Source organism: Schistocerca gregaria, chromosome 1 (genome assembly GCF_023897955.1).
Source record: "Schistocerca gregaria isolate iqSchGreg1 chromosome 1, iqSchGreg1.2, whole genome shotgun sequence".
Lineage (NCBI taxonomy): Eukaryota > Metazoa > Arthropoda > Insecta > Orthoptera > Acrididae > Schistocerca > Schistocerca gregaria.
The window spans coordinates 751,529,508-751,817,865 of record NC_064920.1 but is presented as its reverse complement, the minus strand read 5'-3'; the positions used below and the strand labels follow the sequence as shown (position 1 = coordinate 751,817,865).

Here is a 288,358-nt window from a genome sequence, read left to right as displayed (position 1 = left end):
AAAATGACATGTTTACGGTTCTGGACAGTTCTAAAAGAATGCCAAACACAAGCAGAATCTTTAACGGCCATTTTTCGCAAACCACAAATTTCTGTACTTAGGTTCATTTAACATCAAAAATAAATATCCTATTACTTTCAAACTTGGTATGCTTATTAAACACAAACTCCTTATCGCAAAATTCTAGAATATTTCAAATCTATTGAAAGGTGTGGTAAAATTGAGATAATTAACTATAAAATTTGAGTTTTTTCTAAACATGAAGTTTAAAACGTAACAGCTAATTCATTATTTCATTAAGCAAATAAATTCTAGAGTTCAACGCACCTGTAAGTATGTTTTGTATGCTGTGAAAAATTCATCATAGAATCTTTCTTGCTTATGAAGAAAAGAGTACCTTTAGCAACAAATGCAGCCAATAGTAAAAGTGTACCTATAGCAACAAATGCAGCCAGTAGAAAGTGAAAAAATGATGAAATTTCACATGTAAAAAAATTATTTTGTTATGTTTTTGAACTCCCACAGCTGTGAGTTTGAATTCTGGATCCTTCCTGGTCATGCATACAAAGTTTTATGAATTTATTTCTAAAAGTATAGACCGTGGAAATTAAAATATCCTGTGATCCCTCTCCTGCTCCAAGTCGGTCTGTTTGACGTCCTACCTCCCTTAACGGGGAAATTCCCGTCGCACTCTTTGTTTTGATGATCTTCTTGTTAATTTCACCGAAGTTTGTTTGAACTTTTCTATTTGCCGAATCAGTCCTTCCTATGAAAATGTATATTTCTGTTTCTTCACATTTTTACTGCCCGTTCCTCGTAGCTTGCCCTGCACTTTGAAGCAGAAAAAACGAAAAAGCATGCCAAATTTAAACCGAACGCAAAATTTCCAATTCTGGTGATCTTTTGCAGAAGCTCGAAATTTATCACGGACTTCAATGCGAGATGCTTATAATAATTTCCACAACGAAACACTGACTCGAAACCTGGCAGAAAATCCTAAGAAATTCTGGCGTATGTAAAATATGCTAGCGGCAAGACACAGTAAATGCCTTCTCTGCGCTATAGCAAGGAAAATACTATCGATGACAATGCTGCTAAAGCAGAGTTAGTAAACACAACCTTCCAAAATTCCTTCACCAAAGAAGACGAAGTAAATATTCCAGCATTTGAATGAAGAAAAGCTGCCAACGTCAGTAACTCAATAGTAGGTACTCTCAGAGCAGTGAAGCAACTTAAATCATTTAATAAAAGCAAGTTCTCCGGTCTAAATTGTAAACCAGTTATGTTCCTTTCAGAATATGCTGCTGCAATAGACCCATACTTAACAATCGTATAAAACCACTCGCTCGACTAAAGATCCGTACCTAAAGACTGGAAAGTTGCACAGGCCATACCAATATTCAACAAAGGCAATAGGACTAATTCACTAAATTACAGGCCCATATCTTTAAAATTGATATGCAGTAGAATTTTGGAACGTATATTGTGTTCGAACATTATAAATTACCTCAAAGGAATGGTCTATTGACACACAGTCAACACGGATTTAGAAAACATCGTCCTTGTGATACACGGCCAGCCATTTACTCACACGAAGTGTTGAGTGCTCTTGACAACGAATTTCAATTTCATTCAGTATTTCTAAGAGTAATTTTCGATAAAGTTTTTACCACTGCACCTCACAAGTGGCTTATAATCAAATTGCGTTCTTATGAAATATCGTTTCAGTTGTGTGACTGGATTCGTGGTTTCCTGTCAGAGAGTTCACAGTTCGTCATAGTTGACGGAAAGTCGCCGAGTAAAACAGAAGTGATTTCTGGCGTTCCCCAAGGTAGTTTTATAGGCCATCTGCCGTTCCATATCTATATAACCGATTTAGGTAACAATCTGAGCAGCCGACTTGGGTTGTTTGCAGATGACGCTGTCGTTTATCGTCTAGTAAAGTCATCAGAAGATCAAATGAAATTGCGAAACGATTTAGAAAATTGACAATTGACCCTATGTAATGAAAAATGAGAGGTCATCCACATGAGTGCTAAAAGAAATCCGTTAATCTTGGGTTACACGATAAATCAATCAAATCTAAAGACCGTAAATTCAACTAAATACTTAGAAATTACAATTTCGAACAACTTAAATTGGAAAGAACGTACAGAAAATGTTGTGTGAAAGGCGATCCAAAGCCTGTGATTTAATGGCAGATCACTTGGAAGATGTAACAGAAAGATGCAACAGATTTACTAAAGAGATTGCCTACACTACGCTTGTCCGTCCTCTTTTGGAGTACTGCTGCGCCGTGTGCGATCCTTACCAGACAGGATTAACGGAGTACATCGAGCAAGGTAGAGCAGCAGGTTTTGTATTCTTAACAAATAGTGGAGAGTGTCACGGACATGATACGGGGTTTGGAGTGGACATCTTTAAAACAAAGGCGCTTCTCGTTGCCGCACGATCTTCTCACGAGATTTCATGCACCAACTTTCTTCTCCCATTGCAAAAATATTTTGTTAATGCCGACCTACTTAGGGAGAAACGATCATCATAATAAAATAAGAGAAATCAGAGCTCGTACGGAAAGATACAGGTGTTCGTTTTTCCGAGCTCTGTTGGAGAGTGGAATACTTGAGAATTATTGTGGAGATGGTTCGATGAACCCTCTGCCATGCGCTTAAGTGTTATTTGCAGAGTATCCATGTAGATCTAGATGTACTATTTTATTCCTAAGCGACTTATATTGCTGTAGTCCTGTCTTTCACTGAATATTACTTCCTTCTTTCGTCGATCTACTGAAGTTTTTCTTGTTACCCAAGATTTCTTCACAGCTACGTTTCTTTTCCCTTTATTTTTAGAGATGACCATTCCTGTTTAACCGAACTGCCTACCATGTTAGCCATTAACAGCATCTAGAGCCTTAAAGAACTTCAAACGCTCATCACCATTCCTTAGTACTTCAGTATCCCACTTCTTTCCATATCGATTCTTCGCAACGATTCTACACCTAAATCTATACTCCGCAAGCGGAGGGTAATTTGTACACCAATGTCACTTCCCTTATTTCATGTTCCACTCCCGAATGGTTCGTGGGAAGGCTGATTACTGGTAAGCCTCTATGTGGGCTAGAATAGCTTTAATTTTCATATTCATGGTCTTTTCGTGAGATAAAATTAGGAACTTTAACAGTAAACCACGGTGATGCAGAACGTCACTCTTGCAGCGTCTGCCACCGTAGTTGTCTGAGCATCTCACTGATGCTTTCGCGCTTGTTGAACGAACCTGTAACGAAACGTGCTGCTCTTATTTGGATTGTCTTTATTTCCTCTATCGTTCCTATCCGTACGGATCCCAGACATCAAACTTCAGTCTACTCTTCATCATCTGTCTAAGACTATATCTGTTCTTGGGTACGCCTTACAGTTCAATTTCGATTTTAAAATCTCTGGCGAACCGTAACGTAATCCAGCTGAAATCTTCCCGTGCCTCAATGTCTTTTCCAAGTATACTTACTTCTCTTGTGATATTTGAATAGTGCATTCGCTATTACTACATTAAATTTGTTGCACAGCTCAATTAGTCTATCTCCTCTCTCAGTCTTATTACGAAGCCCATATTCTCCCATAGTTCTGTCTCTTACATCTTCTACAGCCGCATTCCAATCCCCCCCCCCCAAATATTGGTTAATCATCTACCTTTACATACTGAATTACACGTTCAATATGCTCACACACTTTCTCTATCTCTTCATAGTCTGCTTGTGGTATCAGCCTGTATACCTGAAGTATTTTTATTGACGTTGGTTTGCTGTCGATTCTGAAGACAACAATCCTATAACAACACACACTCTCTGCCCTACCTTCCCACTCACAACGAATCCTACTCTCGTTATGACCTACATTCTTCTGACCACAAATGATTATCGTCTTTCCACTTCACCGACCGGCACTATATGCACTCTGATAAGCCAAAAAATTATGACCACTGTCCACCCCGACGTACGATGCCCCCAGGCGGCGTTGTGGACACGTGTGGCGGCAAAAATGTTTGTAAGCGGAGCAGACACGGGATAGGGATAATCCTAGCGAATATATGGGCTGCAATTGGTGTAATCAACTGAGATAAGCAACTGTGACAAAGGACAAATTACACTTGTCAGCGACTAAAAAATTGCATAGGATTTTTTAACTTTTTCTTATAGATTTTGACCTCCCAAAAGCAGGAGAAATATTCAAACAATTCTGTCACATACGTTTTTATGTATATTGCAGTATTTATGTCCATTAGTATTAAAACCTATGTGTTTCTTTAATTTAATAATTTTTTTAAAAAAATACATCAATTATAGTTGATAAAATAAACTTAAATCTAAAAAAATTGCAATGTTAACTATTCTTTGTTACCATTTGCAGGTTTTACCGCGAACTCCTGGGCGCCAGAAGCAAGCGCAAACAATCTTATTGTTGAGTTTTATCGTGTTGCGACAAGTCAAATGACGATTTGTATCTCGCATAAAATGAGGAGAAACTATTAGAAGACATACCGCTATTCAAGTGAACAGTGCTGTTGTTTCTGTCTAGTCATGGCTACAACAGGTTGCGTTATTTCTCCAAACAGTTTTTGTTATGTCTGTGGGGAATACACTATTAAAAGTCAACAGCAAACATAAGTGATTTTGTGAGGAAAGTTTATTTTACTTACTTTAAATTAAAACTTGGTGATCAGGATAAACCATGGGCCCCGCATAAAGCATGTAGAAGATGTGAAGAAGATCTTTGTTTGTGGTTTGAAGTTAAGAAAAATGCATTTCGATTTGGAATTCCTATGACATGGCGTGAGCAGAACAACCATATCACTGATTGTTACTTCTGTTCAGTTGACGTAAAGAGATTCAATTCATATGCATGGACGAAAACTATAACGATTTGGCCATTGTCCTGGAAGAAATCAAATATCAAGACCATCAATGGATGGTTTGTGGGGACTTCAAAATACTCACGATGATTTTGGGTCAGCAGGCAGGCCATGCTTCTTATGCATGTAGGATAGTAGAGCCAGAGAACAGCACTGGACTAAAAGTGACTGGCCGCCCCGAGAAACTATAAAACCTGGAGAGAAAAATGTTATCAATGCTACTTTGGTAACACCAGAAAAGGTTTTCTTGCCCCCTCTCCATATAAAATTGGGGTTGATGAAACAATTTGTAAAATGGCTGCAAAAGGATGGGGACTGTTTTAAATACCTACGTACAAAATTCTCGATTCTGTCAGAAGCAAAGCTGAAAGAGGGAGTTTTCACTGGCCCCGACATAAGAAAACTTTTAACCGACGCCCTCTTTGTGGAAAGTATGAATGAGAAGGAAAAAAGAAGCTTGGGTATTGTTCAAGGATGTAGTGCGAAGGTTTTTGGGAAATACTAAGGATCCTGACTACAAAACCTTTTTTCAACGGATGCTGGCAGCATACGAAGCTCAAGCCTGCAAGATGAGCTTGAAGGTCCATTTTTGACACTCCCACATAGACAGTTTTCCTGAAAACCTGGGAGCTTACAGTGACGAACAGGAGGAGCGGTTTCACCAGGATGTCCGTGATATCGAGAGACGGTATCAAGAAAGATGGGATGTCACTATTCTTGCTGACTGCTGTTGGATGCTTAAGCAGGGAACTAAAGATGGAAATCGGAAAAGGACTCGGCGAAGTATCAAGGAAAAGAAGAAAAGGATTCATAAAAAACATGAATAAGTATAATATTGTTACTATATGCCTCAAAATAATGTTTCATTGGCTGTAAAAAAATATTATGTTTGATAATTTTGAATATACGAGTGCTTTTACCAGTTTTTTATGTTTGAATTTGCAAAAAAAAAACCTTATGTGATAGGAAAAGATGGGCATCACTTCTGAAATCAGCGCATTCAAAAACATATAATTAAATAAAAATATCCAGAATGAGATTTTCACTCTGCAGCGGAGTGTGCGCTGATATGAAACTTCCTGGCAGATTAAAACTGTGTGCCCGACCGAGACTCGAACTCGGGACCTTTGCCTTTCGCAGGCAAGTGCTCTACCAACTGAGCTACCGAAGCACGACTCACGTCCGGTACTCACAGCTTAACTTCTGCCAGTATCCGTCTCCTACCTTCCAAAATTTACAGAAGCTCTTCTGCAAACCTTGCAGAACTAGCACTCCTGAAAGAAAGGATACTGTGGAGACATGGCTTAGGCATGACGTGAGTCGTGCTTCGGTAGCTCAGTTGGTAGAGCACTTGCCCGCGAAAGGCAAAGGTCCCGAGTTCGAGTCTCGGTCGGGCACACAGTTTTAATCTGCCAGGAAGTTTCATATCAGCGCACACTCCGCTGCAGAGTGAAAATCTCATTCTGGAAACATCCCCCAGGCTGTGGCTAAGCCATGTCTCCGCAGTATCCTTTCTTTCAGGAGTGCTAGTTCTGCAAGGTTCGCCGAAGAGCTTCTGTAAAGTTTGGAAGGTAGGAGACGGATACTGGCAGAAGTAAAGCTGTGAGTACCGGACGTGACTCGTGCTTCGGTAGCTCAGTTGGTAGAGCACTTGCCCACGAAAGGCAAAGGTCCCGAGTTCGAGTCTCGGTCGGGCACACAGTTTTAATCTGCCAGGAAGTTTCATATCAGCGCACACTCCGCTGCAGAGTGAAAATCTCATTCTGGAAACATCCCCCAGGCTGTGGCTAAGCCATGTCTCCGCAGTATCCTTTCTTTCAGGAGTGCTAGTTCTGTAAGGTTCGCAGAAGAGCTTCTGTAAAGTTTGGAAGGTAGGAGACGGCTACTGGCAGAAGTAAAGCTGTGAGTACCGGACGTGAGTCGTGCTTCGGTAGCTCAGTTGGTAGAGCACTTGCCCGCGAAAGCCAAAGGTCCCGAGTTCGAGTCTCGGTCGGGCACACAGTTTTAATCTGCCAGGAAGTTTCAAGTAAAAATATCTCATGCAGCTACAAATTTTTTTTTTTTTTTGCAGACCCTTGTTATTATTACGCAGGGCCTGTAAACGAGTATCTCGAAAATGGCGATGTTGGTCGAATGTTCACGTGCTACTGTCGTGAGAATCTATGGAAAGAGGTAGAAGGAGAGTAAAACTACCACTAGGCTGTAAATGGTTGGACGTCCACGACTCTTCACAGAACGTGTGGTTCGGAGGCTTGTCTGCTCTGTAAAGTAGGATAGATGGTGATCCGTGGCATCTCTGCAGAAAGAGCACAATTGTGGCGCACGTCCAAGCGATTCGGGGCATACTGTTCATCGTGCCCTATTGAACATGGAGCTACGCAGCAAATCACCCCTACGTGCTCACATGTTGACCCAACGACATTGCCAGCTACGATTGCAGCAGGCACGGGACCTTCGGGATTCGACCGTCGATCAACGGAAACCTGTCGGCTCTTCTCCTCAGTGATTCATGTTTTTGCTACACTAGGTCGATGTTCGTCTCGACAAACGCCGTCATCGGCGAGTACGGCGGCTCGAACGTGGAGCGCGCCACAGGTGCGTGCTGTCGGGAGCAGTGTTATGCTGAGACAGACATTCTCCTGTGCTTGCATGGGACCTGAGGTACTAATCGAAGACATGTGGACAGCTGCGAACCACTTGCATCCTATCTACTTGATGCCTTTCCCGATGACGATGACATCTTTAAGTAGTCTAATTGACCGTGTGTCGGGGCGAGAACCGAGCTACATTGGTTTGAGGAACATTATAGTGAAGTCACGTTAATGTCTCGGCGACAAAATTCGCCTGGTGTAAATGCTATGTAACCTATCTGGGACACTATCCCATGCCATCACCGCTTACACAAATCGGCGGCCCACTATTTATACGACTTGTGCGAAGACATTTACTGCCATATACCTGCCGGCCGCTGTGGCCGAGTGGTTCTAGGCTCTTCAGACCGTAACCGCGCTACTGCTACGGTCTCAGCTTCGAATCCTGCCTCGGGCATGGATGTGTGTGATGTCCTTAGGTTAGTTAGATTTAAGTAGTTCTAAGTTCTAGGGAAATGATGTTAAATCCCATAGTGCTCAGAGCCATTTGAACCATATTTGCCATATTCCTCCACAAATCCAACAACAAAATGTTGGATCCCTGATACACAGAATCAGTGATGTATTTCGTTCCAAAGACGGGCAAACAAGTTATTAATCAGGTGGTCATAATGTTTTGGCTCATCAGTGTAGATTGAGCCTTTGCACTTCTCTTTTCAGAATTTTTAGATTCCCCTCTACGCTCGAACCTCTCACTCGTAGATTATAGAACGTTAACCAACTACACTCTTTCAAAACGTTTCAAACACCGACCAATTAAATGAACAGTGATTTAATAGCATTCAGATCAGCTGTGTCAGCCCATAAATTTACCAATGATGTTCTTGCACTGCAGGGGTCGAAAAATGGGTCAAATGGCTCTGAGCACTATGGGACTTAACTGCTGAGGTCATCAGTCCCCTAGAACTTAGAACTACTTAAACCTAACTAACCCAAGGACATCACACACATCCATGCCCAAGGCAGGGTTCGAACCTGCGACCGTAGCGGTCGCGTGGTTCCAAACTGTAGCGCCTAGAACCGCTCGACCACTCCAGCCGGCACTGTAAGGGTCGATTTTGGTACTAAACGCCAACTCACATTTGCTGCTAGTACACATTCAGGAGTAACGTTACAAAGCGGTATGAAATGCAATGAGCACATAAGGTCAGCTGCAGGGAAGACGAATGTTTGTCTTTGGTTTAATAGGAAATTCTAGCATCCTAGCTTATCTATAAATAAGACCGCTTACAGAACACTAGAGCGACGCATGCCTGAGTGCTGCTCGAATACTTGGGATCCCCGCCATCTCGGATTGAAGGAAGTCATTGAAGGAATTCAGTGACGTACTCCTAGATTTGGTACCGGCAGATATGATCAATGCACTAGTATCACGGAAATGCTCTTTGAACTCAGATAGGAATTCATGGAGGAAGAGTGCGTTCTTTCAGCGAAACACTAATGAGAAATTATGTGAATGTTTGGTGTCTGTTCTTTCGGACATGTACGAAAGAACAGACACAAGCGTAATCCATACCTGTAAGTACTCTCTACACTATGGGTGGAGGGGGAAGTAAGGAATGGAAACGGAAGAAACTAATGATATAAACTGCATCGGGACTTGACGCAGAATCATCGGTGACGAATGAAAATGTGTGCTGCACCTGGACTCTAAGCCTTCCCACCTTGCGCCACCCATCCGCAGTCGCCTATCATGTCCTTCATGCTCGCTAATTTTATGTTTCCGCTGGAGGTCGAACGTAACTGCGCACTCGCGCTGACGGTTGTGGATCCATTAGACGAACCGATTATATGAGTGTGTTGTCTCTGTTCTTTCAGCCATGTCCAGGTGCACAGGCAAGTGGAATAGGAAAGGAAATAATTAATCATGGTACAAGGTACCTCCGCCATGCACCGTACGGTGGCTTACGGAGTATGTACGTAAATGCAGATGTACTGGCTGTTCCTGGAGGAATTGCCAATATTCGGGGCATGCCAGGAACGACCATTCGAAGCAAAAATGTCTAGTAAACATGGTAAACCTTAAAAAGAGCTTCGTGCACTTCATCATCTTCGATACTGTGAAACAAATCTCTTCTACTCAAGCTATTTGCTTTTCATACTTCGGGAAGAGGTAGTACGGAGCAAAACAAGACAAAAATATTCAGTAAACATGGGCTCCAAAACGCATAGCTTAAGAGCTTCGAGCACTTGTTCAGTATCCCTGAATATCGACCATTTCTCCTGGGACACCCTGTATAATTAAATCAAGCATCTTCAGGAATTAGATTGTCAAATGAAACAGTGAAAGATGTAAATGAGTTTGCCATTTGGGCAGCAAAAATCTGACGACGTCTTAAGATGAGAGAATAGGAATCATAGACTGGCAACTAAAAAAGCATTTCTGACAAAGATACATTTATTAATATCGAATATAAATCCAGGAATTCGGAAGTATTTTCCAGATATATTTCTCTGGGGTGTACCTCGTATGGAAATGAAAGGTGGACGATAAACAGTCCAGACAAGAAGCCAATAGAAGCTTTCGAAGTGTGATGCTACAGAAGAATTCTGATGCTGACAATTAAATTGGTAGATCAAATGACTGATGACAAGGTACTGAATCACACTGTGAAGGAAAGAAATTTATGGGACAGCTTAAATAAAAGAACAAATAAGTTAATAGGAAACATCTTGCAACTTTTAAGATTCGCCGACTTGGTAGTAGAGGAAAATGGGAGGGGAGGATGAAAACTGTTGCAATAGTTCTGCTGAGGTAAAAATGCTTGCACGGGATTGAGTAGTCTGGAAGGCTTCGGACTGGAGACTGCAACAATAACAAAAACTGTAAATAATTTTAAGGGCTTATTCGTCATGTGTTGCATGTTACGGTTCATTTCTCATGGTTGTTTTATTACGAGGGTTGCCCAGAAAGTAACGCACAGCATTTTTTCTCAGCCGAAGACAATACTACGAATGAGAAACGTTACGTACGTATTATTTGAAGCCTCCTGAGTGAGCACGCCAAGTTTCCGTCACTTCCATCAGATAGCGTAGCTGCAGGGCAGTCTCAAATTGGCGTCTGTAAGTGATGAACGTTACTAGAAACGTTCCGTCATTGAATTTCTCACTGCAGAGAAGCATACTGTGGGAAACATTCACAAATGCTTGTGCAAAGTCTATGGAGTACCTGCTGTCGATAGAAGTACAGTTAGTCGCTGGGCGCAGAGGATGAGGACATCAGAGGGCGGTTCGACGGAGCTCCACAATTTGCAGCGGTCGGGGAGACCATCCACGGCTGTCACACCTGACATGCAGCGAGTTAATGTCGTTCGTGAGGACAGACGTATTAGGACTCGGCAGTTGGCGCTGCATCTGTCAATCAGCAAAGGAAGTTCACACAGTGAAGCACTCGCTCCGCCACCAGGGCAAGGACTGGTACCGAGAGGGCATACAGGCCCTTGTTTCGCGCTGGAGGACGGCCATAGAACGGGATGGAGATTACGTAAAAAAATAGGGTGTGTAGATAAAACACCATTCTTTCGTGTGTGTGTGATTGAACATAATGATGTTCAGTAAAGAACTGTTTAAGAACAAAATGCGCCGCATTACTTTCTGGACAACCCTCGCACAAATGACAGAAATATCTGAGTTTCAATACCTACTATTTCCCCAGTGACCGGATATGGAATGCTTATACATGCAGAAGTGTTTCGCGCTCACTCACCGAGTTGGCGATGACGCGCGCGCGGCGCTGCATGGAGATGCCGGGCAGGGCGGGGTCCTTGGCCTGCGCCGTGGTGAGCACGGGCTGCGGCCTCCAGCACGCCGCCTGCCGCTCCTGCGCGCGCTGGAACCGCTGGAACGGGCTGTCGCCCAGCCGGCGGGCCCCGCCGCTCCTGCGGGGACACAGGGTCACTTGTAGTCCAGTCGCAGATCTGCAGCCCGGCTAGTTACCGCTTGCCAGTGACTTATATTCGACCAATACCTGGTCATACAACCGAGACCACTGCAATGACCGATGGTCAAACTTTGGAGGCTTAACTGTGTACTGTCTGCTGTTCTCTAGTTCGTCCAGTTCCCACCAAATGGCGGAATTCTCGGTATTGACATCATGGGACCGTGTGATGGGGAGAGCGACTTTTGTCACCTTGAATTTCATCAGCCTCGTCCTGTTACTGTTGACCATAATCATATTATCTCGGAAATTGGGGGTATTACCGCTCTGTGAGGAAGCCACACACGATAGTGTGCTCATTTTGTGGCGACATAATTTCTTTGTAAAGTGAAAAGCAGTAAGTGTCCATCCGTTAGAGCACACGGAGTTGAACGGATACGGGAAGTGTTCACGTCAGAAGATCCCAACAGTACAACCCATCACCTTAAGTGTCTGGAAATAACGGAAAGCTTACATCTGAATCTGAATAGCCAGTTGGGGATGTGTACCAAGCGCTTCCTGAATGATAGTCCAGTGCATTTACCATGCCGAAATCTCGCCCGGTTAGATCTTTCGGTTCACTCTTATCCCTTTCAGATGAATGCCGGAGAGTTTCTGCAGAAAGCCATGGCCGACTTCATGCCTCCTCCTTTGTCGCACGTTTCCGGAAACTTCAGACTCGGTGGATGCTAAAGTATTTTAATACTACCACATGCTCATATGCTCCTACACTATATCTCACGTCAACGAGATTTAGGGCAGTGCGTTTACCTTTTGTTGGGATACATGAGGAACCATGTCCCTGAAGTGCCTCCGCTCGCAGTGATTCCAGACCATCACTAGAGAAAGACCAACGCTTTTACACGTTTCAGTCGGGACGCATTTGTGTAGGTGATGATTAGCTATTGCAAATATTTATGCAGGACTATAATGTAGAGGAGTTTCTTTTAGCATTTTGTGTGTATTTTACAATCTAAAGTATATAAAAGACAGAGTAAATAAATGTCATGTGGTTCCCAGCTTGCTGCAGGCCTTATTATTTGACGCCACTTGGGCGGCTTCCGTGTTAGTTTCACTACTTTTTTTTATTCAAGTAGTTTTCCATGTGGCCTCTCGAAGCTGTGTTGACCCCATTCCAGATATCACCACAGAAAAATAGGAACTGGTTATCACGAACAGCGTCACTAGCCAATAACGCTACTGCCACAGCAAACAAAGAATAACTATCTCTCATACTGTATAAATGTCGTTATTCGCTGGAGATCTGATATCCCTGCTGTCATGTGATACTCTATGTCCGCGAAGTGGTCCTGTCGATTCCAGACTCTGAAATTCTGATGCACTAAGGCTCGATCTGATACTGCCAGTGCCGTGAGCAAGCTCTACTGAGCATTAGTGTTGTCCACATGCCTCAATGCCTCATCAAACTCTTAGGGCGCTGCCGGTAGTGGAGCGTGTCGTGGGTAGGGTTGCTGCGTGCGACTTCCTTGGAAGTCACTATCAGGCCAGGGGACAGTGGAAAGCGACAACTCGGGCAATGATCCTACCCAAAACGCCACGTTCTCATGTCGCATGCAATGATCACAGACCATCATCAAACGCTTTTGCACGTGTCCGAAGCCATGACTTATACCCCAGGTAAATTAGTCAAAACAAGGGACGTAAAAAGGGATATACTTTAATTAATAAAGTTTGGAAACACCTGGAAAATACTGATAAGGGGTGCAATAGTAACAAACGCTAAATTTCCCCTGTACAGAAGGCGCCGTCCGCGTACACTACCACTACCACCACCCCCAACAGTTAATTTCTTTCATTTTTAAATTTTTGCACGAAATGGTTCATTTTTGGAAGAGTGCTGCAGTTACAAGAAATATGTCTCAAAAAATTTTACACAAAAAGGGCTTGTGCATATTTTAAACAAGTCGAATAGTTTTGCAGATAAGAGAACTGGAATAGATTTCTCTTAACGCATAACTTTTGCAGCTTTTGTTGCTTCTTTATACAAAAGGAAAAGCGTAATTAAGTACACTGGAATATTTCGTATACTTTCAACGTAATGAAATTTCTTGTGTGTTCAGCATTGTTGAAATCAATGTTAGGTGGCCAAGGATTAAACCGTCCTTCCCATTCACTCCCGTTCCCCTACCACTGTCACTGAAATTTCCCTACACGTGACCACTTTAGCTGAGACTGTATCGTACAGTAGTTCAGTCTGTTCTGTTATGCAGTGTTTATTTTTAAATTTTTTCTTTTCCAAGGACTGAGAGAAGAATGGCGAACCCTACCACCTATTTTATTTGCTGTAAATGTACATTGACGTGACGAAAGTCATGAGATACCTCATAATTTCGTGTCGCACCTCCTTTTGCACGGCGAAGTGCAGAGATTCGACGTGTCCCCTGCAGATATATTAAGTCATGCTGCCTCTATAGCTGTCCATTACTGCTAATGTGTTGCCGGTGCAGGATTTTGTGCACAAACTGACCTCTCGATTATGCCCCATAAATGTTCGATGCGGCTCATATCACGCGGTCTGGCGGCCAAATTATTTGCTCGAACTGTCCAGAATATTCTTCAAACCAATCACGAACAACTCTTAACTCAGTGACATGACGCATTGCCATCCATAAAAATTCCATCACTGTTTGGGAACGTGAAGTCCAAGTAGCTGAACATAGCTGTTTCCAGTCAGTGATCGGTTCAGTTGGATCAGAGCACCCAGTCCATTCCGTGTAAACACAGCCACAGCATTATGTACCCGCCATCTGCTTACAAAGTTCCTTGTTGAAAACTTGAGTCTCTGGCTTCGTGGAGTCTGTGCCACACTCGAAACCTACCATCAGCTCTTACTAAGCGAAATCTGGACTCATCTGATCAGACCACTGTTTCCCAGTCGCCTAGGGTCCAATCGATATGGTCACGAGCCCAGGAGAAGCGCAGCAGGCGTTGTCCCGCTGTTAACGAGGGCACTCACATCGGCCGTCTACTGTCATAGCCCATTAACGTCAAATTTCACCGCACTGTCCTAACTGATACGTTTGTCGTACTTTCCACATTCATTTCTGCGTTTATTTCATTCAGTTTTGCTTGTCTGTCAGTACTGACAACTCTACATAATGTCGACGTGAATATACTAAGCAATGTAATGTAAAGACTCTAATTAACCAAGTCGATGATGGAAGTCTTCCTCTTACCCATTCAATTTCAAAAAAAATATGTTTGAGAGGTGGTAAAAAATACGACTTAGAGGCTGAAAGAAAACAAAAACTCGAGAAACGTCGTTCTTTAACTTAGAAACACCAGTTGAGAAAGCAGAGAAACGCGATGATTATTTCGGAAGAAAAGTTGCCACACGAATGAGCAGTGCTTTGTGTTCAGTAGTTGCAGATGCCCATTATAGTCACCACCGGTATGCTAACTTGGCGTCGAACCCCTCTTCTGCTCGCAAAAAGAAGCATCCTTGATGCTGTTTTCCAAGAAGCGTGCAACGAATATCAATTTTTACTACAGTTCACATTAAAAGGCACTCCTCTGTTCGAAAAAGGACGCTGCCCCCATGATAAAAACTTTGTTGCTGCTCTCCTATAAGTATGCAACGAATGTCAATTTTCGCACCAATGCACGGGAACACCCACCAGAATCAGACAAGACATTACTATAAATTTCATGCGACTGAACTCAAGATTCGGGAGAAAATGCAACTGTGTAAAAATCTGTCGAGGAAAAAACTGCACTAAAGTGACTCTCAAAGATTTGACAAAAGATCTGAAGGATGATTTTTTGTAAATAATTATATAAAACAGCTTATCTGTTCATCAGATATTCTGGTACTTTAGCTGTGTGCGTGTTGAACATATGGTGATTGTAAATGTGTTATAAAAACTGTAATTATTATAATTAAATTTTTTCCGAGACATTAAAGTCTCCTCATTGCCTACGATAATGATGGAAGCTGAATAAACTAATCAGAATTTGTACTACGGCCGAGACTCCTTCGTTCGCCTTAAACACATAGTCGTCTCGACTTTCCAATACCGAGATGGCTGCGTGGGCATCAACTGAGAACCAATAAATTGGAGCAATTGTTAAGTCAACTAAATACTTATGGATTCCAATTAAAAATAACCTAAATAGGAGCTACCAAAGAGATAATGTTGTGGGTAGAGCAAACCAAACACTGCGATTCATGGGCAGAACACTTAGAAGGTGCAACAGGCTTGTTTGCCCTATTCTGGAGTATTGCTGTGCGGTGTGGGATCCACATCAGGTGGAACTGACGGATGACATCGAAAAAGTTCCATGAAGAGCAGCTCTTTTTGTACTACCGCGAAATAGGGGAGATAGTGCCACATACATGATACTTGAATTGGAGTGGCAATCATTAAAACAAAGACGTTTTCCGTTGCGACGGGATCTTCGCATGAAATTTCAATCACCAGTTTTCTCCTCCGATTGTGAAAACATTCTGTTGGTGCTCACCTATATAGGGAGAAATGATCATCACGATGAAATAAAAGAAATCAGAGGTCGCACCGAAAAATTTAAGTGCTCGTTTTTACCGCGCGCCGTTCGAGAGTGGAACGGCAGAGACAGCTCGAAGGTGGTTCATTGAGCCCTCTGTCAGGCACTTTATTGTGAATAGCAGAGTAATTACATAGACGTAGGCGTAGACGTAGAATAAATACAGGGTGTTTCAAAAATGACCGGTATGTTTGAAACGGCAATAAAAACCAAACGAGCATCGATAGAAATACACCGTTTATTGCAATATGCTTGGGACAACAGTACTTTTTCAGGCGGACAAACTTTCGAAATTACAGTAGTTACAATTTTCAACAACAGATGGCGCTGCAAGTGATATGAAAGATACAGAAGACAACGCAGTCTGTGGGTGAGCCATTCTGTACGTCGTCTTTCTGCTGTAAGCGTGTGCTGTTCACAACGTGCAAGTGTGCTGTGGACAACATGGTTTATTCCTTAGAACAGAGGATTTTTCTGGTGTTGGAATTCCACCACCTAGAACACAGTGTTGTTGCAACAAGACGAAGTTCTCAACGGAGGTTTAATGTAAACAAAGGACCGAAAAGCGATACAATAAAGGATCTGTTTGAAAAATTTCAACGGACTGGGAATGTGATGGATGAACGTGCTGGAAAGGTAGGGCGACCGCGTACGGCAACCACAGAGGGCAACGCGCAGCTAGTGCAGCAGGTGACCCAACAGCGGCCTCGGGTTTCCGTTCGCCGTGTTGCAGCTGCGGTCCAAATGACGTCAACGTCCACATATCGTCTCATGCGCCACAGTTTACACCTCTATCCATGCAAAATTCAAACTCGGCAACCCCTCAGCGCCGCTACCATTGCTGCACGATAGACATTCGCTAACGATATAGTGCACAGGATTGATGACGGCGATATGCATGTGGGCAGCATTTGGTTAACTGACGAAGCTTATTTTACCTGGACGGCTTCGTCAATAAACAGAACTGGCGCATATGGGGAACCGAAAAGCCCCATGTTGCAATCCCATCGTCCCTGCATCCTCAAAAAGTACTGGTCTGGGCCGCCATTTCTTCCAAAGGAATCATTGTCCCATTTTTCAGATCCGAAACGATTACTGCATCACGCTATCTGGACATTCTTCGTGAATTTGTGGCGGTACAAACTGCCTTAGACGACACTGGTTTATGCAAGGTGGTGCCCGGCCACATCGCACGGCCGACGTCTTTAATTTCCTGAATGAATATTTCGATGATCGTGTGATTGCTTTGGGCTATCCGAAACATATAGGAGGCGGCGTGGATTGGCCTCCCTATTCGCCAGACATGAACCCCTGTGACTTCTTTCTGTGGGGACACTTGAAAGACCAGGTGTACCGCCAGAACCCAGAAACAATTGAACAGCTGAAGCAGTACATCTCATCTGCATGTGAAACCATTCCACCAGACACGTTGTCAAAGGTTTCGGGTAATTTCATTCAGAGACTACGCCATATTATTGCTACGCATGGTGGATATGTGGAAAATATCGTAGTATAGAGTTTCCCAGACCGCAGCGCCATCTGTTGTTGACAATTGTAACTACTGCAATTTCGAAAGTTTGTCTGCCTGAAAATGTACTGTTGTCCCAAGCATATTGCAACAAACGGTGTATTTCTATCGCTGCTCGTTTAGTTTGTATTGCCGTTTCAAATATACCGGTCATTTTTGAAACACCCCGTATATAGACATCAGCTTTAAAAGGAATGTTACTCTTTTTATCTTCAGGCTTTAGTAACAACATTTATGTGCTATATATACAGAATGTAGATGTGGAGAAGATTTAAGTGAATCAAAATCTAAGTTGAAAACTATACCAAACTAATAGGCTACTGGACTTTCAAACTTCCAGATAGAATGCCTCGAAAACTGATCTTGATTAAAACGGGCATAAGGCCATGTTTAAGCGGATTTTCACTAGAAACATTTTTTGTCCTAATAGATATCGTCGAAAAATTAACTGTTTTACGTAAAAATTGAAAACGATTAAAAAATTAATTAAGGTGCGTGATGGGAATACTCACCCACTAGGGGTAGGAACTTTTACTACCCTATGAATGTTTTCCGAGGATTGTGAGGTAATGCGATAGTCGTCGCGTCCTGAAAATACTGTAAGTTCTGAGGAAGCAGTGCGAACACGTGGTGCCGAACGTTAGCCGGACGAGAGGGGTGGCCCCAGCGCGTGGTCCATCGAGCACGTGGCTGGGTACTCCTTGGTGACGCTGTGCGCCAGGAGGGCCAAAGATGGCGGACTTTGTGGAACCTTAATGGCAGACATTTCACAGTTCATATAGAAATTAATAGTAGCCAGATGAATCAAGATACTCAAAAAGAAACATGTACATTGCTATTATTTGCACGACGATTCTGATGGTGTAATCAGATTTTCAATATCTTTATTAGTTTAAAGGTTATTATCTGATGGTATATTATACAAGTAACACCCAACTACGAATTTACAAAATATAAACGCTTGAACAGATTTTGTCGATCGCCATGTCTTTAGAAAACTATTAGTGTAAACCTAAATTGGTAAGTAACTTGAAAAACACATGAGTTATTGGAGGTCAAAGTGGCCGATTACTATCGATCACGTCAGGCCATAAGTACTCCACAGTTACACGAAAAAACGGTAGCAGAATGCTTATAAATATATTTATTCATCTATGTCTTTGTTTATATCCGATATATACTATTCATTAAGACATTGGTTAAATATTTACTGTTTTGGAAAGCACAGAGACATTAGGCTACTGACCTACCTTTTGCTATATTCCTTTGATATATGTTTATTTAATTTGTTTATATATATATAATAATGTGTGTTAGAGCGTGTTTATGACCCACCCGTATGAATATTTATTTAATTTGAAGTATTTAAATGTAAATCCAGTATTTCGAATATGTTTCATTATGTCTGCGAGTGTGTGTTGGTTTGAAGAAGAGAGGACGGGAGCGCTCTAGCGAATCACAGCGATCGTTGCAAAAAGTGGAGAGACTGTATGGAAGTGGGAAGGAGCATCGTTTCCGGAGAGGAAATGAGGCAGTTTGGGGGTGCGGCGTGAGGGAGTACGGCACAGGACATGGAGAGTCCGGGACGGTACGGCGCGACGGACGCATAGTGCAGCAGTTTGCGGGTGGTCGCGGAGGATAGAAATATTTCGGAGTGCCCACCTGTGCTCTTGTGTGATTTCCGTGGCTTCTGCAGTGAAGACGTAGTGCGCATTAAGAAGTGAATGTCTCGCGAACTATAGTCAACTACGTGCAGTCGGAATCTTCTTTTTCCCTGTTATTAAACTTATATTTTATTTAATTGCTGGACGATCGACACCAATAAGTGTTTTGCAGAAATATATCACATTCTCAAAATTACTTCTACTATCGTACTCATCATTTAAAGTCGTTAAGATAATACCTCTAGATTTTACTTAATGGCAATCTTTCATTAATAAATTTATGTGTTACATTCATAATTCGCAATTGCCGAGTGATAGAAACCTTCGACCATTCGATTCATGTGTGTATTCTTATCATATAGTGTATGCTCAGCAATATTTAGCCTGTAATGCGACAGCTACGTATCCCAGCCCCTAGACAACGAAACCAGCCAAAACTTTTAATATTGCAACATTGAGTCGCAGGGTACGTAGTTGAGGGCCATCCACACCTCATTTCATTATATTATTTGCAAGCCCGTAAGACTCAAAACTTTATAAATTATTTCCCTCATTTTCCTGATTTGTCTGTGGTATTAGAGGTGTAGGTTTTCAGCTATTTCTGCACCATAAAAATGTTACGCAGAGTTTGTCAGAATAAACAATACCATGAATCTCATTAAAGCAATTGCTTCTACTATTTTCTGTTGAAATAAAAGCAAATGGGATGTAGCGGGTTATCAGAAGTGCGACGTGTAAACTAGTACCAAATCGAATCTAAATTAAGTCAAGTTATTTACTTCAGTAGAATAATACAGAAGGAAAATTTAACGTCTCGTTTATTGTAAATAGGAAGATTAACAATATGAGGAGTATAGACAGAATAGGTGAAATTAAAAGTATTTCATGCAGATAATTCAAATGTATACGCCAATCTACTCACACTCCTAGCATCTTTATAATTACCACTACAAGAAGGTGAAAGAGGATCTTAATGCGAAGAGGGAAAAAAATAAAGAACGATTCTTCAGTTAGTAACTTTCGATAAGATACCATAAATGACAAAGGTCAAACTTCATTACAATTTGCCCGGTCAAGCTTCATTACAATTTGCCCAGAAAAACATGTTTGTCCTACACAGATTCTTCCATAAAAAAAAAAAAAACAAATAGAAAATGGACTTGGATAGAGGCAATGAAATTTAAACTTGATATTGACCATATTTTATCAAATAATAATAAAACTGCACAAAATATGACAGTCGTAAACCACTTTCCCCAGATTCAATTGATTATAGCTTCGTAATATATAGAATAAAAGCAGATGTAAAGCTAATAACACACAAACTCATCAGACAGGAGGTTAGAGATGGGCACTTTGCGTAAGAGGGAGGTATACCACATCAGATTAAGCAACCTAGTTCAGCATTAGAGCAAACTGTTTTCGACAGCAATAAAGACATCTACAATACCCAAGACTTACCTAAAGCGAGGAAGGAGTATTCTCCTCTTATAAAGATAGTAGATACATTTGACAAGGAACTCCATTTCTTTGTCTTGCGAAGTAGCAGTTGAATGAAGTATCTGAGGGGACAGAATACACGAACAGATGCTATGAACCACAAAAGTAGCAGCAGAAAATTTTAACTCGATGGCCTCGCGGGATAATCTGCGAGGAGCGTGCAATAAGTAACGCCCGTATTTTCTTTTCCTGGGCAAGTTTACGTCGAAGAAATGATGAATTCGTTGTGGGACATCGTGGAACATTCCCGCTTCAGGCCGTATAGTTTCATGAAGTCCGATAGGTGGAGGCACTATACGTGGCCTTCAAAATGGCGTCTGTAACGGGGATGGGTTCCAAGCAGAGAGCAGTTATTGAGCTTCTTTTGGCGGGAAACTAGAACATCACAGATATTCATAGGCGCACGAGGAATGCTTACGGGGACCTGGCAGAGAACAAAGGCACGATGAGTCGTTGAGCAAGCCGTCTGTCTTCATCGCAACAAGGCGTTGGCCCCGACGTCGACCAGTTAGAGTGGTAACATGCGGGAGTATAGGATCTCCCAGTAAGCTGGCGTAACGCCGTCGCATTGAACGGAGATTATGTTGGAAAATAGGGTTTAGTAGCCAAAAGAGTGGAGAGTAATATGGAGTAATGGAATCCTTAATAAACTCAACCTGTTATCAGAAAAAAATGTATTGCGTTACTTATTGGACGCCCCTCGTAGGTCTTACTTGAGCGTAGGGGGGAGCATGAGGACTCCGCTGGAACTGGAAGAGGACTCCAGGAAGTCCTCAGCGGGCGACTGGAGGTTGCGGCACGGCCTGTACACGGTTGGCACTTGTGCCTCCGCCACGGCGCGCCGTCCACTTGAGGTCTTGCCACGCCGGTTGCTGGAGTGTGTCTGCAACAAAATAAAATTTGGTGCCGCTTAAACAGGGTCAGTACAGGCCGCGTCAGAACTAAGGCTACACGACACCGACGTGGCGTCGTCGAGGGCCCTGTGTGTGGCTGCGGAGCAGCAGAGCAGACCGTGGAACCCATTGTCAAAGAGTGCTCCAGGAGAAGATTCTCTGGGAAATGCGGTGATGTGCTAGACACTACAAAAATGGTTCAAATGGCTCTGAGCACTATGGGACTCAACTTCTGAGGTCATTAGTCGCCTAGAACTTAGAACTAGTTAAACCTAACTAACCTAAGGACATCACACACATCTATGCCCGAGGCAGGATTCGCACCTGCGACCGTAGCGGTCTCGCGGTTCCAGACTGCAGCGCCTACAATCGCACGGCCACTTCGGCAGGCTAGAAACTACAGCCACAACTGTTATTTGGATATCAGACATTGAAATAGAAGTAGATCTGTAAAAGTGGCGCTGTGGCCGAGCGGTTCTAGGCGCATCAGTCTGGAACCGCGTAACAGCTACGTTCGCAGTTTCGAATTCTGTCTCGGGCATGGATGTGTGTGTTGTCCTTAGGTTAGTTAGGTTTAAATAGTTCTATGTCATAGGGGACTGATGACCTCAGAAGTTAAGTCCCATAGTGCTCAGAGCCATTTGAACCATTCGTACTATCATTGGCGAAGGTTACTACTGCCCCGATAGCCCAGCCACTAAGAAAGTAAAACCACACGGGACGTGATCCTTGCTTACCGTAATTTCGCTGGGAGTACCACTACAAAAGTCCTGATTTAGACCAGTTCTTTCGTACGCTTACGCTAAGACCCTCAATAAATCCTGCAAATTGTTAGAAGACTAATCACATACCTCATGGGTTGCCTTTTGGGCATTCATGGGCGTCCAGATCAGAAACTATCCCCCTCCCTTCAGTTTACTTCTTTCAATGCCCTATCTCGGAACTCATACCCATCCATACTAAAAACTGTCTACCTAATCCTTGTCCACGATCTCTCCTCCCCGTCCTCCGTCTCCGTGTATAGTAGACCCTTGTTTCGAAATCGGAAAAAAAACAGAAAACTCGGTTACACCTACTATCTGTTCGGTCCCTGCCAAAATACATCGAAAAATCTATCGCTTAATACAAATTTCGGATTATTCGTACGTCAAACTCGAATTCGGTCCCAACATTATATATGCCATAGCCTGTCCTTCGTCTAAATCAAGTGAGTTGTGTGCTGTGTACTACATTATTTTCCGTTATGCATTTCACATTATGTTATTCAGTAATGTATTGTACTGTAATTTCGCAGCAGTGGCCAGATCACTTGCTTGACGCTCAATTGTTCCTTCCACAGCGTATGACGCAACGGCGTCGAAAGATGGAGGTTGGTCAGTAGACCACACACAGTGCGCGAGACGCAACAATACATAAAGCTTTCTGTCTCTGTTGTTGTTGTGGTCTTCAGCCCTGAGACTGGTTTGATGCAGCTCTCCATGCTACTCTACCCTGTGCAAGCTTCTTCATCTCACAGTACCTACTGCAGCCTACATCCTTCTGAATCAGCTTAGTGTATTCATCTCTTGGTCTCCCTCTATGATTTTTACCCTCCACGCTGCCCTCCAATACTAAATTGGTGATCCCTCGATGTCTCAGAACATGTCCTCTAGTCAAGTTCTGCCACAAGCTCCTCGTCTCCCCAATTCTATTCAGTACCTCCTCATTACTTATGTGATCTACCCATCTATCTTCAGCATTCTTCTAGAACAGCACATTTCGAAAGCTTCTATTCTCTTCTTGTCTAAACTATTTATCGTCCACGTTTCACTTCCATACATGGCTACACTCCATACAAATACTTTCAGAAACGACTTCCTGACATTTAAGTCTATACTCGATGTTAACAAACTTTTCTTCTTCAGAAACGCTTTCCGTGCCATTGCCAATCTACGTTTTATATCCTCTTTACTTCGACCATCATCAGTTATTTTGGTCACCAAATAGCAAAAATCCTTTACTACTTTAAGTGTCTCATATCCTAATCCAATTCCCTCAGCATCACCCGACTTAATTCGACTACATTCCATTATCCTCGTTTTGCTTTTGTTGATGTTCATCTTATATCCTCCTTTCAAGACACTGTCCATTCCGTTCAACTGCTCTTCCAAATGCTTTGTTGTCACTGACAGAATTACAATGTCATCAGCGAACCTCAAAGTTTTTATTTCTTCTCCATGGATTTTAATACCTACTCCGAACTTTTCTTTTGTTTCCTTTATTGCTTGCTCAATATACAGATTGAATAACATCGGGGATAGGTTACAGCCCTGAGTCACTCCCTTCCCAACCACTGGTTCCCTTTCATGTCCCTCGACTCTTATAAGTGTCATCTGCTTTCTGTACAAATTGTAAATAACCTTTCGCTCCCTATTTTACCCATGCCACCTTCAGAATTTGAAAAAGAGTATTCCAGTCAACATTGTCAAAAGCTTTCTCTAAGTCCACAAATGCTAGAAGCGTAGGTTTGCCTTTCCTTAATCTTTCTTCTAAGATAACTCGTAGGGTCAGTATTCCTCGCGTGTTCCAACATTTCTACGGCATCCGAAGTCATCTTCTCCGAGGTCGGCATCTATCAGTTTTTCCATTCGTCTGTAAAGAATTCGCGTTAGTATTTTGCAGCTGTGACTTATTAAACTGATAGTTCAATAATTTTCACATCTGTCAACACCTCCTTTCTTCGGGATTTGAATTATTATATTCTTCTTGAAGTCTGGGGGTATTTCGCCTGTTTCATACATCTTGCTCACCAGATGGTAGAGTTTTGTCACGACTGGCTCTCCCAAGGCTGTCAGTAGTTCTAATGGAATTTTGTCTTCTTCGGGGGCCTTGTTTCGAATCAGGTCTTGCAGTGCTCTGTCGAACTGTTCACGCAGTATCATATCTCCCATTTCATCTTCATCTACAACCTCTTCTATTTCCATAATATTGTCCTGACGTACATTGCCTTTGTATAGACCCTCTATATACTTCCACCTTTCTGCTTTCCCTTCTTTGCTTAGAACTGGGTTTCCATCTGAGCTCTTGATATTCATGCAAGTGGTTCTCCTTTCTCCAAAGGTCTCTTTAATTTTCCTGTAGGCAGTAGCTATCTTACCCCTAGTGAGATAAGCCTCTACATCCTTACATTTGTCCTCTAGCCATCCCTGCTTAGCAGTTTTGCACTTCCTGTCGATCTCATTTTTGAGACGTTTGTATTCCTTTTTGCCTGCTTCATTTACAGCATTTTTATATTTTCTCCTTTCATCAATTAAATTCAATATTGCTTGTGTTACCCAAGGATTTCTTTTTACCTATTTGATCCAGTGCTGCCTTCACTATTTCGTCGCTCAAAGCTACCCATTCTTCTTCTACTGTATTTCTTTCCCCCATTACTGTCAATTGTTCCCTTATGCTCTCCCTGAAACTCTGTACAACCTCTGGTTCTTTCAGTTTACCCAGGTCCCATCTCCTTAAATTCCCAATTTTTTGCAGTTTCTTCAGTTTTAATCTACAGTTCATAACCAATAGATTGTGGTCAGAGTCCACATCTGTCCCTGGAAATGTCTTACAATTTAAATCCTGGTTCCTAAATCTCTGTCTTACCATTATGTAATCTATCTGTTACCTTTTAGTATCTCCAGGATTCTTCCACGTATACAACCTTCTTTCATGATTCTTGAACAAAGAGTTAGCTATGATTAAGTTATGCTCTGCGCAAAATTCTACCAGGCGGCTTCCTCTTTCATTTCTTAGCCCCAATCTATATTCACCTACTATGTTTCCTTCTCTCCCTTTTCCTACTCTCGAATTCCAGTCACCCACGACTATTAAATTTTCGTCTCCCTTCACTACCTGAACACTTTCTTTTATCCCCTAATACATATCATCAATTTCTTCGTCATCTGCAGAGCTAGTTGGCATATAAAGTTGTACTACTGTAGTAGACGTGGGCTTTGTGTCTATCTTGGCCACAATAATGCGTTCACTATGCTGTTTGTAGTAGCTTACCCGTACTCCTATTTTTTTACTCGTTATTAAATGTACTCCTGCATTACCCCTATTTGATTTTGTATTTATAACCCTGTTTTCACCTGACGAAAAGTCTTGTTCCTCCTGCCACCGAACTTCACTAATACCCACTGTATCTAACCTATCCATCTCCCTTTTTAAATTTTCTAACCTACCTGCCCGATGAAGGGCTCGGACATTCCACGCTCCGATCCGTAGAACGCCAGTATTCCTTCTCCTGATAACGACGTCCTCTTGAGTATTTTACCTCCGGAATATTTTACCCAAGAGGACGCCATAATCATTTAATCATACAGTAAAGCTGCATGCCCTCGGGAAAAATTACGGCTGTAGTTTCCCCTTGCTTTCAGCCATTCGCAGTACCAGAATAGCAAGGCCATTTTGGTTAGTGTTACAAGGCCAGATCAGTCAATCATCCAGACTGTTGCCCCTGCAACTACTGAAAAGACTGCTGCCCCTCTTCAGGAATCACACGTTGTCCGTCTCTACTTCTTTGTTAACAGTGGATACGTTTTTCTTCCTGTATGCTCCTGAAACAGAAACGAGCTCATGATGCTCTGACGCTAAAACAAAATTTCCAAATTTTACATATGGACGACAGTGGAGAGAGACAGGTTGCAGAGCACTTTCAGATCCCAAAGTCTGCTCCCTCATCAATAATGGGTTCAAGACAGAAAATACAGGCAAGTTATTCATTTAGTGACACGCATAAGACATCAAACGAACATGAAGAAGCGGAGGATTCACTGTGTGAATGGTTTCACCTCACTGCTAATTCCGTTGTCCGACACCATGCTTTAAAAAATGGCTTTTAAATCGCCAAAAAAAGGAAATATGTGGGTTTGTGTGTTCTGAAGACTGACTATGGTGTTTCCAGAAGAGGCATAAAATCAGTACTGTCAATATCTATGGAGAATCACATATAGTAAACGGAGAAGATGCCAATGAGTGGGAACGGGAATTCCAACACAAGCGCTTTCGTTTGTATTACGGGAGCATGCCGGCACACCGGCTTATTTTTAGGGGACGGGGAGGGGGGGGGGAGGGGGGGGGAATCGAAAACATAATTTTATCTAGTGTGTCTTTTGTATTACAATATAAATATATGTTCGGTTAAACGTTTTAATACATCGGATAAGTCGACAAGAATTTATTTTCTATTTTCATTCGCCTAAAATGATCCATAAACGTGTCATTGCATCAAATCTCCACACAACTGCTAGATGAATATTTACTTAATATACAGATATGTTACTGTAGTATCAGTCTCACATAGTACGCAGTACAAGAGCAAACACCTCGAAAAATTCAGTGAAACTAACAGAAGGTTACAAAGTAAAGTCAAAATCATTCGGCATTTTCTTTGCGTGTGAAGGCATCTATTTACTTTACACAAGTTCTCGAACAAACATAATACCCTTGAGTCTATTCTGTTTTGTTCCGAAACAGCTTAGACCCAGCCATTTTCCACCTAAAGTTTTCCGTGCGTAGCACGGCACTGTGACTGGAGACAAAGGAAGCTATTTAGCTCAAACCTGTCCTTGGGTGATCTATTTTAAACTACACGGAAATCTTTAGGCAAATACATATTTAGTAACGTTATGAAACTGTTCACCATCTCCTCTGCTTTACAAGAGTTGAAGCTTCACATAGTTTCGTGAATCATCCTCTGCTGTTTCTCGTCAACCTCTTTACAGCTTAAACTCCTTTCACTTGACTTTCAGTCATAATCATGAATGGATAATAAACTCCTGGAAATGGAAAAAAGAACACATTGACACCGGTGTGTCAGACCCACCATACTTGCTCTGAACACTGCGAGAGGGCTGTACAAGCAATGATCACACGCACGGCACAGCGGACACACCAGGAACCGCGGTGTTGGCCGTCGAATGGCGCTAGCTGCGCAGCATTTGTGCACCGCCGCCGTCAGTGTCATCCAGTTTGCCGTGGCATACGGAGCTCCATCGCAGTCTTTAACACTGGTAGCATGCCGCGACAGCGTGGACGTGAACCGTATGTGCAGTTGACGGACTTTGAGCGAGGGCGTATAGTGGGCATGCGGGAAGCCGGGTGGACGTACCGCCGAATTGCTCAACACGTGGGGCGTGAAGTCTCCACAGTACATCGATGTTGTCGCTAGTGGTCGGCGGAAGGTGCACGCGCCCGTCGACCTGGGACCGGACCGCAGCGACGCACGGATGCACGCCAAGACCGTAGGATCCTACGCAGTGCCGTAGGGGACCGCACCGCCACTTCCCAGCAAATTAGGGACACTGTTGCTCCTGGGGTATCGGCGAGGACCATTCGCAACCGTCTCCATGAAGCTGGGCTACGGTCCCGCACACCGTTAGGCCGTCTTCCGCTCACGCCCCAACATCGTGCAGCCCGCCTCCAGTGGTGTCGCGACAGGCGTGAATGGAGGGACGAATGGAGACGTGTCGTCTTCAGCGATGAGAGTCGCTTCTGCCTTGGTGCCAATGATGGTCGTATGCGTGTTTGGCGCCGTGCAGGTGAGCGCCACAGTCAGGACTGCATACGACCGAGGCACACAGGGCCAACACTCGGCATCATGGTGTGGGGAGCGATCTCCTACACTGGCCGTACACCTCTGGTGATCGTCGAGGGGACACTGAATAGTGCACGGTACATCCAAACCGTCATCGAACCCATCGTTCTACCATTCCTAGACCGGCAAGGGAACTTGCTTTTCCAACAGGACAATGCACGTCCGCATGTATCCCGTGCCACCCAACGTGCTCTAGAAGGTGTAAGTCAACTACTCTGGCCAGCAAGATCTCCGGATCTGTCCCCCATTGAGCATGTTTGGGACTGGATGAATCGTCGTCTCACGCGGTCTGCACGTCCAGCACGAACGCTGGTCCACCTGAGGCGCCAGGTGGAAATGGCATGGCAAGCCGTTCCACAGGACTACATCCAGCATCTCTAGGATCGTCTCCGTGGGAGAATAGCAGCTTGCATTGCTGCGAAAGGTGGATATACACTGCACTAGTGCCGACATTGTGCATGCTCTGTTGCCTGTGTCTATGTGCCTGTGGTTCTGTCAGTGTGATCATGTGATGTATCTGACCCCAGGAATGTGTCAATAAAGTTTCCCCTTCTTGGGACAATGAATTCACGGTGTTCTTATTTCAATTTCCAGGAGTGTATTAAGAAAGCATTTTGATACTATAAAATTTCCATTGTATTTAGAATAAGACCAAACATTTCGGGGGGAGGGTGCATGCGCCACCATGCCCGCCCCCTCCACCCCCACCCCCCTGCGTGCGGACCTGCACCCAAGAGATATGTTTAACATGGGTGAAGCCGACGTTTTCTGTAGCTTGAATACTGAAAAAACACTACATGTCAAGGGCAAAAAATGCCGTGGAGGAAAACGCAGCAAGGAGAGGCTAGATGCCTCTGAGAAGCTCAAACTATCAGTAAATGGAAACCACAAAAAACCAAGTTGTTTTAAAAAGTCAAATAATTCAATCTTCCATGCCACTAAAAGAATAACAATAAAGCTAGAATGATGAAGTCTCTGTTCTGTAGCTGGCTCTTGAAGGTTCAACAACAAATAGCTGCGAGGAAGAGAAATATTTCACTAACTTTTTACCACTGCTCCGCACACCAGTTTGATTACCTAAAACTTCAGAACATCGGAGCTGTCTTCATACCAGTTTACACCACGAGACGTTTGCAGCCAGTGGACCAAGGAATAATCGCCTCGACGAAGCAGCCGACTTGTTAACGCTGCCACCAGCGCATTCAAACTACACTCCTGGAAATTGAAATAAGAACACCGTGAATTCATTGTCCCAGGAAGGGGAAACTTTATTGACACATTCCTGGGGTCAGATACATCACATGATCACACTGACAGAACCACAGGCACATAGACACAGGCAACATAGCATGCACAATGTCGGCACTAGTACAGTGTGTATCCACCTTTCGCAGCAATGCAGGCTGCTATTCTCCCATGGAGACGATCGCAGAGATGATGGATGTAGTCCTGTGGAACGGCTTGCCATGCCATTTCCGCCTGGCGCCTCAGTTGGACCAGCGTTCGTGCTGGACGTGCAGACCGCGTGAGACGACGCTTCATCCAGTCCCAAACATGCTCAATGGGGGACAGATCCGGAGATCTTGCTGGCCAGGGTATTTGACTTACACCTTCTAGAGCACGTTGGGTGGCACGGGATACATGCGGACGTGCATTGTCCTGTTGGAACAGCAAGTTCCCTTGCCGGTCTAGGAATGGTAGAACGATGGGTTCGATGACGGTTTGGATGTACCGTGCACTATTCATTGTCCCATCGACGATCACCAGAGGTGTACGGCCAGTGTAGGAGATCGCTCCCAACACCATGATGCCGGGTGTTGGCCCTGTGTGCCTCGGTCGTATGCAGTCCTGATTGTGGCGCTCACCTGCACGGCGCCAAACACGCATACGACCATCATTGGTACCAAGGCAGAAGCGACTCTCATCGCTGAAGACGACACGTCTCCATTCGTCTCTCCATTCACGCCTGTCGTGACACCACTGGAGGCGGGCTGCACGATGTTGGGGTGTGAGCGGAAGACGGCCTAACGGTGTGCGGGACCGTAGCCCAGCTTCATGGAGACGGTTGCGAATGGTCCTCGCCGATACCCCAGGAGCAACAGTGTCCCTAATTTGCTGGGAAGTGGCGGTGCGGTCCCCTACGGCACTGCGTAGGATCCTACGGTCTTGGCGTGCATCCGTGCGTCGCTGCGGTCCGGTCCCAGTTCGACGGGCACGTGCACCTTCCGCCGACCACTGGCGACAACATCGATGTCCTGTGGAGACCTCACGCCCCACGTGTTGAGCAATTCGGCGGTACGTCCACCCGGCCTCCCGCATGCCCACTATACGCCCTCGCTCAAAGTCCGTCAACTGCACATACGGTTCACGTCCACGCTGTCGCGGCATGCTACCAGTGTTAAAGACTGCGATGGAGCTCCGTATGCCACGGGAAACTGGCTGACACTGACGGCGGCGGTGCACAAATGCTGCGCAGCTAGCGCCATTCGACGGCCAACACCGCGGTTGCTGGTGTGTCCGCTGTGCCGTGCGTGTGATCATTGTTTGTACAGCCCTCTCGCAGTGTCCGGAGCAAGTATGGTGGGTCTGACACACCGGTATCAATGTGTTCTTTTTTCCATTTCCAGGAGTGTACAATAAACAGTTCCACGTTGGAATGTACTGCAAGCTACCCGCAACATATGTGCTGCTTAGGATGAAGTTACAACCGACACCTTAACTAACTGCTTTAAGAAGGCCTGCACAGCAACTGATAACGTCTCCAAAACTGACGAGGACACCGATGAGCCAGTATCTGATCTTACTCATAATGCGGATACAACTTTGGATTCTGATGCTACTCTTCAACAGACTTACTTCCGGGTGGTGCCCTCTTCTATCGTCAGTGTGGTAGAATGGTGGCAGGCAGCGACATCTGTGCCTCTTAAGTCCCAGTCACCATTTCTACTGAGGTTACAGAAGAGAATGAGGTGTTATTCTCTCAGGATGAAGATATGACACCGACACACCGCGCTTAAGTTGCAGCTGCAGTTGCTGTTCTCGATAGATTTGCTGCCACTTCCGACGTCTCCATGGCGTTTCAGGCTGCTCTGGATGTGTTATCTTCAGACAGTGCCATGACGTTGCGACCCGTAGAAGGAAAACAACAGTTACAGACTTTTTCTCAAATTAATACATGGAAGTGAAATGCGTAATGCGTCAGAATTGTTGTAAACTAAAACGTGTCTTCTGATTTAGTGTGTTAAAGAGCACTACATTAAAGTGTTTCATAAGACCATCGTTCGTTGTATTACATGATGCACTATTGAACAGGGACAATATTGTTGCACAATACGTATGTAATTGTATTTTTTGATAAACAATGATGACAAGTATTTGAAGATATGTAATATACTTTCTTAATTAAACGAATGCCAGAAATACTATTGTACATATGCAGTGCAGTTGTTATTTTTTCTTAGAGGTCTTGAAAGAAGAGCACCATCATTCTTGATATCCATGACAAGAGAAAAAGTGAAACTCAACGGTCTTTTATTTTTACAAAAAAATCACGTCATTTCGGACTTGGTTAAACCGAATTGGCTATTTTTCGGTGCCTTGTAATTCTGTTAAACGAGGGTCTACTTTAGCCCGTCGGACTACGTCACTTCTTTCTGAAGATCGGTTATCGGAACGTACTCACCAAGCGCAAATTCAAAGACTGTAATGAAAAGAAAGAAAGGTTACTTCGAGGGGGGGAGGGGGGTGAGAGGTGAGAGAAAAGTCGTTAAACGTACACTAGTCTGAATATCAGACTTCCAACAGACCACATCAGATACTATATCTTTCACCGTCCCACAGGGAATAACTGCTTCTCTCTTACTCACTCCACTGCAACCAATAGTTGCCAGACAACCAAAGCAAAGACAGTAACTTTCTGTCCTACCTCTGCAACGGCTCCATCCCTTCAGGGACCATCTTCGAATACCCTGCGCAGTCTATAAACACAAAGCGCCTCTGTTCAACGCCTTGCTTCAGGCTTTCATATCTTGTATAACATACTACTAACTGAATCTTGTCGGATCTCTCTCTATACCACTAGTGAAGTCTTCCATATAGTTCAGTTAGCATTACTCACCTTCAATTATTTTCATTCTCACTTCAGTGATGTATTATCTTACTTATCCAAAACGAATCCTCTCATTTAAGCTACGAGGGTAATCCCAAAAGTAAGGTCTCCTATTTTCTTTATAAGTACCGGTACATAGACCAGATTATTTCTGCAATGGTTTACATCAGTTTACAGCTTGAACATTTAGCTATTTTCCTACATAATCACCATGTCTGTCGATGTATTTTTTAGACGCTGTGGCAGTTTTTGTATGCCCATGTCATACCAGCTCGCCGCCATGCTGTTCAGAAAGTTATGAATCTTCTTTCACCTCGTCGTCGGAGCTGAGTCGCTTTCCGGCCACATGTTCTTGTAACCTAGGGAACAGGTGATAGCTACTGGGCACCAAGTCAGGAGTATAGGGTGGGTGGGTGATTATGTCCCACTGAAACTGTTGCAGGAGAGCAACGGTTTGCCGAGCGGTGTGTGGGCGAGCGTTGTCGTGGAGAACGTGTACGCCCTTGCTCGACATTCCTCTTCTCCGGTTCTGAATTGCCCGTTTGATTTTTTTCAGAGTCTCACAGTAGCTGTCAGCTTTAATTGCGGTCCCAGCGATTCAGCACAGACGACGAGGTGAAAGAAGAGGTTCATAACTTTATAAACAGCATGGCGGCGAGCTGGTATGACATGGGCATACAAAAACTGCCACAGCGTTTACAAAAATGCATCGACAGAAATGGTGATTTTGTCGAAAAATAGCAAATGTTCAAGCTGTAAACTGATGTAAACCATTGTAGAAATAAACAGGTCAATGTACTTACAAAAAAATAGGAGGCCTTACTTTTGAGATTACCCTCGTACAAGCCAAAAATGCATAATTGCTTTTAATTCGGAGAATGCGCTCTCGTATTTATGCCAACAATCTAAAATCTACCTTAAATTGTTTTAAGACTCTGCTACAGTGTAGTTCCTTCATGTTGTTCCAGAGTGTCGGAAAGAGGATGACGTCAGAACAGTAAATGCAAAAATTATGTGTATGACATTCGCAGTGAGGGACAGTTATCTCGCTGTTTAACCCAAGGAGATCTGACATCATGTGACGTATGATCTCTTCCACTGCACAGGACGGCGTGTCAGCTTTGAAACTCTCTGAAGATTGTACACTTACGTAGCATGACTAGGTCACAGGAAAGGGAGCTGTATTCCTTTGTGACAGCAGCACAGACGTGAGTGGTTATCTTAGCTGTATGACTAAATTTTATGAGCAATGACCTGTGATGGGAAGTTAAACGTTTACTTTTTCGCATCCCGTGTTAAACATTGCTTGTGCACTAGTCAATCAACGGTCATGCGCCTAAATTATCACCGGGCATAACGGCACTAATTGCAGTACGAATGCCATTCATTTCTGGTGATTCGTTCACAATGATGTGTTTTCAGTATATCAACTTTAACAGTTTCGCAACGCCTTAGTGCTCTCAATGGCTACGTTATCGGTAGTACGCTAAACCTAAAAAATAAAATAAAAATTATTCCTTTATCTCGTCTTCTGTTAGCTTTAAAGGCAAATCCGGAAGGCTCCCTTGCACTTCTCAAATCAGTCATTAAATTATCATCGTATTTTAGAGTCTACCCTTTTTTTCCCTTTCTCCCTATTTCCTAACTGTACTTCGCTCTCACTCGCTACAGCCCCATCACACAACTATATTACACTATATGTATTTAGCTCTCAAATAGCTGTCTTATCTTCAAGTCAATATCTTAACTTCCATTACAATTACTCGTTTTATTCCATTGCTTAAAATTTCTTCCTTGATTTAAAAATCGTTGTTACATATTTCATTTCGCGGCAATCCTTATTCTCTGTTCTTACTAAGTCAAAACTTCTATTTTCGGAAATAACAATAAAAAAACAGAACTGAACTCCATTAAACGTTTGGTTGTAACATATAAGTCTATTATGCAAGCACTTCAGTTCTGTAACGTAAGCAAAATTTCCGGATTGGTATGATAGCTGTGAGATTTTCTAAAATCTTTACTGGAGATGTATAACTTTGTCACACTAATCCTTTGATTTGCTATGACACCACTTGACACCACTAGAGCAAATATTTAGTTATAATGGCCACTGGAACATTTTATTAACCGATTATTAACGTCTTCAAGTTAGTGACAAACGATCTTCAAATGAAGTTTCATACAAACAGTAGTCCTACATGTTCAAAAACATGATTGAAAAACGGGTAAACAGCATTCCTCACGTTACTGCTGCAGTATTTTAAAACAATATAGGAGTTCGTATGTTATATGCAAGAAGTCCAACAGTGAAACTTTTCTTATGCATCATTTGAGTACTTACCATGTCAATCTCTACTTATTCAAATATCTTGCTAAACTACACGAGTTGCTCTTCGAATACGTTACAGAGTACTGTCTTGCGGCAGAAGTGTCACTGTAGCGTTTCTGCCGGTTGGTGGACGTTGCCATGGTTCCGGAAAAGCGTTTGCTCATCGGACAAGAAATCAATCAGACGCGCAGTCGTATTCAACCCGAGAGCACAGACAACGAATTATATGCACGTTACACATTTCATTCAGGGTCTAACTGAGAAGAAAAGAAAATTATTAAGAAAGAAAGTTTCTTGTTAATAAGCAACGTAAGGTTGAATAAAATTCTGCCATCAAGAATAAACATTTAATAATAAAAGACGACAGGTCGTATCATTGCAAGGAGCAGATAAGGTAAAATAAAGTTAAAACATGAGAAGCCACAGGGATTCGCAAAGGGGCGTCTGTTGCTCTCAATTTCTTAATTTTTGTTTATTATATAGACTCCAGTGGACACACCTCGCAGTTGACAGGTAATACAACTTTGTTCTCAAAAGGGGAAAATGTTGTTCAGGCTGTTCAACAAGCGGAAGTCCTATTCCTGAGGCTAAGACCTGTTTTATCGTGAACAAGATGAAAATTAATGAAGACAAAACACGACATGATATGCGGTCTCATTGATACTGGATCACTGGGTGACACAGCTGCTGCTCAGCTTCTGACCTTTTTAATTGATACCAAGTAAACGTTGTAACATCACGCTAAACATGTAGCCTATGTGACGAGCTCTCACCTCTTGAGGAAACTAGTTGTTATGTCGGAACAGTACCTACTAACAGTATACTATGCAATGATCCACAGCCACATCAGCTATGGCCTGTTACTGTGCTGCCATTCTGCAGGCGGCAAGAATATGCTGTTATTGCATAAGAAAACAATGAGGACCATTACCTGAAGCAAAAGCTGATCATTTTAAACAATTTTTTTCCATATTCAAAGTTTTGACTGTTTTCAGCCAATATAATTTCAGGTGCCTTGGTTCACACAAAGACAAATAATGAGACGCACAGAAAAAGAAATGAAGTTCATCAACACAGTAAATACAGACTGTACAGACAGGCCAAGATATCGATTAACTAAGACACAGAACAGATTCCCAATGGTTGCCCTAAAATTATTTAATGCTCTGCCTACGGATATTCAGTCGTTACGATTCGAAAAATTTAGAACTAAAATTTTGTGTATATTAAAAGAACAACCTTTATACAGTATTGAAAAATACTTCTCTGGTGATCGAACAGTGTCTACCTCAGCTGCGACTCAGTGCCAGTGCTATTTATTACACTATATTCTAATGTTGATTGTCTTCTTATTGTAAATTATATTGCAGTCTAGTTCTTACCTTCATTATTTACAGTATCCGCATCATTTAAGTATCATAGCTTAAATTGCAATATTGTATTCATTCTGTTGTAGTAATATTATTTAGTAAACTTAACGCTGTCTGTCCAGCCATGGCTGTTGAATGAAATAGAATTCCTAATAAAGGGAATGATTGGAATCTCTGTTCTATGAAATATTTTTATTTTTTACAATGAGTAACAGTAGGCCTACTGATTCCTATTCCTTCTAAAAATTTATTTCTGTTTCTCATTTACTAATCTTCATTGAGTCTATAAAGTCTGTTGTTGAAGTATTACGTCAGTTAAACTTCCTTGAGCATATTGAGCTTGATTCCTGCAAAAAAGGTGGGTTACAATTTCCAATCTTGTGCCAAGATTTGAAAAACTGGTAAAGAAGAAGGAAGCTCATCCTTCCCATTGATTCCGTTGCCAGAATGAGACGTAATAACATTAGAAGTTGATTAAAATGCGGTTCATCAACGGAAAGTTTATAACTATTATTAATAATTTTTTTTTTCAAAACGTAAGTCTGTTTACCGCATATTTCGAGTCGGGTATCATACGTGAAAGGAGCCGCAGGTGGCTTTGCCCAGATTAAGAGAGCTGTGGAGCCAAAAAAGTTTGAAAACCACTGGTGTAAACTTTGTTCTGTATGTTATCATATTTCACCTGTTTTTGTATCGCATTTTCTCAGGCGAAAGTCGGTGACTAGCCCAGCATTTCCAGAAAAGTGCGTGGAAAACTGTCTTAAAATCAGACTCCGTCCAGCCGGTATATCAACCCACCGCGCTAAATTATGGCATCAGGTCCCGATTCATCGATGAAGTCCAGAAGGGATCACACTATCACATATGGATTGACGTAACGTTTTTTTTTTTTTAATTTCCAGAACACAGTCTATACAATTCCGCACTGCCGCGTGGTGAACAACATCCAAACTTAACGGAACATCGGACCAGCTTTGTGATTAGACTGAATACGTCCTAGTAAGTAGAATTCAGCAAGCTGTTCTTAATAGATATAAATTGGCCAATATGTAAGTAGTATCGAACATACCCCGAAGAAGTGTTAAAAATAACTGACTGGATGGACAATGTCGGAAACACTATGAGGCGGTTCGCGAATGATACTGTAGCATGTAGGAAAGTAGATTCGGAATTCCTTCACGGGTGATCTACGGTATCAGTACCCCGATTACTCAAAGAACGATCTACGTCCGTTTCAAAGGTACCATGATCGGACCTTTTTATGTCTCCCAGGGCTTGCCGCAAGGTGCAATTTTAAGTCCTCTCCTGTATACTCTATATACGCACGACCTAGAACGCATACTTACTCCCCCCACAAAAATCCTACAGTATGCTGATGATGTATGTGTTTATTCTACTGCTGCTTCATATCTTCAGGCCAAAACGGCATTAACCACAACCATCGCACACATCGATGAGTGGCTCTCTATCAATGTGCTGGAGATCTCGGCTGAGAAACCAGCAGTCGTTCCCTTCTCCAAGTCGACGACAGCTTGCACTGAAGATCACATTACCTGTGGCAAGTACACCTTCCAAATAAAATCTCACGTTCCATTTCTGGGGATGATTTTTGACTCTCGGTTAAGCTGGGCGCCCCACATCCGATCCACCGTTACCAAGTGTGAAGAAGGTTTAAATGTAATCAGACCACTCACTCGTGTCTGGTGGGGAGCGCACCACAATGTTTTACTCACCATGTACCAAGGGATAATTCGATCTCGATTAGAATATGGCTGTCAATTCTACCACACTGCGTCAAAGATTCATCTCTCCAAATTAGATACTATTCAATATAGAGCCATTCGTACCTGTCTTGGAGCCATGCGATCGACGCCCACCAACGCCCTTTTAATGGAAGCAGGAGAGATGCCCTTGAGCATTAGGCGCCAAATGTTATCGGACAAATTCTACATTCAAGGCATGGCCATTATGGACAGTTCCGTCAATCAAATTAGAGACTGCATTTATCGACTGTGGATTGCATCCCACAGAAGGAATAAAGTGCCAGCCGTTTGTGCCAGCTTTGACACTTGGTCACCTGTCATACATTCTATACGGCGTCAGCGCATCTACCTGTTTTTGAATATGATCTTCAAACGCTCTGCTCCCAGATTCCAGTCCGACTGGACAGTACTAATGTCAACGTTGGCTTCAATCATCTCGTTCAATCGAGTGTACAGGATGCGCTTTTTTCTGACCTCAGATCCAGATCCGCAAAACCTTCAAACTGCCTACGAGCACTTCTATTTTTACGTCGGAGACAGTGGCAGTTTTGGAAGCACTTAAGTTTCTCTCTAGCACTCCTTTCCCCAAGATATTGATAGTATCTGACTCGCAAAGTGTTCTTAAAAACATTTAATACAGTCGATGGAACAAAACAACCAACAGTTATATCTTGGATGTGATATCTGAATATATTCGCAGCACATGCACGGGCCGGACGATCCATTTGTTGTGGGTACCTTCCCACTCTGGTATCCTCTATAATGATGAAGTTGATGCATTAGCCAAACAAGCGGCAACCTTAGGCACCGTCCTGGATCTGCACCTTCCTCATACAGACTACTTACGTGAAGTCAAGGATCACGCAAGACAACAATGGCAGGAAATGTGGAACGTTTCTCAACAGACAAAAGGCAGTTATTACACAGTGCTACAACCTCGGATTCCTTCACAGCCGTGGTTCATGAGGACACATCTGGACCGATCCACGATTTCTAGCATCATAAGACTCCGCTTCAATCATGCCTCTTTCCCACAACATCTACATCGGATCAACGTTTACAGTTCACCAGCATGTGAGTGTGATCCTGAGTCGGAAGCTGATGTCAACCACGTCTTATTTATGTGCCCCAAATCTGACCGTGGACGTTTGGTCTTTCTGAAGACATTGCTGAGTATGGGCTACAATCTTCCTCAATCAGCTCCTTCTCTTTTGTGTACTAAAGACGTTCGTCTATATAAAGTGATAGTTAACTTCATCAAGAATACTGGTTACAATCTGTGGGTTTTAATGGTGTACGTAAATTATAAATATGTCTTGCTGATGAAGATATTTCAGAATTGGTGTGAATTGTAAGCCAACACACTTTTAATTATTTTCCAATTCAATTTTAAAACATTATGTACAAAACTGTAACAGTTAAGCTATTTATTCTTGTAAATATGCATTTCTGTATTTGTTTATTCAATTATGTGTACATTGTCACTATGTGTTGTTGATGGCTAAATTGAGTACACACTCAAAGGCCAAATAAAAAAAATGTAGGAAAGTAGAAACGCCAGCAAATTACTGCGAGATTCAGAGGATCGGGGCTTGGTACAAGGAACAGGCAGTTGACTCTTATCACGAACAAGTTAAATATATGGAACCCACTATTGTTCGATTACATGATTTGCCGCCGATAATCGGAAAAAAGTTGCAACCACAATATTTTACAGCGCGCACCACAATTTTACTTCCAAAATGAATATTCTATAGTAATAAATCAATGGTTGTAAATTATGAGAAGGGAGTCTCAGACACTTTTCTATAAATTACTTACCTATTAGAAAAAAAAACAACTGTCTGCTGCATCGATATTAGTGACACTACATTGAGAACAATACACAGTGGCTTGTGATGTGTCCATTGCGTAGTTAACCAATGTTTACAGTTCATGACGTTGTCACAGATGAAACATATTAGCTACAGAAACCTGCAGCAAGCAGCTAATGTATGGAACAGTATGGAATAGTAATTAGAAACCAAAACGAAAGTACAGACAAAAGTTTCTCAACACTCGCCATTCTAATTGGAAGAAATTTATACCTGCGCTTGTGATGCATACTTCGAACACTACAACATAAAGCACCTATTGCACACGTGTCGTAAAGAATGTGTGAAAGCAAGGGACAAATGATTTTGATCTGTCAAAGGATTATCTAGTGCAGTATTGTAGTGCTAAACTTCCCGTAGTTTGTGTTGTTCGTAGCCGGCCGCTGTGGCCGAGCGGTTCTAGGCTAAGAACACAGATTCGAATCCTGCCTCGGGTATGGCTGTGTGTGATGTCCTTAGGTTAGTTAGGTTGAAGTAGTTCTAAGTCTAGGGAATTGATGACCTCAGATGTTAAGTCCTATTGTGCTTAGAGCCATTTGAACCATTTTGTGTTGTTCATGGATGACACATCTTTTAACCACAGCGGTGTTAACTGCAGTGGGCTCAGATGGTACACGAGCAATTTACAGAACCTTATTTTCTCACACCAGTTCGAACTGTTCTCTTTACATTTTGTTCATTTCAGATATGTCCCAGAAGTGCTGGCGATATACCTCTTGTTGCTCACTACATGTTTTGTTTATTTCATTAATTATTCATGTGAAATATCTAACCTGAATCTTGAAGTCCAAATCCTAGCTTTATCCTTTATATAATTGTTACATAGAATCTATTGTAATTCTTATGAAACACTAAGTAGCTTGCAAGGCATCTTTTCCAAATTTTCATACTACAGGAGTAATCTTAATGCTATAAGAGTAGTCTCACTGACAGGACCTGAGTTGGATTCCCCACCACAAAAACTCATTAACATTACAGATTTGCCTAGTGGAAAGTGCATGAAGACAAAGCCAAGAATGAGCATTATCATGCAGTCAGTGTCAGTAACACACCTATGTTAGCTAGATGCTGCTGTTCATTCTTTGTATTGGTAAGTGCATTTGCACTCATTCTTCTTATGATTGCCTTTATTGTAATAAATCATGTCTGATGTACCATCAAAAATATTTAATAAGAAGAGTGAAGAGAACAGAAGCTTCCAAGGAAAATGGAAAGAGGAATTGTGTTTTACATATCCAGTGTAGTGAAGCAGCTTCAAACATTTAAGAAAGGCGAGCGTTGCAGTCCAGATAGTATACCAGTCATCCATACTTTGCAATCATGTACAAGTGCTCGCTCCTCATATAAAGATCCGTCCGTATCCAAAGACTGGAAAGTTGCACAAGTGACACCAATACCCAAGGAAAGAAATAGGAGTAATCCACTGAATTACAGATTCATATCACTAACATTGATTTGCAGTAAGATTCTGGAACATATACTGTGCTTGAACATTATTAATCACCTCGAAGAAAATTATTTAATGGCAAATAGACAATGAATATTCAAAAAATATCATTCTTGTGATACACAACTAGCTCTTTATTCTCACAAAGTAATGAGTGCTATTGGCAGGGGTCATGAAATTGATTCCATGCTTTTAGATCTCTTTAAGACTTTAGACACCATTACTCACAAGCCACTTCTAGTTAAATTGTGTGACTGGTTCTGTGATTTCCTGTCATAAGGGTCACAGTTCGTAACCATTGATGGAAACTCATCAAGTAAAACAGAAATAATAACTGGCATTCCCCATGGAAATGTTATAGGCCATCTGTTGTTTCTTATCAACATAAATGACTTAAGAGACAATCTGAACAGCCCTATTAGATTGTTTGCTGATGATGCTGTCATTCATTGTCACATAAAGTCATCAGATGATCAAAATTAATTACAAAATGATTTATACAGGCTATGTGTGTGGAGAAAAAAGTGGTAGTTGATGTAAATCATGAAAAGTGTGAAGTCATCTACTTGAGTACTAAGAAGAATCCACTAAATTTCAGTTACACAATAAATCATGCAAATCTACAAGCTGTAAACTCAACAAAATACTTAGGGATTACAATTATGAATAAAAGCTAATTTTATGACAGTCTTTTCAAAGTGCCCATCTGCGACGCAGCATCTCCACTATATGGTGAGTAGGAATTATCCTTTTCATTATATTGTTACATTCCACCCTGGATTTCTCATCATTAACACAAAGGTGCTTTTCACTGCAGGAGGACCTTTGCATGAAATTTCAATCACCAACTTTCTCCTCAGAGTGTGAAAATATTTTGTTGGCACCCATCTACATAGGGAGAAATGATGATCATAATATAATAAGAGAAACTGGAGCTTACATGGAAAGATTTAAGCGTTCATATTTTCTGTGCGGTGTTTGGGAGTGGAACGGTAGAGAAACAGCTTAAAGGAGGTTCGATGAACCCTCTGCCTGGTGCTTAATTGTGAACTGCAGAGTAATCATGTAGATGTAGACACAAAGAAGGTGCTGTTATTTGCTTAATATGCCAGGAAATGGTTGGGGAATGAAGAAATAAATCTATTTTGCCACACACAAGCAAGCATAGTTCATGCACAATGGCATTTCCTTAAGACTTAAAACAAAGAAAGAACAAAATGCTCATCTAAATTCAACAATTCATCATCAACAAAACTTTTTGTCAGTAGCAGTTGGGCAAAATGAGGCTGTCAAAGAAGCATCTTATGAAGTATGTAATATTCTTGCAGGAAATATGAATTCTTTCACTGATGCTGAATTAGTGCAACAATATATGATAGGCCTAACTGTTTCTCAAATTTGGTTTCAACACATCTCAAACAGCAAATAAAATAAATAAGCCATGCTTTTGGAATCTACCTGCCACCAACACACTAAAGATGTTTCAAAATATATGTTTGAGGGAGTATTTAATAAATCAAAGACATGCAGATGATTGCACATGATTGCTGTACAGATATAGCTTTGATGGCTAAATTTCCATTTTACTTATGAGCAATTTAATAGCGATATATACAGATGGCTGTCCAACAATGAGTGTAAACAGTAGTTTGATAGCTTTGACTAAAATGGAATGGAATTTACTAAATTATCATTCCATTCACTGCTTGCTGTACCAAGGCAGTTTAGCATGTCAAATTTCAAATGAAAATGGATGTTATGAAAACCATCATAAGCATTATAAATTTTATTTGTGCATGTGAACTTAAATCGTAAATTTTAAAAGTATTACTGGAGGAATTGCAAGCTTGTTAAGGTGGTGATGTCCTACATACTGCTGTAAGATGGTTAAGCAAAGCAAAAGTGCTGAAATGGTTTGACAGTTTGAAATCAGACGTTATGTTATTTTTACAACAGATTGGTAAAAATTATGGTGAATGTGATAGTGGAAAATGGTGGGTACTTAGTTTTTTTGTCGATTGTTAGACAAAAATTTGACAGACTTAATTTGGAATTACAAGAACCCAACAAGGTAATTGGACTAATTACTTATAAAATATTTGCTTTCAAAGCCTACAAACTATATTACCCAAAAGAACTCAAAGGAAAAGATTTGTCTGTTTTCACAGCTGTTGCTGTGCTACGATCAGACTTAACTATTGCCTTAAGTATTTAACATATTGTTGCATCCTATGTAAGAGAATATTTGTAAGAAATAAAAAACAGATTTTCAGAAGGTATTAATATCTGAGGCTATATCATTTTCATTGAGAACCCTTGAAATGTCAAACATGGTGATCTCAAATCATTCAGTCAATTTTGGTTTCATGAAACTTATTTGATAAATGCAATACTGGTAATCAAACTTCAACACAACATACAGCTTAAAGCTCAATTAATAGAACATCCTGAAAAACAGAAGTACACTGAATTTGGAGATGGATGCATAGAATTATGAAAATTTACAACTCTGTGCACAATGTAACACTATTTCATCACCTGACCTTTTTGAAGTTCCCCATTAGAAAGTGAACTACTTGAGAAATAAATATTGTAATCTTTTGTCCAACCATTTAGAAGGATTGCATGCAGTCCAGATGATACAAATATAGCTGAGATAGCAAGGGGGTATCAGAAATAAAGGGGCTCCTCGTGTTGAACTTTTATGATTTGTGGCACTAAAATAAAGTTTATGTGTTATCTCGCTGTTTAACCCAAGGAGATCTGACATCATGTGACGTATGATCTCTTCCACTGCACAGGACGGCGTGTCAGCTTTGAAACTCTCTGAAGATTGTACACTTACGTAGCATGACTAGGTCACAGGAAAGGGAGCTGTATTCCTTTGTGACAGCAGCACAGACGTGAGTGGTTATCTTAGCTGTATGACTAAATTTTATGAGCAATGACCTGTGATGGGAAGTTAAACGTTTACTTTTTCGCATCCCGTGTTAAACATTGCTTGTGCACTAGTCAATCAACGGTCATGCGCCTAAATTATCACCGGGCATAACGGCACTAATTGCAGTACGAATGCCATTCATTTCTGGTGATTCGTTCACAATGATGTGTTTTCAGTATATCAACTTTAACAGTTTCGCAACGCCTTAGTGCTCTCAATGGCTACGTTATCGGTAGTACGCTAAACCTAAAAAATAAAATAAAAATTATTCCTTTATCTCGTCTTCTGTTAGCTTTAAAGGCAAATCCGGAAGGCTCCCTTGCACTTCTCAAATCAGTCATTAAATTATCATCGTATTTTAGAGTCTACCCTTTTTTTCCCTTTCTCCCTATTTCCTAACTGTACTTCGCTCTCACTCGCTACAGCCCCATCACACAACTATATTACACTATATGTATTTAGCTCTCAAATAGCTGTCTTATCTTCAAGTCAATATCTTAACTTCCATTACAATTACTCGTTTTATTCCATTGCTTAAAATTTCTTCCTTGATTTAAAAATCGTTGTTACATATTTCATTTCGCGGCAATCCTTATTCTCTGTTCTTACTAAGTCAAAACTTCTATTTTCGGAAATAACAATAAAAAAACAGAACTGAACTCCATTAAACGTTTGGTTGTAACATATAAGTCTATTATGCAAGCACTTCAGTTCTGTAACGTAAGCAAAATTTCCGGATTGGTATGATAGCTGTGAGATTTTCTAAAATCTTTACTGGAGATGTATAACTTTGTCACACTAATCCTTTGATTTGCTATGACACCACTTGACACCACTAGAGCAAATATTTAGTTATAATGGCCACTGGAACATTTTATTAACCGATTATTAACGTCTTCAAGTTAGTGACAAACGATCTTCAAATGAAGTTTCATACAAACAGTAGTCCTACATGTTCAAAAACATGATTGAAAAACGGGTAAACAGCATTCCTCACGTTACTGCTGCAGTATTTTAAAACAATATAGGAGTTCGTATGTTATATGCAAGAAGTCCAACAGTGAAACTTTTCTTATGCATCATTTGAGTACTTACCATGTCAATCTCTACTTATTCAAATATCTTGCTAAACTACACGAGTTGCTCTTCGAATACGTTACAGAGTACTGTCTTGCGGCAGAAGTGTCACTGTAGCGTTTCTGCCGGTTGGTGGACGTTGCCATGGTTCCGGAAAAGCGTTTGCTCATCGGACAAGAAATCAATCAGACGCGCAGTCGTATTCAACCCGAGAGCACAGACAACGAATTATATGCACGTTACACATTTCATTCAGGGTCTAACTGAGAAGAAAAGAAAATTATTAAGAAAGAAAGTTTCTTGTTAATAAGCAACGTAAGGTTGAATAAAATTCTGCCATCAAGAATAAACATTTAATAATAAAAGACGACAGGTCGTATCATTGCAAGGAGCAGATAAGGTAAAATAAAGTTAAAACATGAGAAGCCACAGGGATTCGCAAAGGGGCGTCTGTTGCTCTCAATTTCTTAATTTTTGTTTATTATATAGACTCCAGTGGACACACCTCGCAGTTGACAGGTAATACAACTTTGTTCTCAAAAGGGGAAAATGTTGTTCAGGCTGTTCAACAAGCGGAAGACCTATTCCTGAGGCTAAGACCTGTTTTATCGTGAACAAGATGAAAATTAATGAAGACAAAACACGACATGATATGCGGTCTCATTGATACTGGATCACTGGGTGACACAGCTGCTGCTCAGCTTCTGACCTTTTTAATTGATACCAAGTAAACGTTGTAACATCACGCTAAACATGTAGCCTATGTGACGAGCTCTCACCTCTTGAGGAAACTAGTTGTTATGTCGGAACAGTACCTACTAACAGTATACTATGCAATGATCCACAGCCACATCAGCTATGGCCTGTTACTGTGCTGCCATTCTGCAGGCGGCAAGAATATGCTGTTATTGCATAAGAAAACAATGAGGACCATTACCTGAAGCAAAAGCTGATCATTTTAAACAATTTTTTTCCATATTCAAAGTTTTGACTGTTTTCAGCCAATATAATTTCAGGTGCCTTGGTTCACACAAAGACAAATAATGAGACGCACAGAAAAAGAAATGAAGTTCATCAACACAGTAAATACAGACTGTACAGACAGGCCAAGATATCGATTAACTAAGACACAGAACAGATTCCCAATGGTTGCCCTAAAATTATTTAATGCTCTGCCTACGGATATTCAGTCGTTACGATTCGAAAAATTTAGAACTAAAATTTTGTGTATATTAAAAGAACAACCTTTATACAGTATTGAAAAATACTTCTCTGGTGATCGAACAGTGTCTACCTCAGCTGCGACTCAGTGCCAGTGCTATTTATTACACTATATTCTAATGTTGATTGTCTTCTTATTGTAAATTATATTGCAGTCTAGTTCTTACCTTCATTATTTACAGTATCCGCATCATTTAAGTATCATAGCTTAAATTGCAATATTGTATTCATTCTGTTGTAGTAATATTATTTAGTAAACTTAACGCTGTCTGTCCAGCCATGGCTGTTGAATGAAATAGAATTCCTAATAAAGGGAATGATTGGAATCTCTGTTCTATGAAATATTTTTATTTTTTACAATGAGTAACAGTAGGCCTACTGATTCCTATTCCTTCTAAAAATTTATTTCTGTTTCTCATTTACTAATCTTCATTGAGTCTATAAAGTCTGTTGTTGAAGTATTACGTCAGTTAAACTTCCTTGAGCATATTGAGCTTGATTCCTGCAAAAAAGGTGGGTTACAATTTCCAATCTTGTGCCAAGATTTGAAAAACTGGTAAAGAAGAAGGAAGCTCATCCTTCCCATTGATTCCGTTGCCAGAATGAGACGTAATAACATTAGAAGTTGATTAAAATGCGGTTCATCAACGGAAAGTTTATAACTATTATTAATAATTTTTTTTTTCAAAACGTAAGTCTGTTTACCGCATATTTCGAGTCGGGTATCATACGTGAAAGGAGCCGCAGGTGGCTTTGCCCAGATTAAGAGAGCTGTGGAGCCAAAAAAGTTTGAAAACCACTGGTGTAAACTTTGTTCTGTATGTTATCATATTTCACCTGTTTTTGTATCGCATTTTCTCAGGCGAAAGTCGGTGACTAGCCCAGCATTTCCAGAAAAGTGCGTGGAAAACTGTCTTAAAATCAGACTCCGTCCAGCCGGTATATCAACCCACCGCGCTAAATTATGGCATCAGGTCCCGATTCATCGATGAAGTCCAGAAGGGATCACACTATCACATATGGATTGACGTAACGTTTTTTTTTTTTTAATTTCCAGAACACAGTCTATACAATTCCGCACTGCCGCGTGGTGAACAACATCCAAACTTAACGGAACATCGGACCAGCTTTGTGATTAGACTGAATACGTCCTAGTAAGTAGAATTCAGCAAGCTGTTCTTAATAGATATAAATTGGCCAATATGTAAGTAGTATCGAACATACCCCGAAGAAGTGTTAAAAATAACTGACTGGATGGACAATGTCGGAAACACTATGAGGCGGTTCGCGAATGATACTGTAGCATGTAGGAAAGTAGATTCGGAATTCCTTCACGGGTGATCTACGGTATCAGTACCCCGATTACTCAAAGAACGATCTACGTCCGTTTCAAAGGTACCATGATCGGACCTTTTTATGTCTCCCAGGGCTTGCCGCAAGGTGCAATTTTAAGTCCTCTCCTGTATACTCTATATACGCACGACCTAGAACGCATACTTACTCCCCCCACAAAAATCCTACAGTATGCTGATGATGTATGTGTTTATTCTACTGCTGCTTCATATCTTCAGGCCAAAACGGCATTAACCACAACCATCGCACACATCGATGAGTGGCTCTCTATCAATGTGCTGGAGATCTCGGCTGAGAAACCAGCAGTCGTTCCCTTCTCCAAGTCGACGACAGCTTGCACTGAAGATCACATTACCTGTGGCAAGTACACCTTCCAAATAAAATCTCACGTTCCATTTCTGGGGATGATTTTTGACTCTCGGTTAAGCTGGGCGCCCCACATCCGATCCACCGTTACCAAGTGTGAAGAAGGTTTAAATGTAATCAGACCACTCACTCGTGTCTGGTGGGGAGCGCACCACAATGTTTTACTCACCATGTACCAAGGGATAATTCGATCTCGATTAGAATATGGCTGTCAATTCTACCACACTGCGTCAAAGATTCATCTCTCCAAATTAGATACTATTCAATATAGAGCCATTCGTACCTGTCTTGGAGCCATGCGATCGACGCCCACCAACGCCCTTTTAATGGAAGCAGGAGAGATGCCCTTGAGCATTAGGCGCCAAATGTTATCGGACAAATTCTACATTCAAGGCATGGCCATTATGGACAGTTCCGTCAATCAAATTAGAGACTGCATTTATCGACTGTGGATTGCATCCCACAGAAGGAATAAAGTGCCAGCCGTTTGTGCCAGCTTTGACACTTGGTCACCTGTCATACATTCTATACGGCGTCAGCGCATCTACCTGTTTTTGAATATGATCTTCAAACGCTCTGCTCCCAGATTCCAGTCCGACTGGACAGTACTAATGTCAACGTTGGCTTCAATCATCTCGTTCAATCGAGTGTACAGGATGCGCTTTTTTCTGACCTCAGATCCAGATCCGCAAAACCTTCAAACTGCCTACGAGCACTTCTATTTTTACGTCGGAGACAGTGGCAGTTTTGGAAGCACTTAAGTTTCTCTCTAGCACTCCTTTCCCCAAGATATTGATAGTATCTGACTCGCAAAGTGTTCTTAAAAACATTTAATACAGTCGATGGAACAAAACAACCAACAGTTATATCTTGGATGTGATATCTGAATATATTCGCAGCACATGCACGGGCCGGACGATCCATTTGTTGTGGGTACCTTCCCACTCTGGTATCCTCTATAATGATGAAGTTGATGCATTAGCCAAACAAGCGGCAACCTTAGGCACCGTCCTGGATCTGCACCTTCCTCATACAGACTACTTACGTGAAGTCAAGGATCACGCAAGACAACAATGGCAGGAAATGTGGAACGTTTCTCAACAGACAAAAGGCAGTTATTACACAGTGCTACAACCTCGGATTCCTTCACAGCCGTGGTTCATGAGGACACATCTGGACCGATCCACGATTTCTAGCATCATAAGACTCCGCTTCAATCATGCCTCTTTCCCACAACATCTACATCGGATCAACGTTTACAGTTCACCAGCATGTGAGTGTGATCCTGAGTCGGAAGCTGATGTCAACCACGTCTTATTTATGTGCCCCAAATCTGACCGTGGACGTTTGGTCTTTCTGAAGACATTGCTGAGTATGGGCTACAATCTTCCTCAATCAGCTCCTTCTCTTTTGTGTACTAAAGACGTTCGTCTATATAAAGTGATAGTTAACTTCATCAAGAATACTGGTTACAATCTGTGGGTTTTAATGGTGTACGTAAATTATAAATATGTCTTGCTGATGAAGATATTTCAGAATTGGTGTGAATTGTAAGCCAACACACTTTTAATTATTTTCCAATTCAATTTTAAAACATTATGTACAAAACTGTAACAGTTAAGCTATTTATTCTTGTAAATATGCATTTCTGTATTTGTTTATTCAATTATGTGTACATTGTCACTATGTGTTGTTGATGGCTAAATTGAGTACACACTCAAAGGCCAAATAAAAAAAATGTAGGAAAGTAGAAACGCCAGCAAATTACTGCGAGATTCAGAGGATCGGGGCTTGGTACAAGGAACAGGCAGTTGACTCTTATCACGAACAAGTTAAATATATGGAACCCACTATTGTTCGATTACATGATTTGCCGCCGATAATCGGAAAAAAGTTGCAACCACAATATTTTACAGCGCGCACCACAATTTTACTTCCAAAATGAATATTCTATAGTAATAAATCAATGGTTGTAAATTATGAGAAGGGAGTCTCAGACACTTTTCTATAAATTACTTACCTATTAGAAAAAAAAACAACTGTCTGCTGCATCGATATTAGTGACACTACATTGAGAACAATACACAGTGGCTTGTGATGTGTCCATTGCGTAGTTAACCAATGTTTACAGTTCATGACGTTGTCACAGATGAAACATATTAGCTACAGAAACCTGCAGCAAGCAGCTAATGTATGGAACAGTATGGAATAGTAATTAGAAACCAAAACGAAAGTACAGACAAAAGTTTCTCAACACTCGCCATTCTAATTGGAAGAAATTTATACCTGCGCTTGTGATGCATACTTCGAACACTACAACATAAAGCACCTATTGCACACGTGTCGTAAAGAATGTGTGAAAGCAAGGGACAAATGATTTTGATCTGTCAAAGGATTATCTAGTGCAGTATTGTAGTGCTAAACTTCCCGTAGTTTGTGTTGTTCGTAGCCGGCCGCTGTGGCCGAGCGGTTCTAGGCTAAGAACACAGATTCGAATCCTGCCTCGGGTATGGCTGTGTGTGATGTCCTTAGGTTAGTTAGGTTGAAGTAGTTCTAAGTCTAGGGAATTGATGACCTCAGATGTTAAGTCCTATTGTGCTTAGAGCCATTTGAACCATTTTGTGTTGTTCATGGATGACACATCTTTTAACCACAGCGGTGTTAACTGCAGTGGGCTCAGATGGTACACGAGCAATTTACAGAACCTTATTTTCTCACACCAGTTCGAACTGTTCTCTTTACATTTTGTTCATTTCAGATATGTCCCAGAAGTGCTGGCGATATACCTCTTGTTGCTCACTACATGTTTTGTTTATTTCATTAATTATTCATGTGAAATATCTAACCTGAATCTTGAAGTCCAAATCCTAGCTTTATCCTTTATATAATTGTTACATAGAATCTATTGTAATTCTTATGAAACACTAAGTAGCTTGCAAGGCATCTTTTCCAAATTTTCATACTACAGGAGTAATCTTAATGCTATAAGAGTAGTCTCACTGACAGGACCTGAGTTGGATTCCCCACCACAAAAACTCATTAACATTACAGATTTGCCTAGTGGAAAGTGCATGAAGACAAAGCCAAGAATGAGCATTATCATGCAGTCAGTGTCAGTAACACACCTATGTTAGCTAGATGCTGCTGTTCATTCTTTGTATTGGTAAGTGCATTTGCACTCATTCTTCTTATGATTGCCTTTATTGTAATAAATCATGTCTGATGTACCATCAAAAATATTTAATAAGAAGAGTGAAGAGAACAGAAGCTTCCAAGGAAAATGGAAAGAGGAATTGTGTTTTACATATCCAGTGTAGTGAAGCAGCTTCAAACATTTAAGAAAGGCGAGCGTTGCAGTCCAGATAGTATACCAGTCATCCATACTTTGCAATCATGTACAAGTGCTCGCTCCTCATATAAAGATCCGTCCGTATCCAAAGACTGGAAAGTTGCACAAGTGACACCAATACCCAAGGAAAGAAATAGGAGTAATCCACTGAATTACAGATTCATATCACTAACATTGATTTGCAGTAAGATTCTGGAACATATACTGTGCTTGAACATTATTAATCACCTCGAAGAAAATTATTTAATGGCAAATAGACAATGAATATTCAAAAAATATCATTCTTGTGATACACAACTAGCTCTTTATTCTCACAAAGTAATGAGTGCTATTGGCAGGGGTCATGAAATTGATTCCATGCTTTTAGATCTCTTTAAGACTTTAGACACCATTACTCACAAGCCACTTCTAGTTAAATTGTGTGACTGGTTCTGTGATTTCCTGTCATAAGGGTCACAGTTCGTAACCATTGATGGAAACTCATCAAGTAAAACAGAAATAATAACTGGCATTCCCCATGGAAATGTTATAGGCCATCTGTTGTTTCTTATCAACATAAATGACTTAAGAGACAATCTGAACAGCCCTATTAGATTGTTTGCTGATGATGCTGTCATTCATTGTCACATAAAGTCATCAGATGATCAAAATTAATTACAAAATGATTTATACAGGCTATGTGTGTGGAGAAAAAAGTGGTAGTTGATGTAAATCATGAAAAGTGTGAAGTCATCTACTTGAGTACTAAGAAGAATCCACTAAATTTCAGTTACACAATAAATCATGCAAATCTACAAGCTGTAAACTCAACAAAATACTTAGGGATTACAATTATGAATAAAAGCTAATTTTATGACAGTCTTTTCAAAGTGCCCATCTGCGACGCAGCATCTCCACTATATGGTGAGTAGGAATTATCCTTTTCATTATATTGTTACATTCCACCCTGGATTTCTCATCATTAACACAAAGGTGCTTTTCACTGCAGGAGGACCTTTGCATGAAATTTCAATCACCAACTTTCTCCTCAGAGTGTGAAAATATTTTGTTGGCACCCATCTACATAGGGAGAAATGATGATCATAATATAATAAGAGAAACTGGAGCTTACATGGAAAGATTTAAGCGTTCATATTTTCTGTGCGGTGTTTGGGAGTGGAACGGTAGAGAAACAGCTTAAAGGAGGTTCGATGAACCCTCTGCCTGGTGCTTAATTGTGAACTGCAGAGTAATCATGTAGATGTAGACACAAAGAAGGTGCTGTTATTTGCTTAATATGCCAGGAAATGGTTGGGGAATGAAGAAATAAATCTATTTTGCCACACACAAGCAAGCATAGTTCATGCACAATGGCATTTCCTTAAGACTTAAAACAAAGAAAGAACAAAATGCTCATCTAAATTCAACAATTCATCATCAACAAAACTTTTTGTCAGTAGCAGTTGGGCAAAATGAGGCTGTCAAAGAAGCATCTTATGAAGTATGTAATATTCTTGCAGGAAATATGAATTCTTTCACTGATGCTGAATTAGTGCAACAATATATGATAGGCCTAACTGTTTCTCAAATTTGGTTTCAACACATCTCAAACAGCAAATAAAATAAATAAGCCATGCTTTTGGAATCTACCTGCCACCAACACACTAAAGATGTTTCAAAATATATGTTTGAGGGAGTATTTAATAAATCAAAGACATGCAGATGATTGCACATGATTGCTGTACAGATATAGCTTTGATGGCTAAATTTCCATTTTACTTATGAGCAATTTAATAGCGATATATACAGATGGCTGTCCAACAATGAGTGTAAACAGTAGTTTGATAGCTTTGACTAAAATGGAATGGAATTTACTAAATTATCATTCCATTCACTGCTTGCTGTACCAAGGCAGTTTAGCATGTCAAATTTCAAATGAAAATGGATGTTATGAAAACCATCATAAGCATTATAAATTTTATTTGTGCATGTGAACTTAAATCGTAAATTTTAAAAGTATTACTGGAGGAATTGCAAGCTTGTTAAGGTGGTGATGTCCTACATACTGCTGTAAGATGGTTAAGCAAAGCAAAAGTGCTGAAATGGTTTGACAGTTTGAAATCAGACGTTATGTTATTTTTACAACAGATTGGTAAAAATTATGGTGAATGTGATAGTGGAAAATGGTGGGTACTTAGTTTTTTTGTCGATTGTTAGACAAAAATTTGACAGACTTAATTTGGAATTACAAGAACCCAACAAGGTAATTGGACTAATTACTTATAAAATATTTGCTTTCAAAGCCTACAAACTATATTACCCAAAAGAACTCAAAGGAAAAGATTTGTCTGTTTTCACAGCTGTTGCTGTGCTACGATCAGACTTAACTATTGCCTTAAGTATTTAACATATTGTTGCATCCTATGTAAGAGAATATTTGTAAGAAATAAAAAACAGATTTTCAGAAGGTATTAATATCTGAGGCTATATCATTTTCATTGAGAACCCTTGAAATGTCAAACATGGTGATCTCAAATCATTCAGTCAATTTTGGTTTCATGAAACTTATTTGATAAATGCAATACTGGTAATCAAACTTCAACACAACATACAGCTTAAAGCTCAATTAATAGAACATCCTGAAAAACAGAAGTACACTGAATTTGGAGATGGATGCATAGAATTATGAAAATTTACAACTCTGTGCACAATGTAACACTATTTCATCACCTGACCTTTTTGAAGTTCCCCATTAGAAAGTGAACTACTTGAGAAATAAATATTGTAATCTTTTGTCCAACCATTTAGAAGGATTGCATGCAGTCCAGATGATACAAATATAGCTGAGATAGCAAGGGGGTATCAGAAATAAAGGGGCTCCTCGTGTTGAACTTTTATGATTTGTGGCACTAAAATAAAGTTTATGTAGCCAATTAATAATGTAACATGACTTTTTGATAATAAAACTGTCTCATCTTACATTAAAGTAGTTTGAAAATAACTCCAGGGACAAAATACACTGGTCACAGACTGTGTTTTGATAATGTCTCAAGATTATCAAATCAAAACTGAGTCCCAACCTTCCAGCACCCTTCATATACACCGGTCAAGAAATTTAAGATAATAAGACTAAGCACAATAGGCGAATTTTTTACAGGAATGAGATGGATTGGACTCAATTTCTGCTTTTAGCTTATTGAAAATTGTTATTTTCTACACTAACAGATATGGTGGCAGTCATTCTGTGAAATTCTGTCAGTGGTGAATCTCATCTCTGGATCATGCTACCATAATGATTATTCCAGTCAGCCCCAACACTTGACTTCCATGAATACATTACTAAAATCTAATTGTTGTCGAAATGGTGCAAGTCAATACTCAGCTCCCATGAATGCATACCCCAGAATGGTTCTCAAACCAGTGTGTGGCAGTTGAATATTCTTATTTTTATATTGGAGAATTTTAGTATCGTATACATGTCTGATCATTGGCAAGCAACTGCACAATAATTTTATTCCCTGACAGAGTTAGTCACAGCCAATGATCGTTAATGGTGAGTATTGATTATTTACTGTTGTTGAACATACATTTCCATTTTTAACAGTTGTTACCATTTAATAGCTTCTGAATAAGGATAGATTACATATATCTGAAACTGGTAAAGAATAAATACTTACCATTTGCAGCTGTTGGTTGTACCTGGCCTCTTTGTAGAGTCAAGAATATACTGGAGAAATTATAGTATGCATGTGAAAAGCTGGTTCCCCCTCAGCAGCAAAGTGGGGCACAGGGACAGATATGTCTATTTATTGTTGGACAATGAGGTGATATGATAGGGGGCATGTTTTCTTGTTTGTCTTCTAGTGTTGACAACTCATGGGCATGTGTGCCTTGACTGATCATCTGGTATGGTACAAATTTCAAAAAAAAAAGTTATGAATTAATGAACGTGCATTATAGACATGATAATTTTCAAATGTGGTGCTTACCGATATTTGTAGCAAGGAATGTGAAATTAAATTAAGGCTGTTGTAAGACAACACACTGAGTACATTTGAGATCAAATGTCATATTGCATAATACACTTAAATATCAGTACAGTTATGGTTATTGATCATCCACTCACACAAACAACACAGTAACACTTTTTCATGTAATTACAGTGTCTCAACTTTGGAGTCATTAAGGTTGCAAGCAATCTGAAACAGACAACAACCTACACAAAGTGTTCTGAATGGCGCCAACTTTTCACAATCTGTACCTCGGTGCTGGTGGCCATGGCCTTGTTGTAGCAAATCTATTACAGGCTCATGAAATACTAATTTAGGTAGTTTACCAATTACTAATAGAACAGTACATATGCACCCTTAGGTGCTACCTATAATGTTAGTGTTGGTTCCTTAGCAAAAAAAGTTTCATGATCACTACTCAAGAGGATACCAGTACCAACATCATGAAACCATACACTAGAGCTGCATACTCTCAGCTTTGATTTCACTCATTCACAGTAACAGGACAACAAGGCCATGTTGGCTAATGTCACAAACCAGACTGTTGCTGCTACAACTACTTAAAAGGCTGCTCCCCCTATTCAGAAACCACAGATTGTTCTCTTCTGTTCATCATGGTTGCATTTGTTGTATGGTTAACTCTATCATTAAGACATGCAAGCCACTCCACCTCAGCAAGTTTCTTGGTTCATTGGCAGGGTTATCTGCTTATACATGGTTATTGAAATGTTTATCTTAATACTCTCATTGAACAATGATCTGCTTATATGTGTTCATTATTCCATGAGTACTCTAAGATGCACAGTTTACAAGTAAGAGATTTTGAAGAAAGTTACCTTACTATATGGAATTACTCAATGTGGAGAATTAGAATTGAGGATACAAATGGCTATTAATGAGTTACAGGTTATTGCAGAATAAATGTGAAACAAAATAGTATGCCAGTCTATAACAATAAAACATTTAAATTATGAAATAGTAGTTGTAAGATGGATGTGATAGAATCTAATTTTGATGCTGCAGCAGTACTGCTGCCAGGACTTGAAATTACAGCAGTGTCTGATATCCCTCCTAATCGATTTGTATTTGTTTGTAAAAAGTCATCAGAAACTGATACTCTTCCTTCTAAAGAATAAAAGTCACATAGTTATAATATTTGGTGATATAAATACAGAAATTATGTTTCGAAGTAGAAATGTGAGCTATTTACTTAACACATTACGATCACTAAACTTTTATTGTATAAACGACAAGCCCACCAAACTAATGGGATGTTTGGACAACATTATCTGTAATTTACAGTTGAGCTGTTGTCAGTGTAATAGTATTAAACTACATGTTTTTGACCATGAAAGTCTGTAGTTTAAAATTCCTCTGGATAATAAAACAGGGTACTTCTCAGGGAATATGTAATCAAGTACACAAATAAAAAGAAACTAAACAAACTAAAAATCTAGATTAACCATAATATCCTGGAATGAACTACTTACACATGATGGGAAAGCTAATGAGTCACCCAAAAGCATTTTAGAAGTGTTACCTGCAATCTTTGAAAAAGTATATCCCAAATATAATGAGAAACGTTGCAAGTGTAACCCCATTTCTCAACCACAAAGTTTAAAACATTGGTACACACCACAACTAAGTAATACAAGAATCTTGTTCTCTTGTATTCTGATAGGCTCCACACAGTAAAGCAGATAAGGATAAACACACAATCATAAAAAACCACTGCTATCTGCAATCAAGGCAAGTCAGTGATGGATGCATTCTTAAATCTTTAAACAAATGTAAAGCAGCTTGGAAAATCATGAAAACTGAAACACATTATCAAAACAAAGATTATAGAATTCCATGATGTGAACAAGGCAGCAGCACCTCTACCACCATTACATAATAAAGCACTGAAATGTTTTTGATGGAGTCATGTAACTTGCTGAACCAATAGCCAAACTTAGTAATTCCCAAACAGAAGATCACTATGATTTTTTAATTTCATTATTAAACACAGGAGAAAAGAGATAACAATGGCCTTAACAAAATAATAGACAAAATGATGATGGAGAGAATCTACTGAAACTGTGTAAAATATCTACAGGCAACCCTGCCCACAAGAAAGACAACACAGCATCACTTGATAAAGACTGGCCCATTTCAACTGTTCCAGTAATTTCGAAAATAACAGAGTACTCTATCCAACAGCAGATAAACCAGTATTTTGAAAGTAATAACCTAATATGTCCTGCACAGTACAGCTTTGATTCTACCTCTACTGTGAAAGCAGAATGACTGTTTTGAAAATCCATCAGTAAGCCATGTGACACTGGTAGGTTTAAGGACAGCCCCCATACGGAAAGGGATTTAAGGGAAGTCCTGTCCAGTGTTCTAAATATAAAGCTGCAGTATGCAACAAGGGAAGAATGCCATCCTACTTGCAGTCATATACCAGCAAGAGGAAACACTTACTGTGTGTAAATAACCAAAAATCAGAGAGCCTTTACTTGTTTCAAAAGGAATCTCAAAGTACTCTGTTCTTGGAATCTTTATGTGTATAACATCTATCTTTCACATTGTTCTAGAATGCTGTACTGTATACAGATGGCACCAATTTAACTGCTCAGAATACCACCTTTGATGAGTTACAACTGAATGCAATGTCAGCAATATATATCCAATCCCGGGATTGGAATGACTCCTTACCCTCTCCCTTAAAACCCACATACTTTCGTCTTTCCCTCTCCTTCCCTCTCTCCTGAAGAAGCAACCGTCGGTTGCGAAAGCTAGAAATTTTGTGTGTGTGTTTGATTTATTGTGCCTGTCTACCGGCGCTTTCCCGCTTGGTAAGTCTTGGAATATTTGTTTTTAATATATTTTTCCCATGTGGAAGTTTCTTTCTATTTCATATATATATATATATATATATATATATATATATATATATATATATATATATATATATATATTTTCAGGCTAATGCAATACACATAAATAGTATCAAAACAGAAATCACTGTATTTAATTTAAATGCCCCAAAATAGAAAAATAAATCAGTGAAACTTCGTTGATTTCATACTGATCAATGTTGTAGGTGAGATGCACACCCAGATAAATTACGCTCCAGGCTCAACATGTGATATATGCATAAGCTGAAAGGTGATGTTAGTGAAACTCTCCTAATACATGCACACTTTGCTTACTTCAATTCCCATCTGACCTAAGGAACTTTGCTCTGAGGAAACTCAAATGGCAAAAAAGGCTATCACCTGCATTGTGAGACACACACAACAAGAATCATGTAGACACTACACTGCTTAAAGGAACTGGATATAATGATAAGCCCTAGTTTATTGTCTAGTATACACAAAAGATAACCTGAATAACTTAGACCTTAGGGTGTCAAAACACCATCAAAACACAAGAAATAGACATGCAATTAACAAGCCATATGCTAGGTTAGCAGAGGTCCACATCAGCCAAACATGTCTCGATCTCACGTTTTACAAACTGTCCAGAAATGCCCACTCAGTGACCCTCAATAACTATGAAAATGCAATAGAACAATGGTTAGAAAGTAAAGCTATTTATACTGTGATGGAATTTGGAGTTTTGATATGGGAGTATACAAAATTATAAACTCTATTAAAAACAAGGATTCCAAGACTTACCAAGCGGGAAAGCGCCGGCAGACAGGCACATGAACAAAACACACAAACACACACACAGAATTACGAGCTTTCGCAACTGGCAGTTGCTTCGTCAGGAAAGAGGGAAGGAGAGGGAAAAATGAAAGGATGTGGGTTTTAAGGGAGAGGGTAAGGAGTCATTCCAATCCCAGGAGCGGAAAGACTTCCCTTAGGGGAAAAAAAGGACAGGTGTACACTCGCGCACACACACACACACACACACACACACATATCCATCCGCACATACACAGACACAAGACTCTAATATTTCATAAAGTTACCACTTTGATATGTTGATTCACTGTGGCATTTTGTGTTAGGCTGTACAGAGATAAAGTTTATGCTGACACAACAGTATTAATGTGATAAGATGATTCATATTGGCACACTGTGTTGGATTTGCAAACAATGGTCAGTTTGTATAAATATGTGCTTTCCTAAATTAGCAACTTTCTTAAAGGCCTTCTTGTAACATAAGTAGGCATCCATGTAATAATACCATAATATAGTAATTGTATATGTATATAAACTTTATATGGTGACATTGGTTGCATGTAAAGATGTTTAAAAGTGAATAAATATCTTATTCTATTTTACTGTTCATGATATGAAAGAATTACACACTAACTGTAATAGCTGCTGAGTGACTCAACTTATTTTTACATTTCAAAGAATTGCATATTGCTACTGGCGGTGGCAGTGGTAATGATAAAGAAAACATAGTCTTCCACAAAATATTTTATTGTGATGGTTTTCGTACAAATATAAACAGCTTCTGACAGTGCATAAAAGTTAAACAGCAGCTCAACAACAATATTCTACACAATGAAAAATCATTCATAAAATGTATTTGTTTGCCATGTACATAAAACCTTCAATAAAGTGGCTTCTGATTGCATTCAAAATGTCCATCTGTGTAGGTAGGAGAGTGACATTAATTGTTAATGCAAATATTTCACATAAGAGGAAGTATTTCACAGAGAACCTATATATACAACAGTTTTGTGACAAGAGCAAGGGGCAGCCCTGGAAAGGCACATCATCAGAGACAACATCGTGAAGAAATGATTAGCTTTTACTTTCAGTAACACCAATGAACACTTATGTGAATGCAGCAATGTATAAAAATAACATCGGTGTTTACACTACAGTAATTTACAAACTGAGGGGCAGCAACTTACTAGAATTAAAGTTCTTACATTATGACGTAATTCTGAGATAGACTGCTCCTTTACTATTGTAAATTTCTATCTAAATAATGAAAATGTTGGCTTATTTTGATTTAACACTTGTGCTAGAGTTTCATTACAAGTATCAGTATGATGCCACATGTGTACTTCTCTGACAACTTGTGGTCAAGTCAGTCTATGTCTCATTTCTGAATACTTGTCTGGGATTGTGTCAAGTGTCAGCAGGTATATGGTACACCTATGAAAGTCAGTGGTTTTATGAAATTATGTGTTTCTATCCTCTCCTTCGTAGTTCCTCCTATGGTCAAGGCCCACTTATGATTGGTGTAATTTCTTCTCTGACCCCACATTTATAACTCTATAGTTCAACAGTCTTTCAATTCACACACTGCAGACTCTATGTATTAGGTATAGTTCCATGTTGGCATTTCCACTGAAATAATTTTATGTTTATGTATTCCCCTTGTATCATGATATAAACAGGGTTAGTTATGTGATGTGGAGCTAAGTGCAGAGGCTTTCTTAAAACTCTGAAACATAAAAATCTTTGCTTATACAATAAACTTACCCACATGGAAGTGTCAATAAGTGATCACATCAACAAACTCACTATGGACTATGGTAAACAAAAAAGTCAGCAGTAGGAGAGTGACTCTTGAAGGAAAGAAAATCATTTCATTTAAAGAAAATATTATACTCCAAACCACAGTCATCAAAAATTCATGCTTGTATCACAAATAAATAGAGGTATATAAACTTAATTATAACTTCTATATATATCGGAGATGCAAAAAAATCTAATATCTGGATTAATATTTTCATTTTCAGTGTGACATAGCACAAATAGAAAATCAGAAACGAACTTATAAATTCAGCCTTTGGCAAGGAGATAAAGCACGTATAAGATGGGACAAATATGCACCACAGTGACACATTTCTATTGACCAATGGGAAAATACCACTTTTTGTTAAGATGTTTGACACAGTTACATGTGAATTATCAAAGAATAAACAGAAACCTGATGGACTGCTGTCTATTTTAATATGATTTTTGTAAAGAATTGAGGAATGTGTTATAAAGTTCAGTGTGGTGTATAAACTAAAACAGTTCTAATATAATATGAAACATGATGAGTAAAATAAAACAAACTTTAAAAATAGTTTATTGTCATAAGAAAATTAACACCCACATTTTTTTTAAAGAAAAGCCAACCTAGTTTGTTGAATAACTCTTCTAGTGTCATATAAAAATATAAACAATAAATAAAAGAAACTGTCTGTTTCAAAATAAAGTGAATATTATAGTTCTCTATCTCTACTGGATGAATCAGAAGTAATTTATTTTAGCATTTATTGCCATAAATATTACTAGGGTGCCATTCATCATAAAACAAATATTTAAGCGGTAACTTAACACACACTTTGAATTCAAGCATCTAAATTCACTTCATTTCAACTCAGTACTGTTGTTTCTTTAATTGTGGTTTTATTTTTAAGCTATTAGTGATCTGCCATTTTTGCAACTATACATTTGTCTCTTAATTATTAAAGCAAATAAAATATAAAAGGATTTTCAACAGACGAGAACAGCTGGGTTATGGGTAAGCTAGTTAAGTGCTGTACAACATGCCTTTTAATAATAAGAAGCACAGAATAATATTAATGATAATTGTTAGTGCAGTATACATAACATATTTAAAGTAACTGTTTTTTTTTTCACTCATCTCTGAAGATTCTCTGTCATGATATTTGTAGAATATAATGAGTGATGTAATGGGCAGAATCATGTTCTTCAAGAAATAACAAATATTTGAACCTGCAATGATATGATACAAACCAATTACAGGAGCATAAAAAATTTAAAATTATGGGAGCCTAATCAGCAACTCATTGCCATGAAAACAGCAACAACTCTGCTATTTAACTTAAAATACGTTCTAGTATCAATTTTATAGTTGTTTTATGATTGTAAAATATATTGTAATCTAGTTTTTAATTTTAATACCTTTTATAGTGTTGATTTTAGTATCACAGTTTGAGTAGCAATATTGTATTCATTTTACTGTAAACTTGATGCAGTGGTGATGAACAAAACAGAACTAGTAATAAAACTAGTACACCGGTGCTAAACAGTGGAACAATTTTTTGATTCACATGTACCTGTCAATAAATCTGTTGATGTACAGTTGTGTACAATCCAAGCAAATTTGATGCAAGTCACAATGTGTTGATGACTATGATATTTATTTGGCATATTAATAACATTATTGGGTAGTTTAAATTTCTGATAATTTGCAATATCATAAAACAGTAGTATTAAAGTGGCTTGGTGCAAGTAAAATCGAATCATTTATATTCACATTTGGCCCCTTGCTCTAGTCAAAAACACTACAAAAATATACACCCATTCATCTAAAAAATATATTGTTTGTTTAAATACAACAGTCATTTTAACATTAGCCTAAAATTACCACCAGCCACTTACTGTATAGTCCTAATTTTGAAGTGCACTATTTTCCAAGAAGTGCACATGATGTTATCACAGTCATACATTATCATTTGACATCACATATATTATATATGTCAGGAACAAGTTAACACTTTGAGTGCCGTGTCCACAGTATTACACTGCCTTCAATGTGGGGAAGAATCCCACACCCACAATATTTCAGGCACAACATCTTATTCAGGACAGCCACACCTGTAATATTATGGGTGTTGCACTAACTAAGTTGCTGTGCCTGAAATATTACAGACATGGTATTCTTTCCAACACTGAAGGAGGCAGGATTATGGGCATGGAACTCAAAGTGTTAAAAATAAGCAAAATACACAATAATGAATGTGAAGTGCAGTTATTTAGTGCATTCTTTTCTATAATTTAATTCTCATAATTTTGAATGCTGCACAGTTACAGACTTGAATGCACTTGAGATCAATTATACTACTATCTCACTAACAAATCTAAGTATTAAGACATGAATTCCATCACAAATAATTATGATGAATTAAAGATTAAAGATGACAATTTCATTTATGAAAGCCTTACTCTTAGGCACTATTATGATAGAAAACTGCCTCAAAGCATAAGTGCAGTATGGCAATAATATCTATTCAACCCGGGACTAAAAATAGTAACAATAACAATTATAATAATAACAAGATTAATAAATGCTGGGAATATAACTGAAACTTTTGAGTTATGACTATGATTCAAATAATTTCTAGCATGCTTTTACTGCTAAAAGCTGATATATGTAAAAAAAAAATAAGCAGTATATCAAGTAGCTCCATGGAACAGTTGAGAGAGAAGGATAATAGCAATGTTCAGACAATACTGTAGAATAGAAACTTGGACCAAGGGAAGAAGGTGGTGCAGTTACGCCGATGGCTCCAATGATTAACAATCATATGTCCAAAAATTATCATACTGAATTACAATGTTCACTGTGATAGCTAGTACACTATTTTTCATCTGTATAAAAATTGTAACTTCAATGCCACAACTTAACATGAAATTTCAGTCCACAGTATATTGTAAGTCATATAAGGAAGTAATTCACTAATGAAAAGAATCACAAGATATATTAAGATATTTTTCCTGGCAGAATGGTAACACAATTAAAACTGTAACTGCAGTTATGTAGTTTCACAGGGAAAGTTTACTGCTTGCAAGTGCACAATATTTATCATTCCCACTAGTAAGTTGAGAGAACTGTCGTCCAAGACCACTTGTAGCCAATAATAGCTATGCTCATTGTAGACAAGTTTATCAGTACAACAAGTGGTTTTGTCTTCAATCATGAGTGGTAAACAGCCATGTTCCTAGAAATGCTTTGTTTTTGTATAGCTAAAATGATGAAAATGGGAGAGGCCAAAAATAATTGATTCCTCATGTTTGGATATTAGTGATGACTCTGTTGCTGATCCAGATTTTGTTGTCGCAACAGCTGATGGCCTATCAAGCATCGTTGATGAGAAGGAGCAAAAGAGCACACTGTTGAAAAGGAAATGAATGAAAAGCATGGGTGAAAAATTGTTTATAAATTGTATGACAGTGAAAATAATCAGTTTTTGAGAATATAATGTAATTGGATACATAAAAGATCTACTCACCAGGCAGTGGCAGGAGAACCCGCATATAAGAAAAGGTTTTATATATGCAAGCTTTTGGAGCCAATGGCCTCTTCTTCTGGGAGAGGAGTTGAAGGGAAGGAAGAGGGATGAAGGACAAGGAGAGATTTAGGAAATTGGTTAGAGTTCAGGAAAGTCACCCACACTCTGGGTGATGGGAGATTTAACTGGATGTTAATTCTCCCCTGACTTGGGATTCTGGGTGTCTTTTCCTAAACATCTCCAGTCCTTTTCCTTCACTCCTCTTTCTTCACCTTCAGCTCATCTGCCGGAAGAAGCAGCCACTGGCTCCAAAAGCTCGCATACATAAAACTCTATTTTAATGTGTGTTTATAAATTTTGCAATATAGCATATTAATTCAATTATCATGCTAATTATGATTATATTATTATTATTATTATTATTATTATTATTATCATTATTTAATTCTTCATATTATTGTTGTTGCACAGAGTATTTCCCTAAATAATTATTAAGTGAATGATCGGATATGTCAAAGTAAAGTGTGCTTGAGTTCCTCTTGTGTCTTAGGACCATTAAAATTAATATGTTACTCAGTTAAGTGGAGAAAAGAAAATTTTCTGCGTTAAAGAAGCAATTATAGGTTTTTGCAGCACACATATTTCGGGGAGAAGTATAATTTAAACATTTCATTTTAACACTAGGTATTTCTACTGCAAAAGAGAACTCCTTACAAACCAATGGGCAACCCTTAACTATTTCTTCATCCATCTCCACAGTTAAAAATAATGCAACATGTTCCTCACCAGGCACTGCTGGGTAATGGTGACACTCACATGATGAAAGGAAGGCCTGTAATAGGAGTAGAATTCTGTCCTCATGGACAGTAAATAGAGCAAAGAAATCCCTCAAAAGAGGTTTCATACACAAAGGACAAAGTAGTCCTGAAATCCATGTTAGATTAATGAAGGCCAGATTTGATCCCAACTTATGCTGACTCAAATGTCATAATACGTTAACAGAAGAAAAGAGGCAGGATATTTTTGAACAGTTTTGATAGACAGGAGATCACAGCAAAGGAATTAATCTGCCAATATGTGAAAAATGTTAGCATTAACAGATCTGAAATGTGACTAAACCAATCTCTAATAGCTGATGAGAACAATATTAAAGTGCACCATAAAAAATATTTTTGTATGCATTCTCTATTACAGAGATGTGTCTGAGGACTGCCATGAAAAACTGGGAGCATATGCAATTTTGTTGCCTGATATGAGAGGAAAATATTCCAAAAGAGGGAATACAATACAATCTGAAATAAAGAAGCCACTGTGAGAACATATAAACAGCTTTCTTTACATTGAGTCACATTACACAAGGAAAGAATCAAGCAAAAATACCTTGATGCCAAACTGAGCATTGCAAAATGCACAGAACATACCAGGTATGGGTCAAAAAGACTAAATATGTCCCCTTCAATCCTGCCACATTAAGATGATACATGGATATATTCAACACTAAGAATATAATCTGTCATTCTTTCAGCCTAAAAATGATGAGTGTGTACTACCTGAACTTCACACTAGTTCTTCCGGAGAGGAAAACACAAAGTGGCAGACATGTATTCATGTACTGCAAATAAAGGTATTGTCATGGAACTGAAAGAATAAGACAAATACTTCAGTCTCAGACAAGTCCATTATTAGTGCAAGTTTCAACTGGCAGGAAGTGTTGGCTACTCCTCATTCTCATGTGAGCCTTCATTACCATGGATGGTGATATTCCACCTTCAGTTTCACAGTATATGGCATGGTAAAAAAAAGGATGGGCAGTGCTATGTTTGGCATAAGGCCATTGCTCATCATGGTTCGAATGAAACAGCCAGCTGTCTTTAACATTTATTATAGATACAAGCTAGTAAAGATGGCAAAATATTCTAATAGTACTTGGATATCAGAGGAGGGCAAAACAGGAACTGATTCCTATTTTCTTTGTTTATCATCTACTAAGTTTGGAACATCAATCATACAACACTTTCTAGAAAGTGGGCACTCCCAGAATGAACTGATCAAAAGAACAACCAAGTTGTGTACATTCCGGATTAGTGGATCACCTTAGTTAGAATGAGAAAGGCCGCCGACAAGCTATACACAGTTAATTAAATGAGTCAGGACTGAATATACAACTTCCAGAAAGTACTGCAGAAGCAACAGTTGATATATACCACCAATAAAAATAAGGCGATGTGGAGTAAAGTATGTGAAATTGCTGTCTTACAAGGAGGACCATACGAATTGTATCTCAAGTGCACTTACCAGGAAGAAGAAAACTATATCTTTCCCTAGAAGCAATCAAAGAAAGGCACCTAACATCCTGCAACACCCTTGAATAGGCAAACCATGGGTTCCTACCAAACAGTGAATAAGAAGCTAAAGGACCTTTTGTTGTTACATGGCAGCAAGTGCATCCCAACTGTTTATCATTAGTTTTATCAAAGCCTGGTTTCAAAGCAACTGATACACAAGAACATACTGAGGGTAATGTATAAAGTACTGATAAATGAGGATCTCTTGTGAAAATAATAATACCTTATTTTGTCAATTTTTGTTTTCACAAAGGTTTTTCCAGAAAAAATGATTGTAAGTCCACAAAATCCAATTTTGAAAACAGATGGTGCAAATTAGTGTAGGCTGTTTAAATTCCTTCATTTGCAACTATTTATCTGTGAAGTTTCAATAAAATTTGACAATTTGGAGTTACAATATTAATACTTGGAGCCATCGATATGACAGCTACTTATCAAGATGTACCTGCATTTCAAACAGTATGGAGAATTTGAGGAAAGGAAATGTTGGTAAACAATAGCAACACAATAAGAGCCACTAATGGTCGGGAAGAACAAAAAGTAATAGAGTATACACAAATGGAGCAAAATCATAATAACATGAACAAAATCAAGTAGTATGTGAAAGAAGATAATTGTCACACATGCAAAGATGAGAAGAACTGCAGAAGAAGATGAAGGGAATACTAAATATATATGCTGAACTGATGGAGTTTATATTGCAGAATGAAGTGGTTTCATAACGTGTATGCATAATGAGAAGCTCAAATTTTTTCACTTGATACACATTCAATATGTGGCTTACAATAGTTAAACACTTTTCTGTTGCCCTCCAAACCCCCTTTCCTTTCACCCTTGTTTCTGATCCCTCCCCATTCATTTGAAAATTCATTTCATTGTTTTATTTGTTTCCTTTGTGCTTTTCTTTCAATTGACACTTTTGTTGTTACCTTAGCTGCTCCCTATGTTTGAAATGAAATGCCCTATGTTTCTTAACTTCATCTATATTACGGGCTTATGAATACTTCATGTCATGCATTTCATGTCTTGTAATTTCCTGTTGAAAATTTGATTTCATGTTCTGTTGGTAATGTTTCTTTTTGCAGCTGGCTACTGGGGCTTCATTTGTAGTCCACAACTGAAAAGTTTTCTTCCACTCAAAACACCAAATTTACGCCTTGTTATTAAAATTATAAAAGCATTTATGATCTTGTAATTTCCTGTTGAAATTTTGATTTTGTGTTCTGTTGGTAATGTTCCTTCTTGCAGCTGGCAACTGGGACTTCTTTTGTAGTACACAACTGAATAGTCTTCTTCCATTCAACACCAAATTTACACCTCATTAAGCTTATAAAAACATTTCTGAGTGCTATATATCTGTTTACATCAAGATAAAAACTAAATTAGAAGTGCATAATTATTTATACTTTAGCACTCAACATTATAAATAATTTTAAAAATTACTAATCAATAGTGACACTCCATCTAGTGGAAAACTTTACAAAACTAAGCATGACTACTGCAAATACAAAGCAGACCCTCTAAAAGAAATATACTTCCATTTTCTTATTTTTTGACACAAACAAATGAGTATTTCACTATGCTGTTTTTCAGTTTGTTGTATGTGCAACAAAAACTGCTTCTAGATGTGCCTTTAGTCTGAAGATCACCACTAGCTGGTCAAAACTGCTAACATGCTCATGTGTTTGTGCCAAAAAATAATAATAAAATAACTTGAATCAATCACTGTATCTCCAAGACATGTCATTTCTTCCAAATGAAAAATTATTAGATTCAATGTCAAATGTATGGTTTTGCAACTGTAATGGTGAGAGTAATGGATTTTGTAAAGCATTAAATCATAAATTATGTTGGAAAAGTATTTTTCATAGGTTAGTGTTAATAAAAAAATATTTCATAGAGACGGACAAATGTGTCATAAAAACATAAAGGAACTTACTTCGCTTAGAAATGGAATCTGCGTTTAGCATAAGAGTGCTGAAAGCTAATACACAAAATGTTTCAGTAAATGCTTATAGTCACATAATTCAGCTTAAATAATGAACAATAAAGAACTTGGCAAACTGCTAAACTCGTAGAAGCTAATCACAAAATCTTAAGATAAAAGTTTCCAAAATAAAATCTATAAAATGTTGAATCTAAAGAACGTAGTGAAAACAATCATACTTGATCTCAATGACATTTATTCTTAACTTTAATGACCCTTTGCATACTGAAACTTACAGGATTTTGACAACAATTTTTGCCTCCAGACATCATGTATATGCCCCACTCTGATGAAACATTCATTTGTGATGAGACATTTTAAGCCAATTCCAAAAACAGTTACATATTTAAAGCAGTTCAGTTTTCTTCAGACAAAAATAAATATTTCCAAAATAAAAATCAATAATAATATGTCCTCACATTTTTATGCATATTTTAATTGAATTTGCTGATGATGCATATGGATTTCATTGCATATTTTTAGTAATTCTGAAAATTTACTAAGAATATCCAAATGAAACTCCCATACATCTTAAAAAACAATACAAATAAAATCACACCCCCACTCTCTGATATACTTTTGAAAACTGATGTAAAAATTCCATCCCAAACAATTGTAACTTAGATAATTCATCTTTTACCCAAAATACTTATAATTTTCTGCATCACAGCAAGTTGGTTATTTAAAAACTTTTTCATTTATCTATTGATACAATAATTTTAAGAAGTTCATCACAGAAGTGGTATGCATAGGTTACTTCATAACACTTGTTTAAAATAAAAAATTAGTACTAATGGCCACTAATTCTTTGAAAGATTGGCAGTAATAAAAACAAAAAAATGTCATCAATCTTTAAAGAATGTTTGTTTCTTTTCATTCACCCTGTTCTTTGAATCTATCAAAAATCCATGACATAAGATCCTATCACATATGGTGGCCAAAACCAATGCTTTTTGCAGTTCATAAAGATAAATCTAATTTGTAGTGCTGCCATTACCTATGAAACTTCTCTGCATACATGTGTCACAAACATAACAAATGAAAGTAAAGCTTATGACTGTTTCTTCACAGTTCTCAGATTACATGACACTAGAGTATTCAGAAAAATGTCACGGGACTAATTAGGCCTACATTGTCCAAATGTAATCCCAGATAAAGTAAGGAACAAAATTTATAGGAAGTCCACAACAGTGGTACTTGTCTTCACTCAGAGCTGTACCTACAAAATTTGAGGAAATAGTAGTTTTGTTGCCTGCTGCTTTATTGGATGTTACCTGAAAGAAAATGGAACCCAATTTAAGATACTGTTTCACTAATCATATCTGTGTGTGATGACATATGAGCAAAAGTATTAAAAAATAGCTGACATACTTCCTCAGAATTTGCATATGCTCCCTGAAGTATTAGATTTAGATTAACAAGAATTATATGTGACTTTTCTATGCTGCAACAGAGCACAGAATAGATTTTAAAAAACAGTTTACATTACTATAACAGATATAATATTCTGATTATTCAAGATTTGTACAACATATAATACATTATGAATATTCAGTTACTACTTATATGGCAGCCAGGTTATTCAGGAGTATAACTGATGATATGGCACTGACTTAGGTCTGACACTTATCTCGCTCATACAGTAATTTTCATGAAAGGCGGGGAAACTAGTTACAAGAGCTTCACATGTATGCTCCACATAAAACCACAACTGATAGATTGTAAAAATAACTGTAATGCAAGTAAAGACCACTGACAGTGTGCAGTGGGACAAGTGATGAATGTCTTAAAGAGGAAGGCAAGACTGAATGCAAATCTGTACTAGAATTATAAGGCAAGGATATGAAAAGGAAATGAAACCTCAGAACTCAGCAACATTGGGAGAGGTGTCAGACAGGACTTTGTCCCTCGCCAACCCTATTTAACATTTGTTTGAAGCAAATAGTGAAACATTGAATGGATTGGAAAAGATGCATCAAGATAACTGGATGGAAAATAGAATGCATAAGATCCACTGATTACATGGTGGTTTCGCAGAAAATGAAGAGACACTGATTCAAGTGCTGAATTACGTGAATGAAGTCTTTGTAGCATATGGTATGAAAGACACAAAAAGAAAATAAAAGGCATGATTACAGACCTTAAGAAAAGAAAATCAGCATATAAGTGACAGCTAGAAATCATAGAACAGGTGATAGCATTCAATTATTTGGGAAGTTAAGATAAGGGAAGAAATGCACTGTGAACAGGACATAAATGTCAGACTGATGCTGGTGAAAGAGGCATTTCAAAATCTTAAAAATACTCTCAGATACTGCTTGGAATATAGAATTAAGGAAGCCACTGGTGAAATGCCAGATATGGAGTGTGGTCTTGTATGGAGAAGAAACATTGACACTGGGAAGTAGGATGAGAGGAGAATTTGAAGTTTGTAAAATGTAGATGTAGCAAAGAATGGAGAACGTCAGCTGGACTGATGAATTCGAGATTGATGAGATACTGAGAAGAGTTGGAGACGATAGGAGGATGTTCCTGACAGTGAAGAACAGAAAGCTAAAGTGGATACGACTTAATCTGAGGTGAGACTGCCTTCTAGTTGAGGCAATTGAAGATTTTATTCTGGGAAGAGAATGAAAGGCAGAAGAAGATACCAGATGCTGGCTGATGTCAGCAGATCACAAGGATGGTACAAAAGAATGAAGAGAAAAGCAGATGACGGAGATGCATGGAGTGCTATGAAGTCTGAGCCTGCCACAAAGCAGATAAGCAACTGATGATGTCTTATTTAGTTGCAACTCCTTGTAAATTTAATTTTTTTTTTTTTTTTTTAGGTAGAGTACCTGTGAATAACATGTGAACAGAAACAGATTGTGTGTCACACACTGATCACAGATGGAATCACAATGTTTCAGCTATATTTCAATGTCACTCTGAATTTCATTATTATAATTTTCATGAGGAATAAGAGCATTCAAAACTTACTTTCTTTCAGATACATATTTACTGGATGAATTAACCATTACTGGTGCTCTTTATCTTTTCCAGTCATAAATGAAAACGGAAACTGAAACTAATGAGTAATAGAAGGAAGTGGGTAGTGTAATTTACTTTCATTTGATGAGATAGTCAAATCTTTTCATGTATATTTGTAGTTTACTTAATAATTAATTATCAATATAAGTATCTTCTTTCTGCTACATGAAAGTAGAATCAGTTTGGACACAACAGCTATATAATAAATTTGGATTCCAACTCTAACCCTGTGAAACTAAACACCACAAATGTGTAAGCAACACAAGCAGGTAAACCTTAAGTGAGACAAAAATGATGGTTATGTAAATTAAATGAAATGCAACCACTCATGTATATCAGATTGTGCAGAAATATGTAACAGAAAATAGTAACGAGTGTGGTTTGAAAAGTTCTCGGAATGGAATAGAAAATAACTACTGAATCACTGAAACTTTTTTTATTTTTCAATGTAGTCTCCTTGTAGATTAATGCGCTTGGTCCAATGATGTTCCAGTGCCTTGATCCCATCTCAAAAATGTGTTTCCTCCAGGCCTGCAAAATAGTTACCAACTCCGGCTACCAGTTCTATGTTTGAAGTGAATCTTCGTCCACCACGAAAAATTTTTGGCTTTGGAAAGAGATGAAAATCTGACGGAGCCATATCAGGTGAATAAGGCCGATGTGGCAACAATTCATACCTTAGTTCGTGTAATTTTGCCCTGGCGAAGGCACGTGTGTGGGCACGCATTGTCCTGTCGCAGCACCCACCATGCAGATAATTTTTTCATTCCTAATTCTTCAGTTAAAATGTGATATACACTTTCAAATGACATCTAGTAAGCATGATCAATTTCACACACTTTCAATTGGCAATCCTCCATGACCATTTTGTGTACTTTTGCAATGATTTCTAGAGAAGTGATTGGTTGGTTGGTTTCGGGGAAGGAGACCAGACAGCGAGGTCATCAGTCTCATCGGATTAGGGAAGGAAGTCGGCCGTGCCCTTTCAGAGGAACCATCCCGGTATTTGCCTGGAGTGATTTTAGGGAAATTATGGAAAACCTAAATCAGGATGGCCGGACGCGGGATTGAACCGTTGTCCTCCCGAATGCGAGTCCAGTGTCTAACCACTGCGCCACCTCGCTCGGCCTAGAGTAGTGACACATCTTGGCCAACCACGACCAAATTTACATTCATTTGTCCATTTGGCAACAGTTGCATATGAAGGAGCAGAGTCCCCCAGTGTATTCTGGAAATCGGCATGAAAGTTCAAAATGGCTCTGAGCACCATGGGACTTAACTTCTGAGGTCATCAGTCCCCTAGAACTTAGAACTACTTAAACCTAACTAACCTAAGGACATCACACACATCCATGCTCGAGGCAGGATTCGAACCTGCGACCGTAGCGGTCGCGCGGTTCCAGACTGTAGCGCCTAGAACTGCTCGGCCACTCCGGCCAGCACCGGCATGAAAGTCCTCTGTTTTCATATCATTCTTTATGAAGTACTTAAAACACTGCTCGGATCTTGGTTTTTTCCATCTTCGCAAATCACTATGCAGGAACAACAACAAAGCCACAACACCACCACAGCTTTCTTCCAAGAGCACTGACGTGGTACGTCTTTACAGGCAAAATTCCAATGAATATCACATGAACAACTCATTGCAAAAGTGCTGACCTCTCATGGTGATTCAGAGAACTTTTAAAGCCATCCTTGTACACTCCTGCAGTCACAACATAATTGGTTAATGATTATTGACTATTTATAATAGTTGCCTGAGTAGATTTGGGTGGTTAGAATAGTGTGAGGCAGGTCTTTTGACAGACAACTCAGTAGTTACACAACAAGATGAAAGGAGATCAGGGGGTATAGTGTATAAAAGGTAGAGACTAGGTGGATATGAAGAGGGATACAGGGAGGGGAGAAAGAAAGGGATAGCGTGGAAAAGGAAGGGGAGCATGGAGAGAGAGAGAGAGAGAGAGAGAGAGAGAGAGAGACTGACTTAATGGGGAGGTGGAGGAAGAGTGGTGGGAGAAGGCAGTACATGATCTGGATAGGAAAGGAGTGGTTTGGACAGAAAAGTGAAGGGAAAAGATAATGTGAGGCAGTGTGCAACAGATTAACAGAAGTTTAGGCCAGGGGGATTGTAAGAAAACGGAATATGCTAGAAGCTAGAGAGACAATTCCCAGCTGCCTAGTTCAGAGAATATTTTGCTGGAAGGCACTACCCAAATGATGCATACAGTGAAATTTGAAGTAATTTTGCTGTGATGCACAGCCTGTTAAGCAACAGGATGGTCAAGTTATTGGTTTCCCACAGTTTGGAAGTGGGCATTTGTGTGAGTAGACAGTTGGATACTTGTCATGTCCACATAGAAAGCTTTGCAGTAATTTCAACATAGCTAATGTGTATATAACATGTCTGCTTTCATATGTGGCCCTGGCATTAAGAGGTGGTGGGTGAGATGTATAGAACACGTTTTGCACCTGGGTAAACCCATGTGCCACATGATGGGGGCAGGGTTGAGAGCAGGGTTGTACTAGGGATGTACAAGGATGTTCTGTGGGTTCGTGGGCAGTGGAACTCTACTTTGAGTGATGTGGGTACAATTTAGGGTAGGATATCCATCTACTCAGGGTACAACATGAGATAGTCAAAGCCCTGGTGAAGGATGTGTTTGAGCTTTACAAGGCCAGGGCGACACTGTGTGATCAGAGGAGTGCTGGTCAGTGGGTGGTTAACAGGTTTACTGGCGTCAGACGAGGAGATAGAACAAGATATATGTTTACAGATGAACTGGGTAGGATGTTTCCTTTCAATAAAGGCTCTGGTAAGATTATCAATATGCTTTGACAACTCCTGCTTTCCATGCACATGCAGTGTCAACAGGTTGCGAGGCTGTAAAGGTAGGGACTGCTTGACATGCAACAGGGGACAGCAATCATAGCGTAGGTACTGTTGTCGGTTGGTGAGCTTGATATGAACAGACATATCTATGTAGCTGTTTTAGCTGTCTCAGAAATGGAGATCAAGATCTGGGAATGTGGCTCATTGGGTTAAGGAGCAGGTGAAATGGATTTGTGAGTAGGTGTTGAGATTACGGAGGAAAGAGCGAAGGTTGTTCCTGCCGTGAGTCTATACCATGAAAATGTCACCAGTGAATCTGAAACAGACAACAAATTTTAGATGCTGACTCAATGAGAAGTTTCCTCCAGCTGGCCCATAAATAAGTTGGCATTGAATATATTTAAGGTGTTGGTCATTGAAACTGAAAAAAATTGTGAGCCAGGATGTCTTTGGCTATGGGAAAGACATGGTTGGTTTGGTATCAGGACATTGGGAAAGGTAGTTTTCCAAAGTAAGGCCACGGGCATGGGGGATGTTAGTGTACAAGGACATCACATCCACAGTGACAAACAATGAGTCTGGTGGTAATGGCACATGAGTTGGTGAAAGGTGGTGAAGATAGTGAGCATAGTCTTGAATGTAAGATTGGAGATTACGGATAATAGTTTGGAGGTGTTGGTCGACAAAGAAATAACATTACATCCAGCCACAATGGGACAAACTGTGGAGAGATTTGTGTGCTTGGGATTGTATAGTTGGAGGACTAGGCCACAGGTAGGAATCTGGGGAGTGCTGTTGTGATTCTTACATGCACAGACATTAACAGTATTACGCCAAGGGTAGTTGAACTCACCATATAGGAGGCATACTGAGTCACATATAGGCACAACAAAAAACCTGGCACACAATATGCTTTCAGCCAACAAGGCCTTTGTCAAAAATAAACACACACACACACACACACACACACACACACACACACACACACACACACACACACACACGCAAATGCAACTCACACACACACATGGCCACAGCATCTGGCAGCTGAAGCCAGACTTTGGACAGCACACATAATGGAAGAGGCAACCAGATGGGGGTAAGTAAGAGGCTGGGGCAGGGAGGGGGACGGATAGCAGGGTAAGGGTGGGGGAGGTAAAGTGCTGCTGCAGAAACATGCAGGGATGAGGTGGAGAGTGTGTAGGGCAGCTAGTAGCAGTTGAGAGATTAGACCCAGGGCATAGGAGAGGGGGGGGGGGGGGGGCGGGTACTGGAAAAGAAGAGAAGTAAGAAGACAGGGTGTGTTGGTGGAATAGAGGAGGGCTGCATAGTACTGAAATGGGAACAGGGAAGGGGCCAGATGAGTACGGGCAATGAAAAATGAAGATTGAGGCCAGAGGGGTTACAGGAATGTAGGATATATTGCTGGGAGAGATCCCAGCAGTGCAATTCAGAAAAACTGGTGTTGGTGGGAAGGATCCAGATGGCACAGGCTGTGAAACAGTCATTGAAATGAAAGATGTAATGTTGGGCAGCATGCTTAGCAACAGGGTGGTCCCGTTGTTTATGGCCACAGTTCGTGGCCATTCATGTGGACAGACAGCTCGTTTGTTGTCATACTGGTTGCAGCTTAGCTTGTAGATCACATGACTGGTTTCAAAGGTAGGCCTGCCTGGGATGGGATACTGATGTCTTTGACCACACTGGAGTAGGTGGTGGTGGGAGCATGTATGAGACAGGTCTTGCATCTAGGTCTTTTGTAGGGATATGGGCCTTGAGGCAATGGGTTGTGAGCAGGGATTGTGTAGAAATGGACAAGGATATTGTGTAGGTTTGGTGGGAGGCGAAATACCACTGGGGAGGTGGGGGGGTGGGGGGTGGGGGTAAGGATAATGGGTAGGACATTTCTCATTTCAGAACATGATAAGAGGTAGCTGAAACCCTGGTGGATAATGCAATTTGGTTGCTCCAGTCCTTGGTGGTACTAAGTCACAAGGAGAATGCTCCTCTGTGGCTCGATGGTGGGACCCTTGGAGGTGGTGGGCTACTGGAAAGATAAGGCACAGGAGATATGTTTTTTATAGAAGTTTGGGGGGTAATTACAGTTGTAAAGGCCTCAGTGAGACCCTGGGTGTATTTTGAGTGGGACCACTCATCACTGGAGATGTTACAGCCACAGGGGGCTAGGCTGAATGGAAGGGACTTCTTGGTATGGAACAGGCAGCAGGTGTGGAAGTGGAGGTATTTGCTGGTGGGTGGTAGCTTTGGTATGTACAGAGGTACTGATGTAGCCATCTTTGAAGAGGAGGTCAATATTGAGGAAGGTGGCTTGTTGTGTGGAGTAGGACCAGGTGAAGCAAATGGAGGAGAAAGTGTTGAGGTTCTGGAGGAATGTGGATAGGGTGTCCTCACCCCAGATCAGCTATTGCCCTTACCCATCTAGCCACTTCCCTGTTCCCATTCCAGTACTACATAGCCCCCTATTCCACCAACACTTTTTACTTATCTCATTTGGTGAAACACCTTCATCTACATCATCTGCTTCAGTTTTAATTTCCATTTTCCTTTACCCTGCTATCCCTCCTCCCCACTCCAGCTTTTTCCTTACCGCCACCCGGTAGCCTCTCCCAATGTGCTGCTGTTTGTAGTTTGCCCTCAGCTGCCAGAGTCTGTGGTCGTGTGTGTGTGTGTATATGTATATGTCTGTGTGTGTGTGTGTGTGTGTGTGTGTGTGTGTGTGTGTGTGTGTGTGTGTGTGTGTGTGTGTGTGTGTGTGTGTGTGTGTGTTTTGACAAAAGCGTTATTGGCCAAAAGCTTATTGTGTGACAGTCTTTTTGTTTTGCCTATCTGCAATTCAGTATCTCTGCTATATGGTGTGTAGCAACTATCCTTTTCGTAACATTGTTGCATTCCATCTTGGATTTTACACTGTTTGAATATGCACAGACAATTCTTAGTTATAAAGGGTATATCTGTAAGGTTCTATCAAGACAATTTTAGTTTAAAATTTACCTGCAATGAACATCAAGTATTCTATTTGATGACAGATCCAAGCATAATAAACCACTGTGTCCTTCAGGTGGAGTTGGTTTTAGAGAAGCTAAGTGCACTTCTGAGTTTCTTGCGTACTCTAGGTGACGTCCATTTGCTGGCGACACCTAACAATGGCCTTAGCTCATTTGGTGAAACACCTTCATCTACATCATCTGCTTCAGTTTTAATTTCCATTTTCTGGAAAAAATGACAGCAATAGGTCATAACTGCAACGGTAGGCTCTTTTTTCTTATATCTTTTATAAAGTCATTCTCGTTTCCATTGTGTTCTCAATGAGACACGGATGACATATTCTGACATTATACTGAGGCAAACTGATTCTGTTACTTATGTCTTCTGTTAGGAGCATTCTGCTTAATTCTCTAATAGTATCACCTAGTGATTCATTGGCTACCTTCAGCTCAGCCTTCACACATGCTTAAAACAGTAATTCTGCTATGTTGCTGTTACATACCACATTTTAAAAGCAGGTTATATGTAACTACAAATTGTGGCTCTGTTACTATGCTCTCACATCAATAATGGAAATATTCATGCTAATGTGCCGGTATATATCACAAGTACATACCTGCACAATTAATCTCAGCAGAAGATGTTGTGTTTCAAGTGCTGCTGCTATTTCCTTCAGTCTCTTTTTTTGTTTATTTAATTCCTCTGTCATATAATCTTCACTGTTTTCCAACACCATTTCAACTCCTGTGGAAAGAAATTATGAAGGAAACTTAATTCAACTAAAATATAGCAGTGTTGTTTGATATATTTAGAAAACAATTAGCAAGAGATGTGCAGATGATAGCTCAACATCTGAGCAAAATAACAATTAATGTATTTCTGAGATATATAAGCTTCTGCAGACAAAATGCATACATATTAAATAAGATTATGACAAATGATATAATGGTGACATGTAAATTAACATATCTATGATAAGTATCCAAATGCTACTTTTTATCACTTAGTTTTTGTTACATTACTTTGTCTTAATGTCATCGTGATCAACTAATATTAGTGGAAAACACATCAGGAAAATCTGCAATCCAGGAAAACAGTTGTAGCCAGCATTCTACAAAGAGAACAAACTTATGTGAAGGACAGGTTGCTACTTACCATACAGTGGAGATATTCACTCACAGATAGGCACAACCAAAAAATGCGCAAAAAAAGTAAGCTTTCAGCCAGAAAGTCCTTCATTTGAATTAGACGCATAGGCCATATAACAAAGATGCTGAGACACATAAAGGCACAACAAAAAACTCTCACAATTAATGCTTTTGGACACTTTTGTCAACAACAGACGTAGACAAAGCAAAATGCTAACTGCAGTCTCAGGCAACTGAAACCACACTGCGAGCAGCAGAACCACTGCAAGATAGGAGTGATGGCAGGGTGGATAAGGAGGAGGCTGGGGTGGGGAGGGGGCTGGATAGTGTGGTAGGGGTGGCAGCCAGTGGAGTGCTGCATGTTAGTCAGAGGGCAGGGGAGAGGTGAGAAGTATGTGGGGCAGACAGGGGTGGAGTTGCAGAAAAGGAGAGAACTAAAAAGACTGAGTGTGAAGATGGAATGATGGCTGTGTAGTGCTGGAATGGGAACCGTGAAGAGGCTAGATGGGTGAGGACAGTGACTATCAAAGGTTGAGGCCAGGAGGGTTACAGGAACGTAGGATGTATTGCAGGGAAAGTTCCCAGCTGTGCAATTCAGAAAAGCTGGTGTTGGTGGGAAGGATCCGTATAGCACAGGCTGTAAAGCAGTCATTGAAATGAAGGATGTCATGTTTGGCAGCATGCTCATCAACAGGGTGTCCACTTGTTTCTTGGCCACAATGCAGGACAGTGGCTTAGCTTGTAGATCATATGATTGGTTTCACAGGTAGCCCTGCCCTTGACTGGATAGGTGATGTTTGTGACTGGAGTAGGGGTGTGAGGATGTTTGGGACAGGTCTTGCATCTAGGTCTATTACAGGGATATGAGCTGTGAGGTAAGGGGTTGGGAGCAGGGGTTGTGTAAGGATGGACCGGTATATTCTGTAGATTCTGTGAACAGCAGAATAGCATTGCGGAGGGTGGGGGAAGTGGGAATGATAGTAGGCAGGATATTTCTCATTTCAGAACATGACCAGAGGTAGTTAAAACACCAGTGGAGAATCAAATTCAGTTGCTCCAGTCCCGGGTGGTACTGAGCTACAAGTGGAATGCCCTTCTCTGGCCGGATGGTGGGGATTTGGGAGGTGGTGGGAGACTGGAAAGATAAGGCATGGTATATTGTTTTTGTAAAAAAAATTGTGAGGATAATTACAGTTTGTGAAAGCTTCAGTGGAACCCTCGTATATTTCAAGAGGAACTGCTTGTCACTACAGCTGGAACCGAAACTGCAACTGGTAGCAGCTGTCAAGCTAGAGGTACTGCTAGTGGTTATTTAGTTTGATATGGACAGGGGTACTGACGTAGCCATCTCTGAGGTGGAAGTAAACATCTAGAAGGTGGCCTGTTGGGATGAGTAGGACCAGGTGAAGCAAATGTAGGAGAAGCTGTTGAGGATCTAGATGAATGTGGATAGGGTGTTCTCACCCTTGATCCAGATAGCAAAGATGTTATCAATGAATTTGACCCAGGTAAGGTGTTTAGGATTTTGGGTTTTTAGGAAGGATTCCTCAAGATGGCCCATGAATAGGTTGGCATAGATAGTGCCATGGGGGTGCCAATAGCTGTACCCTAGATTTGTTTGTAGGTAAAGCCTTCAAGGGAGAAGTAATTGTAGGTTGGTCATGGCAACTAGGAAGGAGGATGTTGGTTCGGAATCCGTTGGGCTTTGGAAAAGGTAGTGTTCGATAGCGGTAAGGCTGTGGGCATTAGGAGTGTTAGTGTAAAGGGAGGCGGCACCGTGATGAGCAGGGCATAGGTGTGGTAAAGAGACAGTAACTATGGAGAGTTGCTGAAGGAAATGTTTGGTATCTTTCATATAGGAGAGTAGGTTCCGGGTAATAGGTTAAAGGTGTTGGGCTACGAGAGCAGAGATTCTCTCGGTGGGGGCACAGTAACCCGCCATAATGGGGTGTCCTGTGTGGTTAGGTTTATCTGGGTGTATACATGGACAAGGAAAAAAAAATTACCGGATTTTTCCCGGATTTCCCGGTTGAAAATACACTTTTTCCGTGTTAAGTGACAGTATACTTTTCCTCGGCACTGTAAAACTTACCAATCCTTAGAATGTTTATGGTTTTCTACAAATACGTAACATTTGCTGGCACTTTAGCAAATAAAACCCAGGGAGGAAAAAACACATTTTTTGAAAGATCTTTGATGTGCAGCATCGTGTTACAGAGGTATAAATTCGAATTCCACAAAACACAGCATGTTACTTTCCGAAGCAATGAAATCGAGATCACGACGCGGTTTTGTAAGCCAGTCATAGCTCATGTCACGTGATCTCGCCAGCTGATGACAGCAAAGGACACGTGACGTAGTCAAACAATAGCAAAGATCAATCTTCAGTAGCGCGAACACACAAAAAAGAAAAGTTAATGGTTTAAATTAATATACGTAGTGTTGCTGCAAGAAAAACAAAGCTTTCACAAATAATATTAGTCACGAAGATTAATAAGCTGCAAGAGAAGCTAAGCTTCCACATAATGCTGATCTTTTTGCGCGTGTTACACTTTAAGATGCATCACACAAATGTGCCAGTAAAATTTTTAATAACGACGTAAATGTCTCATCTTCTGGGCTCGAAATTCTTATAGATGGTCGTCCTCAAAAAGTTGATTTTTAAATGAGAGCCAAACGCTCTGTGATTTAAGAAATTTATCATACATTCTCGCACATAGTTCATCTTGCGTAAAAGGAAATTTACTTTGAAAGCAGCACTTTTCAAACCATCATTCGCAATATTTTCCCGTGACCAGTTAGAAATTGGCTCGTTTCAGCAGTTGTCAGAGAGCGCCAGATAACAGGCGTCACTGCGCCTGCGCAGCTACGATGACGCAGGAAGCCCGCATGTTCATACGTGTAAAACAATAAGAAATCTTGCATTGTGTTATGAAAGAAACAAGACATCAAAGGATACTTCAAGAGCATCGGAATTTCGTGAACCATACTAAAATGCATAACTCGGCTTTAAGTGCACAATCGTATGTCCAGATTCGGATGTAAATTTTCTGGAGTACCAATACTGTATTATCTCATGTTTGGTTCTTTATTATGGCATAATGCCATACGAGTTAGAGATGGAAAACGTGCACTTGAAATGCAGTGAACATTTGAAACCAGCAACAGTGTGAAATTAAACACTTCGTTTCAAATAAACTGACTGCCTCAGCGCAAAAGGTTAAAGCCAAATCTCTTTAGCAAACCGATAAAAATAACTTCATTGTTCAGCAAGGCGATTGATGCTTGACTGTCAGAAAGTAGGAAATAAAACTTGAAACTTCTGTAATTGTGCGAACGTATTTTAATTCATTTGGTAGCTCTCGGCCACAGAAATTCGTTTTGTTTTCATTTAATGTGAGAGCAATAAATGAAGAGGAAATAGCAAAATCACTAAACGTAAACACAGATCACGTGGAGACTACCCACCTCCCCACTACAACTCACACTGCTCTGTGCATCAGCCCCGTATCTACAATATTTCCGAACCGGAACAATTTAGATAGTGGCGCCCAGTCATACATCTGTAGCCAGAAGGTACTACTCATACGCGAATCAACTGCGCATGCGCACGAGCCCGCCCGCAACTGCTCAAATGAAGAGACTGCGTTCACACTGCCGGCCGGGCCGGGATGAAGCGTACTAGCTCAAACCGATGTGTAGTGTATTCACAATGCGCGCCGCGCCGAGCAGGGACGGCGAAATGGGGGAAAATCCACTTCTCCGATTTTCATGTTTTAAAAATTCTTAGGGGTATATGAGACCTCGCCACATCGTTTTATGAACTTATTTTTTCCTTAAAAGCATTAATTACGTCGTGAAAAAAGAAAAAGTCTACTTTTCATTTCGCGTGATTTCTTAGTTTCGTAACGCTTCCCAACCGATTTTGAAGAAAGTATGCGGCCAAAAAATCTGATTTTTGTACACATGCTAGTGTAACACCTTAGCTTCGTATTTGAATCATTTATCTTCCCATGTTTCTTAACAGTCATTGTGAAATGATGCTATTTGTCAACGTTGTGCACTTGATTTACAAATCTTGTAGTGAAAAAGTTATGTAGAGGGTAGCTTACTGTTAGATCCGTTTTAGACCATACATTGTTGCGAATGAAATGTAGCTAAAAGTACCAAATGTTTTTGAGATGATAATGATACCGATATGTCTCTGGTCACAAGTAATGCGAGCTACTCAGTGGCGTCAGTGCCGCGTCCGCAAGCCACAGAGTTCGCGCGGTTAGTACACGTACAGGTAGAAGTTACAATGACATAGGTCTGATAAAATTTGGTGTAAAACTAATCACAAAAACAAACTGGAGATTTGTGATACGTTTACTGCAGAAACTGAAGCGCAATTCTGTAGTGTCGGTGTCTACTTTGACAGAAAAAATAATGGAGAGTTAATGAAACTACTGTAGATCGACACAGATGTGCGTTTCATTGTTCTTCATTGTCTTTTTTTCTTACTTGGCGAGCTGCGCTGCACTGTCAAGGTAATCCCCACTCTTTGGCTAAATGGCTGTTAATTGCCGGAGGCCAAATAAATAAATTAAAAAAATCCCCACCCTTCGACAGCTGACAAGCAAGTCAGTAGAAAACGCAGCTGCAGTCAACAGTTGCTCGCCTTTAGCTAGTCTGTGCTGTTGTTTAGAACAATATCTTCACTCTTTTATTGGTATTGTTTTGACTCTGCAGTAACTCTTCGAATTTTGAAGTACAGAAGAACTAGGAGGTTATGGATTCATTCCATAAATAGCGACAGACATTTAGGAGTCTTTTTCTTTACATGAAGAACTTAAAAACTATCCTGAAAAATTTTATTCATATTACAGAATGAATCATAATACATTTCAGTATGTGCTGTAGAACATTCAAGACAAAATTTCGAAACAGAACACAAATTTTCGCAGAAGTATAACAGCAGAAGAAAACTTGTGTACAACGATAAGGTAAGATTCGTTAGTACACACTTTTTGGTTTGCAGTAGAACTTTGTGCAGCATTCACTACCTCCAATTAATTGTAGTCATGCTTTTGTATTTTAATTTTCACAAACGCTTACTTCTGAGGGGAAGAGAGTTTGTGGGACTCCTGAGAATAATTAGTAAGTAATTAGCTTCGTCATTTTGGGTAATGTCTTGCTGTGCCTTCAACGAAGAATCGCAGAAATACTCCTTCAGAATTTTTCAACTTCTTTTTTCTTCATGATGCAGCGCTTGGCAGTGGTGATGGTTCATCATGTGGAGCCACTGATGACCTCACAGAATTCTTTTCATTACCTTGTAAGACAGGCGAAGAGTTTTGAGATAATGCCCTTGACTCAGTGGTTCCATTTCCACTGATAAGGAACCGTGTATAGCTCTTGCAACTTGGGAAAATCATATGACAGAACAAAGTCCGAGTGGAATTGCATTTTAATATACTATTCCCTGGATCACATGACATTTTGCCAAGTTATACAAATTATTCTCTGTAACTGTCTCTCAGGTCTTTGCATTTCGATTACATTATTTTAATTGAAAGAATATAGTATGGCCATGTCTCTTTATTGCTGTATTAAGTGTGAAGTGACATGGACTAAGTAAATATCTACTGTGCAAACAAAACTGTAAAAACTTCGCCCAACGCCACACTTGAGTAACACATTTTACGATTTTTTTTCCTCAGGTATCTGTCCACTGGCATCTCCATCTCCTTTCATGCACTAGCATCGTCATTCCGATTAGGAGTGTCCACCGTATCAGTGGTGGTGAAAGACGTTTGTGTGGCCATATGGGAGTCACTTGCTCCCATTCATTTACCAACGCCAACTGTTTCTCGATTTAAAGAAATTGCCAGTGCAATGCACACGAAATGGGGATTTCCAAACTATGTTGGATGTATAGACGGGAAGCACATACGTGTCCAATGTCGTAAACTTTCTGGCAGCATGTTTTAAAATTACAAACAGTATTACTCGATTGTACTCCAAGCAGAAGCTGACGCAAATTACAAATTTATAGCTGTAGATGTTGGTGCCTACGGTAAACAATCTGATGCAGGCGTGTTTAAAGAAAGTATGTTATATAAGAAACTTACAAATGGGGAGCTGTTATTACCGCCACCAACAAGACTTGGATGTGTCGGGAACTACCGTACGTCATTTTGGGAGATGAAGCTTAACCCTTATTAGAGAATTTGATGAGACCTTTTCCTCGCAGAAATTTGGACAACGAGAAGATTCTATACAATGATATGCATTCCAGAGCAAGAAAAGTTGTTGAATGTGCATTTGGTATAATGACTAATAAATGGAGACTACTGAGGAAGGAAATTGAAACATCCATTGACTTAGCTGATCACATAGTCAAGTGCATTTGTCTACTTCATAATATTGTCATTGACAGAGAAGGATGCAATGTTGAAGCTGAAAACTTTTGTAACAATGCTGATATGCAGACAGCTGGTGCCACATTCAACAGAAATTCCACATTACGTTCGAAAACTGTCAGGAACACTTTTGTTAAATATTTCGTTAAAAATGCAACTTAAAATAATTAAAAAACCTTTCAAAAATAATTTTTTGGAATTGAAAGTACTTAGCTATTTACTGTATTTTTGTGTATCTCATTTCACTGCAAATAAAACAAATAAAATTATAAAGGAAAATAATTTATATTTGTGAGTACTATCTGAAACACACTCCTTGGTAACTTCGTTCCATAATCTGGAAACTGCATCATTACTGTCATACTAGCCGAATTTCTTATAACAAATTGATGAACACAAGTTAATGTCATGTATATGTTATTCTGCATTCATTAAAGTAAGAACATCGCAAAAAGATGTCACAGACAACAGCTTACAGTAACGTGCCACAGCATGACTTTACAATTCATTGTCATCTGGTAGGGACACATTTCCGTCCCTCAGTGTCAGTCATATCTGCCTCCGTTTACAAGTAAATGCGAACTATTCAGTGGCGGCAATGCCGCGATCGCTGGCAAATGCATGTAAATATGGTAGATTAAATAAATGAAATAAAAGTAAATTCGCATGTATCCTTATAATAAACTGATTGTGAAATGTGAGATAACATCTTAAAATAAAAGACGTGTGCAGTAACACTTGTGATGAAAGCAGAAGGGGGACGAGTGACAGCGTGTACTGCAGAAGCTGTAGCGCTGCTCCGCAGGCTCGCGCCGGCAATATTAAGCACTCGGGATGTCGCCGGCTCGCCTCCGGCAGGCTCACGCCGTGTCGGCGTGGCCCGGCCGCCAGTGTGAACACCGCAATTCAAAACCATGTGTTTGATATCAAAGCGGGCGGTGGCCCGGCCAGGCTAGGGTCGGCCCGGCCGGCAGTGTGAACGCAGCCCGTGTAAACAGCTGTCACGTCCTGCTCAACGGAGACAATTTGTTGTTAGGAAGCACTGCATTGGTTGTCCGATTGGTAGGGTTGGTGGCAAAATAGTGTTTCCACTGTAGGAACTGGGAGAAGGAGAGAAGGTCTTTAACAATTTCTGGATGACTGTATTTGAGAGTGGGGCAAAAGGTGAGGCCTTCGGAAAGGACAGCTATTTCTGTAGTCTTAAGTCTTCTGGAGGAAAGGTTCATGACTGTGTTAAGGGTCTGTTTAGGTTCTGGATTCTGTATGGTGGTGGGAGTGAGTTTGGAGGATGGGGTAAGTGTAATAGGTCTGTGAGCGTCTGTCTGCTATGAGGGGACGTGGGGGAGGTTTGGAGGTTGTTGTAGACGTGGTAGACAGGAGTAGGAAGTGAGCATGATGGATATCTTTTTGAGTTATCATTGTGCATGTTGCTCAGGTTCCTGCAAGTTTCAATGTGTGTTATGGGTTCCAGGAATTTGGGACTGCATAGCAGAAGAGTTTTGCAGACGGAGAGAAGGTGCTGCAAGGAGGTTTGGGCTTGGCCGATACGATTTTGCAGGACTATGTTGGTGAGCGCTTAGCATCGGCAGAATCTGAACAGATGGAGGTCATTTTGGAAGTAGGGGTGGCAGCCAGAGATGGGTAATTTGATGGTAAGGCCATTTGGGGGGATTCCAGGAGCCAAACAACAACTTTTATGTATTGACGCAGATGGAACGAGCAAGGATCCGTGGTGGTGGGAAAAATGCGAAAAATTACGTAAACAATACAGAATTAAATCCAAAAAATTTTGCAAACATACATCCAAATACGAGTGAAAATTCACGAAAGGGTGAAAAGAATGCAAAAGGGGGAAACAAGATGAAATCTGAGGGAGCATACAGTAGCGAATGGCGAAAACTCACTAAAATTGACTTGAAGCCACAAGGATCAAAGTAAGGTACAAACTGTTACTTTTACTTGTTTTAGGTTAAAAAGAATTTGTTTACCTCACTGAACATTACATTTATTTCAGATTGTACAACCACACAAAGACGCACATCAACAAAGACAAAGTTTCTAGTACTTGTCTCTACAAAGAGTCTACAGCAGAAGTGCTGCTTTGTTTGCCACTTAATTAAATACAAACACATATAACTGTAACACTTTCCCTTAGTTAATTAAGACAAAAAGGGAACACATCAACATGAAAGACTCATCTTATGACATAAATCTAACAGTCTTGGTTTTGCCAGAGGCTTTGTCAATATATCTGCTAACAGGTCCTCAGTTGAAACATATTGAATGCCTAACTCTCCTTCGAATACCTTTTCTCGGATGAAGAAGTACTTTATTTTTATATGCTTAGTGTGATGATGGAACTCGGGGTTTTGTGTGAGTTTCACTGTTGCCTGATTGTCAACCTTAAGGACTGGAACTTCACTCAGCTTCCTCATTCCTCTAGAATGTCTACACAGATAAATTATCTCCTTCACAGCTTCTGTTGTAGCTACCAGCTCTGCTTCTGTTGTAGGTGTTGCAGTCACTGCCTGTCTTTGGCTGAGCCAGGAGATAGCTCCACCTGCGCGTGTATCAAGTACACCAGATGTCGACCATCCAGCTTTGTTGCACCCTCCAACGTCTACATCACTGTAGCAATCTAATAAGTTACACTTCTCTGCATTCTTTCCTTCTACCTGTAATGTATGTGGTTCCTTTACAATTGGTATTGAGATAGGTTTGCACTCTTGAAAGCTGAAATTCTCCAAAATCTTCTTTGCATAGGCTTGTTGACTTATCTTGATTGCACCATCATCAAAGTGTTTTATCTCAAGTCCAAGAAATATGATGCTGGTTTCACAGCGATCTTAAATTCAGCCTTCAACTCATCAACAAACTTTCTGGCATCCAGCTGATCACTTGCCGTAACTACCCCACTGTCTATATAAAGAGCAACTAACAGTTTCTTGCTACCTTCTTCTCTGATATGTAAACAAGGATCTGCATTGCTTGCCTTGAAACCTGCTGACATGATAAATGTTCCAAACCGTTTACTCGAACATCTTGGGGATGGCTTAAGTCCGTACAAACTTTGCCTTAATTTGCAAATTCTCTCTGAGCCATCATTATACCCTTCTGGCTATTGCAAGAATATTACTTCTTCTCGTTCTCCATACAAGAATGCTGCAGACACATCAAACTGTATTAGCTGCATCTTTTCAGCTGCAGCAACACTTAACATTGAACAAATTGAGTTCAACTTAGCTACTGGACTGAAGGTCTCACTGTAGTCTACACCTTAGTGTTGATTAAACCCCTTGATGAGAAGTCTTGCTTTATATTTCTCAACGCTTCCATCAGGATTAGTCTTTACACAAAAAGTCCACTTACATGGTATAGCTCTTGCTCCTTTCGGTAGAGTACTCAGTTCCCATGTCTGATTCTCTTGTAGTGACTTCATTTCATTTTTCATAGCTTGCCTCCAGTTATCTATCACTTTGCGTACTATTTACAGCTTCTCCATATGATTCTGGTTATTCAAATGACTCTGAGCATTATGGGACTTAACTTCTGAGGTCATCAGTCCCCTAGAACTTAGAACTACTTCAACGTAACCAATCTAAGGACATCATACACATCCATGCCCGAGGCAGGATTCGAAAATGCGACCGTAGCGGTCACGCGGTTCCAGACTGTAACGCCTAGAAGTGCTCGGCCACTCCGGCCGGCTCTTGATCTTCATTTGTTTCATTAATCATCTCTTCAGTGAACATTACAAAGTGATTTAGCCACAAAGGTTTCATTAATGTTGAACGATTTCGCAGTTGTTTAAGAGGCTTCAACAACTCCTTGCTGGAGTTTGCTTCATCATCTTCTTCAGCTGCATACTTTCCCTGATTACTTTGCTCACCATCTTGCAATGGTAATTTGACTTCTTCTTCACAACTTGCAGGATTTTCATTGAAGATTACATCTCTGCTGAGAATTACTTTGTTTTCTTCTTTCACCCAAATTCTGTAATGCTCATCTCCACCATACCCCACGATATAACCCTTGACAGCTTTCTTATCCATTTTCTGTCTTCTTTGAACTGGAATGTGGGCACAGCATGTAGAGCCTATTACATGCAAATGTTTTATTCTTGGCCTCTTACTAAACCACAGCTGAAATGGACTAATTCCTTCCACAACCACAGCTGAAATGGACTAATTCCTTCCACAGATGAGTTTGCAGTTTGATTCAGAATGTACACTGATGCTCCAACCAATTCCAGCCCTATGGCTGCTGTGAAATTAGCTTCTTTATTTGAATACTTGAAGGTTCTTGCCATTTCAACTATAGTTCACATGTCCCACTCACTTCCACCTTTTTGTTGTGGTGTGTAGGATGCTGTCAGCCTCTGAGTAACACCTTCTGCATCCAGTATGTTCTTAACTTACTTACTGATGAGTACTCCACCATTTTCACTCAGCAGCTCTTTGACTGTATGACCCAGCATTTTTGAATGTTGAAGAAGATATTTCAATGCATGTTTAACATCAGATTTTTGCCTTATGATGTAGCAATACCGAAATTTGGTGTAGCTGTCTTTGAACACAACCATATATCTCTTTTACTGAAAAGATTCATTGAAGGATCCACTGATATCAGCTGACATTAGTTCACCTGACAGGTTAACTTCTCCCTGTGACCAAATGGTAAGCAATGTGCTTTGCCACAAATGTATGGCTTACAAAATGAATTCTCCAAAGAAACATCTACATCTACATACATACTCCACAATCCACCATATGGTGCGTGACAGAGGGTACCTCGTACCACAACTAGCATCTCCTCTCCCTGTTCCACTCCCAAACAGAAAGAGGGAAAAATGACTGCCTATATGACTCTGTACGAGCCCTAATCTCTCTTATATTATCTTTGTGATCTATCCGCGAAATGTAAGTTGAACCCTAGAAGCCCGCCTCTGAGTTGCTTCTATGTCCTCCCTCAATCCGACCTTCTATGGATCCCAAAATATTTAATCGACGTGACTGTGTCAACCATTACACTACTAATGGAGTATTCAAACATTACAGGATTCTTATTGTTTGGATTATAAACAGAGAAGGGATTATTGTTAATAAAATTGAGAAAACTATGTAGAAGATGCACACTCTAAATAGAAGAGTAGTTGAACATGTTTAAATATGTGGAGGTGAGAAGCTGGTGGCATTTAGGGATGTAAATATATTGTGCAGTACACATTGACAGGAAGAAGTAAAATATTACAGTTGAAAATAAATATAAATTTATTATACTGGAGGAAATAGATCTAGGGTGCAAATAAGTTCTGTCACGAAGAGAGCAGACATTTACATGATTAGCTGTTGCAACAATGGGTGCTCAGACTGCATGACAGTAGGTGATAGTTATCTTTACATATGGCATAATTATGATAGAGAAGAGGGAAAAAATTGAAATAGGAGGAAACAAAGTATGTTTAAATCAGATTTAGACAATAAGGAAAGATAATAAAAAAGATTAGGTAATCACATTTGTACATCAAGGTTTTATTTATTGGAATTGGTTGTAGCAGGGAGGGGGGGGTTACAGCAGGATGAGAAATTGAGTTTTATACTGTAGTGCAAAAAATCGATAGCAAGATGCCAGTAGACATCAGGCAGGAAATTCAAAAGTGCCAAATATTAAACAACAAAACATACTTCTACATCTACATCTACATACATACTCTGCAATCCACCATACGGTGCGTGGCAGAGGGTACCTCATACCACAACTAGCATCTTCTCTCCCTGTTCCCCTGCCAAACAGAATGAGAGAAAATGACTGCCTATATGCCTCTGTACGGGCCCTAATCTCTCTTATCTTATCTTTGTGGTCTTTCCACGAAATGTAAGTTGGCGGCAGTAAAATTGTACTGCAGCAGCCTCAAATGCTGGTTCTCTAAATTTCCTCAGTAGTGATTCACAAAAAGAATGCCTCCTTTCCTCTAGAGACTCCCATTCGAGTTCCAGAAGCATTTCTGTAACACTCGCATGATGATCAACCCTACCAGTAACAAATCTAGCAGCCCGTTTCTGAATTGCTTCTTTGTGCTCCCTCAATCTGACCTGATAGGGATCCCAAACGCTCGAGCAGTACTCAAGGATAGGTCGTGTTAGTGCTTTATAAGCGTCTTCCTTTACAGATGAACCACATCTTCCCAAAATTGTACCAATGAACCAAAGACGACTATCCGCTTTCCCCACAACTGCCATTACATGCTTGTCTCACTTCATATCGCTCTGCAATGTTATGCCCAAATATTTAATCGACATAACTGTGTCAAGTGCTACACTACTAATGGAGTATTGAAACAGTACAGGATTCTTTTTCCTATTCATCTGCATTAATTTACATTTATCTATATTTAGAGTTGGCTGCCATTCTTTACACCAATCATAAATCCTGTCCAAGTCATCTTGTATCCTCCTACAGTTACTCAATGACAACACCTTCCTGTACACCACAGCATCATCAGCAAACAGCCGCACATTGCTATCCACCTTATCCAAAAGATCATTTATGTGGGTAGAAAACAACAGCAGACCTACCACACTTCCCTGGAGCACTCCAGATGATACCCTCACCTCCGATTAACACTCACCATTGAGAACAGCGTACTGGGTTCTATTACTTAAGGAGTCTTCGAGCCACTCACATACCTCGGAACCAATCCCATATGCTCATACCTTCGTTAGGAGTCTGCAGTGGGGCACCAAGTCAAACGCTTTCCGGAAGTCAAGGAATATGGCATCAGTCTGATACCCTTCATCCATGGTTCGCAAAATCTCATGAGAAAAAAGGGTGAGTTGCTTTAAGGCATCCCACATATTGCTAGCTGTTTCCTTGTCAATTACCTTTTTGTGTACTTCAACACTGATTGCACTAATTATCATTCACTGTACTGTCTTCTAGTGGCTTGGGCTTAACGAGCCTCTTGTCACTAACATCCAATGCACCTACATGGTAATCCAGCAAGTCTCTTATTTTTTGTTTCCGAATTGGCCAGTCCATTTGTCCATTTAGTGGTTTTATATTTTTTGACATATCCATTTCTGCTGAACTGTACTTCAAAATACAATATGTGGCCGAAAGTTACTTACAAAAACAAATCTTAAGACCTAAATCTCATCTGTCGATGTTTCTAACCTCAAATCTCAGCCAGCTGTACTCCACTCAAGACTCAGTTGACGACACTTTAACCTCAAATTCTGGCTATTGTATTTCCTACAGGGTGTAAAAACTCTCATTTTTGGCAGTTACTTGGGCTGACACAGTTCAGCGAAGGTTTTACAACAACAGTTTTCACTCTCGAGCACATATTATCAAGTTTTGTTAATTTTCTGTCACTATTTTGAGTCTTTTAAGTCACTTACGACACTTAAGCAAATCTAGGACCATAACCTGTTACTTGTTTTAAGGTTAAAAATAATTTCTTTACTTCACTGAACATTACTTTCATTTCACATTGTACAACCGCACAAAGACACACATTGAAAAAGACATAGTTTCTAGTACTTGTTTCTCCAAAGACTTTAGAGCAAAAGTGCTGCCAACTTTGTTTGCCATTTAGTTAAATACAAACACATATAACTGTAACACAAATAATAAAACAAGATATTACTGTGGGTAGCCGGTCTGAGTGTGGATAAGTTTGAAGAAGGGGGATGGCAGATGTGACTGGATGAGGTGGAATTACTGAGTTCAAACTAGGATAGGATGGAGAAAGAGTGGGTGGAGGGGAGGGGTTTGTAGGATGAGATACAAGATCATATGGCACCGTAAAGGTGTGAGAAATAACATGCAAAAATACAGGAGAGTGACACAGAGAGAATGATCAATTTGAAAGTATAGGATTAATTATATGAGCAGGAGTTATGTGGTACATAAGCTACTGCACCAACAATCAGTGTGGTCTTGGAACCATCTGTTGTGCGTGGCCGAGGTGGTTGATACTTTGTGGCTACTAAGTAGAGCATGCTGTGCACTTTTGGCTTCTAAGTAGAGCATGAAGTGCACTTTGTAAGGCAACAAGAGAAACACAAGAAAGAAGGGCAGACATTGAGTATAGTGACGCATAAGAAAATTGTAAAAAAAAAATGTAAAAAAAGGAAACAGCACTGGGTTAGGATCAAAGAATATCTGTCAGGCAAAAATCAAACAATGGAAAATCCAGGATGGAATGTAACAATAGTATGAAAAGGAAAGTTGCCACTCAGCTTATAGCGGAGATGCTGAGTCACGGATACGCACAACAAAAAAACAGTCACAAATAAAGCTTTCGACCAATGCAGCCTTTGTCAACAACAGACGGCAAACACACACACACACACACACACACACACACACACACACACACGACTGCAGTCTCAGGCAACTGAACCCCCACATTGCAAGAGTCAGCACCAGTGCATGATGGGAGTGGCGAATGGGTGGGGGCAATGAGGTGGCTGGGGTGGGGAGGTGGAGGGATGTATTTAGGGGTGGTGGACAAGGAAGTGCAGAAGGTTGGAAGGAGGGCAAGGGAGAGGTGGAATGGGGATGGGGGGGGGGAGGGTTGGAGAGGAAAAGGAGAGGAGTAAAAACACTGGGTGTGATGGTGAAATGATGGCTGTGTAGTGCTGGAATGGGAACAGGGAAGGTTCTGGATGGGTGAGGACATTGACTAATGAAGGTTGAGGCCAGGATGGTTACGGGAAAGTAAGATATATTGCAGAGAAAGTCCCCACCTGTACAATTCAGAAAAGATGGTGCTGGTGGCAAGGATACAAATGGCACAGACTGTGAAGCAGTCATTGAAATGAAGGATGTTGTGTTTGGCAATGTGCTCAGCAGTAGTGTGGTCCACTTGTTTCTAGGCAACAGCTAGTGGGTGGCCAATCATGCAGACTCACAGCCTGTTGGTTGTCATGCCCACATAGAATGCAGCACAGTGGGTGCAGCTTAGCTTGTAGATCACATGACAGGTTTCACACCCTGCCTTTGATGGGATAGGTGACGTTTGTGACCAGACTGGAGTAGATGGTGGTGGGAGTATTTACGAGACGGGTCTTGCATCTAGGTCTATTGCACGGATATGGGCCATGAGGCAATGGGGTGAGCAGGAGGTTTCTCATTTCAGGGCACAATGAGAGGTAGTCAAAATCCTGGCAGAGAGTGTAATTCATTTGCTCCAGTCCTGGGTGGAACTGAGTTACAAATCGAATTCTCCTCTGTGGATGGACGGTGGACTTTGGGAGGGTGTGGGAGACTGAAAAGACAATGCTTGGGATATTTGTTTTTGTACCAGGTTGGGAGGATAATTACAGTCTGTGAGGGCTTCAGTGAGACCCTAGATATATTTTGAAGGGGACTGCTCATCACTGCAGATGCAATGACCATGGGTTGCTAGGCTGTACAGAAGCTACTTCTTGGTATGGAATGGGTGGCAGCTGTTGAAGTGGAAGTATTGCTGGTGGTTAGTAGGTTTGATATGGATGGAAGTATTGATGTAGCCAGTTTTGAGGTGGATGTCAACATCTAGGAATGTGGCTTGGGATGTGTAGTACCTGATGAAGCAAATGGGGGAGAAGTTGTTGAAGTTCTGGAGGAATTCCTCTAGATGGCCCATGAATAGGATGGTTTAGGATGGTGCTATGTGGGTGCCCATAGCCATACCCAGATTTGTTTGTAGCTAATGCCTTCCAAATTAAAGTAATTGTGGGTTAGGATAGAGTTGATCAAGGCGACTAGGAAGGAGTTGTTGGTTTGGAATCCGTCGGGTGTTGGGAAAGGTAGTGTTCAATAGCAATAAGGCCATAGGCATTAGGAAGTTCAGTGTAAAGGGAAATGTCATCAATAGTGATGAGCAGGGCACCATGTGGTAAAGGGACAGGAACTGTGGGGAGTCAGTGGAGGTAATGGTTGCAGGATGTATATGTGGACAAGGAAAAAAAATTCCTGGACTTTTTCCGGATTTCCCAGTTAAAAATACACTTTCTCCCGGATGAAAACACACTTTTTCCATGTTAAGTAACAGAATATTTTCCCTTGCAACTGCAAAACTTATAAGTTCTTTGAACGGTTATGGTTTTATTTTTTAATAATAACATAAATGTCTTGGCTTCTGGGTTCAAAATTATTCTAAATGGCTCATCATCAAAGAGTTGATTTTTAAATGAGAGTCAAACTCTCTGTGATTTAAGATATTCATGATATATTCTCGCACATAGTTCAACTTACGTAAAAGGATATTTACTTTGAAAATAACACTTTTCAAACCACCATCCACTATATTTTCCCGCGACATGTTAGAAATAGGTTTGTTTCAGTAGTTGCCAGAGAGCGCAGATAACAGGCAACACCGCGGCTGCATAGCCACCGTGACGTAGGAAGCCCGTACGTTCATACGTGTAAAACATTAAACGATCATACATTATGTGATAAAAGAAGCAAGACATTAGAGGATACTCCAAGAGCATCAGAATTTTGTGAACCATACTAAAACGCATAATTGAGGTTAAAGTACACATTCATATGTCCAGATTCACAATGAAGTGGACATCGACCTGATATAAAGCTTTTCAGTGTGGTTTTTGGGATGTAAATTTTCTTGGAGCATCAGTACTGTATTATATCATGTTTGGTTCTTTATTATGGCAGAATACCATATGTGCTAGAAGATGAAAATGTGCACTTGAAATTCAGCGAACAGTTGAAGCTAGTCACTAGTGTGGAATTAAATGCTTCATTTCAAACACATTAACTACCTCTGCAGAAAAGGTTAGTAAAAATCAAATTTCTTTAAGAAACAGACAAATATAATTTCATTGTTCTGCAAGGCAATTAATGCTTGACTGTCAGAAAGGTGGAAATAAAATACAATCTGAAATTAATAACATATTTTAGCATTCCATAAATATGTGAACGTATTTTAATTCACTTGATAGCTCTCGGCCACAGATATCCATTTTTTTTTTTTTTCATTTGACATGAGAGTAAACAAAGAGGAAACAGCAAAATCACTAAATGTAAACACGGGTCATGTGGAGCCTACCCACTATAACTCAGACTGCTCGCTGTGTCAGCCCTGGATCTATGATATTTCTGGTTCAAAAAATGGCTCTGAGCACTATGGGACTTAACATCGGAGGTCATCAGTCACCTAGAAGTTAGAACTACTTAAACCTAACTATCCTAAGGACATCACACACATCCATGCCTGAGGCAGAATTTGAACCTAAGACCATAGCGATTGCGTGGTTCCAGACTTAAGTGCCTAGAACCACTCAGCCACACCAGCTGGCATGTGGAACGATATTTGTGAACCAGGTCAATAATAATAATAATAATAATAATAAATTTAAAAAATCAGATTTTTGAAAATTTGCTCATCTTGTAGCGCATATCTTTCTGAAAAGTCTGCAACATAAAACGTGTGTTCAAGGACGAGGAAATGTTAAGACATGTTATCTGTACTTAGTGTGCCAAAGTGCAGTGCGACACCTCTTCATACAGCATTCTTCTATCATACATCACTGTATTTCGCTCTGTGGAATTGAAACATGTATATTTTGCAATGGATGCTATCAAACTATATTTAGGACAGTGGAAATTGAAATGTCCTGTGGTGCCTCTCCTGCTCCCAGGCGGCCGGTTTGACAGCCTGCCCCTCTTAAAGAAAAAAATCTCGCAATTAATAGTGGATGGGATTATTTGTAATCGGGAGAACAAGAACTCTTCAGAAAATTTGCACTCTTTATTGTCTATTAGCTAATAACTTGCTGTTTTGTGTGACATAAAACTAAATATAGGATACATAAAACCAACAAAGACAAGACACAAACAAGAAAGTACACATTTCTTCAATCTTTAGCTCCTAGCATTTTTTTATCTCTAATCTTGCTACAGCTTTAAATGGCATGCTTTTCTTTCTGCAAAAGAATTTATTACCTCACCGAAGTTCATCAAATGTTTTGCTACACGAAAAATCGAAATGTCATTATCTAATACTGAAAAAGCTGTTTATACAAATAAAACCCCAAGACTGATGTGGTTTCTAGATCTGATTACGTCTATTTTGCCACTGTCTGCTAGATAAAACAAAATAGGCCTTTCCAATATTGCAGCAATTTTGTAACACACACCAAATAAATGAGACTGTTTTGGCAAAAATGGACATTTTTATAACACGACAGAATATAATTCACGAAGTACCAATATTAGGCCTACTACAAGCAAAAAACTTTATGTTAGGAAATAGTTAAACATTTCGTTCATACACACCAGTTCCTCAAGCATGAGATCGAAAAGTAGTATTACAAATTTTTTGTATAAATTTGGAATCATCTTATTGTTCCATAATTTGTGTGATGTCCCCATTCCTTCTCCTTCCTTGTTCTAACAAACAATCTTGTCATCACCAATTCTGTAGCTATTCCTGCCATTGTCAAAATTTGTTCGCCAATTAACTTCACTATCCCTGCCGGAATCACCGGTTTAGTTATCCTGCAATTACTCTCCGGTTAGGCATAGTTACATGTTCATACAACACATTTTCCACGTTACTTCCACAACAGAGCTGGGGACTGTACAACTGGTTCTTACTAGTGTAGCAATCTGGCCAAAAATATTCTGTCAAAATTTCATTTTCTTGGGTACACCAAGAAGATAATACGTAATCTTTCTAACCTGTTATTCTTATTGGTCATTTATTTCCATTCTGGTAGCTCACAATTATAACAACACTGATCATTCGCAAACCCAATCAACCACATAATCAGACAGCGATTGGCATTCATCCGTTCGCTTTACTCCACTCAGCTCGTATAGCCCCGTACCCTTCTGTCTGCGGAAAGTTTATTTCTAGATGCAATGAGGATTCTCCTGGCAGAGACATCACATACAATATGCATGCATTCAAAAATCAACCTATGATTCAGTCAGAAATCAATTTAAAATGTGTTCAAAAATGTTCAAAAACCAATAGGGATGTGTTTCAAAATCATGTGAATAATCGATACACCAATGTGCGCTGGATGCTAGGTGCTTTGTGCAACAAGTTTTTTTTCCCTCAAGAATATGAATTTGATGCCCCCTTTTCCCAGTAGCATCTAGCTGCTTGCTGTGACTGCTTGCACAGCTAACAGCCACATTCCTATAGCCAGAAGCAGGAGAATCTACTACTCAAATGTGACTCAACTGCGCATGTGCATGAGCCCACTCGTAACTGCTAATACAAATCAAATGCACACAGTTGTGACTTCAAGCTCATCGGAGGCAATTTGTTGTTATGAAGCATGGCATAGTCTTCCTAAAGCCTTTGACACATTTTGCTGTTAGCAGACATTTGCATAAGCACTGCGTATCATTGTTCTATATGGCACATTTCCTTTCCAATTTAAGTTATTTTCCTTTTTTTTCTCTTGTTTATATTTCATTTTTGAAGTATTATTCTGCAGTAGCAGGATACAATAATATCCTTTGTTAGAGTAACGGTTCTTATCAATCAAAATTACAAACTGGAAACTAGAACAATGAAAAATTTCCAAAATTCTAAAAAAATTCCTTTTTTTTTTTTTTTTTTTTTTTTTTTTTTTTTTTTTTTTTTTTTTTTTTACCAGATGAAAAAATTCCCAGCTTTTTCCTGGATCTACCGGTTGTCCTGGGTCGTATACATACTGTGGTTAAGTGGGTAGGTTCCGGGTAATAGGTTGAAGGTGGTGTCCTACGAGACCAGAAATTCTCTCAGTGGGGGCACAATAACCAGCCACAATGGAGTGTCCTGGGTGGTTAGTTTTATGGACTTTAGGAAGAATGTAGGGTAAGAGTGCAGGAAGAGGTTCTGGGAAGGGCCTAAGGATTTGAGTAGCAACTGGAGATCCTGCTGGATTTCTGGAATGGGGACACTATGGCAAGGTTTGTAGGTGGAAGTACCTGACAGCTGGCAGACTCCTTCTGCCAGGTAATCCTTGCAGTTCAAAACAACGGTGGTGGAGCCTTTGTCCACAGGTAGGATTAAAAGGTCAGTATCAGTTTTTAGATGGTGTACTGTAGTTCTTTCAGTAAAAGTAAGGTTAGTTTGCATGTTGAGGGATTCGGGGAATGATGGCAAGACAAGGTTTGAGGTTAAGAAATTGTGGAAAGTTAACTGGGGGTGATTTGGGGACAATGGGAGAGGACCATGGTTGAATGAAGGAGTGAACTGAGTTAAGCAGGATTCAATATTGGTCTTTGGTTGAGTCTGATTGGTAGGGTTGGTGGTGAAAAAGTGTTTCCACTGTAGGGACTAGAAGAAAGAGAGCAATTCTTTAACAAGTCCTGCATGATTTAATTTGAGAATGGGGCAAAATGTGAGCCTTTGGAAATGACTGACCCTCCTGGCCTCAACCTTCATTAGTCACTGTTCTCACTCATCCAGACCCTCCCCTGTTCCCTTTCCGGCACTACACAGTCATCATTCCACCATCACACCCATTGTTTTTTACTTCTCTCCTTTTCGGCTACTTCCCTGACCCCCCACCCCCCACCTCTCCCCTGCTCTCCAGCTAACCTGCTGCACTTCACTGTCCACCACCCCTACCGTACTATCCCTCCCCCTCCCAGCCCTAGCCTCCTCCTTACCCCCACACAGTCGCCACTCCCATCACGCACTGCTGCTGGCAGCACACAGTGTCGTTTCAGTTGGCTGAGACTGCAGGTGTGTGTGTGTGTGTGTGTGTGTGTCCTCTAATGTTAATGAAGGCCTTACTGGTGACTCAGCATCTCTGCTGTATAGTGAGTAGCAACTTTCCTTCTCATGAAATTGTTACATTCGATCCTGGATTTTCCATTGTCTGAGAAAACAGAGATATAATCACATGCATGCAAAATTTAATGAATGAAAAAGTGGCCTAAAGCACAAAAAGTAATAGAAAATTTTATTCACATTATAAAGCAAGAAACTGGGTAAAGTAATAAATCAGAGACACTAAATAATACATACGCATAGTAACAGCAATGACAACATGAAGAGTATACAACAAAGGCACAACACCAAGAAAACATCACAAAATATATTCAGTAACAAAATTATAAAAAATAAAAATATATCATAAAAATCTTAACCACAACTAAAACAAATTCCAGACAAAGACACAATTAGAATCAAATCTATAAAAATAATAAAAAACACAACCAAATTTTCACATATCACTTACTCATAATGCTAACTATGCAGACATGTAATATCAATAGTCCACTGTCAACCATGCTGCCAAGAGAGAAACAGCATACATAAAAACCAATTAAAGTCAGGTATACATCTCCAGCATACAGCTGAGGAGAAACGAATAATTCCAAAAAAAAGAAAAGACATGGCAACAATGATATTACATTTAAGGTAAAAAACACCAGATAAATGTATTATAACTTTTCTGATGATAGTTACAGACCATTATATTAAGAACATCACTTACTTATGTATTTACAGAGCACCTGATAATGGCAATATGCCAAAATGGGCTGACTGAGTGATTTATAGAATTAAAGCCATTTAAATAGTGGTGTAGGTGGCTGACATTCATAACACTTATGTCATTACAGGCCATATTTTGCACAATGAGCCCCAAAGAACAAAAGTTATTGACTAAGGAGAGAGAATTTCTCATGACAAAGCTCAAACATTTGCTGCAGAATTTGAGGCATGTGCTGCATGGTCAGCTATAACTACAACAATTTCAATAACTGCCATGGGAATGGCCCCACTGCCCTCTCCTGTCTGAATTACCTAATTCAACTGTATCTACAGATTTGGTGATCATACTGACTTGGGGCCTGGCCTCTTCACAGCTGTTTCTGTTGGTGATATTACCGCAATTCAGTGCTGCTGTTGATGCCCTGCTGTTAAAACAACTTCATCAGCAATGCATGGTCTTTCTTCTCAACAGCCATTGCATTTCATACAAAAACTTCAACCTTCTTAACGCTTTATACCAACAGTTACTTCACAAAAGAAAACAACAAGTGTTATCAAGTGCCAAACAATATACTGACATCAAAACAGGAAACATTTCACATTCTGATTGCTTACAGTGCCATATTTTCACCTGGTGGCAGAATGTGGAACTATTATTTGTTTCAGCATACTCCATGAGCGCACTGATTAATGAACATACCTACCATGTTTCTACATCCCATGATGTACACAGTCTGCACTGCATCACTTGCAACATTGTGGGTCTAATTAAAGCCACCCAGCACATGATCTCTGACAATGAAAATTCATTAGAGTGTGATGATTCCAACTTCTGCAATCAAGCAATTACCAGAGTCATCACACACAGTCTGGATAAGTGCCTGTGGAAATTTCCTCCATGCAGCTTGTACCACAATCAGAATCAGAGTCCACCATATGTCAACATTTCTTTCTGTAGGTCACTACCAACCAACTACATTTAAGACATGTTTGGAGGGTAACATATCAAGAAAATCTGCAATACAAGCAGTTATGGCCAGTATTCTTCGAAGGAGGCTGCAAATTTCTGGTTACATGTGGCTGGACATCGTTATGTTGAGATGTTGCATGTGAAGTTGCCTGCGTAAGGGGATGCTTCTCAGATTCTCATACCTCTTTAAGGTAGTTGTTGCTGTTCAAAATGACCTCAATAAGTAAAACTGAGATCCCATGTTGTGTCCAATGGGACCCTAGACACACACATCTACATCAGCAGACTACTGGCATGCATATAGGTGTAGATAATGTACAAGAAACATTTTCCTCTTCATGTTTCATTTAAAGATGATAAGTGGGAGGATACTCTCACTGTAATCTTCTGTATTCACACAATTCTGTTTGTTAGTTACTTGTTCCACAGAACACATTTGTGTAATTTTACTGCAGTGGTCATTACTTGGGATAGACACTGTCTTGAATTTTGAATCTTCCTTTTCATAATTTTGAAAGGCTCTGCTCATTACACAATGCCTTCCTTGTAGCATCTCCCATTACAGATTTGCTGATCTTTTGTATGATGTTCTCATACCTGTTGTGCAGCTCTTCTTTAAATCTTCTCTATCTGTTACATTAATCAAATGTTCAAATGTGTGTGAAATCTTATGGGACTTAACTACTAAGGTCATCAGTCCCTAAGCTTACACACTACTTAACCTAAATCATCTTAAGGGCAACAGACACACACCCATGCCCAAGGGAGGACTCAAACCTCTGCCGGTACCAGCCGCACAGTCCATGACTGCAGTGCCTTAGACCGCTCAGATAATCCCAAGCGGTTTACATTAATCCAGCTTGGTAATTGCCCCAGAATGACAAGCTTATAAACAAGAATTGTCGAACAAGGATTTTGTTTAAGCGGTCTGTAACATGGTTGAATTTCTTAGGATTACTCTGATAAATATCGGTTTGGCACCTGCTTTTCATGTGGCTCGTAAAAGTATAGTAATGTGAGTGAGCTGAAGAAACCAGGGAAGTTGATACTGAGGGGAATGATTCAGGTAGCATGGGTTGTAAAGCTGCTACTGAGATCAAGCGTGTTGTGCCTAGCAGCTGTTCAGTATGTTGTGCTTAGCAGCACATCCTGCCATTGGGGTTCAACTCGGCTCTTCTCTATAGTTTTGCTTTGACCATTCAAATGAGTGGACAGTAGGCTGGTGGTCATGTCCACATAAAACACATGCATAAATCACAGCAAAGATGATATATGACATGACTGCTTCATAGGCAATGATGCTTCTGATAAGACTTCTCCAATCACATAAAAAATTGGTTTTTATTATTGGTCAGAAAGATCATGAAGATTTTAATTTACAGGGGAGAGAGTATAAGCAAAAATAGCACCTTTTTGGATATGGTAGTTGCAGACCCCCCTTCAAACTATTCTTGCTGCTCACTTTGAGAGATAAATGTTTCTTTAGCTACATTGTCTGAGTACTGAATTTCCAAAGAAAACACAAAGTGCAAGTAAGCAAAATTAGCCTAACATCCTAGTTTGCAAGTCAATTCAATGACAGTTAATTGTAAGAACAAAACACACCACAGTGGACACCTTGATTAATTTGTTTATTTGCCAATTGCATTTTTTGTTGTTATTCAGATGAACCACAAAGAAACTCTGCCATTGCCGGTCCCAAGCCTGGGGCCCCATCTCATAAGTAATGGGGAAGGAGGAGGGGGAGGAGTAACAACCCCATAAAAAACCTGGGCTCTGAATGGCAGCACCCAGTTAGGCCCCTATCTAGGGTTACAGGCAAAGCCCGGCCAACGGTCTGGAAGATGGAAGAGGGACGTCACTTCCCAATGGCAGAGACAGCAAAAGAGCCACTAAAACATGGCAGGTAGTGGCTGTACTCCATGTTAGGGGCAGCTTCAAAGGCATCTGTGTCCCCCATGTCAGGGGTTGCCTGAAATCATCTTCTGTGGCTGACAACTTCAGTCGTACAACTGGACGGACACGAGCCGTACCAACAAAAAAGTCTTTTAGCTCATGGAATGGATCGCACAACTGAATCGAGATTACCCAGGGAAGCAATCCCCTACTGACCAAGGTCGGCATAAGGAAGCATTCGCATTCTGGGGGACCTGCCAAAAAGTGCATAAGGGAAGAATCAGAGCTCCCAAGAACCTCAAAGGAAGATTAAAACCAAAAAGACTTTCCGAATTGGAACCATAAATGTACAGACAATGATTAAGACTGGTAAACTTAAACAGGTAATAGATGAGATGAAAGAGAGAAGCATTGGAATACTAGTGATGCAAGAAACAAGATACACTGACAAAGATACAGTGGAGTCAGAAGACTTCATAATACTGAAAGGAAAACAAGGAGTTAGAGTGGGAAAGGAAAGACATGCACCTAGCTGCTTTGGTACAGGGTTCATAGTAGACAAGAGATACAAGGATGGCATAACTGAAATGAAGAGCAGGTTAGAAAGGATATCAACACTGACATTTCAAGCAGGGAACAAAAAGTATACAACAGTAAACGGATCTTCACCTACAAATGACAAGAACAGGAAAGACAAGAAAGTTGCAGACAGTTTCTGGGAGGAGCTAGGTGAGACACTGAAAAACATACCATACAGACATGTAAAGATACTCTTAGGAGATTATAATGCACAGATTGGCAGAGAGCAACAACATAAAAGAGTTGCAGGCAAGTACCTTGCACACCAGTGGACAAACAAAAATGGAGAAAGACTAATTGAACTGTGTCGAGAACACAAAATGAGACTGATGACAACACACTTCACAGCCAAACCAAGTAAGAAAAAGACATGGGCAAGCCCATGCACCCGCCTTGGGCAATTCCAAAAAAATGGTTCAAATGGATCTGAGCACTATGGGACTTAACATCTGAGGTCATCAGTCCCCTAGAACTTAGAATTACATAAACCTAACTAACCTAAGGACATCACACACATCCATGCCCGAGGCAGGATTCGAACCTGCGACCGTAGCGGTCAAGCGGTTCCAGACTGAAGCACACCGGCTGGCGGGCAATTCCAAATTGACCACATAGCAATCAGCTGGACAAACACTAAAGAGATCATGAACACAAAGATCAGGAAGAACACAAGAATAGAATCAGATCATTATCTCAGAGAAATTAAGTGCCTTTGGATTTCAAACAGGGAGAGATTGCCACAGACGAATAGAAGAACCAGAAACATGAAGATGAACACAGACAAATTAGGGCACTAAAAGCAATAAAGCTAAATGATAATGCTGTGAGTGATAATTCACAAGTTGCAAGTATTTTTAACAATCACTTTCTGAATATAGCAGCAAAAATAGGGTTAAAGGGTCTAGTAGAAAAGCAAAAAAATATGTTAAAAATGTCATTCCCCAGGACTTTAGGCCTTTAGAAATGGCACCATCATCCCCACTGAAATTAAAGGAATTATAAACATACTGAAAAACAAGAGATCATAGGGTGTTGATGGAGCCTCTAATGGAATTTTAAAGTGTTGTTCTAATTTAATAAGTGGAGTCTTTAGTGATATATGTAATGCTTTACTGGCACAGGGAATTTTTCCAGACAGATTGAAATATGCAATTGTCAGACCTCTTTGTAAGAAAGGGGACAAGAGTGACTCAAATAATTACAGCCCAATCTTATTGCTGACTTCTTTTTCTAAAATATTCGAAAAAGTTATGTATTCAAGAGTAGTCTCATATTTAAGTGAAAATAATTTACTCAGCATGTCACAGTTCGGATTCCAGAAGGGTTACTCAACTGAGAATGCTATCTACACATTTACCCATCAAATAGTACAAGCCCTAAATGACAAATTATTGCCAGTTGGTATTTTTTGTGGTCTTGTGGATCATGTCACACTATCAGAAAAACTCAGATTTTATGGAGTTGAAGGCTATACACACAGCTGGTTTCAATCATACAAAGTTGTGCTGAATATCACAAATAATGTTGGGAGGGTGGTAAATTCTAGTGAATGGGGAGCTATCACAAAGGGAGTCCCACAGGGTTCAATTTTGGGTCCTCTGCTGTTCCTTATTCATGTGAATGACCTCTCACTAAACGTTCAGCAAGCAGAACCAGTACTTTTTGCAGATGACATGAGTGTTATAATAATCCGGTTCTAGAAAAAGCACTTGAGGATATGGTTAAGGATGTATTTCAAAGAATTATTAAGTGCTTCTCAGCAAATGGACTCTTTCTTAATTTTGAAAAAACTCACTACATCCAGTTCTGTATATCGAATAGAGGCATACTGACAACTGATGTAGCATATGAACAGGGCTCAGTTAACAGTTTGATTTCTCCAAATTTTTGAGTGTTCACATTGATGACAACTTGAACTGGAAGAAGCATATTACTGAGCTTCTCAAACAATTAAGTTCAGCTTCTTTCGCTCTTCATATAATCGCTAGTCTTGATAATAAACAGATCAGCCTCCTAATGTACTTTGCATATTTCCACACAATAATGTTTTATGGAATAGTTTTCTCAGGTAAGTCACCACTTAGACATAAATTACTGATTGTACAAAAGAGAGCAGTGAAAATAATTAGTGGTGTTCACCCAAGGACATCATGTAGGCACCTCTTCAAGGAGTTTGGTGTTTTTAACTGCACCATCAGAGTACATATATTCGCTAATGAAGTTCGTTATAAATTGTCATGTAACCACTCTGCCACAGGCCATGCATTATGAACAGGTGCTCAATCGTATTGAAAGACACAGTTGCCATCCCCAAAATGCTCTTCTACAGCTGGAAGCGCAAAGGTACTTAAGACATCAATGTACGCCTGTGCTGTGAAAGTGCCACACAAAACAACAAGGGGTGCAATCCAGTCCATGAAAAACATGACCACATCGTAACACCACCACCTCCGAATTTTACTGTTGGCTCTACACATGCTAGCAGATGACATTCACCAGGTATTCGCCTTACCCACCCCCTGCCATTTGATCACCACACTGTGTACTGTGATTTGTCACTCCACACAATGTTTTTACACTATTCAGTCACCCAATGTTTACAGTCTTTACACCAAGTGAGGCATCATTTGGCATTTACCAGTATGATGTGTGGCTTATGAGCAGCCACTCGACCATAAAATCCTAGTTTTCTCACCTCCCACGTAACTGTCATAGTACCTGCAGTAGATCCTGATGCAGTTTGGAATTCCTGTGTGATGGTCTGGATAGATGTCTGCCTATTACATTACAACCCTCTTCAACTGTCAGCGCTCTCTGTCAGTGAACAGACGAGGTCGGCCTGTACGCTTTTGTGCTGTATGTGTCCCTTCACGTTTCCACTTCACTATGACATTGGAAACACTGGACCTAGGGGTGTTTGGGAGTGTGGAAAGCTCATGTACAGACATTTGACACAAGTGACACTCAATAACCTGACCATGTTAGAAGTCCATGAGTTCTGCAGAGTGGCCCATTCTGATCTCTCACGATGTCTAATGACTACTGAGTTCATTGATATGGAGTACCTGGCAGTAGCTGGCAGCACAATGCACCTAATATGGAAAACTTATGTTTTCTGGGGTGTCCAGATACTTTTGATCACATAGTGTAGTATTCACTTTGAACGTGTTCTAAAATTTTTGTGAATCACACCAGTATTTTTTAAATTTTCATATTTTAATCGTATTTAGTCCCAGAACAATGCATTTTTCTGTTAACATAGATTTTTCTTTAATGAAATCTAAGCTCATGTCTGAGGAGTTTAAAAAAACATAGAAAAAAGAATTAAGATGAATTCCCCATGAGACAAAATGCCATTTCAGGGACTTCAGATATACAGATACAGATTTGATGTTACTGACAGTACACCAAAAGTGATTGGCTTGTTTGCTTAATGGCAGAGTGCAACAGTAATTCTGAAAAATCTAGCTATCTGACAATGTTAGTACTTATGGTATCTACTAGAAACCTACATGAAAATTTCAAAAATTTGTTTGTATTGAGGAATGTACAAGCATTTTTCAGTTCCCATGCACTTGTAATGGCAATGAAGATAAGGATGAAAGACAGCATGCACAGAGACATGTAATGAATCTTTCAATCCACAGTCCACATGAATGGAATAAAAAGTAATCTTAATATATGACACAATAAAATATACCCTTTTCCAGATACTATATAATGATTTGCACAGCATACATATGCTGACTTTGGTTTCATACCAGTTTTCACTGCTGTGCATCATATAGCAGAATACATCTATGATATATTAGTGTTCAAACAATGGAAAATCGAGGATGGAATGTAACAATATTTTGAAAAGGAAAATTACTTCTCACTATATAGCAGAGATGCTGAGTCGCACATATGCACAACAAAAAGTGTGTCACAAATAAAGCTTTCAGCCAGTAATGCCTTTATCAAAAATAGATGAGACACACACACACACACACACACACACACACACACACACACACACACACACACACACACACACACACACACACACACAGACTGTAGTCTCATTTTTGACGAAGGCCTTACTGGCTGAAAGTTTTATTTGTTGTGCCTATCTGCGATTCAGCATCTCCGCTATATGGTGAGTAGCAACTTTCTTTTTGATATTTTAGTGTTCACTAGTTGTAAGGCAATAATCAAAGTTGTATGTAAACTACACATCTATTGCTATTATTCTGGAATAGCCTATACGAAAACTAACACAGTCATTTTGTTAAATGTTTTGTCTTCGCTTATCCAAAATGTGACTCATAAAACAAGATTATATTTATGATTACTACCATAGTGAAGTCTATATAATATGCAGTAATATTTTGTTAACTTTTAGGATTGATTACCAGCCACAGTTAGTAATTTTTCTGGCTCTTGTAATAGTTAAGGTAACTGAACATAGTCTGTCAGTGTTGATGACATAATGAAAAATTGCATAACTTACCATCTTGTGAAAATGGACTACAGAACCATTTCCTAAGGACTGAGTCAAGAAATCCTATTTTGCATTTGCTTTCATTTGGATACTCTATTATTTCTGATTTATCAACTTTATCAAGCAGAATATGAGGCAATTTTCGTTCTAGTTCTGTGTGGAGGACAACCTGAAACACAGAAAAGGATTATTCATAAAGATTCTTATATTATCACCTTGCTAGACAGCAAATTGTTATGTAGAACATTGCACCAGCCACAGTGCATCCAACTGTGAACACAGTTTTCAGGCATGAGATAGTTAATTGCTGTCTCTAAGGAGCTGGGTGTATTGTCATGACCCCTGTCCATGATCAGTAGCTGTTGCAAATGGATGTGTTGGGAGGGCTACTGAAATACATTGATCAGAGATACCAAAGTGCCTCAAGTATTGTCTCCTCTACAGAAAATACAAGATCTATCTCCACTTGCCACTTGACTGTGAGTGGCATGAGAGTGGTAGGTCAAAGGACTCTTTTTACAGGGAAGGCAGGGATTAAGGAGAGCAGATTTAGGTGATGCCCCCAATGAAACTAAAACTGAGGCAATGATACACACTTCAGCTGTTGGGAAATTGCTGTATCAGGGGGAGCAACTGCAAAACGCCAGAGGTTCATTAATTATCAACAGTTTGAATGTAGAGTAAATATATAATACCCATTAGGGAATCAGTAGTCAGGAATGGGAAGAATTACCTTATGCACACTGTATATATACCTAGAGGCCTCATCCAACAGGTTGAAGATGTTGTTTGAAAGCCAGTGAGGGAACAGGATGCAATCAACTACATATTGTCATGCACATTGAAATGCATTATGTCTGCTGTCTGAGCTCCAAAGTCAGGCTTCGATAATTTCAGTGATTGCCACAGAAGGTTCAGGCACCAGCCTTCCCCATGGAATTGAACAAACCTTATAATCAGCAGCATTGTCCCAGATCAGATCAAGGGCCTCTATTTATGAACTGAGAATAAGGTTTCAATCTGAGACATTCAGAGTTGCTGAGTCACACATAGGCACAACAAAAAGACTGTCACAAAATGAGCTTTCAGCCAACAAGGTCTTTGTCAAAAGTAGTAGTAGACAATAGACACACACACACACACACACACACACACACACACACACACACACACACACACACACACACACACACACAGAGAGAGAGAGAGAGAGAGAGAGAGAGAGAGAGAGAGAGAGAGAGAGAGAGACACACAAACATAATTCACTCACACATGACCACAGTCTGTGGCAGCTGAAGCCAGACTATGAGCAGCAGGGCGTGATGGAAAAGGCAACCGGGCAGTGCTAAGGAGTAGGCTGGGGTGGGGAGGGGGTAAGATAGCAGAGTAGGGGAGGCGGATGGTATAATGGTTCTGATGGGAGTGTGCAGGAATGAGGAGGAGAGAGGGTAGGGCAGCTATGTGGGATATTAGATGGGTGGCAATGGAGAGAATGGGGGTAGTGGAAAATGAGAGAAGTGGAAAGACTGGGTGCATTGGTGGAATAGAGGGCTATGTAGTGCTGGAATGGGAACAGGGAAGGGGCTAGATGGGTAAGGACAATGACTAATGAAACACAGTAGATGAATTCGCAACTGCGAATAATGACTACCATCAGATATAATATGGAATGACAACAGCGACAATAAAAATTTGTGCCAGACCGGGACACGAACCCAGAATTCCCACTTATCGCAAGCGGTTGCCTTACCATTTGGCTTTCTGTGCATGACTCACGACCAGACCCAAACTTCCAAATGTCGTCAACTATATGTCTGATGTGTTTCGTAACAGTTGTGGTCGCTGCAGTGCCTTGTCATCAGAATAACACAGGCACTGCAATATGGTATGACAAATGAAGGTTGAGACCAGGAGGGTTACGGGAACATAGGATATATTGCAGGGAGAGTTCCCACCTGCGCAGTCCAGAAAAGCTGGTGTTGGTGGGAAGCATCCAAATGGCACAGTCTGCAAAGCAGTCGAAATGAAGAAAGTAATATTGTGTGGTGTGCTCAGCAACAAGGGGGGGGGGGGGAGGGGGGGGGGGGGAGGGGTGCGGTCTAGTTGTTTCTTGGCTACAGTTTGTTGGTGGCCACTCACATGGAGAGACACCATGTTGGTTGCCTTGCACATGTAAAATGCAGGACAATGGTTGCAACTCATTTTGTAGATCACATGACTGGTTTCACAGGTAGCCCTGATTTTGATGGCATAGCTGATGCTTCTCACTGGAAAGGAGTAGGTGGTTGTGGTGGTGGTGGTAGGATGTGGAAAAAGGGGTTCTTTCTATAGTCTATGCTCTCAAGATCTCTCCCCCCCCCCCCCCCCCCCTCCAAGTCTCATCTTATTACCGACCATAAATCCTTGGTTTCCTTGTTTAACCATCATACCTCCTTGTCTGACAAGACAGCACACTGGCTACTATGCTGGGCAGTGTTCTTGTCTTGCTACAGCTAAGAGATCCATTTCTGAGCTGTGTCTAAATGTGCCAATGTGTATACCTTGTCCCACCTTCCTGTGGGTCCTGACCACAGCTTTGGTTGTGAGGAATTGTTTTGCTTCTATCTTGACACTGAAATGCAGGGCTTGGCCAAGTTTTTCCCAATAATGAGCTCGTGCATAGCAGGTCAAGTGGTTCGGTTTCTTCAACAGGGCTTGACAGGTAAACCATCAGGTCAGGCTTCAGACCACCCTGTGCAATTATTTTTTTCTTATGGTAGCACCTCTCTGTTTTTGACATTGTTTTGCTGGTGTCCATGGAAGATCTCTCTACCAGAGTAGGCTTTCCTGTTGCATTAGTTATGGGATGAGATTCTATGCCTTCTCCACCAAGGCCATTGGGTGTGGTTCAAGCATTGAACTGTTAACTAGGAGACATGTTTTTGGCCAGGGATTTGTGAAAAAAAATTGTCCATTTTATTACAGCTTGTGAGCAGTGTACTGACAACAAGAAGCTACTGGGGCATCTCTGTTGCCCTGGTCCACTCCACACCTGCCATGGGAATTTATTCATGTAGGCTATGCGAGTCCCTTTTTGCATTCCTTCCAGCTCTTGGCTGTGGATGCATTTTCTTGGTCTCCTTACATTCTCCTGTGTGCATCAATTGGCTGAGGTCACAATTCATAAGCTTTGGAGGTTTTTTTTTACTGAGAGGATGCCTTATACTTTAGTTTCCAATAATGGGCCCCAGTTTGTTTCTCACACCTTTCAATTTTTTGCTCCCATTGTGGCACTGATGTTATACCATTCCATTCTCAATCACATAGTGAAGTGGAATGACTGGTTCATACATTCAAATCACAAATGAAAAAGTCTGTTGTGGATTCTCTCTGGCTGATGCCCTTCTCCATTTTCTCATCACCTATTTCTTCAGACATATAGGGCAGCGATGTCCAGGTGAGTTACATCACAGCTGGCAGCCACACACAATCCTCTACCTCCTGCAGCCTGTGCCACACCTGCCACTGTTGGGTTCATCTGGCCACTCGCACTGGAATCACTGGTGTGAGGGCGAGGGTTTGGTCACTGGTCCAGTGGATACCCCTCACTGATGTCTGGCACCAGAGACGCCTTTTTTGTGACATACACATTGCTAACGAGCTGGTAGCTCTCCATCTTGATCAGTTGTAGCGCCTTTGCAGCTGAAAGCAACTGGTGTGCAAGTGTGGCCCCCGTTGCCACTGCCTGAGCCACTGCCCTCCGCCTAAAGCCCATCTTCATTGCAGTGGAGCAGCCCCCTTCTCATTTTGACCCTACGCTCCAGTGCCCACCTCACACTTCAACCCGCCTTCTCCATTGGCACTGGCTGCCGCCACTCTGGATTTGATGGATGTCTCTTGTTGGACCACCGGTGTCTCCCACATTGACAGAGCACCAACTTCGCATGAGGGAGAGGTGTGCTGTGAATGTGCTGAGTGTGAGTCACCGTGTGTGTGCATTTAAATTACTAGCCAACTCTATCAGCATGGGCTGGCCACCCGTAAGAAGTATATACATAGCACTGTCTCTGCTGCACACACAGCACAGTCTCCACCCAAGGCTATAAATGCATGGAGCAGCATTGACTGAATCTCTTATATTTCTAGTTTGTGTTGTGCACATCAGTGTGCTGCGTCTTTTGGAGTTCCAAGAGGCTTAATATTTAGAGGTTATGAATAAAGCCAAATATGTGTGACTTGGATTGGTTTTTTGTGTATTACTTGGTTACTACAGGACCTGTGACTGAAGTTAACAAGAATAGTTGACCAAACACTAGACTAATATGTATCCAATAGACTAGTCTGTGATGCAAGGGACCATCCACGATATACTGTCTCTCTAAATTAAGTTATAAAGAAACAATGACCACTGAACATTACATGTAAAACAAAGCATAGAAGTACAGGTTTATACACGCTCAAAGATATGTATTTGGCTGTCGAAAGAGCAATACATGAGGCCTTCAATAACTACCACAGCAGAATATTATCAACAGATCCCTCAGAACATTTAAAAATAATCTGTTCATATGTTAAAGCTACCACTAATACTAATGTTTGTGTTCAAACACTTACTGATGACACAGGAACTGAAAATGAGGATAACAAAGTAAAAAGAGAAACTCTGCTTTCATATTTGCCTTTACAAAACAAACATCCATAAGTAAGGCCCATAAAGATGAGTGCTTTAGATCTTAGCGCCCATATATATAAGAAACAGCTAAAATCACCAACATTTCACAAATCTTCAGCCTCAGTGCAATCCCTATAAGGTTCTACATCAATCCCTTGACAAAAAACTATGCCCAATCATTGAAAGAAAGCATGGGTCTCTTCCATGTAGATGAAGAGTAGGACAAGTGATTCACAAAACAAACTTCCAATATCACTGGTATCCTGTGTTTTCTAGAATCCTAGGGAACCATTAAGTATGGTGCTCCCCAAGGCCGAGCCCGTGGACCACTGATCCTCTAGTGAACATTAATAACCTACCAGCATCAGTAAATAACAAGGCAAATGTAGTAACATTTGCTGATGTTACAAGTTTCTTGATCAAAGGCATCAAATCCTCAATCTAGATTACTGCTGAAACAATAATACAGCAAGTATAAAATGATTTACAGCAAGTAATATATATTTAACCCTTTCAAAAACAAATCCAATGCACTTTCAGACAGAAAATAACAAGCTACAAGCTACTGAAATAGATATAAATGGTTAGAAAATAACTGAAACTTCACATACAAGATTTCTAGCCATAGGAATAAATTAAGGTGGAGTGAACATACTGATCACCTGCTCAAGATGCTAAGCTCAGTTTCACCATATGTTCACAAGGAAATAGTAATATTGTCATATTTCACATATTTCCACCCTCTAATATCATGTGGTATAATATTCTGGAGAAATGTGGAAGACAGATTTTAAACTACAGAAATGAGCGGTGAGGCTAAACTTCAGTGTTATAAATTGGAAATCCTGTGCACACTTATTCAAGACTTTTGGGACACTGACACTCACAAGTCAGCATATCTAGTATATCTACTCATTGATGATACTTGTAATAAATAACGAAAAAATCTTTTCCAAACTGACTGGGACATGCACAGTCATGATGCAAGGCAGAAGCAAAGCTTTCACAAAGAACCAATAACTCTCAAATATAGCACAAAAAGGAGTTATCCAGTCTGGAATAACAATTTATGATAAGTAATTAACGGAAAAATCTCATATAAAGATGTGAAACAAATACTAACAAAGAGATAGAGGGGCTGGCCAGTACTTACCTAGGCTCAGTACAGCAGATAGATACACAAAAAACAACCGAAAATTTAAGTTCCTAGCTTTCGGAATAAATGTTCCTTCATCAGGGAAGAGAGAGGGGAAAGAAAGGGAAGAAGGGAAAGTGGATTTAGTTACTCACAACCCAGGTTATGAAGCAACAGGGAAAGGAAAACAGGGAAGGTAGCAAGGATGGAGGCATGGTTGTCAGAGGAAAGCCAAAGATATTCTACTGTAGGTACTGTGCCAGCTTTAAACCAAAGAGGATGCATACAGAAGTAAAGAGGTATATAGCATAAAGATGTAGGATGAAAAGATGCATGAATGGCTAAAGAGGAAAGGGAAAGAGGAGAAGACTGAAGAGTAACTGGGAGTGAGGTTGTTTAACGTAGGTTCAGTCCAGGGGGATGACGGGATGAAAGGATGTGTTGCAGTGCAAGTTCCCATCTCCGCAGTTCAGAGGGACTGGTGTTGGGTGGGAGAAGCCAAATGGCACATACGGTGTAGCAGGTTCCTAGGTCCCTAGAATTATGCTGGAGGGCATGCTCCGCTACTGGGTATTGGACATCTCCTTGGCGGACAGTTCGTCTGTGTCCGTTCATGTGCTCAGCCAGTTTAGTTGTTGTCATACCAATGTAAAAGGCTGTGCAGTGCAGGCATGTCAGCTGATAAATGACGTGTGGTTTCACACATGGCCCTGTCTTGAATTGTGTATGTTTTACCAGTAGCGGGGCTGGAGTAGGTGGTTGTGGGGGGATGCATGGTGCAGGTTTTGCAGCAGGGTCGGTTACAGGGGTAGAAACCGCTATGTAGAGAAGGTAGTCTGGGAATATTGTAGGGTTTAACAAGGATGTTACGGAGGTTAGGGGGGCGACGAAAGGCAACTCTGGGTGGTGTCTGGAGAATTTTGTCAAGGGATGATCTCATTTCAGGGGTTGACTTGAGAAAGTCATATCCCTGGCGGAGTAATTTATTGATGCATTCGAGGCCAGGATAATATTGGGTGACAAGAGGGAAGCTTCTGTGTGGTCTGAGGGTAGGAACATTGTTGTTGGACGGGGAGGAATGTATTGCCCGGGAGATCTGTTTGTGGACAAGGTCTGTAGGATAGTTGCGGGAGAGGAAAGCACTGGTCAGGTTATTGGTGTAATTGTTGAGGGATTCGTCACTGGAGCAGATACGTTTGCCACGAATACTTAGGCTGTAGGGAAGGGAGCGTTTGATGTGGTATGGATGGCAGTTATCAAAGTGAAGGTACTGTTGTTTATTTGTGGGTTTGATACGGACAGAGGTGTGGATGTGAGCTTCAACAAGATGAAGGTCAACATCCAGGAAGGTGGCTTGGGTTTTGGAGAAAGGCCAGGTGAAATTCAGATTCGAAAAGGAGTTGAGGTTATGGAGGAAATTTAGGAGTGTTTCTTTACCATGAGTCCAGAACACAAAGATGTCATCTATAAACCTATACCAGGCCAGGGGAAGCAGCTGTTGGGTCTTCAGGAAAGCCTCCTCCATGCGGCCCATGAAGAGGTTGGCATAGGACGGAGCCATCCTGCTGCCCATGGCAGTCCCCTGATTTGTTTGTAGGTCTGGCCTTCAAAAGTTAAGTAATTATGGGTGAGGATGAAGTTGGTAAGTGTGATAAGGAACGAGGTTTTTGGAAGATCTTCGGGCGGGCGTTGGGAGAGGTAGTGCTCAAGGGCAGAGAGACCATGGGTGTGTGGGATGTTTGTGTAAAGGGATGTAGCATCTATGGTGACAAGAAAGGTTTCAGGTGGGAAAGGAGTGGGAATGGATTTGAGGCGTTCTAGGAAGTGGTTATACGTACCCGTGGTCTAGGAGTAGCGTCTTTGATTAATAATCAAAACGTCTTCGGTCCCGGGTTCGATCCCCGCCACTGCCTAAATTTTGATAAATTATCAGCATTGGCGGCCGAAGACTTCCGGCATAAGAAGTCAGCCTCATTCTGCCAACGGCCTTGTCAAAGAGGGCGGAGGAGCGGATAGAGGTTCAGGGCACTCTCTTGTCCTAGGGGTGGGAAATTGCCCCTAAAGGCGGAAGGATCAGCAATGATCAACGACATGAATATGCAGAAGGCAATGGAAACCACTGCATTAAAGACACGTAACGTGTATCCACAGGACATGTGGCCTGTAGTTGAAGAAGTGTCATGATGATCTCTCCATTGGCAAAAGATTCCGGAATAGTCCCCCATTCGGATCTCCGGGAGGGGACTGCCAAGGGGGAGGTTACCATGCGAAAAAGATAGAATAATCAACGGAAGGATAACGTTCTACGAGTCGGGGCGTGGAATGTCAGAAGCTTCAACGTGGTAGAGAAACTAGAAAATCTGAAAAGGGAAATGCAAAGGCTCAATCTAGATATAGTAGGGGTCAGTGAAGTGAAGTGGAAGGAAGACAAGGATTTCTGGTCAGATGAGTATCGGGTAATTTCAACAGCAGCAGAAAATGGTATAACAGGTGTAGGATTCGTTATGAATAGGAAGGTAGGGCAGAGAGTGTGTTACTTTGATCAGTTCAATGACCGGGTTGTTCTAATCAGAATCGATAGCAGACCAACACCGACAACGATAGTTCTGGTATACATGCCGACGTCGCAAGCTGAAGATGAACAGATAGAGAAAGTGTATGAGGATATTGAAAGGGTAATGCAGTAAGTAAAGAGGGACGAAAATGTAATAGCTATGGGCGACTGGAATGCAGTTGTAGGGGAAGGAGTAGAAGAAAAGGTTAGAGGAGAACATGGGCTTGGGACAAGGAATGAAAGAGGAGAAAGACTAATTGAGTTCTGTAACAGGTTTCAGCTAGTAATAGCGAATACCATGTTCAAGAATCACAAGAGGAGGAGGTATACTTGGAAAAGAGCGGGAGATACGGGAAGATTTCAATTACATTACATCATGGTCACACAGAGATTCCGAAATCAGATATCGGATTGTAAGGCGTACCCAGGAGCAGATATAGACTCAGATCACAATATAGTAGTGATGAAGAGTAGGCTGAAGTTCAAGACATTAGTCAGGAAGAATCAATACGCAAAGAAGTGGGATACGGAAGTTCTAAGGAATGACGAGATACGTTTGAAGTTCTCTAACTCTATAGATACAGCAATAAGGAATAGCGCAGTAGGCAGCACAGTTGAAGAGGAATGGACATCTCTAAAAAGGGCCATCACAGAAGTTGGGAAGGAAAACATAGGTACAAAGAAGGTAGCTGCGAAGAAACCATGGGTAACAGAAGAAATACTTCAGTTGATTGATGAAAGGAGGGAGTACAAACATGTTCCGGGAAAATCAGGAATACAGAAATACAAGTCGCTGAGGAATGAAATAAATAGGAAGTGCAGGGAAGCTAAGACGAAATGGCTGCAGGAAAAATGTGAAGACATCGAAAAAGATATGGTTGTCGGAAGGACAGACTCAGCATACAGGAAAGTCAAAACAACCTTTGGTGACATTAAAAGCAACGGTGGTAACATTAAGAGTGCAATGGGAATTCCAGTGTTAAATGCAGAGGAGAGAGCAGATAGGTGGAAAGAATACATTGAAAGCCTCTAAGAGGGTGAAGATTTGTCTGATGTGATAGAAGAAGAAACAGGAATCGATTTAGAAGAGATTGGTGATCCAGTACTAGAATCGGAATTTAAAAGAGCTTTGGAGGACTTACAGTCAAATAAGGCAGAAGGGATAGATAACATTCCATCAGAATTTCTAAAATCATTAGGGGAAGTGGCAACAAAACGACTATTCCCGTTGGTGTGTAGAATATATGAGTCTGGCGACATACCATCTGACTTTCGGAAAAGCATCATCCACACAATTCCGAAGACGGCAAGAGCTGACAAGTGCGAGAATTATCGCACAATCAGCTTAACAGCTCATGCATCGAAGCTGCGTACAAGAATAACATACAGAAAAATGGAAACCAAAATTGAGAATGCGCTAGGTGACGATCAGTTTGGCTTTAGGAAAAGTAAAGGCACGAGAGAGGCAATTCTGACGTTACGCTTAATAATGGAAGCAAGGCTGAAGAAAAATCAAGACACGTTCATAGGATTTATCGATCTGGAAAAAGCGTTTGACAATATAAAATGGTGCAAGCTGTTCGAAATACTGAAAAAAGTAGCGGTAAGCTATAGGGAGAGACGGGTCATATACAATATGTACAACAACCAAGAGGGAATAATAAGAGTGGACGATCAAGAACGAAGTGCTCGTATTAAGAAGGGTGTAAGACAAGGCTGTAGCCTTTCGCCCCTACTCTTCAATCGGTACATCGTGGAAGCAATGAGGGAAATAAAAGAAAGGTTCAGGAGTGGAATTAAAATACAAGGTGAAAGGATATCAATGATACGATTTGCTGATGACATTGCTATCCTGAGTGAAAGTGAAGAAGAATTAAATGATCTGCTGAACGGAATGAACAGTCTAATGAGTACACAGTATGGTTTGAGAGTAAATCGGAGAAAGACGAAGGTAAAGAGAAGTAGTAGAAATGAGAACAGCGAGAAACTTAACATCAGGATTGATGGTAACGAACTCAATGAAGTTAAGGAATTCTGCTACCTAGGCAGTAAAATAACCAATGACGGGTGGAGCAAGGAAGACATCAAAAGCACACTCGCTATGGCGAAAAAGGCATTTCCGGCCAAGAGAAGTCTACTAATATCAAATACCGGCCTTAATTTGAGGAAGAAATTTCTGAGGATATTCGTCTGGAGTACAGCATTGTATGGTAGTGAAACATGGACTGTGGGAAAACCGGAACAGAAGAGAATCGAAGCATTTGAGATGTGGTGCTATAGACGAATGTTGAAAATTAGGTGGACTGATAAGGTAAGGAATGAGGAGGTTCTACACAGAATCGGAGAGGAAATGAATATGTGGAAAACACTGATAAGGAGAAGGAACAGGATGATAGCACATCTGCTAAGACATGAGGGAATGACTTCCATGGTACTAGAGGGAGCTGTAGAGGGCAAAAACTGTAGAGGTAGACAGAGATTGGAATACGTCAAGCAAATACAGCTTTGTAGGTTGAGGTGTCGGAGAGCAAGGCAAACGTACAAATGATGATGAGACTACAACCTATGAAGAAGGGAATGTGAAGCGCCATAAAGTGATTAAAGAAGATTAAGATGGTGAGGCTCGAGAGGGGGATGAGCAAGAAGAGGAAAAAGATGGTGAAAATGAAGAAGAATCAATGGATACTTCTGAAGCTGATGAAAAGAAGCTGTAACCAGGAGAGGAGAAGTATGATCCCCTAGAAGCAGATGCGGAGGGATCCCCTGAAGGGGGAGAGGAAGATGATGAAGGTGCTCAAGGAGCTGAAGGTAAAGTTAAGCAAGAAAATGAAGAAGATAATATTTGGGCTGAAGTAGACCATTGGTACACTTCTTGATACTGTAGAAGGAGAAGCTGAAGGAGAAAGCGGAGCAGAGGTTACAGAAGATGATTCAGCTGCTTCATCAAAGGCTGAAGGAGCAGGTGCAAAAGGAAAGCCTGGTACAAGAAAAGCAGCTGCAGGTGGGTCACCAGCAGTTGCTACACCTACAGGTGGTACAGCTGGGTCACCTGCTGCCGGAACACGTGGCAGTGGGGCTGCCATAAGAGGTGGACATGGTCGTAAGTGCGCCAAATAAGACTGAATTCCTCACTGACTAATACAAACAAATGTGTTTGTTTGACTGCACCATTTTTTCAAAGACAGCAATATTCACCTTCAACACACAGTTACTTATTAGACTAATGATTTTTTCATGATATATGTATGTTTAAGTATTTGTGATGTGTGGGCCATTCCTTCTGCCTTAGACATGTGAAAACATGAACATTAGGTAGAGTTGTAATGCTGTTACTTCACTGGGGCCTTCCGTATATGCATTTCCCAGTTGTGAGTAGTGTGTAGCTTGTTTCTTGATACATAAACCAGAATCAATTTTAGAATTAATGTAACTCTTGAGCTTTTGACTAAATTTGTGAATGTAGTAATCAGTTTGTAAGACTGTGTTGTAAATTTTCTTTCTGGCTTTTCAACCCCTGAAATGAGATCATCCCTGGACAAAATTCTCCCCACACCACCCAGAGTTGCCTTTCGTCACATCCCTAACCTCCGTAACATCCTTGTTAAACCCTACAATATTCCCAGACTACCTTCTCTACCCAGCGGTTCCTACCCCTGTAACCGACCCCGCTGCAAAACCTGCCCCATGCATCCCCCCACAACCACCTACTCCAGCCCCATTACTGGTAAAACATACACAATTCAAGGCAGGGCCACGTGTGAAACCACACATGTCATTTATCAGCTGACATGCCTGCACTGCACAGCCTTTTACATTGGTATGACAACAACTAAACTGGCTGAGCACATGAATGGACACAGACGAACTGTCCGCCAAGGAGATGTCCAATACCCAGTAGCAGAGCATGCCCTCCAGCATAATTCTAGGGACCTAGGAACCTGCTACACCGTATGTGCCATTTGGCTTCTCCCACCCAACACCAGTCCCTCTGAACTGCGGAGATGGGAACTTGCACTGCAACACATCCTTTCATCCCGTCATCCCCCTGGACTGAACCTACGTTAAACAACCTCACTCCCATTTACTCTTCAGTCTTCTCCTCTTTCCCTTTCCTCTTTAGCCATTCATGCATCTTTTCATCCTACATCTTTATACTGTATACCTCTTTACTTCTGTATGCATCCTCTTTGGTTTGAAGCTGGCATAGTACCTACAGTAGAATATCTTTGGCTTTCCTCTGACAACCATGCCTCCATCCTTGCTACCCTCCCTGTTTTCCTTTCCCTGTTGCTTCATAACCTGGGTTGTGAGTAACTAAATCCACTTTCCCTTCTTCCCTTTCTTTCCCCTCTCTCCTCCCTGATGAAGGAACATTTATTCCGAAAGCTAGAACTTAAATTTTCGGTTGTTTTTTGTGTATCTATCAGCTGTACTGAGCTGAGGTAAGTACTGGCCAGCCCCTCTATCTCTTTGTTAGAATTTATGATAAGTTTCCAATGAATTGACGATCCCCATATATTCAAGGGGAAACTGAAATAGTTTCTCATAAACCATACTGAAACTAATTTAAATGAGTTTCTAGAGCTATAAATTACATTTAAGATCTATCACATCATAAATGATACTGTAATAGTGTATGCTGTAATGCATCTTGCCTCCTTGGAACATTTATGCAACAACTGAAATGTTTGATTCCTTATAAATTTTGGTCACACCTGGTTTAATTTTCATACTCAAATATTATATTCCACATCTGAAGACATTTTTGAACATATCTGATTCCTAAAAGACTGTTTTCATGACAATATATATTTTATTATTCATGTTGATCCATTTTGTACTAATGATCTTGAACCATGAAAATTAGTAACCACAAATGTCAACTTACATGATCTAAAAAATAATTTACAGTCAAGACAATATTATTATGCTTGAGTTTCTTACATACTCAAAATTTCTGTCTTCATTTATAATTTCTCTAATTTTAATACTGATAATTAAATTGATCATACAAAATTACAGGATGTTACTATTTTTCAATTTTTCATATTGTCAGGATTTGCAATCTTTGTTAGTAAATATTAGGTGTATAAATCTTAATATAGATAATTGTTTCAAGAAAACAGTATTGAAAAACAATTTCAATTTACATAGATCTGTTAATACTAACTTACACAGCATCTTGTTCTAGAAGGTAATTAAAGCTGGGTCACCAAGCATGGCATGGGTTTAGCAACTACTGAATTTGACACATTACTCTCTGATCGACTATGTTCTTTGTCTAGCACATGAATGTTGCTCACTGTAATTTTAAGAAGTGCTGTTGTAAAAAGTGTGTTTACAACATAGCAATATATGAAGACTGTGTTTAAATGCAACATAATATTCCAGCTGCTTGTTATATGGGAAACACTGAACCAAATATTCTAAAGGTTTATACTGGAACAAAGATGTCTATCCAGACACTGAGACTGACCTAGCAAGATAAGTAATATTTATCTGCTTCTATATTTGTTTCTGCTCTTATTTAATTATTGAATCACTATAAATAGTCAGTTCAACATAGTAAATTTTACTTTTTATTTATTTATTTATTTGTCCTTTGAATCATTTTTGCACAAGACATGCACAAGGCGATGCACAAACATACAACTGATATTGGACAATTTGTAGAATGATATGATGGTTTGATGACATGAGGTGATGTGATAGAAACATACAAGAATGATTTTACATAGTTATTACTTATATTACTTCCATTTCTCTCTCTCATAGCCACAAAACGCATGCCTAGTTGGCATAATTAAAGTAGAGAACACAATCTGCTTATTTTAGTTGGTATAAACACAAGCTATTTTACACTTATTTTATGGTAATGTGTACTTCTTGTACAAAGTTCATTGCAGCAAATAACTTCACATTTCTCTTCACACACATGGGCCAAAAATACAGCCACTGCGTAAAAGCAATGATCTTGCAGGAAGGTTTTCTGTGCCTTATTGAACAAAGGCAGAGACTTTCTGTCCCTTGTTTCTAGTGGCAGACTGCTGTGTAGTTGGATTCCTTGGTTAAATTGTGAGTTTTGAAGGTGGAGATATGCATATTTTGAACACAGAGTTTAATTTTTTGTCTTGTACTATGATAAAGGATATTCACATTTTTGTTGAATTTAGTGATATTACTTTTAACAAACTTACATGTTTCAAATAGGTAGAGAAGCCAAGAGGAAGAATGAGTGAACTTTGGAAGAGAGGTCTGCAGCTGCAAGTTGGCTTTAATGAGTGGGGAGAATGTCTTTGTTAAGCATGCAGTCTCCCCAGAAATGATACCATACAGCTGTACACTATGAAACTTCACTTTTATAAGATGTGCAGACAATCTCTGCACTTTTGCAATTTGTGAGTATATGTAAGGCATAGCACACTTGATTCACCTTACGATTCATTTTGCTGATGTGTGTGTCCCACTTCAGGTTGTCCGGACCTACAGGTCTAAAAATCTTGTTCTGATGTATGGGATAATACAGAGAAATGTAGCTCCACCAGGAATAAATTTTGTGGTTCTCAGGTGGAAGTTTAGCAAGATGGTATTCTTTGTATTAACTATCAGATTACTTCTGTCAAACCAATGACCCAGTTAATCTGCACTTTCAGTTATGACCTCTTGCAGCTCATGGTCATTTCTACTGGTAAGGAGAATACTGATGTCATCTGCAAAGAGTGTACTGGTAGTGGCACTGATATTATATAGTAAGTCATTAATGTAAAAAAGGAAGAGAGTTGGTCCAAGTATTGAACCTTGGGGCACAGCTTGTGTCAGAGTAATAAGTTACAATATGTCCATGACCACTGTGTGTTACTGCTACTACTTGTTTCATGTTTGAGATATATGCTCTGAACCAGTTCAGAGGGATGCCTCTGATGCCACATGAATGCAGTTTGTCAAGTAGAATATTGAGGTCTATGATGTCAAATGCCTTTGAAAAATCTAGGAAGATCCCAATTGCTTTTTGCTTTTTATATAGAGCATATGCCAGACAGACGTGTGGTTCCTGAAGAGGGGCAGCAGCCTTTACAGTAGCTTCAGGGGCAATAGTCTAGATGACTGATCTGGCCTTGTAACACAACCCAAAATGGCTTTGCTGTGCTGGTACTGCGAATTGCTGAAAGCAACGAGAAACTACAGCCGTAATTTTTCCCAATAGCATGCAGCTTTACTGTATGGTTATATGATGATGGCGTCCTCTTGGGTAAAATATTCCGGAGATAAAATAGTCCCCTATTCGGACCTCTGGGCGGGCTCTACTCAGGAGGACGTTGTTACCAGGAGAAAGGAAACTGGCGTTCTACAGATCGGTAGGCATGGAATGTCAGATCTCTTAATCGGGCAGGTAGGTTAGAAAATTTGAAAAGGGAAATGGATAGGTCAAAGTTAGATATAGTGAAGTTCGGTGGCAGGAGGAACAAGACTTTTGGTCAGGTGATTACAGGGTTATAAATACAAAATCAAATAGGGGTAATGCAGGAGTAGGTTTAATAATGAATAGCAAAATAGGAATGCAGGTAAGCTACTACAAACAGCATAGTGAACGCATTATTGTAGCCAAGATAGATACAAAGCCCATGCCTACCACAGTAGTACAAGTTTATATCCCAACTAGGTCCACAGATGACAAAGAGATTGATGAAAAGTACGATGAGATAAAAGAAATTATTCGGATAGTAAGGGAGATAAAAATTTAATAGTCATGGGTTACTGGAACTCAATAGGAGGAAAAGGAAGAGAAGGAAATATAGTAGATGAATATGGAATGGGAGTAAGGAATGAAAGAGGAAGCCATCTGGTAGAATTTTGCACAGAGCATAACTTAATCATAGCTAACACTTGTTTCAAGAATCATTAAAAAAAAATTGTATGCATGGAAGAAGCCTGGAGATACTGGAAGGTCTCAGATAGATTATATAATGGTAACAATGATTCAGGAACCAGGTTTTAAATTGTAAGACATTTCCAGGGGCAGATGTGGACTCCGACCACACTCTATTGGTTATGAACTGTAGATTAAAACTAAAGAAATTCCAAAAAGGTGGGAATTTCAGAAGATGGGACCTCGATAAACTTAAAGAACCAGAGGTTGTAGAGAGCTTCAGGGAGAGCATTAGGGAACGATTGACAAGAATGGGGAAAGAAATACAGTAGAAGAAAAATGGGTAGCTTTGAGAGATGAAATAGTGAAGGCAGCAGAGTATCAAGTAGGTAAAAAGACAAGGACTAATAGAAATCCTTGGGTAACAGAAGAGATATTGAATTTAATTGATGAAAGAAGAAAATATAAAAATGCAGTAAATGAAGCAGGCAAAAAGGAATACAAACGTCTCAAAAGTGAGATCGACAGGAAGTGCAAAATGGCTAAGCAGGGATGGCTAGAGGACAAATGTAAGGATGTAGAGATGCATATCACTAGGGTTAAGATAAATACTGCCTACAGGAATTAAAGAGACCTTTGGAGAAAAGAGAACCACTTGCATGATTATCAAGAGCTCAGATGGAAACCCAGTTCTAAGCAAACAAGGGAAAGCAGAAAGGTGGAAGGAGTATATAAAGGGTCTATACAAGGGCAATGTTCTAGAGAACAATATTATAGAAATGGAAGAGAATGTAGATGAAGATGAAATAGGAGATATGATACTGCGTGAAGAGTTTGACAGAGCAATGAAAGACCTGAGTCGAAACAAGGCCCCGTGAGTAGACAACATTCCATTAGAGCTACTGACAGCCTTGGGAGAGCCAGGCCTAACCAAACTCCACTATCTAGTGAGTAAGATGTATGGGACAGGCAAAATACCCTCAGACTTCAAGAAGAATATAATAATTCCAATCCCAAAGAAAGCAGGTGTTGACAGATGTGAAAATTACCAAACTATCAGTTTCATAAGCCACGGCTGCAAAATACTAACACAAATTCTTTACAGATAAACAGAAAAACTGGTAGAAGCTGACCTCAGGGAAGATCAGTTTGGATTCCATATAAATGCTGGAACATGTGAGGCAATACTGACCCTACGACTTATCTTAGAAAATAGACTAAGGAAAGGCAAACCTACGTTTCTAGCATTTGTAGACTTAGAGAAAGCTTTTGACAATGTTGACTGGAATACTCTTTTTCAAATTCTGAAGGTGGCATGGGTAAAATACAGGGAGCGAAAGGCTATTTACGATTTGTACAGAAACCAGATGGCAGTTATAAGAGTCAAGGGGCATGAAAGGGAAGCAGTGGTTGGGAAGGGAGTGAGACAGGGATGTAGCCTATCCCCGATATTATTCAATCTGTATATCGAGCAAGCGGTAAATGAAACAAAAGAAAATTTTGCAGTTGGAATTAAAATCCATGGAGAAGAAATAAAAACTTTGAGATTCGCTGATGACATTTTAATTCTGTCAGAAACTGCGAAGGACCTGGAAGAGCAGTTGAACAGAATGGACAGTGTCTTAAAAGGAAGATATAAGATGAACATCAACAAAAGCAAAATGAGGGAAATGGAATGTAGTTGAATTAAATCTGGTGATGCTGCCAGAATTAGTTTAGGAAATGAGACGCTTAAAGTAGTACATGAGTTTTGCTATTTGGGGAGCAAAATAACCGATGAGGGTTGAAGTAGAGAGAACATAAAATGTAGACTGGCAATGGCAAGGAAAGTGTTTCTGAAGAAGAGAAATTTGTCAACATCGAATATAAATTTAAGTGTCAGGAAGTTGTTTCTGAAAGTATTTGTATGAACTGTAGCCAAGTATGGAAGTGAAACATGGATGATAAAATAGTTTAGACAAGAAGAGAATAGAGGCTTTTGACATATGGTGCTACAGAATAATGCTGAAGATTAGATGGGTAGATCACATAACTAATGAGGAGGTATTGAATAAAATTGGAGAGAAGAGAAATTCGTGGCACAACTTGACTAGAAGAAGGGATCGGTTGGAAGGGCATATTCTGAGACATCAAGGGGTGACCAATTTAGTATTGAAGGGCAGCATGAAGGGTAAAAATTGTAGAGGAAGACCAAGAGATGAATACACTAAACAGATTGAGAAGGAAGTAGGTTGTAACAGGTACTGGGAGATGAAGAAGCTTGCACAGGATAGAGTAGCATGGAGAGCTGCAACAAACCAGACTCTGGACCAAAGAGCACAACATAGAGCATATACCTGTTGTGGATTTATTTTTCCTGATACCACAATGCGTTTCTGAGATGGTTCTTTTCTAGAAAGTTTATTAATCTTTGATAGAATAGTCTCTCCAGAAGCTTAACAGACACATGTGACAATGATATAGGTTTGTAGTTTTCCACATTATTTTTCTCACCTTTATTAAAGACTGGAATAACTTTTGCTACTTTCATACAATCAGGAAATGTACCTGTCATCAGGGATGTGTTGTACACATTAGTGAGAGGACAGCTGTTTTATTGATGCAATTCTTTAAGATGAAACCTGGAATGTCATTGATTCCAGATGATAATTTGTTTCTAAGGCTCCTTGTGCTTAATATAATTTTGTCAAAAGTAGTTTCCCAGAAGAATATGGAGTCTACAGAAGATTTTTGTATTCTGTTTTATCTACTGTATGTAGATGTGGGCCTTTCCATACTTTGTAGTAGTTGCTTTACAGTACTGCCATGGTAATTGTTGAAAGTATTTACAAGTTCTTGTGGATTAGTAAATTGGAATAGTTATGGGTCAGTGCTGTATTTTCACATTCACAGGGCAGTTGGTTTGTTTAATTTATTATGATATTCCACACTGCCTTGTCTTTGTTTGAGGATGCTGCCACATTGTTGTCATTTGCCATTTGTCTGGCTTGTGCTATGACTTTTTTTTAAAGGATTCTGACATGTTGCTTAATATATCTCTCTTGGGAGAGGGCGAGACTGTCATTTTTTAAGTATTTCAATAGGTGTCCCTTCCTTTGGCAGGAAATGTCTCTGAAACATAAGTAGAATGGAGTGCTACTGTAATATATAGCATTGTATACTTTCTACATATATTTTTGTTTTTTCTTGAAACCTTTAGAGTAATGTCATATACTTTGTACGTATATTGCTTCTAGTATTGTCAATTTTCTTCTCTTACTCTCCATGTAATATTGTATTCTTCAACTCGTTCCACTTAAAAGGACAGTCTTTGTACAGTGTTAATTTAAGATCAAGGTGGAATATATCCAAGAAGGAGGATTTTTTTCTATACCCTTCGGAGAAAAGAAAAAAAACTTAGCATCACCAGACAAGTTAAAGACAGCATCATCAAACAAGTTAAAGATACACCATAAAACTTGCAAAGGACTCCATCAGCAAATTGTAGTAAATAAGGTAAAGTCTGAACCTCCTCACCACTGTATAAAAAAATTAAACAAAAAATTCTTGATCTAAAAGTATACATCCATAATGTACAAGGGCTCGAAACCAAACTTAATGAATTAGAAATTTTGGTATCAAGTGCAAGTGAACTGTCAGATACACAGATATTGTGTATTAATGAACATTTCATGAGATCTTTTGAAATAGAAAGTGTTGTGATACCAAATATTAAACTCGTAAGTCACTTCTCAAGAACATCTTACAAAGGCGGAGGTATTTGCATATTTGTAAAAGACAACATTATTGCTACACCTCTTGTTATTTGCAGCTCGTATAGTATTGAAAATAATGTAGAACTGTCAGGTGTAGAGCTTACAGATCTAAATGTTTATATAATAGCACTTTACAGGTCACCCTCTGGTAATATAGGGACTTTCTACAAAAATCTAGCACCAGTAATAGAAAATCTAAGTAAAAGAAAATCAATAGTGTTCTAATATGTGGTGACTATAATATAGATTTTCTCTCAGAAAACTCTAGCCATCTAAGCTCCAACCAGGATAACAAATCACAGTACCACTTGTCTGGATCAAGTAGCAAGTAATATAAATTGTACTGTATCCTCCGTCAAACTAGGATTTTCAGACCACAATGCATTAATTATGCAGGTCTGGTTGCAAAATAACAGTCACGAACACAATAAAATCACTGTACAGAGGAGAAACTTCAATAAAACCCACATGCATACTTTTCTCTTTGGTATACAAAATGAAAACTGGCAAAATGTATATGAGGCTCAAACAGTAGACAGCAAATATGAAGCATTCTTGAATATTTTCTGTTATTATTTTAATTGCCACTTTCCCTTACAAACAAAATGTATCAACAAAGATAGAAAACTCTCCAGCTGGATCACCCCAGGAATCATTAGATCATCACAAAGAAAAAGAGAACTTTTTTACATTAGCAAATCCAAACTAGGCAGTAGTGAAGCATTTAAGTCATACTTTACTCTATATAAAAAGATATTAAGGAATGTAGTAAACACAGCCAAAAAGCTACAGAATGATAACTTCCTCAAATTGTCATCAAATAAGAGCAAAAGCATGTGGCAACTTATTAATATGAATACTAATAGAGGAAAACAACTACAAAGTGATATTACATTAAAAATAAATGGAAAATTAGTCTCCAGTGGGAAAGAAACAGCAGAGGAATTCGATAACTACTTTACAGAAACAGTAGAAAACCAGGCTAACCATCTTAAAAATAGCTGTCCCTTACAACTAGAACCAAACTTATACTCTGAGACTCTATTTTTAAGGCCTTCATCTGAAATTGAAATAGAAAAGACACTTCATAGGAAAATTTTAAAAAAATCATCTGCTGTACAAGATCAAATTCCATGCTTCCTCCTTCATAATTGCAAGAGCTTTATCAGTAAAACCCTAGCCCACATAATAAACTTCTCATTCCTGAACGGTGCATTTCCTGGTATGCTCAAAATTGCAAACATTATACCTGTCCACAAAAAAGGAAGCAAAGAGGATTCCAGTAATTATCAACCCATTGCACTGCTTTCAGCTTTTAGTAAAGTATTTGAATATACAATGGCCACCAGAATCATGTCCTTTCTAGGGGGAGAAAAAAAAAAAAAAAAAAAAAAAAAAAAAAAAAAAAAAAAAAAAAAAAAAAAAACTGTCACCTGCTCAGTTCGGCTTCCAAAGTAAGAAAGCTACAACTGATGCAATACAAGAAATTCTAGATCATGCACTGGAGCTTGTGGACAAAAACTCCCAGGCATAGGTATCTTCCTAGATCTAACAAAGGCCTTCGACATGGTTAATCATAGTACACTTTTGCAAAAGATGCATTCCTATGGAATAAGAGGCAATGCCTATGACTGGTTTCAAAGCTATCTGGAAGATCGACAGCAGTATGTCAAATTAAATGAAACTAAGTTCTCAGGTATAGCTAGCACTGTACATTCCTCCATAGATACCGTAAAACCAGGCATTCCCCAAGGCTTCGTCTTGGGCCCCTTGCTGTTCTTGCTTTACATAAATGACCTTCCTCACAGCCTACCAGACACAAAAACCCTTTTGTTTGCTGATGACACCTCTGTACTCATATCTGCACCCGAACAAATTCTCCAATCTAATATAGATAGGACCACAGATCAAATAAGTCGATGACTTCAAAGTAACAGGCTGCTTCTTAATGCAAAAAAGACAACTCGAATAACCTTCCACACAGCCCAAAACAGAAGTCCATTACTACCAACTATATCACTGGAAAAAAATAATGTTAAACTTGAAAATGAAAAACAAAATTTGGGGGTCACTATTACTGATACGCTCACATGGAAAAGGCACATTGACGTTGCCAGCACAAAACTTAGTAAAGTATGCTTCATGATTAGATCAATAAGGAACGTCACTAACACAAGTACCCTAACCACAATGTACCACGCACTCTTTCACTCTGTACTTAACTACAGAATCATCTTCTGGGGCCAAAATTCTGAATCAATTAAGATATTCAAACTGCAAAAGAAGATAGTCAGAACAATTATGTTCAAAAAAAACAGAGAGACACTTGTAAACCATTATTTAAGAAACTAAACATTTTGCCCCTCCCATGCCAATACATACTAGAATTATTATTCTTTATCAAAAAAAGTATCAACAAAATTAGCAAAAATATGGATTACCATGATTATGACACAAGAACAAAAACCTCTCTAAGAATACTTCCCCACTCAACAAAACTGTACAGTGATGGTGTCACGTGCATGCGAATAAAATTATATAACCATCTTCCAACTTTTATACAAGAAATCGAAGAAATAAATAAATTCAAACAGATGGTGAAATCTCTTTTAATAAAAGACTGCTTTTATACCATCCAGGAATATTTGGAATCAAAATTGTCTTAGTGCAACATAATGTATCAAAGCTGAATGTTATTAAGTCAATTTTGTCACATCATGTAACAATTCTCTGTAAAGCTGTAACTTTAAGTAACATAATTTGGAGGTAATGTAAAATAATCATTCTTCTGTGTTCTTGTTTACTGTTTTAGACTCCTGCAAACTGTATATTTGTACTGACTTATCCCATATCAGTTGTACAAGCCATTGTACTGATTTGATCTTCGGGACAAATAAATAATTAATTAATTAATTAATTAAAAATTAAATCAGGTCAAAACATATTCTAAGCTCAAATATAATGAGATATCTCAAACAGAATGGCCTCCTCCGTACCATCAGTATTAAAAATGTAATCGTGTCAACCACGGCCAGAGGCAGTGTAACCTCCAATAGTTCAACTGTATATTGAAAAGCCGCATTGTGCGTAAAAATATATTCGATTTCAATATCTATCATGCCATTTTCATGTAATAGAACACTTACTGACCAAATACAATCTCACAGTTGAATAAACATCACAAAATATGCAAGAGCCAGGTATCCTCAGTGGAGAATGTGTAGGATCAGAAGTTCTTCTGGTCTTTAACTTCAATTATAATAACACATAACTGCATTGTTTATTTTATGACATTGTGTCTTACAATTTTGTTGCTTAAATCACTAAAACCCTTACTACCACAATGATTATCTGCACTAACTGTAATATGTAACTGGGTTTCTATTTGTTCCAGTTAGCTTCTGAAAAAATTATGCTTTCTCATATATCAGGATATCATAAATTAACCAACTATCATGCAAGACATTATGATTCTTTAATTCAAAGGAGAGGGTAATCAGAATTAGCTGAAACTGTTTTTCTTGGCAGAGCCATTGGAGTTCTTATAATACACGTCTGGACAGATCCATGTACAGTTGTGTGTACAACATTTGTGGTAACTAAGAGTAAAACATTTTGGCACTGTAGATTAACACACCTGCATTGCAAGTCTCTTCAGCTGTGCATTTCTTCTAACAGATTCAATGTCACCAACAGCCAAACCAATGAGCAAGTTCATCAGCAGAATTGGCATCAGCACCATAAACAGCCCCAAAATGATAAATGTTGGGAGTGGATACGGCAAGAAAGTTTCTTCATTGAGATAGTATGGTCGAACATATGTTCCAAGAAAATCAATTTCACCTAACATCATGGAAAATGTTCTAATTAAAGACATTGGAACATTTCTGAATGATAGATGTGCTCCCTGTAATTAGATGATGAAAGTGGTATTAATAACTTAATAGTTCTGATACATTTAATGTGCTAGGGTATTATTTCAATAACATTATCAGCTTGGAAACTTACCTCTGAAAGTAGTATATAAAATGCAAGACCAAATGCAATTATCAGTATTGAGAAGACAATAAGTACTTTAATGAGTGTCTGAAGTATTTCCAGAAACATAACAACATATATCCCCACTTGATCAAATCTGTTGGTAAAAAAAAGAAAAGTTATTATTTAAGACTAACAACACCTACGAAATAGCATAACATTTACTCTGAAAAACAGTTTTACAAATATGTACAAACTGAGTCTATAAATTTAACATCTGTGTTAAATCAAACCACTAACTTCTGTCAATAGCTCGGAAATTCAGCACTATCATCCATAATGATCTGTAAGAATACATGTGGTATTGTTGCCTTCCAGCAACCTGTGCGTTATGTGACACATGAATAAGGAGTGCATGTTGAATTCAAGTTTCAAGTGGTATGAACTAAAGACACAGATTTCTTGCATCACATACTAGCAAAAAGAACAGGAAAATAACATGTTAATGTGCTGTTGTCAGAGAAGTCACTAGAGAGGGAGCACGAACTCATATTGTATAAGGACGTTGCAATGAATGAGACACTGTAGAAACAGCTTTCATTGAGGAATGCATTGCAATAGGTGGAATGTGAACAAAAAACCCTTCTGGTCTGTGATCTTTGTGTGAATTTTGCACTTTGTGTGGATTGGATGTACAGACACAGAGCACAGATTTATTTCCAAGAGCATAGTAGGAAGATACAGCATAATAGAGAAGAGAGAGAAATCAAGTTTAAGGTACAGGTTGTGTAGTAGACTAACAGTGATGAAGACGCACATTTAAGAGTTCTCTTTAAAAATGCAGATTTTATGGTAAGAAGAATGGGAGAAGTTTTGGTATCACTGGGAGAACCTGAAGCAGGCTTGAGCAAACATGGTCAACTGGAGGAGAAATTAATTAGAACATCAGATTATCCTGCAAGTATGATGGAGTTCCACATTCAGTAATTTGAGAAGTATTCCTCTAGTGTAATAAGGAATCTGTATTTAAAAAAAGTATATAATGTGAACAAAGAGAATGAATAATTTTGTATCAGATAATATCCCATTCTTTGGCCCAGCCAGCTGACATCTGAAACATCAAAACAATGCAGGACACTGGACTGATCTGATAGTCCTTACTAGAACCTACTACATGCTGTGAGAAATGAGTTGACAATGCCTCATCACTGACTCCCATACTACCAAGGGGATGAATTACAAGATGCAGTAGAAGAAAATGAAGATGCCAAATAGGAGGAGGAGGAGGAGGAGGAGGAGGAGGAGGAAGAGGAGAAGAAGAAGAAGAAGAAGGACAACAACAAAAACAGAGAGCAAAAGCAGAAAGGAAGAACTGTCTGAAGAAAGAGAAGCATGGTGCAAAAGAAAAGAAAGCATAAACAGAAGAGGAGGAAAACAAAATGGGAGAGGGACACTGCAGAAGAAAATAAAAACGCAGAAAAAGTAAAAAAGAAGAGAAAAACTATATCTGCTTAACAAATTGGTGTAGAAAGAGGAAGAAAGAAAATAGAAGAAGACATGGGCAGGAGAAAACAAAGTGATGGAAATAGAATATAAGAAAGAAGAAAGATATATCATCTGAACAAATTAGGTGTGCCAAAATGTACTTTATTTCATGCACATTTTTTGGGGAACCATTAGGCATGCACCAATTGAAGAATATCAATAAATATTACCATCATGACTTTACAATCATAAAATGGACATCTCACAGTTTGGTGGCAATTTGAATGAAGAAAAGATGATTTCATGTTATCAGTAAATTGAAACGAGGAATCCAGTGACGTGAAGATTTTGAAATGTACTTATAGGAAATATGTTTTGCTAGCAAGTAACAGTGAGAGAGAAAATAAATCACTGGGTTTATAATATTTTGTCTATTGTTATAAAGATAGATCTGAAACAATGGCTTCATGTTATACTGGATAGTGATGTTCATATTGTAAATATGAGTGAATAAACTTATAATGTTTTCAGAACAGAGTACATTGCAATTAATATAGAAGCTGGTTGTACTTAAAAACATAGAATGTACAAATATAGACATATTTTCAAACATTCCACACATTAAGCATAGCACATCAGTTATTATTCCATATGACCATCTTCTTTCCTGTACCAATATTACAGTTCCTTCCTTTAGATTCAAGTGCTCATTGCATTTTGATGGAACATCACAATGAGGTTTCTGGTCAAGTTCCAGCTATTTTTGCCACTAATAATTCTATTTACTATGCTGTCCTTCCTTTAAGATAGGTCTCTCATCTCCCTTACTCGGTTCCCATGAGAACAAACTTAGTAAAAATGTTGGAAATCAGTAGCACAGCATTGATTCCAACTTGATATACCTGAATGATTCTGACAATCAGCCTTGCAAGTCTTTCTGGATATTTGTTGCCTTAATAATAAAAAAAAAGGCAGCAGATGAATCATTCTCCCAGATATGTATATGTGTGCATGCAAAATTCAGTCCATTAAATGAAAACCCAGAATTCTTTGACAGCTGAAGATTCCAGTTCATTCCACATGTAAAAGTAGCAGTTTGTAATGCAATGTAAACACTACGTCTTTGCACCAAAACACTGAGCTACATTCTTCAGGATCTTTACAGCATTTGCCTCAGCCTGTAGAGTCATCTCACTTGATAAATGCAACTAAATCTTTCCGTCATAACTGTGACTTGTATTGCCTTAGCCCTTGGCATCAAGGAAGACATATATCTAGTGTCACATCAAGGAAGCCATGCATCTAGTGTAGTTTATGGCAAAGTCTTTCTTCTACGTACACTCAATGTTTATTGATCCTTGTAGACTGCTTACATAGTCTACTGGTTACTGTCAGTGTGTACTGATGTACAGGTCCCAGGTCTGATCCTTGGTGACTGCTTTGCATTTTTATGGGGTAGGAAGGTGTGGAATGGATGTATTATGACTTCTCTGGGAAAATGAAAGTACTTGAGTAAATAAGTGGTGAACTCAACATGGAAGCTGCTGGGTGTCAAATCTAAAGGGTTCTACTGTGTTGGCAATCACATATATTTAATTTATAATGTGTTACTATAGTGTATATTTAAGAGGAAAGTGAGGATCAAACTAAATTTTGTTTAAATGTTTGCAAAGATCTTCAACAAAGCCAATTATGGTTAAGTGGCGAGTTGACAATGAGGTCATTGGAGATGGAGTATAAGCTCAGAGAGGATAAAAATGGGGAAAGAAATTGGTTATTTCCTTTTCAATGGAGCTACCATTATTCACCACAGCTGATTTAGTAAAACCTAAATATAGATGGCCAGGCAAGGCGAATCAATGCTGTGATTTTTCTGAGATCCATTTATGAATGTCGTTATGCTTGCCATACTGCAAATCAAAACATGTAATTCCTATTCAAGGTTAAATAATAAGTTCTACAGATTTTTGTTTATTTCATATTAGTTTTAGGCTTATTAGGCCATCTCCAGGAAACAACAGACTAGCATCTGAAAGGAACACTAGTTCTTAGGCAACCAGTCACTATAAGCAAAGATAGAATAAATTGCCCAGTGTTGTGCATCAGACTTGTTCCTAATGATGAAGTTATAGTTTCACAATGGACAATGTTAAATATGATAAATAATTAAATTGCACAATGTTGCAGGTTAAAAATGTTATAATAATAAATTTTGTGAGGTCCTAACATTGGCTGAGATATTGTTAATATTGTTTATGTAATTATTATTTTATTGCGTAGTCTCATAGCACTTGAAACAAGAAAAGATAATACTACCAGTCATACACTGTAAGCTTTAGTTTATTATGTATTTGGATAGCACTTTAAACAAGAAAAAATTCTATAAACAGCAGAAGCCTCTAGCTTTAATACTAGATTTTCTGTGTATTTATAACATTGTAAACTAATTCTACTGATTTGTAGAAAATTCAGTTAAATAACTGATCATATGAATAACCTACTTAGAATCACTTTGCGGACTTTCACAATTCTTACAAATGATGGAACTATTTTCACCATGCAGTTCAGGTTAACTTCAACACATGGAACTGAAACCTAAAAAAGAAACTGATGTTTGTCAAACACATTCTGCATATTGCCCACCCTGTAAAATGCTGGCATGCAGCTCAGAGAATGGTCTCCTGAAGATGGTCACAGTTACCTTCACCACCATATTCATGTCTTCTAAACTTAAACTCTGCCTAAAATGTTTCCTTCTATGCCATCTTCCTCTCCTGAGTAAGCAGAGTTCAGTTCTGGAACCCAATCTTCTACCACAGACATTTAGCTTTAAAAAAAAAAATCTGGGAACTTGGGTTATGACACATAGCCTTCAGGCAGTACTTTATATAAAATATGACATACATATGTAAGTTTTCTAACAGCACATTTCAAATAAGTTTTCTCTATTCATGTCACAATTTTACCTGTTATTATTATTTATAACAATAACGGAGGTAAACACCCAGATATATCAGATCAATGTGTGGAACAAAGTAGCACATAATAGAAAACAGCTGTTGAGCACAATCTCTTTTTCCAGCAATAATATCCATGTTCAGACACACAACCACACAGACATAAACACACACACTCCTGTAGCCTCAGCAAATACCAATTATTTTGTTAAGGATAGATGGGTAAAGACAAAGAGGGAGAGAGAGAAGTGAGAGGGGTTGAAAGTTGTTACTTGTCATGTCCCCATAGAATGCGGTACACCATTGCTGATACATAACATGGCTGCTACCACACGTGGCAGGCACTGCCTTTTATGGGGTAGGAAGTACGTTTGACTGGACTGTGTTATGAGGTTGTGGGTGGGTGGTGGATCTTGCACCTGGGTTGACCAACAAGGAAACAACCCATCAGGTGCGGGACTGGAAGTAAGATTGAAATAGGGATGGATGAGAATATTCTGTAGGTTGTGTTGGCAGCAGGAAACTACTTTGGGTGATGTAGGTAGAACTTTTGGTTAGAATATCCCTCAGCTCAAGGCATGACATGAGAGAGTCAAAGCCATGGTGGAGGATGTGGTTGAGGTTTTCAAGAGTTGGTCGATGGCTGGCTAATAGGTTTATAGGTGTCAAGAGGAGCAGATGGCATGGGAGATTTGTTGATGGATGAACTTGATAGGATAGTATGTGTCAGTAAAGACACTGGTAAGGTTATTGGTATATTTTGACAGCTCCTGCTTTCCACTGCAGATGCGGCATCCAAGGGGATGGCAAGGCTTTAAGGAAGGGAGTTTCTAGCATGGAATGTGTGACAGCTGTCGAGCTGTCGTAGTGGAGGTGACTGATGACATTTTCATGATCTGGGCTCACAGCAAGAGTAATATTTGCTCTTCCTTCCATAACCTTAACACCTGTTACCAAATCCCCTTCATTTAGTCCTTCTCATCTGATCGAGTCATCTTCCACATGTCAGTCTCCACCTTTCAGATGGTTCCATAAATATATCTGTCCATATCAAGTGCACCAACCACCAACTGCACCTCAGTTTTGATAGCTGTCACCCATTAAATGCCATAAAGTCTCTTCTTTACAGCCTTATCATCCACAGACACTGCATCTGCAGTGCAAAGCAGGAGTTTTCAAAATATACTGATAATCTTACCAGAGCTTTATTGATAGACAATATCCAATCCAGCTCACATACAAACAACTCTCTCACACCATCCGCTCCTCCAACACTAGAAAACCTGTTAACCAGCCAATGACCACACCATCCGCTCCTTAAACACTAGAAAACCTGTTAACCAGCCAATGACCAGCTTTTCTCCAATCATCCATTATCACCTGGGCCTTGAAAATCTCAACCACATCCACCACCAGGGCTTTGATTACCTCATGTCATGGTGTAAGATGAGGAATATCCTACCCAGAATCCTACCCGATCCCCAAAAGTAGTGTTCCACTGCCCACCCAACCTAAAGAACCTGCTTTCTCCCACTACTCTTCCTCCTCCTCCGTGTGCGTATTCTCCAAACCATTCCCCCTCCATCTTCCCCCCCCCCCTTTCCAACTCCTCTTTCTCCCTCACTTCCCTTTCTTTCTCTTCATCTTCACCTTTATCTCATTTTCCGCCCTGAGTTCCTCCCATCCCAAGTCCAATACTAGTCCCAATTCTATACCCCATGGCTCATTCCCTTGAGATCAGCCTTGGTGCAAGACCTGTCCCATACATCCATCCCCCACCTACTACCACAGTCCAGTCACAGGTGTTTCCTATCCAATGAAAGGAGAGGACACATGTGAAAGCAGCCCTGTTCTATACCAGGTTTGCTGCAATTAATCTACAGTATTCTATGTGGGCATGACAAGTAACCAACTGCCTGCTAGCATGAATGGCACTGCCAAACTGTCTCATATCAAAAACATCCAGTTGCTAAACAACTGCACATGACAACACAAATGATGTAGGCCATTTGGAGACTCTCCTCCAGCAAAAGTTCCTCCAAACTATGCGGATGGGAATGGTCTCTTCAGCATATCTTCTTGCAATCCCTTTGCCCTAATCCTTTGCTATGCTGCCCCCACTGTCTCACCTTGTCTTTTCCTTTATATCTTCTGTCCATATCACACCTTACCCTCCCAGATCATGCACTGTTTTCTCCCACTGCTCAACCTTTCCAAGGCCTCTCATTTTTCTCCCCCCCCCCCCCCCCCCCATCCCATATTCTGCCTTCTCCCTCTTTCTAAATCTCTTCTTGTTGTATCCCTGGTACTTTTTTCATCTTGTTGTGCACTGTGAAGTCATCTGTCCAAAGAACTACATCTTTCCAGCTATCCCCTGTTTGTGTCCTGCCCTATCCCTTTGTACCCCTCCATTACCTCATGCAACTACTTTTAATAACCAAGTAATAGCCATGGCCATGCGAGTGTGTGTTTGAGTGTGTGTGTGGTTGTGTGTACTATTGCTAGAAAACAGTTAGTGTTTGAAAGTTAGGGTGGATGCTGTTTTCTGTACTGTCTCACTGTGCTCCATGCATCGATCCATAAAATGTGATGGTTGCCTTTCCCTAAATTTGTATGTTGTTTCTCTTTATTTACTATTTATTTATTTAGTGCCAAATTTATCACATCACAGGGCTTGTCAAACACAAGACAATATAAAATTTTACATCTAGCTTTTTAATCAACACATTTTGATTGAGTATAATAAAATAAACAATATTCTACTTAATTAAGAATGAGAAAATAGAATTTTATATACACAAGAGTAGTAAACAAAAGTGAAGTCCACATAAACCACCAGAAAAGGTATGTAACTACAGTAAACTTGGTGAAAGATCACTGATGACAGTTGCAATGAGCTTGGCACAGCAGCATTATGCACTCATCTCAACCTATCATGTAGTGCAATCTTGTATATCTCTCTATGGCAAAATTTTAGTGTTAGTGCAGCTCTATTGAAGACTACTGTTTCACTTGCAGCCATTTATGTTTCACACTTGGAAGCTTGCAACAGTGTCACCAGCTATTAGGTGTGTTCTTTCACCAGCTGTACTATACATACATAAATTACCAAGATTATTTTAGTAGAAGTTCTCAGTTTTGTTTAGAAATATTTCAAAAATTATGAATTTCTGAGGAGAGATTATAAATCAGAACCTATAGTGTTGAGCAATATTCCAAATATTCATTAAGGCTGTAGAAGCTGTGGATTATTAATAGAGGTTTTAATTTCTTATAGGTGCATTAGTGTATGGTGTTCTTTGTGTACATCCCTATGAAAAGTCATCCCTATCCACTGCTTCATAATGAAATACAGTCAGTAAACAAAACCACAGCATGAAATGTTCACTGCAATAAGATAAAATTCAAACAGTAACAACAATGAATTTACCTTTGCAAATACAGCAGGAGATTGAACCAACTGAGGAATACAGTTACAGATGCACATGACAGCTGAAGATCATCAAAATTGCCAGAAAAAACAGGAATGACCATCATGGTTGCAGATACATATAATAACCATGATACAAAGTTGCTTGGATCTAGCAAATATCGCCAGCGTTGTTGATATAGTTGAAATACTTCCCTCATTGTGCTAAGACCAATATATGTCAATATGGATACTGCACATATGTACATTGCTGCTTTTGGTTCTTTGACCTAAAACATTAAGTATTACTTGTGCTCAAAGTACATATGATAACATGTAAATTTGTAATTATTGTTTCAAACAATGGAAAATCCAGCATGGACTGTAACAATATTATGAAAAGTGAAGTTGCTACTTACCATATAGTGGAGATTCTCAGTTGCAGATAGGTACGACAAAAAGACTGTCATAAATATAGCTTTCGGCCAGTAAGGTCTTCATCAAAATAGATGACAGATATAAACTTACACACTCACTAAAATGCAAGTTTGTTTTATTGTGTATGTGCGTGTCTGTCATCTAATTTTGATGAAGGCATTACTGGCCAAAAGCCATATTTGTGAGTCTTTTTGTTGTGCCTACCTGCGACTCAGTATCTCCACTATACAGTGAGTAGCAACTTTCCTTTTCATAATATTGGTATAATTATTGTTTGTTGCAAAAAACATGGGACATGAGACTATTGCCTTTAAAATGGATATGAACATAATCACTGCTAGGCCTAACCTAAAATATTCACATTAAAAGCCAGTGTCATTATTAAATTTACAGAACTGTATATGAATCTCCACTCAGCTAAGCTTTAGATAAGTACTGTCTTATTGTTATGTTCTTTATCACACAATGAGAGTCCTTTATGGGCTCCACTGCTTCTTACAGGTGGCTTATTGTTTATATTCATTATAAGAATGTTTGTTCCAGCTGCTCACAAATTCTCCTAGTTTACTCACTCAAAGTTGTGAATCAGTTATGAAACATTCTATAAAAATAATTGAAAACAAGCACAGACAAGAGAGAACTGATAAGTCTGGTAAATTCCTTTGAAATACAGAAATATTGTTAAGTGACACATATGTTGGTACTTGTGAAAACCTTGTGACAGTTCCATTCAAACTATCAAAGCAATGAAACACTGATTTGTTTCTCTCTTCCGCACATCATAAGATGGCTTATGGAACATAGTTGTAGCTGTACATATCAGGCCTGTCTGACTAAAAGTGGTTATGTTCCTATTGTACTGCTCACTAAATGCACTTTGAATTACTCCAAAACAAGCAGTTCCTACAGTTTTACAAAATTTTAATATAATTATGTTGATTAGCTCAAATGGTTTGTCCCTATCTGCAACTGCTAGAACATAGTGAACAGCTACTTTAATTGTAATCTCCCATGGGATGTCAGTAACTCTATTTTTCGTAATACAACTTCATGCTGCATTATGCTCTAAAGTGTGAAAGAGTAGCTGATAATGAACCTGGGATAAGAAACTTCCTGGCAGATTAAAACTGTGTGCCCGAACAAGACTCGAACTCGGGACCTTTGCCTTTCGCGGGCAAGTGCTCTACCATCTGAGCTACCGAAGCACGACTCACGCCCGGTCCTCACAGCTTTACTTCTGCCAGTATCTCGTCTCCTCAGGACTGGGCCTGAGTCGTGCTTCGGTAGATCAGATGGTAGAGCACTTGCCTGCGAAAGGCAAAGGTCCCGAGTTCGAGTCTCAGTCGGGCACACAGTTTTAATCTGCCAGAAAGTTTCATATCAGCGCACACTCCGCTGCGGAGTGAAAATCTCATTCTGGAAACCTGGGATAACTTTATGATGGGTTCTGGTGTTGTACTAAATTTTTAGAGATTAAGCAGGAACACAGAACTGACAGTGTTCTCACAGGAAAATTCTAATATCAAATAAAAGAAAATCTTGTGTTATGGTGACATAGTCATACCACCTAAACAAAAACAAAATAGTTAAAATTGAATTTCAAGTGGAACTATGTGGTTCCAGATACCTTTTCAAATCTCCAACATTGATGCAGACTGCATTGCCATATGTGTATATACACCACAGATGTTTAGGGGGATTACCCATTCAGTTGAGGTGTGAATGGGAATTTGGGTTGAGGAGGGAGGCATGCTAGGATGGTGCTTGCTCTTGTGCAAAGTCACTGTGGCAGCGTGACATAGTGATTAGAACATATGTCTAGTGAGCAGAAGACCCAGTTCATTTTATTTATTTTTATTATTTATTTACTTCTTGTTCTGGGGATCCATGTTGTGACAATATCACAGGATATGGAATGTGTCAGAAATCTAAGGTAGCACATAAATACAAAACAAAATGATTTTATATTACAGTAAACAGTAACATAGGTTCTACTACAGAAAATCAATTTTGAAAGATAAATAAATATTACAAAATAATAAGTTTCACAGCAAATAAATATTGCAAAATACTTTTTTACCATAAAGAATAGTCAGGATTACATTGTAGATTTGGGCATGTATTTGCATTTAACAATACAAGAAATGCTAAACACTGTAGTTCCGGAACTGTATCGTATAAAATGATCCTTGTAAAAGGAACTGCCTTAAAGTTTTCTTTTTTTTTTAACAAAAGAGCTCATCTTCTACCAAATGCTTAATTCTTGAATGGAGGGCATTAAAAATCTTACAGCCAATGAAATGGACTCCTTTCTGTACCATACTTAGATTTGCCTGTTCATAATGAATATCATGTTTTCTTCTCATCTCATGACTATGATGCTCACTAATCAGTTTAAAAATGGATTTTTCTTTCCTTATGAAGCACATCAAAGAGACTATATATTGTGCAGTGGATGTAAGGATTCCAAGTTTCTTAAACAGATTCCTGCATATGGCTCTAGGAAGGACTTCACACATGATCCTTATGGCTCTTTTTTGTGCACACGGTACTTTTTAGCCAGTGACTCACTACCCCAAAATATAATTCCATATGCCATAATGGCATGAAAATAATCATAATAGGCTGCCTTCATGGTTTCCGTACTTCTATAACAAGAAACAGTGCATAATACGTAATTTGCAGAACTCAATCTTTTGCCAAGATCCACAATGTTGTTTGATCAGTTCAGTTTGCTGTCAATATGCAAGTCTAGGTATTTTGAGGTATCCACCCTGGTTATCACCTGTTCACCTATTTTTACTAATTTCTTCATGAATGATTGTTGTCTGGAACTGAACATAGTTTGTTTCAGTGTAATTAAAAGAAAGGCCATTAATGTTAAACCAGTTCACTGTTTCATTTAAAACCTTATTTGCCATTTCCTCAAGTTTATCTAGTGAATTATCAATAAGTAGTGTAGTGTCATCAGCAAAAATGGTAAATCTACAATATTCTGTACAGAGAGGCAGATCATTTATAAAGATAATAAAAAGTAGGGGGCCCAGAGCTGAGACAACTACCTGTGGAACCAGTCATATGGCCTACAAGCTAAGCTGCAACCACTGTGCTGCATTCTATGTAGGCATGACAACCAAGAAGCTGTCTGTCCACATGAATGGCCACTGATAAACTGTGGCCAAGAAACAAGTGGATCACCATGTTGCTGAACACGCTGCCAAACATGACATCCTCCATTTCAATGACTGCTTCACAGTCTGTTACATATGTATCCTTCCCACCAACACCAGCTTTTCTGAACTGTGTAGTGGGAATTTCCCTGTAATACATCCTATGTTCTAATAAGCCTCCTGGCCTAAACCTCCATTAGTCACTGTCCTCACCCATGCAACCCATTCCCATTCCAGCACTACACAGCTGTCATTCCACCACCACACCCAGTCTTTATTATTATTATTATTATTATTATTTCCCTCCTTTTTTGCAACTCCCCCTCCCCCCACCTCTTGCCAGCCCTCCCCCTAAGCTGCAGCATTTCACTGTCCGCCATCCCCACCATACTATCTGTCCTGCTCCCCACTCCAACCTCCTCCTTAGCCCCACCCAGTCTCCACTTCCATCGTGCACTGGTGCTGCTGCTCACAACGTGGCTTCAATTGCCTGAGACTTCAGTTGTGTGTGTGAGTTGCATTTGCGTGAGTGTGAGTATGTGCATGTATGCATGTCTGTTGTTAACAAAGGCCATTAGCCAAAAGCTTCAAGTGTGAAAATCTTTTTGTTGCGCCTATCTACGACTCAGCATCTCTGCCATATTAAAACGTTTTTATATATTTATTGTTATTATTATTGAAGTCATACATATCTGTAGTGCATTAAAAGTGGAGGTGAGAGCAAGCTATATTTCGGGAAGGGAGGAGACTATGACAAAGCTTTGACTGCCTCTCCCATCTTCCTCCTGCACCCCAGAACTAAACTATGAATCCACAACTGCATGGCTGTAGGACCCCAGAAACTAAATGGTTGCCAGAGAGATTTTATGATAGTTAAATGCACCTAAGTTGACTGTTAATAACGTTATTGTGAATTGACAATGTTATGGAAGCACCAAATACAATCTTTGATGTAGTAGACAGAAGAAATTAACTAACAGGAGTGACCAAACATTAGAGTATATTGTATGAACTGATCATTAGGTCACCTCCACAGAGCAAGAGATACTGTATCGAGGTACAGAGAAAAAAATGTATTAGGTAGATCCAATGCACTCATCTTTTAAAATCTCACACTTGAAACCCATCACATATCTTCCTGATGTACTAAATAGTGTGCTATGTAGTGAATCAATTTGAAAATGTTTAACTACTAATGAAGAAAAAAAAATCATTATTTATTACATAGATAACATCTTTGCAATATTTGCGATGAGTGTTGAGAATATTGTAAACCAGTATACATAACTTCACTGATTTTTGTTTTGTTTTATTTATATTTGTTGTAAATCACTTGTAGGAAAGTAGGATCCTTTTATAAACAAGCCAAGAATGATTCACGGCTGTTTGAGTATGGTAGAAAATATGTTGTCATAAGATGGAGAATTTTAAACACATCTCATCATTAGTATTACAATTCTTTCCACATTGATCCTTCTGGACAACTATCCTCTTAAGCTTTTCTCTGATCATAATGTAACCCAGCTGGAATTTTTTCATGTCTCCATGCTTTTCCTAGTATACCCCCTCCTCTCATGATTTTTAACAGTGTATTCACCGTTAATAGCTGAAATTTATTGCAGAACTTCAATTAGTCTTTCCCCTACCTCATTCCTACTACTCAGCTCATATTCTTACATAACTCTGTCTTCTACTCCTTCCCTTACAAGAGTGTTTCAGTCCCCCATGATTATTAGATATTCTTTTCTCTTTAGATACTGGATCACATGTTCAGTATCCTAATATACTTTCTCTATCTCTTTATTTATGTTTATGGGTTACATACAACACACTAAAACTCCAGAAAAACTCAGACTGTTTGAAAACCTGCTGACTACAGTATTACTAGACACATATGAAACTACTATTGACATATTTCACCCAGTCACCATCCAGTGGATAGATGCAGAAATTAAAACATATGTGTTGGATAGAATAATGAAGTTTCCACACCATTTCACTGTACAACAAAGGGATGCCATTAAGAGCAGTATCATGCTCCATACTAGAGTTTTAGCCAATAAATTGGTTGATTGATTATGCTTTTTTCATTAGTCTTCCTGTCAGTTTTTTTCACTCTTGGATATGTTACCAGTGTTAAGGTTGTCATCCTATATGCTGTTCTGTGTTGTTTCCTTTCAGATATGCCTGTGGTGTAAAGCTCCTAATTTTGAATTAAACTACTCCTCTGGTACTGGTCACATTGTCACTGGAGTGAAGCATGCTCAAAAGGAACATGTAACACTATTTGAATGAAATTTCAATGAAAACTGGAATGCTCATGAGAAGAATCGTTTCCAATGGCCGATAATTTTACACTTGGGCCATGAAATGACAAACAGCAATGAAATATTAATAGTCTGTCAAATACCACCTATTTCCACTTACATAACCAAGAATTCACCAAATCTAGCACATCTACCATGTTTATGAATAAACGATTAGATTCACCTACTACATTTGAATAGAAATGGACAAAATGAATTTTTATACATTAAATGTGATGCTAAGGCTTTCACTTTTCCTGAGAGTTTCACCATCTCTTTCAGACTTTTTCAGTTCTGAACAAGTATCAATTACGTACTTTGTAGGATGAAGATAATGGTGTGTTGTAACTGAAAGGTGTGTTGTATCTGCAATTCACGACTGTTACTTCGAGATTCTGTGGAAGAGTCATTACAATTTTTGGTACTGAAAAATCAGCCTCACTGTCACTGCTACAGCCACTATCTCTAGTAGTTCTTCCTCTCTAAAACTATTATGACATGTCATTTTCTTAGCAGAACTTAAGATGTTTTTCATCTGACAAACAGAACATTGCTGTAATGTCAATACTGAAATGGAGCCATAAACATTAAGAGGACAGGGGACACTCACAGAAAATGTCCACAGATATTCTAACCAGCAACCCAAAATTGGAAACAGTACTGGCTGAACACAACAGAAATGTGAGTATGTATTTAAGATGTACATCGGCACCCGAATGACATCACATATATATGCAACCATACGTCACAGGGCCCAAACAGGTAGCACATGTACAGAAAACTACATAACTTGTGAAATGGCAGCCTGGCACAGGTTAGTACATCCACAGCATTTTGAGGAAGATGTGATGCTGTGTCTTAACACTACTAACCCCTATTAAAAGCATTAATAAGATGTTCTCAGATTTATGGCTCAAACAGTCATTTCGAGATGCTTCCAAATAAGCTTTCCTAGACCATTTTTGAAATGGTAACTGGGTACCAAAAGTCAATGGTCCATTATTATTACTGCACAAAAATATTTCCTTATTAGGTGTGGACTGAGAACCACTGACAACAAAGACATTGACAATGCAGATTGCAGTTCAGCTATATAAGGACCACATCATTTGATGTACAGTAGTCCATTATTGTTTTTCAGTGGCTGAATAGAGTACCGAAAGCTTACATGTCTAGAAACTCAAGAAGATCTTTGTTAATAATCTTTCTCATTTTAAGAACAATAAAAATAATTAAAACATAAAACCTTTAACATTTTGTATCATGTGATCAGTATGTGGAAAGCTTATGGAGAAACAAACCAATGTTTCATAATAAAGTTAATACAGTCTTATGGAAATGTAGTTTCATGCTTAATTACAAAGACTTTCCATGCAAATTAGAGTCATCAAACTCTAAGACTGGTAGAAGAAAAAATATTTTGTAATTACTGTACCTGAATTGTGAAGTCTGGTCTTGTTGAGTTAGTTGTAAAATTCCGACGTATCCATGTCTTTTCCATGAGCTGTGCTGAGAAAGAGGTGACCAAGGCAAGAAAAACTGTGTAAAGAAGTAAGTTCAACAGATGAAAGTATTTTCCATAAGAGTTCCACTTCATCTGGAGATACTTTTGACTTAGAGGATGAGCAAGCAATTCCACTCTTCCATGTGCAACCATTGCCTATAATGAACACACAACATTTTAAACAAGGAAGATATACTATAAAAAATTAAAAAGTCTCCTTTAGGAAGATTACCACAAACTTACTTCTCTAACATGGTTCCTACTCTGTGAATGACTACATAGACACCAAATTACTTTAACATGCCACTTTTAATCTGTTTTCCCACATATAATGCCTATTAATGCTTATGATAACATGGTGAAAGTCAATATACATTAATTTGTTTTCATATGCTATAATACAGTGAAAATAAAAACATACAGGGTATTTCAAAAATACTTTTACAAGCTTTGGGGACATAATCCTTACACCAAAGCATGAAAAAATTTCTTATAAACATTTCTGAAAATCCTTTGTTTTTGAGTTATTAATGGAAGTTTAAAATTTAGGTGATTGGAAGTCATCAACACATAAACTCATAATAAATCATTTAATCAAATCAACTGTGGGTTCTTGACAAAACATTATAAATTAACTAAACAAACAGCATTTCTTGCCTTGTTTCACAATTTTATAATTAATGTTACTGCACAACTTAGGTTTTGGCTTATAAGCCCATTTTCAAATACCTTACTGGTTCCCAAAGATGATACTCACACAACATTAATCCAGAAGAGCAGCTGAGCATTGTTTAAATCAAAATTATTTCTTTTTTCAAGGGAGCTATTATCAGCAGGCACACAGTCTGGCAGTGAGCTCACTTTTATCCTCCTTACTAGCAGAAATGTCCATGGACTAGTGGGAGACTGATTTTCTTAGGAGAGTACCACTGGCAAAACATTGTGTGTATGGTACAGATATGTAGATGACATTCTTTTTATGTGGAAAGGTTCCAATGCACAACTCCACAAATTTGTGGATAATATGAACCAGTGGCACACTAACATAAATGTCAGCATGGAGCTGGGAGGTAAGCATAAATTTCCTGGACATTAGCTTAAAGATAGTAGACAGTAACCATAAATTTAAAATTTCCTGGAAAGACTCCTTCACTGACACATGTACCCCAACTTCCTCCCAGCATCCTACAACCTACAAACATGCAGCATTCCACCACATGATCCACCACCTCAATTCTATTCCTATGTCCCAAGAAGACTTTCAACCAGGGGCTTGACACAATAAAAACAATAGCCACAAATAATTAATTTAAACCCAACATCATTCATAAAATTTTAGATAAAAAAATGGAGAAGTAAGCCATTTCCCTACTGTCCCCAATGAAAAATGCATACAAACTGGAAAAGAAATGGTGCAGATTACTTTTTATAGGGAAAACATCAAGTAACATAAGTAACATCTTGAAGGCAAAGGGTTTCTCTGTGTTTTTCTATGTCCCTCAGACAATAGTTACTTGCTTTTTCAATGCAAAAGACAAACAACTAGCCTTCATAAAAAAGTGGGGTTTATAAAATTACATGCCATGAGTGTCAGTCTTACTACATTGTACAGACAAAGAAGTCCATCTGCAACAGGCTTAAAGAATACCACAGAAGTTGGAGTTTGAAGAGGCCTGATTCAGCCTTTGCAGAACATTGCCGAACAATAACCACAAATACATAATAGATGTACAAGTCTTACACACAGAGGAAAAGGGGACTAAACTCAAACAAATAGAAATTTTAGAAATTAAAAGACATATGTTTACATCCCCACACCTATTATTAAATGAACAAACCCAATTCAGTTATTCACCTCTTTTAGATGAGATCACAACCTCAGGATACAAGCAAAACTTTGGGCCCCAGTCCATCGTAGTTAAAAAGTTCTTGGCTGTCATGTTAGTGTAGTTGCTGAATTGTGTAATAGGATATGTAATTTGATAAAAATGGTCAGTGAGGTAATTTCACATTAAGCTATGGGCTGACACCTCAAGAAGTTGAGATGATTATCTTTGCCTGGTCATATGTTTATTTGTGCATTATCATCTTTGGGAACCAGTAAGGTGCATAAAAATGGGCTTATAGACTAGGCTGTACAGTAACATTAATAATAAAACTGTATTGTTGTTGTTGTTGTCGTCTTCAGTCCTGAGACTGGTTTGATGCAGCTCTCCATGCTACTCTATAATGTGCAAGCTTCATCATCTCCCAGTACCTACTGCAACCTACATCCTTCTGAATATGCTTAGTGTACTCATCTCATTGTCTCCCTCTACGATCTTTACCATCCACGGTGCCCTCCAATGCTAAATTTGTGATACCTTGATGCCTCAGAACATGTCCTACCAACCGGTCCCATCTTCTTGTCAAGTTGTGCCACCAATTCCTCTTCTCCCCAATTCTATTCATTACCTCCTCATTAGTTATGTGATCTACCCACCTAATCTTCAGCATTCTCCTGTAGCACCACATTTTGAAAGCTTCTATTCTCTTCCTGTCCAAACTATTTATCATCCACGTTTCACTTCCACACATGGCTACACTCCATACAAATACTTTCAGAAATGACTTCCTGACACTTAAATCTATACTCAATGTTAACAAATTTCTCTTCTTCAGAAATGCTTTCCTTGCCATTGCCATTCTACATGTTATATCCTCTCTACTTTGACCAACATCAGTTATTTTGCTCCCCAAATAGCAAAACTCCTTTACTACTTTAAACATCGTATTTCCTAATCTAATTCCCTCAGCATCACCCGATTTAATTCGACTACATTCCATTATCCTCGTTTTGCTTTTGTTGATGTTCATCTTATATCTTCCTTTTAAGACACTGTCCATTCTGTTCAACTGCTCTTCCAGGTCCTTCGCAGTTTCTGACAGAATTAAAATGTCATCAGCGAATCTCAAAGTTTTTATTTCTTCTCCATGGATTTTAATTCCAACTGCAAAATTTTCTTTTGTTTCATTTACCGCTTGCTCGATATACAGATTGAATAATATCGGGGATAGGCTACAACCCTGTATCACCCCCTTCCCAACCACTGCTTCCCTTTCATGCCCCTTGACTCTTATCACTGCCATCTGGTTTCTGTACAAATTGTAAATAGCCCTGTATTTTACCCCTGCCACCTTTAGAATTTGAAACAAAGTATTCCAGTCAACATTGTCAAAAGCTTTCTCTGAGTCTACAAATGCTAGAAATGTAGGTTTGCCTTTCCATAATCTATTTTGTAAGATAAGTTGTAAGGTGAGTATTGCCTCACGTGTTCGAACATTTCTGCGGAATCCAATCTGATCTTCCCCAAGGTCAGCTTCTATCAGTTTTTCCATTCGTCTGTAAAGAATTCATGTTAGTGTTTTGCAGCTGTGGCTTATTAAACTGATAGTTCGGTAATTTTCACGTCTGTCAACACCTGCTTTCTTTGGGATTGGAATTATTATATTCTTCTTGAAGTCTGAGGGTATTTCGCCTGTCTCACACATCTTGCTCACCAGATGGTAGAGTTTTGTCAGGACTGGCTCTCCCAAGGCAGTCAGTAGTTCCAATGGAATGTTGTCTACTCCCAGGACCTTGTTTCGATGCAGGTCTTTCAGTGCTCTGTCAAACTCTTCACGCAGTATCATATCTCCCATTTCATCTTCATCTACATCCTCTTCCATTTCCATAATATTGTCCTCAAGTACATCGTCCTTGTATAGACCCTCTATATACTCCTTCCACATTTCTGCTTTCCCTTCTTTGCTTAGAACTAGGTTTCCATCTGAGCTCTTGATATTCATACAATTGGCTCTCTTTTCTCCAAATGTCTCTTTAATTTTCCTGTAGGCAGTCTCTATCTTACCCCTAGTGAGATAAGCCTCTACATCCTTACATTTGTCCTCTAGCCATCCCTGATTAGCCATTTTGCACTTCCTGCCGATCTCATTTTTGAGACATTTGTATTCCTGTTTGCCTGCTTCATTTACTGCGTTTTTATATTTTCTCATTGCATCAATTAAATTCAATATTTCTTCTGTTACCCAAGGATTTCTACTAGCCCTCTTCTTTTTACGTACTTGATCCTCTGATGCCTTCACTATTTCATCCCTCAGAGCTACCCATTCTTCTTCTACTGTATTTCTTTCCCCCATTCCTATCAATTGTTCCCTTGTGTTCTCTCTGAAACTCTGTACAACCTCTGGTTTAGTCAGTTTATCCAGGTCCCATCTCCTTAAATTCCCACCTTTTTGCAGTTTCTTCATTTTTAATCTACAGTTCATAACCAATAGATTGTGATCAGAGTCCACATCTGCCCCTGGCAATGCGTTACAATTTAAAACCTGGTACCTAAATCTCTGTCTTACCATTATATAATCTATCTGATACCTTCTAGTATCTCCACTATTCTTCCATGGATACAACCTTCTTTTATGATTCTTGAACCAAGTGTTGGCTATGATTAAGTTATGCTCTGTGCAAAATTCTACCAGCCGGCTTCCTCTTTCATTTCTCTCCCCCAATCCATATTCACCCACTATGCTTCCTTCTCTCCCTTTTCCTACTCTCAAATTGCAGTAAACCATGACTATTAAATTTTCGTTTCCCTTCACTACCTGAATAATTTCTTTTATCTCATCATACACTTCATCAATTTCTTCATCATCTGCAGAGCTAGTTGCCATATAAAGTTGTACCACTGTGGTAGGCATGGGCTTTGTGTCTGTCTTGGCCACAATAATGCGTTCACTATGCTGTTGGTAGTAGCTTACCCACACTCCTATTTTTTTATTCATTATTAAACCTACTCCTGCATTACCCCTATTTGATTTTGTATTTATAACCCTATAATCAACTGACCAAAAGTCTTGTTCCTCCTGCCACCGAACTTCACTAATTCCAACTATATCTAACTTCAACCTATCCATTTCCCTTTTTATATTTTCTAACCTACCTGCCCGATTAAGCGATCTGTCATTCCACACTCCGGTCCATAGAATGCCAATGATAACGACGTCCTCCTGAGTAATCCCCGCCCAGAGATCCGAATGGGGGACTATTTTACCTCCGGAATATTTTGCCCAAGAGGATACCATCATCATTTAATCATACAGTAAAGCTGCATGCCCTTGGGAAGGATTACGGCTGTAGTTTCCCCTTGCTTTCAGCCGTTTGCAGTACCACCACAGCAATGCCGTTTTGGTTAGTGTTGCAAGGTCAGATCAGTCAATCATCCAGACTGTTGCCTCTGCAACTACTGAAAAGGCTGCTGCCCCACAGCAGGAACCACACGTTTGTCTGGCCTCTCAACAGATACCCCTCCATTGTGGTTGCACCTACGGTAGGGCCATCTGTATCGCTGAGGCACACAAGCCTCCCCACCAACGGCAAGGTCCATGGATCATGGGGGCAGGATAAAATTGTGAAACAAGGCTAAAAAATAGTGTTTGTTTAGTCGTAATAAGTCCTTGAAATGTCCTCCTCTTGCTTCTAAACGTGGATGCACCATGTTGAATCATGAGCTGTCACACACTTTCACATACTCCCAGACAGTTATGAATGGTTTTCCAGGCTTCCAAGACACATCGATGAAGCGTTTGTGCATCCAGATGATCCGCTGCATTGACTAGTTATTTAAGGTGCCCCTGAGATAATGATCCAAAGGACTGAGGTTGGGAGAATGTGCAGGCCATGGAACTGGTCCTCCTCTACATATCCATCTGTCAAGGTAGATACCAGTCACTGTATCTTGAGTGCTCAGACTGAAATGTGTTGGAGCTCCATCATCTATAAGCTAATTGTTTCTTCTTACTTGCAAGGGCACATTTTCTACTGGGTCTTGGAGGAGTAGACAGCACCTGCAAGACATGCAGCGAGAATGTATGTCCTTATCAGATATCTAGCCCATACTGTAGCATGAGGATTGTGATAGATCCATTTGTGTTGGCTGTGGAAATTTGTTATTCCATCTTTTCCTAATGTTGCCTCATCTGTAAACAAAACTGAAGAGACAAACAACAGATTGACAATTTGTGCAACTAACCATCTGCATACTTCTCCCACTGTGCATGATTGGCAGGTAAAAGACCTTAATGCTGGACTTGCAGATGTACCATGCATCAGGCCCACTTGCCTTGCACTGAACCCAGCTCTTCTTCGACATCCCATAGAATGTATTCTTACTGCTCAGGCATATGAGCAAATGTGGTCTTCCTTGATCAATAGTATATGGTCCTATAGACCCTGATTCAGCAATGCAACACAACACGTAAGGTTGGATGACTCAGCTGTCTTTGCTCTGCAAATGCTGTCTGATACAGTCGTGCAACCTCATGTCTGTTCCTACTTACACAGCCAAACATAAAAATATGTCTGCTTGCTCACAAAATGAATATCCTGCCATGTTCAATGGAGTGCTTTCAGTTGATTCACTACCTATATTACATGTACATAATGGACATGTTGAAGACAGGTGAATGATGAATGTACACAAGTCTCACCAGCGACAGTTCTCCCTAGCCACACAACGCCAAGTAGAGTTGTTGGATTGTACCTACGAAGCTGCTGAATGTCGACTTTCATTAATAACTCAAAAATGAAGGATATTTTTGAAACCTCTGTAATATTCGATAGTTTTGAATGCGACCCCATTGTATGTATGTATTGACAAGGCAGGTCCAAGTCAAAACAGATGTTATGATCCTATTACATGTAATTACTTCATAATGCACTACACTGTAATGCATTTTAAATATTAATAATATTTACTGGTCTAACAATCAAAATTTTAAAAAATGTCATGTTACGTAAAGGAAAATGGAAGCTACAACAAATGAATGCAACTTTAAAATGATATCTGCATTTTTTGACACATAACATAAAGAATGAACACACAGTTTCCATCACAAAAAACTTTATTTTAAATACTGAACAGTAACAATGGCAGTTAGACAAAAAAGAGAATGTTAGACTGGCAGTACATTTTTGATTAACAGGCAAGTTGATGATTCCATTTTTGCACATAATTTTTGATGGCTGATGTAGTCGTTTTCTTCAGGTGAGGTAAAAACAGGTCTCTTGTGTGCACTATTTGAGATTGAATACATTTGTTTGTGGTTCTCACAAATCACATGAGGCTAATTCCAGGAGGGAAAAAATGTTGGGTGTCATACTGGACAGGTCAGTCAAAACAGAATATTTCCATGCCAAATTAATAATGCCATTACCAGTGATCTGATGAACATGTGTGCTATTACATTGTTCATTCTGTATATACTTGCTAACAACATTCCGGATTCACCATCACAGATGGCAGTGGTAAACAGATGAGCACACACAGGAAGAACCATCCACAATCACCTTTCTTCTTTACATTGGCTCCACATCCATCAGAAGTGGATGCATTTTAGGAAAGAATAATATCAAGTGCACTTTTTCTCATCCATCCAAATATACATGCTCCCCAGCACAGTTAAAAATCACCTAAAATTCTAAAAATTGCAGGGAGAAATACTTCAGACATAAATAAAAATGGTACATGAGAGTCAGGATGAACAAAAGTGCCATACCAGGCTCCTCAAGCCCCAAATCTCCCATGTACTCATATGTAAACACAATATACAGAGAACAGAAACAAAAATTACAGCAGCCTGTCAAGCAGGCTGTGGAAAGCGCCTTTTGTGAAACCTCATTAATTAGTAGATCAGCTCCACCACCATCAAAGCATGGAACCTTATATTAAAGTTTTCACATACCTAGTACAACCTTGCTTCTAGTCAGAAGCAGCTGTGGCTGGAGGCATCTACAGATACACACTAGTGGTAATGGGTGAACAATTACCAAAGATATGGACAGGAACTAGGGATACATATGACGACCTGATTTAGTGTATAAATATTATGCCAAATTTCTTCAGGTCATACAGAAGGAAAGACTACAGTCCCACAAATACCGAAAACCGAATCTTGGTCCAAAATATTTCTATTTCACATTATACAAAAACATATTCTGGACTGATTCACTGTTCCATCAGTTCTTGGTAGAATATTTTATACATTATGGATGAAATACACACAATATTCTTAGAATATTACGCCAGTGTTTTGTGTGTTTCATTCATAGTAACCTAGATCCTTAGAATAGGCTACTATGCCCAGTGTTTGTAAGAACATACAGAACACATCCATCTAGAATAAGTGTAACACAAGTGATCCAATAAAGTGCTATCCAATATTATTGACAATTTTTATAATCACGGAACACATTTTAAACCCTAATGTAATGAGGTTCCTCAAACAGAACGACCTTCTAATAACACTAGTCATGCAAAATCCAACATGTGTTTTCTAACATGACATTATGAAAGCCATGGATAAAGGCAATTGGGTAGAAGCAAGATTTCTTGATTTTTGAAAAGCCTATAACTCTCAGTACAACAAAAATGCTTTTCAACAAAAGGGCAATGTGTGGAGCCTTTAATGATTAGTATAGCAGAGAGTGATAGAAAGATCTTTCACAAACCCCAACGAAATATGGCCTTATGTGGGAGCGCATAGTGTTTCAAAAGTGACTGGACACTCACGAATAACTCAGGACTGTGAAAGTGAGAGTAGCAAAGTAAAAGTAATCATATGGAATATCAAACAAACCAAACAGCAGGACCACTGAGTCAATAGGCACGTGAAAAATAATAACTTTGCTAGCATTTGGAAGAATGATTGGAGTGGTCTCCTTTACACCTAAATTATTTACATTCTGCCAGAACTTTCCTTGTTATATTTGAACAATTCTATAATTCATTTATGACTATGAAGACAAAGAGGGCTAATGAACTGAAAGTGTATAAATAGAATATCTGAATCGAAGTCAACACAGAAATGGGAAGAAAGTGCATACTTTAAGTATTTCGGCATATCAAGACAGGTTGTCTTCAGAAAACAGAGGACGAAAACGCACAAAATCAAAGCCAAAATATGATCTCTGTTATCACCAGTTATAATGTTACTCTACATTTGGAATTGGTGACACAAAAATGACAATAAATATTATGATTGAGTTTGTGTTTGTGATTATTATAAACAAAATAACTGATTCTTTATTAATACTGAAAACATCACAATATTAACACAGCACTGCCCATGAAAATGCTGCATTCATAACAATTGTATTCAACTTTCTGAAGGGATGGTATGTTGTTTCAAGCATCATACTGGATTCTTAAACAGTGTGGACATACTACAATGATAACAAATATCAGAATTTGTGCATTTGTCTAAATTTCAGTACAATCTTAATTGAACAGCTACAGGAAGCAGTGTGGCCCCTTCAGAGAATTACTCACTATGCTGGTGTGAGATACTAGCTGTACACAAATGTTGGTAACTCAAGGAAATTGCACAGGATTATTTTCCTGGTTCTGGGAGGAAATGGAATATAGACTCACAAACTGACATCCAAATTGTGCAAGCAGTCATCCAGCACTCATATCTCATCTCATTAACATGCATCACATTTGAATGGTGTAGTAAAAGTGCAATTAAAGGAATGAATGGCATGAAATCATATTCTGTCATGAGAGGTAATTCCGTCTTGGTATCTGTGATAGTGATGTGCAGCATCAAACGAGAGAGCACCAACTAGCGAGGTATATGAGGCAGCAGCATGCTCAGAATGGATTCCCAAATGGATGAACTAGCTATTATGTATGAGTACAGAGAGTTGAAAAAAAAATAGAAAACTGTTTAAAAAGACCTGTGTATGTCACAGTATGATTGTGATTAGTGGAAGCCACATTTAAACTCTGCAAACGATCTTGGTGTGACAGATACATGGGTTATCAACTCATAAAGTATCCTAGGCAAAATCTGAACAAAACGTCTGGAAGAGCTAAACCAGAGAAATAACCAACATGATCAAACTGGGTCAGTAATTCCGGTACCATTAAGTACATCACCAGGACTATAGTGCAGTCAAGTATTATGTTCCTACCACGAAATATAGCAGATGAGTTTTGAGGTAGCTGTGTTGTTTAAGAAGACTACAGGAACTGTACAAATTATACTGAAATCAGCAACAAATGAAAAGCCCATTAACTGATTTGTGTGAAGTAAAGTATCACCTTGTACACAATGCTGTATGTAATCAGTAGGCTAAATACACTGAAGAGCCAAAGAAACTGGTAAATGTGCCTTATATTGCGTAGGGCCCCAGTGAATACGGAGAAGTCACAACACAGAGTGGCATGGGTTTGAGTAATTTCAGAAGTTGTGCTGGAGGGAACTGACACCATGAATCTGCAGGGCTGTCCATAAATCTGTAAGAGTATGAGAGGGTGGAGATCTCTTTTCAACAGCACATTTCAAAGCATTCCAGATATGCTCAATAATGTTCATGTCTGGAGATTTTGCTGGCCAGCAGAAGTGTTTAAACTCAGAAGTGCGCTCTTGGAGCCGCTTTGTAGCAAGTCTGGATGTTCATGGTGTCGCATTGTCCTGCTAGAATTGCCAAAGTCTGTCAGAATGCACAATGGACATGAACGAATGCAGGTGATCATACAGGTTGCTTATGTACGTGTCACCTGTAAGAGTCCTGTCTGGATATATCAGGGGGTGCTGCATATGCCCCTCACCATTACAGAACCTCTTTCAGCCTGAACTGTCCCCCGCTGACATTCAGGGTCCATTAATTCATGATGCTGTCTCCATAACTGTACACGTTCATCCACCTGATACAATTTGAAACAAGACTTGCCCAATCATGCAACATGTTTCCAGTTATCAACAGTCCAATGTCTGTGTTGACAGGCCAGGGATGAGGCATAAAGCTTTGTGTCATGCAGTCATCAAGGGTACATGAGTGGGCCTTCGGCTCTGAAAGCCCATATTGATGATGTTTCGTAGAATGGTTCACCCGCTGACTCTTGTTGACGGCCCAGCACTGAAATCTGCATCAATTTGTGGAAGGGTTGCACTTCTGTCATGTTGAACAATTCTCTTCAGTCATTGTTGGTCCCATTCTTGCAGGATCTTTTTCTGCCTGCAGTGATGTTGGAGATTTGATGTTTTACCGGATTTGTGATATTCACAGTACACCTGTGAAATGGTTGTACGGGAAAATCCTCACTTAATCACTACTTCAGAGATGCTGTGTCCCATTGCTCGTGCACCAACTATAACACCACATTCAAACTCACTTAAATCTTGATAACCTGCCATTGTAGTAGCAGTAACTGATCTAACAAGTGTGCTGGGCACTTGTTGCCATATATAGGTGCTACCGACCACAGTGCCATATACTGCCTCTTTACATATTTCTGTATTTGAATACACATGCCTATACCAGTTTCTTTGGCACTTCAGTGTAAATAAATACATAAATAACTTCTGGTTTGAGACCCATAGTGTGTAACTCCTTGTAAACTATTATGTGAGGAAAAGATAAATAAATGTAATAATGTGTTTGATGAATGAGTACTGAAGAAAAGGAGAATGTATGATCAAACAATGGGAAATCCAGGATGGAATGTAACAATATTATGTAAAGGATAGTTGCTACACATCATATAGCAGAGATGCTGCATTGCAGGTAGGCACAACAAATGACTGTTAGAAAATGAGCTTTCAGCCAAGAAGGCCTTTGTCAAAACGAGACAACAAAAACACACGAGGATACACATACCATTGCAAACACAACTCTCACACACACATGACCACAGTCTCTGGCAGCACACACACTCACACAAATGCAACTCACACACACACGACTACTGTCTCTGGCACCTGAAGGCAGACTACGAGCAGAAATGAATGATGGGAGAGGCAACTGGATGGCGGTGAGGAGGCTGGGGTGGGGAGGGACTGGGATAGCAAGGTAGGGGTGGGGGATGGTAAAGTGAGAAGCATGCAGGGATGAGGTGGAGAGAAGGTAGGGCAGCTAGGTGCAATTGGGAGTATAGAAGGAGGGCTGTGGAGACAGTGGGGGTGGCAGAAAAGGAGAGGAACTGAAAAGTCTGGGTGCATTGGAGGGAATAGAGAGTTGTGTACTGCTGGAAATGGGAACAGGGAAGGGGCTAGATAGGTAAGGAAAATGACTAATGAAGATTGAGGCCAGAAGGGTTATGGGTACATAGGATATATTGCTGCAGTGGGAATTCCCATCAGCACAATTCAGAAAAGCTAGTGTTGGTGGGAAGGATCCAGATGGCAGAGGCTGTGAGGCAGCCACTGAAATGAAGAACTTTGTGTTGGTTTGCATGCTCAGAAAAAGCGTGGTATAGTTGTTTCTTGCCCACAGTTGATCGGTGGCCATTCATGCAGACAGACAGCTTGTTGGTTGTCATGTCCATGTAGTAATTACCCTCCCAATTTTGTACAAAAACACATCTCCTGTGCCTTATCTTTCCAGCCACCCAACAGCTCCACACTGTCTGGCCAAAGAGGAACAGTCCCCTTGTGACTCAGTACCACCCAAGACTGGAGCAACAACCATATGCTCCACCATGGTTTCGCCTACCTCTCATCATGCCCTGAAATGAGAAATGCCCTACCCACTATCCTTCTCACACCTCCCACAATGGTACTCCACTGCCCACAGAACCTACCCAACATTTTCATCCATCTCTACACAACCCCCACTCCCAACCCCTTGCCTCATGGCTCATATCCCTGTAACAAATCTAGATGCAAGACCCGTCCCATACATCCTCCCACCACCAGCTACTCCAGTCTGGTCACAAACATCATCTATTCCATCAAAAGCAGGGCTACCTGTGAAACCAGTCATGTGGTCTAGAAGCCAAGCCGCAAACACAGTGCTGCATTCTATGTGGGCATGACAAACAACATGCCATCAACCTGTATGAATGCCCACAACACAATCCCTGCTCCCAGTCCCTTACCTCATGGCTCATATCCCTGTAACAGACCTAGACTGTCTCATACATCCTCCCACTACCAACTACTCCAGTCCAGTCACTAACATCACCAACCCCTCAAAGGCAGGCTACCGGTGGAACCAGTTGTGTGGTCTACAAGCTAAGCTGCAACCACTGTGCTGCATTCTATGTAGGTATGACAACCAACAAGCTGTTTGCCCGCATGAATGGCCACTGACAAACTGTAGCCAAGAAACAACTGGATCACCCTGCTGCTGAGCATGCCGTCCAACATGACATTCTTCATTTCGATGACTGCTTCACTGCCTGTGCGATCTGGATGCTTCCCATTAACATAAGCTTTTCTGAACTGCACAGGTGAGAACTCTTCCTGCAATATAGCCTATGTTCCCAAAGCCCTCCCAGCCTCAACCTTCATTAGTCATTGTCCTTACCCATCTAGCCCCTTCCCCGTTCCCATTACAGCATTAGACAGTCCTCTATTCCACCAATGCACCCAGTCTCCTTCTCCGTTACCCCTGCTCTCTCCCTTGCCCTCCGTCTAACCTCCCAACTGCACCTAGCTGTCATACTCTCCACATCATCCCTGTATCACTCGTACTAGCACTACTTTACAGTACCTCTCACCTATCCTGCTACCACTCCCTGGACCAGCCTGTTCCTAATCCCTACCCGACTGCCGCTCCCATGACGTGCTGCTGCTCATAGTCTGGCTTCAGCTGCCAGAGACTGTGGTCATGTGTGTGAGCTGCATTTGAGTGTGCTCGCATGTGCCTGTGTGTGTGTGTGTGTGTGTGTGTGTGTGTGTGTGTGGGCGTGTATGTCTGTTTGTTGTCTACTTTTGACAAAGGCCTCGTTGGCAGAAAGCTCATTTTTGAGTCTTTTTGTTGTGCCTATCTGCGATTCAGCGTCTCCACTATATAGAATGTATGATCAGTATTATGACTGATATAGCAGTACAGGTTGTTACATCATAAAGAAATGTTAAGAAGTGAAAAGAAAAGATTTAGTCAGAGCTAAAAAAGTAAGATCCTAAAAATAAGTTGCAATAATACTCGCATCTGTAAATAGAATTTGACCCAAAATGTGAAGAAAATTAACAATAAGTTTATAACAAAAGGGATAAGCAGACAGAATACAGCAATCTGAGTGATATGTATTTCGATATTTTCATTCATATGGTACAGGAAATAATAGAGACATGAACACGTAAAACACAGCCATCTGGCCACATGAATTTTTTGGAAAATGCTGCAAAGCATGTAAGTGCAGTTAGTTTTAGATCAATTGATGTGCAAGATCTCTCCGATGTGTTGAAAAAGACAGCATCAGTAGTAATATTTACTGATTGAGTACAGCAATGTTATAATATGTATCATTTCACCTAGCAGAACTACTGAAACATGTAGTGAATGCACACATTCTGGAAGATCAGTACCCATGTAAACTGAAGTATATAGAAGTTACCCCATTTCATAACAAAAATCTCCTCTCAATTTGTGACAGTTACAGACCTGTGTCAATAGTTCCACTGATACCAAAAGTAATTGAAGATGTACCAAATAAACAAATTGTAATCACTTTGAAGATAAAAAGATGTTCATTAATAGTCAGTTTGGTTTCAGATTATGAATGTGTATAGTTAATGTCATTTCTGACACAGTGCATCCAAGTAAATAGATAGCAGAACATGGGTTTAGGACAGATTTTTGAGTTTTCAAAAGTTTCTGACACTGTGTACCACAAGATGTTATTAAATAAACTGCAGTTTTATAGCCGTACTGAAAATGCTGTTGTATTAGCAAAATATTTAAGTAGTAGAATGCAGAGATTGTTGTAAATGGTACAGAGTCTGGGTATTTGTCAGTGCATGCAACCATCCCTCAAGGTTCAGGACTAGTACCAGTCTTATTATTATCATCATTATTTAAATTGATGACTTGTCATACACCATAATGGGACCATATACATGAAGTTATTTGTCACTGATCCAGCTGTCTGCATAACATCAAAAATAATAGAGATATTGAAATATGAGATGGATGGATTGGTGATACTGAGAAAGGTTTGTGTAATGCAAATTCCCTCTGTCTAAATCAAGATACAGCACAGGACCTAAATATGATGTATAACCATAACAAACAATTTGAACAGGAATTAAGTGCTGTAAATTTTTTTTGGACAGCAATTGATTCCAAACTGCCTTGAGATAATCACACAAATAAAGTAGTATATAAAATTAGTAAAGGTATATTTGCCCTATTTTTAGCATGGCATCCATATCCCTTTGAAGACCTAACTAGTGTCAGAAAACTAAAGATTATGACTCTCACATCATTATCTAGCTTGCTGTGTGTAATGTAAATCAAGGAGAACTATCGTAAACACCAGAAGTATGATATGTGTTGTAAGTACAATATCAGAAACAAATATGACCTCGAATCATTCCACTGTAAATAAATTAAAAAAAAGAGGCATTTTACAAACAAATGAACTAACTTCTTCAATGTCTTAGCCTAGTTTATAAATGAGCTACTAGATCGATAATTCTAAAGAAAAAACAAAGATTTTCTATTAAACTGGGTCCTTATGAAGTTGCTGAGTTTATAATTGAGGCCAAGAAAATGGTATGATTGTAACAAGTGTTTGTTATTGAACTAGTTGCATTAGGATGTGATTAATCAGTGAGAAGTAACGTAAGTCATACTTTACTTTTGTGTTGTAAATGCCTTGTAAATATTTATATCTCTAATATACTGATATAGGTAATGCCTCAACAATTAATAACTTGTTGTGTATGTGTGTACCTTAACTTTATTTTTGAGTAGTATATGCCTTGTAAATATTTATTCTGATATATATTGATATTTGTAATGCTAAAACTATTAATAATTTGTTGTGTATGTGTGTATCCTAACTGTACTCTCCCTTACAATGCCTCAAATGATTTCAAAGATATGTAAAATGATAATAAAATTCGGTTCAATATGATGCCTCAGATGACCTCTAGGATCTGTATAATTCAATATGCAATAGTTATGCATCAACAAATGTGATTCCTGTTGATCCTCTTTCTCAATAAAATGATTGAACATGTAGAGAAAATAAAATCATTTCACAATACAGCTTACAATGATTTTTAGTGCTATTAATATTCTAGTTTCCTTACTTTGGAGTAAGTATAAATGTTATGAATACATTCCTTATGAAATATAACAACAGCAAAATGTCCATGCAGTTTAATGTTTAATATCATCAAGCAGCTCTATATCTACAAGACATTTTATGAGAGATCAAAGCACTTACAGATTCATATGATGTATTCTCCAGCAAAAGAAAAAAGGCATACTTACATTGACAGTACTTAAGGGAGCAGGAGTCCATTTTTCATCTTTCAACAGCTCCCTCTGTTTAGTGATCTTCTCACGTGAGTATTGGTAGTATTCGAAGTTATACTTTATCTGCACACAATACATAACATGTTTTTTTCTTCTAACTAACATTCAGCTAAAATTCTACTTAGAGGACAGGATTGGCATTCCAGTTAATGAGAGTTACACAGATACAGATGCAGCATTTTGCAGCCCTACTGCATTGGTTACTGTACAACTAAGAAGCAGACAGGCTAAAGCAGACACATAATGATGCTGCAAGTAATAGTGTATTGTCAGTTGTGTTATTCATAATTCAGTATTTAATAACCTTTTCATGTAAACATTAATGCTGCAGTGGAGCCCAAAAATTTTATTTATTTGCTTTTAATTATAAATGACCTATCCCTAACTATACACTGCATTTAACGTTTTTGTACAGCCACCTACACCACTAACAAATCAGATACTGGTTCATTTACATAAGAGTTAGTTAAAGATACATGTATACTGTTTGTATTCCCAGACTTCCACAGTAAAGCAGATAACTCAACACATATCAAAGGCTCTGTGTGGCATACCATTTCTAAAATACCACCAACAAACAGTTTTTACTATGTTACCCCTCTTTACAATTTTGTTGACCAGAGAAAATGTATTTTATTGATGAGAAGTTTTAATTAAATACACATGACCAGCATTACACTATTACCTGCAAACTGGAAAACCATTCTCTGACAGAGATGAGTATCTAGGCAACCTGAAGAAACGGCTATTGTTGCGTCTTTCCATGCAGAGGAGGAACCCTATGAAGAACTTACATTAAGTGCCGACAGAGGAATTGGCTTTGAAATGAGAAGTGCATCACCAGTTTTTTCATCCACCTGTGCATACACTGAAGGACACTTCAGGCACGAGAAGTTGTATTTGATCTGTAGACGTTAGTAAATCATGAGGAAAAGATAGTGACAACTTGAGAATCTACACTTCACATCTTTGTCATCAATATTTGTGTATGTTACATCTTTTACATTTGCAGGTTTTATATACAACAAAGCAGGGGAGAAAAGAGAGAACTATGAATTGCATCAATATTGTGTATCATAATCACTTGAATCATAACTTTGGTGCTGCAATGCCTGTGACAGATTTACATTATTCAGCCTTTATCTAAATTTGAAAATAATTTGTTAATCACACCACATCAAAAACACACAAAACTTTCAGTAAAAAATGCTACAAAAATATGAATTTAAAAACAGAGCACATTTCTGATTATTTCACTACCTGTGTTTGAAGTAAAAGATTGCAGTTTCCCACTCTTTTCCAGCAATTACAGGTCAATTCTTTTCTGCAGCACGAGTCACTGATCTAGAGAGCTAAATATCTCATTGTTTCATTGTATGTTCTCCCAAGTTAGATTATGTCTTTAAGTGGAGGAACACAAATGTAGAAAAATAATGGGTTGGTAAGTGTAACAAAATAGAAATAGAACTATACAGTACACAAAGACTGTAAAGCCTGGTTCCACTGTGTAGTATGTAACTACTGAAGCATGATGCTTTTTGCACAAAATGCCATAGTCATTATAAAGAAAGATAGGACAAAACAGCTCAGTTACAAAAATTGTTTTTGACTATTCACTTGCAAACAATTACCCTCAGGCTGTGAGGTACATAATCATGAGTGACATGTCAAATGAATATGGCATAGCCAATTTGGTAGACTGGGTTACTACTTATTAATTGATGTTCTTCATATTCATACAAAAATATAAAGTATTTGGACTAATATCAATTTACGGGAAAGATTTACATGTTATAGGTGAATAGTGGATGCAGAACATGAAACATTATAGTCTATATCATTCATTATTCACCCATTACTTTTTACAAGAAGTGATGGAAATTAAAATCTGAAATGAAAGAAAAGCAGGACTGGAAAAAAGTAGTGAAAATGTCTATGGAAATATTAAGGTAATCAATATTTCATGACTTTATTATTCAATATTTGAACATATAAAGTATAACTGGAATTAAGAATTTTAATGGACTAGTTATAAACCTGATGATTTAAAAGGAAAAAGATGGAAGAAAATGGAAGGAAAACAGAAAAGCTGTAAGAAACAAACACTAAATGTTTTTTCTCTTCCTCTGGCAATGAAGATCTGACACAACAAATAAATTAAACTAAGAAACAACATCAACTGGAAAAAATAGGTTGCTTCTCAGCAGATAGAGGAGGCACTGAGCTGCAGATAGGCACAAAGAAGAAGCATGCTGTTTGCATGTAGCTCTTGGACTAAGTCCTTTTGTTACTATTCTCTGTTAGTTTCCTTTGTTACTATTTTCTCTTCTGATAAAGGATATAGTCCAATAGCCGAATAAATAAAACATTTTTTTTTTTTTCGTTGTGCCTGTCTGTGACTCAACATTTCCTCTATGTAGTGAGTAGCAATATATCATTTCCAATTGTTGTTATTCCATCCAGGATTTTCCATTGTTTAAACTAAGAAATGAGCTCTTTACTATATGCATTAGAATGTTCATATACTAAAAACTGATATTTTCCTTGTCTTTCATTCCAAAAATTGGTTTCAAATGAGATTTATGAAGTTCTCGATTTAAAGAAGATAAGTTCAGAGACCACCTTAATTTCCACACAGCACATTTTGTAGATGGGCAGACATTTGTAACGGCCTTGACAAATGTCTGCTTGTGTCTGTGTATGTGCAGATGGATATGTTGTGTGTGTGCCAGTGTATACCTGTCCTTTTTTCCCCCTAAGGTAAGTCTTTCCGCTCCCGGGATTGGAATGACTCCTTACGCTCTCCCTTAAAACCCACATCCTTTCGTCTTTCCCTCTCCTTCCCTCTTTCCTAATGAAGCAACTGTTGGTTGCGAAATCTTGAATTTTGTGTGTATGTTTGTGTGTCTATCAACCTACCAGTGCTTTCGTTTGGTAAGTCACATCATCTTTGTTTTTAGATACATTTACTTAATTCCTCATTTTGTGACACACTTTTTACATTGACTTTTCCTTTGGCTGCTTCTTCTCTGTCACAAATCTCTTCTTTCCTTCTGCTGTTGATCTCTAGTTTTTATCTGATCTATGTTTCTAGTTTCAGTCCCTCAATGTCTTCCCTCTATTTTGGGGACTATTTCCTCACCACTTATTATTCCACAAGTACTCACTGCTCAACAATTATGAGCATGTAATTTTCTTTGTTATTAACAATATTATGGAAACAAAAGTTGCAGACTCATCATTTAGTGGAGATTCTGAGTCACAAATAGGCACAACAAAAAGACTGTCACAAATGTCGCTTTTGGCCAGGAAGGTCTTCATCAAAACTAGATGACTTGCATTTACGTGAGTGTGCATGTCTCTGTCTGTAATCTATTTTTGATGAAGGCCTTATGAGCCAAAAGCTCTATTTGTGACAGTATTTTTGTCATGCCTATCAGTGACTCAGCATCTGTGCTATATGGTGAGTGGCCACTTTTCTTTTGATAATATTGTTACATTCCATTCTGGATTTTCCACTGTTTGATTTCTTTAGTTTTATTTTCTTCTTGTATTGTCTGCTCCTTGGTTTGAGATCCTTAGATGCTTTCTGGCATAATACTTCCCTGCCATTTTCTAAGTAAAAATCGGAAACTCTCAACCAATGTGCCACAGTCTACTTTAAAATACACTCAGTCATTTTCATTAAAAGAAGACAGTAAGAAATTTGGAAGTATTCTTGACAGGGAGACGCCAGTAAAAAAGAATTTACAAGAATTGGAACAGAAATTTACATTCACTCCCAACAACAAAATGATTCAAGAAAGTATAAGAGAAATTATAAAGCACTTCCATGAACTACATGGGGATTGCATCTATAACAGAACAAAAGAAAAGAAATTAGGATTGAGGGTTGGGAAGTAAGAGAAGGCAAGTGAAACAAATGCTACACAGATAAGTACGAAGTTAACAGCTTACAAGGATTACAATCACATTTTTAGTTGCACTACTTTGAAGTTAAAAGATAATTAATTTAAAACTGACACTATCCAAAGAGTATATACAACAAAGTAAATTAAGTTATGCTATAATGCTTGTTTATAAATAGACAATGAAAATATCTCTTCAGATTTATGTTTTGCGTATTTTTATACAAACTTGAGCATTCCACTGATCTGTAATTACCACAGTAGAAAAGTCACAACAGCAGATGCACAAGAACACAATAATTCTCCATATTTATTTTTCCACAGGGTTGGACAAAATAATATGAACACCCTCTCTATATGGCCTCATTTTTGGAGGTTATTTTTTGACTTAGCTCTAGCATGATGACTTTGTCTTCTGTTTATATTAAATATCTTTCGAAGCATTCTAGTCTATAAGTACAGCTGTCATTGTCTTGAGGTCATGATGACCTATGTACTGTGTTAGTTGGTGTAGTTATGATCTCAGTCATGGATCTGCTTTGGGTATCTAGATCTATTGTTTACTGATTACATGAAGTTCAGTCATTAGATGAAAACATTTAGGGAAAATTATATGTACAAAGCACAGAAAAAGACGACAAAATAAACCTTATGGCACTAGGGTATTAATGAGAATCATTGCCTGTAGAAAGAAGTTGCCTACCACAAATATGACAGTGAATCTTTATATTTACTCATGGAAAACACATAAATAAAATAAATGTGACATATACACAGAAGGTGCTTCAGTGACGTAAGGAAGGAGTACGAAATCTAGGCTACCAATCAACAAAACATTTAATGTGACCAGACATATCTATCATCTTCACACTACTGCCTTAGAAAGTCTTTTTAACACTATTGCTTTAGTAAGCTTACCAAATGGATAAATGATTGATCAATATATGTAACATCACATACAACTAGTGCGGCTGCCTAAAATGGGAACAGAGCCACTGTGACTGACCTTAGTAACTATGTGAAGTAGACAGAATAAAAGTTCAACCACTAGTGGTCTCTGTCTCATTTAACTGTTATTCAACTGTCTCTACAACTGGGCTACACAGTGCCAGTAGTGTACTGTGTGTTTATTGCAGTAACTCTTGAACTTGTGGTTAGCAGAAGATCTTGCCTACATAGAATTTTGCTAACAAAATACATGTTAACCAGCTCTTCATGCTGCAATTTAGTCCTTCTACTATGAAGTAACCTCCAAATAGTTTCTATTGTGACCTTGATGAAGATTCTTTCATGAACAGTTTCTGCTTCATTCATGGACTAGTTATTTGCTTATTTATGTTAATTAAGGTTGTGGCTTAAAATGAGAGTTACAAGATTGGCAATGAGAAGCTTGCAATTTTCATTCAACACGTGTTACCATGGGCACCACAGTTCTTAAGCTGTAGCAAGGGCAGCACCAAAACTTGATCAAGTACTTAACACAAACACAGGAAAAATAGCAGCAACAGCTAAACCAAAAACAACAGCATCAGGACTTACTCAAATGCTTAACTAGTTAGAAGAAACAAGGGCTAAAACTGAACTGCGAGTAGCAGCGGCATCAACAGGTGCTGCCAACCACCCTGGTATTTCAGCCATTTAATGAGGATCACAAAGACAAATAAGTATGTCAAAAATATTTCACACTGCATTTTCAAGCAATTGATGTCAAATGTCCAGATTATCAATGGACCTTTTGCTGTCTACAAACCCGCAGCTATATTTCTAGGTCAAACTTAGCTCCATTGTTTGATCTGCTGGAATTACCACAGTGTGATGTATTAGCTTTATTGTTGGAGTATTTTTCCAACAAAATACATGAGGTAGCAGCAAGGCTAGAATTTTTACATCACAATTCAGATGCTTTAAATTATGCAGTTAGGATTGAGGAATTGCAGGGGTGAGTAAAAAATGTAAATTCACATGTGCATTTGGTAAATAATACATGGAACATTTAATTTGTGTTGTAGTGAGTCGCTTAGCCCGGACAACGAGGAATGCATAACAAGCTCGAAGACAATCTGATCCTTTCCTAGCTGATGTGCTATGAAATGTATGCATATTTCAAATACAAGTGGAGCAACAAATTTTTTTATTGTCTTTGAAATTCCCAAAACTGCTCAGAGCCATGGTGATTCAGAGCACCACATTTCTGTAAGAGACTTTAAAATGGTAAAGAGTTTCCATTTCATGGTGGCCATCCAGTAATGTTCTCTACAGTTATGGACTAGTGCTAGGTATCGTTCCTGACACAAACACATGGTTTTCCAGTTGGATGGACTGTTCTTCCTTGCCATCTACATGAGACTGCAAGGGTTTATGTAAAGGTCACATTGTAGAAATATGCTGAAGTGTGGTGAGCACAAAGCAGTTGCCCCAACCGACGAAAATTAATAACATTTCCGGCAGTGGCTATGTATTAACACTGTACAAAATTTTGTTACATACAACAGTATAAAACATTCCAGTGACCTTTCTTTTCAGTACTGGCACATTAATCCCAGTCATTAACCAGTCCATGTACTTTAGTTTGGTCACCCACTTGATCGGTACAGTGTAACCAAACTTGTGGGCATACATCCACCATGAAGTGCCTCTTTGGAGTTGTGTGCAAATAATGGTCAGTTTTAATCAGGTATCTGAATCATTGTCTTTCTTTGTTTTGGCAGATTCGTTGGTCGAGACTATATTTGGCTTCATTGCATATTCTGCTTTTAGACTTTCTTTACATCATACATGCCTTAGTTTTTCAGTATCTTGTGCCAACACTGATACATTTCACATGCAATATGTGCCATTTTTTGAACCTGGTCTGGGGGAAGCAATTGACTTCCAGGCTCATGTTGTCTTAAAACCAACAGCAAATCCAAGATTTTTGCTAAGCCCCCCCCCCCCCCCCCTATTCCATTGGCTGTTTAGGATCAGATTAAGATTGAAGTCAATAAATTCGAATAACAACAGGTTTTGTCTCCAACCTGCTACAGTCAGTGGGATTCATCATTAATAGAGCTCAGGATAGCTGGGACTTTCCAGTTGCTTGGAGTCTTCAAGCAAACCATTAATTATCAGGTGGTCATGAATTCTTATACCTTACTTGGGTTGGGTCAGCTGTTTACTAAACTTTCATGAGATAAGCTATTCTCCAAAACTGACTTTGCAAAAATGTATTTTTAACTGCCTTCTAGCTAGGACTCACAGAAGCTTTCAGTTTTCTCTGTTCAGACTGTATCAATGTAACAGGTGCCCCCCCCCCCCACCCCCTCCACCCCATGGCTAATGCACCTGCAGTTTTGCAGAGGTGTGTGTGAGTTACTTTGATGATATTCTGATAATGGATCACACAATAGAGAAATGTTTGCGCAATCTGTATTTGGTTTTTGTAGGCCATATACAGAAAAGACTTGAGTGTAACTTTCCCAAATGTACCTCTTTCCAGCCTTTAGACCATTATTTAGGCTATGTACAGGCTATTTGGAATATGCCTGCACCTCAGTCTGTTAAGGATCTTCATGTATCTCTGGGAGGAGTGTACTACTATGACCAATTTATTCTCCAGGCAGCCTCCATAACCCACCTGCATAACTGCCTCCATAAAAAAGAAGTTCTCAATGGTCTGAAAAGTACAATCAGGACTTTCTTAAGTTAAAATCTGCCCTCCAATTAACACCCTGCCTTATGACTTAACAGCCCCACTTGCCACTGATGTTGGCCACAGATGGCTCCCCACACAGTGTCAGAGTGGTTCTGTCTCACATACGAGTATCAGATGATGGAATGGAGAGGTCAATCATGTTAACTTACTTCAGCTCAAGAGCATTAATCTCAGACTGAAAAAGGACTATTGGCCAACATTTATAGCAACAGTAAATTTTGCATTTTTTTTATATGGTCTCAAATTTCATTTTGTCACTGACCACAAACTGTCTGTGTAACTTTTTGAACCCAGAGTTAAACTTCCAGAGTATTTTGTGCATTTCATTCTTTATTGGGCTCTTTATTTGGCAAATTCACAATATTGCATGTGGTATTGCACATCTGCTCAGCTCTGTAGTGCAGATGTGCTACCCTGCTCTCCAGGTCTGAGTTCTGAATTTAATTGGCAAGAAACAGTTTCCCTTCAGTTATACAACCAGCTGGAGAAATTGCTTGATGAGTTCCGTATATGTTCCTGGGATGTTGCTACAGCATCTTGATGAGACCCACTTCTCCAATGAACCCTCCAATACGTCCAGTTAGAATGGTCTCCCAAGCTCTGCAATGCGGATGCACCTGGCCTTTGCTCTTTTGCTCTCTCTCTTTGCCTTTAAATATGTCTGCTGGTGTCTGTGTATGTATGGATGGATATGTGTGTGTGCGCGAGTATATACCTATCCTTTTTTCCCCCTAAGGTAAGTCTTTCCGCTCCCGGGATTGGAATGACTCCTTACCCTCTCCCTTAAAACCCACATCCTTTCATCTTTCCTTTTCCTTCCCTCTTTCCTGACGAAGCAGCCGTCAGTTGCGAAAGCTCGAAATTCTGTGTGTGTGTTAGTGTGTTTTATTCATTGTGCCTATCCACCGGCGCTTTCCGGGATTGGAATGACTCCTTACCCTCTCCCTTAAAACCCACATCCTTTTGTCTTTCCCTCTCCTTCACTCTTTCCTGAAGAAGCAACCGCCGGTTGCGAAAGATAGAAATTTTGTGTGTGTGTTTTATTTATTGTGCCTGTCTATTGGCACTTTCCCACTTGGTAAGTCTTGGAATCTTTGTTTTTGATATATATATATATATATATTCCAAGACTTACCAAGCGGGAAAGCGCCGGTAGATAGGCACAATGAATAAAACACACAAACACACACACAGAATTTCGAGCTTTCGCAACCAGCGGCTGCTTTGTCAGGAAAGAGGGAAGGAAAAGGAAAGATGAAAGGATGTGGGTTTTAAGGGAGAGGGTAAGGAGTCATTCCAATCCCAGGGGTGGAAAGACTTACCTTAGGGGGAAAAAAAGGATAGATCCATACTCGCGCACACACACACACACACACACACACACACACACACACACACACACACACACACACACACACAGATATCCATCCATACATACACAGACACAAGCAGACATATTTAAAGGCCAAGAGTATGGGCAGAGATGTAAATCGAGGCGGAAGTGTGGAGGCAAAGATGATGTTGAATGACAGGTGAGGTATGAGTGGCGGCAACTTAAAAATTAGCGGAGATTGAGGCCTGGTGGATAACGAGAAGAGAGGATATATTGAAGGGCAAGTTCCCATCTCCGGAGTTCGGATAGGTTAGTGTTGGTGGGAAGTATCCAGATAACTCAGACAGTGTAACACTGTGCCAAGGTGTGCTGGCCGTGCACCAAGGCATGTTTAGCCACAGGGTGATCCTCATTACCAACAAACACTGTCTGCCTGTGTCCATTCATGCGAATGTACAGTTTGTTGCTGGTCATTCCCACATAGAAAGCGTCACAGTGTAGGCAGGTCAGTTGGTAAATCACTTGGTTGCTTCCACATGTGGCTCTGCCTTTGATCGTGTACACCTTCCAGGTTACAGGACTGGAGTAGGTGGTGGTGGGAGGGTGCATAGGAAAGGTTCTACACCGAGGGCGGTTACAGGGGTAGGAGCCAGAGGGTAGGGAAGGTGGTTTCGGGATTTCATAGGGATGAACCAAGAGGTTACGAAGATTAGGTGGGCGGCGGAAAGACACTCTTGGTGGAGTGGGGAGGATTTAATGAAGGATGGATCTCATTTCGGGGCGGGATTTGAGGAAGTCGTATCCCTGCTGGAGAGCCACATTCAGAGTCTGATCCAGTCCCGGGAAGTATCCTGTCACAAGTGGGGCACTTTTGGGGTTCTTCTGTGAAAGGTTCTGGGTTTGAGGGGATGAGGAAGTGGCTCTGGTTATCTGCTTCTGTACCAGGTCGGGAGGGTAGTTGCGGGATGCGAAAGCTGTTTTCAGGTTGTTGGTGTAAGGGTCCAGGGATTCAGGACTGGAGAAGATTCGTTTGCCATGAAGGTCTAGGCTGTAGGGAAGGGACCGTTTGATATGGAATGGGTGGCAGCTGTCATAATGGAGGTACTGTTGCTTGTTGGTGGGTTTGATGTGCACGGATGTGTGAAGCTGGCCATTGGACAGATGGAGGTCAGCGTCAAGGAAAGTGGCATGGGATTTGGAGAAGGACCACGTGAATCTGATGGAACCAAAGGAGTTGAGGTTGGAGACGAAATTCTGGAGTTGTTCTTCACTGTGAGTCCAGATCATGAAGATGTCATCAATAAATCTGTACCAAACTTTGGGTTGGCAGGGTTGGGTAACCAAGAAGGCTTCCTCTAAGCGACCCATAAATAGGTTGGCATACGAGGGGGCCATCCTGGTACCCACGGCTGTTCCCTTTAATTGTTGGTATGTCTGGCCTTCAAAAGTGAAGAAGTTGTGGATCAGGATGAAGCTGGCTAAGGTGACGAGGAAAGAGGTTTTAGGTAGGGTGGCAGGTGATCGGCGTGAAAGGAAGTGCTCCATTGCAACGGGGCTCTGGACGTGCAGGATATTTGTGTATAGGGAAGTGGCATCAATGGGTACAAGGATGGTTTCCGGGGGTAACAGAATGGGTTATGATTCCAGGCGTTCGAGAAAGTGGTTGGTGTCTTTGATGAAGGATGGAAAACTGCATGTAATGGGTTGAAGGTGTTGATCTACGTAGGCGAGATACGTTCAGTGGGGGCTTGGTAACCAGCTACAATGGGGCGGCCAGGATGTTTGGGTTTGTGAATTTTAGGAAGTAGGTAGAAGGTAGGAGTGCGAGGTGTCGGTGGGGTCAGGAGTTTGATGGAGTCGGGTGAAAGGTTTTGTAGGGGGCCTAAGGTTCTGAGGATTCCTTGAAGCTCCGCCTGGACATCAGGAATGGGATTACCTTGGCAAACTTTGTATGTAGAGTTGTCTGAAAGCTGACACAGTCCCTCAGCCACATACTCCCGACGATCAAGTACAACGGTCGTGGAACCCTTGTCAGCCGGAAGAACGATGATGGATCGGTCAGCTTTCAGATCACGGATAGCCTGGGCTTCGGCTGTGGTGATGTTGGGAGTAGGATTAAGGTTTTTCAAGAAAGATTGAGAGGCAAGGCTGGAAGTGAGAAATTCCTGGAAGGTTTGGAGAGGGTGATTTTGAGGTAGAGGAGGTGGGTCCCACTGTGATGGAGGACGGAACTGTTCCAGGCAGGGTTCAATTTGGATAGTGTCTTGGGGAGTTGGATCATTAGGAGTGGGATCAGGATTATTTTTCTTCATGGCAAAGTGATATTTACAGCAGAGAGTACGAGTGTAGGACAGTAAATCTTTGACAAGGGCAGTTTGGTTGAACCTGGGAGTGGGGCTGAAGGTGAGGCCTTTGGATAGGACAGAGGATTCGGATAGGGAGAGAGGTTTGGAGGAAAGGTTAACTACTGAATTGGGGTGTTGTGGTTCCAGATTGTGCTGACTAGAATTTTGAGGTGTTGGGGGGAGTGGAGCTGGAAGTGGGAGATTGAGTAGATGGGAGAGACTGTGTCGGTGTGCAATGAGAGGAGGTTGAGGTTTGTTGGAAAGGTTGTGGAGGGTGAGTGAGTTGCCTTTCCGGAGGTGGGAAACCAGGAGATTGGATAGTTTTTTGATGTGGAGGGTGGCATGCTGTTCTAATTTGTGGTTGGCCTGTAGGAGGATGCTATGAATAGCCGGTGTGGATGTGGGAGAGGAAAGATTGAGGACTTTGATTTGGGATAGGAGTCGACGGGTGTGTTCATTGGCCGAGTCGATGTATAGGTGAAGGATTAGGCGGGTGAGGGCTATGGATTGTGCAGTTTGGAACTGGTATAAGGACCGATGGAAAGAAGGATTGCAGCCAGAGATGGGAACTTTAAGTGTGAGACCTTTGGGGGTAATGCCAAATGTCAGACAAGCCTGAGTAAATAAAATATAGGAGCGTAATCTGGTTAGGGTGAAGGCATGTTTGCGGAGGGAATGTAAATAAAATTTAATGGGGTCGTTGTAGGTATGTTGTGAGGTTGACATGGTATTAGAAGGTGGAAAGGGTAATATGAGGTTAAAGTAAAAATAAATAGAAATATATATAGAGAGAGATAAAGGTGTGAAAAAAGTCAAAAAAGTGTTGGTTTGAGATGAGCTAGTTGATCCTGTGCTGAACTTAGGATAGTGAACAACAATGGATGCAAAGGTTAGGTAGTTGTGTTGTCTCCAGAACAAGTTAAAGGGTGGGGAAATTCAGGAAAATTTCGAAAAAAAATTCTCGAATAAAGTTTCGAAAAAAATTTCCCGAAAAAAATCTCGAAAAAATTTTTTGATAAAAATCTCGAAAAAATGCGTGTAAATGTATTCAAAGGACTGGTCGTGTACTGGCAGGTTATGAGAATGAGGCTAACAATTGTTTGATGAAGAAATAATAACGTTTAAAACTGTGGGAAGCTGCTAAAGTTTCAAGTTTACAAACATATCGTGTAAACTCATGAATACTATTTCACAGCTTCAGTTGCTTTCACCCATTAAACAACCATCTCAGCTATTTCCAACAACTTTCGTTTTATTTCCATTCCCGTTTTTCCCACATAACTGATCATTTTTTAGTCCGTTCCAAGTTTACAAACATTTCGTGTAAACTCGTGAATACTATTTCACAGCTTCAGTTGCTTTCACCCATTAAACAACCATCTCAGCTATTTCCAACAACTTTCGTTTTATTTCCATTCCCGTATTTCCCACATAACCGATCATTTTTTAGCACGTGACTTACCAACTGACCTGCCTACACTGTGACGCTTTCTATGTGGGAATGAACAGCAACAAACTGTCCATTCGCATGAATGGACACAGGCAGACAGTGTTTGTTGGTAATGAGGATCAATCACACTGTGGCTAAACATGCCTTGGTGCATGGCCAGTACATCTTGGCACAGTGTTACACTGTCCGAGTTATCTGGATACTTCCCACCAACACCAACCTATCCGAACTCCGGAGATGGGAACTTGCCCTTCAATATATCCTCTTTTCTTGTTATCCACCAGGCCTCAATCTCTGCTAATTTCAAGTTGCCGCCACTCATACCTCACCTGTCATTCAACATCATCTTTGCCTCCACACATCCATATGTATGGATGTGTGTGTGTGTGTGTGTGTGTGTGTGTGTGTGTGTGTGTGTGCGTGCGTGCGCGCGCGAGTATATACCTATCCTCTTTTCCCCCTAAGGTAAGTCTTTCCACTCCCGGGATTGGAATGACTCCTTACCCTCTCCCTTAAAACCTACCTCCTTTCATCTTTCCTTTTCCTTCCCTCTTTCCTGACGAAGCAACCGCCGGTTGCGAACGCTCGAAATTTTGTGTGTGTGTTTGTGTGTTTTTTTTATTGTGCCTTTCTACCGGCACTTTCCCGCTTGGTGTGTATATATATATAAAATCAGCGGCACCAGCTTCATGTTTGGCAAGGTATGGTGCTGCTTACAGAATATGACAAACAGTGTCGTGCAGTGTACCATTGTCTCTGCAATTTTCTAGGTGCTTCAGCTCATGCATCGATCCCAATGGGGTATTTCTAGTGGTGAGCAACTAGCTTGGCCTAGTATGGAAGATGATTTTGCAACCAGATCCACCGCACTCATTCTCCCCATGGTCAATATCACAATGGCTGTGGGACTGATTTCGTGCCAACTTTTCAGGCCACTTACAGGGTCCACATGATTAATTACTGTCAACTCCTCCCACTTCATTTATGTCGGCTGCCTCCAGCTGACAACAACAGCCATAGTGGGAGTCTTGCAGTGGATCTTTGCAATAAAGGGTGCACCCTGCTTGCTAGTGACTGACAACAGTCCCCAAGTCACAGTGGCTGAATTCTGACAGTTTTACACTCTCAATGGACTCATCTTCTGACCACACCTCCTTTCCATAAATCCTCATATGAGTTGGCAGAATGGTTTATTCACACCTATAAGGTGCAACTGCAGAACTGTCTTCAAAACTAAACACTTTCCTAGCTTCTTAGAGGTCTACACCCTTTTATGCTTGAAGCAAGGCAGAGTTTCTTCATGATGTCCTCACAGGATACTTATGAACCAGGATTTCTCTGGATCTCCTCTGTCCATCTTTGAATCATATGTGGCCATTTTGTTCTACGTGGGTGCCCAGTGTGGGTGCTGAAGGGTTAACTTTTTCTGCTATTGCAGTCACGTTGTAGACTTTTCAACTCCTGGGTCCTGAACAATGGCTACCTGGTCGTTCCTTCCATCCTGTGTTGCAGGATGTGCCATTGGGAATCAATGTGGCTCTACCAGCAACTGAATCAACACACCTGCTGCATCCTGCAGGGATACCTCCACACCCAAAAGTGTACAGATCTATCTAAGAAGCTCCAGGTCCAGAATAATTCCCACTGATGGCCTTCTGTCATATCACTGCCCAACTCCCAGCTACTACTGCCCTGGACTGCCCTGCACTGGTCACATAGATACCAGCTCTACACACCAATTTAGTAACCTTGCAAACACGTAAATGGGCTATCAATGTATGAATGTCGTAAGCATCTAGTGATGGCACCTAGAGGAAGGAATGGAGCCACTATTGAGGACCAGTTACCTGAGAACCCCTAGCAGGTCAAATAAAAGATAAAAACTCGGTCATCAGCTACACACGAAAAACTTTATTTGGTTAACGTTACCAGTTTTGACAGTTTAAACTGTCATCTTCAGAAGAGAAATAGTCTTATATCATAGGTAAACCAATGTCAAAATAAGAATTGGATGGTAGTGTCCTACAAAGGGCTGGAAAATTAAAAACAAATGTACAAAGACCAAACAGCAGAAATAAAATAGGTTTGTTAAAACAATTGTAAAATAGTTAAGCTTATGATCCACAATATATCTTTGCTACAGAGTCAATAAAACGGAGTGACATCATTAGAAATATATGGTATGTGCGATGAGTGGAAAACAATTAACTGTCAAATTTCACATCGTACATAATATGTGAAACAAAAGTCAAGTACTAAACTGATGACATAAAGGGCACTGAAAACACACACACACACACACACACACATATATACAAACAAACACACAAAATCCAAGCTTTTGCAACCAACGGTTGCTTCATCAGGAAAGAGGGAAGGAGAGGGAAAGACGAAACGATGTGGGTTTTAAGGGAGAGGGTAAGGAATCATTCCAATCCCGGGAGCGGAACGACTTACCTTAGGGGGAAAAAAGGACAGGTATACACTCGCACACATACACACATATTCATCCACACGTACACAGACACAAGCAGACAAATGTCAGACAAGCCTGAGTAAATAAAATATGGGAATGTAATCTGGCTAGGGCGAAGGCATGTTTGAGGAAAGAATGTAAATAAAACTTAATGGGGTCATTGTGGGGATGTTGTGAGGGTGACATGGTATTAGAAGGTGGAAAGTGTAACATGAGGCTGAAATGAAAATGAAAATATATGGAGAGAGATATGGGTGAACTAGAAAGCAACTAGAGATCTGGTGTGAAAAAACTTGAAAAAGTGTTGGTTAAAGTTAAGCTCCACTCCCCCCAAAACCTCAAAGTTCTAATCAACACAATCTGGAACCACAACACCCTAATTTAGTAGTTAACCTTTCCTCCAAACCTCTCTCCCTATCCGAAACCTCTGACCTATCCAAGGGCCTCACCTTCAGCCTTACTCCCAGATTCAACCAAACAGCCTTCATCAAAGATTTACTGTCCTACACTCGTACTCTCTGCTGGAAAAATCACTTTGCCTTGCGAAAAAAAAAAAAAAAATTAATCCTAATCCTACTTCTAATGATCCAACTCCCCAAGACACTATCCAAATTGAACCCTGCCTGGAACAGTTCCGTCTTCTGTCACAGCGGGACCCACCTCCTCTACCTCAAAATCACCCTCTCCAAACCTTCCACGAATTTCTCACTTCCAGCTGTGCCTCTCAATCCTTCTTAAAAAAACCTTAATCCTACGCCCAACATCACCACTGCTGAAACCCAGGCTATCCGTGATCTGAAGGCTGACCGATCCATCGTCATTCTTCCGGCTGACAAGGGTTCCACGACCGTGGTACTTGATCATCGGGAGTATGTGGCTGAGGGACTGCGTCAGCTTTCAGACAACACCACATACAAAGTTTGCCAAGGTAATCCCATTCCTGATGTCCAGGCGGAGCTTCAAGGAATCCTCAGAGCCTTAGGCCCCCTACAAAAACTTTCACCTGACTCCATCAACCTCCTGACCCCACCGATACCCCGCACCCCTACCTTCCACCTACTTCCTAAAATTCACAAACCCAATCATCCTGGCCACCCCATTGTAGCTGGTTGCCAAACCCCCGCAGAACGTATCTCTGCCTACGTAAATCAACACCTTTAACCCATTACATGCAGTCTCCCATCCTCCATCAAAGACACCAACCATTTTCTCAAACGCCTGGAATCCTTACCCAATCTGTTACCCCCAGAAACCATCCTTGTAACCATTGATGCCACTTCCTTATAAACAAATATTCCGCATGTCCAGGGCCTCACTGCAATGGAGCACTTCCTTTCACGCCGATCACCTGCCACCCTACCTAAAACCTCTTTCCTCATTACCTTAGCCAGCTTCATCCTGACTCACAACTTCTTCACTTTTGAAGGCCAGACATATCAACAATTAAAGGGAACAGCCATGGGTACCAGGATGGCCCCCTCATACGCCAACCTATTTATGGGTCGCTTAGAGGAAGCCTTCTTGGTTACACAGGCCTGCTAACCCAAAGTTTGGCACAGATTTATTGATGACATCTTCATGGTCTGGACTCACAGTGAAGAATAACTCCAGAATTTCCTCTCCAACCTCAACTCCTTTGGTTCCATCAGATTCACCTGATCCTACTCCAAATCCCATGCCACTTTCCTTTACATTGATCTCCATCTGTCCAATGGCCAGCTTGACACATCCGTCCACATCAAACCCACAAACAAGCAACAGTACCTCCATTGTGACAGCTGCCACCCATTCCACATCAAACGGTCCCTTCCCTACAGCCTAGGTTGTCGTGGCAAATGAATCTGCTCCAGTCTGGAATCCCTGATCCATTACACCAACAACCTGAAAACAGCTTTCGCATCTCGCAACTACCCTTTCGACCTGGTACAGAAGAAAATTACCAGAGCCACTTCATCATCCCCTCAAACCCAGAACCTCCCACAGAAGAACCCCAAAAGTGCCCCACTTGTGACAGGATACTTTCCGGACTGGATCAGACTCTGAATGTGGCTCTCCAGCAGGGATACGACTTCCTCAAATCCTGCCCTGAAATGAGATCCATCCTTCATGAAATCCTCCCCACTCCACCAAGAGTGTCTTTCCGCCATCCACCTAACCTTCGTAACCTCTTGGTTCATCCCTATGAAATCCCCAAACCACCTTCCCTACCCTCTGGCTCCTACACCTGTAACCGCCCTCGGTGTAGAACCTGTCCCATGCACCCTCCCACCACCACCTACTCCAGTCCTGTAACCCGGAAGGTGTACACGATCAAAGGCAGAGCCACGTGTGAAGCCTACACTGTGAAGCTTTCTATGTGGGAATGACCAGCATCAAACTGTCCATTTGCAGACAGTGTTTGTTGGTAATGAGGATCACCCTGTGGCTAAACATGTCTTGGTTCACGGCCAGCACATCTTGGCACAGTGTTACACCGTCCGGGTTATCTGGCTACTTCCCACTTACACCAACCTGTCAGAACTCCGGAGATGGGAACTTGCCCTTCAGTACATCCTCTCTTCGTGTTACCCAGCAGGCCTCAACCTCCGCTAATTTCAAGTTGCCACAGGTGGGAACACTAGTGTGCATACGAACTGTAGCAAATAATACAACAGTTGAAGTGCAAGTATGTATTAAACCTTATAAATCAATATAAAATGATTAAAAAAAGGCAATAAACTGTGAACCAAGTGCTAAGCAAACAGACATATAAAAATAACATCATTACCATGTAGAAGGATAAATAAAGGAAGGTAAACTGTTCAGATTTTATCATCATTTTATGGTGGCACCATGAGCCACTGGAATATTGGTGATACATGGAACTGTTCAGTATACTAGAGACAAGGTCAGCTGCTGGATGCACGTTAGCAGGAAACACAAGTAAGTGAGGTGCGGTCTGGCTTTGATGGAAGGAAGTGGACACCGCCAAGTCAAAGGCTTTTGACAGACCACAGCGTGGTTTACAAGTAGAATTGCTGAGTGGAAACATGCATGTAGCATATGTAGATGCTACGTAAAACTTGATGTATGGGGAGCTAATAAACCTTGGTAGGTGTTAGAAAGTCAGCTAGTGACAATTACACATTAAAAATAAGTAGTAGCTCATGGTTATACCAAGAAGACATCACCAGGAAGTAAAAAGTCTGTGTTACATAAATATCATCAGGACATTTTGTATAGAAAATATAAAACAAAATTACTTTAAAATCTGTGAACAAGGCTGCTTTGACTGCATAATATATTACATATTTTTAGCAATGTCACTCTGTTTTATTGATTCTGTAGCAAATGTGTGTTGTAGCTCTTAAGCTTAACTCTTTTACATCTGTTTTAAAAAAAAACTGTGTTAGTTCTACCATCCAATTCTTACTTTGACATTGGCTTACCAATGATTTGACCTATTTACTTCTGAAGATGACAGTTTAAACAGTTGAAACTGATAAAGTGAACCAAGTAAAGGTTTTCTTGTGCAGCTGAGAACTGACTTTTATCCTTTCTGAAATATTCTGCAGCTGCTGAACACCATAGTCACACTGACCTCAGGCCATGTGACATCTGTCTCTCTGTGCATAGCTGGGAGATCTCTGGCAACATGCTTCCACACTTTCATTCTTTCTGTTGAGTTGTTAAAATGTCATGTTACTTTACCTATTCTGTCTGTAAGTTTTGCAGAACACTGTATTTACATATGAAGAATAGTGTAAACATACAGTTCAGAAGGTCATTTATTAACTGTGAGCATGGTGGATCTTCTATAATGGTCTGAATGGTCATACTGCAGTTTACAGCAGATTTTGTTATTATATTGAAAGAATAGCTAACTGATAAGATCTTGAAAACCACTGCAACACTCAAGGTGATAAGGTCCACACTCACTTCTCTGTAAATGTCAAACTGTATGAAACAGGTAGCAGAAAAGAATTACAGTAACTTCAAGTTGTGCAGTGAACACAAAACTTGGACTACCAACTGGCAAGTATTGGAAAAACATTTACTGGTCTACTACCTTCCTCCAAAATCGTTCAAAGTATTGTATTATCAGCATAAAGAATTTATACTCATGGATCCCCACAATGAATCAGACTCTTTTGGATACCAAAAGTAGACCTGGACCATATTAGGTTGGCGTTCATATTATTTTATCTAACTAATGAATGCATTCATATTTTATTCTGTTAAACCAATATTACACTACAATAATTTCTATGCATTACTACCACATTAGATACAGACTTAAGAATTATTAGAAGTGAGCTCGTCTAATTCTTTTCTCCATATATTAAACCATATTTAGTCACATCGTCAGTTTTAGAATGAAAATGTCAGTCACTATAGGATGTGTACTATCCCATATGGGGGTCAATGTTTGTCTTTTGAAAGTCAAAGATCTGGATCCACAACCTTATGGAGAAGATAAGAAAACTTCACAATGAAACTGAGTGCATTCCATTTGTATGTAGAATACATTGATGAGTGACAAAATTAGTATGAAGAACGTGGCCAAAAGCCTTTATACTCTTAAGATAATGCACTCTGTGTCATATTAGTTGATGCATAAGTGCAGCCATCTTACATCAACATCACAGATGATTTTGTTAGAATAAATCACAGGAAGAAAGATTTCACGTAAGTTGTATGTGCTAGGTCCACTGTTAACAATGTTATTGTGGATATGAAGGTTGAGGGAACCATTAAGTGCTCTCTACCAAATTAACTCAGAGGGATTTAAACTTTCTGTTCCGTAGAAGCTGATCATCAGACATTCTTGTCAACTGTTGAAGAGGACATATGTTATAGCTCAGTTACCAAGGTCATTGGTCCTCTGGAACAACACGCTGACAGGCAATAAGACTCAAGTTTCATTGTCTTGTTGCTGCCCAGAACCAACGGATTGCTGCAATACCTGTTTAGTATTGATTGGGGTGTTGTAAACAACACTGTACTTGTCTTTGGACAAATGGAAGAAGAGTTTTTCGGAATTTTTATCGAGTTACATGAAGTAGCACTCAGATAAGTGTTTGTGGACCTGACAGGTGCTTGGAAAACAGTTTTTAACTGAGTCTGTTTTGAAAACAGTGAAATTTGATAGAGATGGTGTGATGACATGAAGCTGTTTTCCTCTGGTTTCAGCTAGGACCCATAGTTTTGGCCAATGGATAAATGAACAGGTGTTTCTGGGTTGCCACAAGTTACACAAAGTGAAATTCCCTGATTTCCAAGCACAGTTTTACCATTTTTCCCTGACAAATTTTGAGATATGAACATGCAAATTGATAAAAAATATAAAGACTTTCGTGTTTCCGAACATGTTTTTAACTCTAATTTTCAATGAACAGCAAAATTATTTAATTGGATACATAAAAAATCTACTTAGCAAGGAGTGGCAGAACACACACATAAAAGACTGTTGTGACTGGCAAGCTTTTGGAGCCAGTGGCTCCTTCAGGCAGAAGGGTTGAGGGGAAGGAAGAAGGGTGAAGGAAAAGGACTGGAGAGGTCTGGGAAAAGGGGTAGATTTTGGGAAAGTCACCCAGAACCACGGGTCGGGGAGACCTACTGTACGAGATGAGGAGAAAAGAACACAGCAGTCTTTTATGTATGTGGTCTGCCAATGCTTGGTGAATAGATTTTTTACATAAACAATTAAATAATTTTATCAATAATTGATTGTTTTCACTGAATAGTAAGTTATGTCTCCTTTACAGGATTTATGATCTTGGGGGTAAATAAACAGGTAAACTGTACAAATAAAAGCTGGTTTTAGTTAACTAATGAGTTAGATCGAATTTTGAATTAACAGTAAGTATTTGCTCCTTCTCCCATATAGGATTTGTGAACTTTCCATGTGAGAAATATAAAAGGAATGTGTTGTATAACATAACATTAAAGTTTCAAAAATAAGAATGACAATACTAGAGTATGGATAGTGACATTTCCTTTGCCAAATAATACTCAGCATTTTGTAAAACAATAAAAAGTCAAGTAAACAATTAAAATCAATTAATCAAAACCAGTCAAAACATGTTTCTGAGAGAAGTGCTCTCTTCATCAATTCCACTCAGTTCAGTGGCCCTCTTGACCAGTATCCATGAGTTTTTGACGTTAAGTTCATCAACATGCTGGACAATGAACCTCTTCCATCTACCTCTCTCAAATTATCCATCTTCTAGACATTGCTTCTGCTTCAAAGCCTCACCATACCAATCTTGAGCATTGCAATATTCTATCTCTCTCAAAATCTTCAATCTTCTAGTCATTTCTTCTCCTTTAAAGCCTGAGCATTGCGATAATCCAGAATCATTCTCTTATTAACGTCACTCTTAAATACATCACAAGCCATTTTCAGGCCATTATATGCTTAATGTATGGCTACCAATGACTTGGTTTCTTGGTTGACTATCACACATTTTCTGTTAATGGAAAAACCTTCATCTACGAAGGCTTGAATGTGGCTCATTATGGGAAATTTTTGAAGAAAACTATACAAATGCGACATTATGGTATCACCATGCTCTCCAAAAGTGATAAATTCCTATCTCATTTATGTTGCAGGTTGTACAGAGCTCCAAAAATTCTTGCTGACCAAGAAGGTGCATGAATTCTTTTTCAACTGTACCACAGTCCTTAGCTCTCAATCAAATTCTGTGAAGAGAATTTGTGCAAGGTATTTGAGATTCTATGCTTACTTTTTCTTAGGCTACTCTTTATCACAGCTTGATCTCGCAAGATATATATCTACAAACACTATACTTCAGAGGTAACTTTAGAAGGAGCTTTGAGCACAGTTTGGTCAGAAAGTCCCTACACTCAATCCTGAATGTTAAAATATCTTTGGCAGGAATTTTACCTTCATCAGTTCCGATTGTACAGCATAATCTAAATTAGTTTCTTTCGCAGGAATAAGACTAGCTTCATTATGGAGTTTTATATCACATACTGATTTTGCAGCAAGCTTAACTATTATGTATATCACATCAGTAAGAACAGAAAACAAAGCAATGTGCAGGAAAGGTGCCATGGGGACCTAACATTGAAATTCCCTCAAAAAGAGCATCACCTAACCAAAAACAAGTCAAAAAAGATATTTTAGCTGGCAGTAGAGGATCTTTGGGTACTTCAACATCTCCATGAGTTTCATATAGTGTTTTGATGAACTGAGACCACGATGATCAATCTGTGCAACAGTTAACTTGTGCAAATACTCTGAAATCCAAACAGACCACTTGCCATGCTTCCCCGTTGCTCTCATCAGCAGCTGCTTGGCATCGTGGCACTGACTGCAAGATGAGGGAAGTGGAGAAACAGTAGGAAGGATGAACTAGGGAATGGGTGCATGACATACAGCAGCTACTCAACTGTGCCCAGCCAGCAATGAAGCAGTGTGTCTTCATAAACAACTGTTTCATCCACTGAGCCAAAAACAAGATTTTCCAATGCTCCTTTTTTCGAATTTCCCTGATTTCTCTAACTTGTATGAAATCTCCTGATATTCCCTGATTTCCAGAACTTGTGGCAACCCTGTGTTTATCAAAATATAATGCTCACAGTAACGCCTTCCTCATTGTGAGAACAGACTGGAAACAGACATATCCTGTACTACCACGATAATGCTTCTCTCCAGAAAACAAGGAGAATGCTTCATAGTTCAAAGAAAATCATATGGATTTACTGGAATAGCCTGTTACAAGCTCTGAACAATGCTGAGATCAAGTAAAATATGAATCAGATGCTGGAATAATTCACTCAAAAACCTGATAACAAGAACTCAGTATTCCTCAGACTGAATGGAGAAATCTGCCGTTAGCATATGAGTAGTTTGCAGAAAGCCTTTGCTGAAGATAAAATATGTAAGAGATAAAAAGAGTAACAATTACACACTGGAATTTTTGAAGGACAGCATTGGCTTTGTAGACTTTGGTCTGACTTCAGAGTTAAATGTGAAAGAATATTTTGACCATGGCTGCAGAACATTAACTGATAACCATTAAAATGAAGATGGAACTGCATAGGGCTATAATAAATTTTTAACCTTGCTAGTAAAATCTACACTATATTTCCAAACTCATATGCTAAATTATTGTACAAAGTTTCTTTGGAATTTTATATTTTCTACAATTTATGATAATTATGAATGTTTTAATACTTACATAAAATGATTTTGAGTCTTTCTTGCAGTTAGCTTTTGTAATGCACTTATCTTGTACTGCCTCAAAGACTTTTGGCATTGAAGCAATTAGAGCAAGTATGACACATGGATGTTTGTCAGATTTGAGAGCCATTACTTCGCTAGCACTGTAACAAAATGTGATTAATGTAATAATAAAATGAAATGAAAGTTTTCAGTAATTAAAATAAATTATGAAAAATATCTGGCCTTTAATTTTTAATGCATTTCCAAATAACTGTATGGCACTAAAGTTATTTTCAGGTTATAATGATAATTACCGTTCTTCGTGTGTTACCATAGCCAATGCTGCCTCAGGGAATTTGTAGTATATGGCATAATCTATGGCACTCATGTCCATTGAGTTGTACAATAGCTTGCATCCCATTGACAACAGAAGTGCAATGGCATTGGGTTTATTTTCCATTGTGGCTAGATGAAGAGCAGTGTTCTAGAGACAATAAAACAATTTACTGTTATTTGTAAGCCAGGAATAAACTGAATATACACCAAATTTATAACTGTGGACATACCCCATCTTTATCTGGCTGATCTAAGAGGTGAGAGTGTACAGAATGGAGTAACTCCATAGTCTGTGTGTATCCACTCATTGATGCAAGGTGAAGTGGACTGCGGCCATTGTGGTCCCTCTGAAGCAGAGCTCCTCTGTTCAAAAGGAGCTGCACAACTCTAGTGTGTCCTGAAACAGGCACATGCTAGGTTGGTAAAAACAAACAGCATTGGAAATTGTAGTAACTAAATGCAGAATCAGATAAATGAAACCAATATTTGAGATAATATATTAGACTTAAAGAACAACTCAGCAAATAGTAGAGGCACTGAGTCATTGGCAGGGACACAAAGAAGACTGAAGCTTCTCTAGCTTTCAGATAAATCATTTTTGAGCTACATATGTGTACTCTGGTTCAAAAAACGAGAAATTTGAAAGCTATCGAAGTTTTCAGTCTTGTCTGTCCGCCTGTTGATAACTCAACACCTCTACTTTTTGTCAGTTGTCACCTTTACTCCTAGATTCGGCATTCCTCCATAACTTTCCATGGAATATTTAGAACTAAAGAAAAGTAACAAATTAGCTTCAAACACTTCTAGTAACTCAGCTGCATATTAAGTTCTAACAGGTTTACAAGTGTTGGAAAATTCCAAAGACTTTAGCTTTCAGTTTGTTTCAATTTTATCTAAGGAAATGGGTAAACATACAGTATTATATTTCTTGTTTTTAAACCACTTTTTGGTTTCTGTCTAGATAGCTTAAGCATAAGATTATGGTGCTACACATAGTGTGATCATGAATAACTGTGAATACATATCAAAGCAGTGACACATATTAGTATCAAATTCAAAAATCACAAAAATGAATGGCACAGAAAACTAACTTTCAGAGATCCAGTAAGCATTTGCTTCATTCTACAGTGTCTGAAGTCACAGAAAGTGCTGGCCTATAAAGCACTTAATTTTGTTAACTCATAAGCAGAAGTAAGTGCAGTCCTGTATTTATCAGAACAAGATGAAATACTTCAGCACTGCCTTCCACTATAATTTAAAAAAAAAATGTTTAAAGATATTTCACTTAGTTTGAGATTTAACAGAATACAGAAACTGGAAGTGATATGGTATCCCCTTGCTCTCCAAGATGTTCTATAATCTGTTCATACTGTCTTAAATTTTCATATACAGCAAAGTATGTTATCAATCTCTTGTGAACACTACTGATACTGATCTAAATGTAATATCATACAAAAATGCAAAAACATTGGTATAAACTCTGTGGAAATTATATCACTGTGAAATCTTTAATCAACAGCATGGTAGCTATGAAGAGCCTTTGTTCAGACCCTGGCAACAATTGTTGACTTGATCAAACTGCTGGTCAGAACACAGTTGGTCTGATCTGGACTACTCATGGTTCCAAGCTTGCACAAAAATGATGCATTTAGACAGTTTTTAAACTAGAAATAATTTTAAAACTTAAAACTGATCTCAGTTTTAAAATTCAAAATTAATGTTCCATTTACAAATACTAAGATGAGCATTCCCTTAATGTTATATTGGCAATGTTCAGAATATATAATAATTTATCAAAGATAGAAAAATATAATCAGAAAATTTTGTAAATGTAAAGCAAGTAAATTTTGTCAACAACTAGTTTTCTGTGTTGCAGAGAAGCCACACAAAATTTCCCTCAAAAAGGTACCCAGAAAAAATTACGTAGCCAGCACAGTAATGTGGGAAGACAATACAAAAACTAAAATAGAAGAAGTCAGAAGGCCTATTGTGGTACCATTCATTATTCTGAAGGCATGCATAGACAGCATACCAACTGCGTTAACAATCACAATAAATGTTTCAGTTTTGGCATTTTTGCATTAATGAGTTAACTGAATAACCACAACCTTTTGGATAAAGAACAGTTTGGCTTCTGAGGCAACTGAAGCACAGTATTGGGTGTAGTTGCGTTTGTGAAAGTGGTACCTGAAGCTCTCAACAAGAATAACAGTTTGATAATTTTCACACCTGCCACCAATTACTTTCTTTGGAATTGGGATTATTATATTCTTCTTAAAGTCTGAGGGCATTTCACCTGTCTCATACATCCTGCTCAGCAGATGGAAGAGTTTTGTCATGGCTGTATTTGTAGATTTGTCCGAGGCTTTACGCACCATCAGCCACAAGATGATAGTAAATAAGCTAGAAACATTAGGTATAAGAGGAACAGTTAATCAGTGGGTCCAGTCAAACATGGAAAATACGGTGCAAAGGGTAGAAATAGCTCACACTAAAGCTGATGCAAAATTTTTAGTGAAACAAATATCATGGTTACATAGGTATTCCTCAGGGGAAAACTTATAGGACTAATTTTCTTTTTAGTAAACTTCAATGACTTTCCAGACAGTATCATATATAGAGGGGAAATTGTTTTTTCTGTTGACAGCAACATTACATTTATTGATAAAACACCAGAAATCCTAGTTGAGAAGACAAATGAAACAGTAAAGGATGTGTACAAGTGGTTAGTATGTAATAAAATAATAATGAAAATATGTTGTTGTTGTGATCTTCAGTCCAAAAACTGATTTGATGCAGCTCTTCATGCTACTCTATCCTGTGGAAGCCTCTTCATCTCTGAGTAACTACTGGAACCTACACCCCTTTGAATCTGCTTACTCTGTTCATCTGTTGGTCTCCCTCTATGATTTTTACCCCTCACAATTTCCTCCAGTACTAAATTGGTGATCCTTTGATGCCTCAGAATGTGTCCTACTAACTGATCCCTTCTTCTAGTGAGGTTGTACCAAAAATTTCTCTTCTCCCCAATTCTGTTCATTACCTCTTTATTAGTTATGTGACCCACCCATTTCATCTTCAGGATCATTGTGCAGCCACACATGTCAAAAGCTTCTGATCTCTTCGTGTCTAAACTGTTTACTGTTCATATTTCACTTCCGCACATGGCTACAATCTATACAAACACTTTCAGGAGGGACTTCTTGACACTTAAATCTATACTCGATGTTAACTATTTTCTATTCTTCAGGAAAGCTTTTGTTGCCATTGCCAGTCTACACTTTATATCCTCCCTACTTTGACCATCATCAGTTATTTTACTTCCCAAATGGTAAAATTGTTTACTACTTTAAGTGTCTCATTTCCTAATCAAATTCCCTCAGCATCACCTGATTTAATTCAACTACACTCCATTATCCTTGTTTTGCTTTTGTTGATGTTCATCTTATAACCTCCTTTCAAGATGCGGTCCATTCCATTCAACTGCTCTTCCAAGTCCTTTGTTGCCTCTGACAGAATTACAATGTCATTGGCAAACTTCAAACCTCAGAGTTTTTATTTCTTTTCTCTGGACTTTAATTCATACTCCAAATGTTTCTTTTGTTTCCTTTAATGCTTGCCTGATATACAGACTGAATAACATTGGGTATAGGCTGCAACCCTGTCTCAGTTCAACCACTGCTTCCCTTTCATGCCCCTCCATTCTTATTACTGGTACCTGGTTTCTGTACAAATTGTAAATAGCCTTTATTGCCTTTATTTTACCGCTGCCACCTTTAGAATTTGAAAGAGAGTTTTGCAGTCAACATTGTCAAAAGCTTTCTCTTAGTCTACAAATGCTATAAACATTGGCTTGCCTTTCCTTAACCTATCTTCTATGAGAGGTCATATGGTCAGTATTGCCTTACATGTTCCTGCATTTTTCTGGAATTCAAACTGACATTTGCCAAGGTCAGCTTCTACTGGTCTTTCCATTCTTCTGTAAAGAATTCATGTGAGTATTTTGCAACCAGGCTTATTAAACTGACAGTTTGGTAATTTTCACACCTGCCACCAATTGCTTTCTTTGGAATTGGGATTATTATATTCTTCTTAAAGTCTGAGGGCATTTCACCTGTCTCATACATCCTGCTCAGCAGATGGAAGAGTTTTGTCATGGCTGTCTCTTCCAAGGCTACCATATATCACAAGGCAATGAACATAGAGAAGACAAATATAATGACTTTTAGCTTTGCGAGGGAAAACCATTATACTGCCGTAAATTATAAATATACAGATTGCAGCACACACAGAGCTTTTAAGGATGAATATTGACTTCAGATGACATGGAATTAACGTATGAAAATATTGGTGAAGAGAATGTCATGTGATGCCCGTAGGATCATATCATCACCACACAGCAGCCAGCACCTTGTGGTAACATAATGTTCTTACATACACTCAGTTCTTAGATGTGGAATTCTTCTCTGAGGATCAAATGCACAAAGCATGGGTCCAATTATCAAACAGCAGAAAAAGCTGTTAAGTATAGGTAACAAAAGTAATACTCTGGCTCACTGTATACGAAAATTTTACAAATTAGGGATACTTACTATATCAACTAAGTTCATCCATTGATCTGTTAAGCACATTAGGAATCATATTAGTAAATAAGTCACAAGGGTCCTACATTTAGAAAGGCGAGGTTCATTCTCTGTCAATTCATCCTGATTTAGATTTTCTGTGGTTATCCTAAAACAATGCCGAAAAAAACTCTTGAGAAAACTATAAACGTCAAGCCCTGAAATGACATCCTCCCTCTCTGATATTCTCCCCACACTATCCATTGCTACCTTCCATCAACCTCCTAACCTCTGTAATGTCCTAGTCAAACTGCATGCCATTTCCATTTCATAATCCGTACTCCAAGGTTTCTAGTCTGCAATCCTTACCACTGTAAAACCTGCCTCATGCGCCCACCCACTTCAACCTACCCAGCTCAAACACTGGTAAATCCTACAATCTCAAAAGAAAATCAAATTGGGAAAACACACATTGTTTATCAGTTAACTTGTGTGCATTGCACAGTGCTTCATAAATGACCACATTAACTGGCTGAGTGCTTGAATAGTATAGAAGAACTGCCTACCCTGTGTATACACACACTACTCAATTGCGAAATATGCTCTGCAGCATAACTCAAGGGATTTTCCCATGCATTACTAGTTTCCTTGCACTTCAGGGATGGGAACTTTCCCTCCAATACATCCTCACATCTTGATACCCTCTTGGATTTAACCACCATCAAATGCCTCGCCCTTCCCTTTCTATTTGTTGTGTTCTTTAGTCTGAGAACTTGTTCATGCAGCTCTCTCTCCACACTAGTCTTTTTCATTATAGTTTTACATATATAATTTGTTTTTCATATGTTCATTATGAGTTTACTTTTTTTTAATTTTTGTATTGTTAGTCTCCTCTCTCTCTCTCTCTCTCTCTCTCTCTCTCTCTCTCTCTCTCTCTCTCTACTGTAATCTCATTTTCCTCCTAATTCTTAACTGCACTATTCATTTCTTTTAATCCTGATCCATTTTTCTTCTTACTATGAGCACATTATATATAGATCAAAGCCAGTGTAGTGCTTGTAAATATAATTACCTTTGTCCTCCTACTTTCTCTGACACATGTCCTCCCCCTTAGTCTCCTCTTGTCATCACAACAGGTGGATTATCACATCTGAGTGTTCTGCCAACCTATCTATCTCTGAGGAAGGAACAAGTAGTTCTGACAGATAGAGCCCTCAATAGCAAAACTGACTGACATCATGCGAATAGTTGCAACTGAAGTTCTGGAGGATGGTTTGGCCAATATACAGGAAATCTGACAATGCATCGACCACCAACAACCATATGCTTCTCAAACTAGGGCTGAAAAGTCAACATGCATCCTGTCTCAAGGGTGCTCCGGGACTAGACAATGTGAAAACTGATGTGATGGAACAGCTGAGTTCTGTACACTTGGCATGCAAGGCCCCACAAAGTGTTCAATAAAGTGATTGATTGCTGACCCGTAGATGTGACACCGTGCCAAAGCCTTCATAAGGCACGTATCCCAGCATGACGCATGCAGTAACTGGAGTATGTGAGGACCCAATGCCAGAGGGACAATCACTGAATAGTTTTGCTCCTCTGTAGCCAGCATGAGGACCCACTGGACAATGTTGAACCGATTTTTACAGAAAAAAAATTGTTTACCACACTACATGTGCTCCAGAAAGAGTCCACTCAGGCAATTCCATCTGAACTGCTGAGACAATTTTCTAGAAAAGCAGGTTGGTCACTGTGGCAGCTGTGACCTCCTGCACCATCAAACAAAAAGCCAGCAATGTCTGCTGTAAGGTATTGCCCAATGCTAAAACTAGAGCCTCCTGTCAACTGAACTCCGGATCGGGTCCTGCCGGCAACAGCGATAATGCTTGTGCATTTGCTTACTGGGTGTGGACTGGTAATGAATATCATAGCAATAATTACTGAGAAAGAAGATCCAACTCTGCAACTGTTGGGCAGTCCAGTCTGGTAGCTTAGAGTGAGAGCTGAATAAGAAACCATGGACTCCATACAAAAAGAACATGAGATTTTTTAACATCAAAAATGATAGCCAGCACCTTCTTTTCCATGTGCGAGTAGTTATGTTGCACTGCAGTAAATGTCTTTTATGCATAAGCGATGGGCTGCTTGGTGTCGTCTGGGATCTGATGCCACACTGGGATGCACTGGCAGCTAGGATTAACAGGTGACCTGACATTAAGGAGCCAAACAGGAAGCAGAAAACAAACACTACTTGAGGGGCTGAAAAGCCCATTGACAGTCTACAGACAACATGAATTCGAAAACCTTTTGGTGAAGCCAATTAAGAGGACACTGAATGTGCAGAGCCTGGGGAATTAAAAAAATAAGAAATTTTGCCCTAAAAGGACTGGAGCCTCTTCATGTTCTTGGGTGTCAACAGGCTTTGACATGCTTGTCCATGCCGATGATGCCACCTTTGCTGGGCACATGTCCCATAAAATACACCTCTGGTGGGAAAAAAATACATTTTTCCAGATTACGATGAAAGCTGTTCACAAAAAGGCACTGGAAAACAGCCAGCAGATTTTGTAAACGCTACTCTTATTTGCAGCCCATGATCCAGATGTCATCAAGGTAGTTTATGCCACAGGGAATGTCCTAAATCAACTGCCCAAATATCATTGATAAATTCCTGGCACACACAAAATTCAAAAATGCAAGCAATTAAACTTGTTGAGCCCAAAGGGGGTGTTGAGCACTAAAATGTTCCAAAAAGTGGCATCCAACAGCAACTGCCATACTATGTCATGAAAGCTGATATGTGAAAAATACTGGTCCCCCTCACACCGTTACCAACAACTCTTCAACTCTTACAGCTTCTGAATCACTGTGGTGACTGACTGGTTCAATAAAATACAAAAAAATGAACCTGAAGTCCAGTAATGCTGCAACTCCACCTTGACCTCATCATGCACGTTGTAGGGAACTGGGCAGGGCAACAAAATTTGGGTATTGCTGATGGCTTAAGGGAGATATGTGCCCTGAAATTTTCTGCCTGACCCATAGTGTTCTCAAACAGATGATCATATGATCATATTAAAGACACCAAGTCTTGAAATGCAACTGTCCAAATGTGTGTGAATTGCTACGGGATCAAACTGCTGAGGTAAACTGCTTGATATACTAAATGTACTTTGTCAACTACACTCCTGGAAATGGAAAAAAGAACACATTGACACTGGTGTGTCAGACCCACCATACTTGCTCCGGACACTGCGAGAGGGCTGTACAAGCAATGATCACACGCACGGCACAGCGGACACAACAGGAACCGCGGTGTTGGCCGTCGAATGGCGCTAGCTGCGCAGCATTTGTGCACCGCCGCCGTCAGTGTCGGCCAGTTTGCCATGGCACACGGAGCTCCATCGCAGTCTTTAACACTCGTAGCATGCCGCGACAGCGTGGACGTGAACCGTATGTGCAGTTGACGGACTTTGAGTGAGGGCGTATAGTGGGCATGCGGGAGGCCGGGTGGACATACCGCCGAATTGTTCAACACGTGGGGCGTGAGGTCTCCACAGTACATCGATGTTGTCGCCAGTGGTCGGCAGAAGGAGCACGTGCCCGTCGACCTGGGACCGGACAGCAGCGACGCACGGATGCACGCCAACACGGTAGGATCCTACACTGTGCCGTAGGGGACCGCACCGCCACTTCCCAGCAAATTAGGGACACTGTTGCACCTGGGGTATCGGCGAGGACCATTCGAAACCATCTCCATGAAGCTGGGCTACGGTCCTGCACACCATTAGGCCGTCTTCCGCTCACGCCCCAACATCGTGCAGCCCGCCTCCAGTGGTGTCGCGACAGGCGTGAATGGATGGACAAATGGAGACGTGTTGTCTTCAGCGATGAGAGTCGCTTCTGCCTTGGTACCAATGATGGTCGTATGCGTGTTTGGCGCCGTGCAGGTGAGCGCCACAATCAGGACTGCATACGACCGAGGCACACAGGGCCAACACCGGGCATCATGGTGTGGGGAGCGATCTCCTACACTGGCCGTACACCTCTGGTGATCGTTGAGGGGACACTGAATAGTGCACGGTACATCCAAACCGTCATCAAACCCATCGTTCTACCATTCCTAGACCGGCAAGGGAACTTGCTGTTCCAACAGGACAATGCACGTCCGCATGTATCCCGTGCCACCCAATGTGCTCTAGAAGGTGTAAGTCAACTACCCTGGCCAGCAAGATCTCCGGATCTGTCCCCCATTGAGCATTTTTGGGACTAGATGAAGCGTCGTTTCACGCGGTCTGCACGTACAGCACAAACGCTGGTCCAACTGAGGTGGTTCCACAGGACTACATCCAGCATCTCTACGATCGTCTCCATGGGAGAATAGCAGCCTGCATTGCTGCGAAAGGTGGATATAAACTGTACTAGTGCTGACATTGTGCATGCTCTGTTGCCTGTGTCTATGTGCCTGTGGTTCTGTCAGTGTGATCATGTGATGTATTTGACCCCAGGAATGTGTCAATAAAGTTTCCCCTTCCTGGGACAATGAATTCATGGTGTTCTTATTTCAATTTCCAGGAGTGTATTTGGAAACCTAAAACAGAAGGGTGTCCAAACCCAAAAAATATTTCACCAACAGCATATAGTTTGGCAGTATAAGTTATTCTACATTCTTATAACATGCAGAGATGGAGAATTGCCCCCTCAAATGAATACACCGTTCACTGTAAGACGCAACTTGACATAGTGGCTGTTGCAATGTAGGGCAGCCCACAAGTTGTATATAAATTAATTAGGTTGATTTTTGCTTGGATTAACAAGTTTTGGTAGGGAGGATGCAGCAAATTAACTTGGATATCATCACATGTAGAAGTAACTTTGGGTATTCCCCAGGGAAGTGTAACCCCTGCTGTTTATGTTGTGTGTTAATGATCTTGTGGGCAATATTAACAGTCACCTTAAACTTTTTTCAGTTATCTATAATGTAGGACCCTCTGAAAGAACTGAATAAATTTTCAGTTATATCAAGCAGAGGTTCAAAGATTGGCAACTTGCTTTGGACTTCAAAAAATGGAAAAATATAGTATCCTGCCACTATAATATCCCTGAGTCACAGTTGAAAGCAGCCAACTCACACAAACATCTGTGTGTAGCACTTTGTAGGGATATGAAATGGAACGATCTCATACACTCAGTTGTGAGTAAAGCAGGTGAAAATACAATCAGTCTTCAAAGGAGATTACTTGACTGATACCAAGTAACACAAACAGGGGACACTGAATGTACACAGGCTGCACAAATGGTCACAGGTTTGAAGTTTGTTTGAGCTGTGGGAGTGTGTCACAGAGATGCTGAAGAAACTTAACTGGCAGACTGCTGAAGACAGATGTAAACCATCCCAAGAAAGCCTACTTACAAAGTTTCAAGAACTGACTTTAAATGATGTCTCAAAGAATATACTATAACCCTCTATGTATCACTCACATAGGGATCATGAGGAGAAGGTTAGACTAATTACATCACACGAAGAGACATGTAAAAAATCATTCTTTTCATGTTCCATACGTACAGGACTAAACCCGAATAATTGGTACAATGGGAGATAACCTCTGCAATGCATTTCAGTGTCAGTATATAAGGTATAGATATAGCTGTAGGCTTAGATCATTGCTCCCATATCTGCCTGAAACTTGATTGATCACCCACTCACTACCAACATAATCAGAATATGCTGGTGTGATGCTTGTGAAGTATCAGAGACAGCCTCCCAGTTGAGGGGAAGCATGAGGGACTCTAATTACCATCCCATATCTTATCGGCTGTCACAAATCGTTGCCAAATGACCTACCTTGTGGCATACCCCACACATGTGGGCAATACCAACACATATGCACAATGACAATTGAGGCAGGACCACCGATTTGCTTAAGTAGCAGGAAAGATGCAGAATCATGGCAACACATTAGCAGGAATTAAGTTGCTGTGACTGACTTGAAATCATTAAGTCTGATGCAAGCAAAGATGGGTAGTGCTATGATGTAACTGCAATTGAATTGTAAATGGCACCAACGTTCACTGGCTCAGCAGAAGACAAAGTTACATGGTTCATTCTACAGGGTATCAGGGTCTGTTTATCACACACTTCTAACTTGACCACACACATCTAACTTGACCACCTACCAATTGTCATACAGTATTTCCTTCATTGCTGCTGTTGACTCCTGTGAGTCCACAGTCTTAGCAATTTCAGCCAAAGAAAGGTTAGACAAGGCAAGGTTTGGATCTCATGGCCAGATGTTAAATGGACAACAATCTCCTGAATTAGGACATTGTTGATATTCAAAATGACTCTTGTGTGAGAGACCATACAGGTCAGCAATTGACGCTGCATATGGCTGCCTGGGGTGCTTGAGGTGGTGGTTACACTGTAACCATGTTGCCACCACATGGATTTGATTACCAGACTTCTGCAGTATCAACTGACATAGGTGCTCAAAGTAAGAATTTCAAAATCAGCACTTTTGTATCTGCACAGACATGACAGTGTCATGAAACTGTCACCGCTGGCACAAAATACTACTATATTAACTTATGGTAGCTTGACCCCGGGTTTTGAATTTGGGAAGAGGGGATGAAATCCAATTTGTGAATCACTCTGAGTACAGATCAAATAATGTGACCAGCATGAGTGACAGAATTAAGTAAGGACACGGAAAACAGGGATTCACAGGTAGTTGATGTCCATGTAAGAAGTACTGAGTCAATTGCCCCCAAGCAGATAAACGTTACACACACACACACACACACACACACACACACACACACACACACACATTCTCTCTGACATGGTTCTGCACTATTCCGTTGTGTTACCCATGCCAGCTCATCTGCAACCATCTCAGTATCCACTGGCAGACATACTAAATAAACATTTCATTTTTGCTTTACAATATTTCATGAATAATAACAATCAAAATGATCACTCCAGTGGCAGTCTACTAAGTTCAAGACAGTTGTGTCTCTAGTCTGGTCATTAGTACAGCTGGCTACCAATATGGAAGTCTCAGATTGGCTAGAGTGACAACTTCAGATTTTGCTTTATTGAAAATGTCTGGGACTATACCCAAAGAAACTTGAGACCCAATGAGAAACTGGTGAAACTGGTGAAATATAAAAAGTAGTGAAATTTGTCATGAAAGCTGTTGAAGTAACATCAAATCAAAGGGCTTGCAACAAGCTGGGAGTCAAATGAAATTGTTACTATGCTCTTTGTAACATTGACTGTTCGAATGCTACCAGAAATGCACCACCCTTCAGCAATAAGCAGTACTCTCATCCAATTTTGCTGAATAACTTCTGCATCATGGTAACAACATTCATCCAGAGTGGTTTAAAGTTCAGCAAACAGGAAACATAATCTGGGCAGAAGTCAGTAAAAATAGTGGATGCACTACAGCAAATGTGTAGTGGTCCACTGAAGAAGTTTTCATCAGAAATTATGCATGTTCACATATCTAACTTCATTTCAGGCCTGTTCTCATAATAACATACCTTCAATTGGATCAAGCTGTTTTGTAAAGTTCTTCATTTACTATGAGACAGCAGAGCATTATCTTGTGCCTTTCCAGTCAAAGAATATCTTGAACAGCAAACAGCATATTAGTACTTACTGAAAAATACATATTTTCTTTTGGGCACGGTAACTATTTCCTCAATCACTACAGTGACTGAAGTCTTCATTCTGATACTGTAACTATAGTCCATTTAAAATTACTCAATAGCTGACATATGTCACTTACCACTACAGTGTTGCAACATCAGCTGCCGTCTACCACTAGGTTATAGGAGGCACACAAACATGGTGGGTCACTTTACAAATGCTGTTAATGTGTAGTATGGAGAAATGTTTTAACTGACCACCATACGGTATTTTGGAAATGCAAGAAGCTTTGTTGACAGCTGATTTTAAGAGATCAATGACTAAACTGGTGATGCATTTTGAAGCCCTGAATTTCCTACACTAACCACGACCTCGTGATGTGCAATGTACCTGAGAAAATGGCGATCAACAATCTGCTGCAGAATTAAAATCACAACGTCTTTGTTCATAATGACTGAAGCTAAACTCTATGAGCGAACTCAAGGGGGGTGGGAAATCAGTTTCAGCACTAAAAGCACACTATAATTTCTTGCTATCATTGGTTACCAGAGCCTATCCTTACGATGGCTATACGAGCTGCTGCATTACCAACCAATAAGTAGTCCTTGTTGACACTTAGCCGCTGATTGCAGGTGATACAGGTGGATTCCAAATGAATAAAGAATGATGGGAAGAGAAATAAGAGCAAATAACAAACTAAGTATGATGATGAAAATGACATGGCAAAAATTACATTTAAACCAATTAATTGAATAAAAGTAGTAAACTCTTTTGATTAGATTTAACATTTAAAAAAAATCACTAAATTTGACAAGATTTGAGCCTACAACCTTCTGTACATTAGGTTTGTGCACTTTTGCTGAACAACAATGTGTGTGTGTGTGTGTGTGTGTGTGTGTGTGTGTGTGTGTGTGTGTGTGTTTGTGTGTGTGTGTGTGTGTGTGTGTGTGTGTGTGTGTGTGTGTTTTTGGATCTTATGGGCTCTCAATGGTGAGATTATCAGCACCCTTACACTCATTAAAACAAACAAATGTGGAGATAATTGCTAAAATCGTTACAAATTGTTGCACTCAAAACGACCACATAGTCACTGTATCTCACAAAACAACTCAGAAAGAGGAAAAGTTGCTAGACTGGAAATTAAAGCACAAGTAAAATGACAAAGGAGCTAAAAGAAAAGGAAATATCACTGGCTGACCACATACAAAAAAACTTGGGTGAGCCAGTCACCCTGTTATCATATGTGATGGAATAGGAAGTGAAAGTGTCAGACCCGTTGATTTGGGATCCAGACACATGAAGAAAGAAAGCCAGAAAAATAATTTGAAGAGACCTGACCAATTGTTGTGGCAGTTTTGCAATGGCAAATGGTTCAGGTGTGATTTTAAGGGTTTTGATTAGAGGAAACCAGCTCCAACACGTGAAGTGTCAAATATCAAGTTAATTTTAATCAAATTGTATATACTCAGGTCACTGTCAAAAATGTACTAATTATGCCTTTATCATCATTTTCTTAAGCATTTATTTTCAGAGCAATCCTAAATTGCTTCTGTTTTGGATAACAGTCGACAAGAGAAGCATAAAGTTTGTTCTGGTATATTGCGACAGAAGATTTTCAATAAACATTGTTCTGAAAAATTCCACATATAGTCAGAGTTCTGTTGAAAAATCTCAGAAAGAATACAATGAAAACCACCACAGTCCTCTCAATATCTATGCCATACGTAAATGAATATCATCCATGGCTGGTCCTGCATCAAGCAAAATTGTATTTGTTTGAGCACGTTTTACTACGATTGCAACCAAATTTCAGATACATGTACAAGCTCCTTAATCTTTAAATATCAGCTCTAACAAACCATCTAGCATCTCATCTGAGAAACTGTAACTTGGTTGTAAGATAAACACAGGCTCCACAACATACTCACTATTTGAAGTTGGTAAGCTTTTGCAAATGTTTACACTTGTTGTGAACACAAATTATAAATGTAACTTTTTATGTATTTCCAACACAACAGATCAAAAGGAATGTTTTGGGCCTACAACTAGACTTATAATTTCATTTTATGCACTAGACTTTCATGACTGATCAGGTCATTTTCAGGTGTTGTAAGTGATGATCAAAGCCACTGACTGGATCCAAGAAACAATGGTTGTTCATAGGACCCAAAGAAGATAACTGGATCAGTCTTCAACATATTGCACATAGAAATGGAGTGGATAGACCGGGTTTGTACCTGAAAATATGCTTCCTGGCAAAAAGTGAAGCATTCAGAGGGGAAGGAGGAAACAAAATGAAACTTTGTGGTTTGAGAGGATATATGACGTTATTTCAGTGATTACAAAATTGAATCAAGTTTACAAAAAAAAATCCACTTATCACTGTGAGGTTGCATCCCTTATGGCCTGGATATATGCACTGATTTGGTTGCGGTCCTTGATATTCTGGATACTGGCACTGGGATGAGGTTGATTTCCAAACTTGACCCACACATGTTAAACTAGGTACAAATTTTGGGATCTTGCTGGCCAGGGGACTACCTCAATATGACACAGACAGTTCATAAAGTTATGTGCACTGTGTGGACAACCATTGTCCTGTTGAAAAATGGCAGCGTAATACTGTTGCATGAGAGTTACACATGAGGACCCAGGATGTCAGTGACAAAAGTTGGCAGAGTTCCCTAAATCATTACTAACCATGACATGTAGTCATACACAATGGGCCCCCACACCACGGCACCTGGAGTAATACCACTGTGCCTCTCCAAAATACAGAAGAGTGGGACCATGGGATCTTTCCTCAGGTCGTCACCATACTTGCTGACAACAATCATCTGGGATAGTGTAGAATCGTGATTCATTGTTGAACACACAGTCCCTGCTTCCCAGTGACAGCACCATACCAAACAGTGACTTTTGTGTTGCGGTAATGGCAGTCTACACATGGGACGGTAATTCCATATCACAGATCCTGAACAATGGCACAGGACTGCACAAAATGTTGCAGGGTGTCCATCATTTGTTTTCTGATGGCAAGTGCAGACTAGAAACGGTTATGATGTGTTTGGTGCACAATAAGCCAATCCTCCTCCGGGGTTGTCACAAGTTCCCCCAAGTGAAATTCCCTGATGTTTCTTTGATTTCCAGACAAGTTTTAGGATTTTTCCCTGACAAGTTTTGAGATCTCAAGGGTAAGTTAAGACATAAGTCAACAATCTGTCTTTGCAGTTATGGTACAAGAAACAATAGTGTAAATGAGGAAATACGTGAAAAAAATTTTGCAAGCAGATGGTGTTTCCTGATGGGAGCAAAAATCTTAAGTGCTAACATCAACACCTTTTGTGATGAACTGTTTTTAGATGGAGAAAGCATGCCAAATTGTATTGTGTTTCATTAAGACCACTGATGTTATTTCAATAAAACAAAACACATTTGGTGACAAAAATAAGCATTTCCTTGGAGTTGCAACACAGATTTAAAATACCTTCTCTGATTTCAGAAATAACATAAGAAAGTAGGCCTCTTGAAAGAAGAGTATAACGTGGGGAAGAACTGAGTAAACCAACTCTGTAGGTGACCACCAATAAAATGTTTGTTCTACTATGTTCGTTATTCAGTTATTACCCACTGTGTTATGTCTATTATTTTATGTGTATTGTGTGATTTTTCTTTTGAGAAATACTTGAGCACATGGCTTTCAAACTGCCAGTGACTGACACAAATGTCTTCTTCTCATACGTCCATACTTTCTAACATATAAACTACTTCTGGAGTGCAAAAATGTACTAGAACAAATACAATATCTGTAAAACACCACACTGTACAACATACTTGGTGTGAGACAGTCACAATTCCTGAAATCCATCGCCCATGGCGTCTGGCCTGCTGAGGAGCATGACAGTCCCGGGTCTCTGGATAAACCATGAAAATCTGCTGCGTTACACCACACACAAACAGATCTGGCCTGTGAGCAGATCAGTGAGACTAGACCTGATGTGCGGGGCCTGCAAATTAGTGGGAACCAAATAGCTTCAGACCAACAGGCCCGATCCTTACAGAAACCTGCACAAACAGCCTGCAGTTTTGGCCCATTGCGAAAATCCACTCATGTGGGCAGCTATTCATGAGCCACAGACAGCATGTTGATGAAATGAGAACAAGGTGATCAATCCAAGCAACAGATAACTTGTTCAAATACTCTGAGAATCATTAATAATGAGGATACGTACCAACTCACCGTAAAGATGATTGCTGAGCCATAGACAGACACGTAGAAAAAGACACTCATCCTCTCGCAACTAAATTTTCAGCCTTAGCTTTTGTCAGAAAATGAGAGCACACCCACATCCACACAATCACTCAGAAACAACTATGTACACATGACAACTGTCTAGTGCTGCCGTGTCTACAGTTTCTGAGAATGAGATCCAAACAAACCGCTCCTCATGCCTTCCTGCCTCTCATCGGCAGTTGCTAGGCTAGTGACATCCTCATGCCTTCCTGCCTCTCATCGGCAGTTGCTAGGCTAGTGACAAGAAGTGGTGACAGCACTGACTGCAAGCTGAGGGAAATGGTGGGGAAGGGAGAAGCAGTAGTAATGAGGGAGTAGGGAAGTGACGCACGTTCTCAGCTACACCCAGCCAGTGATGCTGTATGACACATCAGTAAACAAACCATTTCATCTACTGAGACAAAAACAACATCTTTAGAGTGGTTTTTTTCCAAATTTCCTTGATATCTCTGATTTCCAGAACCTGCGGCAACCCTGTCCTTTGTAGTGGTCAGATGGAAACTAATCTCATCATAAGTATAAACCTGAGGTAAACGTTCATCATAAGAATAATCCTGATGTAAACATTACATCGTGTATTCTTCCATGTTTGCTTGAATCTCATTGGGTTTTGTGTTGCGTGAAGCAGAAGGCAAGCTGTGTCCAGTACGGTCAAGTACGAACCCAAGGATATGTTTTATACTGTTTTTCATGCACACAGACTGAGCGATAATATGCACAACAGCTTACTGGTGCATTTAACTTGGACAGCACTGGCCAAACAGTCAATCCAACTAACCTGCAATGATGTGAGCAGTTGCAGTTTGCTTGCAAAAAGAGATGAGCAGAGAAACAATATAGCTATGAATGTCATTTAATTTGTAGAGAATGAAATAATATACACCAAAACTCCAAGCGACAAGATGGAAAACATAAAATTACTCTCATTCTCAACTAATTCAGTATTCTAATTATAAATAAGAGCACAGAAAATTCCTAAATTTAACACAGGATAAGCATACTGCAGGGGTTTCACCGTATTGTTGAATACTGAAGCTATTAATTACAGTCAGTCACCTGGTAATCTTTTAGCACCTTCCTTATCTGAATCCAAGAAATACATTTCAGTTCTAGACCTGGCATTTGCTATGTTGATAATAAGATGATCAACAACAGAATCCACGAAGTCACCCAGACATTGCATTTTCTCCTCTTTTTTTATGATTTGCATTCTATATCCCACTAGGGTTAGGCAGTGGCATGTGAAAAAACTACCTGTGTTAGTTCGAGTACAGCTGGCAGCTTCTCATTATTTCTTGTAACAAAGTCCTTAACTACACTTCAGAACAGTTAAGAATTTACATTTGAAATGAAAACAGGAATTTTGTGGTCAATATGCAATTAAAAACAAGAAGACATGCATTATTTGTCAAAAATTATGATGAATTTTACAATTACGAGATGTAGGTATTTCAAATTGAAAGAAAAAATAAAAGGATGATCAAGGCATGACTTGAACCAGTGATCCATGAGGTGCAACAAATTATCAATCCACTACACAACTGATTCCGCTATGCATCCAGCGTAGTTTTATATGTCAACTGTATCAAATACAGTCCTTTGGGAAACTTCAAAGCCAATTTGTTTCCTTAAATTTACGAAAAACAGTAAGAACAACCTATTTCTGGGGCTTTTTTAACCAAGTTCCATAGGCATGTTTCACTATAGAGCAGGAAGCAGCCTCAGCCATTATCATATTGCATATTAACAGCGCGAGGAGCATAACAGTACATAGACTGTGACTGTACATAATATTTTAAATAAAAGTTACATTGCTAACTTGTGATTCAGGAAAGTGTTATAACTTCAAGTTAAACAAATATATTTCAAGGATGGTGCAATACATGAAAGTCACAGATCAAGTAAACAGAGTAAGAGATATGTGTACACTTTAACAGTCAAATCATAACTGAGCCCAAGTCTAGCCGCCACTGGCTGGCTGGCCGCTTAGGTGGCGCTGCTGCTGCATGGCTGGCAGACAGTGCCACATGTAGAGGATGCGCGTAACTGCGCGGTGGCACTTTGAAAGATTGGCGAGTCACAACACTTTCCCCCTTTGAATTTTTCGCACAGGTCTTGATGGAGGTGGCCTGTAGATTGCTAAGGTCCATAGGTGTTGTTTGACTGGCCATAAAGTCTTGAGGAGGAGACTTCCCATATGGACGGAAGTGTCCCCGATGATAACGGGTCGAGATGACAGGAGACGTGGGGGTCGAATCTGCTGGGGCCCCATGCACCAATCTGCCCATTGCAGCAAGTCCGGTTGTTATAATAGGAGACATGGGCGATGTGTCCGCATCCGACAGATGATGGTCAATCTGGTTCCTGCATGGGCACATCTCCTGGTGGCATCAGTTCTTGTGCTGGTACCAAGATGATGGTGAGAGGACTGCGTTGTGAGTAATGAGAGATTCCAGTATCTCGAGCGTCAGGTAGAGCCAAAGGTGGTGTAGCGGCATCCAGAACAGGCGTTGCCAGTACACGAGGGTGAAGCTGGTCCGAATGACACACTGCATTACCCATGCCCATCTGGATTTCATACAGGCGTCGGCCACGGTGTCGTAAGATGCGGCCAGGACTCCATTTTGGCAGCCTGCCATATCCCCGTACCCATACAAGGACATCGGCAGTGAACCAGCCAAGCAAAGGCACCCACGGCCATGAGGTGGAAGGCCGCAGAAGATGAAGTAGCATGCGGGGCTGTCAGCCATGTAAGAGCTCAGCTGGGCAGTGGTCACCCATGAGGGTGAAACAGTAAGAAGCCGGAAATTGGAGAAGCACATCATCAGCAGCAAAAGAAGTCAGGAGTTTCCTTATCTGGGCCTTAAATGTGTGGACCAGTCGTTCAGCCTTACCATTTGACTGTGGATGGAACAGAGGGGCTGTGACATGCATGATGCCATGACGGGCACAAAAATCCGCAAAATCAGAAGAGGCAAATTGCAGGCCATTATCAGTAACTAGAGTAGAGGGAAGGCCTACCAAAGAGAAAATGTGAGCTAGAGCATTGGTGGTTGCCGCAGTGGTAGGCGACGTGCAACAGACAGTGAAAGGAAAGTTACAAAAATGGTTCAAATGGCTCTGAACACTATGGGACTCAACTGCTGTGGTCATCAGTCCCCTAGAACTTAGAACTACTTAAACCTAACTAACCGAAGGACATCACACACATCCATGCCCGAGGCAGAATTCGAACCTGCGACCATAGCAGTCGCACGGTTCCGGACTGTGCGCCTAGAACCGCGAGACCACCGCGACCAGCAGAAAGTTACAGTAGGCGTCAATATCGAGAAGCCAATAAGTACCGCGAAGTCAGCATGAATACACTCCCAGGGCTTATCAGGCGAAGGCCACGATGACAAAGATGACTTTGGGGCGGCAGCTTGTGACACACAAGGGCCGCAGGCGGCGACCATGTATGCAATTTCTGAGTCGATGCTGGGCCAGTACACATGACAGCACGCCACAGATTTTGTGCGAGAGACACCCCAGTGCCCTTGGTGAAGGAGGCGCAAGACCAAAGGATGCAAAGGCGCAGGGACCACAACACACGGTGAAGCATTTTCGGTGGAAAGGAGGATAACACCATCCCTAGCTGTGAGGAGGTAACGCAAAGCGTAGTAGTTCCACAACGGATCAGAAGTCTTAGCGGATGGACGATCTGGCCAACCCTTCTGAATACAGCATAAAACTCAGGAAAGGGTAGGGTCAGAACCCGTAGAAGCCGCCAGCCTGTCCCCAATGATGGGGAACCCGTCAACAACCCGCTGCTCGGCAACATCCAGGTGGAAACACAAAAGTTCGTCCCTAACAAATGCCAGATCAGGATCCACGGGAAGGTGAGACAGTGCATCAGCATTCGCATGTTGAGCCGTCGGCCGGATATGAATCTCATAATTGAAACGAGATAGGTAAAGAGTCCAATGCTGGAGGCAGTGCGCAGCCTTGTTGGGAAGTGACGTTGATGGATGAAACAAGGAAACAAGTGGTTTGTAATCCGTAACAAGATGAAATTTGGATCCATAGAGAAAAACACCAAACTTATGAAGAGCATAAATAATGGCCAAAGCTTCTTTTTCAATTTGAGAATACTTTTGTTGGGCATCCGTGAGCGTTTTGGAGGCAAATGCAATGGGTTGTTCAGAACCATCAGAAAAACGGTGCGCAAGGACTGCACCGACCCCGTATTGAGAGGCGTCTGTGGCAAGAACAAGATGTTGGCCAGGTCGATAAGTAGCCTGGAATGGGGCCTGTTTCAGAATAGTCTTCAATTTCTGGAAAGCCACATCGCATGACGCAGACCAGTGAAAAGGCACGTTTTTATGCAACAGGCAATGCAAAGGCTGAGCCACCGAATCAGCAGACGGCAAAAACTTGTGATAGTATGCTATTTTCCCCAAGAAGGCCTGCACTTCCTTAACAGAGGTAGGGCGAGGAAGGGTATCGATAGCAGCGACAGTTTGCTGAAGCGGACAAATACCATCCCGAGAGAGTTGAAACCCCAAGTATGTACTAGATGCCTCAAAAAATTTTGATTTCTGAAGATTACACTTAAGACCGGCAGTCTGTAAGACATGAAAAAGTGTGTGGAGATTTTGAAGACATTCTTCAGTGGTGGAACCAGTGACAACAATTTAATCCTGGTAATTTATACACCCAGCGACAGTGAACAATAATTGTTACAAGAATCGCTGAAAGAGAGCAGGGGCACTGGCAACCCCAAATGGCAATCATTGGTATTGATAAGAGGCCAAAAGGTGTTTTAAGGACTAAAAACTGCCAGGAAGCAGCATCGAGAGGAAGTTGATGATAAGCTTCTGACAGGTCAAGTTTAGAAAAATACTGGCCTCCAGCAAGTTTAGTGAACAATTCATCAGGTTGAGGCATAGGGTAAGTGTCAATAAGGCATCGAGCATTTACAGTGGCTTTGAAATCATCACAGAGACGAATATCACCATTTCGCTTAGCAATGACAACAACAGGAGAGGGCCACTCACTGGAAGTGACAGGAAGCAACACCACTGAAGCAGTGAGACAATCTTGCTCCCATTTGACCCAATCACAAAGGGCCACAGGAACAGGCCAAGCCCAAAAAAACTTAGGTCGAGTAGTGGGTTTGAGTGTGATATGAGCTTCAAAGTAGTTTGCACAGCCTAACCCAGGAGAAAAAAGGGACGAAAATCATCGACAAGGAATCCAATTGAGCAGAAGAAATAGCATCAGAGACAATATTGACAGAGTCATCTATGGAGAACCCAAAAATGCGAAAGGCATCGAAACCAAAAAGATTCTCCACGTTACTATGGTCGACCAGAAATATGGGAACAGTGCAAAAGACAGATTTGTGAGATACCTCAGCATCAAATTGTCCCAAGAGAGAATTCTTCTGTTTATTGTCTTCCGTAAGTGCCTAGTGACAGGTGACAGGATTGGAGAACCCAACTGAAGATGCATCTGAGAATTGATGATAGTGGCAGCAGAACCAGTATCCACCTGCATGCGAACATCTCGACCAAGCATTTCGACAGTGAGGAATAACTTCCCTGAAAGGGAAGTACATTTGGCAGACAACACAGAATCAGAATCAGCATCATGTTCATGAACATCATGTACACGGTCGGATTTGCAAACATATGACACATGACCCTTTTTTTTTGCATTTGTGACACACGGCCCAACATTGTGGACAATCTTCTCGTGAATGTTTCATAAAACACTGCGGACATGAAGGAAGTTGCCGTGGGTTTTGCTGCAGTTTCTTAGAGGTTTGTTTACCATTAGGCCGAGACTGCACTTGGGAGCGTACTGCAGCCACGTAGGCTGGCGGGGACATGCCACACATTTCGTCAACATCGCACAGAAGTTGTATTTCCCCGACGTCGCCCCATGCCTGTATTTGTGCTCCACTGGCACGAGAAATTCCAAAAGACTGAGCGATGGACAGGACTTCATCTAGAGTCAGATTTGCCAACTGAAGTGCACGTTGGCTAACTTCTTTGTCGGGTGCCGATCAGATAACAACATCCCACACCATGGAATCGGTGTAGGATTCTTTGGGAACTTCAGTAACAAATTGACACTTTCTACTGAGGCTGTGAAGTTCAGCAGCCCAAGTGTGATAGGATTGATTCAGTTGTTTTTGACAATGATAAAAGGCAAAATGAGAGGCTACCACATGCATTAGGTTTTGAAAATAGATGGACAGAAGTGAGCACATTTCAGCAAAGGACAAAGACACAGGATCTTTCAAAGGAGCAAACTGCGACAACAACAGACACATTTGAGGTGAAATCCATGAAAGGAACAGAGACTTACATGTTTGTTCATCTGCAACATGAAATGTCAAGAACTGCTGTCGAAGACATTTTTTGTAATCAGACCAGTCTTCCGCCGTCTCGTTGTAAGGAGGAAAAGTAGGTAGAGACAACGACGAGAGAAGCCCCGCGTTTGATGCCGTGACGAAATCACGAATTGCATTTGTGAAAAGCGTTTGCTGTTCTATGAGACCTTGCAATAGTTGCTCTAAAGTAGCCATGGAAACATGTGGGTCAACAATGGAAAAGAAAAATCCCATCCTCGTTGCCAATTGTTATATCTTCGAGTTGAACAAATATATTTCAAGGAAGACGCAATACATGAAAGTCACAGATCAAGTAAACAGAGTAAGATGTGTGTACACTTTGACAGTCAAATCATAACTGAGTCCAAGTCTAGTGGCCGCTGGCTGGCTGGCCGCTTAGGTGGCGCCGCTGCTGCATGGCTAGCAGACAGCGCCGCATGTAGAGGACACACGTAACTGCGCGGCAGCACTTTGAAAGATCAGCGAGTCACAACAGAAAGTGTTGATGGGTGTTAATACATTAGAATATCTTAAAGTTTTATTTAACATACTTAGTAAAAGGTATCTAATTTGTAAGTGGGACCTACTTCCAAGAGCGTAACAATATCAGTTTACGTGTGCTACTGCTTCTGACCAATCATTGCATTTGTATTTGTATACATCAGGTTTATTCTTATGGTGAACAGCGTATAGTAGGCCTGTCCTGATGTTCTTATGCAAAGGAACACTGGGCCACTGTCATGTCACTATGTCCTACAAATCTGGATACTGCATGATTCGACCAGCCAGCCAAAAGGAGACCCACAATGAGGCCCGTTTCAAAATCATTCAAGTGCTGATAACACTACCTCAAATGAGTGTGTTGTTCACAGAGGTCACTCAACATCTGATGCTGTTCACGCTGTTATATACCCTACTAGGCTTGGTACCAAACACTATGCAGGAACAACACTAGTCCTCTCTGGTGGCTGTTCTATGTGTCACAGAGAGTTGCATCTCTAACCATTTACATACCTGCCAATGGTATGTATGTGTATGATTTTACATTGAAATCTGACCATGTCATCTGGGTGCTCTTTTTTCTGGCAGTGTATATTTTATACAGTTCATAGTTGTTAAGGTGTGAGATCCCGAATACCAACAACTAACAAAGACTGAAAAGATACATTAGAGAACTCATTCAGTACACTGGCAGGTCAAAGGACTTAAACCTTCATTGCACTGCTTTAAACATCTGAAAGCATATGTCTCAACTAGATTCTCTCTGCTGTCCATCAGTGTAACACTGCCAATTTTTCTGATTATTTGAGATGAGGCATCTCTAGTAGATGTGACCACTTACAAGTTTTATAGACATGAAAAGTTACAAAAAAAATTATTTTTCAAAAAATATAAGTGAAATATTTTTTAAATCATTTTTCTTCTATTTCTTGACCTATCCTGCACATGAAAATAATTAGCAGTGACCAGTTATAAAAAGTATGGAAATAAGAGTAAAAATGGCTGGAACATGATATCTTCTGAACTGATTAAGGTATTTCAACGAAGGAATGAAATTAGAACAAACACAGATCAACATTACAAGATGTAAAATAAATGTTAGTCTATAAACAGTGTATGGGCGTTTCAATTACAGCATGAAGGTATAATATGTTTCATCTGTATGTGACATCCACTAATAATTATCTATTATAAATGATATATTCACTCTGAGCTAAAAAGAAAAACTTGGTTGAGCCCTAATTACAACTATCATTTGCAGACATCTCCACAAAGAAAACTAATGATATACCATTCACTCAGCATTTAATTGGTGGTTCTGTCAGGTAACTGCACATGAAATCAGTGTTTTAACCAAAGCATTACTATAAGCAAAGGCCCATGGTATATCCCCTGTAATATCACGTTTCAGTAAATTCTCTCAAATGGGTAATCCCCACGAATAAATCACCATGTGAATGCCTTACACACAGTTATCATTGGATGAAGCAGAAGGTATTACAGGCCATAGTACTTCATATAGCAACAACCTGCCATTGTTAATATGATTGAACTACTCATAGCACTGTGTATGGTTCTAATACAAGACGTAGTTATAAAGTTTTAACTATCACTTTGTAAAACTAGAGTTATGTAAGTATTGTTTTGTTTGTTTGCTGGCACGTGTCTCTAGTCCTGGTACACATTGATATCTCTGGACCACAGTAGTGTAGAGTGCCACTTAGAAGAGCTAGCCCATTGATAAAGTGGAGTATCATTTGGTAAAGTAGTCCGTTTTCTGCATTTGAAAGGAAACAACATTGCAACAAGCTGCTTGAGTTGGTGGACACACATGGAAACAATGTGCCATTATATGACACTGTGGATGGGTGGCATAGACACTTGCAGGGTCTGGGTCGCGTAGACACTTCTAGTAGTAGTAGTAGTAGTAGTAGTAGTAGTAGTAGTAGTAGTAGTTTATTCATCTAGTGACAATATACACTGCACAGACTTCATCAGAAAATAGAGACATTAAAAAAACATGCAATATATCACTGTAAAATACACATTACGCTATATAATTCAAAACTGCATATACAACTATGATTAATTACAAACATGTATGTGAAAGGTACATTATATCATATGTAATATACAGACATCATTTAAATACAAATAATATCGGAGGTCTAACGCTTTTGTTCAAACACATACATTCACAATTACAGCAAGCACTTGATCAAAAATACTGTAGACATATAGTAAACAAATATAGTTATGTGCTACAAGTTTGTTCCCTGTCTTCAATTACACTATGACAGTGCTGTGTCTTAAAAAATTTGAAGACTACTTCCTTAAACGAAGACATTATTTTATTTATTTTCTCTGTGCTGGAAGTTTGTTGTACAATATAGTCTCCAAAAACCTGTGAATTTTTCTTCTAAAGTCTTACTTACTCTCTTCATATGCATGACACTGACCTTTTTATACTCATTAAATTTTTTGTATGTAGAGACATGGCAAGAGTAGAATACATAGCTGTTGGAATAACTGTTTGGTGGGTGTTAACCATGAACTGTTTCTAACAGCTCATTTTTGTATACTGAAAATTGTTTTCAGATTTGTCTTATTTTGACCCCAGATGGTGAGGTGACAAGTAATAGCAGAAAGGATGTATGCAGCTGTAGACAATTCTGCTGCACTTCTTCAACAAACAATACTAATTACATGTAATGCAAAGCAAGCAAAGCTTAGGTTATTAAAATCTTTCAACAATCACGCACCTTCACATTTGGCAATAGCTATCCTCTCAATTTTTTTAATTTTTTTTTTATTCTGTGTTTTTGACCACCTTGCATAAACTTCCATTGTAGGATATCAAAATATGTTATTTACTGTCCTTATACACATGTGCACTTCTCTAGCTCTGGTGACACTAATGTAATCCAGTTAATACATTGTGAGAAAAAAAAAAAAAAAATGTGCGCCCTTTTAGAAGTTTCTAATTCACTCAAGATTTATTGATGCAACAGTGCATATTGAGTACATGAAATGATTACATTTACAGTTTAGAAGCACATGTAGTTCTGAGGTATGGGGTATCGATCCATTCTGAAACACACTTATTAGTATGTGGCGTGGCCTCCACAGGTGACAATGAAGTTGCTGAATCTGTCATCCAATCAATCATACAAATGCTGTCCTTGAATATGTTATGTCATTTCTGCATAACCTGTTCATGTAGTACTGTAAGAGTTGTTGGTAGATGAGTCGCATGAGTCGTTTCTCAACCCTTCATATCCCATATGCACTCAATTAGAGACCAGTTTACACATCATTCTGGGCAGGGAAGGTGCTGCTCATCTTGCAGAGCACATTGAGGTTTGGGGGCAGTGTGTGGGTGAGCATAGTCCTATTGGAACCGCACATCACCTCCCTGTTACAACTGTTACAAGAACAACAAATAAAAGATCTAACAACATTCTGCATATACTGAACATTGGTTAGCATCCCCTCCAGAAACAATGAATGTGAATGAGAGCTGTAGTTTATCACATCCCAGACCATAGCACCTGGGCTGGGTTCAGTGTGTCTTGGACGAATCAACGAAACAGCACTCACCAGGTCTACGTGATATGCACAAATGAGCATAATTTGCTTGCAGGCACAATCTGCTTTCATCACTGAAGACCACAATGTACTATTCCATCTTCCAAGTGATCCTCTGATGGCACCAGTTGTGCCACGCACATCGATGCTGTGGCGTAAGTGGAAGGTGGACTAGAGGTGCACGTGTCCATAGTTCCATTGCTAATGACTGGTTTGCAAGAGTTTGTATTGACACATTTTGTCTCACAAGCCCTATTACCTGTGCTGTGGTACCTCTACAATATGCCACTGCAGCCCTTACAATACAATGATTCTGGTGGGTGTCTGTACTGTGTGGACACCCACTACCTCATCTATGGGTGTGAGAATGTTCATATAATTGCTGATACTAATATCATTGCACAACAGTGTGGCATGTCCAGCTTGGGTGGCAGTTCTCCAAAAGGACCATCCCGTCACTCAGAAGGCCACAACTTGACTTCTTTGAAACTCGCTCAGTTGGGTGTAGGAGACACAAGTGCATTTCCATGGCATGGTTGCATGCTTGCTTCACATGTCTGCACAACATTAAGCCTTCTGGCTGTGAATGCTTCCTATTAAAGAGTAGACAAAGATGGCACTCTGGTAGTTGTGCCGCTCTGCTGTCAGTTGGCGGACAGTGTTGCAACCATTATCAGTACATCTACTATCCCCCAGGTGGCATATGCCATAAACAGATCAAAATCGACATTGTCTTTTCAGGTGTACTAACTTTTTTTCCTGCGATATATATCTGACAATAATGTGACATGAAGTATATATTTATGGTACTTATCTACTTATTATCTATTTATTGAAAATGTGACTCATTGAAATAAATGATGTCTAGGTAGCATATGCCAGCTTTTCAGATACGAATACTCTGTGATTAAGATGCACACATCCATCCATTTACTGCCTCCATATCACACACATCAATTTTCATGTTTCCACAATGCTTCAAAATTAATATTTTTCATTACTGGTAATCACAAATAATAATGGCTTGACATAGTTGTACAAAACAAAGCTAAACTTCACTTCAGAAAGCTTATGTAAGATATTGTTACATCAATGTGTAACAGCAACTTCCACAAGAAAGACCAATAGAAACAATTTCCAAGCACAAAATCATGGAATTTGAACTGTTTAACATGGCAGCATGTGCTAAACACCATGTCCACATCCAACTAGTCAACGAACAGCTTATTACTACTGTGTACATAATATCTGTTCTTTGCATGCACCCTTGATGAAAGATAGGATTGAAGAGTCACAAGTGCTTTTGAAGATAGAAACTTAATCTGTGATTTACACTGAAAATGATCAAAATACATTTCAAACCAATTTTGCATGTATTCCAAAACTCAAGGTGCAGATGTTGACAACACTTAGTTTATATCAATTACAACAACATTTGTGTTTTCAGCAAACGTAGTTTTATGGGGACCACTGTTTGGAATCCTGATATTATTTACACAAATAAGAAATAAGTGAGGTCCAATGAAACAGCTCTGTGATACCCCTATTCATACAGTCCAAATATCAAATCTGTAAGCAGTACTTTGGTTTTTCAAATTGGTTTTGAAAATACATTTTCCCATTTTTCTTTTGTTTAAATTTGAGTAAAATTATTCACCTTTTCTACGCAGGAGTGCCTTTTATATTATTAAGTATATTATTATTATATTATTTCTTGCTACCTTGGGTATAGAAGAATTTATGGATGCTACAGGTGTGTTGTGATCTTAAAGACCTAATTTTACATTTAGAGCCTCTGTATGATCTGGAAAGAGTGGTTTGGTTTGAAAACTGGGTAGAAGTTCCAACATTTCTCTTTTTCCTTTGTCTTAAGTTAACAGGTTAATATTAAAAATACTGTATTAATATTGTTAATTAATATTAAAAATATGAATCCCCACATAACAATAATTTCACTTTATTATTATGAAAGTATATAATGTTACCTCCATGTTTTTAAAAACTGTTTTTATCACACAACAGTGAACTATACATTGACCAGACAACTAGCTTTTTACTCTTCCCTTACTCCTCTCCTCAATTTTTTTCTCTATGGTGTTTGATTAAAAATGTTTTTCAATGTTTTGCTGGTAATCATACTCTGGTGCAAATGCATATGCTACTACTCTTAAAAACACAAGAATACTCCACTCCCACATTAAGACTTGGGCCCATTATGACCCACCAACTGCTGCCTGTAAGGCAGTACGAGGAACAATCTACAACTGCGGGACATGTTATCAGCACGTCACCAATTCCTCCAGCCATTATTGTCAGTACATGGAACCTAATGATGCTTCCAAAACTGCTCATGGCTACTCAAAAATTCTGCTGAACTGAGGCAGCAGCAAAAATGTTGCAGTCACATCAGGCCAAACCAGATTACACATTGTATCAGTCTAGTCACCATGGAAAAGTGCCAGCTGTACCACTACTATGGATGAGTACTGACTGTATCACTATGAGAGTGAGACAAAGGCGCAAAAGAAACAAAGTAAATACATGGAGTCACAACTGCTAAGAAAGGCAAAGACCCAATCACTATCATGCAAAGTGATGCCGAGTGTTTCCTGAGACTCCAATCATGTGGTGATAAGAGACTATGCCCTAAGGGGCAACCCCTGACCATGTTATTGGAGACTGCCAAGATGAAGCATCATGGTGAAAGTAGACTTTCCAAATGTATATCACTAATGGAAATCTCGCATCCTGATGGGAATGTGAATATAGCACAATATTTTATGAGTGTCACACTAATCATCTACTAGTAAATTGTTAAGGTACTGTCAATGTCCCAATATTGCTGAGTATACTGGTGGTGCTCAACAATTAGAGCTGCAAATGGTTAAAGTATTGCGTGCACTGATTACCACTTTCTTCAAGTGCAAAAGGGAATTTTTTTCAACAAATAAATGGATTGGCTTGGGATTCCCACAGGCCCCTGGGGTTGAAAATCCAAGGATGGAACACTTTGAGAAAGGTGATGTTTCAAACCATCTGTCAAAACCCCAAGTACTTCTTCCACTATGTCACTGATACACTTATGGCATCGGAACACAGCAGATATGCAGTGGATGAATTTCTGGATCATCTTAACAGCATCCATCAAAACACTGCATTCACCATGGAAGTAAAAGATATCCCTTTTGTGGATATACTAATGCAGAAGAAGATAGACTACAATAGTCCATGCAATACAGGGTGATTGTTTACACCATGAACAAACTGTAGGGGTAGATGGGTGAGAGGGTGCAGAACAAAGAAAAATCTAGTGAACTTTTGTCCAGAAATGCATAGTTTCCATGCTAGAGACCATTTATTCACTCATACTTTTTTACAAAGGCTGCAGTCTAGTAGGCACTGTACCATACAATCATTGTTACAGTATGCATGGTTTCCTCCTAGAGGGTGGTACTGTTCCTCATACATCATGGCCTAACATCCTCTCCTATCATAGTAATTGGTCATCTTGTATCCAATTCACTTCTCTTGCTGATTCATCTTATAGTGGGTGTGATACAGCATTGTACACAATTATTCCATACTCAAATCAAGAGCTTGCCGACATAGTGTTTACTTATGGAAAGGCAAATGGCAATGGGCAGCAGGCAGCAAGGTTGTATCAAGAGACCTATCTCCACTGACAACCACAACATTAAATATTTGCAATGGTGTTTTGCCACTTGTCTGGGTGTTTTGCCGTTTGTCTGAAACAGGGTCGTTTCAGGAAGCAAGACTAACACTGTGGAAGGCGGCCACCATGTCAGTACCAGGTAGTTGGCGCACCAATACAGGGTAAGCCAGACAACCATGTGGAACATTCTCCATGACAATTGTTATTACCCTTATCACTTACAGAGTATGCAGGGCTTACTAGCAACAGACTTTCCACATCGGGAGCAGTTCTGTCCCTGGTTTCTTCACCAGGCAACCACAATTCCAGGATTTGTGTCATCCATCCTATTCACAGATGAGGCCACCCCATGGTATGGTGACAGCGAATCATCAGCATCCATGCAGAGGAATGTGTGAGCTGCGATAATTGGTGACTGTATTGGGACCAGTCTTCCTTCCATATCACCTAACAGGCTAGAAGTATCAGCATTTCTTGTGAGTGTCTTTGCCTCCCCTGCTGGAAGAAGTGCCACTGATGCCTAGAAAGGTTGTCTGGCTGCTACATGGTGGTGCTCCAGCCCACTTTGCCTTTAATATCCAGACACATCCCAATCATGTCTTCCCTGGTTGATGGATCAGATCAGGGGGTCCAGTTCCATGGCCCGCTCTTTCACTGGATCTCAACCTGTGTGATCTCTGGTTCTGGGGACCATCTCAAAAGTATAGTGTATGAAGAGCCCATTCCACAAGTAGAGATACTGGATCAGCTTATTCATGCTGCCTTTGACACTGTTTGGATGCAGCCTGGCCGATGGAATGTGTGAGATAGCATGTTCTATCACATGTACACGAGTTGTGGTGTATGGGAAACATTTTTAACACATACTGTGCTTGCATGGTGCAGAGGGTATTAGACTGCAGTCTCTATAACTATGTATAATTGAATAAATGGTCTCTAGCATGGAAACCATGCATTTCTGGACATAAGTTCATTAGACATATTTTTTGTTCTGTATCCTCTCACCGATCAAGCTCTAGAGTTTGCATATAGTGGAAAAAATCACCCTGTATAGGAAGAAGACCTACACACATTTGTGCCTGCAGCACCAGTTGACACCCTCCAGCACAGAGACAGAGAGTACTAAATGCCCTGATACATTGGTACACATAATATGTGAGAAAGATAGTTTCATTGTCAATCTACAACACCTGAAGAAAGTGTTCCATAAAAATAGGTACAGCGAAGCACAGATCAGAAGTTAGTTCAAGAAAAGAAAATATGCAGCAAACTGGGAAGTAGAGGAAGGACATAAGTGTCTTGCCTTCCTTTCTTATTTGGGGTGAATCTCAGCCAAAATTGTGAGACTGCTTGGAAAATGCTACATAAAACCATCTTCCAACCATTACCTAAAGTGAAACAGTTCTTTGGCTCTGCGAGAGATCCAATAATATGAAATGTATCAGAGCTATACAGCGTCCCATGTGAATGTGGCTGCTAATACAGTGGGTATCTAAAAATGCTGTGAGTAACACATCAGGTGTGTACAACTGGGAGAAACAGAGAAATCAGCAGTGGCAATGCATAGTATAAACAAATATCACAGTTTTGGTTTTGAGAACACCAAGTTGATATGCTCAGCAACCAGATATTGAGACAGTATTATAAAGGACCCACGAGAATCCTAACAATAGAGATGATGGTTAACAACCTAGTTTGGCTTGGAATCCCGCATTAGCAGCAATATGAGAAGCACCCAGCACTGTCCAGCAAGCAGGTGCATCCAAAATGTGGATGCAGAGATCTGCATGCAGCCACCAGCCCTCCAGCCACCTCCAATAATGTTCCCTCAATCCCATCCCCACCCACTTGCTGCAAATGACCTAGCTGCCCACAGCCAGAAAGGGGGCACACCACTAGTATAAATGTTCTATACATCCCCACATCAACGTAAACTGTCCCCCTATGTGTGTTTAGCTTTCTGACAATTTTTTAAGCCATTGTACATGTAAGCTGAAAATATTTAACTTTAATGCTTTTCATAGTATGTCTTATAAAAAAATGAAACAATCATCACACAGTTACTGAAACATTGTACACCACAAGATGCCATGGACAATAAATAAATGAACAGATACTCACAATATCTCAACACTTTATCTGAAGATGATGAGTATCATAGTTTCTTAAAACTGCACGTTGTCTGGAATCCCTAGAGCTTTTTGTCTGTTCAAGGGGGTGACTTTACCCAGCTTTGGTACCCCAATTCATTCTGCACAGGACATAGTCAGACATGCTGTTTCTTTGGGATATGATATTTTGCCTCATTCTTGTTATCTCTTGAAATGAAGGAACTGTTGTATGGCAAGCATTTCTAGAATGAGAATGAGGTAATTTTTGAGACTGGACATTTCTTGAACAGTGACCACCCAGCCTTCTACAACCAATGTCCCTGCCAAGTGATTTACCATTGGGAAAAATGTGCGACATTAAAGGGTGTACAGGCAGAAAAGTTTCACCAAGTTTCATGGCCACATCTTAATTTTTTGAGTTGATAATTGAGACTTTACTACTACCATTCACAGTATTCTTTGCATAATTATTCAACAAAACAAAACATTTGTATAAACTTTATTCCTTGCGTGCAAGAAAACTTCATACACACATGTTGTTCTTCCAACCTCTTCATATAACAGAATGAAAAATTTACTCATGTACAGTCTAAAACAAATGAACACAGAAGGATGAAGTAAATGGTGATTTGGCTTCAATAGCAGGATTACTACAGTTTTTGGTGTGCACTAATAAGTTAAGTATTTTTTACTATCCCTTGTATACACAAGAAAAGAATGAATTTTTGAATTACTGATTTATAATCAGTTTGGTTTTGAAAGTGTGGTGGTACTAATGCAACAACTGACTTCAAAGCTATGAGGGACAAAATAAGAATGCCTGTTGACCAAGACAAACCAACTGAAGGACATTCAGACCATTATACACTGCCTGACAAAAAACACGAAGCACCCAGAAGATATATTTGAATGTCAATGTAATTTCATACATGTACCTGCCATCAATGGATATGTAAATGATTAGAGTTGATGTTCTCTGTGACAGGTAGAACGGCCACCAGAGTGCATTAGTGTTGTTCATGTTTACATTGTTACCAGGCCTGGTAGGGTACTAACATGGCACAAACAGCATCAGATGTTGACTGATCACTGACAAACACGAAGATGCCACGTAATTGTCTGAGACAATGTTATCAGCATCTGACAGAGTTTGAATGGGGCCTCACTGTGAGTCTCCAGTTGGCTGGCTCATTGAAGTGTGAAATATCTAGATTTGTTGGGCATTCAGATATGACAGTGGTCCAATGTTGGACTGCATGGGAATGTTAGGGAAGGTATATTTGCTGTCAAGTTTCTGGTCGACCATGTGCAACCATCACAAGGGAAAACCACCATATTCTGCACCAAGCACATTGTAACACTTTCATATCTGCGGAATTACCAACCCAATCGCAGCTGCACCACAACACAAACAGATGCATTTAGAAGGTTGAGTGACTGGGATGCATGGGCCACTGATGAATGACGTCACATTGTGTTCAGTGATTAATCACAATCCTGCATTAGTCCTTATGATCAATTTTGGTAACATGACAGTGACATGAGGAGAGATCTCATAGTTCCATTGTTTTGGAGAAGTATGGTGGCGATACTCCTGGCATCATTTTGTGGAGAACCCACAGGCATGACTTCAGGTCATGGCTTGTGTTGACTGAGGGAATTCTGATTTCACAGCAGCATATCATGAACTTCCTGCATCCTCATGTGTCATCTCTCATGCAGCATTATCCTGGCATCATTTTTCAACAGAACAATTCTAGTCCACACAGGGCGTGTGTCTATCTAGTGCCTGCATGATGCTGAGGTATTCCTGTGGCCACGAAGAGTCCCAAATAGAACATATGTGGGACCAGCTTGGAAGAAAATTCCGTTCCAGTACCAGCATCCAGTTGAGAGCCAGCTTGCCTCAGGAGACAGTACAACAGCTTAATGACCCCCTTCCCAAACAAAACAATATCTGGATCCAGGCCAGAGGGGTTGCAACATCATATTAATAAGTGGGTTAATACTATCAAGTTCCTTGTAAGTTTGACTTGAGTTTGAAGTCACTGAACTAACATCACATAACCTCTCAGCCCGTGAAGTTTCTATGTGTTTACTTCTCCCCTTCTGGGTGGATAATTTTTTTCTCAGGCTGTTTAGAAGCAAATAAAGAAAATTACTTGTATTTTTTGAATTGGAAGTTCCTTTACTGAGGGGCATAGATGGGGGGTGGGAGGGGAGTCAACACAGGAAACTGTAAAATGTAAAGGGCAGACAAATCAAGACACATTCACATGATACAGAGAGAGTTTGGAGTAACACAATTTCTTTTAACTATCACACATGCTTTGTGTCAGCATATGAAAAGTAAGCTTTCCTGTTTTCCTGTCCTCACACACTGTTAAAAGGGTCTCACACACTGTTAAAAGTTCATTCATGACATTTATAATGTGTTTCCAAACTCAGTAACAAAATGGGCAAGTCAGAGAAGCAAGAATACTTTGATGCCACTCCGAACATTATAAAACAGAAAAATTAAGAACTATAGTGTAGGGAGTATGAAATACAGAGTTCCTCAGGAGTTACCCTATGGATCATCACTCTTTTAAATTTACATTAATGATACTATAAATACAAAGAAAGGCAAAATGTTTTCTGATAATGTATGCATAATTATGAAGTGTCACAACAATATAGCCAAATCTAAATCTCCAAAGGAAAAGAGAGGAAAAAAGACATAAAAACCACAGAATCAAGTGAGACATCATCAGTACCCCCGGGAAAACAGATTTTTTTTTTTAAAGCACAGCAGGTAATCTTCTACATTTGTCTGCCAGTGTGATATGTTCCATTACCAGTTTATGGAGGACATTTACATTTTAATAGGGTCTGGTAGCCACTAAATTAAGTTATCAATTTACATTGGAATCTTCCTTCTCTTACCTTGTTGAGAAGCTATGTGGAGTGGGGTCAGTCCTTCTCCATCACTTTCATTGATTATGAAGGTTCCTTTCTCTGAGTCCAGTAACTGACGAACGGTGTTATATCTGCCATACCTGCAATGAGGTAATTACAAAATTCCATTACAGGCAATGTAATTTTTCTGTGTTAGGGGATTTCATGTTTTTTCTTTTCTTTTTTTTTTTAAGTTTTAATGAAGCAGTGATGTCTACTTGAGAAGGGAATTTGGACCATGAAGAAAAATATCACAGAAGAAAATCTAAGAGTAAAGGAGACTACTCGTAATATATCATAAACCCTGAGTCATCTATAGGCACACACAAAAGAGAGTGAAAAATATGCCAGCTGTTGGAAGAAATCCTTTGACAAGCTAGAATACAAATACACATACAAAAACACACACACACCTGTGCTACAGTATGTTGGCTGGACAGACAACGCCGTGATTGCTGCTTGGCAGGCGGACTGACATGGGGGTTGTGTCAAGTGGGATGGGTAGTGAGAGAACAATCTCTAATAACCCACATCCTCACACACTTTACCCAACAGTTTCTCCTTTCTCTGTCCTGTCATCCTCCCCGGACCACGTCTTCACATCATCTTCTCTGTGCACTGAACCTCACCAGCTCTGGTAACTGTGTGCTGCATGCCTAGCCCATCCACCTGCTACCTCTCCCTTTGCATTTGTAACCTCCATACCTGCTCCCCCTCCAAGCAACCAGCTAACCTCCCAAATGCCTCCACTTGCTTTCTTTCTCTATACACCTTAGCCTACGTAAAGGAAAGTATTTCTTCCAAAAGCCAGCAAAGTTTTCATTCTGTTTTGTATGTGCCTGTCAACAACTCAATGCTTTCGATATTTACATTCTGTCAGTACCTTCCATACAAATTTTTACACAACAGAAAATATTTTTCAAATTCTGTAGTTTCATATTACAAAGAAAATATGACAAAGATAACCACTCATCTACAGATGAATGATGAGTGGCCCACAAGCACACACAAAGGAACTGAATGTAGAAGGACAAACACACAGTGATAAACAAATCTACATCATAAACTGGATAAAATAGTGCAGACATCAGAACATGCACCTGCCATAGCAATGTTGATACAAAGTATCACATTCGACTTACTCTTACTAAGTGTAAGTGGAAACTGGCTTGCATACACCCACAGAACTATAAACAAAATAAATCCACCATATGGTGGTAACGTATACTAGACGGCATTGTTGTGTAGGAAACATATTTTTCCTCACTCAAAAAACAGGACAAGTGTATATTTTATTGTCCTGTATCTTCACATTTGCATATATGCCGTTCACTAAATGCTTTTGATATGTGACCTGCCAGTATAATAGTTCATTCCTATAAAACTCCTTCTCTTAATTCTGCAACTCACGCCCTGCAAATTATGATATGCACAGCCCATTCCTCACACCTACCAACCCCTATTACACTCTAATAATAAGTATTTGTTGGGAAACTGTGTCAGGACAGTCCTCAATAGGAGGACTCTGCCAGAAATAAGTTTTTGATGTAATCTTGAGCAGTGGAAATCTGTCAGAACATAACTGTATGATCCTGAATAGTACCCAGTTGCATGCAAAACAAATTATAGTTTGGAATGGGCAGATGCATGCCTACAGCTGTTGTCATGATGAAGGAACTTGGCACACATGTGATGCTCATGGTCTGACCAGACAACAAATGGGGCATCAAAAAGGCAACCAACTGCCATTTATAATTTAATTTATAAATGCATGCTCTCACAGCAATATTCATTAGAAAAATATTCTCGGGTTTCAATTCCCATAAAGTGGTTTTGTGCCCATGAGCTTTCAGCAGAGACCTCCTCCGCCATTATCAAGTGGTTGGCTGCCATGTGAATGCTGCTGCTGTGCTTTTACAGCTGAACCACCACCAGTGATATCACTGGTGCCCAGCCCTGCACCAAATACGACAATGTTTTGGTGGGGTGACCGCTGCACCCGCTTCAGCTCCCCAATCACAGATCCCAGACTGTATTCAGCTACAACCCACAGTCTTCACTGAGAGAGTCATCTGATATTTTGATCTCTATTGCTTCATGTATTATGTTATCCCAGAAGCTGATGGGCAATTTAAAAACAGAAGTATCATTGTATGTAATTCAGTGCCTGTTTTCAAGTGCATGCTCTGTCGCAACTGATTTTTTGGGATAGCATAGGCAGAAATACCTTTCATGTTTTATGCACTGCTGTTTAATAGTGCAGAAAGTCTGACTGACATAAACTGCCCACACCCACGTGGTATTTTGTATACTATTGGTGTTCTGAAGCGTACATCATTTTTCACAGGCTTGATTAGCTACCGGATCTCTGCTAGGGCTGTAGAAAGTGATAATTTTCAGGAGCCAGTTAATCTTTCCTGTAATAGAGCCACAATACAGTGAAAATGCAATTTTATTCATATCTTCTTCAGAGGTCTTCTGCCTTCATGGCTTACAAGAAACAGCTTGCAAAATTTGTCTGTTGTAATCATTTTCCTTGAAAACTTTCCGTAAGTGGCTCGGTTCCCTCAGGCGATTTTTGGCATCAGGAATGGTTTCAGCACGATGTACCAAGGTCCTCAGAACAGACTGTTGGTGGTGGTAGCTGGTGGCGTGCAGATACTGATCTGTCTGAGTGGGCTTGCAGTAAATGCTATGATTGAGACATGCATCTACATCCATACTCCGCAAGTCACCTGACGGTGTGTGGCGGAGGGTACCCTGAGTACCTCTATCGGTTCTCCCTTCTATTCCAGTCTCGTATTGTTCTTGGAAAGAAGGATTGTCGGTATGGTTCTGTGTGGGCTCTAATCTCTCTGATTTTATCCTCATGGTCTCTTCGCGAGATATACGTAGGAGGGAGCAATATACTGCTTGACTCCTCGGTGAAGGTATGTTCTCAAAATTTTAACAAAAGCCTGTACCGAGCTACTGAGTGTCTTTCCTGCAGAGTCTTCCACTGGAGTTTATCTATCATCTCCGTAACGCTTTCGCGATTACTAAATGATCCAGTAACGAAGCGCGCTGCTCTGCGTTGGATCTTCTCTATCTCTTCTATCAATCCTATCTGGTATGGATCCCACACTGCTGAGCAGTATTCAAGCAGTGGGCAAACAAGCGTACTGTAACCTACTTCCTTTGTTTTCAGATTGCATTTCCTTAGGATTCATCCAATGAATCTCAGTCTGGCATTTGCTTTACCGACGATCAACTTTATATGATCATTCCATTTTAAATCACTCCTAATGAGTACTCCCAGATAATTTATGGTATTAACTGCTTGCAGTTGCTGACCTGCTATTTTGTAGCTAAATGATAAGGGATCTATTTTTCTATGTATTCGCAGCACATTACACTTGTCTACATTGAGATTCAATTGCCATTCCCTGCACCATGCGTCAATTCATTGTAGATCCTCCTGTATTTCAGTACAATTTTCCATTGTTACAACCTCTCGATACACCACAGTATCATCTGTAGAAAGCCTCAGTGAACTTCCGATGTCATCCACCAGGTCATTTATGTATATTGTGAATAGCAACGGTCCTATGACACTCCCCTGCGGCACACCTGATATCACTCTTACTTCAGAAGACTTCTCTCCATTGAGAATGAACTCCTCAATCCAATCACACAATTAAGTTAATGGTGGACAAAGTGTCCAGGATGTAGAGAAGAACGGTTCCTTGCTGTTCCCTAACAATAAATTTGACTTCAAGACACTTTATTTAAACAACTCTCTTTGAACATTGATAGTGCTAGTTAAAAAAGTGAGAAAAGCGATTAGATTCTTTAGAAAACTACAGAATCAAACATTACTGGTGAAGATACGATCTGTAAACTTATTTCAATGCTGGACTAACACAATAAGTATTACAAACAAGGAAACATCACCAACTTGACCTCATATTTTAAACAGGAAAAGTACACTAAGAAGATATCAGCCCCAACAATCAAAGCTGTGTGAAAATTTTGGCCATAATTCTGATAGGACACAGTTGTGAACTTCTGAGCGTACAGCGTTTAAACTTCATGCACACCAGTTGTTTGTCACTCACTCTGCTCCACTGCAGCCACCTAATGCCCATGCACCAAATACTGTACAGAGAGTGTGTAAGAGCTCTGTGTTCATAATTTTGATGAACAAACAAGTGATAGTACTTTGTTTATTGTGTCAAAGTGCACAGTTTCCAAACCAAAGAGAGATCTCTTTGTTCTGAAAACCTTTACATTGTAATTCACAAATGTATTGTAAATTAAAGAACTGAATGAGTGCATCATTAAAGATGTAGAATAGCACTATTTATTTATTAACATAACTGTTCTGTGTTAATTTATTTGTATTGCAAATCTGACAATGCTGGAGTGAGGAAAGTGTGTTGTTCTTCAACATGATTGGTATGATTGAAATGTTGTTGTTGTTGTTGTTGTCTTCAGTCCTGAGACTGGTTTGATGCAGCTCTCCATGCTACTCTATCCTGTGCAAGCTGCTTCATCTCCCAGTGCCTACTGCAACCTACATCCTTCTGAATCTGTTTAGTGTACTCATCTCTCGGTCTCCCTCTACGATTTTTACCCTCCACGCTGCCCTCAAATGCTAAATTTGTGATCCCTTGATGCCACAAAACATGTCCTACCAACCGATCCCTTCTTCTAGTCAAGTTGTGCCACAAACTTCTCTTCTCCCCAATCCTATTCAATACCTCCTCATTAGTTACGTGATCTATCCACCTTATCTTCAGTATTCTTCTGTAGCACCACATTTCGAAAGCTTCTATTCTCTTCTTGTCCAAACTAGTTATCGTCCATGTTTCACTTCCATACATGGCTACACTCGAAACAAATACTTTCAGAAACGACTTCCTAATACATAAATCTATATTCGATGTTAACAAATTTCTCTTCTTCAGAAACGCTTTCCTTGCCATTGCCAGTCTACATTTTATATCCTCTCTACTTCGACCATCATCAGTTATTTTACTTCCTAAATAGCAAAACTCCTTTACTACTTTAAGTGTCTCATTTCCTAATCTAATTCCCTCAGCATCACCCGATTTAATTTGACTACATTCCATTATCCTCGTTTTGCTTTTGTTAATGTTCATCTTATATCCTCCTTTCAAGACACTGTCCATTCCGTTCAACTGCTCTTCCAAGTCCTTTGCCGTCTCTGACAGAATTACAATGTCATCGGCGAACCTCAAAGCTTTTACTTCGTCTCCATGAATTTTAATACCTACTCCAAATTTTTCTTTTGTTTCCTTTACTGCTTGCTCAATATACAGATTGAATAACATCCGGGAGAGGCTACAACCCTGTCTCACTCCTTTCCCAACCACTGCTTCCCTTTCATGCCCCTCGACTCTTATTACTGCCATCTGGTTTCTGTACAAATTATAAATAGCCTTTCGCTTCATGTATGTTACCCCTGCCACCTTTAGAATTTGAAAAACAGTATTCCAGTCAACATTGTCAAAAGCATTCTCTAAGTCTACAAATGCTAGAAACGTAGGTTTGCCTTTTCTTAATCTTTCTTCTAAGATAAGTCGTAAGGTCAGTATTGCCTCACGTGTTCCAACATTTCGACGGAATCCAAACTGATCCTCCCCGAGGTCTGCATCTACCAGTTTTTCCATTCGTCTGTAAAGAATTCGCGTTAGTATTTTGCAGCCATGGCTTATTAAACTGATAGTTCGGTAATTTTCACATCTGTCAGCACCTGCTTTCTTTGGGATTGGAATTATTATATTCTTCTTGAAGTCTGAGGGTATTTCGCCTGTCTCATACATCTTGCTCACCAGCTGGTAGAGTTTTGTCATTACTGGCTCTCCCAAGGCCGTCAGTAGTTCTAATGGAATGTTGTCTACTCCGGGGGCCTTGTTTCGACTCAGGTCTTTCAGTGCTCTGTCAAACTCTTCACGCAGTATCGTATCTCCCATTTCGTCTTCATCTACATCCTCTTCTAATTCCATAATATTGTCCTCAAGTACATCGCCCTTGTATAAACCTTCTATATACTCCTTCCACCTTTCTGCCTTCCCTTCTTTGCTTAGAACTGGGCTGCCATCTGAGCTCTTGATATTCATACACGTGGTTCTCTTCTCTCCAAAGGTCTCTTTAATTTTCCTGTAGGCTGTATCTATCTTACCCCTAGTGAGATAAGCTTCTACATCCTTACATTTGTCCTCTAGCCATCCCTGTTTAGCCATTTTGCACTTCCTGTCGATCTCATTTTTGAGACGTTTGTATTCCTTTTTGCCTGCTTCATTTACTGCATTTTTATATTTTCTCCTTTCATCAATTAAATTCAATATTTCTTCTGTTACCCAAGGATTTCTAGCAGCCCTCGTCTTTGTACCTACTTTATCCTCTGCTGCCTTCACTACTACATCCCTCAGAGCTACCCATTCTTCTTCTACTGTATTTCTTTCCCCTATTCCTGTCAATTGTTCCCTTATGTTCTCTCTGAAACTCTGTACAACCTCTGGTTCTTTCAGTTTATCCAGGTCCCATCTCCTTAATTTCCCACATTTTTGCAGTTTCTTCAGTTTTAATCTACAGGTCATAACCAATAGATTGTGGTCAGAGTCCACATCTGCCCCTGCAAATGTCTTACAACTTAAAACCTGGTTCCTAAATCTCTGTCTTACCATTATATAATCTATCTGATACCTTTTAGTATCTCCAGGGTTCTTCCACGTATACAACCTTCTTTCATGATTCTTAAACCAAGTGTTAGCTATGATTAAGTTGATGATGAAATGTAAACCATTCTATTTCATAATGATTCCTCAGTTGCTTCAGTTATATATATTGTGTGTGTGGTGTGTGTGTGTGCTTGCATCATCAGCAAACATTACAGTTTGCAAACTGTAACAATGTTGAATGCTGTGTTACATATCAAAGTGGCCAAAATACATGTCACTACTTTTCAATGTAGTCACCAAGTCTCTGTAAGGAACAGTCAGAATACTCTACCAACTGTGCAGTTCATAAATGATAGTACTTCGCTCTTTGGTCTCAGAGGTGTCTGAGAACTTCTGCGTGAATGTCCTCACCGTTGGAAAATCTCTTTCTCACTAGATGTCCTTTCAGCTTGCCAAAGTGATTGTCTGGATATTGTCATCTTTGATTGGGGTTGATGCCATTCCTTCCCACACTTTGGAATGTGTTTACAGTTGCAGTGTCTGTGGTCAAATTGCTGGCACCATTTCCCTACGGCTGGATGCGACACTAATTTCAATCCATACACAACCAGAATTTCATGGTAAATCTGTCTACAATTTAAACATTTTGTCCACAAGAATCATAGTGTTTCACATATTTCAACTTTGGAGTGTGTTTACAGTTGCAGTGTCATCTCACTCAGCCTGTGATGCACCTGTTGTGTGTATTGCAGCAGAACTGTCTCTGCAGGATACCTGGAAGATGCTCTCTCTTCTGAAAATATGCCACTCTTGTTGTGCTAGAGTCTTAGCATGGAAAAACATGTCTAACTTACTTTCTGAAGTCTCCACATAAATTCAATCTAACAATGTTGGAAAATACTGATTGCCACTTACCGTAACGATGACATGTTAGGTTGCAGACAGGCACAATTAAAAGGCACTTACACAAAGATTTTGGCCACAGCCTTTGAGAGAAAAATAAATAGAAACACAAACTATTCATTCACACAAGCAAGCACAGCTCACACACACACATGCACACACACTCACTCACTCACTCACTCACTCACACACACACACACACACACACACACACACACACACACACACACACACACACACACACACACACACACACACACACACCAATCCTGGCAGCTCAGACCAGAATACTCTGGACCGAGCTGCCGCAGTTGATGGTGATTTATATGTGAGGTGTGCTTGCTTGTGTTAACGAATGGTGAGTGTTTCTCTTTCTTTTTCTGACAGTGACTGTGGCCAAAAGCTTTGTAATAAGTGTCTTTTAATTGTGCATATCAGCAGCTTTACAGTAAGCAGCAATCTATCTTTTCCTACATTGTTGATATCCCTACCTGGAGTTTCTGTTGTTAATTCCATTCAACATAAGGCAGATGTTGGCAGGTGGCAATATTACATAACCACAGTTTATTAAGTCATGGTTGCAAAATGCCTACATGAATTATTAACAGTGGAAAGGCTGGCAAAAGTTGAATTCAGCGAAGACCAATTTTGGTTCAGGACAAATGTTTGACAATATTGACTGGAATGCAATTATTGAAATTCATAAGGTATCAGGGATGAAACACGGAGACTGAAAGGCTATCTACAATTTGCACAGAAATGAAATTACATTTACAGTGGTAAGAATGTAAAAGAGAAGCAATAGTAGTGAAGGAAACAAGACAGGGTTTTTTCCCCATCCCAGGAGTTATTCAGCCTGTAAGCAAGCAAGCAGAGAAGGAAACCAAGGAGAGATTCGGAAAAGGAATGTCGTGTATTGAATACATGTGAAGAACAGGCACATTTCAGCTCCCATTTGAAACACTTCTTCAACAAGCTTTGTAACTGATACATCAAAGGCTGGCACTCATAGTCTTCCTGCTGACTTGAATTTTGTGAAAGATCCTGTCAGCACTTATAGGAATACAACTGGTTTCTCCAATTTGCACTAAAAAAGAAAACAAAAGTAAGGGGTTTTCACTCTAAATCTAGATGTTACAGAGGCTATAAAAGACTTCTAAATAACACGTTATGAAGTTTGTGAGAACGTTCATTTGGAGCATAACATCGAATGGTAGTGAATCGTAAACTGTAGGTGAATCAGGAAAAATGAGGATCAAGGCATTTGAGATGTGGTGCTACAGAAGGAAGCTGAAAATTAGGTAGACTGATACGATAAGTAATGAAGAGGTTCTCTGCAGAGTCGGTGAAGGAAGATACATTTATGGAAAACACTGACAAGAATAATGGACATGATAACACGACATGTGTAAAGACATCAGGAAACCACTTCCACGGTTCTAGAGGAAGCAACAGAGGGTAAAAGCTGTAGGGTAGACAAATAACAGAGGAAGGCGGGCCCCTACGAAACCACTCAGAAGCCTTATGGCCAAAATAATAAAAAAGCAAAAATAAAATAAAATTTGCGCAAAAGCAAAACCATATTGTGTAAGTGCGACGAAACTCACCTCGCAGCAAAATGCAATGGACTTTCATTATTGTTGTTCTTCAGATTAATGCACGCGCCAAGTCGGATGAGGTTTTCGAGGCTCCGGATGTGGCCTTCTCGACTGGCGTAATGCAGAGGCGAGCATCCCGTGTTATCCTTCTCGTTCAACAGTTGTAACAGCTGAGATTTGGACTGTGCCTGTTAGACGGAAAGGAGTACACTCGTTATTTGTAGTAGAAGAACGAACAATTTTTAAGAACTAGTTTTTTACGCAGGAATTTCAATCTATATCAAGAGTGTGATTCACGTAACCACCAAGTGCAGATTGGCATTGAATTTTGATTAAGCAGGAACTGAGTCACCCGCAAACCATCGAAACATGTACCTCAGAAATACAAGCAGACTACTAACTTAGAAGGCTAACGCCAAACAGTACTTAACGACCGCAACAGCTATCCCCCCCCTTGCGTTTTCTTTCATGCTGTACCACCGATTGTCACGAACTCTTGGCATTGTCTGTTGCCTGGGAATCTTACAGAAATAATAACAATCGCTTCGAGAACGTTAAAGCCGAAATGCAACTGAGTAAAAACATAGTAACACCATTGCATGCAAATCCATGTTTGAAAGGCGATATAATGTAGTTGTTTTAATGCTAGTTCGAATTAAGATTAATTTTCGTTCATTATGGTCTAAATTTTATAAGCCGATGATGGTAGAATAGACTTCCAAATGAAAGAAGTACTAACTAATAATACAGATACAAATTAAAGGCCTTACAAGCGTAGATGAATAAAGTCTGAATATTTACAGCAGTAGTAAGGCTTCACCGGGAAGTGTTCTCATGAAACATTCACGCTGTAGAAAATTTTGGGGCCATTCTACAGGGTGGTCCATTGATAGTGACTTGGCCAAATATCTCATGAAATAAGCATCAAAAGAAAAAACTACAAAGAACGAAACTCGTGTAGCTTGAAGGGGGAAACAAGATGGCGCTATGGTTAGCCCGCTACATGGCACTGCCATAGGTCGAACGGATATCAACTGCGTTGTTTTAAATAGGAACCCCCATTTTTATTATATATTCGCGTAGTACGTAAAGAAATATGAATGTTTTAGTTGGACCACTTTTTCGCTTTGTGATAGATGGCGCTGTAATAGTCACAAATGTATAAGTACGTGGAGTCACGTAACATTTCGCCAGTGCCGATGGTATTTGCTTCGTGGTACATTACCCGTGTTAAAATGCACCCTTTACCAATTGCGGAATGGGTCGATATCATGTTCATGTATGGCTGTTGTGATCAAAATGCCCTATGGGCGTGTGCTGTGTATACTGCTCGGTATCCTGGACGACATCATCCAAATGTCCGGACCTATCGCCGGATAGTTACGTTATTTAAGGAAACAGGGAGTGTTCAGCCACATGTGAAATGTCAACCACGACCTGGAACAAATGATGATACCCAAGGATGTGTTTTAGCTGCTGTCGCGGTTAATCCGCACATCAGTAGCAGACAAATTGCGCGAGAATAGGGAATCTCAAAAACGTCGGTGTTGAGAATGCTACATCAACATCGATTGCACACATACCATACTTCTATGCAACAAGAATTGCATGGCGACGACTTTGAACGTCGTGTACAGTTCTGCCACTGGGCACAAGAGAAATCACGGGACGATGACAGATTTTTTGCACGCATTCTATTTAGCGACGAAGCGTGATTCACCAACAGCGGTAACGTAAACCGGCATAATATGCACTATTAGGCAACGGAAAATCCACGATGACTGCGACAGGTAGAACATCAGCGACCTTGGCATGTTAATGTATGGTGCAGCATTAGAGGAGGAAGGATAATTGGCCCCATTTTATCGATGGCAATCTAAATGGTGCAATGTACGCTGATTTCCTACGTAATGTTCTACCGATGTTTCTACTAGATGTTTCACTGCATGACAGAATGGCGATGTGTTTCCAACATGATGGATGTCCGGCACATAGCTCGCGTGCGGTTAAAGCGGTACTGAATAGCATATTTCATGATAGGTGGATTGATCGTCGAAGCACCATACCATGTCCCGCACGTTCACCGCATCTGACGTCCCCGGATTTCTTTCTGTGGGGAAAGTTGAAGGATATTTGCTATCGTGTTCCACCGACAACGCCTGACAACATGCGTCAGCGCATTGTCAGTGCATGTGCGATCATTACGGAAGGCGAACTACTCATTGTTGAGAGGAATGTCGTTACACGTATTGCCAAATGCATTGAGGTTGACGGACATCATTTTGAGCATATATTGCATTAATGTGGTATTTAGAGGCAATCACGCTGTAACAGCATGCGTTCTCAGAAATGATAAGTTCACAAAGGTACATGTATCACATTGGAACAACCGAAATAAAATGTTCAAACGTACCTACGTTCTGTATCTTAATTTAAAAAACCTACCTGTTACCAACTGTTCGTCTAAAATTGAGCCATGTGTTTGTGACTATTACAGCGCTATCTATTACAAAGCGAAAAAAGTGACCCAACTAAAAAATTCTCATTTCTTTACGTACCACAGGAATATGTAATAAAAAATGGGGGTTTCTATTTAAAAAAACCGCAGTTGACATCCGTTTGAACTATGGCAGCGCCATCTAGCGGGTCAACCAAAGCGCCATCTGGTTTTCCCCTTCAAGCTAGACAAGTTTCGTTCTTTGTAGATTTTTAGTTTCACGCTTATTTCGTGAGATGTTTGGCCCGGTCACGATCAGTGGACCACCCTCTATGTCAGTTGGTTTACTTTCGGAAAAAGTTCCAACGTCATGGTCAAGGATTTTTCTGAAATTTTATGAAAACATTCTCACATGTTTCAGTGAACACTGGGGAAGGTTTATTTTCGCCAATATAGTATTTCCGAGATATTCACTTGTTTGAACCCACAGCGGAACTATATTACGTACATCCTTGAGGTTTCGGCAGATTTTATGCATAATATTTTCGGCAATATTCTGTTGAAAGAAACAAAACTAGGTCATCTTGTACAACATTTTGGGTCCTGTTAATCGAAGTAATAGAAAATTATATCTTGAACAATTTTGATATGGATAATATAAAGCAAAGTCGGCCAAAAAAATAGACGCACGAAAAAATGTAAGTTTAGCTTTTTATATCTCCGCAAGTACTGTTTGGTCACGATAACTTGATAATTTCGCTAGTGCTGCTAGAAGCGGAGAAAATCATCACTACTTGAAAGATATTCATTTGCCTCCGAGCGCTGTGAACGTCATGCTGCTCCTAGACGCGTAACTATTACGAAACTCTATTACGATAGTCTATTCAAAACTACTTTATTACTGACAGCTGCAACGGAAGTGGTAGGGATAACGCTCCTTTAGCAAGGTAGTATACAGAACGGCAGCAGCTCTGAATATCAACAAAAACACTGTCGTAAAAATTAGGAAGGAACTGTTCATTTGCAGAGGATGCAATTCGCCCTCATCTTGACGATTAATATCGCAGAAAGGAACATCCCACACTCTCGAAGTTATTGGTGACATTTAAAGGATCAGGGCTTTTTCAGGGCAATCGAACATCATAATTCACAGTTTTGCGCTACGTAGGATTTCACTACGGACAATTTTGCGGCCGTAAGCTATTGGAAAAGGAGGATATTGCTGCATGCCGATGCCGATTTTTAAGAAAAACATTTAGCATAAATGTTAATGAAGTTGTTTGGTTCGATGGAACGTGGGTTAACTCTGGCCACGTAGGTAATCAGGGCTGGGCAGACAACACGATTAAAGGAACAATTCAGATGCCGTCTGGTAAGTGGGGCAGATTGATTCTACTGCATGCAGCCATCTCGCAAGGTTTCATACCAAACTGTCTCCTTCTCTTTAAATCGAAGAAGACAGGAGATTATCATGAAGATGTGAACCACATTACATTCGCAAAGTGGTTCATAGAAGCTCTAACACCCAACCTAGATAAACCGTCAACAATTGTTTTAGACAATGCCCCATATGATTCAGTTGCTGTTGATACAGCACCTACCATGGCAAAGCGAAAGGAGGAAATGATTAACTGGCTTGAGCGTCGTAACGTAAATGTATCTCATGACCTTAGGAAGGTCGAGCTTACGGGAAAAATAAATTTCCATAAACCGCAATTTCCAAAATATGAAATCGCCGAACTGGCAAAAAAATATGGGCAAACAATCGTCCGGCTCCCACTGTACCACTGCCACTTCAACCCTATAGGGTTGATATGGGTCCAAATTCAAGGTTACGTTGCCAGGAACAACCCATAATTTACGCTTTCCGCAGTAGAAGCACGCACTAAAGAAGCTATTACTCATGTTACCTCTGAACACTGGAAGAAAGCCATCAAACACACACACAACATTATGGAAAGAGCCTGGCAGGATGAAGGTGCTTTGGAGACTTCAGTGGAAGAGATGATTATCTCTTTAAACGACAATAGTGACATCGAAATTTCAAGTGTCTGTAATAGCGACGAGAGTGATGTCAGTGGAGTTTACCATTATCCACCTAGAGATGCAGCACAAACGGATTCAGCTGCACATTTGGAGTGCGCAGTTTGCACTTGTAAGTACTGGCATAGCTAAATTAATTCATACTAAGTTTTGAAATTTTAATATGGCGGCATTATCAGATATTAATTCTAAAGAAAGTACATTTCTAGAATTCAGTCTGTGCATACATGTTGCAATATACAAAATGTATGAAATACATTGGCCGTTTTTGTAGTGTTTTTGTTTCTCACAATAGACGTTGCCCAATTTAAGGTACCAAACAAGCATTATTTTATTTTTTGTTGTGTTGGAAATAAGCATGCATATCAGAAATATATCAGGTATTTACAGATATAGAGATCTGTTGCCTATCGCTACTGTACGCGAGCAGATGATTGCGCGTCATCGACACAACTAAGGTTTGAAACAAATGAAAATTTTATGTTTTCTTGACATTTAATTCGTATAATGTGTACATCTAACTTCAATAACAAGAAACTTTCTCGCATGTCGAAAATTTGATAACGTCTTCGGAAAGTTGTTTCTTGTAAACTGTCGTTTTATTGTCTACATAGACATTTAAAAAATATAAAAATGAAACCATCACATAGTGAAACTATTTCATAACGAATTACAGTCGGCTCAACATTTAAAGATCTAATAGTTAGCGTGTGTGAGCGAGTTGAATGAAACATGAGATTACGCGCGAGTTCCGTGCGGGACTCGGCAATTCCGTTCCTCGCTCACCTGTGCTCTTTCCGAACTGTCAATCCTAAAGCAATTATGAATGCACTTTTTTATAGCAAGTAACTTCTGTAAGCACTTGCTGAGTGCTTCATTAGAACAATAACTTGTTCAAGTTTACTTCTTTAAGTCAGTTGGGCAAGTTTACTTTAGCAACGTGATTCAGGTACTTGTAGCAGTAGTGCAGTCAGTTTTAAAAAACAGAGCAGTCGCCTCTGTTGTTGTATTATTATTAATGAATAAAAATGATTACGAAACACAAAAATAAAAAATAAGACAATGTTAGAGGGGTCCCTATTGATGTTACAAGAAAATACTACTCAATTATCTAAAATCAACGGACTTCATTTGGCTTAAGAACTTTGAGCACGTCGTAATTTGAACATCTCTTGTCAACTGTATAAATAAATATTCGACAACAGGAAACAAAATATCGCCACAGCATCTCTCCAAGAGACTGCCTTTTATTCACTTTTCGATTTTTGCCATCAGTATTTACTACTTTTACCACAAATGCAATGTATTTATGTTTACTAAAAAAAAAAACAGCTCAAATTTAAAAACGTCTGTACTGCCATTTTATTTGCCTTTTTGGTGAAAGAAATTCGTTGTTAAATTCATTTCGTACTTCCCTGACTGGTGGTGCCAATTAGGTTTAGGGTTTCCAATGTTAAATTTGTTTCGGCCCGTCTGTGTTTGTGCCATTCTCTTTTTCGGCACTGATATTTTCGCGCAGGCGCCGGACACACACAACATCTGTAAGTATGAGAAAAACTTGCACGATATGAAAAATTAGGCAAGTACTTGCTGCAAGATGCAACAGACTAGAATGAATTTTGACTCTTAGCGGAGTGTGCGCTGAGCTGAAACATCTGACAAATGAAAGCTGCATACCGGCCCGGGATCGAACATGAGAACCCAGTCTGGCACACAGTTTTAATTTGTCGGAAGTTTCATGCAAGGAATTGTTTACACTAACTTGTGAACTTCTTGAAGTTGACAAAACGAGCGGACACGTCGAAGGAGGGGGGGGGGGGGGGGGGGAGGGGGTGTTTGCAGACAATTCCACCCAATTCAGTGTTTGTATGGATAATGCGCCGCAGGAAGTTAGACAGAACGCGTAATAAATATGATTTCAGGATTACGATGGCAAGAGTGGTCGCGAGACAGTCAACTGAACTGCAACGACTCAATGAGGAACGCTGAACCGCTAGCTAAAATAAAGAAAAACAAATCAGCCGTGAAAGTGTTCGTCGAGTATAAGCTCACTGACAGCAAGGCCACAAAGTAGTCCATTTACCGCCCTGCAACTGCGATCTAAATCCGGCAGATTTGACACGGGCTAAAATATAACACAATTTCAGACAGAACAATGTCACTGGTGATATGTCGAAGGGAAGATTGCAGAATCTTGTTAATGCTGCTTTCCTTTCAATTACTGCACAGGACTGGCAAGATTACTGCAGGAATGTGCATCAGCTAGAGCAAGAGTATTGGACACTAGATGGAATAAAGGAAATGACCATCGACGAAGTTATTATCAATACCACGCCCTCAAGCGATGACAACGACGATCTTGAATCAAATACAAATGACAATGATGATCTTGAATCAAATACAAATGACAGTGATGTTTAGGTAACACCATTTTGACAGTTAAATACACTTTGTAAACATTACTGCTGTGCTGTTCTTAATGAATCAAATATTCAAACAGCTTCCAAAAATCAGTTTTTGACTTTCGGTTCATAGTGTCGTAAGTTGTACATTCATCTACTTTCATTATTCATTATTTTCGATAAATAAATAAATTATAAATAAAACTCTCGAGCGTGAATATGTCAACAGATCAGGTGATTTCCGAACCCTTCAGAAGCGTCACTTAAGCGGGCAATATTTCCGTGAGTGCCGTCTTCAATTTAGTGTTAACAGAACTGTTGCCACGAAAGGAGCTAAAACTGTTACTATAAAAACAAGCAGACATTTAAAAAAATGCAGTAGACTGTTGTTCTTTCATGATATGCTCACGATACTAAACTTAATCCAATGATCATTTTCAAGCGCAAAACAACTTTCTGAAATACCGCCAACTGGATGAGCCTCTAGTATGAAATTATGGATTAACAAAGTGTGGGAGAGAAGGAAAGGTTGTTTATTAAAGAAGAGTTCTCTTCTTGTGCAAGATCAGTCAGTAGTCATTTAAAAAATTCTGTGAACGAGAAACTGAGACTGGGAGTACATAGCTTGCTGTTATTCCAGGAGGACTTACATCGCAACTTCTTGATGTCTCGATAAATAAATCATTTTCAGTGTATAGGAGAGAGGAATGGGACAAATGGGTGATGCATGAAACACGAGTTCACACCGAAGGGAGCTTTAAAACGACTTGTAATCAAAAATGTGTGTCAGTGGATAAAACAGCCGTGGTTTAGAGTGAGAGAAGACATTATTGTCAAATCTTTCAAGAAGTGCGACATAAGTAACGCTCTCGATGGCAGTGAAGACCCTCTTACATATGTAGAGGGCAACGATGACGATGAAGAGGAAGAAGGAGAAATAAGTTCATATGACGATTTTCAGGGATTTTAAAGGAAAACAAGAATTTTTTAGTCTGTCTTTGTAATTTAGTAATAAAAATGGTAAAAATATATTTTTTAAGAAATTGTTTAAATATTAAGGTGGGTCTTATAGTCCATAGCGTCTTATAGTCTGTAAAATACGGCAACAAGTATTAGTAAACACATGGAAATTATCCGTCTCAAATGACTTTTATTAATTTCGTTACTCCTAGTTACATGTTGTTTTTGATGTTGTTGTTGTGGTCTTCAGTCCAGAGACTACTTTGATGCAGTTTTCCATGCTACTCTATCTTTTGAAAGCTTCTTCATCTACCAGCACCTACTGCCACCTACATCCCTCTGAATCTGTTTAGTGTATTCGTCTCTTGGTCTTCCTCTACGATTTTTACCCTCCACGCTGCCGTCCAATACTAAATTGGTGATCCCTTGATGCCTCAGAATATGCCCTACCAAGCGATCGATTCTTCTAGTCACGATGTGCCACAAATTTCTCTTTTTCCCTATTCTATTCAATACCTATTCATTGGTTATGTGATCTACCCATCTAATCTTCAGCATTCTTCTGTAGCACCACATTTCGAAAGCTTCTATTCTCTTCTTGTATAAACTATTTACCGTCCACGTTTCACTTCCATACATGGCTACTCTCCATACAAATACGACTTCCTGATACATAAATCTATATTCGATGTTAACAACTTTCTCTTCTTCAGAAACGCTTTCCTTGCCATTGCAGTCTACATTTTATATCCTCTCTACTTCGACCATCATGAGTTATTTTGCTCCCCAAATAGCAAAACTCATTTACTACTTTAAGCGTCGCATTTCCTAATCTAATTCCCTCAACATCACCCTATTTAATTAGACTACATTCCATTATCCTCGTTTTGCTTTTGTTGATGTTCACCTTATATCCTCCCTTCAAGACACTGTCCATTCCGTTCAGCTGCTCTTCCAGGTCCTTTGCTGTCTCTGACAGAATTACAATGTTATCGGCGAGCCTCAAAGTTTTTATTTCTTCCCCATGGATTTTAATTCCTATTCCAATTTTTTCTTTTATTTCCTAGTTACATTTCCTCCCTCAGTCTGTGTCTCTTCCCAGTAAGAGACATGTTAACCTGCTGAGATAGCTATGCAGTATCGTCTCAAGAAATTGAGCCCCACGTCGTTCTCAGTAGACTCTGCTGGTAATCATCAATGTGATTTTCAGGCAGTTATCCGCACTCGTGTAGCGTCTGATAAGTCTGATAAGCTTTTCCATCTCTTATGACACTTAACATAAACAGGAAGAACACGAAAAGACGCCTATACATTAGAACACTAATACGCAGATATATTTCAAATTGAAACCATTTTTGATTTAGTCATTCTGTTCAGACAAACTACTCATATGATGATAGTTATACAAAACGCTAACATTGCGATCATACAGCAAATATTTAGCACTTTATTCTTAACATATCGACATGTTCTTATACACAGTGAAGATAACCACAGTTTTAACTCGTGTTTCTTGTCGCTGCTCTAGTACTGCCAGGAAATTATAAGCCTCTCCGCTACAAAACTTAAATCTAAGTTCTAGGGGACTAATGACCACAGCAGTTGAGTCCCATAGTGCTCAGAGCCATTTGAACCATTTGAACAAAACTTAAATAAACTATTTCAATAGGCTGCGTGTACAGAAGCTAGCAAAATGACCATGGCATTCTTACTCTTGTTTTCGCAAAATGGGAAGAGTAACAACAGTTCCACGTTTCTGCAGACAAGCTGAAATGACGGTCGCCCGTTGTTCCTGTAGCTAAAAATATACCGACTGTGAGATTGAATATAAATTATTATGGCTTGTGTTAGAAACTAAAATGCATCGTATTATAAACCATAACATTTAGACATACGGACAGAACAAAATTTTCCTGCCATTGCGTTAGGACGATGCTACTCAGCTAGGGTTGCCATAACTAGCTAGGACCTCGCCGGGACTCTGAGAAAGGATTGTAGAAATAAATTTTAGGATTGTAGAAATAAATTTTAAAAAATGTTTAATATACTTTTTATTTAGAACACAATTAAATGGAACCTTTTGTAGCAGAATTAGTTGGTACACTACGGTTGGTGCAACATATTTTTCGCAAGATTTCACTTTTTTCAGCAAGTCTTTTTTTCCCTTTTAAGTATTTATAAAACTTCGTGCAAGTAAGCTTGTAGTTAAATTAGCACTGCAAGACTGGTTCCATAGTCCCTGGCAGCAGTGGATTTCATTCATCAGTCCACTGGGCCGACTCAGCGAAAATATTCCTTCCACAGTGGCGTTGTGAGCGGGAATAGAAAACAAATACCTCGCACATTCTTAGCAGTTGGCATTTGCGTTCAGGGATTTCTGTTTCCTTAAGAAAGTAAATCCATCTTCCTTTCACGGACTGTTTAGACTTCCATTCTTCCTAGTCACTCTTAAAAAGCTCTCCAGATACATATATTTCTGAAAAAAATGTCGCCTGAAATCTTCACACTGTTTTTAGTCAGGTATATAAAAGTGTTTTCAGTCATCACCCAACCTGGGGTTTCAGATAACGTCATCCAGTCAAATACTTGATATTTATTAAAAGAAACAGGCCATTTCTCTATGTAATCAAATGCTATGTTATAGAAAATTATTGTAACCTCCTCAAATTTCGAAATCAAATTAATTATTTCTTGGTTAGGGTTCTCATTCTTTTATTTGTTGCCGCGCGGGATTAGCCGAGCGGTCTCAGGCGCTGCAGTCATGGACTGTGCGGCTGCTGGTTCCGGCGGAGGTTCGAGTCCTCCCTCGGGCATAGGTGTATGTGTTTGTCCTTAGGATAATTTAGGTTAAGTAGTGTGTAAGCTTAGGGACTGATGACCTTAGCAGATAAGTCCCATAGGATTTCACACACATTTGAAGATATTTTTTATTTGTTCAAATTCATCTCGGTGTCGATTAATATAATTCTAATTTCAGCTATCGAGACACTATTCTTCTCAACGCTTTTTAGTTTTGTTTTTCAAACAAAGCCCAATTTGACTGCAGAAACACGAAATAAATTTCAATGATCGGATGACTGAAAAAATCTGAAATTATTTTAGGTGGCCTGTCTTCGGAGTCCACAAATTGTTTTAATGGAATCCAAAGCTTAAGAATTCTCTCAACTGCGGACATTAACGACAGCGATCTTGTTTTTGAGTGTGACAGAAGAGACAACTGATTGACATCAACGTATAGGCAGAACAATTTCAGCTTCTCTGTCCTTACCGTGTATATTGAAAAATAATTAAATATTTTCATGACGATTATTTTAATGTCGACATTTAAGAGTCCAGCAACGCATGATATAGTATTGTGGAGAATATGGACAGGGCATCCAATTCCTTCTACATTTTTTCCTAGTTCTTCTTTGATTTGGTGAAACACACCCCGCTGACCAAGTCTATGAAGCTTTCGAATTTGGTATTGCTACTGTCTCTGCAAAAAGCGATAATTTATCTAATGGAATTTGCAGTTGTCTTAAAGTATCTAGTCAATACTTTGCATTTGTTTCCGACGCTTCATTACTCAGCGAATCACACTTTAACACTTTCTGTTAGATTCCTTCAGTTTCAATAGAGTGTTGAAAACAACTGAACAACTTTCAGCCTTGTGGAACGATGTTTGGCTATGCCGTAAAATGAAACTTTTTGCTGTTGTTATACGTATTAGGACACGGATTGTGGTGCTAGAATATTTTTAACAATCGCGGTAGCTTTGGACTTGGCTGTAGACTACTTTGCGGCACTTCGGAGTTGTGATACAGTGCGGCATTCAGTTTTAAGGTACAGTCAAGAGAACTGACGGATTGATGATGCTTGACAACTCTTGTGCTGTTGTTATTGTTAGTTTTGGAGCAGCTACCTAGGCATTGTTGACTTCAGTCCCGTTTTCTAACCGGATTTGCTTTTCGGGTGCTGTATTGTCATGAAAAGTGTCTAATTTATAAATAAAGACGTCATTCCTATTCAGGAAATAGAAAATATCATCTTTTGACAGCAGAAAACACCTTACTGTTCGTACCAATGTGCGATTCATTTAACATAAGTCAAAATAAAACATATCGGTAGTATTTTCAGCTATCTTCATGTTTGTTGGATGGGATTTACGATGGTTCAAATGGCTCTGAGCACTATGGGACATCTGAAGTCATCAGTCCCCTAGAACTTAGATGTACTTAAACCTAACTAACCTAAGGACATCACACACATCCATGCCCGAGGCAGGATTCGAACCTGCGACCGTAGTGGTCTCGCGGTTCCAGACTGTAGTGCCTAGAAGCGCTGGGCCGGCTACGATCTTAGACACAGCGAACACAAACATACCGGTAACCGTACCGTTCCTCAGTATAATGAATGCCTTTTAGTGCAATATCTTTCGGATACTTGTCATTTTTTGACGCGGTCAATTTACAGGCCACACATGATTGCTTCTATACATTTGTCAGACTCGTTTATAGAAAACAATTTTTTAGTGTTCTTTGATGACTGTTTTACCTCGCTGCTGTAAAAAACATCTTTATCCGATTGCCAATATTAATTACAGACTTGCACGGACCTCGGGGTTGGACAAAAGTACAGAAAGACCACGAGAAATGCATGCTTGGACGTAAATGCAGATGCTGCCGGAGCCTGCAGGCTACTCTGTTGTATTTGACCAATGTCCTCAATATGTTTCAAGTGTCAGTCGAGGTCAGAACAGTGTTCTGTTTAGTTGTGAGTGTGGTATGTCGGAGAAAAGTGAATTCGAATGTGGGCAGAGTGTTGGTGCTCGTGTGGGTGCTTCTGTAACCAAGGTAGTCGAAGTGTTTTGGGTTTCAAGAGGCACCATATCGAAGACTTATACCGCATACAGGGAAAGCGGAAAAACATCATCTGCTATGTCACAACGCAGACGAAAGTGTGTATTGAGTGATAGGGACAAACTGTGCATAGGGGCTTAATTAAAAAGAAAGGACTAATATTAAAGAATAAATACAATAATTGTAGTAGCTGTGTGACCAGTTATGAAGTCTCGTAAAGACAAGGAATTTACATTAACACAATTGATTAATTAAGTTCCCTGCGACTATAAAAGCTTCGAAACAACAAAGCACAAGTGTAAAAGCTACGAAACAACAAAGCACAAGTGTAACTGTTCTGTGTGTGGTAGTGTGACTTAACGTACATGTATCTGGCTCGGTTCTTTCTCAATACGACACAATATTTTAAGCACCATTTACAATGAACTAATTGAAAAAACAGAAATACTATAATTGCACATAGAAACCAGAATTACAAGTATAATAAATTAACACGAGCCAGATGCTTTATTGACTGTACCTGTGAGCAAGAGGGATTGTCATTAAAGAAAACTGTAATACCTTTTTACCTCATTATATATTGACGAAACTATTCCATTACACCAGCATCATAAATCAAAATTCCCTCTCCTTTCTCAAATATACTCTGACAGTTGCAACTTCTTCCATCTATACATTACACCAACCGAACAGCGTCTACTCTCTCGAACAACAGAACAACAACAACTGTCCTCGACATCCCCTGAACTACTACTGCCCAGTGTAGGGGGCGGAGTAATAATCTTTGGCGCAATCTCTGGCGCTGTGACTCAGTATAGCCAGCTTCCAACTGTCATTGAAGAGGCTCTGACGAAAAATGATAGGATGACAGTCGGCAAAAATCACTAAAGAGCTGAATGCCGTACTTCATATCCTGTCAACATCAAAACAGCTCGAAGGGAGCTCGGTATGCTGGAAATCGCAGGGCGAGTTGGAATTCCAAAACCACTCATAAGTGATGCAAATAGCGGTAACAGAAAGACTGTGGAGCAATGGAAGGAAGTCATTTGCTTGGATGAGTCTAATTTCACACAGTTTCCAAATTCCGGCCGAATTCACGTTAGAAGAGTGTAACATAGGGGGTTTCAGTGATTGGACAGCCATATCGCGGTATTCTCTGAGCCCCATTGGTACTCTGGAAAGTCGCATTACTGCCAGGGGTTATGTGACCATCTTGGCTGCTCAGGCCTATCACATGGTACAGAGTTTGTTTCCCAAAAGTGATGCTGTGTTCCAAGACGGCTGAGCCCCTGTTCACACAGCTCGCGTCGTCAAGGACTGGTTTTGTGAGCACGAGGATGAACTGTCGCATCTCCCGTGGCCACCACAGTGACCAGATCTCAATACTGTTGAGCCTTTGTGGTGTCTTTTGGAGAGAAGGGTGCTTAATCACTATCCACCACCACTATCGTTACATGAACTTCGCACTGTTTTTGCAGGAAAAAATGGTATAAAATTCCCTTGGAAACCATACAGGAGCTATATTTATCAATTGTGAGATGACTGGAAGCTGTTTTGAATACCGACGGTTTTCCTACGCCGTTTTTGGCACGGCAGTATGTTGTGAGTTTGGTGTATCCATATTTTTGTCCACCCCCTGTAACTGTTGCTTGAATGCTGCTGATGATATACAGAAATATACGTTACTCTAAATACAGCAGGTTTAGAATCTTCCTGGCAGATTAAAACTGTGTGTCGGACCGAGATTCGAACTCGGGACCTTTGCCTTTCGCGGGCAAGTGCTCTACCGACTGAGCGACCCAAGCACGACTCACACCCCCTCCTCACAGATTTAATCCTGCCAGTACCTAGCATCCTACCTTACAAACTTCACAGAAGCTCTCCTGCGAACCTTGCAAAACTAGCACTCCTGGAAGAAAGGATATTGCGGAGACATGGCTAAGCCACGGCCTGGGGGATGTTTCTTGAATGAGCGCTTCTGGTAGAGCATTCGCTCGCGAAAGGCAAAGGTCCCAAGTTCGAGTCTCGGTCCGGCACACAGTTCTAATCTGCCAGGAAGTTTCATATCAGCGCACACTCCGCTGTAGAGTGAAAGTTTCATTCTACAGCAGGTTAAGATCGTTTAAGATCCGATGGCACAGACTCAGAGACCTCCAAGAAACGTGAGCTGGAAGCAAACCTTAATGACTTGGTCGGCAAATTCCTCGAGCCGGCCGCCGTTCATGACGACGAGGTGCAGCACGTTGCGGTGGTTGACGTCCTTGAGGTGTATGTTGGCGCCCAGCCGGATGAGGCTGTGCACGGTCCGCCAGCCGCCGCGGGAGGCGGCCAGCAGCAGCGGCGACCGGCGCTCCTTGTCCAGCGCGTTTATGTCTGCTCCCTGCAACAGGCGGGCTCCCATTTATAAACCGCTTATCCCACTCAAGAAATTCAGTCTTATTTTATAAAGTACTGTGTCTCTTGTACAGGGAGTATAACAGGAAAGGAGCAAAAACGTTCAATGCCGTGCATCAAAATTATGATCGCTGCTACTGTATTACGATGCACTGTCTGAAGATGAAACTGTGAGCGTATTCATTCACAACGTCAAAATGTGAGAAACTGCATAATTCAATATCATCTAATAAGTTGGAGCACTTCATTCCATTATGATTTCTTAAAATCAATAACTGGTTGGGTTGGATTGTTTGTGGGAGGAGACCAGACAGCGAGGTCATCAGTGTCATCGGATTAGGGAAAGATGGGGAAGGAAATCGGCCGTGCCCTTTCAAAGGAACCATCCCGGCATTTGCCTGGAGCGACTTGGGAAATCATGGAAAACCTAAATCAGGACGGCCGGACGCGGGACATTACCTGGGGTACGTAGTGTTCTGAAGAAGGAAATGTTTCGCAGCCTTATAAATTTCTCTGTGACAAATTTCCGCATTTTTGCACATTGTCCAGAAGAGTATAAACCTGCCTAGAAAAATGGACGTTACATTCCGTTTGATTTGCCAAATGTTTGGCTTTCAACAGGTCATCGAACAGAGGAGGTTATATAAATATTGAAATACAGAGTGTTTCAAATCTTCTGGGTCAAATTGAAATCGGTGACAGTGGGTCCACAGCCGATTATATTGGGACAGAACGAATGGTCGGAAATCCACATTTATTGTGTTATGAACACACACAGTGCATACCGCATAACAACAGCGTAGCTCATAGTAATTGTTCAAAGTGACGACCGCCAGTTTCAGTGCATAAACATGGCAACGGCGCATGAAGTTCTGCAGAATCCTCTCAAAGATCCCTGGTGTCTGTTGTACCAGGAGACAAGTAGCTTGGACCCTAGCAAGTAGGTCTTCAACAGGTTTTACGGGACGAAATAAATCTCGGGTGAATAGCCTGGTGTGGGTGCGCATAGGTCACAATATTTCGGCAATCGACCACGTTGCCATCATCAGGTGCGCTGATATACTGACCGGCGGTGGGCCGGCGCAAGGTATATATAGGACAATGCCCCTCTCGCTCCTCCCTCAGGCGCTTCCTATGAGTCGGTGCGGTCCGTGCCCCGAGCGCGGTCCAGGTGCAGCTTCCGTTCTCTCACCGTCTCGGCGCTGTGTCCTGGGTCTTCTCGTTTAGGAGGGTCTGCCGGCACCGCTCTCGTTATTCTTCCCTCCCCCGAAGTCGGTACATTCTGGGAAATATCCTTTTTATTCTTAATCTGGGTGATCGTGGGTTCCCACGCCTTGCTAAGGATGTAACCGCTGTCACAATTCAGTTGTGGCTCCCTTACTCTGATATCTATGGCTTCTTTGATGTCACAGTCCCAGTGTTTGGAAGTCTGTGTCAGGACTTTGGTTTGCATCCATGCTGTGTAGTTCCGACAGGCAATGCTCAGCGATTGCCGACTTATGGGCTGTTGCATTCTAGTGTGCCGTTGATGTTCTCTGCAGCGGTCCGCAGTGGTAAGAATGGTCTGACCTACGTATACACTCCCACACTGGCAAGGTATCTGATAAACCCCTCATTTACGTGGACGAAGGTTGTCCTTGACACTACCAAGAAGGCTCTTGGTTTTGCTTGGAGGACGGAAGATGGTTTTCACTTGGTGTTTACGTAAAATGCGTCAAATTTTTCCGGATAAGGCCCCACAAAACGGAATAATAGCCAAGGCCGCCTCCTCCTGAGGTTCATCCTCAGTTTCCGCCTGTGCTGCAGGTGTGGGATGTAGAGCCTTCCGAATCTGCCCTTCCTTGTAACCGTTCCTCCGAAACACGGTCTTCAGATGGTCCAATTCTTGTTGGAGACTGACCCTGTCGGAGGCGGTGTGAGCTCTGTGTACAAGCGTTTTGAGCACGCCATTCTTTTGTGCCGGGTGGTGGCAGCTATCCGCATGTAGGTACAAATCGGTGTGCGTCTTTTTCCTATACACGCTGTGGCCTAAAGTGCCGTCAGCTCGTCTTCTAATCAAAACATCTTGGAAAGGAAGCAATCCATCCGTTTCGATATCCATGGTGAACTTAATATTCACGTGTCTGGAGTTGAGATGTGTGAGGAAGTCTACCAGTTTATCTCTTCCATGTGGCCAGATAACGAAGGTATCGTCCACATATCTAAAGAAACAGATGGGTTTTAGATGTGCTCATTCACGGGTTTCCTCCTCGAAATATTCCATGTACATATTTGCGACAACGGGTGAAGAATCACAGGTTTCATACACCAGCATCTTGACTTAACCCCAGAGGAAAAAGTCCAGAGTAATGAGATCTGACTATCGCGCTGGCCATGGGACTGGACTTCCACTTCCAGTCCAACGATGATGGTTCATGTTGTTCAGGTGTCTGCAGACATTAATATTGGAGTGGGCTGGTGCACTGTTATGTTGAAACCACATCCTATTGCGAATAAAAACGGGCATAGTCTTCAAGATATGTAGCAGCACATCTCGCAGGAACAGCAGGTAACGTGGACCAGTCAAAGCGGAAGAGGGAGAAGTAGCAAATAAGGTCCTATTAGGTGATCTTGGACAATGCCTGTCCATACGTTGACAGAGAATTGTTGCTGGTGGCGACCGATGTCAGCGGCGTGGGGTTTGTCCTCATTCCAGACATATCTGCTGAGGCTGATGAAAACACCATCACAGGTGAGTGAGGCCTCTTCCCTGAATAATGGAAACTCTACGAAGTTCGGCACTACAGCACTACGGTGGACAATACGTTGAAAGAAATGAATGCGGGGCTCAAAATCCGTTGGTCCATGTGTTTGCACACACTCTATGTAATAGGGGTGTAAAACCTGTTCCAACTGTACTCCTCACACTACATCCTTCGAAGTGTGGGTTTCACAGCCAATTTTACGGGAGATTATTGATGGTTTGTCGGCCACACGATCCAACATCATCTCCTCAAAGCCTGGTGCTCGGACATGTCCCTGGTCGGAACCTCGGCTGACACTCTGTGGCGTGAGCGATCCCGTCCCTCGTCATTCGGTATCCAGTTAGGATGACCCCCGCTGGGAAAGCGTTCTCTGTACACTCGTGCTGCTTTATGGACACTACATCCTACACTGTCTTACATTAAATGTATGTCTGATAACTCTCGCCGGCCGAAGTGGCCGAGCGGTTCTAGGCGCTTCAGTCCGGAACCGCGCTGCTGGTCGCAGGTTTGAATCCTGCCTCGGGCATGGATGTGTGTTATTCCTTAGGTTAGTTACGTTTAAGTAGTTCTAAATCTAGCGGACTGATGACCTCAGATGTTAAGTCCCATAATGCTTGGAGCCATTTTAACCATTTGATAACTTTCGTGACGACTAACGTTCCATCTTCGACTACGCGACATGCACTGTACACTGCAACACACCTCACCATCGACGTATCACAACCTGTCTGATGCAATGGACAACTGACACCGGGATAGTGGTCTGCGTGCGGCACAGGTTAATGCGTTGGCGTGATGCTTGCGTTCGTCACACAACACAGGTGCCGTGAGCTAAGTTGTGTACAGTGTGACTGTCTCGCCGTAAGAGGTGTACGCTGTTTATCACCTGTTGCCAGTCCAAGTGTACAGCCGGTAGCCAGGATCCTGGCGAAATTGCGCCAATTAAGCATGCGTCTTTGCATTACATGCACTGAGACTAGCGGTCGTCGCTTCGAACAATTTCTGAGTAACGTTATTGTTATGTTGTGTACTTTGCGTATATCTGTAACACAATAAATATGCATTTCTGACCATTGGTTCCCTATCTCAATATGATCAGTTGAAGATCCACTATCGTCTGTTTGAGATTGATCCAAACCTTTGAGACAACCTGTATGTGTATTACAGTCCGCCTCCGTAGTGCAGCAGTAGCGTTACCTCCTATAGCGTTACATCCTACTACGTAAAGGGGCCCGGGTTCGATTCCCGCCAGGGGAGTGGGTGTCGTGTGTCCTTCATTATTATTGACACGCAACTCGCCGAAGTGGCGTCAACTAAATAGACTTGCAATACGGAGGCCGAACCCCGAAGAGGATATCCCGGCCAATAAATGCCATACGATCATTTCTTTTTTGTGTGTTACAAAGCACTACCTATTTGCACATGAGATTTAAATGGCTGTAGGTGTTATGAGAGAAAAGCACAAGGGACTACTTTCGTCGTACCAACGCGTGACATTGATTAGTTGAGACATTCATTCATAGGTACATCAATCACGTCGCGTGGATCCACCGAGAAAGAGAGCCTGTACAAGCATAAGATATGCGCAACAAAGATAAGTAAGTATTATGTACATCACACTAACAATTAACTATGGATGTCTTCTCTAAACTATTTGCTCTTACTTAGATTAAACACAACACAGTAAAGTCAACAGAAATGGTGCTAGACTGAAAGCGGATGCTGTTTTCTCAGATTACGTATTTACATAATACTGGTTATAAAAGACTATCATACACAGTTGTTTGGTAGATGGGGGTACGATTGTACGATACGTTTCGCTGATGGCACTGCAAATCACTGAGGGCAGTAGCGCTGAATCAAAATATTGCGCTAACAGTCGAGAAGGGTTAGCCTGCACAGTCCTCTCCTGGGATAAATATAAATATATCCAAGGCCAAGTAACTGTAGTCTTTCCCGTTAATTAGCTGGTTCTCTGGTTCAATGTTAACGGGCCACTTTTCCTCAAAAGAAAAACGGTCCCTCTGGTGAACGTATACCACTGGCCATTAAAAGTGCAACACCGTTAAGGAGGGACGTTTAGGACATTGAAAATGTCAATTTTCAATTTAATTTTTGTTTACTAGCAGAACTCATGGACAACAGTTTCCTAAGGTTTAAATGATCAAATTGCCTCCAGAGTGCCTGAAAAATAATTAAGTGTGTGACGTGACCTTCCTGGCAGCTCACTTTTTTGAACAACACATAAGTACTAGTTCGGTCAACAACGATTCCATCGATTACGTTCAAGCAAACTTGAACGGGATACATCTAGAGGACTGTGATATATACACTTTAGTTTTACATCTCATATGTGACTCCTTTCTGTGTCTTAGAAACAATAACAAACCAGCTGGGCACAACAGCCTCACAAAGAAGATGATACCCACTCTTCCAGTGTGTTACAGCAAGATCAGACGGAACCTGTCCAGTGTAATCGAAATGAGAAGTGCAGCAAGGGCTGCATATTTCCACATGGTGTCAACAGATGAAGATCCCATTCATCATCTGTACCACGTTAGCTGGTGTAAATATCTGCAGGATCAGAGGGATAACAGCTCATACATTCACAAGGAGAGGCTTGCAAACTGTAACCTCTATGTTATTAAGCCCACTGCTGCAGTTGTCAGTATGGAACTTACGATGCAGTTATTGTATTTGAAGATGGGAACGAAGGGAGGAGGAAGGTATTAGAGACATCTTGAGAAAAATATATTTACAGCGCCTCTCTGCAGCTGGAGAGACAGCTGAACACTTGGCAAAGAAAAGAACTGAGAAAGCAAGAAGCCTTCATGGGAAAGTGGACCATGCGTGCAAATCTGGGGCCTTCCGAAGAAGTGACATAAGAAAAAACTTTAGGCTTAACTTTAAATTGCATTTCCTGAAAATTGTGTGTTTATTTACCTTTTTCTCAAAATCTATGAAGGCTGGAATTATGAAATTTGGTGAACTTATTTCTGTAAACCCGATAAATATTGGTTCAAGAGTAAATTTTGAAATCACGAATATAACTGAGATATGGGGCAAAGTTCTTGGAATTTTGTATGAATTTTATATTATACTTGCAGAATTATAATTAAAAATTATTCAAATTCTCTTACTTGATATATTCAAGAAAACCTCGTGAGAGAAACTTCCTGTATACAAAGAAATCAAACAGAGAAAATTTTGTAGAAATCTCTTGAATGTTTTCTGAGTAGAGGTTACATAAATTATGTTTGGAAAGTAAGATTTTTAAATTCCGTAAAAAATTTAAATTTGCAAGAATTTAACAGTAAATGTGTTAACTTCATGTAAAGCATGATACGAAATTTCATTGACGTATCTTCAAAATTGTGGGTTTGGTGCATCTTTTAAATAGCATATGTTTTCATGAACGTCCACACTTAAGTGTACTACATGCCGGGACGTAGAAATCAATTAGCAATACTGTGCAATTCCCTCGTTGACTCGACAAAAAAATCAAGAAATCAGCTTTGAAGTTCGGAAGATTTCCAAGTTCTGTTAAATAGCGAACAATTCCTACACATCAGCGTAGTCAATAAAAGTACGCAGGGAAAAAAGTGTGTAACGAAGACTTTTTTACTTTTATGTAAATTCCAAATATAATAGCAAATACTGAACTACAATTTATAAATAAAATTACTTTTTTATTTTAAATTACTGGCCGTATGAAAATAAATCAAAGTTTGATATCAAGTACAGTGAATGAGTAACAACGATCGGGTCGCAAAAAGGACCGGTCAATATTGAATTTCTTCCCAAGGATGAAAGAGTTTGCCCGCCTGTAAAGGCGACCTGTGGAGCAGAAGGGACTGTGAGCAAGGTAACCATTGTTGGGGCTATACACAGGAGTGGCAGCACAAGTCGACTATTCAGACCAGTCCCTGTTCTGAGTTCAGCATCACGATGGGCATATGCCCATGTGTGAAGACACCGTGCAGAACGAAAGTTGCCACACTGCAGCGCCATCTTCATCGTCGTGGTGTTATGGGGAGCCATTGTATACACAAAATAATCACCCTGGTTCGCACCATGGAGTATACATATTTATGGAATGAGCATTAGGATGCGCTGAACGAGAATGCAATCCGCTACATTTCCTGCAGCTCAAGTCAAGTGATTTTGGGACGGTGCGTTTTAGCCCTTACAGGTCTTAGCGTATTTTGAGTGTTATTACTTCGCTGTTACGGATAGATTACCTCCAGAAGTACCGTTATACTTTGTATACGTGTTTTACAGGCGTCTTAACAATTTGATACCAGGAACTGAAGATGGCTAAAAGATGTAAAGAACAATAGTCTTGTGCCTTTTCGCCACAGTATTCATTCTACTTTATCTACGTTTTTCGGTAAACTTTATAAGAAGTGACAGTTAACAATATTTTTTTACGTTTCCGATTACACTTATTCACACTGTCGAATCTCTGTTCTAATTATTTACTTTACAATGACACTTTTTAGGAAACACATGCTGAAACATTTGCATACACGCAATAGTTTGAGAACCTGCATAAATTGGAAGAAATTAATCGGACTGCCAGACTGCCATGTATACATTTTGTTTGTGTATGAACATAGCACCAGTATGTCCCTGACTAGCAGTTTACGCAAACACACTTGCAAATTCATCTAGCGCTTGTCACGTAAACATATGGCTCTAAAATCGCAGAAATTATCTTTATAATAGAAGACTTGATAATACCGTGTCTCAATATCTTTCAACATATAAAGTTCCTCATATCAATATGGCATTTGTAAAGAAAAGTAGCTGGTCTTTCTCTCACATACTTCTCTGTACATCCGTTTCAACGACAATACAGCACCATAGCTGTTACTAAAACTCAAACGATCAGAAATGTATATAAAAGAGAGCCAATACTCTATTACTGCAAATTGTAGACAAACAGCGTCGTCCCAAAATCACACGACTAAGATAATTTGACGTTGAGAACAAGCGCAATAGACTAAGCTCACACCATACGTATACATACTCTATGGCTCGTACAGTCAGCAATTTGGACCGCATGTGTTGCACTTCTGGCGTTACCGGTGGCCGCTCCCTGTCTCCGACGTTTCCCATGGCATTGACAGAACTGGTGATTCACAGGTAGCGAGGCGGCCACTAACAACATTTGTAGCGATCCTTAGTTTGAAACCCACTGTCGATGCATTGTGTCGCTCAAAGATGCGTAACAGACCGCAATGACCACCTGCAAATCGTCTGAAGCGTGTGCTAAACAGCGAGAGATTTCCAACGAGAATTACATTTCGTGGAGAGCAAATAAGAAAATTCAAGTTTTGCGATGACACTGCAGTTCTGTCAGAGACGGCAAAGGATTCGAAGAGCATTTGAACGGAATAAATAGTGTCGTGAATAGAGATTATACGACAAACACTAAGAAAAAAGCGCGGAGTACCGCAGTTGTTAGCTCGCTGGACTTGCATTTGGGAGGACGACGGTTCAAACCCGCGTCCGCCCATCTTGATTTAGATCTTCCGTCATTATCCTAAATCGCTTGAGGAAAATGATGGGATACTTCCTACAAAAGGATACGGCTGCTTTCCCTCTCCATCCTTCCTTAATTGGAACTTGTGCTTCGTCGCTAATGACCTCGTTGTCGACGGAATGTTAAACATTAATCTCTTAATTTTTCCTCTCTAACAAAAGTAAAATGAGGGGAATGGATTGTAGTAGAATTAATGTCAGGCGATGCAGAGGAGAAGAAATGAGACACTAAAAGTAGTGGACGAGTTTCGCTATTTTGGCAGCAATATAAGTAATGACGGCCGAAGTAGAGAGGATATAAAATGTAGACAAACAACGATAAAAATATAGTGTCGGAGAAAAGGCTGTTTTTTACGTAGAAAATAAATTCACTGCTAGGAAATCTTTCCTGTAAGTGAAAAGTGAATGATGCGCAGCTTAGACAAAAAGAGAATGGGGTGCTACGGCAGAACGCCGAAGATTAGGTTGGTGGATCGCGTGTCTAATGAGGAGACGCTGAATCTAAATGGCGAATATTTTGTACTGTAATAATGAGTATTGTATTTTAAGTATTTGTTTTCAAGTATTGTAGCAGAGTTTAGTTTCTCGAATGAATACGCTCAAAACTTAGCGGCTGCTGATGTACATTCTGGAGTCAATAAGCTTTAAATTTTCCCCGTTCTTCTCGTTTTATCGGATGGAATCTGATGGTTGCGCCACATGTTAATACAAATTAAGAACTTCGGCAGCAGAGGCAGGTTCCTTCATGACAACAGATTGTAGTCTAAGAAGCCACACAGATCTCTTAGTCGAAACCATAAAGCCTGGCCAACTATTCATTCTCATATGTGTTAGCTGTGACTGATATGAGGTTTTTGCATGGCTGGAAGTAAACCAGAAAACAAAAATCGTTCATGAATAACGAGAATGAAGCAAGACTGCTTATCATGAAACCTAGGCAAATTTCAACTGCAGAAACATACTTTCGTTCAAAATGATTTGTCAGGGCACCTTTGATTTCATATATTAGATAACAGTGAAAAATAAGAGTGATGTAAGAGAAATATATACTGATGAGCAAAAAATTATGACCTCGTGCTTAACAGCGAATTGATCCAACTTTGAAACGCAACGCAGCAGTGAGTGTGCGTGACATGGATTTAACAAGTCCTTGATAGTTATCCGTTGGTATGTGGCACAACAGCAGAAAAAATTCCTGTATATGGGCAGGCAATTTGTCGAGACGGACTGGCGCCGTATAGCTTGACAGAAGTGTTCCATAGGGTTCAGATTAGGCGCATTCGGTAGCGAAAATATTAACTCCTGAGTTCACTATCCGGCTCCTCAACCAGCTTAGCACGATTATGACCTTATAAAATGGATAATTAAACTGTTGGAAAATGTCATAGTCGTCTGGGAAAACATCAAGCCTGGAGAGATGCAGGTAGATCCGCAATAATGTTCAGATTCCGCAGCTGCCATGGCGCTTTCTATTACTACCATGGATCCCATGGATGTCCAGCTGAATATCATCCATAGCATAATTCTCCCTCCCACTGGCCTGCAATTGTGGTGAGGTTAATCCTACGAGCCTATCCTGCTTTACAGATTGAAAGGTCTCCGATCTCCAGGATCTGTGTCGAGTTGTGGACACACAATTTGTTTGTTTCCTTTATTGTATTTCGATCTCCCCCCCTCCCTTGATGGGGGTAAAAAAGGTGATAAAACGGTGTCATTGTAAAAAATTGTAAAATGGCGGAAAGTTGTGGAATTAAAAAAATAAAAACATGGCATTGACGATGCAGATGAAGACACACAGTAAGTAGACAGCCACGATTAAAAAAACACGATGACAGTCTGTTTTCTGTTCGCACAAGACAAAAAACACAATTAGCGACAGTATGGTGGCTGTTCACAACACTGACAGGGGGCGCACAACACTGAACATTCACTTAAAACAGCACTAATTGAAACGACACGGTGGCAGATGGGGGCGAGGGGAGGACCCGGACCAGTGAGGGGAAAAAAGGGGGGGCAAGTGAGGAAAACAATGGTGGAGCCGATGGAGGAAAGAGGACATAGAAAAAAGAGGGAGCAGTGTGGATGCGAGAAGGAGTGGGGAAGGCAGTGGAGGGGAAAGCAAAAGAACTAAGGGGAGAGAAGGGAGTCAGAGAGAGGGTAGGCAGGGAAAAAACAGGGTGGGAGGGGGCAGAGGGAGCCAGCGAAAAGTACAGAGGAAGGGAGGGGGAGGTGAAGATCAGAGTTGATAGAAGGGATAAATGGAGGGAGAGAGGGCATCATCTTGGAGGGGGAGTTTATGGAAGCCACCATGGGAAAGGCAATGAAGGATGTAGAGGTGAATGGTAGGGGGGACCCAACGGTGAAGGCGCAGCAGAGGGTGGGGATTGGAGAGGAGAGGAACAACCAGGGGATGATGGGGATCAAGGTGGTGGTAGGTATAGAGAACGCGGATATGTTCGAGGAAAAGGAGCAGATGGGGTAAAGGAATCACGTCATAGAGCATCCGCAATCCGCACGGGGACGGGAGGTCTATATGCAAGGCGAACCGATGTGCTTGAGGATCTGGAGGGACTTACAGATTTTTTTTTTTTGGGGGGGGGGCGGATATCCAGAAGTGACTGATGTAACAGAGAATGGAATGGAGTAAGGATTTGTCGGTATGGAGGATGGTAAAGGGGTTCAACCCTCACGTCCAGTCAGAGAGGAGTTTAAGGAGCCAGAGGCAGTTGTGGGCTTTGGATTGGATAGAGCGGAGATGAGGGACGGTCAATGGTGATGGTGGGGGAGAGGCAGACAGGACGGGCGCAGATGGTAAGGGAAAAGTCAAGGAGCCAGAAGGAGCGAGTGGTCATGACCAACGATGATTGGGTGGGTCTTGAAAGGACAAGGTGAGTCTGGAGAAGGCATCGGGACCATTGAAGGGTACGAGCGAGGGCAAGGAAGGCAGTGTCATCGGCCCACAGAGGGGTAGAAGGTGCGGGAATCGGCGTTGTGGATGTGTTTTAAAATGGAATGATCATATAAAGTTGATCGTCGGTAAAGCAGATGCCAGACTGAGATTCATTGGAAGAATCCTAAGGAAATGCAATCCGACAACAAAGGAAGTAGGTTACAGTACGCTTGTTCGCCCAATGCTTGAATACTGCTCAGCAGTGTGGGATCCGCACCAGGTAGGGTTGATAGAAGAGATAGAGAAGATCCAACGGAGAGCAGCGCGCTTCGTTACAGGATCATTTAGTAATTGCGAAAGCGTTACGGAGGTGATAGATAAACTCCAGTGGAAGACTCTGCAGGAGAGACGCTCAGTAGCTCGGTACGGGCTTTTGTTGAAGTTTCGAGAACATACCTTCACCGAAGAGTCAAGCAGTATATTGCTCCCTCCTACGTATATCTCGCGAAGAGACCATGAGGATAAAATCAGAGAGATTAGAGCCCACACAGAAGCATACCGACAATCCTTCTTTCCACGTACAATACGAGACTGGAATAGAAGGGAGAACCGATAGAGGTACTCAGGGTACCCTCCGCCACACACCGTCAGGTGGCTTGCGGAGTACGGATGTAGATGTAGATGTAGAGGCGCGGCGGGAGAAAAAGGAGGCAATCAGACAGACATAGTTGGTAGGAAGGGCGTGGGTCTGGAGTTTAAACAGGAGACCGGGATGGACACTCAATTCGTAGTTTCACCATCCTTCAACCACTTTCATATATGTTCACGACAGTAACAAGCGAACAGCCAACGAGCTTCGTCGTTTACGAGATTCTCGTGCCCAGATTCCGGGCCATAATAGTTGCACTGTGTCAAAGTCGCTTTTGTCAGTGTGTTTCCCCGTTTTCTGACCCTATCGTCGCTGTAATAATTCCCTATCCTTCTCTGCTCAGCTTATATACTTTCCTTACAGCGTCGCATGCCCACAGCGCCTCTAGGTGACAACCAGTCTCGCGGTTGGCATGGTCGTAGTGATTTAGCTCTTTATTGTGTAAAATGTCACATGTTTTCGTAAGCCCTATACGTGGAACGGTTCAATAATATTGCGTCTTCAATGAATGATTCAGGTGTTCAGGCTTACGGACATCCTGTAACGATACCAGAGGTACACACGAGCAAAAAAAGAACTCATATATTAGCCTAGACGGGAGAATTGTGGCAACTTCGTTGAATAATCAGAAGGTACGAGTTATAAATATATGGTTGATAAGTGCAACACTTACATTTTTAAGTTAATTTCGAGCAATAATTCGCAGAAGACACAGGTCGGTAATAATTAAAGTTTCGCAAGTTGAGAGGGCCTCCGTGAAAAACGAATGATCGTGGGACAATGGAACTTCACGAAAACATTTTTAAGGACACGCGGTAGAGAAATAATGGCTAAATCATTGAAAGAAACACATTTTGATTTCGACATCAGAGGGTAACATTTGTTAATTGCGTACCATGTTTACGTTTCAGGTGACAAACGCTGTACAGTGCGATGACCATATGCGTCCATGACAGCCTGGAATCGCACTAGAGATCGCTCTACTGCTTCCCGAAACAACGGTGGACCATGGAACGTTCAGCTGCCGTGAAACAGCTCGCTCACTGCGTCCAGCATTCTCAGCCGCGACAACTGTAACGTCCTCAACAATTTGTGGTGCAATTGGCCGTCGGTCTCTCCCAGTAGCAATTCCCAAACCGACAGGTAATTCGAATTTCCGAATCATGTTCTCCAACCCTAATGCGGAAAGAGGACCGCTCCGTATGCCTTTAATGAGTCAATGCTCGCAAAGAGCAGAAGCACATTTGCTACTGCTTTGATAGAAGAACTTCCCGAGTAAAGGCCTGCCCACCTTGCCTATAACCATTTTGACTGTCTGCAACTGTAATGCACACTGATACTTGTGTTTCAACCGTCCAGTTCCGGCGCCTAACGGCAAGTCACGTCACCAACACCATTAACAACGGAAATGCTGCAGCGCACAGTCTGATCATCTTTGCTGCAAAGTACATACGGTACATAGTTTTCTGTCTACGCTGCCTCAAGTAGCGAAAGTTAAATCATAACCACCATGTATGTCAACTAGGAAGAGATTTTATTGATACATACTTCGCCAACAAGGTACTCGACTATTTCTGGATGGTCGAACATGGCGGCGCAATGTAGGGGAGTCATCTTCTGGACGTCGCAGGAGGCCAGACACTGCTGCTTCTCGTTGGGCTGCATTCGGAACATCAGTTTCACGATGTCAGTTGCCCCTTGTGCGCACGCCAGGTGAACAGGCGTTGACAGATCGTGCTGCTGAGTCGAAATTTTGGCACCAGATTTGAGGCACAATTCCACAGCCTGAAACAGAAACGCGATCTTAATTTTACAAAAAGAAAATACTAAGCTGTATCTAGCAAATATTGTCTTCTATTGTAGTGAATACACGCCATGCAGGTGTTATAGAGGCCTAATGATTGACTGTGAGTATTGTGTAACGGGACGAGACAAGCACAGCTTTCGCAATGTACGAAACGTGCTGTGCACGGGATATTTCACTTTATGATTCTTCTGGATTTTCGGTTTATTACACATGGTGGCACATCCTTTTGGTTCTGAGATTGCCGCCTAATATTCAAACAGTAGTTGTATTGTTGTAGAACTGCTAGTTTGAAATTCTGAAGACTCACTGAAAGAGGTATTACTAAAACAACTAGAAAGCGACACTATGGCACACCACGTTGGAGAACCGCGTGAATATGGAAGCATGCTCGGTTTAATAATTTTAACAGATATATGAGTAAATAATAGCAAATTTTAATATTAGCTGTAGCTACGATCTGGGCCCGAGATTTCACGCAACATTGGACTGAAATAGAGAAATTACACTGATTCTGAAATAATTTTTCAGTATTTACAGATAACAGTTGATCCATAATTTGACATTTCCACATTGGTCTGAATAAAAAATCATTACATTCAGTTTATACGAGTGATTCACACTTACTGAAGTCAGAAGAGGTGGTGTATGCTTCCACATAGCACCGCTCCATTAAATGCTGTAAAGGATGTTTTCACTGATATTTCGAAAGATATTTTAGCCTTTAGTTTGATGATTTGTTGTGTGAGTGCGTGGAAAGAAAGAAATTTTGCCCATGGTGCGTTTTGTGTGATACCTTGTACTGTAAGTAGCATATGAAGAGCATTTTTAATTGCCCAAAAAATAGGTCTACTACCTTCTCATATTAGTTTGAAGTCATATTGGCCCTAAGGATATATTTTAACGATAGTAGGAGAGATGGATGAATAATAATTATTTACACCAACGACTGAGTAACGCTGGACTCTATGACGAAACTATGAAGACCATATCACTGGGCCTGGTAATGTTGAGAACCTCTGTCGTGAATGAGAGCCAGATCACGTCGCAAAGTTGGATTATGCGCTCATGTGATGATTATAAGCGTTGTGATGACAATGGTGTCTTTTGCTTGAGCTACTACAAAAGGAATGAAAATTTCAGATAACCAGTAACAATCAAGTTTCCAAACAATCACTTCGTAGAATTTCTGTTGGACCTATACTTACAAAAATTTTATTTTCATTATAATTTCGTTTTCTTTTATATTATTAATCTTTTTTACCACAGGATAGTTTTGTAAATGTTTCAATTACGCACCGAATGATCTCGTATTTCTTCGTCATTAGTGGGTTTAATGCACGAAGTACCTCTTTTCCGTAGTTATTCATCAGTTTATGTCGTATTTAAAATCATTGTCAACAAACTAATCTTCGAACTGAAGACCATAACAACAATAACGCCAACGTACATTTATTGTCCTTGCATTTGTTTCAGTAAGTAGTTTGAACTGGGTCTAGCAGTTGTTATTTTATAATTGCAGTTAGAGCTTTAAATTTAGATTCTGTGAAGCTTTTCCATCTTAACGCCAGTAAACTGTTTTCCAAGATACGTTATACTGAAAATATTAAGCAGTCGAACTATGTAAATGCACAATAGTAGAGCAGAAGTATTTCGTAGAGACACATATAACCTATGTATTAATCTTTTTGCGCACTTCTGAATTGGACTCAGTGCAAATGCCGTCAGTATTTATTAATACTCGCCTTGATGTCGCCTCCGTGTACAGCTGAATGAAGAGGTACATTTCCCTCCGAGTCGTAGAAAGAAATCATTTCCTCCCTGGAACAGCCTCTAGACTCGCCCCATTGCAGGAAGACTTCCATGGTGCGTGACGATGCATTCTTCGCTGCCTCGTGGATAGGGTAGTAACCGTTGTTGCACGGTTTTCTTGGAGATGCACCGAACTCTGTTATCTGAATTCAACAGAACATAAGAAAACAATACAGTTAAATGGTTCTGTGTTAGAAACAATATTAAAATCAAATTAATGAACCTTTCAATTACGGTGGTAACAGAAAGAAATGCAACACTGGCACTACTTTTTTTCTTTTGTTATTTCTCTGAAGCATGAAGCACAAATTTTAAAGATTGCTACTGTGTGACGAGATTTGCGAGAGAGGGAAGAGAAGCAAAGTATCCTTTAAGTCGTGCTAAGATTTTGTGTAGATAATCGTCAAGGGCTGACACATATGATATCTGTTGAATGCTGGTTAACATATTCCCAGTAGATAAACATCATTTGTTTGATACTTTTTTCTTTAATTTTGCTTCTGGACTAAAAGTTATTTGGAGTTGTCATGATAAATGGGACACCATGTGCAATGATAACAATAATAATTATTATTATAGTAATAGAGGATAATGATAATAATAATAATAATAATAATAATAATAATAATACGGATCATAAATACTAATTCCGAACAAGAAAACAGACATTGAACACAGAGAAAAAGGAAAGCAAAATTGTAATAGAAAATTCTAGGTGTAAAACTTGTAGACGAGCAGTTCTGACTTAGATGCAGTCAGAAAATCAAACACTACGCAAATATCCGTAGTGACATTAGAAAATTCAGGTTAAGATTCTATGGACATATTAAAAGAATGAACCTAAACAGACTTACAAAACAAATAGCCGAGTTTTTTTTTACATCAGGAGTAAAGCCCTAATGGACCCATGAAATGAGTTGGCGGGATCAAAACTGATCTAAAATTGTTAAGAACTACAGCAGAAAGAGTCCGAAACCCAGAAATGGTGGTTGACCAAGAGGAAAAACCCAAGAAGGAGACTGGAACAACATAATCTGAATGGAGGAAGAAAGTTCACAGAAAGAGAATGAAAGAAATATTGGGATGAAGGAAGGCAAATGGCCATTTCTAAGTATTTTGTATAGTCCTAGTGGGATTAGCCGCAAATAATAATAATACAGTAATAAAAATCTGGAATGTAATAAATATTATTATTATTAACACTGTATTACGCATGGACATGTATGGCCGCAGTACAAAAGGAATCAATTTAGAGAAAATGTTGACTGGCCAAAAGGAAAGCAGATATAATATGCTCAATTATCACATGACATGTGATGAGAGAAGCATGGATACTTTACCATGTGACATTGGTTGCAGTGAAGGAAAACATAAGGGATATGCCGAGAGCGAAGATACGCCTATGATAATAGATAAAACTTTCATCTCCTTTGAACGCAGAGTGGTTTCGAATATGATGTAGATTACGGGGTAGTTTGTTCCATGGTTGCATGACAGAAATAGAGAACGAGATGGAGAAATTGTCTTATGCAGAGGTACATCCCAGCTGCTGGAGTAATCGATCTGATATTTCAGTTATGGAATCATGGTAGGTATTTGTGTGAGGTGAAGTATTGAGGTTACCACAGACCACGAAACCGACGAAATCAACAAGGGTCTGAGAATCACGCCACTTATCCTGTCGCATGGAGTCTAACTGAGCATAGGAAGGGCTGACGTGATCAAACAACCGAAAGTTACACACATATTGCGGCGAACGTTCATAGCCAGGTCGAGTCGTATGGAGTTTTCTCTATATGCGCCGTGTTGAACTGCATCACAGTAGTAAAGATTTGGCAGGGTTGAAGACTGGACTGATTCTTGTTTAATTGAATGTGGCAGTATATTTCTAAATTTTTGAATATTATTTACGCAATAGAGAAATTTTATGCTCGCTACGACAGCTTGTTCTTCCACATTTCGATGTTCGCCCATGATCTTTTACTGCTTGTTGATTGTACCACTGAATACGATTAAGAGGAACTGTTTCACGAATATGTCCGCTCATCAACTTTTGGGATGTTATGAAGGTGCTCTTTGACCTCTTAGAGTGTAATTTAAGACCCACGTATTGTGCCAATTTTGGTATCAAGATCACTTACGTGATGTTGGATTTTACTGCAAAAAAGTTGTCATTCACATATTATGTTATCAAAAGCATCAGGACAGCTATCAGTGGTCATTATTTTGGGTGTGTCCTCCCTTGGCCTTTATGACGGCTGGCACTCTGGTGGGGATACTTTTAGTGAGGCGTCTGAAAATATGTGGGGGAATGGCAGCCCATTCTTCCTGAACTACCGGACCCAGAGAAGGAAAGTGATGCTGAACGCTGGGGTCCAGAACGAAGTCGGCGTTTCAACTCGTCCCAGAGGTGTTCTTTTGGACTCAGCTTGGTTCTGTGGGCTGACCACCTCATGTCAGCAATGTTATTGTCCACAAGCCATTGCCTCATAGATGCTGCTTTATGACAGTGCACGTTGTCATGCAGAACTATTTCTCTGTTATAATCAGTACTCAATGCTGTAAAATATGTTCATTTCCTTCCCTTTTAGCGTTTTATTAAGCGCTGTAAGGGATATAGCCTTAAAAAAAGACCATACGGTAACACCACCTCGTCCGCACTTCACTGTTGGCACTACACGTGATGACAGGTAACTTTCTCCAGGCATTCGCCAAATCCCAACCCTTCCATTGAATTGCCACTTCAGATCATTCATCCACTGGCGAGTGGCGTCGCTCTTTCCAGCACCTCCAGCATCGTTCAACATTGACTACAGAAATGGGTGGATTATGAGTAGCTCGAGCATCGTTCCTCATTATTCTCAACTCGTTGTGCACAGATGTTGTGCTAGCTGGAGCGCTGGTAACACTTTGGAACTCACGACTGATTCTTCCCCCTGATTTGGCTCTGATCACTATGGGACTTAACATCGGAGGTCATCAATCCCCTAGAACTTAGGACTACTTAAACCTAACTAACCTAAGGACGTCACACACATCCATGCCTGAGGCAGGATTCGAACCTGCGACCGTAGCAGTCGTGCGGTTCCGGACTGAAGCGCCTAGAATCGCTCGGCCACCACAGCCGGCTCCCCTGATTTCATGCGATTTTTTTACAGCCAACCTCTGCAATGTTTGATGGTCCCCGTCCGTCACTGCCTCATCTTGCTCTAGCTTCCACTACACAATCACAGCACCAATAGTCGACTTGGGCAGTTTTAGAAGAATTGAAATCTCTCTGATGGGTTTGTTACTGTTAGCATGAGTGACATAAAAGTAGAGATCTTGGGCGTTGCGAAACAATTCAAATCACTTAAGAAAGGCTAGTCTTCCGGCCCAGACGGTATACCAATCAGGTTCCTCTCCGAGTATGCAGACACAATAGCGCCTTTCTTAGCAATCATATACAACCGCTCACTTGACAAAAGGTCTGTTCCTAAACACTGGAAAGTAGCACAGGTCACACCGATGTTCAAGAAGCGAAATAGGAGTAATCCATTTAATTACAGACCTATATCACTGACCTCAGTTTGCAGTAGGAGTTTGGAGCATATACTGTACTCGAACATTATGAATCACCATTAAGACAATGACTTATTGATACATAACCAACACGAATTCAGAAAATATCGATCTTGTGCAACACAGCTAGCTCTTTATTCCCATGAAGTAATGAGTGCTGTCGACAAGGGATCGATTCCATATTCCTAGATTTCCAGAAGGCTTTTGATTCCGTTTCTCACAAGTGACTATTAATCAATTTGCGTGCATATGGAGTATCGTCTCAGTTGTGTGACTAGATTCGTGATTTCCTCACAGAGAGGTCACAGTTCGTAGTGATATACGGTAAATCATCGAGTAGAACAGAAGTGATATCTGGCGTTCCACAAGACAGTGTAATAGGCCCTCTGTTGTTCCTGATTTATATAAATGAACTAGGTGATAATCTGAGCAGACTCCTTAGATTTTTTGCAGATGACGCTGTAACTTACCGTCTAGTTAAATCATCAGACGATCAATTGCAATTACAAAATGATCTAGAGAGAATTTCTGCATGGTGCGAAAAGTGGCAATTAGTACTAAACAAAGAAAAGTGCGAGGTCATCCACATGGGTACTAAAAGAACTCCGATACATTCTGGGTATACGATAAATCGCTCAAATCCAAGGGCTGTCAATTCGACTAAATACCTAGGAATTGCAATTACGAGCAACTTAAATTGGAAAGACCACATAGATAACATTGTGGGGAAGGCAAAACAAAGACTGCGCTTTGTTGGCAGAACACTTAGCAGATGCGACAAACCCACTAAAGAGACGGCCTAATTACAACTGTCCGTCCTCTGCTGAAATATTGCTGTGCAGTATGGGATCCTTACCAGATAGGACTGACGGAGGACATCGACAAAGTGCATAGAAGGGCAGCTCGTTTCGTGCTAACGCGCAATAGGGGTGAGAGTGTCAGTGATATGATACGCGAGTTGGGGTGGCAGTCAATGAAACAAAGGCGGTTTTCTTTGCGGCGAGATCTATTTACGAAATTTCAGTCACCAACTTTCTCTTCCGAACGCGTAAATACTTTGTTGACACCCACCTACGAAGGGAGAAATGATCATCATAATAAAATAAGAGAAATAAGAGCTCGAACGGAGTGGTAGAGAAGTAGTATGAAAATGGTTCGATGAACCCTCTGCCAGACACTTATGTGTGAATTGCAGAGAAACCATGTAGATGTAGGTGAGCCCCAATGACTAGTCCACCTTTGAAGTCACTGAAATCTGCTGGCAGACCCATCCTGCGGTTACTGCTTCTCTACTTCCAGCACAGCACTCATCATGTCATTTTGTGCTGGAGGATCCGCCTTTCGTGACACCTAGTGATCAATTCCGTATTACACAAAGGTGTCCACGTACGTTTGGTCAGGCAAAAGCTGTTCTCTTAGGTCTGGCGCTTAGATGAAATTGGAGGTCGTCAGCGTAAAAGTGGTAATAAGAAGAACGAAGCACGTGTGCGAAACAGTGGTAAGGTGTACAGTAGAGTGCAGCGACTCACCAGGATCCTGGCGCACTCCTCGTGGTCGTAGATGGCGGCGAGGTGTAGCGCGGTGCGGCCGTGCTCGCCGCCCTGCTGGATGTCGATGCGCTCCTTGTGCTTGGCCATCACCTCCAGCACGGGCACCTTGTTCAGCTCTGTCGCCAGGTGGATGGGCGCCTGCTTCTTGTCGTTCAGCACACTCGTGTCCACTCCGCTGCAGCGAAAACACAACACCGACAACTAACAACCATTCTGTTGTCTCCTAATTTGTATTGTTTTGCTTTAGGGAGCAAAAAACTACTGGGCGCCCATTGTCGCCTATGACAATGTTTTTTTTGTATATAAAATTAAGTGAACAACTTTGGGAGAATGGGGAAATTGTGTTTACGAAACACCATGTAATTAAATGAATAAATAAGCAGCTATAGTTTTAATCGAGACATCGAGACGCCGTCGTCTTGAAGGTTTGAGACATATCGACCAGCCGCTGTTCCATCTCCTTTTGAGAATACTTTTTCCTCACATGTTAAGGTATTTGCCATTACGTGTAAGATCTGGTGGAAACTTTATCGATCTCCGACACCGCGGAGTCTGTATTGCAGCTACCACTCCGGTTTTGGCGAGCTAGAATTCCAAAGTAATCGCTGCACGTCGACAATGCTTTAAATAATGCGTGATTGTTGCTGCTGGGCAAGAGCGCTTAAGTGTGACAGTCTAGTGGAGGGAGAAGAGTGTGAAATCCGCAGTCGAGTCGAACGGAGCTGAGACGATGTGCTTGCCGGCATTGTTCGGATGAGATTGTTAATTCACTTTCGATATCATTACCCGTGCCGCGAATGTTCGCTTTAAAGTTTCAGTGTGAACCGATCAATGTCGTGTGGTGGTGTGCGGAATACTGCTGAAACGTGTTATTTAAACAGAGCTGGCACGAACAATGTTTTAAGTAATAGTCCGTACTGTTGCTGATACGATAACATTAAATGTTCTGATCGAACACGTGCTTTTCCGCTTCTTTAAAGTGCCAGTAAATGAAATAAATGTCGTTAAATTCGTGGAGTCGATAGAGACAGAATTGTCGTAATGTAACACACCCAACCGTCGTGTCACAGCCTGCCCGGGTCATACCTGGAGGGATACGGTGAGCGGCCTATCTCCACACCAGCGGTGCATTTACACACGAGCTATCTCGGCTGCAGTGTAGGCTGCGCAGCACATAAGTATAAAATGAAAATATCTTTTCCAAACTGTGGGGCGTGTCCTATTATGATCTTAATAGACTCTGTTATTTTATAGTGGCTCATTCAACCAAATCAATTCAACCACAAATACTGGATAATTTTTCCAACAGTTTAAGAATTCACTAATTTTATAATGATATGAATTGCTGCATTCGTTGATCACGGCTGTCGTCGTCCATCTTGTAAGAACTTGGTGATTTGTTTATTTAGTATCCTTCTGTTTATATGTACATTATCTGCAGAATTATTCGGATGACTACGTAAATTATACCTGTAACGTACCACAGGAAGCAGGATTGGTTACTGAAAAAGCTTCTCCACCACCCTACCGTCTAATATCAGTGGAATTCATGATATATTCCAGCTATATAAAGACGTGAAAGAGAGCTGGTGATAGACACACATCTGAATTGTGGTTGGGCGCCCAATACAGTCTTGTATTTCTAAAACCACTTCAGCAATTTTGGGCGCCCAATACAGTCTTGTATTTCTAAAACCACTTCAGCAATTTATCGTAACTTCAGTCTTTGTTGTGGCATGTCTTTACAGAAAATGAAAGCAGGTATGTTTAGGATTAGACTTTCCTTCACAGTCAAAACCAGGAGCTTCAATTATGTGCACTTTGCATGCTTTCTGTTTTATGTCGTATTTTGTGGCAACAGAGTTCAGGCAGAAAGAATATTTTTATGCCAAAACGCGAACTATGCCAACCTTACGTGGTGTTCTTACATCGACACCACAGTACGTCTGCCCTCTGATATGTGGTTGACAACATGCAACTTTTTTTAAGAGAAAGTCAGCACCCTTTCAACGAATGTTATATGACGAGCATATCCTTAAATATTGCTCATAAAAGCATGCAGCGCTTTGCAACAAACATTATCAAGCACTTCCTCAAATATTCAATGTTTTTTTTTAGAAAGGAATTAAGGAAAGGAGATAAGGATTTTTATTGTCTATAACATATCATACAATCGCCGTTAATCTTTATTTTACAATTGCCATTACCAACTTTGGCCCATATAAACAAGTACTCATCAGCGTTTAATTTCTTCTTCTTCCTCGTACTCAAAACAAATGGCATGCTTGGAACTAGAGTACCATAAGGCACTTTAGCCAACAGTCCTGTAGTCTCGGAAATACTCCATGTCTTCCAAGTGAGAATATTTGCATCAGGAAAAGCTTCAAGGCCACCATAATCTGCGTCATTACCCCACACAACAGCAAGTGTGAGCCAAGTACTACCTCCAAACAATGCCTGTACATCACAGGTAAAGTTCAGATGCAGTCCACGAAACACATTGGGGCCTCCAATCAACTGCTGCTTATTAAATTGACCAGCAAGGTCAATATCAATAGCCTTCAAGCTGCGATAGACAGGTACACTGGGCCGCCAGCGACGACGCCATGCGCGTCGCAGAGGCATTGCAAGTGAGAATATTTGCATCAGGAAAAGCTTCAAGGCCACCATAATCTGCGTGATTGCCCCACACAACAGCAAGTGTGAGCCAAGTACTACCTCCAAACAATGCCTGTACATCACAGGTAAAGTTCAGATGCAGTCCACGAAATACATTGGGGCCTCCAATCAACTGCTGCTTATTAAATTGACCAGCAAGGTCAATATCAATAGCCTTCAAGCTGCGATAGACAGGTACACTGGGCCGCCAGCGACGACGCCATGCGCGTCGCAGAGGCATTGCAAGTGAGAATATTTGCATCAGGAAAAGCTTCAAGGCCACCATAATCTGCGTGATTGCCCCACACAACAGCAAGTGTGAGCCAAGTACTACCTCCAAACAATGCCTGTACATCACAGGTAAAGTTCAGATGCAGTCCACGAAACACATTGGGGCCTCCAATGAAGTGCTGCTTATTAAATTGACCAGCAAGGTCAATATCAATAGCCTTCAAGCTGCGATAGACAGGTACACTGGGCCGCCAGCGACGACGCCATGCGCGTCGCAGAGGCATTGCTGTTTATCTAATACAGCAATCCATCTCGATGGTTTCCCAAAATAGTTACGGATGAATGCGGTAATTTTCCTACCAACAGACCCTGGCCCAATAATTACCCCTTCCCCTGCGCACCATTGAAATTTATAAAATAAATTAGATTACAGTACTGCATCCAGAATGAGATTTTCACTCTGCAGCGGAGTATGCGCTGATATGAAACTTCCTGGCAGATTAAAACTGTGTGCCCGACCGAGACTCGATCTCGGGACCTTTGCCTTTCGCGGGCAAGTGCTCTACCATCTGAGGAACCGAAGCACGACTCACGCCCGGTACTCACAGCTTTACTTCTGCCAGTATCCGTCTCCTACCTTCCAAACTTTACAGAAGCTCTCTTGCGAACCTTGCAGAACTAGCACTCCTGTAAGGTTCGCAGGAGAGCTTCTGTAAAGTTTGGAAGGTAGGAGACGGATACCGGCAGAAGTACAGCTGTGAGTACCGGGCGTGAGTCGTGCTTCGGTAGCTCAGATGGTAGAGCACTTGCCCGCGAAAGGCAAAGGTCCCTAGTTCGAGTCTCGGTCGGGCACACAGTTTTAATCTGCCAGGAAGTTTCATACAGTACTGTATGTTTATTATTACTTTTAGTGTTAGAATATTCATAAATTTCTTAGTTCTATATTTTATTAGCGTATTATATTTTCTTTTACGACTTTCTTGGTACATTATGGCACATATGACCAAATGAAAAAAGATTCAATAACACAAAAAATAAATTCATGAACTCAATATCAGATGCTGAGAGAACTTTATACCATAATTTTTACCGTCTTTCTTTTGTGGGAATGAATAATAATTGCGAAGCCTGAAATTAACTTTCATATAGATTGTTGTGGCGCGCTCTTTGTCTATCGAATCTCTTTAAGAGGTTTCTTATGCTTTCAGTACTTTCTTTTTCTTTTCTTAAAGGGGTAAATAGTTTGCCGAATTTTAATTTCAGTTCTGCACGGCATTCCGACACACTGAGAGCAAACGCAAGAAAAAAAATGTTATGCGGAGTACTAGGATTGTTAAGTGAATGGGTAAAGTCCAGTCTCTAGTATGTTAAGAAGTGTGATGGCATTCATCGCCAATGGTGCTTTTCTCAGAAAGCCCCATCTAAAAGAAATTATAATAAAAAAGTAATCCACTTATACACTTAAGAAATTATGGGTGATGTGGCTGGTTTCCTACGTTAATTCTTCGTTTCGTGCACATTAAATTTACCCTTTTGTAGAAATTAATTCTACTCAAACAAATTAATTCATATTGCTTAAGAATCTTGCAGGAAGCTAAAGGCTTCATTCGCTCGGAAACAAGAATTGCTCTGTCGTTGAGGAAAGTAGATTTCTAAATAACTTGCTGTTGCCAATGCGTCAGACACGAATTCACACTAGAACAGTGACATGTAACTTTTTTATGCTTACTCTTTTTATTTATGTATCGAGAAATATATTGCTCGTTCGTTTTGCTTAATGTATCATTATTTCAGATCTTTCCCACTTCCTAATTAATGATTTATTTAGGGCGCATTACCTTCAGCCACAATTGGTTAACGATATTCGTACGTTTGAGATTATTCTGATGAAGAGAAACTGTTCTTTGCCGTTCGAGCCGACCCTAGTTTCAACAGAGCTCCCTCTAAAGCAAATCGGGAGGTACGACAACCAGCAGTTCAGAATGTAATCCAAAATGATTATCATTGCACGACACCGTACGCGCCGCAAATTATAATTCGCTTCTGGGGAAGTCTAATTTTTAGATGACAATACAGACAAAAATTTAAAAATTCGATATATTTCGCACTGAAAACAGTTGTCACGTAGTAGGTTGCCAGGAATTTTGCTTCCTTTTATTTGATTGATTAACAATATAACTGTAACAAGATAACAATGTTACAAAAAATTGTTGCACACAATCCATGATTGTGAGACGTAGTATACCTGACAACTAGCTAAACCCATCATGAAGCAGACACATGCACCTACATAATAGAGTTTTGTTTGTAACTTACCATTGAAGAAGGTAATCAACAGCGTCCAGTGCGTTATGTTCAATCGCCACATGAAGCGGTGTGTTGCCTACGTGGTCCCTGATATTAAGATCTGAAAATAAATTTGCTAGTTAGACTTCTTTATCTAGATTCTAACTAAACATGTGAACTGAATGATGGGACAACAAAAATTATTTCGTTTAACCCGACAGAAATATTTCTGTCTTCCATTACATATGTTATTTTATCTTGGAGTTCATCTGAAACTCTGTCGATTCGTTTTGAGCTATTTATTCTTAGCTGATGATACAACTCTGATAAAAGAAAGGGAAACGTTCGTAAGAAACTTATGATGACCAACGAAAAATGTTTCTTTACCGCTGAATTAAGTAAATTGATTTACGCATATAAGAGGTTTGCAAAATGTGAAGGTAGGTATGTAGACATTGTAATTACATAGTTCTACGTTCATTCAACTAACTACAGACGGCTTAGAATAAGGATATATAGCCATCCAAACAAGTTATTTAGTCTTTCTTTACATCAATGGGGACACATGAATGTCGAAGGAGGGTTAGACAAATTCAATACCTGAACCTGTGGAGGTTCAATTCTTTAATGATTCACATTAATTGCAAAGCGAAAAAGCAATTGATTAGGTGCATCTATGCAAAAACTGAAACATATACTGGTACAGAACATACAGATAGAGTATACGTAAAGGGAAGGAATACTAACGTATTAAAAGTGAAGGTAAATAGTATTCAAAGCAGTTCTTTTATCTAGGATGTTCAGCTATTATACGAACAGTGAAAAGGGTGAATAGTCCACAATGAAAAAAGCAACTTATCCTAATAAACATAAGTCCAGAAACAAATGGATTATTACGACTGAGTACATGAACACCTTGTAACAGAGAGACCAAGAATCCAAAAACTAAATTTTTTGTTATAACAGTCTTTACCGCACTGGTTCGCCCCCCCCCCCCCTCCATCTGCGCCCACTTCTTACTCCTTCTGTCTATCACTTCGTCCCCCCCCCCCCCCATGTTTGTCCATTTCTTTCACTCTCTCTCTGGCCATGTCTTCCTCCCCTCCATCTGGCCATATCGTCCTCCCCCTCTCCGTTTCCATCATTGTTTCCTCTCTTCCTTTCCCACCTGCCTAGTGTCCCTTTACACCTTCCACCTGTCTCATGCATCTCCCCCTCCTTCCCTCTCTCCATCCATTTATTCCTCCCCTTCACTCTGTCCATCCCCCCCCCCCCCCCCGCCCCTTCTGTCCCTCTTAACCCTCATTGGCACTTGTAACCTTGCAACACATTTCAATGACGCAGGTCGATGCTGCTTCCAAATCACATCTGTCATGCAGGGCAGCCTATATGTTGAGACCCAGCAAACCGTTTCTTACCCCTGATGTATTAGGTGCACTGCAAAGCAGATTCATTTGGAAGGCCAATAATTTGCACACAACGTGACTATCGTGCAGGACAGTCTTAATTCTCTGCCTTCATCTACAGTTTTGACCCCCTGCAGCTCCCTCTAGTACAATGGAAGTTATTCCCTGATGTCTTAAAATATGTTGTGTCGTCTGATCCATTCTTGTCAGTGTCCTCTGTATATTCCATTCTTCACAGATTCTGTGGAGAACTTCCTTATACCTCACTTTGTGGGTCCACCCAATTTTCGACAATCTTCGACATGTTCGACTCTCTTCCATTCCAGTTTTCCTATAGTCCATGATTCATTACCACACAATGCTATGCTCCAAATGTTCATTCTCAGAAATTGCATTCTCAGATTAAGACCTATGTTTAATACTAGTAGGCTTCTCGTGTCCAGGAACGCTTTTTTTTGTCTGCGCTAGTCCGCTTTTTATCTCTTCCTTGCTTGGTCCATTGTTTGTTATTTTGCTTCCAAGGTATCAGAATTCTTTAACATCTACTTCGTGAATATATATATTTTTTAAATTTCTCGCTATTCTCACTTCTGCTCCTTCTCATTACTTTCGTCTTTCTTCGTCTTATTATCAGTCCTTATTCTGTATGGTGCCCGTACATGGCTGTATATGTTCAAGAGTCTCATATTTTTCCTAATGTATTGACTACTACACAGATTGCTCCTGAAGTTCATCGAGAGTATGAACAGGACTGGAATACACCAAGCTTTTAAATTTTACCACACAAAAAACTTCAACAGGTTCGAGTTGCGGACCTGGGAGGCCATAGTGTTGGTGAGCTGCGACCATTACTCTTTTTGTAGAAGCCCTTCTCATACTACTTAAGTAGCTAGAATGATGATAAAATCAAACGAGAGCAGTTTATCGATTTGAAATTTAGTCCTCCCTTACGGGTTTTCGATTCAGACGTTGCCTTACAGATGACCAATGTTGTAACATTGGCGTGACTGCCCTTGTGCTTATGTCGTATCGGTGAAACTATTGGTTTCCAGACATACGTTTATTGGGATTTTTTGCCTATTTCATTGTTCTGTACTCGTCTCTTTCGTCAAAACTGACCTATAATAGTGAAGAATTCTGTATATTCTGCAGCAGTATAGGGTCACTATCGATTTGGGAGAGCAGGCAGATGTCTTGAGTCACTATCGATTTGGGAGAGCAGGCAGATGTCTTGACAGCTCATTTGTCATTTCTGTTGTTCTCAGACAGGCATTTGTCGCATACGTCTGGCAGCTACTGGCAATTGAAAGTCTGAATTACAAATACACCGTGTAAAAGTTTGATGGGAAGTTATCATACGTATGCTAGGAAAATATTGGAAACTGCTGTCTAGAACGGGATTTGAATCAGGCTTTGTAAACATTTCCTACGATTTAAATGAATCACGTGTCAGTCTAGAATCAGGAAAGGCAACAAACTAATTTTTTAATAACTACTCTGTGCTGGACCACAAGACTATACAGTATACTGCTTCACAGTGTTAATTGCTTCGTTACGTACGAATAGTCTTTGTCAGGAGTCACGCCAATCTTAACGTACAACTAGCAGGAAATTGTCCTCCTGTAGCATCAACGCTTTAAACAAAACGTCTTATGTGAATATCCAAGGTGATTCGTTTGCTGTTGTGTCCCTACCATGCAAATGAGATAATGATAAAGTTTACACATGTCATTTTAGTCTCTGCCGCGGTATGTGAGCGGGAAAGGACCAGGTGCCACGTTTAATCATAAAATGCAGGCTTTGACGGGTGATATTTGTGTAATCGGAGATTTTTGATTTACGAACCTTAGGCAGTGGTCCAAGGCATGCAGTAGTGGAAATCAGTATAGAGGCAGAGTTCCACGAAAGCAATAGCACAGTGTCTGAACAATACATGTATCGAATTTATTATGAAAGTAGTAGATACATATAAGACATAAACAATCATGACTGAATCTCATAGTTTCTTTTATAAGACGAGTTTGCATTTCTTGTGCGGAAATTCGTATAAAGACACTCACTGTTCTGTCATGTTATTCCACTGTTATCACTTTTTCCAACCTCCGTTCTTTGTAATTACTCCAAACATTTTCTTTGGAATTGATTTTGTGAGCGTTCGTAGTTCATGCAAAGAAACTGGCGCCTACTCTTCTGGTATCATTCTTTCCACTCACATACAGCCTCAAATTTCCACCCATTGCGAAAAACACGCCCTGAAAGTATTCCTCAGATGTTTTCTATGAGGTTCAAATCTGGGTTACGTGCACGCCAGGGCAAGACATCGATATCTTCATCTTCAAGCCACTTTTTAGTTGTAGCAGAAATACACACATAGGCATCTAGCTGCAACATTCTACATCTACATGACTACTCTGCAATTCACATTTAAGTGCTTGGCAGAGGGTTCATCGAACCACAATCATACTATCTCTCTACTATTCCACTCCCGAACAGCGAGCGGGAAAAACGAACACCTAAACCTTTCTGTTCGAGCTCTGATTTCTCTTATTTTATTTTGATGATCATTCCTACCTATGTAGGTTGGGCTCAACAAAATATTTTCGCATTCGGAAGAGAAAGTTGGTGACTGAAATTTCGTAAAAAGGTCTCGCCGCGACGAAAAACGTCTATGCTGTAATGACTTCCATCCCAACTCGTGTATCATATCTGCCACACTCTCTCCCCTATAACGCGATAATACAAAACGAGCTGCCCTTCTTTGCACCCTCTCGATGTCCTCCGTCAATCCCACCTGGTAAGGATCCCACACCGCGCAGCAATATTCTAACAGAGGACGAACGAGTGTAGTGTAAGCTGTCTCTTTAGTGGACTTGTTGCATCTTCTAAGTGTCCTGCCAATGAAACGCAACCTTTGGCTCGCCTTCCCGACAATATTATCTATGTGGTCCTTCCAACTGAAGTTGTTTGTAATTTTAACACCCAGGTACTTAGTTGAATTGACAGCCTTGAGAATTGTACTATTTATCGAGTAATCGAATTCCAACGGATTTCTTTTGGAACTCATGTGGATCATCTCACACTTTTCGTTATTTAGCGTCAACTGCCACCTGACACACCATACAGCAATCTTTTCTAAATCGCTTTGCAGCTGATACTGGTCTTCGGATGACCTTACTAGACGGTAAATTACAGCATCATCTGCGAACAACCTAAGAGAACTGCTCAGATTGTCACCCAGGTCATTTATATAGATCAGGAACAGTAGAGGTCCCAGGACGCTTCCCTGGGGAACACCTGATATCACTTCAGTTTTACTCGATGATTTGCCGTCTATTACTACGAACTGCGACCTTCCTGACAGGAAATCACGAATCCAGTCACACAACTGAGACGATACCCCATAGCTCCGCAGCTTGATTAGAAGTCGCTTGTGAGGAACGGTGTCAAAAGCTTTCCGGAAATCTAGAAATACGGAATCAACTTGAGACCCCCTGTCGATAGCGGCCATTACTTCGTGCGAATAAAGAGCTAGCTGCGTTGCACAAGAGCGATGTTTTCTGAAGCCATGCTGATTACGTGTCAATAGATCGTTCCCTTCGAGGTGATTCATAATGTTTGAATACAGTATATGCTCCAAAACCCTACTGCAAACCGACGTCAATGATATAGGTCTGTAGTTAAATGGATTACTCCTACTACCCTTCTTGAACACTGGTGCGACCTGCGCAATTTTCCAATCTGTAGGTACAGATCTATCGGTGAGCGAGCGGTTGTATATGAGTGCTAAGTAGGGAGCTATAGTATCAGCGTAATCTGAAAGGAACCTAATCGGTATACAATCTGGACCTGAAGACTTGCCCGTATCAAGCGATTTGAGTTGCTTCGCAACCCCTAAGGTATCTACTTCTAAGAAACTCATGCTAGCAGATGTTCGTGTTTCAAATTCTGGAATATTCCATTCGTCTTCCCTGGTGAAGGAATTTCGGAAAACTGCGTTCAATAACTCCGCTTTAGCGGCGCAGTCGTCGATAACAGTACCATCGGCACTGCGCAGCGAAGGTATTGACTGCGTCTTGCCGCTTGTGTACTTTACATACGACCAGAATTTCTTCGGATTTTCTACCAAATTTCGAGACAATGTTTCGTTGTGGAACCTATTAAAGGCATCTCGCATCGAAGTACGTGCCAAATTTCGCGCGTCTGTAAATTTTAGCCCATCTTCAGGATTTCGCGTTCTTCTGAACTTCGCATGCTTTTTCCGTTGCCTCTGCAACAGCGTTCGGACCTTTTTTGTGTACCACGGGGGATCCGTTCCATCTCTTACCAATTTATGAGGTATGAATATCTCAATTGCTGTTGCTACTATATCTTTGAATTTGAGCCACATCTCGTCTACATTCGCATAGTCAGTTCGGAAGGAATGGAAATTGTCTTTTAGGAAGGCTTCTAGTGGTACTTTATCCGCTTTTTTAAATAAAATTATTTTGCGTTTGTTTCTGATGGATTTGGAAGAAATGGTATTGAGCCTAGCTACAATGACCTTGTGATCACTAATCCCTGTATCAGTCATGATGCTCTCTATCAGCTCTGGATTGTTTGTGGCCAAGAGGTCAAGTGTGTTTTCGCAACCATTTACAATTCGCGTGGGTTCGTGGACTAACTGCTCTAAATAATTTTCGGAGAATGCATTTAGGACAATCTCGGAAGACGTTTTGTGCCTACCACCGGTTTTGAACAAGTATTTTTGCCAACATACCGAGGGTAGGTTGAAGTCCCCACCAACTATAACCGTATGAGTGGGGTATTTATTTGTTACGAGACTCAAACTTTCTCTGAACTGTTCCGCAACTGTATCATCGGAGTCTGGGGGTCGGTAGAAGGAGCCAATTATTAACTTAATTCGGCTGTTAAGTATAACCTCCACCCACACCAATTCGCACAGAGTATCTACTTCGACTTCACTACAAGATAAACCACTACTGACAGACACCAACACTCCACCACCAATTCTGCCTAATCTATCTTTCCTGAACACCGTCTGAGACTTCGTAAAAATTTCTGCAGAACTTATTTCAGGCTTTAGCCAGCTTTCTGTACCTATAACGATATCAGCTTCTGTGCTTTCTATTAGCGCTTGAAGCTCAGGGACTTTTCCAGCGCAACTACAACAATTTACAACTATAATTCCGACTGTTCCTTGATCCAAGCACGTCCTGTAATTGCCAAGCACCCTTTGACATTGCAGCCCATCCCGCACTTTCCCGAGGCCTTCTAACCTAAAAAACCGCCCAGTCCACGCCACACAGCCTCCGCTACCCGTGTAGCCGCCAGCTGAGTGTAGTGAACTCCTGACCTATTCAGCGGAACCCGAAACCCCACCACCCTATGGCGCAAGTCAAGGAATCTGCAGCCAATACGGTCGCAAAACCGTCTGAGCCTCTGATTCAGACCCTCCACCCGGCTCTGCACCAAAGGTCCGCAGTCGGTTCTGTCAACGATGCTGCAGATGGTGAGCTCTGCCTTCATCTCGTAAGCAAGACCGGCAGCCTTCACCAAACATTGTATTTTCGTCCCCCAGGTCCTCGTAAATTCTGATCTATTCTGTCCCTAATTCTCAGTGTACTTGTTAGAGCTCATTTGCGATTCAGCCAAGCAGTGCTTGACTTACCTTTAGCGCAGAAGGCTAACCATAGCATAATACACCCACCATCAAAATTTCTGCTCATTCTGACCAGCTTCTTTGTTTCAGAGCATGGCTATAATATTGAAATCCATCCTGTCCATCTAAAATAAGTCCATCACATATGTCTTTCAGCACAGTCCTATCTAGCCTCTTAATGTTCGGGTGTTAGAACGGGTTTCTGCAGTCATTTACTGAATGCAAGATATTTGTCATGTGACAAGATTTGTCGCACACGTCGGACAGTTACTGGCAATTGTAAACCAGCAACAAACTGAGAACAATAACATTTTGTGGCCCTTGATGTGCGCAAAAGTAACCCTTTATATACCTCAGATAATTTTCTACTTGGCCCATATCCTCCGTTCTGTCTACATCGGGCGCCCAATCTAGCGAAATTATCGATCACTGTACTTGAACAGTTCAACTTCTTGGCAATTTTACGATTAGAGGATCACATTTTCCTCTACACACCGATTTTTGGGTTTTCATCACACGATAACTATTTTCCTTGTGGCATTGTGACAGTCGTGGTTTATGTACGTGATAGGCATTGTCACTAATGGTGTCTGCTGTCTAAAGCAAAGGCAGTTATGTACACAGTAACACCGCACAGAGCTGACTGCCTTCATACCAGGTTCCACCCTCTACCACCTGAATCGTTGATGCTTGTTATATACTGTACAACTAACAACAAATGCGATACGATTTAAGTGCATTTGTCGATACACCGGATTTCATACTATTGCACATACATTGTGCACAACTACCGACAGTGTTAATTTTCTTGCAGAAGTCCATGTTGTTGTACTGACTACCACTGCTGCAGTGCTCTGCCTAACGTTTGGTCTTCCAATGCTGGATACGTCTCAGAAAGCAGTTACAGTCTCAGACAAGCTCAGGAAGCCGAACTGTTTATATACATCAACGTAAAAGTCTGTTCGTGACGTCATTGGACTGCTGCTAAGAAGGCGAAGTCATGCCGACTTATGTCATTGCCGCTGGTCTCGGTAAGATTAAATGTTGTGACATTAGAAGTTGTAATGGTTATTTATTTACGGCACTCCAAACCCGGTTCTCGATACCAGTAATATCGTACTACTTTTCTGCGAAGTAACAGACATATTTTTTTATTAATGTATAGGCACTCCGATGTATCGATACATTACAGTGATATGGTTCTTGTGTGTATTCATTTCTGTAAGACTGTCATAATCTTTGACTTACGTGTAACCGTTTTGGCGCGAATGCGCACAGAGCAGTCTTTGTTTCACTTTGCAGAAGTTAATTTGTTTTTTGCTTTGTAAAAGAACAGTCAAGTCTTGTGTTTGGTTAAAGTGGAAATTAAATATATGAAGATTGATACAAAACTGTTTTCTTGATGATGTGACAATTAAGAATAAGTATATGTGAATTTACAAGAAATTTAATAAAAATGTAGATCGTGAACATCGAGTTAAAAATTATTTCTATCATACCATTGTTCTGATCTGGGATTGTTTGATGATGAAGAATTTCCTGAAAAACGCATTTGTTAGGTGTTCAAATATTGCTAAAATACAGATCTGGACCTTCTAGCAGTCAAAGTGGAATCACCCTAGAATCAACAAGATGAGCCATAACAACTTCGACGAAATCTACGTGGGAATCCATTCAAGATAAGTGCCAAAATTAATGATTTTTTTACAGTGACTTCATTATTTCCATTCTGACGATACCATCCACAGTCAATAACTTTGTTGTTGCCCAATAAAGCGAACGTATGCCGCGTGAGCAACATTATTAATCTGATTTCTAACCTACTTTGCAGGTGGTGGTATTGTTAGAAAGTACACAGCTGTGAGTGATAGAAACGTCCCATTTTTGAGATAAAGTTAAAAAAAGAATCGAGACGGATGTTTAAGCGCGTGCCGTGAGTACGCAGTGAGAGGGAGAGAGAAGCGAGACGCGTGTCCGTACCGCCGCCGTGCGTGGCGATGAACTGCAGGATGTTGAGCTTGTTGCGCGCGGCCGCCTGGTGCGCTGCGGCGCGCCCGCGAGAGTCTCGCACGGCGAGGCGCGCCGGCTCCGCCAGGTACAGCCGGCCGAAGTCCTCGACGTTGCCGCTCTCCGCCGCCTGCAACACACACACAGCTGCGTTCACTCCCTGCCGTATATCAGTTCTGTGTCACGCATGGCACAGAAAACAATGCCAGACAGGGCGAAATTCTAAATCTGCCATTTTTTTTATATAACTGATTTGGTGTACTTTGAAAATGTTTCGTACACAAGAACAAGTTTTGACAGGAACTAAGCAAAAATAATTATATCTGAAACGATTGATAACTGTGCGCTCAGAACTTTTAAGACGGATTGCTTAGATACCTACACGCTATGCATACTGCATGAAATGCTTGAGCACCATATTGCAGTGCCTGTGTTATTCCAAATTATGATGCAAGGTTTTACTTCAAAGACATGTGGAAGTTTGGGTCCGTCCGTCAGTTGTGCACGGGTAGCCTAATGGTAAGGCGACCACCCGCGATTAGCGGGAAATCCAGGTTCTAGTCCTACTCTGTGACAAATTTTCCATTCTGCAGCTGATGGTTATCCATATTCGCAGTTGCGAATATATTTAATGTGAAATGTTTGAAAGTTCCTCAGACATACAATCGTGTTGATGGATCGTTGTAGAACGAATTTTCGACGACGTAATATGTCATTATAATCGGGTTACTCCTAACTGACATGCTGGACCAGTGGGTGTGATATATACAGGGTGTTACAAAAACGTACGGTCAAACTTTCAGGAAACATTCCTCACACACAAATAAAGAAAAGATGTTACGTGGACATGTGTCCGGACACGCTTAATTTCCATGTTAGAGCTCATTTTAGTTTCGTCAGTATGCACTGTACTTCTTCAATTCACCGCCAGTTGGCCCAATTGAAGGAAGGTAATGTTGACTTCGGTCCTTGTGTTGACGTGCGACTCATTGCTCTACAGTACTAGCATCAAGCACATCAGTACGTAGCATCAACAGGTTAGTGTTCATCACGAACGTGGTTTTGCAGTCAGTGCAATGTTTACAAATGCGGAGTTGTCAGATACCCATTTGATGTATGCATTAGCACGGGGCAATAGCCGTGGCGCGGTACGTTTGCATCGAGACAGATTTCCAGAACGAAGGTGTCCCGACAGGAAGACGTTCGAAGCAATTGATCGGCGTCTTCGGGAGCGCGGAACATTCCAGCCTATGACTCGCGACTGGAGAAGACCTCGAACGACGAGGGCACCTGCAATGGACGAGGCAATTCTTCGTGCAGTTGACGATAACCCTAATGTCAGCGTCAGAGATGTTGATGCTGTACAACGTAACGTTGACCACGTCACTGTATGGAGAGTGCTACGGGAGAACCAGTTGTTTCCGTACCATGTATAGCGTGTGCAGGCACTATCAGCAGCTGATTGGCCTCCACGGGTACGCTTCTGCGAGTGGTTCATCCAACAATGTGTCAATCCTCGTTTCAGTGCAAATGTTCTCTTTACGGATGGACCAAAGATGTGCTGGCTGCTGTCGGGGAACTGAAAATGAGACTGAATATTCTCCAAAATGGTGGAAACAGAACACCAAGCACGGCGAAAGTGGAGCGAAGACAAGGACCATCACTCGACTCTCGAGAGCCAGCTACCCACACCACCGCGGGGGGCACGTCGTGTGGTCCATACAAGGGGCGAGTGTATATATGGAACTTACTCGTCTAGGAATCAGTCAGCAGGAGTAACCTGATGATGGTGGCACATCAAGCTGTCAAAAATTCGTTCTAAGACGATCAGTAAATCCAGCTGCATGCCCAAGAGACTTTCAATCAATACATTTCCCAGGAAAACCTAGGTAAACAGCGTATGAAATCTTTTGCTATTAACGACATGAATACGAAGCTACCTGATTAATAGCATTCATTCGGAGGGGAGAGACAAAAATGGTTTTAAACATTCAAGAAAAGATAACGTATAACTCAACCAACAGAACTGTATGTCATATCCTGAAGACTGATGCTTGTTTTTTCTCTTTTATTTTGATCAGTGCCGGCACACTTGATAGGCTGAGTGGCATGACTGCAGGCCGGTGAGACCAAGCGCACACTCCGCTGCAGAGTGAAAATCTCATTCTGGAACCATCCCCTAGGCTGTGGCTAAGCCATGTCTCCGCAATATCCTTTCTTTCAGGAGCGCTAGTTTGGCAAGGTTCGCGGGAGAGCTTCTGTAAAGTTTGGAAGGTACTGCCGGAAGTAAAGGTGTGAGGACGGGGCGTAAGTCGTGGCTGGGTAGATCCGTTGGTAGAGCACTTGCCCCCGAAAAGCAAAGGTCCCGAGTTCAAGTCTCGGTCCGGCACACAGTTTTAATCTGCCAGGAAGTTTCATATCAGTGCACACTCCGCTGCAGATTGAAAATTTCATTCTGATTAGTTTACTACGTTTATCCACTACGGATATTTTAGAACCTGTGACCATTAATTGAATTAAGTACATAAAGCTGGAACCAGTCACTTTTTTGAATAGTTATTTATTATTCCATGAACCTTTTTAGCCTCATGTTTAGGTGGTTTTCTGGAAGTTACATCGCTATTTTTAGTATAATGCTGTGACAAAGATGGAACATGCTTTAATGTATCGCCATGAGTTGTTTATCTGTCGATGTGGTTGCAAAATTTTAGTTTTGCACGTACTGTGACAGTGTGGGTGGCATTTTCTTCTGTTACGGTTCATCTGTATGCTTCTATTTTCATGGCCAGTTGGTACATCACTTCACATACTGTTACACAATCTGTATACATTTACGTTGATAGTGAAACTTTGCCACCATCCAGCATGTGCTATACAACAGTTGCTTGTTACAAAGATCTTGACAAGTGACAGGACATAGGTCTACTTTGCAAACAAAAACAAATAACATCTCTGAGCAAAGTAGGCCTATCTTTTGTCAAGTTATTTGTAACAAGCAATAGTTGTATATGACATGCTGGATGCTGGCAAAGTTTCACTGTCACGGTGTAAATCTATACAGATTGTGTAACAGTGTGTGTAGTGATGTACCAACTGGACATCAAAACGGAAGCAGACAGATGAACCCTGACAGAAAAAAGGCGCCCACACTGCCGCAGTAAGTATGAAACTAAAATTTTGCAACCATTCGACGGATAAACAATACTATTGGCGATACATTAAAAGCATGTTCCATATTTGTCACAGAGCCAGAACCCAGCATTATGCTGTAAATAGTGATGGAACGTCCAGAAGACCACCTGAAGATGAAACTGAAAAGGTTCGAAAACCGATTCATGAAATAATAATAATAAAAATGACTGGTTGCAGTTTTACGTATTTAGATCCAACACTTTGTTAGCTTCAGACACTCATTATGTCTTTAGCTATGCCCCGCTCCAGTGACACAGCTTGCTGAAGACTCGCGGCGTCGGCTTCCGCCCTGGCGCGGCGCAGCAGCGTCACCACCCCGTGGTGCTGGCGTCGGCAGAACGATTGCCTTGACGTCATCGGCGCTCCGTATTCTGCTGCAACGGCATCCTGCAGTGGCGGCCGCCCACACTTGACGCCGTTTCGCACACATCAGTGACGCGACAGTGACGTGAACGGCTCGTGATTGCACCGGCCGCCGTGCCACAGTTGTGCTTATTCACAGTCATCAATTTTTATTACGGTGTGGGGCAGCGCACTTGAGCGGCCGAGATGGTGAAGGTCTCGGAAGACAGTCTGATATTGGTTGCTGCGATTTTGGATGAAGAAGAGGAGAAACAACTGAAAACACGGATCATCAGAAGGGAAATTTGCCACGCTACACAGTGAATTAAAGGATGATGGAACAAAGTCTTATGAATGTTTCAGAATATCAGAAAATTCATTCTACTTCTTATTGGACAAGTTGCAACTTCATTTGTAAAAGCGAGACACACGCTAGAGAAAAGGCGTGATATCAAGCGAACGGCTCACCTTGAGTTTAGTTAGTATATAATACAATTAACTCCCAATTTCACAGTTTATTGATAATTAAATATAGGAAATCAGCATTCATCGTCATTCGCTTCTGTTGTATGATATTGAGTGTTTGCAGGCCGGTGTGGCCGAGCGGTTCTAGGCACTTCAGTCTGGAACCGTGTGACCGCTACGGTCGCAGGTTGGAATCCTGCCTCGGGCATGGATGTGTGTGATGTCCTTAGGTTAGTTAGGTTTAAGTAGTTCTAAGTTCTAGGGGACTGATGACCTCAGATGTTAAGTTCCATAGCACTCAGAGCCATTTGAACCATATAGAGTGTTTTCTTCTGTTTTGCGCAATACAGATTCGTTACCGCCAAATTTTCGTTTGACAGGTCTACTTTTTTTCACATATTTGGGCACTAGAGACACGCTAAACACGATTTTATTTAGTTATCGCATGGGGCATAGCGCAGTTCAGAAGATAGTATGAGAAATCTGCAAGATGTTACGGACAATATGATGGATGGATTTATTCCTATAGTGACAGAAGAAATATTGAAGAACTTGGCTAACGATTTTTAAGAACTGTGACTTTTTTCCTAACTTTATAAGAGCTATGTATGGGGAACATTTTTCCATTCAGGATCCTTTGAACATCAGACCACTATTCTTTAATTATATGAAGACGTTCTCCATAACTTTGTTTCCCCATGTAGATGGTCAGTCTAACTATATTGCTATTGATGTTAGGGCATATGGAAAGAAAATTTTACAGCCATAGCCAACAGTCTCAAACGGTAATCTTCTACCTAGCTGGTTGTATTCAATAATGTAAAAGTGGAAATATACATGTATGTGCTAACCAGTTGCTTTTATTTCTGCTCCTATTTTGTTTTTATTTCTGCTCCTGTTTTATTCTAGAATGTATTCTTCAGTTTCGTGTCCATGTATTTTGGATTCGAGAGAGCGTATAACAGAGTATAGTTGTTCACTAATTCAATAAGATTTTTTGTCATTTATGTTTATGATGGTGAACTACTGCTCAAAAACATAACAACCTGACCGTACCAAAGACATGAAGTGAGAAGACAAAATACCACAAGAAATACGGCGATCACTGTATGGCGTCGGCGGGAGCACGCTTTGCACCGTGACGGTAATGAAACGGACGAATTTGAACACTGCCCTTTAAATTACTGGAACAATACCTTCAAACACGTTGGCGGTATAACGGGCCGGTCATGGCACTGGCGTCACTGATGTGTGTGGATCGCCCTTTAGGAGGCTCGTGCCCGGCAATGTCCAAAGCGAAGGTGAAGGAACACTGCCGTGTACCGGAAATGCCGCGGTCCCCCCTGGCAGGAGTCGGCTGACGATAGGTGCGAACGGCAGGTAAGCCATGCTGTCGCACCAATCACCGCAAGTAGATTCAGTGCTGACGACGGCTGGCTCGACGCAGTCTCGAAGTCGTGGCTTCAGCTGGCGGTGCTCAGTCGTCTCGTCTGCTGGGCTGGCCCTGGCGTGGTGGTGGTGGCCCTGGGCTCCGAACGCGTCTGCTTCAAAATCCGCTGCTATTTATATGGCTCTGGCGAGCTCTTGTTACACTAAAACGCAGCAGTGACGCAGCTTATAACAAGAGTCTTGCCTTGGTGTAGTGACACCGTCTTGCCCACTTCGTCTGTTACAGCTCGTGCGGGATACGGCGATGCGCAGTGATCAGTGTTCGTCCAAAGAGCTCAGTGAAATCATTCGTTTGTTGAGAAGGGGAGGCCCACAAGCGTTTGCCACATTTCGGCCGATCGACGATGACAGAATCGACACTCACGCCTGCAATCTTTCTCAAACGAT

At 40.3% G+C, this 288,358-nt stretch overlaps 1 protein-coding gene across 1 annotated transcript; it reads right to left on the bottom strand.

Annotated features, from left to right (window-relative positions):
- Positions 1–68,887: 68,887 nt before the first annotated feature.
- LOC126272881 (transient receptor potential cation channel subfamily A member 1) lies at positions 68,888–286,072 on the bottom strand. The gene is made up of 21 exons (XM_049976161.1): positions 285,932–286,072; positions 282,497–282,683; positions 273,482–273,572; positions 268,256–268,451; positions 263,099–263,308; positions 261,098–261,334; positions 247,505–247,705; positions 232,652–232,830; positions 223,444–223,556; positions 187,981–188,147; positions 187,729–187,898; positions 187,431–187,575; positions 164,833–164,943; positions 147,655–147,879; positions 140,327–140,595; positions 132,485–132,611; positions 132,114–132,383; positions 108,524–108,683; positions 78,194–78,321; positions 77,584–77,802; positions 68,888–69,982 (listed from the first exon to the last, which is right to left on the bottom strand). Exons 1-20 carry the CDS (start codon positions 286,070–286,072, stop codon positions 77,647–77,649), a joined length of 3,483 nt encoding a protein of 1,160 aa, XP_049832118.1. The 3' UTR covers positions 68,888–69,982; positions 77,584–77,646.
- Positions 286,073–288,358: the final 2,286 nt, after the last annotated feature.

Bases quoted from the DNA above. Each gene is read 5' to 3' on its own strand.
- LOC126272881 (XM_049976161.1), bottom strand. From the start codon at position 286,072: ATGACGTCAAGGCAATCGTTCTGCCGACGCCAGCACCACGGGGTGGTG. The intron at 273,573-282,496 runs GTACGGACACGC...ATTTATTTTCAG, and splicing joins CATCGCCACGCACGGCGGCG to ATCTTAATATCAGGGACCAC. The intron at 232,831-247,504 runs GTTTGCTTCCAG...TCCGTCTAACAG, and splicing joins TTGCCGACCAAGTCATTAAG to GCACAGTCCAAATCTCAGCT.